The sequence below is a fragment of the Myotis yumanensis genome, unplaced genomic scaffold (genome assembly GCF_028538775.1).
Source record: "Myotis yumanensis isolate MYYU_CA2020_CCGP unplaced genomic scaffold, mMyoYum1.0.hap1 SCAF_2, whole genome shotgun sequence".
Lineage (NCBI taxonomy): Eukaryota > Metazoa > Chordata > Mammalia > Chiroptera > Vespertilionidae > Myotis > Myotis yumanensis.
The window spans coordinates 36806154-37094044 of record NW_027223753.1 but is presented as its reverse complement, the minus strand read 5'-3'; the positions used below and the strand labels follow the sequence as shown (position 1 = coordinate 37094044).

The 287891-nt window shown below is 45.4% G+C and overlaps 5 protein-coding genes, 1 non-coding gene and 2 pseudogenes across 11 annotated transcripts; 4 read left to right on the top strand and 4 right to left on the bottom strand.

Moving 5' to 3' along the window:
• The first annotated feature begins 38575 nt into the window (after nucleotides 1-38575).
• SLC1A7 (solute carrier family 1 member 7) lies at nucleotides 38576-79143 on the top strand. Of its 2 annotated transcripts, XM_070405152.1 has the most exons (11): nucleotides 38576-38725; nucleotides 44527-44606; nucleotides 60940-61155; nucleotides 68909-68951; nucleotides 70298-70520; nucleotides 74620-74719; nucleotides 75421-75654; nucleotides 76709-76903; nucleotides 77638-77772; nucleotides 78209-78311; nucleotides 78925-79143. In XM_070405152.1, the coding sequence occupies exons 1-11, from the start codon at nucleotides 38591-38593 to the stop codon at nucleotides 79141-79143; spliced, it is 1683 nt and encodes a 560-aa protein (XP_070261253.1). In that variant the 5' UTR covers nucleotides 38576-38590. The 2 variants fall into 2 exon arrangements, with proteins under 2 accessions (XP_070261253.1, XP_070261254.1); XM_070405153.1 differs by lacking the exons at nucleotides 68909-68951; nucleotides 70298-70520; nucleotides 74620-74719; ... (3 more) ...; nucleotides 78209-78311; nucleotides 78925-79143 and adding an exon at nucleotides 66021-66066 and having other exon boundaries at nucleotides 38591-38725.
• On the bottom strand, nucleotides 65789-107545 carry PODN (podocan). Of its 2 annotated transcripts, none has more exons than XM_070405151.1 (11): nucleotides 107468-107545; nucleotides 101228-101544; nucleotides 99929-100022; nucleotides 98677-98741; nucleotides 97035-97144; nucleotides 95812-95968; nucleotides 95440-95555; nucleotides 94236-94893; nucleotides 86128-86276; nucleotides 84956-85155; nucleotides 65789-66205 (listed from the first exon to the last, which is right to left on the bottom strand). In XM_070405151.1, exons 2-10 carry the CDS (start codon nucleotides 101537-101539, stop codon nucleotides 84963-84965), a joined length of 1854 nt encoding a protein of 617 aa, XP_070261252.1. In that variant the 5' UTR covers nucleotides 101540-101544; nucleotides 107468-107545; the 3' UTR covers nucleotides 65789-66205; nucleotides 84956-84962. The 2 variants fall into 2 exon arrangements, with proteins under 2 accessions (XP_070261252.1, XP_070261251.1); XM_070405150.1 differs by lacking the exon at nucleotides 65789-66205 and adding an exon at nucleotides 81581-82523.
• Nucleotides 89630-90679, top strand: LOC139001801 (heterogeneous nuclear ribonucleoprotein A1-like; annotated as a pseudogene).
• A 10308-nt stretch (nucleotides 107546-117853) lies between the features above and the next one.
• SCP2 (sterol carrier protein 2) lies at nucleotides 117854-222780 on the bottom strand. Its single transcript, XM_070405149.1, has 16 exons — nucleotides 222614-222780; nucleotides 214590-214647; nucleotides 212563-212634; nucleotides 208757-208888; nucleotides 207413-207477; nucleotides 204740-204866; nucleotides 198120-198183; nucleotides 193001-193087; nucleotides 190659-190809; nucleotides 186559-186706; nucleotides 179708-179815; nucleotides 157896-158049; nucleotides 138447-138540; nucleotides 128607-128736; nucleotides 121704-121783; nucleotides 117854-118839 (listed from the first exon to the last, which is right to left on the bottom strand). The coding sequence occupies exons 1-16, from the start codon at nucleotides 222680-222682 to the stop codon at nucleotides 118744-118746; spliced, it is 1635 nt and encodes a 544-aa protein (XP_070261250.1). The 5' UTR covers nucleotides 222683-222780; the 3' UTR covers nucleotides 117854-118743.
• LOC139004382 (ATP-dependent RNA helicase DDX50 pseudogene) lies at nucleotides 145115-149008 on the bottom strand (annotated as a pseudogene).
• Nucleotides 147032-147159, top strand: LOC139004763 (small nucleolar RNA SNORA11). Its single transcript, XR_011470580.1, has one exon. It is a non-coding gene; the product is annotated as a small nucleolar RNA SNORA11 (small nucleolar RNA).
• Nucleotides 222781-228031: 5251 nt separating the features above from the next.
• Nucleotides 228032-250630, top strand: ECHDC2 (enoyl-CoA hydratase domain containing 2). 4 transcript variants are annotated; one of them, XM_070405145.1, is made up of 10 exons: nucleotides 228032-228235; nucleotides 236173-236240; nucleotides 236311-236398; nucleotides 239251-239337; nucleotides 240102-240191; nucleotides 241556-241612; nucleotides 241836-242023; nucleotides 247684-247734; nucleotides 249098-249145; nucleotides 249987-250630. In XM_070405145.1, exons 1-10 carry the CDS (start codon nucleotides 228103-228105, stop codon nucleotides 250062-250064), a joined length of 888 nt encoding a protein of 295 aa, XP_070261246.1. In that variant the 5' UTR covers nucleotides 228032-228102; the 3' UTR covers nucleotides 250065-250630. The 4 variants fall into 4 exon arrangements, with proteins under 4 accessions (XP_070261246.1, XP_070261248.1, XP_070261245.1 ...); XM_070405144.1 differs by having other exon boundaries at nucleotides 228033-228235; nucleotides 240099-240191; XM_070405147.1 differs by lacking the exon at nucleotides 239251-239337 and having other exon boundaries at nucleotides 240099-240191.
• A 2129-nt stretch (nucleotides 250631-252759) lies between these two features.
• Nucleotides 252760-286587, bottom strand: ZYG11A (zyg-11 family member A, cell cycle regulator). Its single transcript, XM_070403335.1, has 14 exons — nucleotides 286498-286587; nucleotides 283873-284038; nucleotides 278621-279369; nucleotides 273441-273581; nucleotides 270724-270900; nucleotides 265782-265846; nucleotides 264065-264164; nucleotides 263913-263966; nucleotides 259793-259954; nucleotides 259674-259718; nucleotides 258569-258763; nucleotides 255269-255330; nucleotides 254506-254603; nucleotides 252760-252923 (listed from the first exon to the last, which is right to left on the bottom strand). The coding sequence occupies exons 1-14, from the start codon at nucleotides 286585-286587 to the stop codon at nucleotides 252760-252762; spliced, it is 2268 nt and encodes a 755-aa protein (XP_070259436.1).
• Between the last annotated feature and the right edge of the window lie 1304 nt (nucleotides 286588-287891).

The following is a 287891-nucleotide window of genomic DNA, read 5'->3' as shown; positions in this document are numbered from 1 at the left end:
GGAACAAATCTAACCCCTCAGGCCAGTGCCCAAGGCCTTCTAATTCTGACTCCCACCTGATCCTCCACTTCCCATCATATCACCCTAAGCACCCTATGCCACAGTAACACCAGAACTAATCAAAATTCCCAGTAATTGTCCTTACTCCATGCCATCCCCCCCTTTTTTTTAGCTGTGCCTCTGTCTGGGATGTTCTTTTCATGCATCTATGCCTAGTACACTCCGACATCCTTCAAACCCCATTTTAAAATTTACAACCTCTTCAAAGTCTTCCTTAATCCTTATCCTTTCTCCTTCCCACAAAAACAAATTCCTCCCCCCCATGACTCCACAGCACTTTTCATTTCACTGTTATATATGTAAAACATAACTATGTTATGATTTATTTAAGTATCAGTTCATCTCTCACAATAAACTTTGAGGCTCTCCCAGGCAAGAATCTTGTTTTCATTTATGTACCCAGCTGTCTAGCACATGGCCTATTATGGATTAGTGCTTTCCTTTTTCCATGTGATGGCCCTGGTGCCTATATCACATGGAGGATAACTGTAAGCTGGAAGACCAGAATACCACATTTTACTGTGGAAGGGTCAAGAACGTCCCTCTACTTAGAGAAAAATTCTGAAGAATAAATTGTTTGTATTTAAGTAATCCCAGAGTTCTGCTGTGTTTCAAATTAACTCTGATAAAGCAGAACATGGTGGCCAGGTTAAAGTAATCCTATATAATAAAAAGGTAATATGCAAATTGACCCTAACAGCAGAACAACTGGGAATGACTGGTCACTATGACACACACTGACCACCAGGGGGCAGATGCTCAATGCAGGAGCTGCACCCTGGTGGTCACTGTGCTCCCACAGGGGGAGCTCTGCTCAGCCACAAGCCAGGCTGATGGCTGCCAGCACAGCAGTGGGGGCGGGAGCCTCTCCCGCTTCCTCAGCAGCACTAAGGATGTCCAACTGCAGCTTAGGCCTGCTCCCCGCTGGCGAGTGGACATCCCCTGATGGCCCCCGGGCTGCCAGAGGGATGTCTGACTGCAGCTGAGGCCTGCTCCCTGCTGGCGAGTGGACATCCCCCGAGGGCTGCTAGACTGCCAGAGGGATGTCTGACTGCCAGCTTAGGCCTGATCCCCCAGGGAGCAGGCCTAAGCCAGCAGGTGGACATCCCCCAAGGGGTCCCAGACTGCGAGAGGGCACAGGCTGGGCTGAGGGACCCCCCGAGTGCACAACTTTTTGTGCACCAGGCCTCTAGTATCCTTATTAAAACCCAAAGTTCTTAAAGAAATAAACTTTAACTAGATGGTAGAAGAGTTCATATTTCAATTAAAAAGAGACCCAGTTGATTAAGGATGAACAAAGACAACACATGTGAACACCAACATAATCAGAGAAATGACAGGAACTAGTACTGAGAGTTGGCCTGGCAGTTTCAAGTTGTCTGGTTCTACTAGATCTGACCTGGACCAAATATTGCTTGAACTAAGGAAACATGTGGGCCAGGCCTCAAAAAGTGCTGCCTGATTTAATGTGATTTGTGGTAATGAACTTCAAACTTTTAAAGAGAGACTGAGTGAGAAAATATTTAAATACAAAACAGTGAAACCAAAGTGTAAAAACAGTAAAACCAACGTATAAAAAATGCTCTCTCTCCCTGCCCCATTGTGATGGTTGATTTTGTGTCAACTTGACTGGGCTAAGGGATGCTCAGACAGCTGATAACACATTGTTTTGGATGTGTTGTGAGGGTGTGTCTGGGAGAGATCAGCATTTGAATTGGTAGACACTGAATAAAGATGATTGCCCTCACTAGTGCAGTGGGCACCATCCAATCCATGAGGGCCTGAAAAGAACAAAAAGGAGGGGGAAGGGCGAATTTGCTGGCTTGAGCTGGGACACAATCGGCACTCCTGGCTCTTGGGCTTCTGAATTTGGATTGAGCTTTACTGAGCCTCCGGCTCTGTTCTTAACCAGTTAGGTAATCCCTGGTTCAACAGGAAGGTCACTAACCAGCTCTGACACTCATTCAGTGGTGACTACGATCCTTAAGACCTGAACATGAAACTCAAGGCTTTCCCGGGCCGCCTGCCTGCACATGGACTTCTCAGCCTCTATAATCTTGTGAGCCAGTTCCTCATGATAACTCTCTATCTACCTATTTCCTATCAGTTCTGTTTCTCTAGAGAACCTTGACTAATACATAAAAAAAAAAAAAACGTTTAAAATTCACTCATACATTACATGTTTGATTAAATCTATCCATGAGGAATTCATGGTATGTGAAAAAGTATCTATTCCTTTTAACTTACAGCTAACCTGATTTCACTTTTCGAAGCATTGCTTAGAACTATTGGAGAAAAAGAACTGATGACTAGAGCATGGCAAGCTTACAGCATGAAAGCTTGGAATCTAATTTGAGGAGTGTGAAGGACCGAGTTCATGCATTCCAGACATGGCTTCTGGTCATCTGAGGTGGTCTGGTCACCTGAGCTGGCAGGCTTCTGGATCCTGGTTGCAATGATGCAATGGAGAATGGGGCTGTGAAGTGGGGGGCAGGGGGTACACAGATTTTACCCACAGCTCAGAACACCTCCTAGGGGATGTACCGGTCCCTCTCTGGACCCTGTGACAATAGATGCCTCACTTCTGCTGTGCTCCTGTGTGTACTCAGCTCTTCCAAGTGATCAAGGTCAATCTCAACTCCAGCATCCTCCAACTGTCACCATTTTCACTCGTAGACTTCTTTGATGAGGGCAGGCCTCTCCACCTACACCCCAAGTCAGCACTGGGCAGACAGAGGGAGGGCAACTCTCAAGCCACAAAAATAATGGCCTGATCCCGCTTACAACGTGTGATGGATTATTATAAGACCATTTTCCAATGGAAACCTTTGTTTCCTCACTGGGTCCTTGGGCCCCAGTTCTCTTTGTGCCTCTTTACCAATTTCAGTCAAAAAACCTTAATAGGAATGAGAGAGAGAGAGAGAGAGAGAGAGAGAGAACACACATACACTCACACCCTCAGGGATAGTAAAAATTTCACAGAATTCAACCACACAGAAACTTCAGTTCAATTTTGTAAAGATCCTATCTAATAAAGTGGGAATATGCTAATTGACCCTCACGCCATTGCAAAGATGGTGGTGCCCACAGCCAATAAGGAGGGAATATGCTAATTGATATCCCTGTACTCAAAGATGGTGGCATCCACAGCCACAAGATGGTGGTGCTCAGTCCCCTCAGCCCCCCAGCCACCCAGGGCTGGCCTGAGGTGCAGACAAGCCTCAGATGTTGGCTGCCCAGCCGCCCAGGGCTGCCCGAGGCTCAGGTAACCAGGTCTGGCTGAGGCTTGCGCTGCCGGCAGTGGCAGCAGCAGAGGTGTGATGGGGGGTTGCCTTCCCCTGATCGCCGTGTCACCTCCCACCCCTGAGAGCTCCTGGACTGTGAGAGGGGGCAGGCCGGGCTGAGGGACACCCCCCCCTCCAGTGCATGAATTTTCATGCACCGGGCTTCTAGTTGTACTATAAAAGAATAAACAATATCAAAAGGAACTGATATAAAAAAATTTGGCAGTGATTCAAAAATCGCACACAACTTCCAGCTCTATGGTGAGGATACGCTTATTGATTTTAGAGAGAGGAAGTGGGGGGGGGGGAATATTGATGTGAGAGAGAAACATCAATGTGAGAGAAAAACATTGATAAGTTGTCTCCCATATGTGTCCTGACCACGGATGGAACCCACAACCTAGGTGTGTGCCCTGACCTGCAACCTTTTTGGTGCATGGGATGATGCTCAACCAACTGAGCCATCCGGCCAGAGTGAAATCAGTTACCCAGAGGCAATGGAAAGATCTCCATCAAAAATTATGAGCATCTGTGTACAGACCAATAAAATTATGGCCTGTAGGACAATTTAGGTTTGAAATAAAAGAAGTGGCTGGTCAATATAAACATTCTCGTTATTCACCATCAACAGAGTTATCTGAGAAAGGCTAAAGCAACAGACCCCTGAGAGGTAGGAAGGATGAATACAAACAGCTGTTAGGGTACCAATCTGTCTATATCATGTAATATGTTTAAGTCAGTGGAATTGGGTTATTCTGTTAATAGCAGCCAAACTGATTCCTAATTGGTGCCCTGTTCCTTAGAGAATGAGGCATTCCGTCACTAATTTTACATAGATACAGTTTATGAAACACCAAATGTGGCTAAAGGGATCAATTTATAAACCACTCTCAATTCTAAAAAGGAGCCATAGTAGTCAGAGGCCAACTGTAAACTAACAATAATTAGAGAGCTTCCCCAAATGACAGGGGTAAAAGCCAGATTGCAACCTCATTCCTCTGTGCAGCACGGGTGGAGTTGATAACTCTGGGGGCAGTAGCTTGAGAATATGGCAGGACTGAGATGGGATGACCCTTTAAAGATGGGCAAGATTAGAGCAAAGTTGACTGAGCGGAAAGAGCCGGTGGGATGGCAGTGATTAAAGAGAGCTGAAAATTGAGGCATGGAGGAAGTCCTGGAGGAAATGAGAAAGGATGGATTGGGGGAGGGGCGTGTCTTTGAAAGACAGAAGGCAAGAGTGGGTCAAGATAACGTCACCACTCACCTTTGCCACCTGCTCCATATCTGTACTTCCGCTATTGCAGCTTTGCTGTCATTATCCCATCTGCTCCAAGACCGTGTTTGGGAAAGGTGGGGGCCACATCTGGGTACCTCTCAAAAGTGTCTGAGGATCCTCATGTTTGGGATTTTCATATCTGGGAATATGGAGCTAATGGCAGCCAAGACTGAAGTCTGGGTCCCTTTGCGGCCACGCCAATCCACTCCACACCAACTGAGAGGAATGTCCTCAACCTTCCCAGTGTTCATATGAGGGTTCTATCTTCGGCACCTGTGGGCCGCAGCAGCAGGAGTACCTGGTGTGAAGTCAGATGGACCAGGTTCCTTCCCTAACTTGTCATGTGACTTTAAACAAGTCAGTTTCTATCTGAGCCTCAGTTTCCTTTATTAGTAAAATTGAACTAATCCTTACACGGACTCCTCCTCAAGTTTGTTTGTGAAAGGAATTTGCAACTCACTCATGCAGGTGTGAATTTTATAAACTGCAGGAACCAAGTCTTCTGAGTCCTGTAAAATCTAAAAACCTACTTCCTTCATGTCTTTCCTATTCCTTAGCTGGATTACCTTACAGTTTGTGACCACGTGTTTCCAGTCTGTGTCCCCTCCAGTCCTCTCCATGGTGTTGTCAGTCTCATCTTTCTAAACCTCAAGCCTGGCAATAAAAATAATATTATTATTATAACAATGATAATGCTGAGGGCTAATATTTATTGTGTGTTTGATGTTTGCCAGGTACTTGAGTCTTCTTAAAACCCTAGATTTCAGAATTAACTAGATTTCAGTCAAGCTCCTTGGCCTAGCGTCCCTTGGTGATCTTATTCCTACCCTCTTCTCTAACCTGGTTTTTGACCCTCCCACGGGGGAACCCAGGTCTTCCCTAACATGCTGTTACTCTACACTTCTTCTTTCTCTAACTTGGTCCTACTCATCTTCTTAACGTGGCTCTAACTTCACCTCCCAGGAGAAGCCTTTTTCCCCTTGACGGAACAATCTGGCGGAATCCCCACACCCCCTCCTGGGCTCCCACCTAGAGCACTCATGTCCGGCATTTATCATATGCGTGGTCACTGCTGGTCCTTTTGTTTGTCCTCACCATATTCAATGCCTGGCTCAGAGTAGAAGCTCAACAGATGTCAGCTGATTGAATGAACCAGAATTAGCTGGAGAGCAGATTTAAGAAGAATACCAACCCTGGCTGAGCACCAGAATCACCTGAGTTACTAATTAAAACTATAAATGCCCGAGCCCCGCCCTTGGAGATTCTGATTCAGTACATCTAGTGTAGGGCTGAGAGTCCATCCTTTACAAATCGCAATATGTAATTCTAATGTACAGTCTGGCTCAAATCACTCTTCTATACCTTTGCTATTCAAAGTGCCGTGGGTGGACTGGAATCGCCTGAGAGCTTATTAGAAATGCAGACTCTCAGGCACCACCCTAGGCCGACTGAAACAGAGTCTGCATTTTAAAAAGATCCCTGGGTGACTCATAGGTACATTAGCGCTTGGGAAACACTGGTCTCTTCCATTGAGCTAGTACCATCTACCTCATGCTAACAAGGAACATTTGTCAATGACATTTAGACATTCTCAGTTCGTAACTGACAAAGCACATTTCAAATACTAAAAGGAAAAGCAATAAAAAAGTATTTAGTCCTCATGACAACCCTTTGAGGTAGGCTTTGCATAACAAGCACTCTGTCTGACCAATGCCATCTATCCACGATGGGTTCTCCAATCAGGTTCCTGTAAAGATGCCCTATCCGGCCTTAGCGAGTTAGTGACTATGACTAAATTCACATGATTAACAAACATGTACCTTCCTGAAGGGCCATCATGTTGTCTTCCACATTCTTTTCAGCCCAGAGATCCCAAGGTTCTTTGGTTCAACTTCAGAGTGACTTAAAGTCGGTCTGTTACCATATTTTTGAGGACTTGCCAGCAGGGGTGTCACCAAGGCTCACCTGTGATACACCTAATCTCAGGTTATCAGAATTCCTATCTACCTCCTGTGGCTTCTTTGATCAATTAAAAGTGGCTTTAGAGGCTCCCTGATAATTTGAAATAGTGTAAGATGAGATAATAATAAATCCTGGCCTTATGTGTACAACTTTAAAATAATGCAATCCTCCCTTATTAAAAAAAATTAATCAGCCCAGCTGGCATGGCTCAGTGGCTGAGCATCGACCTATGAACCAGGAGGTCAGGGTTCGATTCCCAGTCAGGGCACGTGCCTGGGTTGCAGACTCGATCATGGATGTTTCAATCTCTTTCTCTAAAATCAATAAAAAAATATTTTTAAAAAATTAATCAGGACACAATTTCAACTGGCTATCCAAGTAAATCATGAACGGTGATTATATTCCTGCCACACGGTGGCGCCACTTTAGCCAGTAAACAGAAATCCTTGCGAGGTTTTGTCAGTATTGTCTGAACTAGGCTGCACACCAGAATTTCTTCAAAAATTGTGCTGGCTTTTATTTAGTTTTTGTGTTTTAAAATCTCTTTAAATATCTTATAATAATGTTACCCAAACATTCCATTAGTGGTGGGCTACTGAGAGTGCTGAAAAGCACTGCTGAAAATCAATTACAATGAAGGGGAGGTTAGGGTCTTAGTTTAACATCGGAGAGCAAGCCATAAAGTATCCTATATAATAAAAGGGTAATATGCAAATTGTCCCCTGGACCAGGAGTTCAATCGGAGTTTGACCAGGTGCCGGGCCGGCCAGCCAACCTCCCACATCCCCTCCCCCCGGGCCGGCCTGGCCCTGATCAGGGTGGGCCAGCCGGACCCCACCTGTGCACGAATTTGTGCACCAAGCCTCTAGTGAGATAATAATGAGGATATAGAAAGAAAAAGTATGCTAGAGACTGTAGAGTGATGTTTTCCTAGAATGCATTCCCTAAGAAATATTCCTAAGGGAAAATGAGCACTGAATGATGGGTGCTTGGATTGCTGTGCTGAGTGCAAAGCCTTTGTTTATCTTGCGTAATCAGCCACATGCTGGGAGAGTCTAAAGACCACACGGAAGGCTCTGTGGCTGTTTTGTTTAGCAGTTAGGCCCATGGACTATGGGACTATGGATGGAGACAATCTGGATTCAAATCCCCCTGCTCCCACCACTTCCCACTAGTGTAATCCTGGGGAGTCAGCAACTCTCTGTGCCTTATTTCCTCATCTGTAGCACAGCACCCAGCTCACAGGGCAGCTGTGTGAGAGCTACATGGGACAACCCAGTAGAGGACCGAGTAAGTGCTCACTAAATGTCAGCCTCCTCCTCCTCAGCATCCCGCTCAGGACTGTGTCGAACCCCCGGAGAGGAGTTCCCATCACAGACAGAATTCTTCTCCCTTCACCTCTCTTCATAGCTGACACCTAACTGACTGTGCTCATCCTGGAAAATCTGTTATTCGGTTCTTTGTCAATCTCATTTTGAAATCTGTGGGAAAACTTGTGGGTTTTCTTGAAATCACAGGAAAGGCCTGCAATAGCCCTTTGGATCAAGGCTCGCAAGATGTTGGCAGAGTCTTCCAGGACCTGTCCCTCCCCTTTGCCATGTCCACCCGCCTTCTCTGGACCTGTCCGACCACCTCCTCCCACTGCTGAAGCCAGCACCAGGACCTGCTGCCCAAGACACAGCACCCTGTGAGCCCGCCCCGAGTTCTCCCCTCCCACTCCCCCTAATCTTAGAAAGCGGGGCTTGGGGCTCCGTTAGAGACTTCCTTATGCCTCTGGAGGGCCCCTTGCTATCTTTGGGGCACGGGATATTTTAGGGCTGAGTGAAAGGATAAGGGCTAGAAGAGGGCTATGGGGACACTTCTCCTCCCTCTCCTTGGAGTGGGCTAAGCAAAAGGATGATATTTTAGGGCCAAATAGAAGGGTGATAAGGCCGGTATGATGGGCCGGGGGGCGGGGGGGCGGTGCAGTGTTGAGGGCTGTGGGTGAGGTTGGTTCTGACCTGGAGACTGGGACCACTGAAGCAACCCCGAAGAGGACGAGCAGGAGGGCGACTCCATTGCACGTCATCTCTGCCGGGTTCGGGACCTTTCACCTGCTCCCCACCAACCTCCTGTCCTGGAAAGTTTTAGTTACCAAACTGCATTTTTAAAACAATCCATTAATTCACTTCTCCGTTAAATACACACACACAGGGTTGGGTGTATAAACAAAGGAGGGGCTCAGGGAGGTCAGCTGGGGTAAAAGGCAGGACAGGCGATGCAAGCCTCCACGGGCCTAGGATGCCGAGGGACTGGCTTCGAATGCGCTGGAGGGGCCGTGGAGACCTGGCGGCTGTCCTTAACCCCGTCACTAATTCGCTGTGTGACCTGGGCAAGTCACTTCGTTCAGCCTCCGTTTGGAAGGTGAGGGGGTCTGACAGCGTGAACTCTGCACTCCCCGGTGAGGGTTCCCTCCTCCTGCTGATATTCCACCCCCTCTGCCGTGTTCAAGTCCCTGAGAGACACCCAGACCTTGTCTCTTCTGTAACTCTGCAAGCACCCAGCACAAAGCAGACACCTGGGACAGTGTGCGTTCAATGCGTAACTGACAGAAAGAGCTGCCACGTCTGGAGCATCTACCACGTGCTGAGGGCTGTGCCCGGGCCTTTGTGGACATTTCGTATAATTCTGACCACACCTGGAGGCAGGGATTGTGTTAAAACCCCTGATGCAGGAAATGGAGCTGATCATGCCTCTTGGTTAATAGCCCGTTATTGTCATTGGTCCATGCAATACTTGTTTCTGCCTTTATTTCCCCCCTCATCATAATCTTCATTCCTCTTCATCTCCTCTCATAGGCATCCATCCTAACGCATTTGACATAGGTCTGAAGTATGCATGTGCCCTTGTAGGTTATGTTCTCCTGTTTTGTGTGGGCTTGTGCTTTCGATTTATGTCCATGGTGTGGTGATACAAAAACCTCTGCTGTTTTTACCTAATGTTGCTGTGGAGAAGCATCCGTGTTGCTGCATGTACCTCTGGCCCATTGCCTCTGCCTGCCGTCAGAACTCCATGTTACATCCCCCACCATCGATTCCTCTGGTGGCAAAAACCTTCAGTACCTCTGCGTCTGCTACCACAGACACCATTGCAATGAATGGCCTCCTACATGTCCCCTTGCACCCCGGGAAGAGAACTTCTCTGGGTGTAATCCCGGAGCAGGACTGTTGGGTCACAGGGCACATGCAGAGCAGAGTATAGTTTCACGTTTAGAGCTGAAAAGGTAACGCTTAGGTTACACACATAGAAACGGAGGGTCTAGAATTTATTTCCAGAATTTTTGCCTCCAGACCCTGGACTAGTTCCAAGGTGACTCTATAAATAACTCCATCTGGTCCAATCAGCTCAACGCGCAGTTTTCTGTTATGCGATCTCAATAATGAACTCAGATAAACCGACTGGGTTGTCTAGACATGTTGGCATTTGCTGTTTTAAGGGCGTACTGGCCCTAGCGGGTACATCACCCCGAGACTGTGGCTTGAGGAACTCTGGCTGCTTTGAATTACTGACAACCACTCACATGTTACAGCAAAAAGCACATCCCACATGTATCGTCTTACTTCTCATAACAGCCCTGCGAGGTAGGAACACTCAGCATTTCCATTTTACGGAGAAGGAAGCTGGGGTCTAACGTCATTCAGCTGGAAAGTGGCAAGGCTGAGACCCACGCCCAGCCTCTGAGCCCAGGACTCATGGAGCCTGCACCACCCTGGACTGGTAGCCGAGGAAAGCAAGCCTGGCCCCCACAGCGGGGCACTGGTACGAGGCCACAAAAGCTCAGAACTCTGAGGCAGCTGTTTGAAAATCCTGGCTGCAGAAGTTTGACATTTGGCAGGGCCAGCTGCAGCCAGGAGACCCCCCAGCTGGCACACAGAAGGGGCAGGCCCCAGGCACCAGGCAGAGCTTCTGCTGGGTGACTGCAGAGCTGCCGAGCTCTACCTGTGGCGGCTGGTGGCAGCAAGGTGCCACGGCCTGCACCCACGCGGGACCACCCGGCTCCCCTCCCCTGGCCCTTCCCCCCTCCCCCCCCCCCCCCCGACTGTAAGAAGCACCAGAGGTGGCAGAAGAGACACTAACACCCGCTGCTTGTGAAGCCTCCCTGACAAATACTTGGCTTATTCTATTCTATTCCGTTCCGCTTGCAAAGCCATGCGCTTTGAAAAATGCAGACAGACATTTACTCTCTGCTTTGGGCCAGGCAGGGTGTTGGGCACTGAGGTTGTAAGGGACTAAGTTTGTGAGCGACGAGACGCTGAGCCCTCTGAGCCAATGCGGTGCCATAAAACCTGCCGCTCAGGGTGGATGCAGGGCGAGCGCGTGCCCAGCAGAGTAAACACGCAGCTGCTGAGTGGTATTGGTGGCACTGTTTGAGGTGACACATAGGAACGTGGTAAGTAGGAAATGTTAGGGAGCCCTGGAGAGGGAGCAGGGAATGGCCCCTGGAGAGAACAGTGGAGGCCACAGTAGGCTCCACTGAAGAGAGAGATGATAACGGGCCGGGCTGAGATGACACTGAGCTGCGGGCTGAGTTCAGTGGGGAAGAGGCACAGGCAGCAGAGGGAAGAGCGTGTGTGAAATCACGGTGTTCCACGCTCTGCGAAGTACTTTACAACCTGCTTCCTTTCTCCACCCTCTCCCTGGCCCGCCCCCCCCCGCCCCCCCCCCCCCCCCCCCCCCCCCCCGGCAGCCTGTACAGGTCTCTCGGGGCACTGCCAACCCGTGGGAGCACTGATCTGCTCCCAGGCCTGTCTTTCCCCTACACTCGGGGCTCCTGAGGCTTGGAACTAGGTGATGAGCCCTGAGCACAGGTAGTACACAAGGCCAGTCCTCATTAGAGACTTGTCCGGTGAATGGAAGACACAGAGGCATAAAAAAGCAGGGACTCCATGAGTAGTGACAAGCTCTGCACAGGTTCTAAGTCTAGAGACTTTGGAGACTTTTGTTTTTTATTTATTTACTTTTGTTGTTGTTAATCCTCACCTGAGAATATTTTCCCATTGATTTTTAGAGAGAGTGGAAAGGAGGGGGAGAGACAGAGAGAGAAACATCAATGTGAGCGAGACATCAATTGGTTGCTTCCTGCATGTGCCCGGATGGAGCCTGCAACCTAGGTATGTGCCTTGACCAAACCTGGGGATCAAACCTGGGACCCTTCAGTCTGGGGGCCAACACTCTATCCACTGAGTCTTGCTAGGGCAAGACTCTTGTTTCTTAGACGTCTCATTTGAAAACTTACCAGGCAAGTCCTCTACTTTCTGGATAAATGTACTCACATGAGAGAGAAGAAATCATTCCGAATACAAATCCCTACTTAAAAAGAAAAAAAACAGAAAGAAGCTGTAAAACAAATGTTTCACCTGAAAGTATACAACTAGGAAACACAATATTTTATTCTATGCATATAAAACAGTATGCATAGGTTTGGTACATAATTGCTTAGTTTTTACTTTAAGAAAAAAAGACAATGAGGAAAAGGTCTATAAATCTCTCCATCCCTTGTATAACAAGTTGCTACTGAAACCAGCAATCCCTTTCGTGTAAAACCATCAACTGACTTTAAAATAAATGATATCTAGGAATTGGAATTTACCTGCATGAGTTTTGGGTGATCTTTTAAAAATGCACAGTTATATCATAGAACACTATGGCTCTAAATTTGAGACACTTTTGAATAGGCAAACCCTGCCTCCATAATATAGGGAACCAAGAATCCTGTTTCCAAAGTCATCAAGTATTAAAATACTCCGCAGTCCGATTTGCCTTTATCAAAGGTAAAATGATTACTGCCGCATTTCATGGATTATTTTCATCCTTAGTAGTTCCTAAACACAAAGTAAATGTCATATGAACTTTTATCACATGAACAAGATACTATGACAAAATGTATTATACTGGCAGAATGGGCTAAAGAAAAAGAAATTAAGTATAGAATGTTTACCAACTTCATTCTTTCCAATTTTACAACAGCTTCAGGTACTGAATTCTAGTTAGTTCACTCCATAACTCAGCGATTTTTAAAAAAATTAGTTCTGAAATGTTCACATCTGAGTTCTGAGGTTTAGAAAATTGAATGTAGGAAGTGCTGTGCAGATATCTGCTCCAGACTCTCCCAGGGCGCTCAGCACACCCTACACGCCTCAGAGAAGCTCCATTGCACCTGCTAACAAGGCAGTGACCGGGCCCCCGTCTCACAGCACACCATAGAACAACCCCAACAGCGTTTGGTTCACTAGATGGACTGAGTGGAGAGGGCATTCCAGGTGGTGGAATAGCATGTGCAAAGGCGCAGGCAGAACGGGGACAACTTGAACCCACATGCCACCCTCCTGAGTTTGCCATCATGCCCATCACTTGCAAGGCTATGCAGTTGTCTTTGAGTGTCCTAGTTTTCAATGTCTGTCTCACAAAAGGGTAAAAAAAAAAAAAAAGACAATGAAGAGGAGAGTGTGGGGGAGGAAAGGGCGCCAATCTTTTAAGTCCACTGGAAGTCACTTCACCTGGATGGGTAGGGTGAGGTAGGGTGAGGTGCAACAAGAATTGCGGCCCACCTCTTTGTCCACACCTCCGTGATCAGAAGAAGTAGCCGGTGGTCGGAGCAGATATTTGGAGGACAGGACCCTTTTGCCCACTCTGGCTCCTGCAAGCTGTGTGCAAGCTGCTCCACACACAGCTGCCTGCCATGTGGCTGTGGATGGTGGATGGGCAGCTGCTACTGTGCTAAGAGCTGAAATGGACTAAAATTAACTGGAATTTGCCATCCAATCTTTCTTCTGGAATTTGCAAGCTTTGAACAGACTCCAGAGTTCCAAAATAAAGTTGACCCTTGAACAATACAGGGGTTAGGGGAACCCCTTGTGCAGTCCAAAATTCATGTACAACTTGTTGTACTTGAATAGCACTTCAAACATTCAATTTTCTAAACCTGAGTGTCTGCAGGGGATTGGTTTCAAGACGCCCCCGCCACACCCATGGACACCAAAGTTCACAGGTGCTCAAGTCCTTTATGTGAAATGGCATAGAACAATGCATACAGTTGGCCCTCTGCATGTGCAGATTCCCAACTGCAGATCAAAAATAGTGTTTGATCTGTGGTTGGTTGAATCCACAAATGCAAAACCTGGGGATACAGAGGGCTGACTATGTATTTACTGAAAAAAATCTGCATGTAAGTGGACCCCCGCAGTTCAGACTTGTTGTTCAAAGGTCAGCTGTAGGCACATTAGCTATATTAAGCATGTCAATCTCGTGGCCCTCAGGCCTCATGCTGCCCACAATGAATATTTTTTGTGGCCCAGCCAATATAACGGTATGTAAGAAACATTTTTTTTCTTTTTTTCTTTTTTTTAAATATATTTTTATTGATTTCAGAGAGGAAGGAAGAGGGAGGGAGAGATAGAAACGTCAATGATGAGAGAGAATAATTGATTGGCTGCCTCCTGCAAATCCCCAACTGGGGATCGAGCCTGCAACCCAGGCATGTGCCCTTGACCGGAATCGAACCTGGGACCCTTCGGTCCGCAGTCCAATGCTCTATCCGCTGAGCCAAACCAGCTAGGGCGTAAGAAACATTTTAATAAAAATTTCTTTACCTAATTTTTACAATATCCTGTTGTACATAATTATTAATAACGAACTACAGCGTTCGATAATGACTGATTACTATAATCGTGTCGCATTGATTTCCCTTACGTACCTTACACACAGGCGCACCATTTCTCTCCACTAATACTAGCAGCGAATATTTTAGCAGCCGATTGCCCTGTCATTAGTCTTGGACTGACTTGTTTGGTGTGCGCAACAGGAAATATTTCGCTTTCGGAGAACAAGAAAAATAGGTTTATTTGCATTATGCTTATTATTTTGTGCAGTGATTCAGTGTCTGGTAAGTTAATGTTCAATAAAAAATATTAATTTTTATTAAAATGGTCTATTATTTTATGTTAACGATTACTCATTTATTTCAGCCCTTTGTATTCAGCATGTCTCTATCGAAATAAACCTACTTTTCTATGAAAACAGAAGCTTTTGGGTTTTTTGTGGCCCACCTAAGCTTAAACCTTGTTTATTTGGCCTGTGTTAGCCATTGAGTTTGACATGCTTGAGCTAGATTCTGCAGTGTACTTGTCTAGGTGGGGAGACAGATCCCTGGTGCTTCCTACTACACCAGCTTCCCAGCCCCCTCTTGTGTTTAGCCTTTTTTTTTTTTAAGTTAACTGTTTTTAAAAAATATATATATTTTATTGATTTCAGAGAGGAAGAGATAGAAACATCAATGAGAGAGAATCATAGATTGGCTGCCCCCTGCATACCCCCTATTGGGGATCAAGCCCACAAGCTGAGCATGTGCCCTTGACTGGAATTGAACCGGGGACCCTTCAGTCCACAGACCGATGCCCTATCCACTGAGCCAAACTGGCTAGGGCTTGTGTTTAGTCTTAAAGGATTGTTTGGTTCACTAGATGGACTGAGTGGCGAGGGCCATTCCAGGTGGTGGAATAGCACGTGCAAAGTCGCAGACAGAAAGGGGGTGAGTGTGCTGGGGAAATGACCATAATTTCCGCGTGGATGGGCCAAGGGCAAGAGGGAGTATGGGAGGGAACGTAAAGAGAGATGGAGACGAGGAGAACAGGCTTTGGCCTTTGTGGCAAATAAATTTTCACAGCAGAATTCTTGTTGATGTGCAAGTTTAAAATTCTATTCAAAACAGAACATGCAGTGATCAATCAAAGGCCCTGCAATTGAAGTGTTGAGTAAATTTCATTTGTACAGTTTGTCTAAACACAGCTATAAAAAGACCTAAACAGAGCTTGAAAAGGATATTTTGAATTATTTGAAAAAGGGGAGAGGGCAGAGTTCAAAGAATTTTTTGCTGTTTTCAGGGAAATTGTCTTCTCCATGCTTTGGGGATGGTGCCTGCCACCTTGCACAGGTAACAGAAGTGGAGGGTCCTGTGGTCGCAGTATCTCAAGGGCACACAGCCTCTGGGGAGCCTCCTCTGCGGCCTCCTCCTGCAGGCCCACTGTCCTCCCGGTCTCTGCCCCTGCAGCCCTCCTCAGCCCTCCTCTCCGGGAACCACTCAACAGCCACAGCCTGTTTATCCACAATCCAAACAACCAAGAGGATCAAGGAGCCCCATGGAGGGGGAGGCATGAGAGTAGCTTGCATTCGATTTTATGAGCAACAAGTCACAGGAAAACAAGCTCCTGTTGGGCATCGAGTTCAGCAATAGCCCCCAGGGTAGATATAGGCCCCCCCGCCAGCACCATCCGACTTCCACCCATTCTGTGTGGCACTCGAGACTTTTCACAATATTTGTAAAATTATAACACAAAATCTGCATCATTAAGGTCACCCTGGCCAGTGTTTCTCAATGGTTAGAGCCTCAGACTGCAGACCGGAGGGTCACAGGTTCTACTCCTAGTCAAGCGCATATCCTGGGTTGCAGATTCAATACCCATCCCCGCCGGGGCACCTGCAGGAGGCAACCAATCCATATGTCTCTTTCACCTCTCTCTCTCTCTCTCTCTCTCTCTGCCCCCCCACCCCCGCTCCCTCCCTCCCTTCCACTCTCTAAAAAAATAATCAATGGGAAAAATATCCTTGGGTGAAGATTAAGAAAAATATTTTTTTTAATAAAATAAAAAGCATTAGGTCTGTTCAGTGAGGGGCATATTTGAGGGGCTTGGTTATTTCAGAATAACCAAGCATTCACTGGGACTTTCCTAAAAGCAAGTCTTTTGGACTTACTCCCCTGAACGTAATCTATGAACTTGGAGCTACAGCACACACTTCATCTTAGTCTAGACTAGAGGGCTATTCACTCAGTTGACAGTAATTTATTTAGCATCTACTATGTGCCAGACGCTGCTCTGGTTGTTGTGGCTCAACGTCATAGGCAATGGTCATAACCAAGGGGTAGGAGCGAAGTGCACTCAATTGAGCAGAATGGAGAGACTGCATTGTGGGAATAAACACAGACCACCCAGATGAAAGCAAACCGGGGCTACGGTTCAGAGCTTGCTCCAGCAGGGGAGTCAGCCGTTACCACTTGCACTGGCAGAGACTCAAAGGCAGGCAGGGGAGCAGGAAAACTTTATGGCAAAAAAGGGAGAGGAGGTTCAGGGCTGCTCTGATTGGAGGTTGTGGCAAAGGGAAGCTGGAAAGAGCTGACTGGGAGAGGCCTCTTGACGGGATGGGTTTGAGGAGCACACTTGGCTTCCCCTGGGAAGTCCTGAGCTGGAAGTGTGAACAAGGAACAGGAAGGCTGACCGTCATTGACCAGTCCTCACCGTTCTGAGCCGGCTGCCGCAGAGACTGTGGGTCAAAATTCAATGTCATTATAATCTGGCCAGTGTCTACTCATATATGCATTCTCTCAGTACACACATCCCCGCTTTTCATATTCATTTTCAGACTGTCGGCTACTTTTATAAAATAGGACACAAGCTAGAGGCAAACTGGGTTAAGAAGTGAAGAGGTGGATTTAGCACAGCGATGGGCAGGCAGCAAACATTTACTAAGTCCATACTGAGGCTGGGAGACAAGTCTAGGACCTCACACTTCTGTTATAGCTCATCCTCAATTCCATCCGTTCCATTCACTCAACACATGTTTTCATGTGTCAATGTGTTAAAGTTGTCTTCTCTTTCCTCCATTAGTCCCCGCCCCTCCCCTCCAACTCCCATGACCACCGTCTGTTTTAGCTTGGTCTCCCTCCCTCCAGTTTCTGAATTCTCTTAAATGGGTTGTAATGGGTTGAATGGTGCTCCTCTCCCCCTGAAAAAGCTATGTCAACATCTTAATTTCTGCAGCCTATGAATGTAACCTTATTTGGTAAAAAGGTCCTTGCAAATGTAATTAAGTTAAGGATCTTAAGATTAGGAAATCATTCTTGATTATCCGGGTGGGCCCTAAATCCAATGACAAGTGTCTTTATAAGAGTGAGTCAGTGGGCAACCTCGAAAACACAGAGAAGAAAGCAATGTGAAAATGGAAGCGGAGATTGGAGCGATGTGGCCACAGACCAAGGAACGCCAAGGTTCACTAGAGTCTTTGAAGCTCAGATTGAGGCATGAAATGGGTTTCCCCGCTGCGCCTCTGACGGGAGCATGGCCCTGCTGACGCCTTGATTTAGGACTTCTGGCCTCCAGAACTTTGAGAGAATAAATTTCTGTTGTTTTAAGTTTGTGATAATTTATTATGGCAGCCACAGGAAGCAAATACAGTCTCCCAAAGAAAGAAATTACTTTTGTTTAGGTCAAATAATTGTGTGATTGTGAATACTATGTTTATATAAACGTTGTAAACATCACCTAATTTTTCTTTTCCAAAAAAAAAGAAACAAAAACCCAGATTCTCACTAGGAACATTGATAATTTCTTTCTTTCTTTTTTTTTTTTTTTTTACATTCTCTTCCATTTATTACATTTATGAGTACATATTGTAAAACTAGTATTTGCAATTCTCCATATCCATTTAACTTTAGAATGGAGATGTTGTCCCATGTGGCTTCATTGTCTTCACCAATGTACTCATGATCACATTTCATAGAGCAGAACTGCAAGCATTAACTACTTATTCATCCTCCATTGTTAGTTATCTGGACTATTTCCACGACAATGAAAAATAATAACAATAATAACGCCATTGTGGTGTGCCTCTGAAGGCCCGTAGTCAGACACTTCACTTTATATTGTTTTATTTAAGTCTCTCAATCAATAATTCCTCAAAGCGAAAAAGAGTTTGAGGGGGGACATGGGTATTAGAGATAAAGAAAAATGGGGCTCTCAGAGGCAAATCAACATGCCCCCCAAAGCCCATAGAGCTAGGAAGCAAGGGGGCCTGGATTGCAGTTTGATACGCCCAACTCCAAAACCCACGCTTTGTCGTTAAGCCATGCTGCCTCCCTAAATTTGGTACAAATAAAACTTTAATTTTCATCATATCTTGAAATTATGTCCCCAGGAGTGAGATGGCAAAGTCAGGGGTTAAAGGCCTATTGTGTTCTAAAAACATAGCATCCTACCAGCTGGGCTGGTTATTTTCCACTGTGCCATCTTCCACCTGCTCTGAGACCAGGGGGGCCCAACCCCATGTACCCATCTTCCAACTGCCTTGCCCCCTGGCTTCGGGTTGGGCAGGAGGAGAGAGTGGTCGGTACTCCTTGCTCTGCTCAGCCTGTGGTTTGGACCGTGGCTGTGGCCTGCCCCCTCCGACCCATGGGTGCTGGCTTCAGTCCTCTTGTTCCAGTGATGGCTCCTTCCCACTCCTCCCCCTTCAGGCTGCGGACAGCTGGCCTGGCCCCCCGTAGCGGGTCCGAGTGCTTCACCATCCCTGCGGACTCCCTTAACCCTGCCCACTCCTCCTAAATATCCTCATTCTCTCCCTTGAGTTTACCTTCTGAGGTCACCATCTCCTCCCTGAGAATGTTTGTACTATTCACAAGTTTTCACGGAGGTGAGGGATTCCGTCCAGGCCTGAGATCTGGGAGTGCAAGAGAGAGTTGCCAGGCAGGAGTGGGATCCCTTCAGATGTAGACCTTCCTGGAGCTTCCTGTCCAGTCCTCCAGCCATGACTTCTATGTGAGGGTGGCTGGGCTTTCATGGGACCCTGTCCTCCTTCTCCAGGTGGAGGCCTCATCTAGGTAAGGACACCCTGTCCCAGGAATTTGGGATTGGGACCCAGAGACCACGACTCCCCCTGCTGGTGCTGTAGCGGAGAGGTCAGGCTCCACTGGGTCTGGAACCAGTGGCCCACCGTGGCATATTGGGGAAAATAACCTGGTTTGTACAGAAAGAGGGAGAAAACTGAAGGAGACTCAGAGAGAGAAACAGGGATGAGAGAGGCGACAGCTCCAGAGGATGGAGACTCCTCATTTCTCAGTTCTTGGTTCTAGACCCTTGTGAAGCCCAAGTGGCCTTGTCCTCAGCTTCTCTGATGGACCTCCACTTCCCTCTCATAATGTCCTTCCTTTTGTTGGATCTAGCTTAAGCATCTTTCTGTTTAACCAAATTGTCTCTGGTGAAGACCCTTTTGACACAGAGCACAGGGGTTCAACTTGGCCTCCTGGGCAGACCCCCACCCAAGGACCTCAGGACAGGTGAGCAGGTGTGAGGCCTGGTCAGCTTCTATTACAGGCACCCTGCAGTGCTCACCCCTAGGAGGTGCAGGGGTACCTGGGCAGCTCAGTGCTCTCTGGTCTAAGGGGTGGGTGCCTGTCAGCAACCTGCTCAGGCTCAGCCCTACTTCTGGGCGGTGGGAGGGAGGAGGCTGGTGGTAACAAGGGCCCAGCCGCATGTACCAAAGGCCTAAACACTGTACACACTCCTTTATCTGAAGGTCATAATCACTCAGGTATTCACAGATGTTATTCCTGAATTATATATAATAGCAAAACAATTAGAAGTAAGCCAACTAAGTTGGTGAAAATGTCACAAATGGATCACTGATCATTTCTAAGGAGAAAAGTAACTTTCTTGGCAAGGGACTTATGTCCACATATATCCTGTATTTGAATTTTATTTGTCAATGTTTCTCACCTGGACTTGAGCGACTCAAGAGCAGGGAGCCATCATATGCCCACATACTAGGACTCAGTGATGGCGAACCTCTGACATGAGTATCGCGGTGACATGCGAACTCATTTTTTTGGTTGATTTTTCTTTGTTAAATGGCATTTAAATATATAAAATAAATAATCAAAAATATAAATCTTTGTTTTACTATAGTTGCAAAGATAAAAAAATTTCTATATGTGACACGGCACCAGAGTTAAGTTAGGGTTTTTCAAAATGCTGACACGCCGAGCTCAAAAGGTTCGCCATCACTGTACTAGGTCCTTGTCTTTATGCTAATTAATTAACCTTATTTATAGACACTGGGGTACTGCAGGTTGACAATAATGCCTTTATTTCTAAATTCTTTGAATATTTCTTATGCTTATGCTACATGTCAGGCATTGTGCTAGGTACTGGGGATACCTGCACCCCACCCAAAAACCCTACAAAATCCTACAGAAAGTTGGGGCCCAGAGGTTTGCCTATTTTTAAAAAGAGAAAGGGAGGCAGGAAGGAGAGACTAGGTTGTAGTCCAGTGGAATAAGTGCCCATTAGGGCTCAGGAGGCTTGGGTTTCTTTTGAGCTTTCTAGCTGTGTGACCTTGGGAAAAGCACTTGACCTTCCTCTGCCTCAATTTCCTCATGTGTAAAATAGGGATAATGAAAATACCCAGTAAAATTTCTGTGAGGATTAAATTAATTTAGCTGTAAAGTGTTTAGAATAATATCTGGCACGTGTTGCATGCCCAATAAATAGCTATTTATTGTTATTACTGATATTAACAACCGAAGTGGATCACATAACAGCTCAGCTTCAGTTTCTTCTGCTATAAAATAAGATAATAGTAACATCTCCCTCATGTTACTTCATCTCCTTCAAGTGAGATGAAGTAAGTGAAAGCACTTTATAAACCGGGGGCTCAAGCTTGTGACTCAAAGCCTTTGTGGCCAGCTGTGCAGGGAGCCCAGGGAGATGAGGGTAATGAGCTGGCAGGTGGCAGAGAGTCATGGGGACTGAGCGGAGCGAGAAGCCAACACTCCGCTCCAGCGACTGTGGTCACACAGATGTTTTCAATGAAGCCGCAAATCCAGGCTTTTATGTAAGATCTCTAGTTTTTAAATGTTGGCAATCGAGTCAGATTCTTGTAAAACACTTTGAAAGCCAATCAAAATAAGGGTTCAGGTCGCCAATCTGTGACTTGTTATAAACTTTTATAACTATTACTTAATAAACCAAGTGGGGGGGACGGACTATGAAAACAGCTGATGCAATAACTAAACTGAAAAGCCAAGAAGTAACTAACAGAATTGGGTGCTATGTGTGACGCACGTTATAGCCTTTGATTCTCCCGGCAATCCCAAGAGATAGGCATTAGCATCCCCATTCTACAGGTGAGGAAACTGAGGCCCAGAGATGCCTAAGGTCACATGGGTGGATGCCATGTCTCTTACTCTAAACCCCAACTTCTTTTCACTCTGATGGTGTGGCCAGATTGCAGCATGGTTTCACCTGTGCCCACAGGCCCCTGGACTTCACTGCAGAACTAAAATGCCAAGCAATGGGCAAAGGCAGGGGGCCCAGCACTCAGACTCATTGCCCTGTCCTGCTCCACAGTGTGGAAACCTACATGAAGGCCCTTAGTGTCAGCGTTTGATATGGCCCTTGCTTACAAGCGGGTCTTAGGCATTAGGGTGTTTTTCAGTAAGGCTTCCAAATCTGGACTAGGCAGCCTAAAGAGAACGGAGAGAGAGGACATCAGAGGCTCCAAATCAAAAAGGGTCTCGGGACCAGTTCCAAAAGCAGTGCACAAAAACACAGCAATGTCGCCCTAGCCAGCTTGGCTCAGTGGATAGAGCGTCGGCCTGCGGACTCAAGGGTCGAGGGTTTGATTCCGGTCAAGGGCATATGCCTGGGTTGCGGGATCGATCCCCAGTGGGGGGTGTGCAGGAGGCAGCCAATCAATGATTCTCTATCATCATTGATGTTTCTATCTCACCCTCTCTCTTCCTCTCTGAAATCAATAAAAATATTTTTTAAAAATGCAGCAATGTCTATATGTTAATACACTTTATGTTAATAATCCAAGCCAGAAGTCTACATTGCTGTGGGTTAGACCAGGGGCTCCCAACATCCTCAACCCATGTAGGGTCCCACTGCCTCCAAACAACTACATCAAACCCTACCGGCTCAGTAGGTCTCAAAGTACAATCCCCTGTCTGGCAACCTGGGAACTTGTTAGAAATGCAGAGTTTCGGGCTCTGTCCCAGGCCTACTGAATCAGAAACTCTGGGAGTGGGAGCCAGTCACTGTGTTTTAACAAGCCTTCCAGGTGACTCTGAACCATGCTGAAATTTGAGAACCACTGCTCTAGGGCTAATAAACATTTCTCTTCATTTCTTAAGTATCGTTCCAGTGTCTCTTTGTAAATACCAATAACACCAATATTCATTCTTCTTTTCTCCTTTCTTACACAAACACTATTCTGCACCTCAGTTTTATTGCCTAATATATGCTAGAGACCTTTCCTTGTAAGTACAAAGTTCTGTATTTCCTATACATTCCTATCACTTCATTGTGTGGATGCACAATAGAATATTTAACCAACCCCCGCCTAATGATTGCAGGTTATGTCCATCTTTTGCTATTCCTTTTTTTTTTTAAAAAATATTTTTTATTGATTTCAGAGAGCAAGGGAAAGAGAAGAAGAGAGAGATAGAAACATCAATGATGAGAGAGAATCATTAATTGGCTGCCTCTTGCACACCCACTACTGGGGATTGAGCCCGCAACCCGGGCATGAGCCCTTGACCGGAATTGAAACTGGGACCCTTCAGTCCACAGGCCGGTGCTCTATCCACTGAGCAAACCAGCTAGGGCTCTTTTGCTGTTCTTATTTGTTACTGTCACAGTTAATAACCCTGTGCATGTGTCATTGCACATTGATGCGAGTCAGAGGATGAATTCCTACAAGTGGGATGTAGGAACAAAGGGTAAATGAACTTGGAAATTTCAAAGACGGTGTTTGCTACTCATAGAGCTTTTTGCTTTCTGTCTGCAGTGAATGAGGACATTTTGTGTCACCACAAACTCACCAACAGAATGTATTGGATTTTTGCCAATCTGTTAGGTAAAACATCGTAGCCTAGCATAGTTTCAGTCCATAGTTCCCGTATTTTGAATGAAGCTGACCACCTTTGCATATATGTAAGAGCCTGTATGTAACTGGAACTACCCATTCTCATCTTTGCCCATCTTCCCCCTCTATTTCTAGATAATACTTTGTGATATGAGTTGCAAATAATTTCCCCCAGTTTGTTCCTTGCCTGTTGACTTTATGGATTTTTGTTTGACTTTCATTTCAATTCTTAATATTGTTTTCTACCTAAAATTTAGTTCTTGAAAAATCTGAACTTAGTAGCTCATCCAAAGTTTATTACAGCCTAGCAGAAGCAAATGACTGAGTTCTGATGAAGGCAACTAAGACCCCAAAAAAGTTAATATTTGTCTGCAATATTTGCATGCCAGCATTAACGTCGTACCTACTATGCGCCAGGAACAAAGTGGTTTCTTTCTTTTTCTTTGAGCCTATATATTTTTTCCCTACAACTTTTTATTATGCATATATGTCACTATACATAATTATGTATTAAATATTTTTCCATTGAGGGGGCAGTAATATAAAATACAATAGAGTGTATAACCTTTATATGCCCCAAAGAACAGATTTTTTGTGAGAACCAGGCACTGATTCACAAGTGGAATTCCAGGATGCAGCCCATTTGTAGGTTCAACAGTGGTTTGGTATGTTTTACGTCTGCAGCTCAATGCTTTGCTCTGTGGAGGCAGAGACCAGGCCCCCCACTGTGCTCATGAAATACTTCTGAGGACTTACTAGTGGATAAACCATGGAGAAGGTGGCCTAGCTGAGTGTGTCATGCCTTTAAGTGTCTGCATCTGTGCACATGTTGTTCCTTCGGTCTGGAGTCCCTTTGTGTACCCATTTTCCAAAGCTGGGGCCTTAGCCAGCTCCCTGGGCAGGGCCCCAAGCTGGGGGCCTTGTTACTTCAGGCTCATAGTCCTCTGCGCTGTTGGATGAAAGGTAGACAATTGCCAGCTAGGGCCAGAGCCCGAGAACTGGTCTTGGAGTCCAGAGTTCATCACGATCTGAGCCAGCTCGACCCCTCTGTGTAGGAAGCCCCCTCTGACCACAAACCCCCCTCTGAGCTCAAGATAACCTTTCTCTCTGTGAAGAAGACAGAGGAAGAAAACAGAAAATAAACTAACATTTACTTTTTACATATTCAAGGCCATCCCATTGAGGTTGGGGTTATCATGAATCCCCATTGGTAGCCTGAGGAAACTGAGGCCCGTAAAGCAAAGGGACTTGTTTCTGGTCACGTAATTAATGGGGAGCTAGTCTGGAATAACAGCAATAGTAGTAACCGTTAGTGAAAGTTTGCTGTAGGCCAACTGCTATGCTGTTCTAAGAGTTGACATGTTGGAGGTGGTATGGCCACAGGAGGAAATGAGAACAAGACTTGAAAGGAAGGAAGTTATTATGCTCACAGGCCCTAGAGAGGAGTCACCGCACAGGGCAGGGCCACGATGGGGCGGAGGGGGCGGGGGGGGGGGGGTGGGCGGGGGGAAGTGGGAGTGTCGGTCAGGAGACAAAGGAGCAAGGGAACAGTCTAGGCCAGAGCCTTCCCTAGGGTTCCTGCAGGAAAGGTGGGGCTGGGCAAGGTCAGCAGGGAACAGTTCTGACGGGCTTTGGGCTCTAGGGGTGGTCTCTAGTTGCCTGGTACCTGACTCTGGGAGGATTAGGGAAGGGAAAGACTGGCTTGGTGTGTGTGTGAGCGGGATCGGGATCGAAGGTGGTGAGGGGGTGCAGACTCAAGATGGGCTGGTTTGCGATGAAAGGTGCACTCCTGGGCAGGTTGTCCTAGCCCTGGGAAGGGCGGTCTCTCCCTGGGACTGTAAAGCTGTTGATGCCAGAGCATCAAGAAAACAAGAAACACAGAGTTCCTTTTATTGGTCCTGTGATGAATGGATGCCAAATAAGCAAATACTGAACCTAAGAAAACACAGAACATGTGTTGCTCATTTGTAATGCTATTTAATGCTCATATTGTCCTCCGAACAAGGAACAGTTATTAGCCCCTCTAGTTACTGACGCGAAAGCTGATTACTGAGCTGTTAAGTGACTTACCCACTGTCATCCAGCTGGGAGGCAGGGGAGCAGGATGCACACCTGGTTCCTGTCACTTCCGCCTGGATGTCCCACTGTGCCACGTACCAGGGCTCAGAAGGGAGTGGGAGGAAAAGTGACCACACCTCCCTCCCCTCCCCACCTGCTCTCCTGGCTGCTCCCTGTGGATTGAAAACCTTCCCCTACTGAGGTCATGTTCTCTGGTTTCGCCTTCAAACAGGAAGTTAAGGAGTGCTGGGGCCCAAATCCTGGCTCTGCTACTTATTAGCTAAGTGATCTTTGGAAAGTCCATTTATTTTGGCCTCGGTGTTCTCATTTGTAAAATAACAGTGATAGTATCTCCCCCATGGGGTTGTGGTGCAGATTGGATGAAATCATGCATGCCAAGGACTCAGCACAGAATAGGTGAGGAATCGGTTTTCTCCTGGTGAGTGGGTTGAAACCAAAGTCCTCATGCACATTGGGGGTGGCTAGTTCTCTCGGGGTGCAGACATCTCTTCTCCTAAAATATGTCCCAAAAAAGATATTCAGCATCAACCAGAGAGGAGGAGGCGCCGTGTCCTTAGCTGTGTGGGGATGGTGTCTGGTAGGGAGGAAGCCTCATCCCCACTGACCTGACTGGTCTGACCGCCTCGGGGTCTGTCGGAACATGGCTGGATATGCCTTTCCTCCGAGTCCAGGTCCGACTGCAGGAGGAGCTGGTAGCGGCATCAGCGTCTGTGCTTTACATTCCATATATTTGGAGAAGAAAAGAAATCTAGAACCTGGGGGGGGGGGATCTAGAACCCCAATGTGTTGCATTCCTCTAGTACAGTGATGGCGAACCTTTTGAGCTCGGCGTGTCAGCATTTTGAAAAACCCTAACTTAACTCTGGTGCCGTGTCACATATAGAAATTTTTTGATATTTGCAACCATAGTAAAACAAAGACTTATATTTTTGATATTTATTTTATATACTTAAATGCCATTTAACAAAGAAAAATCAACCAAAAAAATGAGTTCGCGTGTCATAGGTTCGCCATCACTGTTCTAGTACATACATCTACTTCTATTTACAAACTGAAGTTTCCTAGGTCTGTCCGGCTTTGAAAGGCAGGCCTTCTTTCTCTGTCATATTTTTTGCTTCTTTATACAGAACAACAAGTGACTTGAATGATCTGTTAAAGACTTGTTAGTGTTCTCTGGCATCCCAAGGCAATGCTGCATACCACTCAGTGAAGATGCCCTTAGATTAATAAAAGGATGTGGGCCTGGCCTGGAGGAGGGAGGGGGGCGAAGGGTGCTGTGCAAACCTCCCAAGTATACAGTCCATGGACTTTCTCCCTGAAAGATACCAGCATCAGACAAACTAGGCAAAAAAAAAAAAAAGAAAATAGTGCTAGACATAAAGAGGGTCACTACCTAATGATAAAAAAATCAAATCACCAAAAAACTTGTATGAAACTTAACAGCTTTAAAATATATAAATTACAAGTGGAAAGAATGACAAAGAAAAAGACAAATCCAGCCCTAACCGGTTTGGCTCAGGGGATAGAGCGTCGGCCTGCGGACTGAATGGTCCCAGCTTCGATTCCGGCCAAGGGCATGTACCTTGGTTGCGGGCACATCCCCAGTAGGGGGTGTGCAGGAAGCAGCTGGTCGATGTTTCTCTCTCATGGATGTTTCTAACTCTCTATCCTTGTCCCTTCTTCTCTGTAAAAAAATCAATAAAGTATATTTTTTTAAAAAAAAGACAAGTCCACTATCTTATCAGTAGGTGTTAACATACTTCAACCAGTCATTTATAGGAGACACAAAAATGAGAACAGACAGAGAAGACTGGAATTAATGCATTCTCAAGTTTGATTTAACAGATGTACACACAACACTGCATCCGTCATCTGCAGAACATGCATCCTTTCCAAGCACATGTGGACCATTTATAAAATCGAACATTTACTGGGTCATAAAGCAAACCTCTGCAAACCTGAGAAGATTCCTGTCATATGTCCTCCTTCTGTCCACAATAGGGTTATTAGAAATCAATACATTTTTTAACAAACAGTGATAAAACATGCAAAGAGGTGAATTTAGACCCTCACTTCACACCACACACAAAAATTAATTCAAAATGGACCCTAGACCAAAATTAAGAGCTAAAGCTATTAGAAGAAAATGTAGGAGAAAAATCTTCTTAACCTTGGATTAGGCAAGGAGTTCTCAGCTGTGACACTAAAAGCATGATCCAGCCCTAGCCAGTGTTGCTCAATGGATAGAGTGTCAGCCTGTGGACTGAGGGGTGTCAGGTTCGATTCCAGTCAAGGGCACATGCCAGAGTTGCGAGCTTAATCCCCAGTAGGGGGAGTGCAGGACGCAGCCGATCAATGTTTCTCTCTCATCATTGATGTTTCCATCTCTCTCTCCCTCTCCCTTCCTCTCTGAAATCAATAAAAAAATATATTTTTTAAAAAGCATGATCTATAAGGGAAAAAAATGAATAAATTGAACTTAATTTAAAAATGTGTACTTTAAAAGACACTACTGAGAAAATGAAAAAAATAACCCACAAACTGGGAGAAAATATTTGCAAACCATAATTTTAATAAGAATTTAATATATAGAAGTTTTACAACTCAAGGAGACAACCCATTTTTTAAATAGGCAAAAGATTTTAATAGACATTTCACCAAAGAAGATGCAGTAATCTCCCTTTCTGGTTTCACTTTCTGTGGTTTCAGTTATTTATGATCAACCTTAGTTCAAAAATATTAAATGGAAAATTCCAGAAACAAACAATTCATAAATTTTAAATTACGTGCCATTCTGAGTAGCATGATGAAACCTCTTGCTGTCCTGCTCTGTCCCACCTGGGATGCGAGTCACTTCTTTGTCTAGCGTATCCATGCTGTATACATTACCTGTCCTTTTGCCCGTCACTTAGTAGGTTATCAGATTGGCAGTCATGGTATCACAGGGTTTGTTTTCAAGTAATCCTTATTTTACCAAATAATGGCCCCGAAGCACAAGAGTAGTGATGCACAATTCGGATATGCCAACGAGAAGTTATAAAGTGCTTCCTTTAAGGGAAACGGTGAAAGTTACTGACTTAGTAAAGAAAGAAATTGTATGCTGAGTTTGCTAAGATCTATGGTAAGAACAAAACTTCTATCGATGCAATTGCCTAATTTATAAATTAAACTTTATCATAGATATGTATGTATAGGAAAACACACGGTATATGCAGGGTTAGGCGCTATCTATGGCTTTAGGGATCTCCTGGGAGTCTTGGAAGGTACCCCCTGCAGATAAGGGGGGACTACTGTATATGAATAACTAATAAGAACATTAAAAGATGTTCAACAGCATTAGTCATTAGGGAAATGCAAATTAAAACCACAAGGAGATGCCACTTCATATCCACTAGGTTGGCTTTAGTAAAAAAGACAGTAACTATGAGAAGAGATGTAAAGTAACTGGAATCCTCAGACACTGCTGTCAGGAACATAAAATGATGTATCCACTTTGGAAAACCGCTTGGCAGTTTCTTAAAAAGTTCAACATAAATTTGTTTAGCAACCTAGTCATTTGACTCATAGATATCTACTCAAGATAAATGAAAACACGTGTCGACAAAAACACTCGTACATGAAAGTTCATAGCAACATTACTCATAAAACTCAAAAAATGGAAACAATGCAAGTGTCTATTAACTGGGGAGTGGGAAAAACAAAATGTGGTATATCCATACAGTGTAATACTATTCATCAGTAGGAGGAATGAACTACCAATACATGCTACAAACACGAATGAACTTCAAAAGTATTATGCTAAGAGGAAGAAGTCAAATAAAAAAAGAGAGCACATATTGTGTGATTGCATTTATCTAAAATGTCTAGAAAAGGAAAATCTGTGGAGATGGGACACAAATTGGTGTTTGCCTGGGAATGGGGGTGGGAACAGGGATTGACTAAAAATTGTCAAGCAAGTTCTTTTGGGAAGATGAAAATGTTCTCAAATTTGATGGTGGTGATGATTACAAAACTCAGTAAATTTACTAAAAACCATTGAATTGTATGCTTAAAATGGGTGAGTCATATGGTATGTTAATTATACCTAAAGAAAGCTTTAAGAAAAAAATAACAAGGTAAGTAGGAAAACCTTATGCTAGGGAGTTAGAAACATACATATTTAAAAAAGCAAAAACCCTTTTAGCAAACTAAACATAAAAAGGAACTTCTTAATCCCATAAAAAGTATGTACAAAAAAATAAACATATAACAATAGCAACACTTAGTGGTAAAATGTTGAGAGTATTTCTCTTTGAGATCAGGAATAAATATGGATGTCCCAAATCATTGATTTTACATTCAACTTTGTACTGGAGGTCTTGACCACAGCAATAAGCAGCGGGGGGTGGGGGGGGGGGGGGGGAGGCCATAAAATGTGTAAGGATTGAAATGGAAGAAGCAAAGCTACTAATATTTGCTAATGATATGTTTGTCTACATAGAACACCTCAACAGTATAAGGGAATTTACTAAGGCAACAGAATACAAAATCCAGATACAAAACCAATTTTATTTCTACACATCAGAATCAAACAGAAAATATAATAAAACAGGACACTGTTTAAATAGCCTCAAAAATATAATGTGTGGCCCTAGCCGGTTTGACTCAGTGGGTAGAGCGTCGACCTGCAGACCAAAGGGTCCCAGGTTCGATTCCGGTCAAGGGCACATGCCCGGGTTGCGGGCTCGGTCCCCAGTGGGGAGCATTCAGGAGGCAGCCGATCAATGATTCTCTCTCATCGATGTTTCTATCTCTCTCTCCCTCTTCCATCCTCTCTGAAATTAATAAAAAAATATATAATGTGTGTACGAATAGATGTAAAAAGATATTCAACTCTTTTGGAGAAAAATGATAAAATTGTTGTAACAAGATCTAAATAAATGGAAAGATATATATGTTTATGAATTGGAAAATTCAATATCATAAAGATGTCAAATCTATCAAATTGATTAATAATTTCCATGCAATTACAATAAGAATCACAATTTTCTTCTGGAACTTGACAAGTGTTTTGTTGTTGTTGTTTGTTTGTTTGTTTATTGAAGACCTATACATTCCTGAAGAGTAAAAAAAAAATTAAAGAGACTTGCCTGGCAAAGTATCAAGAATTATCATAAACTTAGAGTAATTAAGACAAAGTGGTATTGACAAAGGTATTACAAACCCAAACATACATAGAACTTGATTTTATTATAGAGAAGTAATTTTAGTTCAAGGTAAAAGAAGAGATTTTTCAACACATGGTACTGGGACAATTAGCTAACCTTAAGGAAAACGTTAGATTCTTACTTCAGTCTTTAACCATGTTGGTTACACATCTATGAGAAAAGTAAAAGTACACAACTCCTAGAAATTTACATAGCAGAGTAACTTTTTTAAGGGTAGGCAATATTTTTAAAACAAGACACAGACAAATCATAAATAGATTGACACATTCAGTTGTCCTTGAGTTCCATGGAAGTCTTTTGGACAGGACTGGTGTCATGGGCACCAGAAGAGTCCCATGATTAATGCTGTGCTTTCACCATCTCTAAACTCTCATTAATTTTATCTTTGAGCTTGCGTTTTATAAGCAAAGTCTGACAGGACAATGGGGTATGGATGTGAGCAAACAGATACATGCAATATAAATGTCCATCACTATTCCTTACCACTCAATTTGCATACAGTGTATGTGATGCCCCATGAACTCAGAATTCAGGCAGACTGGAGATGCCTGGGAGTTCAGCAAGACTCAAAGCAAGTACCAGGAAAGCATGTTATATCTGCAACTGAGTAACCAGGGTGCTGACAGCCACGAGAAACCACACTTTCCTCAAACCAGAACTTGCTTCAAACACAGAAAAGAGACAATGGCTTTCTAAGAAATACCAATGACCAAGGAATCTTATCCTATCCTTCCTTACTTGCATAACTTCCCTGTATTACCCAACCACTGACACTGAAATGATACAGAAGAAAAAGGAGACAGGGCTCTCCACAGTTCCTTTTCTCTTCAGTCCTTCCTTACCCCCAGTAAGCCAATGGAGTAAGTACTGGTAGGAGGTATATGTATCAAGAAGTGAAATAAAAACAGTTGCATTAATTTTGGACAGCATTTTCACTGTTCTGGTTAAGAACAAAATACAGGAGAGCCAGGGCGGGGGGGAGGGGGGGCGGTGCGGAAAGCGAGGCCAACGCCTGTGCATCTAGTGACTAGAGGTAGGTACCTACCTCTCTCTGAGCTTCTGTTTCAATTGCAATGAGTGGCTCTCCAGGGCGTGGGCCACTTCTTCCAGGGCTTGGCAGAGAAGAAGCGCAAGGGCACCAAGCTTCTCTTGAAAATGCAAAACCAGTGTGGTGGCCCCATTGTCCTCCAGGACGTGCTGAAGCCTCCCAGAGTGAGTGGGGTGAAACTCAGGACGCTATGGAAGCTGTCCTGGCCTTGGAGAGGAACATGGACCAGGCCCTTGTGGAGCTGCAGGCCCTGGGTTCTACCCATGCAGATCCTCAGCTCTATGACTTCCTGGAGAACCACCTCCTGGATGAAGAGGTGAAACTCATGAAGAAGATGGGCGGCCACCTGACTCACCTCTGCAGGCTGGGCTGGGCGAGTATCTCTTTGAAAGGCTCACCCTCAAGCTCTACTAGGAGCCTTTGGAGCCCAGAGGCCTTTGAGGGGCCCCTCTGTGTTCCTATGGTGTCTGGCTTTTGCCTGGGCCTCTCCCTGAAACCACTAGCCATTCTTTTAACCACCCTGGAGCCTTCTCCCATGCATTGGACCAAATGGAAAGAGTAAAGCTTTTTGCAGCAAAGAAAAAATAAAAAGAATCCAAGCTTTTGGCCCTGGCCAGGTAGTTCAATTGATTAGAGCGTCGTCCAGATATGCCGAGGTTGAGTGTTCGATCCCTGGTCAGGGCACATGCAAGAAACAACCAGTGAATGCATACTTAAGTGGAACAACAAATCAATGTCTCTCTCTCTTTTTCTCCCTTCCTCTCTAAAACCAATCAATAAAAAGCGTGCCGGTTTGGCTCAGTGGATAGAGCGTTGGCCTATGGACTGATGAATTCCATTCCGGTCAAGGGCACATGCCTGGGCTGCGGGCTCGATCCCCAGTAGGGGATGTGCAGGAGGCAGCCGAGTGATGATTCTCATCATTGATGTTTCTATCTCCCTTTCTCCCTTCCTCTCTGAAATCAATAAAAATATTAAAAAACAAATAAAATCAATCAATAAAAGATAAAAAATATAAAAGAAATTTTTAAAAAGAACAAAATACATATCATGTATGAGCTACTAAAAACAAATTGTGTAATTTTCGTGATTTTGCATACAGGTTAAATGCTTTTACATTTGCAGTTAAAACTGGCATTAAAAATATAAAGATAAATGGGAAAATTCATACTAGTAATTTAAAATTTTTATTTTTATTTACTTAAGGATGACATCAAATAGCAAATAAAAAACACTGTAATAAGTTGAGAAAAATACTGTGGAAGAAAGAAAAAAGCTTCACATTTTAGTACCTTTAATCCACTTTTTCCCTGCTTTTTAAAAAAAAGTTATTGATTCTTTTCTTTTTTTTTCATTTTGAGAGAGAGAGAGAGAGGAAGAGGGAGAGAAAAAGAGAGAGAGAAGTGAGAGAGATTTGTGTTCTAATTGTTTATGCAGTCATTGATTGCTTCTTGTATGTGCCTGGACTGGGAAGCCAACCAACAACCTTGGTGTATTGGGACGACATTCTTACCGACTGAGTACCCGCCCTGGCTTTTCCTGCTTTTCGAACAAAAAGCCACACATTCATTTTGCTCTGGGCCCCACAAATTACATGGTCAGCCTTGCTTATAAATTCCCTCTATCCCTAAGCCAGCCTGATTTAATTGCCTATTGTTTGCTAACAAGAGTCCTAACTAATTTGGAAAATGTAATTTGAGCTTGCTGGGGGTTTTAACTTTATACTTTGCTCCAACTATTATATCAAATGAGCAGAAGTGTGATTCAATGTAAAGAACACGGCTTCTGTAGATGCCGAAGAGAGGCTCAGAGAATTCACTCACTTGGACAAAGTCCCATACATTCCAAGGAAAGGATCTGAGATGTGACTCTGGCTCATGGTGACTCTAGGTCCAGGATGTTTGCTGGAACGTGCTGAAGGCCCTGTTGCTGTGCTGTTCAATACGGTGGCTACTGGGCCCTTGAAATGTGGCGAGTGCAACTGCATTGTTGACACCATTTCACCTTCAGTCACTTTCATTTAAACAGGGTGGCTAGTGCTCCTGTCCCGGACGGCACGGATGCAGACCTTGGGCCCTGCTCTGCACCATGGGCCGTGGCCGATGCAGCGAGTGCCGTGGAGGGGCTGAGTGCTCACTGGCTCCGCGACAGTCTGGCACATAGTAGGTGCTCCACAAACGGCAGCTCAGTGGTTTCATGGGTGCTCGGGCCCAGTTTCTATGAATGAAATATCTAGACCCGAGGGCTGGAAAGGGAAGCCGAGGTGACACGAGAGAGCCCACCACACGAGAGTCACTCTACCCCATCCGCTGAGACAAACATCAGCGAGGACCGGCCTCAGCGGCGGCCAGCACAGCCCCTTGGTGACTAACACTCGCAGGAATCCAGGCCGGCCGGTCTCGGTGTCCACAGAGAACCTTCCGGGAAGGCCCAGCCTACAGTGAGCCCAGGAGACCTGTCCGGGAGGATTTTAAGGCGCCTCTGGTATGTCTCTGGAAAGCAGCCAACAAACCCAGAGCTGTCATCACCATAAACCCAGCTGGGGGCTCAGACAGCTCAACCTGAACACATTTTGATACTGAGTGGAAGGGGTGAGGCCCCAGGCCCACCGCCACTCCAGCCCACGGATCCACTGCGGGTTCCCAGGCCAGCTCTGCTTCTCCAGCCTGGGCCCCTTTTTTCGAACAGGCTCTCTTCTCGCCTCCCCCTTGACCAGCCCTGGGCTGGATTAACTCCTGGCTTACTCAGGGCTCTGACGAAATGACCCCTCCTCTGGGAAGCCTTCTTACACTCACCTCCCGGGCTGAGTTGGCTCCTCTGCTGGCCCTAGAGAATCATTAATCATCAACAAAGAAATGGACCCTGCTCTCTCCAGCCTGCTCAGCCTGCACAGAGCTTTGCCTGGTGAGAAATAGCTCGAGGCAAACTCACTTCTGCAGAGTGGGGCGCCTGCGCTTGTGAGCTGTGATTCGGGGCCATTTTCTCTTCTCTGCCCATAGCATCTTATTCTGTGCAGCACAAGTCTCCTGAGGAACATCTTCCAGGCTTCCTGCTACCCATCAGTTTCAGCTGCTCTGCAGGGCAACTCCTTGATTCTTGGGGTGCTCTCCTAGTCCCCCCAATATATGCTCCAACTTTGAGGATGACCCATCAAAGTATTTTCAGATGACATGGGAGCACAGAGACTTCGGTTTATTCACATAGATTTTCTTAAATATATATTTTTATTGGTTTCAGAGAGGAAGGGAGAGGGAGAGAGAGAGATAGAAACATCAATGATGAGAGACAGTCATTGATCGGCTGCCTTCTGCACGCCCCTACTGGGGATCGAGCCCGCAACCTGGGCATGTGCCCTTGACTGGAATCGAACCTGGGACCCTTCAGTCCGCAGGCCAATGTTCTATCCACTGAGCCAAACCAGCTGGGGTCACATAGATTTTTATGTCCTTATCAAAGTCATTTACAAGGGTACCGGAGTTTATCCCCAAGTGGCCATGGGTGAAAGCATCGGAGTTAGTGGGAGGAGGAGAAGAGGGGGTGTTGTATCTGGGGTAGTCAGGGAAGGCTGCAGGGAAGATGGGGCATTTGACCTGTGACTTTAGAGACAGAGGGAAGAACATTCCAGGTAGAGGGAATAGCATGGGCACAGGTGTGTAGGCCTGAGAGAGGGTGCAGGGTTCAAGCAACTAAAAGTCATTGGGTGTTATAGAAGCTCGAGGTATGATGAGAGGGAGAGGGTGGTAGGTCGGAGAGGTGAGCAAAGGCAACTCCTAGAGGACCTCAAATACTTCCCTAAGGAGCAGGGATTTCATCTTGGAGGCTGGAGTATTCCAAAGTGAGTTCTCCAAACACCTGCCCCATGGAATTCTCTGCTCCAGAAGAGGGCTGGGATTCTGTGTCCCTCACTTGGAGACTTCCTCTAAAATATGTTAGTAGTAGAGGCCCGGTGCACAAAATTTGTGCACAGGTGCAGTCCCGAGGTCTGGCTGGCGATTGAAGCGTGAGAGTCTGGCGTGGAAGGGCATGTCCCAGCTGACCTCTGGGCCCTGGGCAGCACCTGGGCTTCCAACCCCCCCCTCCACCTGAGTCTCTGGGCCCCCGCCTGACCCCCTCAGTGCCTGGGAGCCAGGTGGCAGCCCCACCCCCCGCCGCCACCAATGGTTGCCCTGCTCGCACCCACCTTGGCCTGGCACCACCCGTTCACCTGCTCCACTATCCCGCCGCAGTCCTGCTCTCGTCGGGGCCCACTGGGACAGGATGCACCTCCACTGCCACCCGCTGCCAGCGCCACGTTGCTGATGCCTGCCATGTTCCACGCCATCCCTTGGTGGTCAGCACACATCATAGTGAGCAGTCAAATTCCTGGTCGAACTCCTGGTAGAGGGGATAATTTGCATATTAGGCTTTTATTATATAGGATTGTAAAGGTTCTGCTAAAACGAATAGTAACTACGTGTAAATGTCTGCAAGGCGCCAGGCAATGCTCTTAGCTCTTAGCATGTTTCACCATATTTAACCCACATCACAACCCTACAAGTGCAGTACTGTGGTATTATTCCTATTTCATAGAGAGGCTAAGAAATTTGCCCAAGGTCACACAGCTAGCAAGTGGTAGAGCTAACATTTGAACTTGAGCAGTCTGACTTTGAGCTGTCCTGGAATAAAGAATCTGCTTAACTTTGTTTCAGCTAGCATTCCTCAACTTGCTTTTAATTATGGGGGAAAACTGCATATCTTGTAATATTATAAGGCAACTGATTCTGCGGGAAATGGGGGACTATTGAAGGGTTCTTATCCTGGAGCCTTTCAATGTCATTTGCAAATGTCCTTAGTGAGCTCATTGCCAGTCACTTGCTCATTAGTGTGCATCAGTCCTTTCTTAGAACCTCTCCATTTTCTTCTAAGCTCCCTGAGGGCAAGGGCTCTGTCATTCATTGCTGTGTCCCAGTACCCAGAGGAGTGATATGAGTTGGTGCTATAAGAACATGGTTTGAGTGAATAGTCATTTCCTTGGTTGAAGACCATGGGAGCAACAAAAAGAAAGGCCTTTATTCTGGGAAGCAGGTGGTGGCTGAGTCCACGTGGGAGGGACGGAAGGCAGGAACAGTGGTGGGGGCACCGTGGGAATCGTCTTGGAGTTCAAGTGGAAAGCAAGACTTCATGGCAAGACCAAAGGCCATTTGATCTTAAATGCAAATTCAAATGTCTACTCAGAATGTTTTCTCTTCTAGGCAGTAACTAAGCCACCTGGTAAATTGGAAAATGAGGCATTTGTTGGAGTTGAAGGTATATTAGAAAATTCTTGGTTTTAAGAGTTGGGGTTGGAGGGAAAAAATAAAATTCTCAGGCTTGTAGCTACTCCACCCTCACACCCCCAAAGCTACTGGCAAGGAATAAAGGCTTTGGAAGGTTGGCTTGTTGAACTGAGGGATTCTTAGAAAGCACCTAGCCAATTTCTCCAATTCTAAGGGTGGCAAGACAGAGGCCCAGAGAGGGCAATGTCACAGAGCTGGCTAAATTGGGACTAGAATCTGAGGGTCCCCTCCAAGTCGGGAGCTCTGCTCAGGGCTTCAGGGCCTGCACCCTGACCCCCTCCACCTAAGCCACCAGCAGCCCCTTGTGCCCACCACCCCGTCCTCTCCATCCATCACCCCTCCACGCCCTCTGTCAGGGGATGCAGCCCTTTTGCACACCGCAGAGTGCTCCCTGCTGTGTCTGACTGCCCCTAATGAGATTACAGACTCCTGGTAAAATAGACGGGAGTTAATTCCCTCTGGCTTTAAAGGGCAGGGCAGGCCACAAGAAATAGCAAAAAGCAAACCTTTCTCTAAAATGCTAAATGTAGATGATAATCCCTGTTCAGCACGTTGCAGGTCACCACCGCTGAATTTCACAAATATTCTCCGGAGGGGATGTGGCACCGGCCCTAATAAAGTAGGTGCGGTGTCACTGTGCCTGCTGTATGGATGGGGAAACTGAGGCACGTGAGCTTAAAAGGCTTGTCCAGGGTTACACAGCTAGTAAGTGGCGGAGCTGGGACTTGAATGTAGGTCCCTGGGCTCTGTCATCTTTAAAAATAATAGGCCCTGAGAACCGACAGAGGTCTTCGCTTGGGCTTAAAGCAGCCCTAGGAGGAAGCATCACAGCAAGTGGCAGAGCCGGTTTGAACCCAGGTCCACTGGCCTCACAGCCCGCATTCCCCACACTTCGTTGGCCTGAATTCCGCTCTGCTACGTGCCAGCTCTATGACCTTGGCCCAGGGACCCTCCCAGTCAAATGAAGGTCGGCCTCCTAGGCTGCCGGGATGATTCCCTGAGTCACACAGGTAAGGCAGCCAGAGCAAGTCAGCACACAGCACATGCTCGTGACTCAACCTCTCTTTGCCTCAGTTTCTTTATCTGTAAAATGATAGGTATTGTACTTACTTATTGGGGTTGGTGCTTCTATTAAATGTGCTCATACAAGCAATGTGCTTCTAGAATAATACCTGGTGCGCGATAAATGCTTCATTAATGTTATCAGTTAATTGGCAGTGAGCTAGTATCCTATTGCCTTGCCTTCAATTCTTTCTGGAATGACGTGGGGGTAAAAATCAAAGCAGCCAAGCGAATGTTCCTCTCGTTCCTCCCACCAGTCCCTGGTCCCTCCCCTGTTTAAGAGGAGCACTTGGCTTTGAGGTCCGAGCCCCCAGACTACGTGGCCTGCTCTAATTTCCCAGGCCCTAATCTGCTCCCAGCTCCTAATGATGCAGCTGGTAATAGGATTGTGGCTTCCCTCTGGGGCAGCCACTCAGGCCATGGCCGAGTGGCTGGCAACTGGTGCTTAGCAACCCTGACCACCTGCCTGCTGAGGAGCCAAAGCCCCCAGCCAGGACCCTGTGCCCCCGGCTGGCCTCACGTGCATGGCATGGTGCTGTGCCCAGTGCCAGCAGGCTGGGCTCACCATGGTGCCGGGTGCCATCCTGGCACGAGGGAGGGATGTTTGTAAGCGGAACGGACTGCTCATCCTGTCTGTGCTGTCTGTCACCGTGGGCTGCCTCCTCGGCTTCTTCCTGAGGACCCAGCGCCTCTCACCACAGGTCAGCCCCCGGGCAGCACGGGGTCCTCCTTTAGGAGGGGGGTGTGGGCCTGAGGGGTCCGAGGGTCACATTCCCCCTCCATGGCTCCCTGATAACAACACCGTGGGTGAGTCACTTTGCCTCTCTGGGTCCCAGTTTTCTCATCTGTAACATGAGTGTGAAAAATACATTATAGGACTAGAGGGACATCCAATAAAATGGAGAGCAAGTGGTTACAAACTGGCATCACCAGATGAATGGAGGCAAGGATGTCTCATTAGCATAACCGCAGGGCTAAGAGCTGTGGGATCAATGATTCTCTGTCATCATTGATGTTTCTCTCTCTCTCTCTCTCTCTCTCTCTCTCTCTCTCTCTCTCTCTCCCTCTCCTTTCCTCTCTGAAATCAATAAAAATATATTTAAAATAGTGGCCCTGGGAATTGGGCCACTATTCCTGTAGTAACACCGTGAAGCCACCTTCAGTTATTTAGGAAGAAGCACGGACTCTGGAGGCAGAGGAAACCTGAACTTTGACTCTCCTAAGAAGTGGCTGTGTGGCCCTAGGCAAAATCTTATCTCCTTTTTTACCTCAGTTACCTCATCTGTAAAATGGAGTGGGGGCACTATGTGTCACTAGAATTGTTGAGGAGTAAACAAGGATCCATCAGTGCCTGGCATATCGTGGGTGCTTACTGAGTGTTCCCTCCTTCCTTCCCCCTTTACCTACCTGTCTACGTGCTACCCACATCAAGACCATCTCATGTTCCAAATCTTAGACAAATTCTTCCAGATCTGCCCATATCTCCTCCCCGACTCACCCCAGGCTCATCCCTCCACTGTAACCCTGCTGCCGGCTGCCTTACTTCAGAGCCATTTGTGTAGAAGTCTATTTCCCCATCAGACTTCAACTTGCTGAATATCTCATGGGCTTTTCTTGAATCAAAATGTAAACTTAGGTCAGTGCTTATCACAGAAAGAACCCTCAGCTATTTGCTGAATTAAACTGGCAATAGCACAAACCATCTGCTATCTACTTTCTTTGATTTTCCTCAACAACAAAACTATCTTTCCTGCAGGAAGATTATTTTGTGAAAACAAGTTGGAATACTTATTATGAAAAGCCAAACTCATCTGGGGCCTCCTTTGCCAAAGCTGCCTTCCCCATCTGTTTGGAAATGCAAATATATTCCCATCGGAATTAACCTGCCAGATAAACTGAAGGAAGGATGTGGAGTCTTAGAACAGTTATTTGGCAGAAATTGGCTTTCTCAGCATCTTACTTTGAAATCCAGGAGTTTGTCTGATCTCTGCCTGTGATTCAGAAACCAAGCCCTTCTTATTTTGTAAGCTTATGCAACAGGCAAAAAAATTATAAACAGTTTACAAATAGAAAGTCCTATTTCAGAAAATAATCTACAAGATTTATAATTTGTAATATTATTGAAATAAGTATCTCATTTAAAAATATAGATCATTTTGAGAGTTCCAGTTAACATGGTGAATTTACAACTGCACACTTTTTCCTGTCCTTCCTGGATTCTACCAAAATTATAGTAATGGAATTTTTTAATCCTCACCTGAGGATATGTTTTTATTGATTTTTTAGAGGGAGAGGAAAGAAGAGAGAGAGAGAGAGAGAGAGAGAGAGAGAGAGAGAGAGAGAGAGAGAAACATTGATCAGTTGCCTGTCTCCCGCACACCCCATGACCAGGTGTCCAACCTGCAGCCTAGGTATGTGCCCTGAGTAGGAATAAAACCTGCAACCTTTTGGTGTGTGGGACGACAATGCTCCAACCACTGAGACCCCCCTCCCCCCCTCCCCCCCCACCCCCCCCACCCCCCCACCCCCAGGCCAGGGCTAAATCTTAAGTTCTTTGAAGATATGAGAGAAGATATAGTGACTATAAAACGGAGTGGGATGCAAAAAGAAAAAACAATCCAAGAACAAGAAAGAGCTTTTGAAAATAAAAAATAGATGAGCCAGGATTAAAAGGTCAATAGCCGGGATAAAGTTGCAGAAATCTTCCAGAAAGTAAAACAAAAAGAGATGGAAACAGATAAAGAAAATTAGAATGCCCAATATCCAACTCTCTGAGAGTTTTAGAGAGCACTAAGAGAAAAAGGGGAGACAAAATTCACAGAGAACACAAGAAGGTTTGAAAGTAATATTTCACGAGAAGAAAGTGTACCTAAAATAAAAAGGTATTGTCAAGATTACAGAACCTGTTAAAAATAAAAAAAATGATAGGTATGCACACACTACTAGTATGAATTTTTTAAAAAGAAAGAGGAAAACCTCATACCATAGTTTATCACTTTGAAAATTACAGAAAATTGGAGATAAACAGATGATCCTTAAATGGTTCTGTGGGAATAAAACAAGCCTCATGTAAAGAATAGAAAGTAAAAGTAGCTCCAAACATCTTAAGCAACACTGGAATCTAAAAGGCAAAATGTAAGTGCCTTTGAAATTTGAAGGGGAAATTATTTTATTTATTTATTTTTAATGAGTTTATTGGGGTGGTATTAGTTAATAAAATCATATATGTTTCAGGTTACAATTCTATAATACATCATCTGGATATCATATTGTGTGTTCACCATCCCAAGTCAAATCTCCTTGGAGGGGAAATTCTTTTAAACTAAGGATCTTATATATGGCCAAACTACTGTCAGAGGTAAAGGTAGAATAAAGGCATTTTTACTTATATAAGGACTCCGAAGTTTCTCTTCCATTCACTCTTACTGAGAAAGCTACCAAAGGAGATGTTCCCGAAAAACAAGGAAGTAAACGAAGAAAACAAGAAATCCAGGAAAGAGGGGACAATATACAGGAGAAAGTCCCAGAATGACAGCAAAGAAGAGGCCTAGAGAGCAATCTGCCCAAACTGGAATAGGAAGATGGAGTGCTCTTGAAGGGCACAAAAGGAATAGTTATGCTTGAGTATACAGAAAATACTCCTGTTGGGCCTTTTTATTTTTATTGTTTTTTGTTTTTGTTGTTTGGACTTTTAAATATATATATATATATATATTATTGATTTTTTACAGAGAGGAAGGGAGAGGGATCAAGAGTTAGTAACATTGATCAGCTGCCTCCTGCACACCTCCTACTGGGGATGTGCCCACAACCAAGGTATAGAGTGTCCCAAAATTCACCCAAGAAGTAATTTTGATAGAAAACACAGGTTTATAATTAAAAATTGTAAATTTTTAATTGATTCATAAAGTATACAGTATAGGAATAGCACATCAGGTAAATGGCCTCCACGGCTTTGCTGGCACATATGCAAAGCCGTGGTCTTCATTGTCCCTGCTACTGGGCCATAATTGGTACTTGGTAATGCTTATCAAATTGAAGGAATTGAAATCAAAGGGCAACAGATATTAGAATCTGATTCAATAAACCAAGTAAAATTAGGCTTTTATTTTTTGTTGTTGTTGTTAATGCTCACGCAAAATTCAAATCTTGTGTGAATTTTGGGACACCCTATACATGCCCTTGACTGGAATCAAACCTGGGACCCTTCAGTCTGCAGGCCAATGCTCTATCCACCGAGCCAAACCAGTTAGGGCTTGTTTGGACTTTTTAAAGAAATGTTGAAGCACTTGGAAGAAATTAGTGAGTGGTTCACAGAAAACAAATAAAAAATTAGTCAATTATTAACTGCAGGAAACTTAGGTCATACAAGAAAGGTTGTAAAAAAGAAGGTTCTAGCATATTACTTGGCTCAATAGTGACTATTAATTAAACCTTGACTATTAATTTAACCAAAAATTGTGATATAATGGTGAAATGGTAGGAGGAAAAAGGGGATAAGTCTTCATCTGTCATGGCAGATGTCAAAAAGGGAAGTTAATAGATGTCAAAAAGATATATCTAGAAATAGTATTATAACTGTATTATTTAGAAATAACAATACTAATGAAAACATCTAAGAGAGTTGAGGGTGTTCAATCCTGGGAAGTTGGGTTGGGATAGAGATGGGTGAGGAAGGGGCTGCCTTTTTATCATTATAGTGCTACTTAAATTAAAGAATAGACACATTGGTTAAAATTAATTAAACATACACAGCCATGATGGCTATATTTTTAAAAGTAGAATTTCTGTGCACTGGAAATGGTAGCGGAACGGGAGGCCTGATGTCAGGTTCTCACTGATGCTAACTCACTCTGTGAAGCAAGTCACCTCCCTCTCCTGGCTTAGCTTCCTCAACTACAAAATGAGTCAGCTGAACTAAAAGATCTTTAAAAAACCCTTCTCGGCACCAAAATTCTAGGATTTGGAGCTTTTCAAATCATCAGACCATTAACCAAGTGTTATGTTTGGCCTTTAAAAAAAGTTTCAAGTACAAAACTTTAATTTGGATGTACCAGCCTTTACCACAACCTCACCTTTTGATGAAAGTGGCCTCAAACTAGGGTTGCCAGAAACAGCAAAACTGAACTAAATTAAATTTGAAAACAGCATACCCAGTTACATTTGAATTTCAGATGAGCAATATTTAGTATAAGTAAAAAACAAATGTAGTTGTTTATCTGAAATTCAAATTTTACTGGGCTCAGTAGTCCCCTCCCATTCAGTTGTCAGAGTCTGGTCACAGGATCTGGAGACAGCAGATTGGGCAAGAATTTAGGACCCCGATGCCAGCCGCATAGATAGGCTGGAACCAGCGGCCCAGGAGGAAGCCCAGCATAGAATTCTATCCAGGCCTCTTTTTACTGAGTGGTGTCTCACCAATCCAATCCAATTCTCTTTCAGCATTTTAAACGTTGGGGGCGCTGTGTGGGGAGGCAGACAATGGACCCAACACTGAATGAGAAACTGACTCAAGAATACCATGGTCTGGCCGAGACCGGTTTGGCTCAGGGGATAGAGCGTCGGCCTGCAGACTGAAAGGTCCCAGGTTCGATTCCGGTCAAGGGCATGTACCTTGGTTGTGGGCACAGATGTGCAGGAGGCGGCTGATCGATGTTTCTCTCTCATCGATGTTTCTCACTCTCTATCTCTCTCCCTTCCTCTCTGTAAAAAATCAATAAAAAAAAAAAAAAGAATACCATGGTCTGTTTCTGAGTCAGTCTCCTCATAAACTAGACTGAGAACTTCAGGGCAAAAACTGTGCCTATTTCATTAGTGGGTACCCAGTGTGATGCCCGGCACAGTAGGTGTGGAATGAATGTGTGAGCAGCATGCAGCCCTGCCCTCGTGCCTCCTAGCATCTACTGCGTGAGACCGATTTGTAGCACCATAGGCAGTGAAGGGGCAGAGGTGGGGGAGAGCTGTTATTTACTGTGATTACTGAACACTTACTCTCAATCAGGCTCTCTGCCCAATGCTTCATGTGCATCCTCTCATTTCAGCCTCCCACTGACCCTATGAAGTGGTTATTACTCTTGGGTCACAGATGAGAAAAACTCCAAGTAGCTCGCTTACGGCCACACAGCTAGTTAGGAGGGGGCAGGGGACAAGTCTGTTTGGCTCAACAGCCCACGCTTCCTCCAAGGACTCTGCTGTGCACGTTGTAGACAGGAGAGTGCGAATGAAGCAGTGCTTTGAAGATGATAAAGAACTGAGCAACTGGGGAGGGCTGGGGGTGGGGGGTGGGGTAAGAGATCAACCGAAGGACTTGTATGCATGCATATAAGCATAACCAATGGACATAAGACACTGGGGGTAGGGGAGGCCAGGGGATTGTCAAGGGCCGGGGAAAAAGGAGACATATGTAATACTCTGAGCAATAAAACAATTAAAAAGAAAAAAAGAACTGAGCAACTGACGTCTGCAGCGCCGGCTATAACCTCAGCTCTTGCTGTGTTTTCAGGAAATTAGTTACTTCCAGTTTCCCGGAGAGCTCCTGATGAGGATGTTGAAGATGCTGATCCTACCGCTGGTGGTCTCCAGGTGAGGGCCAAGGCATTTGGCCGGGAGGTCTGGGCGGGGAGGGGAGAGGATTCTCTTCGGTTCTGTTGGTTCCCTGCTCCTGCTGTGAGTGACTGGACTGCACCTGTGGGCCTGGGAGCCGTGTGATTGTGGGGCCTTTATAGGCAGGAGACTGTGGCACAGGCTGCTGGAGTCTAAGTCGTCCAGCGGCCCCAGTTATTTCAGTGCCATCCAATGGACCTTAACAAGTGATTGGGAGTTATCGGATGAGACCTGACTCCAAGGTAGCTCGGGGGCTCAGGGATTGCTTCCCAGAGGGGGTGAAAGCAGCAAGGTGTGGGGGGGAAGGTGGCATTGGGGACTCTCCCGAGGTGATATCTGTTAGGTTAGGTGGCTCAGGAGGCGGCGCAAGAAATAGAGTCCAGTGAATCAGAAAAGAAAGGAAAGGAAAGTTTATTCTGCGTCCCCGGGAGACCCACGTACCCCCAAAGACAGGGCACGTGGATTCACGCCAACATGGAGGGGGGCGCTTTTTTTATACTGCGGTTGGGTGAGGGGCGGGGACATGAGCTGAGGTATTCAGTTGAGGAGGCTTCAGCTGCAGGGGAGTATGTGGATTCAGGGAGAAGAAGCAGGTATCTGTGTCTGGCACGTTGACTTGTGAGAAATCCCAGATCTGTGAGAAATTCCAGGGGGAGTCCATTGTCTCATCCCATGTCTGTATGTATCTGATCCTGGCTCTCTCCGACCTAACAATATCCTGGCTCAGCTGTGCACTGTACTGGCTGTGTAACCTTGGACAGGTTATTAAACTTCTCTGAGCCTCAGTTTCCTCGTCCGTAAAATGAAAAATGACACCTACTCCCAAGCGTGATTGTGAGGACTATATGAGGTTATATATTTGCATGTGCTAAATGTTCAGGGGGCTGGGTCCCAGAGTGTGAGGGAGGGAGGGGGGAGGTGAATTTGGAAGGGGGCTTCTTGCTCAATCATGAAAGACCTTGAATGCCAGGCTACAGAATTCAGACTTCACCCATGAGAGCGAGGGACACAGGGAATCACTGAGATCACCTGGTCCCTCTCGCTGATGTGCTGGGTGACCCTGAGTAAGGCCCTGCCCCTTTCTTTTCCAGATGTGTAGCGATCTGACTACTCCATTTAGTATCGAAGAGCCCTGTGCTCTGAGGCCCTGTGTTTGGAGTCCTCACTTCCCAGGACTTCTCTGCAGGGAGGGAAGCAGATGAGCCTCTGAGTCCTGGGGGGTGTGATGGGCTTTGTCCCCCAAGCATTGTCATCAGCCTCCCTGCCCCACAGCCTCCCTGCTATTGAGGAATAAGACAGCTCCTCCCCCTTTCCCTGTAGTGTCATGGACACAATGCTCTCTGGTCCCAAAGGCCAATTAACGGTACCTTCGGTTACCCCGGGGAGCCTTGTTCAGCGTCTTGCCGGCAGCATTTAGGTCTCTCAAGACTCATTCTTCAAGGCTCTGCTGAAACGCCATCTCCCTCCACGAGCTTTCCCAGACTCCTCAACCCATGCTGGTTGTTGTCTCCTCTTTAAGCATCCTCCGGGTCATTCGCTGAGTCAGCGAGTCTGTCCAAGTTCCCAGTGGCCTCCATGCTGCTGGGCCACTTGCTTTACATGAGCTCTCCCCAGCGGTCCATACACTTGACACAGCCCCTGATCACTCTCTTCCGCCTGAAGTACTCTTCCCTACGGCCTGACACTCTCCTGGCTCTTTGCTTGCTCTCTGCTCCTCCATCCCAGTTTCTCTCCTCGACCTCTAAATGTTGCAGTTTCTTCGGCTTTTTCTAATCTGTCCGCATGCCTTTAATATCTCACCTATAAGTCCAACACTCCCTCCCCCATAGTGATCTTCCTCCCCGTATTTTCCACACAGCACGTATTAGACATTGTTATTTTATACATATTCAGTTGACTGGTTTCTTTATCTTTCACTGGACCATAAACCCTGTAAAGGAGAGACAACATTCAGTTGAGGCTTCACTCTGGACCTAGCCAAATGCCTAGCACACAGTAGGTCCTCCTTAATTCACTTGTCAAGTGAATTAATGAAACCATTCAACAATCATGCATTGTGCTTTCTGGGCACTTGGCCCTGTACTGGGCGCTGCCGCTACAGAGATGAAGGAGGTTCGGTCCCTGAGGAGCTCACAGGCTGTGAGGGAGACCGATGAGAAAATAGTCAGTTACGTGATGGCTGAATAAGTTAATGGAGGAAGTGCAGGACGCCCCCTACCTCTTCTTTCCAGTTTTATTACAAAATAAGGCACAGGACTCTTGTTAGGCACTTAATCCCCCTTCACCGTTGACCACCCTTCCTGCCTCCTACTCTCCATGTGGACCCTAGAGTCAGACAGAATTGGGTTCCCACCCTGGCCCTGCCTTTTCCTAGCCATGTGACGCGGGACAAGTCATTTAACTTAAAAAGAGATCCTGAGGTCAGCGAGTCAGGGTCTAGGTCCTAGGCCTGCTTGCTCCACAAACCATCCTGTGGCCTTGGCTAGGACACGCCTCACATGGGCGACAGTTTAACTGGTTTACCCAGTGACTAGGGGCCATCAGCTGTTTGAGTCAGGCTCTCAGGGGCCGGATCTCTCTTTCCACCAGACCCACGTGCTTTCTCGTGGCTGGAAATGCAATGTGGCATTAACTTGAGAAAAGCCAGTGTGTATTCATACATTCCGTTTGTTTATTATACAGTTTGGGCTGGTGCAGAGCAACCGTGTCATTGAAAAAAAGCAGTGCTTTAACATTTTCCTCCTAAGGAGAATTAAAACTTCTTGGGGGAAAATGACACATTTCTGAGCCTCAGACCCCTGCGTCCCTGAACCCTGCTTCCTGTACCTTCAACTGGTCTGTGATCCATCCATCCACCCATCGCCCACAGTTCCCTCAGCTCCTGCTCCAGGCAGCCCTGGGCTGGGCAGCATGGTCCCCATGGGGGCAACCGCCCTGGTGCGGGGACTGTCACTCAGGGCTGAGCAAAACCACCAACGATGCTCTGAAAATTCAGATGCCAGGCCCCATGCCGGGCTCACTGAGCCAGACCGCCAAGGGGCCCAAGCAGGGGTTGGTTTTCAAAGTTCCACAAGTGTCCAAACGGTTAAGAAGAAAGTCAAACCCTGATGTCTTGGGCTCAGGCCTTCTGTCTGAAGCCACAGAGCCTGGCGTGTGGCCTGCGGCTCTTCAGTCCCCAGGGGCTCCCGGCTGGAACCCAGGAGACCAGCCTGTCTGTGGTGTGTTACGTGGAGATGCAGGGGACCTGGTCCATGCCCTGCAAAGGCTGCCACGAACACGGGTGTGCAGGATCACGCAGGTTATCAGTGTTGAGGGAGCATGTGTGCCTGAGTGAAGGTAGACTTTCCAGAGGAAGTGACCAGCCGTGGTGCTAAGTCAAAGCACAGAGGAGGAGGAGGTCGCCCACAGGCACTGCCTGCTGAGAGCAGAAGCAGGGGGAGGGGGTTTCATGAAACATCTCATCTGGGCCTTGGAGGAGCCTGGGGAAGCTTTAATAAGTTAGAGAAACATGTGACACCCGTAGTGAGTCAGGAGCCATGCTGGGTGTTCTGAGTACATTCTCCGATTTCATTCTCAGGAAAACCCTGCCAGGGACGGGGGTGCTCTCCCCCCATTTTACAAGTCAGGTCACCACAACTCAGATGGGAAGAGCCTTGGTTGGGTTCACATTTCTGGTGAGTGACCCCAAAGCTCCTGTTCTTCCCCCGGAGCCTCTTGCAGACTCTCAGCCACACCCGCCTGTGCTGTCTGCTCAGCGCTCGCCCTCTTGGTGACTTAGGAGCCACAGCTGGCTGGGGGAAGGTGCCCTCAGCTGGCCTGTGGCGTGCCTGTCTGAGGTGGGGCTCCGGCCAGGTGCCGGTTTGCAGCAGATTGTAGAGAAAAGAGGCCCAAGAGCCGGAATGTGCCAGACTGTGGGAAGAGTGACTGAACTGGGCTCCAGCCGAGGCCAGCTGGTCCCACCTCCCTCCCCCCAGGCGTCCTTTCTCTGGAACAAAGTGTCTCTGTGACTGTCTCCCTGCCAGATGGTGGGACCCTCCAAGGCAGGCACAGGATCTTTTCATCCCTCGAGTCAGCCTCCACCAGCACCACCCGTACTTCTTCACACCTTTTCATCTCCCTCTGCTTGTCCATTAGATTTCTGACTCCTGCAAAAGTCGTTACACGGACCACCAGGTAGAGGTTAGTGCGAAGGACACAGGGGAATGTGTACCTGACCCCGCAGTGTCTCCCATAAAAACACAGTGATGTACATGGAGGGGTGGTGGCGACTGGTCCTACCCCTCAGCAGGGGCAGTCCTTTTTTTAGCGCCACGAGTGGCTAGTTCAGGTAGGAATACTGGTTTGTGTCTATGTCATTACTGTACAAACAACGGTGTCAGCACCCCATAAGGTGGCATGCCAGTTGTGACTGCAAATTCGGTTCACTAACAACACCGAGGATATCCAGGGTTACCTGCAGCATCAACAGCGGAGACAGGTCATCGTCCATATGTATCAATGATGAAGAGCCGGGAGGATTTCACAGACAGAACCTTGAGCTGGGTCTTGAACATGGAGTGGGCCTTGGCTGAGAGGAGAAGTGGGCATTCGTGGAAGGAGGAACAGCATGGGCAAAAGTGTGGAGGCAGAAAAGTCTGTGGCATGGGTGGGGACCAGGGAGGTGCCAGCCTGCTCCAGGGGCTTGGCAAAGGGAAGGGGTGGCAGGTCCTCCTGGAAGAGGGTAGAGCATTTAATGTCACGCGTGTCAGGATTTGGGGCCCAGGCTTGCAGGTTATTGGAACTAGAAGCAAAGCGTGTGTCCTCCCACTGCCTCGGAGCAATTGCACCGCAGACAGCCCTGGTTCCAGGTTCCCACCGGGAGCCCTGGGGACTGGGGGCAGCAGCCCTCACGCCAGGCCCTGTCGCTCCAGCCAAAGGCCCGAGCCCAAGACATCAGGGTTTTGCTTTTTTCTTAACCATTAGAACACTTGTGGAACTTTCATTTACTTATTACTTACTTACTGTTTACATTCAACATTATTTTGTATTTGTTAGTTTCAGGTGTACAGCATAATGATTAGACCATCATATACTTTACAAAGTGCTCCCCCTGGTATTTCTAGTCCCCACCTGGCACCATTCATAGTTATTTCAATTTTACTGACTCTGTTCCTTATGCTGGACTTACGCCCCGTGACTATTTTGTAACTACCAATCTGTACTTCTCTCTCTCTTTTTTTTTAAAAATAATTTTTTGTTGTTGAAAGTATTACATATGTCCCCCATTTTCCCCCACCCCACCCATCTTCCCTCCGAGATTCCCCACTCTGTTCCAGGCTTCCATGTCTCTGGATCCACTCCGTTGATCAGTTTATTTTGTTCACTTGTGGAACTTTGAAAACCAACCCCTGCTTGGGCCCCTTGGCAGTCTGGCTCAGTGAGCCCGGCATGGGGCCTGGCATCTGAATTTTCAGAGCATCGTTGGTGGTTTTGCTCAGCCCTGAGTGACAGTCCCCGCACCAGGGCGGTTGCCCCAGGGGGACCATGCTGCCCAGCCCTGGGCTGGCTGGAGCAGGAGCTGAGGGGACTGTGGGCGATGGGTGGATGGATGGATCACAGACCAGTTGAAGGTACAGGAAGCAGGGTTCAGGGACGCAGGGGTCTGAGGCTCAGAAATGTCATTTTTCCCCCACGAAGGTTTAACTCTCCTTAGGAGGAAATTGTTAAAGCACTGCCTTCTGCCCTCTCCAAAGATAGTTCCCAATGGGGCTCTCTGCTTCATCAAGGCAGGAGTACGATCCCTCACTCTCCGGTCTTCTAAGACAAAGTCTTATATAACATAACGTAGTCACAGGAGTGGCATCCCTCACCTTTGCCTTGGGCTATTAGAAGCACTCACACTCGGGGAGGGGAATCACACACGCGCGGGGATCATTGGGGCCATCTTAGGGTTTGTCCACCTTGCTCTCTCTCCCTGCACCTGCCTTCTCTCTACTGCCATTCCAAGAAAACCCAGAAATCCTGTCCTCCTTGTCTTTCAAAAGTCACCTCCACTCGTGCCCTGTTCCCTGGGGTGAGGGGCGGGGGCGGTCTCAGCTCTGACCAAATGGCTCATCCAGGAATTTCTTGTGAATGAGGATAACTCCCTTAACATGAAAAGAATTCCGGGGAATATCAATTTTTCTCTTTCACAGGGACATCACAGGGTCTGGTACATAGTAGGTGCCTAATAAATGCTTATGAAGCAATTAAAGAGCAGTGGAAGGGCAGTGGAAGTGGAATTCGGGGAAGTTTCATGACTAGCATTTGAACTGAGGATGTTAGGAGTTATCTTTTAAAGCTTTTTGTACTTTAAAACATTATGTAAGCAAAGCAGAAACATTTTGGGAAATGGCGGGGGGGGGGGCGGGGGGGGGGGATCCTCCTATTATCACACAACCCTAATTCTGCCACTGTTCTTTTCCCCTGTTTTATCATTCTGAGCAGTGAACATGCCAGGCCCAGGTGTGGTCCTCAGCTGACCGGTTCAGAAGCTCTACCTTGTCTGAGCCTCTGAGCTGGTCACGCCTGTCCTCTGAGACCAAATAAACCAAATGCCAATTGATCACAGAGATAAGTAAATGGCCAAGAACACAGATGCGCACCGCCTCAGGCCAGAGCATCCCTATAGGGTCACACTACTCGGGAACCCACTGGTGAAATCCGTTTGCTGGCAGGAAAACTCATTTAATTGTATAACCAACGTGACCCCAGGTTTGCCATTTTCGGTGAATTTCTGGGGTCCCACCTGGTAGAGTCCCACCATATGTGCATTTAACCCACGTGACTTCAGTTATGACAAATGCTGTGAAAAGAGAGAAAAATAATGTAAAGGTGGCAGGAGCTCTTCCCTTCGGAACTATGCCCCCAAGTGAGCGTACCGGGGGAGGTGGGTTTGCGTGGCACCAACCCAGCGCCAGTCCCTACCTGCCTCTCAAAGCGTGAGTATTTCCCTGCAGCCATTGTGATTCCAGGCTCTGAAACAGGGTTGTTTGGGTTTTTTGCCACCATGGCCTCTAAGGGTATGCTGACTGCTTCGGCTGGTGCACATTCCTAATCAAGCCACAGGGATGCCCTGCTCTGGCTCCTAGATCCCAAAGCACTCAATCCTTGTTCCTCAAAGCATCCTTAGTCGCGCCCTGAGCTTAGTTCCTTGGGATTGAGCCCTGCGTCCCTTTTTCCTGCTGATAGGTTAGCCCTGGGGAACTTTAGTGCCCAGAGACCTTGGTATACCTGGACCCTAACTTCAAATCAGAGGGGCCAAGGGTTGGGATCTTCGTCTCTTTTCTCTCAGAAGGCCCCTGAGCCCCTTTGGCAAATTGAGGCACCTTCCCGTAACTCTGCAGGTCTTAAGGGCTCCAGGAAGGGCACTTCCACCAAATCACTAAAGTCTCCCCTTTCCCTGGACAATGAGTGCCCTATTAGCTTACATTTGCCATTTGTAAAATTCTTCTAAAAACAAAATCAGCTGTAAGACTTGCTGTCTCTAACTATAAACATAGAAGCCTCAGACAAAATTTAGAAAAGTCTGCCTCTCATTACATCGGCACAAGAGCTAACAGCCTGATGGTTGGACCTGCAACAGCATGTCATGCCCTTGAACTAGGGTCCCTCTCCCACGGGAGGTTCTTGGATGGGTGCTGGGTGGTTTGCCACTCTCAGTTGTCTTCTCTGTGCCCCACTGCTGACTGGTCCCATGCTAATAACACCTTCTTGCGTTTGAAAAGTCAAGTCTATGGGGCCTGGGAGCCTTTCTTTCCCACTTTCTCCCAGTAATACCACTGAGCCCTTTTCTTTTTATTTATTTTTTATTTTTAAAAATTTTTTTTATTGATTTTTATAGAGAGGAAGGGAGAGGGATAGAGAGTTTGAACCATCAATGAGAGAGAAACATCGATCAGCTGCCTTCCGCACATCCCTTACTGGGTTTTGAACTCGCAACCAAGGTACATGCTCTTGACTTGAATCGAATCTGAGACTCTTCAGTCCATGGGTTGACACTCTATCCACGGAGCCAAACCGGTTAGGGTCCCTTTTCCTTTTAATTTATAGTTTAACCCAAAGAGTATGGGCAACTTTCTGTTCCTTTAAGTTTTGGGGGAATACTTACTGTTGCTTCTGCAAAAATAAGGCTATTTGCTTCTTTTGTCTTTTTCATTTAAAATGATGTCGTAAGATTTGTCCTGCTGCACCCTCATCTTCGTGATCCTGTTTCACTCTTCCACTCAGGGCTGGAACCGAGTGTGCACAGCCCCTTTGCCTTCACTAGATACCTAGTTGCTGTCGGGTACACTGTTAGGGCATCACTGTCCCCCAGGATTTTAGATTCACCTCAAGCTCTGTCATTTGCCATAGCCTTAGCCTCAGCCACCAAACAGACACAATGCCATCTGTAAGTTTACAAACAGGTGCTCGTGTGTATGTGTGTGTGTGTGTGTGTGTGTGTGTGTGTGTGTGTGTGAGAGAGAGAGAGAGAGAGAGAGAGAGAGAGAGAGAGACCCACTATAACCCCACTGAGGCTGGAGTTCACATCTAACCCTTGGAAGCCAACGGAGCCTTGTTTTCACACATCCCCAGACCAGTGCGACACAGGGAACCAGGGGTGGGTCAAGTCAGCATCTGGATCCAACTAGGGCCTCCAATTCTCCACTTGCTTTTTGCCAAACCCTCCTCTCCCCTCATTCTTCACTTTCTTAAACCAGGCATCATTCAAGGAAAACTGAATCCATGTGTTTGTGATTCACTGAGTCTGAACATGGCAGAATGTTTTGTAAGCTCTATCTCTTAACAAAGAAATCCAAGTGCGTGTGTGGGTTTATGTGTGGATGCATGGTGTGTCTTTACATGTGTATATGGTGTGTGTGTCTATGTATGCATGTGTGTTCCTGTGTCTATATTGTTTTCCTTTCTATTTCTTATGAGAATGCTAAACTGATTTTTCTTAGAATCAGGAAATCATATTTGGCCAAAGAAACCCAACACTCCCTTCTCCCCCTTCCTGAGGAACTCCAGTTTGGCAGAAAACTCCCAAACACCCACGTCCTAACTTATTGGAGCTGGTCCTGGGCCAAGCAGCCGTCAAAGTCTGGTTTGGGAGCCAGTGTGCAGGGGGCAGCTGCCCCAGGCTGCCTGGGACCAACAGTGAGTGGGAAAGAGGCAGGAGGCGGGCAGCCTGTGCTTCGAGACTCTGCCCCTCAAGCCATGGGCATCTGTTCTTAGCAGAACTCTGCTGATCTCCCTGATGGGGCCCTGGGATCTGTCTTTGGCCCTCTTGCCCAGTCAGCTGACTGCCTTACTCATCAAGAAGGAAAACATGGCCCAGCTGTGTCAGACCATTAGCCTGGTGACTCTGACAAAATCCCAGGTTTTATCACCCCTCACAGACTCCCATGCTCTTTCTCCCTCCAGATAGAGTTCCTACTCATCCTTCAAGGACCTATCCAGCAGTCACCTCCTCTAAGAAGCCTACCCTGATTCCCAACCTGGGCTACACTCTACCCCTGGCCTCTCTCAGTCCCAGCATGACCCAGGGTTTTGTGTTGTCTCTTAACCCGCTGGGCAGAGCTCCTTGAGGACCACAAACTCACCCCATTCAGTTCTGGAACCCCATAGCATTCTGAGCAGATGTTCAACTTGGGGTGGGCTGGGAATGTACCTCAGTCTGGGGAGGGAGGGAGGTTTTGAAAAAGCTCCTGTTCTGTTCTCTGTGGAGAACTGCAAGACCCTGCCCTGGAGAGGGCCTCATCTGACCTAGGCCAGAGCCTTGGGGGGTGTAGGCACCAGGAGCTCAGCCAAAGGAGGAGGGGGCCTGTGTTCTCATAGGCTCCAGTGGGGTCTTTCCTTCCCGATGGGGCTGGGCTCCTAACCGTGGCATGTTGGCGCTCGTCATAACCAGCCATGACAGGTGACAGTCTGTAACTGTAGAGCAAAGTAATGGACACTCTGGCTCCCTCACACCTGGCATTCTTTGCCTCGAGGGAAAGAAAGGTCAGGAGCTCAGCTCACATAGGGCTGGGAACCTGACTTGGCCCTTATTTCCTAGTGGAAAGTGGCTGAGAATGGTCGACGGTCAGGCCGCTCTGAGCTCTGAGGGCGGCAGCGGAGGCCCCTCCAGCTTTTGCTTTTGATCCAGTTCAAGCTTGTTTGTAAGTCCCAGTCAAGCCCTGTCCCAGTGCCCAGGGCCATGGGAGGAGGGACCTTCGGAGGTTAGTTGGGGATGCCAGGGTGATGTCTGTCTGTGCACGGCCCCTTCTCCTCTCCCCCGCCCCACCTCCTACACCCTGAGCCAGCACACCCTCTCCACCTCCCCCATGGAATCTAAAGTGAAGCCAGGGGTGGGCTGGGGGGGGTTGATGGGGCAAAAAGGGGACATATGTAATACTTTCAACAATAGTAATAAATAAATAAATAAATAAATAAATAAATAAATAAAAGTGAAACCAAAGGGTGGGGTGTGCATGGCTCCAGAGGGCAGGGCTGGGCCCTGTGTGGGGGATTCTCCAGCGGCAGATTTCATTCTGGCGCCAGGAAGGACTTTCTAATAAGCATAACCATGGAGGTAGTGAGTTCTCTGTCTGCTGAGGGGTGCAAACAGAGGCAGCAGAGGAATTTCTGCCCCTGACATGGGGGCACTGGGACCAGATAACCCAGACTTTCGCCAAGTGGGAGTCTGGGCATCTTGCCTCGGGTCTCAGAAGGCGCTGGCTCGGGGCTGGGAGTGTGGCAGAGCCATCTGGGGAGCGTAATTCTGCATAACGTGGCACTTGCTGTCAGCTGCTGGCCTGTCATCTGCTCAGGGGAAAGGAAGCCGCAATGCTTGGCAGAGCGAAGGGGCCTCCACGGACCCCAGATGCCTCCTCTCCTTGCCTGTCAGGTGGACTCCCTGCAGCTGTATCCCAGAGGCCGGCTGGGGAGAGCCTCCCGAGGTCAGCCGAGGCCAGAGCCCAAGGACTTGGCCACGGGGCTCTGAGCTCCTTCCTGCCTCTAACATCCCAGGGCCAGCATGTTGAGATTATGGATGTTGTCATGCTAGTAGACCACGTTCAAATCCGCTTCCTCGCTGTGTGACTGGAGCAAGCTCACTGCTCCTCAAGGTGGTTCCTTTCTGGGCGGGGCAGCTCTGTTTGTTAGGAAGTTATTCCAGGTGCTGAGCCGAGATCTGCTTCCCTGTGGCTTTCCCCATCAATCCCACGTCCCCCAGGTCTGCTCTGCCCAGGCTCCACACCCTGCCCCTCCAGGCCTGCCTCACTGTCACCTGCACCTACCCCCGCTGCCCTCTGTGGGATACACCCACCCTCCCCGTCAGGGCAGGTCCATGTCCTCCTTGGCAAGTTCCCCAGGCTTCTGGCCTCACAGGCTGAGCACCTGACTAACCCCCCACCCCACCTCCCAGGCCCTTCCCACAGGCTGCTGCTGAGGCCCCGCCTCCCCCTCCCTCTTCCACCCGGGTTTGTGCTCTCTCCGAGCCCTTGAAGCCAAGTATGGCCCAACACGTGTCCGTGTTCAGTTTCATCATGTCAGAATTGGCCCGTGGTCCCAGTCTGCTGGGGTCTGCTTAGTCCCAACTCCCTCATCCAAGACATTAGCTGTTCCTCCCAGCTTCCTGTCCTCTATAAATCTGATCCACATGCTGTCAGTGGCCTTGGCCAAGCCATTGATAAAAAACAACCAACCGGGAAGGAGAGGGCTGAAAGTGGAGCCTGGAGTACATACACCTCCAGAGACCCGCCAGGTTCTCTTCTCTCAGAAGAGGGCACTGTCTGCAACAGTCATTCCCCGAAGTTCCCCCGTGTTCCCCAAAGTCTGGTGCCAGCTGCCTCAGTGTCACAGAGACACACAGAGCGGGGGGCATCCCCCTAAACCTGGCAAGGAAACCACAGCTGGCCCAGACGGCCTGTTGTCAGGGACCCCACAATGGGCGCTCATGGCCATCCAAGCCCACAGGCTGTCGTTCTAACACTAGTCTAGACTTCCACCCTGGCTTAACAGCACACACGTCAACACACCTGCACCCAGGCCAGGCCAGGCCCTGGGCTCTGTGGACCCAGAGCTGAGCCAGATTCAGCCCTTCTCTGGAGGTGCCCCCAGTCTGCAGGAGACCAGAGAACAGTGAGTGTTAATAAATAGAATGTATTGAATACTTATTATTCTAAACCTAGATTAACCTTCACAAAAAAACATCATTGTCCCCATTCTACCCTCCCGTGGAAACTGAGGCTCACAGAGGCTCAGGAACTCGCCCAAGGCCTCCCAGTTAGTGAGGGATGCAGGTAGGAACACACTGGAGCTGCCTAGTGTAGCCTGAAGGGCTCCAGAGGGAGGTGGCGCCTGAGTGGAGACTTGAGAGATGAGTAGCAGCAGTAGAAGAGCGGAAAGGAGAGCAGGGAAGGCAGGAGACTGGGTTCCTCCCCGGCTTCACTCAGCACCGTTCCTACCAGCCTGTGGTGCACCAGAGCTGGGGACTCAGGCAGAGCGCCCGCCCGTAACAAACTGGGAAGCACAGGGTGCCCAGGGGAGGAAGGTGAGATGGCTGTCAGGGAAGGCTTCTTGGAGGAAGTGCTGTCTAAACTGATTTTGGAAAGGATACGTGGAAAGGACAAGAAGGTGGACGGGGGAGACAGAGAATTCCAGGCTGAAGGAACAGCCAGGACAAAGGTGGTTCAAGGAGAAGTGGGGGAACTGGGGTGGCTGGAGCAGCGCCAGTGAGAGGAGGGGGGTGACCTGAGGCCATGAAGGAGTCTGGAAGCTCCTGAGGACTTCGCACGGGGAGGGATCCCAGTGTGAGCAGCCGTCTGCCCTCCGGGGTGAAGTGCGCAGGCAGCAGTGGGCACCTCCGGTGTTAGATGGGTCACAGTACTCACGTCAGGGGTTGCTGTGAGGACCAGGTTCGAGTCAGCAAGCAGCCCTTCTCCCTCCATGAGGAGCCTGGCAGTGGTGCATTCCTTCCCCCAACCGCGCAAGTGGAGCAATTACCAGATGGAAACAGATGCCTCCTCTCCTTGGACCCTGGAGCCCAGCTTACTCTCCAGTCACCACAGTCTCTTCCTGGGCTGGGTGGTACCAGGTGGCTTGGGAGGCAGCCCGGGCCTCTGGGCTTCTGAGGCTCTTCCCCAGGGCCCTTGAGGATATGGGGGCTCACTTAGCCATGCTGGGAGTTGGGGAGGCAAGGTGATCTCTTCTCTCCTCACCATAAATCACAGAGCCGGAAGGGACAGCTGAGGTCATCCTAATGCAGAGGTTCTCAGCCTTGGCTGCACATTAGAATCACCTGGGAATCTTTTAAAAATCCTGATTTCTGGGCCCCATCCTCCGGAAATTCTGTTTCTTTGTCATGGGGCGGGGCCACAACATTAGTAACAAAGAAACAATTTCCGGAGGATGAGGCCCAGAAATCAGGATTTTTAAAAGATTCCCAGGTGATTCTAATGTGCAGCCAAGGTTGAGAACCACTGTCCTAATGGAAGCTCCCACTCAATCTGGAAGCCCTGACCTAGCATCCCAACAGGTGGCCACCTCCAAATCCGAGGGCTGTCACCTGGGGCAGGCCATGAACTCGGAGAGTTGAACTAAAGAGGCAGTACCTGATCTGAGTCACATTAAAATCCTGGCCAGCCAAAACCAGAGACCTTTTCCTTCCACAGGAGTTCAACCAAGTCTGTGCCACAGAGAGGCCCTGAGGGGAGGGGGAGACTGACAGGGGCTTCAGAACCACAAGCCTTCACTTGACAGCTGACCAGCTGGGAGGCCTGGCCAATCATCTCCGCCAGCTGAGCATTATTTTCCTTATCTGTAACTCAACTGCACAGCCCAGTGAGGCAGTCAGCAGTGGTAAATAATGACTGCTCCCTTGAAATGTGGCCAGTACACCTGGAACTGAACTTTTTAAAAAATTAAATTTAAAAGCCTGAAGCAGTTTTATAAACATTTGAATAAACATTTTTATATTGATTTCACATTAACATATTTTGGATATACTGCTTTTTGCTTTTTTAATTTGGCCACTAGAGAATTTTAAATTGCAAATGTGGTTCACATTATAATTGTGTAAGGCAGCACCGACTTAGAACATCAAGGATCAAATTAGGTGGACAGTCAAGTGTTTGGGGACAGTTAAGCTCCAGACAAATGATGGTTTCTGTGGCTGCTGTGTTCTCAAGGGATGTGTTTTCCATCATACAAGCAAGACAAGCTCATCCTAGAAATAATAGAGAATGCTGGAAAACATTAAGAACAAAACAAAAATTACCCATAATTCCAACACCCCAAAACAGCTACTATGAAACTTCCTTTCTAGAGCTTTTTTTCTATGCATGCCCGTGTGACCTAATACTCCCTACCAGGCTTCAGGTTCTCAGACCCAGACTCCCCTAGTGCGAGGAAAGGTCACTTTAACATTTTGGCCCGAAAGTCTGAGACCTCAAGGAGCCCCATGAGCTGATGGCAGGACTTTGATCCTCCTTTCTTATTCCTGAGCTCTGGTGTGTGACCTGGGGCAGGCCTTTCTCTCGGGGCCACGGCATCCCTGTGGCCTGAAGCAGTTGGACCTTGCTGTGGGGGACTCTGTGGTAGTCAGGGGACAGTTTGGCCCTGGGCTGATGTGCTGGCCCTGGTCTGGGGATAATCTCTCTCAAAGGATAATGATTGTAGGGTGGCCCCCCAATTCCACTGGCCATACAATCTTGTTATAAGCCCTTCATGATTTGTGTCTGTGACCCACCCTAAGCCCATTGCAAACATTGACTCGTTCATTCGTTCGTTCATTCATTCATTCATTTATTCATCCACTCCTTGATTCAGCAGACTGCTGGCAAGCTGTACTCTGGCAGGGTCCTGTACCTGGCTTTTTGGACCCAGCATTGAATCAGATCTCAGCCCAGCCCTAGAGGCATTTCCAGGAAATAGTCAGCAATTTAGTAAGGTGGGCCTGGGACAGAGGGCAGCACAGGGGCTGTGGGAGCCTGGAGAAGGGGGCTTCACCCTACCTGGTAGTCAGGGAAGACTTCCTGGAGGAGGAGACACTTAAGTGGTGTCTTCACAGATGAGTGAGCTTTTGCTCATAGGCAGCAGTTACAGCCTGGGGTCGGGAGAGGCTAAATGTGCTAAGCCTGATGCTGGTTGCTGCCTGCACGTAGCCTAATGATAAGAGGAGCATGGAAGAGGAGGGATTATCTGTTCTTGTTTACATGATTAAAACCAGACAAATACTCCCTTTATCTGAAAGAATGAAAGGGCTTTGAGGGGAAATCCTTTTGGATGCAAAACAAAGCATGAGCATTTCCTTAACTGATCTCTCCCTTCCCACTCTCCCTCCCCCTCCCACAGCCATGAGAAGAGTAGCTCCAGGCTGACCTGCACTGGTGGGCGGAGTCCAGATCAGGGTGGACAGGGGTGGGGTGGACCCAAGAGGGAGACCCACAAGCCCCCTTAACACAGCCTCCCACTAGGGGAGTCTGGGTCTGAGCACTAACCCAAGATGGACACAGGGGGCAACCTCTCAGGGAAAATCTAACCATGGCCACATATTATACTCTATCCACTGAGCCAAACCAGCTGGGGCAATGGCCACATATTATAGATTAGGATCCTGAGGCCCAAAAACGGGGGAGTGACTTGCTTGCCTGAGGTCATATAGCCAATGGGCAGAGGGAGGACTAGGACCCAGGTCACCAACCGCCAGCCCAGAGCGCTAACACATTCATTCACTCACTCATTCATTAGTTTATTCAGCAAGCCTGCAGTAGCCACCTACTTGGTAGCAGCACCAAGAGCTCATGCTGGGCACTGGGGACCCACAGAGGAGTCAGATCTGTCCCTCTTCTCACATGTCCTCGGTCTGGGAAGGGATACAGACAAGTAAACAGACCGTGACAACCAGGTCATTGACAGAAGGGGCCAGGAGCTCTGGGAACCCCATGGGCTCCTCACGCTGGGGGAGACGCAGGTAATCCAAACAGATTTTACCAAAGAGGCGACACTGCGCTTGGTCTTACCCAGTGGGTAGGAGTTAGACAATGAAGGAGGTTGATCAGAGACGTCAAACAAAGGGAACGGCACAGGGGAAAGCCCAGAGGTGGGAAAGGGCTTGGCTGCTGACCCTGGACCTGGGGGAGAGGGCAGAACAGGGGAGAGGCTGGAAGGAGCCAGGAGAACTGAATTGTTGGGGATGGAGGGATTCCCATGCCTGCACGTCCCATGGAGCACCGTGAGGGTGCTGGGCAGAGACAGGAGGATGGCAAGGGTGGGTACGCTCAGGGCCTGCCCCACCCACAGACCCTGACCCACATTGCCCTCCCAGCTTGATATCCGGCCTCGCCTCTCTGGATGCAAAGACCTCCAGCCGCTTGGGCATCCTCACGGTGGCATACTACCTGTGGACCACCTTCGTGGCAGTCATCGTGGGCATCGTCATGGTCTCCATCATCCATCCGGGCGGGGCGGCCCAGAAGGAAGAGACGGAGCAGAGTGGGAAGCCCATCATGAGCTCAGCCGACGCCCTCCTGGACCTCATCCGGTAACCTTGCCACCAGCAGCCTGCGTGGGGATGCCATGCCCAGGCCGGGGTTGCTGGTTCCACAGGCCCAGCCCCACATCTGCCAGAGGGCAGGGGAGGGGATGCTCGGGGCTGCTCGGGGCTGCTCTTGATTCCTCATGGTAACAAGGGGCAGCCACAGAGGCCACTCTTTGCTCCTCCTTCAGCCCCTGTGCTCCCTCTGGGCTCACAAGACACTGTCTGCCCCCATCAATCAGGCTGAGAGCACCTCAGGGCAGGAGGGGGGCTGCTCCTCTGGGAGCCCAGCCCCAGGGCACAGCTGGGCGCAGTCCAGGTGACAGGGACTGTTTGCAGACTGACCGGGCTCGCTTGTGCACACCTCGCTTCTCAGGTGAAAGGCCAGCAGTTGTGGTACCCGCTCCCCACCCCGCCTCCACCGCACTTATTTGGTCCCCTTCTTACAGATGAGGGAATGAGGCTCAAAGAGATGATGTGACCTTTCCAGGGTCACCCAGCCGGTGGTATGGAGCCAGGATTCAGCCCAGGCCTGTCTGACTCCAAGGGCTGTGCCTTTCCCGGCACTGCCCCTGCCCGAGCCACGTGGGCTCTGTTCACCATTTGTTTCACGGGCCTTCGTTCTCCTCCCAGAAAAGTGCAGAAAGACCCTGCAATACACCCGCATCCGACTCCCCTTCACCAGACACCCTACAGGCCACGCCTTCTCCCCTGGCTCCCTCACCAGGGCGAGGGAGCTGGCCTGGTTCTGGAGGAGAGAAAGGCCCATGGATAGACGCAGACAATGGGGTGGGGGCTGTGATGGGGGTGAAGAGCGGGGTCAGAGGAGGCAAAGCTGCTGCTGTAAAGGACAGGGTGCCTGGGAGGGCAGGGGCGGCCGGGAGGCAACAGCTGTGCACAGGTCCTGAGCTGAGAGGGAATGTCCTGGGGAGACGTCACAGCCCATTTGGCGTGACTAGCGCTGGAGAAGTGGGGGGTGAGGGGGCAACAGTCGCTGGAGGAGTCGGTGGGGCAGGCCCATGAAGAGCACCGTGAACCAGGCCAAAATTGTGTTTTATCCTAAAGTGTTTTTTAAACATAGGCGTGGCATGATCCAATTCAGAAGGCTCGCTGCCTGTCTGAGGGGCGGGAGGGGGCATAGTAGGAGAGGAAGACAGAGGCAGGGACTGGGCCAGGGGGTGGCCATGGGCATGGGGGGGGGGGGGCAGGAGGAGAGGGCAGACCAAAGGGCTCAGGAGGTAAAATCCACAGGAGACAGGCAGACGAGGGGAGGGTGAGGGGAGGCAGTGTGCTGATGAAGGTTCTGGTCTGAGCACCGAGTGGATGGCAGCGTGGTCACAAGCCAGAGGACGGTGCCAGAGCAGGACATCTGAGGGGATGCCAGCTGATGGCCGGCTCGTGCAGCTGCCTCTCATGGGAGGAGGTGGGAAGCCAGCGGGGCAGAGGCGTTTGGTAGATGGCAGAGGGGCCGGCACCGTGTGGGTGAGGAGAGCAGGGCGGGGACACAGCCTGGGGAAGCACCACAGTAGAAGCCGTTTATTGGGCTCAACGGGATGCTCATCACACTTGCTCTGTGGACTCCTGGTCCCTTTCATTTTCTTGCCAATCTCAGATATAAGAAATCCAGTCCAGTCTAACATTAAAACTCCTGACGCATCCAATTTAAAACGAGTCTTGTCTTAGCCTTTTGCATCTGATTCAAAGTTGGAAACCTGAACTGGGAGGATCATAGTAGGTTTCCCTCTTTCTTGCTCCACCTCTCCCCCTGGGGTTGGAGCAGTGGAGAGGGGAGAGAGGGGGGCTAGAAGGTCCTCCCCCACTGGTGGTGGAGTCAGCTGGGATAGGCACTCCCAAGTTGTATTTCTTCAGGGGTGCTTTTGTGGGTTCTTTGGAGCCCCTCCTGTCACAAAACAACAGGCAAGTTGTATTGCAAAGCTGGGAGGGTGTCTCTCTTGTTATTCCCTTGACTTGGGTGATCCCTGCTCCATCTGGCTACTTACGATGCCTTCTTCAGGCTTGACCTCTGCTGAGGTCACCTCACTCCCCTGGGTGACCCTCTGAGGCAGCGTCCCTTTGGCAGGGTCTGCACTGGTCCGAACTGGGCCATGGGAAGCATACGTATCTTTGCTGGAAGTGCAGGCCTTTCCCAGGGCCTTTGGGCATGAGTCAGGCACCAGCCCAACGCTCCTCCGATCCTAGGGGACATTCCTCTCCTCCCCTATGGGGATAGATGCCCAGCACACTTCTCTCTCTCTCTCTCTCTCTCTCTCTCTCTCTCTCCTTCCCTCCACCTCCTTCTCCCTCCCTCCTCATCTTCTCTCTGTTATTAATTGCTGTGTAACAAACCAACCCAATACTGAGCGGCTTAAAAAAACAACTTTGAGTCTAAACATCAGATGGAAGGTTGTGTATCTGCAGGCAGCTGGTCACTCGACCGGGAGCAGCTGATCTAGGATGATCTTGGCGGAGATAACTTAACCGCGCTCCTCGTGGTCTCTGGTCCTCCAGCAGGCCAGCCCGGATTAGAAAACGCTCCAGGAGGGTTAGATCTTTAAACAACCTGTTTCCTGCAGCGTCCTGGAGCCTAGAACAGCAGCTGGCACGGAGGAGGAGCCAAGTGTTTGCTGAATGCATACGGCGGGTGTGGGGTGTGGGGTCGTCAGTGGAGCTGGGGTTTGAACCCCGGGAGAAGAGGGACCGGCCCAGGGGGACTGTGCTGAGCACACGGCACTGAGGCCGCGTGAGCCGTGGCCCAGAGCCACACTGGAGGCCGTATTGCTGACGGCAGGAGCAAGCCGAGGGCCAAGAGGAGAACAAGGACAGCAGATGTCCTGGAAGCCAAGGGAAGAGGAATTTCGAGAAGTTTCATTTCTAAGATCCGTTATGTCTAAGATTTGGTGACTATGACTCATCATTTCTTGGATTCTATGATTCGAAACAGCCTTCCCTCATGGTGGGAGAAGTTGTTGATGCTCGGGGAGCCCCCGCCCACCCACCGCTGCCTCCCCTGCTCAGGGCCTGAGGGCTCTGGATTGGCATGTGTCAGGGTCAAATGTTCCAGGAGCAGTTCCTGCTCTCGGTTCCTTTTCACGTGGTGAAAACTGATCCTCTGGTTTGAGGCTTTCCCCCCAGTCGCTCTCCACCCCCAGCAAGCTGTTCTGCAAAGCTGGGAGGTTGTCACTGTTTCATAGTCAGAGAATGAGGCTGCAGGGGAGACGCATGCTTCCCCCGACAAGCAGCCGGAGCCTGGGAGACGCTCTGCGAGTGAGTCGCTGTGTGGCTCTGGGCAGGCTAGTCCCACTCTCTGGGTCTCAGGTTCCAAGCTCCCTTCTAGTTCTGTGGTTAGGAAACACAAAAGCCTCCAGGCCCCTGCGGAGGCTGCAGAGCATGAGCAGAGGCCTCTGGAGGCGGGTCCTGGGGGCTGAGGTGAGGAGGACAGTGCAGCCCAACCCTGAAGACCTTGACTCCAGGCTGAGGGTGGGCTGTTACGCTTTAGAAACAAGAAGCTGGGAAGTTGGGGAAGGTCGGATTGGAGCATGGTGGCGTGGACAGGAAGTGACTGAAGGCATGGGGATGCCCTGGGAGGGGTGCAGTCAATTACGTTCCATTCAGCCCATCTTTATTAAGTGCCTGCTCTGGGAAAGACACTGAGCTGAGAGCTGAGGGTGGGGTGGGGCATTTACAAGTCCCTGCATCAGGCCATCACCATCTCAGGACAGACAGACAAGAAGGGCGCACTGGACAGCCACTCTCTGAGACCCTTTCTAGCCCCGACGTCCGGAGAGGCTGTGTGTGCAGTGAGGACGCCACAGCAGGGGGGGCACCAGGGGCCCCCTCGCTCTCGCTCTGGCCCAGAGCAGACGCCCACCATGTGTGGAAAACTGAACAAGAACACGATGACCATGGCAGGGACCTGGGAACTGGGGGCGGGTGTGACAAATGAAAAGTCCAGAAGATGTGGGGGCCTCAGGGGTGGGAAGACATGTGTCTGTCTCTCAAAGATGACTCCAGAGGAACACAACCGGCTGTGTCCCTGAGTGACTCGCCAGGACATGCATTCATCTCCCAGGGCTCCGAGACGGACGCCTGCTCACAGGGCGGCCTCAGAGAGAGAGCCCAGGCAGTACCCTAATCAGAGCATCCCCCCCAATCTTATTAAAGCACCAGAGAGATTAAGTAACGATTTGGCTCTATTTGTATCTCCCTGTTACCTGCTCAGGGATTGGATGGAGCTCCCAGGAGCTGTGCTTGGAAAGGAACAAGTCCTACCTTTGGGGTGGGTTGGGGACATGGGGTTAGGGGAGCTTGAAACTGACACGGTGGAAACTTCTAAACAGTAAGTGAGGAGAGGAGCCAAGAGATGAACTTGCCCGGAGAGATGTGCAGGCAGATCTACGACAGAGTGTGTGTGTACTCGATGGCCATGGCCATTGATGCCTCCCAGGCCCGTCATGTCTGCATTTTATGTAACTGCCTCCAGGAGCACGCCTCCTGGGACAGACAGGAAGGCTTCCCATGGGTGTTCAAAAGCAAAACAGAAGTCGTACACTTTCCCATTGAATCATCAAAAGTAAGTTCTTTATTAAAATCTGCAGGATACGTTCATTGACAATCAGTGTGAGCATACGCATTAGTCAAGAACTGCTTGTGGCTGCTAGTGAAGAAAACCTTAAACCAGCAGAGGCTTGAATAAGGTAAAGGCTTGCCCTTTCTCCCAAATTAGCCATCCAGAGGTGGGCAGCGCACGCTCATCGGGTGTTCCCGCCACCTGTGTGCTTGCTTCACTGTGCTTAGCACTTGCCTTACAGCCTCAGTGTGTCTCATGGTCCCAGAAGGCTGCTGAAGCTCCGGCTGTCATGTCCATGTCCCAGGCAGAGGGAAGAAAGCTGGAGGAAGGCACCCAAAGGTCCTGGCTGAGTGGGCACCTTTTCAAGAGTTTTGCAGAGAACGCCTCCCAGTGACTCCCGCTTGCATCTCATTGGCCACACCTTTAGCAAGAGAGGCTGGGAACCAGGGTGGGATGGCAGGGCCCGTGAGTCCCCACATCCCAGGGCTTCTGTGAGTAAGCCAGGAGAGAGACGGAGACTGGTTAGGCAACTAGCCAGCCCTGCCACAGCACGCACGCGGACGTATTCTCACTTTAAAGGAGGTTGTTAAGAAACGTACATGCTGGGTATGTTCCATTAGGTTTCTTACGGTCTTTCGGATGTGCTTAGTTTCTACACAGGCTGAAGCAGCCTTCCCTCTAAGCTACCTGAGAAACCACCTCAGAAGTCACTGGAGCCTCCTGGAGCTGGACCCGGGAGAGCCTCTCAGACTGTTCGCGGTCAGCACAGCGTGGGCATCCTCCACCTGGTGGCGAGCACCCGGGGCTGGTGGACCGTGGCGCTCGGGCGGGCTGTGTGCCCGGTGCATGCTCGGGTCCGCTTGCTGTCAAAAGCCCTTGAAGGCAGCTACGATGGCAGAAATTCTGACGGCAGGAATCTGCTTATAATTCATTGGAAAAAAGCCTGCCTCTAGCTCCTGAGAGCTCAGTTCCTGGCTCTGCCTCTTCTCTCCCTTATGATGAAGCTGAACTCGGAGGGAACAGCCACGACCACCCTCTCTGTTTCTGCCTCGGTAGCTCATTCTAAGCCCTTTTCCTCTGGCCATGTGTTCACACTGAACCTGCGTTTCTGGAGCAATGGAAACAAAAAAATGGTAGTTTGTGCTTTCCAACAGTGGCTGCTGGGGTGTAACGTTAAGAGATAATCACACTCGTATTTACATCTATAACTCCATTTATGTGTGAGCTGAGTTTTGGAGGAGTAGAGATTTGCTGAGAAGATGGAGTGCGGGTTGCAGGCTTGATCCTCAGTGGGGGGCATGCAGGAGGCAGCCGATCCATGATTCTCTCTCATCATTGACGTTTCTATCTTTCTCTCCCTCTCTCTTCCTCTCTGGAATCAATAAATAATATATTTTAAAAAAAGAAAAAGAAGATTGAGCGGGAGGGGCGACCCCGGTGGAGGAGGCGGTGAGTGTGAGTGAGTGTGAAGCACCGGTCTGTTCCAGGAAGGGCCGGCACGGGAACAAGGATCTTGGTTAGATCTCTGGTTTAGAACAGATACCGGAAGCAGCTTATAAAGACAGAGATGTAATGCTGCTAAGCCCCTGGGTATGGATGGCTAATTGCTTCACAGCAAGGTTGCTGCCAGAACCCTGGGCGGTGCCCGTGTCACCACACCTCTCAGCCTTGTTTATTGTCGTTTTAAAAACTCTTTACCAGCTTTAATTTATTGATGAAGCTGAACATTTTTTAAGAGCGTTTGAAGCTGCTTATGCTTCTTCTTTGGCGAAGTGAACTGCCGATGAATGTTTCTGTGGCCCATCTATTTATGCAGCAGCAAATATTTACTGAGTGCCGGTTACTGCCAGGCAGTCTCCCAGGATCCGGGGACACTGTGATGAACAAAACACAGACCTCTGCCCTGCGGGGAGCCGACGTTCTGGGGAGAGGAGACAGTGAGCTCAGAGATAAGGACAGGACGTGTAAAGAGTCTTTATAGATGTTGGACAACCACGCTTTGTCACATGGTTCCCCCAGTTTGTCGTTTGCTTTAGAATTTCATTTGTGCTGTCATCTGTCTTAGAGAGAATCTTACTTTTATTAGCCTTTTCCTGTGGCATAACTTTAGGCTTTCAGAAAAGTTGCAAAGATGGCCCAGAGTTCCCACCTGCCTTCAGCCAGCTTCCCTGACGTTAGCCACTCACATAACTGGCGCATTCGTCACAACTGGAATTAAATTAGTACAACTAGTAACTGAATCACAGGCCTTATTTGGATCTGACCAGTTTTTTCACTAATGCCCTTTCCTTCTGTCCCAGGATCCAATCCAGGAATACCGTATTGTACTATGACATTCTTAATTTTAGTATAGCACCATCTGCTAATTTTTATTGCTCATTTTGTTTTTATGGAGTCCTTCCATATCCTGAGATATGGTGGCGTTTTTTAAATTATTGATTTCTTTAAACCATCTGCAAAGTGGAAATCAGAATAGAATTTTTATTTTTCTGAATAGTTGGGTGTCTGTACAGCTCTCTATAATGAATTCTTTTCTTCACTGATTTGTGAAGCAGCTTTTGTCAACGATAAAATACTTAGATGGCCCAGGGTCTGCTTCCAGCTACAGGTTCCCCTACATTGATTTTTCTATTGACCGCTGTTTCTCCATATTTTGACAGTTATGTCTTTATAGTATATTATCATATCTGGTAGGACAAGATATGAAAATAATATTACTAAGAGTAATGATCCCACTTATGAGCCAGGTCTGGGTTGGGCACCACAGATAAGATATGAATGACCAAACGCCACCTTCAAGGAAGCCAGTCTGGGGGGAGGCGGACATGTGAGCCAGTGGGCCCTGTGTGCTAGAGAGCAGGTGACTCAGGGGAGGGGCTGCGGACTCAACCTGGATTAGTCGGAGGCCTGGCCTCCTATTGATGGGAGGAGGCGTTAGAGAAGCAGGAAGGGCATTTCAGGCAGAAGGAACGGTGTGAACAGAGGACTGGAGCTGAAAAGGATGCAGCGTTTAGAGGATGCAATTGTGTTGGAGCTGAGTCCTGGGGGTGGCCGCGTGGGAGGAGGTGAGCCTGCAGGGGAGGTGGGGCTGGGTCCTGAGGGCCTTGACTATGAGGGAGGCGCTCAGATGATCCCAAAAGGGCCTTCCTGTCCCAGGCTCTGGAATTCTTCAATCCCTGACTCTCTTCCCAGGAACATGTTCCCGGCCAACCTGGTAGAAGCCACATTCAAACAGGTGAGTGGGTCCCAGGGGACAAAGGGGTGGCAGGCAGGGCCAGTCTGGGCCTCACTGGGTAGTGACAGGTTTACCAGCAAGTCTCCCCATCTCCTGGGGGCAGGATGCTAGGGGGGAGGAGGGCAAGCTAGACCCTTAGAGCTCCTGAAGCCACACCCTGCTCTGGGTTCCAGCTTCGCATGAAGAAAGCCTGTGAGGGTGGAGCCCACTTCACAGAGAGCTGCTCCACCCGGTTCACTGCAGGGCTGACACTGTCCTCACGGGCTCCTCAAAACAGCCTGCCCCCAGGTAGGCTCACCCCTCTCTGGATGAGGAAGCGGAGGCTCAGAGGGTTAAAGGGTTTGCCAAGGTTATACCACTAGTGAAGGGTAACCTAGTAGGTAAACCTAGGCCAGTTGGCTTCTTAGCCTGTTTTCTCTTTCTTTTTAAAATAATCCCCCCCCCCCCCCACACACACACACACAATAAGAACAGTAGTAATGTTCCCTAATACTAAAAAAATACAAAACAGAAAATAAAAATCATCTCTGGTTCCAGCACCTAGTGATAGTGGAAGTAGTTGGTATGCTTCTAATCTTTTTTTTTTCCTAAATAAATATATTTTTTAAAATAAAATTAGGATCACAGTGCCCATACAGTGTGCATCTTGCTTTTCCCCCGAATTCCCTGGGGGAAAGGTAGGCAGTTCAGTGGCTCAATTCTTCCCAGCTGGGACCTCATCTCCTCAAGAAAGCTTGAGGCAAGCTGAGCTTTTGAAACACAGGCGTGCCCGGAGCTACTGCAGGTTAGTTTCCAGAGCTCCACAGTAACACAAGCTTTGCAATAAAACAAGGAATCTTTTTGCTGGTGGAGGGTCTTGCTTTCAATTTGTAACAAGACATCTGTGAAGCGCAATAAGCAAGGTTCAGTGAAATGAGGTTTGCCTAGAGAAGGTCCAGGTTTCCCTCAGTGGGAGGTACAGCTGGCTGGCTGTTAGGTGGATGGACGATGGCTGGCTGGAGGGATCGATGGGTGAATGAAGAATCACCTGGGCAGGTAAAGGAAGAGATAGACAGAAGGCTAGAGAGGGACCCAGAAGGGTGTAACGATGCTTAGAAGGAAGAAGAGGGAAGAAGGGATGAAGAGAGGGGTGGCTGGATAGTGTGTAGATGAATGAAGGGATCAATTTTCTTTTGGGTAAAATATTGATAATAATCCCTGTCCTGCCTACCTCACAGGGTTATTGTCAATCAAATAGTTCATGAGTGGATACAAATGCACTTCCAAGATATTATTGTTGTTGTTGTTGTCGATATTAATAACAACATTGGCCTTGACTCCTTCCTGGTTGGGGTGTCGCCCACCAGTACCGCACCAAGACCACGCCCGTGGTCAAGTCCCCCAAAGTGGCATCGGACGAGGCCCCTTCTCAGCGGATCTTCATCTATGAGGTCCAGGAAGAGAATGGCTCTCACATTCAGAACTTTGCCCTGGACCTGACCCCACCACCCGAGGTCATCTACAAGTCAGAGCCTGGTACCAGCGATGGCATGAATGTGCTGGGCATCGTCATGTTCTCTGCCACTATGGGTATGTGCTGCCCACCCCACCCAGCAGTGCCAGGGAACTGGGCCCTCCTCGCACCTCCCCCTCCCTGCACCTCCCCCTCCCTGCACCTCCCCCTGCCTGCACCTCCCCCTGCCTGCACCTCCCCCTGTCTGCCTCCAGCAACCTGAGTAACCTAGAATCTCCCATCTTCCAGGCGGTTCCTTCCTTTCCCATCCAGTGGGGTGGCTCCAGCACCCCCCCCCCCCCCCCCCCTTGGAGCCAGCGTTCCTCAGGAGAAGTTCTCCATCCCGTCCTAGTTTGCCTCCAGGGGTGTGGGCCCTCCCTCAAAGAAGACCATGCCTCTGGCCCCTCCTGTTCCTGAGCTTTTTACTGAGGTCTGTCTGCACACACTGGGGAGGAGAGGAGGCAGTTACAATAAAAAACAGGAAAAGTCTAAAAACGACCAGCCATCACTGTGTACTTAAAGCCCTTATTCCTCCTCCCATCCCCAACCTCAGGGGCTTCTCACTGGCAGCCTCTCCCCTGAGACATGTCTGTGCCTTTTCTCGGGCCCACAGTTGGCCTCCCAGGCCACACCCTTCCCTTTGCAACTCTTCTCTGGGTCTCCAAGGCCCCAACCACAGGCTACTTATCTTGAAGCTGGTGAGGCTTAACTTGCACTGGCCCCTTCTGAGGCCTGTACCTTTAAAAAAAAAAAAGTGTTCTTTTTCTTAAGGAGGGTCCCAAACTGTAAGTTTCAGATCCCACAAACCCAAGGATGTATCTGCCTGCAGTGACCCAACCCCACCCCACCACACACACACACACACACACACACACACACACGCAACCTTTTCCTTTTGGGCGACAGCTCCTAACCCATCAGAACAATCTAGCTTGTCCTTCTAGGCTACACCAGGGGTCATTATAAGTCTTATTCTAAAATTGGCATCACCCCAGCCAAGGGCCTGGGAAGTTCTCTGCTGCTTCCCTGATTTCTCCTCAGTTTTCTTTTTAAGTAAAAAGCCTCGCCATCGTTCTGGTTGCTCATAGCAAGAAATCCGGGGTCATTTTCTACCTCTCCCTCAGCCCACACCCAAAGCCCATCAGGCAGCCTCTGAAATCTGTCTCCAATCCCTGCATTTCCCTCTGCCCACTGCCATCACCTGGTCCAAGGCCACCATCATCTCTCACCTGGTTTCGGGAAAAGCTGCCTAAAGAGTCCCCTGTCCTGGTGAGTCCTCCTCACGGGGTCACTAAGTTCCTGCTTAAGGCCTCCAGTGGCTCTCCACTCCACCTGGAAAGGGGCCCGACACCCTGAGGCCTGGGAGCGCCGAGTGATCCGGCCCAGCCCACCTCGGGCTCCTCAGACTCCTCCGGTCCTGCTCACTCCCTGCTCCCTGCTGCCGCAGACCCCGCCCTGAGACCCTTCCCACTTCCTCAGCCTGCCTGCTCCTGCCCCTTCTCTCCCCTGCACCTTTCTCACCCGTGAGGGTGGTGGTAAAGGGAGGGGTGGTCTCTTTATAAGCATCACATCCTCAGGAAAGTCTTCCCAACACCCCAGGCGGTCATGTGCCCTGGGTTACTCCTTAAACTTTGACCCAACTGCAGGTATGTAGTTGCTGGTGTAATTGTTAAATGTCTGTGCAGCAGCTGCTGTAAGCTCCATGCAGGCAGAGACAGGCCTGGCTTGTCCTCCATTTATCCCCACAGCCCACCACAGTGACCTGCAGGAGCAGGCACTCAGTAAAACCTGATGGAGAGAAGGATGGGTGGGTAGGTGGGTGGATGGATGGGTGGGTAGGTGGATGGATGGGTGGGTGGGTGGATGGATGGATAGATGGGTGGGTGAGTGGATGGATGGGTGGATGGATGGATGGGTGGGTAGGTGGATGGATGGGTGGGTAGGTGGGTGAATGGATGGATGGGTAGGTGGATGGATGGATGGGTGGATGGATGGATGGATGGGCAATCATAAGTAATGGAGCTCTTATCATCTTGGCCAAAATGCCAGGCATGCAGAGAGGCCAGGACCTTAGTGACTTAAGGGTGTGGCAAGATGATGTTTGGAAGTGTGTTTACAACATCTGACAATTAGTCCCCAATCCTGAACATTCTTCCTCCTCTCAGCACTGCCTCCCTCAGGGGTGAAAACATATAAAAAGGACGTCTATTGGCAGAGCAAAAAAAACCCCTGAGGCCTTTGACTCAATCCACAAAGTGTTTACTGACCATGTGTAATTGTCCATGGATAAGTGTATATGTGTGTGTGTGTTCCCAAGTCAGTCTGTGCCCGAGACTGTGTGTACCCGTGCCCGTGTGTGCCCACATCTGTAGTGCTCATGTCAATGTGTGCCCACATCTGCTCACACTCAGACAGCTGCTCCCACTCAGACAGCTGCTCCAAGCGGGGCTTGCTTTGGTCCCCTCAACCCAGCCTCCGTCCCCAGCTTCTCCCTGGCATTGGATGTGGCTGATGCTAAGGTCTTATTGACCTTTACTGTTGGAGGAAGCCCACGCCCACCCTGGGGCCTATGCACACTAACACCCAGCCAACCAGAGCCCTTGGGTGACCCCAGGGAAATCTAAGTGGAGGCTGATGAGGGGCAGGAATACCTCGGGCAGGGACAGAGCCAGCAGGGGACCTGGGTCTGAGTTCACTTAGGCTTCCACAGGCCAGATGGGCAGGGCTAGGCCAGTGTCACCTCCAACTCGGGCCTCTCCTATGCCAGCAGAGCCCCCAGCTCATCCCAGTGGTAGCTGGTCCGAGGACAGGTGGGTTCAGGGCTTCCTGGGTAGGGAAAGAGCTCTCTCTGGAGTCCCATAGGCCAGGTTCACATTCCTGCCCTGCCCCTCCCTGGCTGAGTCCGTCAGTGAGCCTCTCTGAGCACAGCTTCCTGAGGTCAGCACAGAGTCTGTTTTGCTCTTCATTTCTGTCAACAGGAGGGAGAGCAGTCACTCGTCACCGTTTCGAGTGGCCTGACTGCTCACTTGCATGGAGCCCCCTGTGGTCTAGGACACATATGAACCCTTCCCAAGTAGAGGAAAGTCCAGAACCCCAGTGGGGCTTTGGGAAAAGCTTTTTCATTCATTCATTCATTCATTCATTCAAAGGTTATTGTTGAGTATCTACCACGTGCCAGCTGAGATACAGTTCTTGCCCTCATGGAGCTAGTCTTCTATTAGAGGAAATGGGAAAACAATGGACAACTGGACAATAACAGTTATAAGTTGTGATAAATGATATGAAGGGATCATAAAGAGAAGAGACAGATAAAAATAAATTGGGGAGTGGGGATGGGTGTCCGAGGCATGTGGAGACCTAGGCAGCATGTTTCCGTGATGAGGGGCAGGAATAACTTGGGCAGGGACAGAGCCAGCAGGGGACCTGGGTTTCAGGCATCAGAACTACATGGCAAAGGCCCTGAGGCAGTGTAGAGCTTGATGGATTCTGGGAATGTAAAGAAGGCCAGGGATGCCAGAGCAGGTGGAGGTGGGGATATAGATCTGGGTCAGACAGGGGTCAGGTCAAGTGGGGCCAGAGCATGGGGAGCTAGGTTATGGTCTGGGTCAGTGGTTCTCAACCTTCCTATTGCCGCGACCCTTTAATACAGTTCCTCATGTTGTGGTGACCCCCAATTTCATTGTTACAAATTGAACATAATTAAAGCACAGTGATTAATCACAAAAACAATATGTAATTATATATGTGTTTTCCGATGGTCTTAGGCGACCCCTGTGAAAGGGTCATTCGACCCCCAAAGGGGTCGCGGCCCATAAGTTGAGAACCGCTGGTCTAGGTCACCAGGGAAGCCAGTGTTTGGCAGGGCGCATTTTTATCTTAAGAAGATGACACTGCTGCTGTGTAGAAAATGGATTAGAGAGAAGGAAGAATGAGAGCCCTGTTGCGAGGTTGCTGCCTGGTCCAGGGGTGAAGGTCAAGGAGAAGGAGGGGAACACTGGTGCGTGGAGGCTGCTGGGAAGTCAGCCAAGGGCGAGAGCCATGTGTGCATGGGGGACTGCCCCTGCCTGCCCCCAGCCTGTCGGCACGTGCAGGCATCACACACATGTGTAGGCATCACACACACCGTGGCCTTGGCCTGTGTGATCTGTGATCTGCTCTGTATCCCTGCCCCCGCAGGCATCATGCTGGGCCGCATGGGTGAGAGCGGGGCCCCCCTGGTCAGCTTCTGCCAGTGCCTCAATGAGTCTGTCATGAAGATCGTGGCAGTGGCTGTGTGGTAAGCCTCACTGGGATGGGGGTGTCCTCTCCTACCTCACCCCTTCCACTCCTGTCCTGGGTAGACAGAGGGCCCCCATGGTCCCATCCTTTCTTCTCCTAGGAGTGAGCTGCCCAGCAGGCTGAGCCCTGGCCTGAGTTCTCCAGAGTCACACGCGCTCCCCTGCTCCCCAGCCCCGACCAGGCCTAGTTCCAGCCCTGGGCCTGCCACTCTGGCCCGGTCAGGCCCGCTGACGAGAGCCCCGTGCTGAGCCTGGCGTGCTCTCCTGGCCTAGTTTCCCCATCACATGGAGCTCATCAGCTCGGCTTTTGGAGGAAGAAAGCTCTGGAAGTGAGAACCAGCTGCCACTCCGTGGTTCAGAGCTCAGACCATAGACATGGTTTAGATGGGGACGTGCAGAGGCCTGTCCCAGCGCCTGCACAGACAGCGGCATTGCTGGGTTCACACATGGGCCCGCAGAGGGCAGGCATAGTCCTCAGAAGCCTGGGCAGGAAGGCAGGGTTGTGAGAGGTTGTGCAGGGCTGGGCTGGTTGAGGGTGGAGGTATCAATAATGCCATGTTCCGGGCACCTTGGCACTCAGTTACATTCACCCGCACGGGGCCCTGGCAGGCTCAGGGGGATCAGGCAGTGATGCAGTGCCAGGGCTGCCTGGGACCCTCACCTGCCTGGCACTGAGCTGGCTGCCCTGCCCCCACAACAGGTACTTCCCCTTCGGCATTGTGTTCCTCATCGCCGGCAAAATCCTGGAGATGGATGACCCCACAACCGTCGGGAAAAAGCTGGGCTTCTATGCAGTCACCGTAGTGTGCGGGCTGGTGGTCCATGGCCTCGTCATCCTGCCGCTGCTCTACTTCTTCATCACCAGAAAGAACCCCATCGTCTTCATCCGTGGTGTCCTTCAGGCCCTGCTCATCGCACTGGCCACCTCCTCCAGGTAGCCCTGGGCGCAGGCAGAACAGGGTGGTGCTCAGCTCCGTCCACCTGTTCAGCCACCATTTGTCCATGGCCATAGACTCGTGGGGGTGTCAGTAAGGCCTGCTTCACACACTTGGGGGTAGCTATGGTAACAAGACCAATCTTTGAAATGTAATGCTTAAGGCCCCACCCGCCCAAATGGCAGGAAGCCTTTATCGCCTCTTGAGGCCTTCCCCTCCCCCACTCAATCCACATGGGGGTGGGCTTCCACACAGAGCAGCCCTTGGCCACCTGCCCGACAGGAACCACAACCTTGGGCCCGGTAAGAGGAAGTGGGGTCCCCAGTCAGTGACCTGTGGGATGGGAAGGGCTCTGCAGCCACACCAACCCAGGTATTGGCCCCAGCACTGCTACCAGGAACTCTAGTAACAAAACAGTAACAGCACTAGTAGCTACCATTGCTTGAGTACTTGTGATGAGGCGGACACTACTCTAAGCTTACTCGTTAAAGCACCCTAAGAGCTGAATCCAGGCGTTCTCCCGCCCTGGGACAAGGAAACCAAGGCACACACAGGTTAGGGATCCTGCTGCCACTGGCGAGGAGGAGGCTGGAAGCTGAACCCAGCAGGTCCAGCCCAGAGCCCCGCTGTTAGCCACTCCTACGCTTGGCACAGCAGTGCGACTTCGAGTCAGCCCCTCCGCCCTCTGGGCTTCAGTTTCTTCATCTGTAAAATGGACTCAAAACCCCTCCTTCGCCGGAAGCTATGAGGATCAAGTGAGAGTGTGTGTAAAGCACGGAACCAGGCGCATAGTAGGTTCCTGTTGGTGGAAGTTCCTTCCTGACCTGTGTGTAGAGGGGTGTCTCTGAGGCCCAGGGCCTGGGTAAGCCTGGCTCGGCCACCATCCCACACTCCCAAAGGGACCATTTTCAAGGCCCCTTCAGCCTGTTCTCCCTGCGATGGGCCGACTGCCTGGGGTGGCACGAGCTTCCTGTCACTGACAGGAGGGCAACCCAGAGGCCCTGACCATCCTGGAGGAGGATGGAGGGCAGACGCTGGCCCCTCCGCCCACAGCTCGGCCACACTGCCCATCACCTTCAAGTGCCTGCTGGAGAACAACCACATTGACCGGCGCATCGCCCGCTTCGTGCTGCCCGTGGGCGCCACCATCAACATGGACGGCACTGCGCTCTACGAGGCGGTGGCTGCCATCTTCATCGCCCAGGTCAACAACTATGAGCTGGACTTTGGCCAGATCATCACCATCAGGTGCACTCCTGGTGCCCCCAGCCCGGGGGGATTGGGGTGGGAGGGTGACTCCTGGGAGGGCCTGGAGGATGCTCAAGCTCCCTGATCTGATAGGGTCTCTGGGGCCCAGAGAGGGTGAGGGGCTCCTTTTAGGCCACGTCAGCGCTGGGGTGGGACGTGACCTGATCCCTGAGACTGGTGGCACAGGTTACTCCCCAACCCTCCCTAACACTGCCCTGCAGGGCGGGAGCTGAGACCCAGAGGAGGGCCTGCATTCTGGACACACAGGGCAGAGAGGGGGCAGAGGCCTGGGGCGGGACGCTGGAGGGGCTGCTGGTGCGGCTGGAGCAGAGGGAAGGGTGCTGAGGTGAGGGGCAGAGGCTGAGGGAAGGCCTCGCACGCCAGCCTGAGGGCACAAGGCTGACCCTGGGCACCAGGCCCCCGAGGGAGGCTGGGCAGATCAGAATCTCTCAGCGGTTTCCTGAAAACCTTCCTGGCAACGGCTCCAGGCACAGGGTTTCCCACAGATTCCTCAGGGGGTCCTGCTGAGGACAGGTGTGGGGCCCATGGGGCTATAGGACCTCAAGCAGGAACGTGACCCCCCAAGAACTCCTTGATGTGGCCTTCCTAACAACCCTGCCCCGTTTGGCTGGCCACAGAGGCGCTGGCATTCTGGCCTCCCCTTTGGAGCGAGGGTCCCAACGAGGCAGCCTGCCCCTCCTGCTTCTCTCTCCTTCTCTCCCCACCCTCTGCAGCATCACAGCCACCGCAGCCAGCATCGGGGCAGCTGGCATCCCCCAGGCCGGGCTCGTCACCATGGTCATCGTGCTCACCTCCGTGGGCCTGCCCACGGACGACATCACCCTCATCATTGCTGTCGACTGGGCTCTGTGAGTGGGGTGCACCCCTCCCACCCCCACCCCGCAGGCAGCAGGCAACAGGCAGCAGGCTTTTGGGGTAGGCAGGGGAAACCTACAGAGGCAATGGCTCTGGCCTGGCTGCATAATGTAGCGCCCAGTTTTCAAAAACAAAAATGTGGGGTCCCTTGTTTACAAATAATAAGGGATTTCAAGAGGGTGAGAGCAAACCATGAAACCAAGACTGGGCCCTTCTTAGCACAGGCCCTGTGCGGCGTCCGGTCACCCGCCATGAAGCCCGCCCTGCATCAACCCTCCTCAGCATCCCTGAGGGAGGGGTGGGCTTGAGAGGACTAGGAAAGTGCCTCGCTGTGGGCTCTGCCCTGGCGGCTGGTGCCCTCAGGGGCTGCTGGGCGCTGCCCTCTCCCGGCTCCCCTTACAAGTGCCCACCGCTCGCCGCCACCACCAGGGACCGCTTCCGCACCATGATTAACGTGCTGGGGGATGCGCTGGCCGCGGGGATCATGGCCCACGTCTGCTGGAAGGACTTCGCTCAGGACACGGACACCGAGGTGAGAGCAGTGCCGCCCCCCAGCCTGGCCACCCAAAGGCCCTGGCGGGTGGAGCCCAGGTGGGATGGGCACCAATCTTCCACTCACCAGCCGGGGAGCCATCAGCCAATCCCTCCAGCCTCCCTGCCTCAGTTGCTCATCTAGTACCGGGGTGACTAACTCCTCTCACAGCTAGTTGTTGAGCAGCCACCACGGCTGGCCCTGCTCTAGACACAGGAACAAAGGGAGCCAGAGCCCTGCCCGCGGGGAGCTGTACCCTAGGGCGGGTGGTGCTGCCCACAGCAACCCGAATGTTTGCACATCCGCACGGGCTTCATGGTCTTCGGGCTCCTTCAGTAGCCATGAGCAGCAGGCTCCCACTCCGCCAGGAGGATGCTGGCGCCCAGGCAGGGGCCCGGTTCCCTGGGGGACCCTGTAGGTCAGGTCCCCTCCTCTACCACGACAGCCGCAGGCGGTGGCAGGGCAGCCGAGAGAGGCCCCGTGACCTGCCGAGGTCCCACAGTACATCCGTAGGAAAACCGACCACGTGGTTCCCAGCCCTCGCTTGTTCAGTCCTCCCTGGTGTCTACCCTCAGCCCCTCCACCTGCTACCAAGGCCTGTCTCCCTCCTCAGAAACCGCCGCTCTGCGAGACCAAGCCGGTGAGCCTGCAGGAGATCATGGCGACCCAGCCGAACGGCTGTGTGAAGAGCGTGGCGGAGGCCTCCGAGCTGACCCTGGGCCCCACCTGTCCCCACCATGTCCCCATCCAGGTGGAGCAGGAGGAGGAGCCGGCTGCCGCCAGCCTGGACCACTGCACCATAGAAATCAGCCAGCTCGAAACCAACGTCTGAGCCTGCAGAGCCGCAGGGGCCAGGGGAGGCCTCCAGGGTTGGAGCAAAGGGAAGGATTTCAACTTACTGCTCTCCTGAGCACACAGGGGCCAGCCTCACCCACCCTTCCCACCCAGAGAGCTCGGAATTAGCTCCATTTACCAAAAATGGAGTCTCAGAGGGAAAGCCCAGCTGGGGAGTGGTGGGCCGGCATAGCCAGCCCTGGCTGTGACTTCCCATCACGTTGGCCCATGAGGACAGCAGGCAGGGGTGATGGTCCATCTTTTCTGGGTGACAGGGTTAAGGCTGAACACATTTATCCCAGGCCTCAGAGCAAGTCAGGGCTAGGACTCCAACACAAGTCTTTCAAGCCCTGGCCAGGCCCTCCTGGAGGCAGGGGCACCTGCAGGGCCAGATGCCAAGAGAGGCTCTAGGGGCCCTGCCCCGTCTCAGAGCCCCACAGCCACCATTGCTTTCAATTTCTGAAGATGTAACAACAGTGCCCCGGGTCTACCCCTGTGTCCCAGCCCAGCCAACCCTCCCGCAGCCCCATAACATGTGGCCTCAAACAGCCCTCCCCAAAGGGGGCCCCGCCCAGGACCACGGCCTGCTGCCTTCCATGTGCCACAGCCCGTCTCCTCTCACGTCCCAGCAGGATCTCTCGCAAAGCTCATCTGAGGTGGAGATGGGGCCCTCGGAGACGTCCGGGCCAACCTCCCACTGACAGGGGCCTGCCGGGACCCAGGAACGGGCTCACCCGGGATGCTCTGCCCAAGCTGCCCAAGTGGCTCTGGGGTCAGGACTCCCCAGCAGCCTGTGGGATGAAGTGGAGTTAGATTTTATACTCTTCTGTGTTTGCAAACTCAGAGATGACTCCATAAAGGTATTTTGTTTTCCAAGTTCTGAGGGCTTAGCAACCATACTCTGGCCAGCATGTCTTCACTGAGCCAACACAGGCTGTCACCGAGCAGACTGGCCCATCTGGGCAGCCAGAGCGTGGACAGGCCTGTCCAGGTGGCCAGACAATAAACAGGCTTGTCCTTGCAGCTAGAATGCAGACAGGCCTGTCTGGGCTGTCGGTATGTGGACAGGCCTGCCTGCGAGGCCAGGGCGCAGATGGGCCCGCCTGGCTGGCCGCAGTGAGGACAGCCTGTCGGAGCTGTCACACGCAGGAGGCAGAGTGCAGAGTGGCCTGCGGGGGCCTGCCTCCACAGCCAGCGTGGACAGATCGCTCTGTCCCTAGCCTGGGCTTTGCTCTGCAGGCAAGGCCCTGTGACCAGTCCCCACAAAGGGAACAATTTCTTCAGCCAGTTGGGCTCCCTTTGGCAAGTGCTTTGCTTTAAGGAAGGGACGTGCCCAAGGACAGTTCCAGACTGTGTCCTTTATTCTCCTCAGCCCCAGGGGGCCTCCAGGAGACTCATGGGGCGGGGGGGGGGGGGGGGGGCGGCGCCGAGATGAACCCTGGCCACACAGCCTGTTCTGGATGCACTTTGGGGAGAAGATACAGCTCCGGGGGGGGGGGGGGGGGGGGGGGGGGGGCGCGGGTATTAAGGGGGAGGGGCTTGCACTGTGGAGCCATAAAGACATTGAAGCCAGGGGAGGAACTGGCCTCCCAAGGTCACTCAGAGAATCAAGAGGGCACCTGCCTCCCAGTCCCCAGTTCCTAAACTACTGCCCATCCTCCTCCCAGGGCCACAGTCTGAGGATTCCCTGGCTACTATGGGAGCATCCTTCCTTCATTAGGGATAAGCAGCTAGGAGAGGTCAGATGTCAAGCTCTGGTCACGCCCACCGTCAGGTCCAAGGCCCTCTGAGCAGTGGAGTCTGCCCCAGCACAGTGTGCTTACATACCCTAGCAGCGGGGTCACTGATTCCTGGGCATCCATCCAGGGCAGCTCTGCCTGTCAGACTCTTCTCTGCTCTGAGCAGGTGCTGTCCCCCCCACACCCCATCCCGCTCTGGCCCTGTTGGGGTAGTAGGCACCTGGGCATGTCTGCACCTCTTCCCAAGGCTCTGCTCCAGCTCCCAGGCCTGTCTCGGGTCCCCTTCCCACCTCAGCTGTCCTCTAAGGGAGAGACCCCGTCGGGAATGCCCACTCAGCACACAGGCGACCCTCCAGGTGAGCCCTGAGCAGCCCCAAGCCAGCGGTCGGTCCTCTGCTCGGATGCTCGGCCTCTGGGAGTGCACAGTGAGCTCACAGACCCAGTGTGGTGGTCCCACCGGACCTGCTGACCCCCACCCTGCTGTTGGGGTGCACATGCCTTCAGGCTGGCTTACCTGTGACTACACCCTTTGTCCCCAGACCTCTGCCTACGGGACTACTCTGTTGGCCCCAACGGCTGAGCTTTGCACTGACTCCTGCTGGTCTGGACGGATGCTGAGATGCTTGTGCCCTGCCCACCCTGGCCGGGTGCCAGCTCGGCACCTGGCAGGAAGCACACACAGACACAGCCACGGGCTGCCAGACAGGGCTAATGCTTTTATATTAGTTTTTCTGTAGAAAAAAAAAAATCAGCTTTGAGGTTTTCATCACTTTTTTCTTAAAAAAAAAAAAAAAGGTACCCAGTACTCCCTGCGGGCCCAAAGAGTAAAAGTGGTGTCTCCTGGGTGGGGCCAGCCCTTCCTCACTCAGCCCAGCGCCAGGACCTCCACTCACTCCGGCCCACGGCCCGTGGCCCGTGGCAGGCCCAGGAGAACTGTCCTCTGGCCTTGCCCATCCGAGACGTGCCTGTGGCTGGCCAGGGAATGGCAGGGAGTGACTCCCCCAGCAGCTGGGGGGCCGGGCGGGTGGGGCCGGGGCAGCAGTCCTGAAGGTTCCTGTCCCCAGAGGGAGGGAGAAGGAACAAAAGCCAGCTTTTGTGAGTTCCAGAGGGTAGTAGGCACCTGGCCGCAGAGAGCTCGGACATAACTCTGTGTCTTCTCCAGAGGATGGACAGACTGACGGACAGGCAGGCGACAAGATGTTCTGGCCACTTCTGGCTGGGGCAAGAGCTGTTGTGGCACAGGCCAAGGAGGGCCGTTTGCATGTGACTGTGTGTGTGTGTATGTGTGTGTGTGTGTGTGTGCGCGCGTGCGTGTGTGTGGAGTAGGAAGTGTGAGCCCGTGCACGCCAGGGTGGGGTCAGGCCCTTCCCTGAATCTGTGTGATTCAGAGGGAGTGATGGGGGGGGTGGGGAGGGTAGAGTTTGGAGGGCAATGTGCAGCGGGCTGTGTGTAGGTGGGTCGTGGTATCTGCAAGTGTCTGGCTGTGGCACAAACTGCAGGAAGGTGTGGGGATGGGAGGCTGTGTGTTCAGCTTGTGTTGGGGGGCATGGGGTGCAATGCTGGATGTGTCGAGGGGGGCAGAGTGGAGGCTCACAGGGCACAGGCACGTGCTGCAGAAAGGGGTCCGACATCCATCGTCCTGCAGAACATGTGGGAGAGTCAGGGAAGCCAGAGCAGACCCGCCAGCCACAACCTGCCTGAGGGAGCCCCTTGACCAGAGCTGGGGAGCCCCCTTGACAGTGCTCTGGGGGGACCAGGTGACTGCGGGCAGGAGGGGAAGCTGCCCCTGGGAGCTCAGAGCCACTGGGAGGTGCTCATGTGGATGTGGCCGGGCCTGCTGTGAACGAGAGGGCCTTTGGGTCCCACTGGACTCCTGGGGCCTCACCCAGGGCTCTGCTCCACTGACCTGACCATGGCCAAGAAGGGGCAGATTCTCGCCCATCCCAGGACTCCCCAGGCCCCTCGTGAGGTCCATGGCAACAGTCACCCCTGTTGCCGACCCCTCGCTCTGCCTGAGGATAATGCCTGGAGAGAAGGGGCTCCGCCTTCATAGCCCTGGGCCCCTGGAGTAGAAGATGACTCCTGAGCACTGCCCTAGGCCTGCCCTCCACGCTCACGCCGCCGCCCCTACGCACACTCTCCTCCCCACCTGTCATCCGCCCCGGGGGTCCTCACACCCCTCAGGTTCCTTTCTGCCCCAGGCCCTACTTCAATTCAACTTCCTAAGAGTGGCTCCGTGGCTTCCCAGAACCACACCCTGGCCCTGACACCCAGCTTGGCTCACCCCGATATCGCTCTAACCAAACCTCTCCACTGGCTACTCGCCAACATCCCCCCTGCCCTGTCCAACATCCCCTCCAGCAGTCCTGCCTGCCAGCCCCTCCTGTCTGTACCTCCTGCCCTCCCAGCCTAACCCCAGGATCCACCACTGCAGGCAGTGTCTTGCCAATGCGCCCAATTTCCTTGTTCCTTGCCCTCCCGTCCCACACACCTGGTCCACACCCAGCCATGGATGGATCCAATTATCCATCTTCACTCACACCCGCCCCTACTGAGCACCCGCTGCAGCAGAGAAAACACACGGCTGAAGGCACCTGGTTGACGTGACTTTATGTCCAGCCACCAAGCCACTAAGCTGTGACGGCAGCTGCTCAGTCCTCTGTCCATCCTGCCATTGGCCCTCCTACAAAGCCAGTCCCGCCTACTGTTTCCACAGGGGTCACCACGACACCCTGCTCTCCTCTCATATCTTTAACGCCTCCCTCCACAGCCTCCCTTCCCCATCACCATTCAAACCAGCTCCATTTCTTAAAAAAGGCCCCACATGAACTGAGCCCTGCCTGGACTTCTCACTCCTTCCCACTCCCATCCTCTCTCATTCTCTTCACAGCAAACCTCTTCATAGAGCTGTCTACGCTCCCTGGATCCACTCCTTTCCACCACTTTCTCCACCCCTGTCCCGAGGCTGCTCCCCACAAGGTCATGGATACACGCAGTGGGCCCTTGGCAGTGCTCGGCTCCAGCCGCCTCTCAGCAGCACTGACACAGCTGATTCTCCCCACTGTGCATGCATGCATAATGTGTATGTATACATAACATGTGTGTATAGACATGTGTGTGCACATAAGGGAGGGGCCGTGTGCATGGGGGTGCATGTGTGCACATGTCCCACACCTGTAAATGTGTGTGCATGTGTGCAGTGTGTATTCCATGAATATGTGCTTTGTGGGTGTGCATGCATGTTTACGCTTGTATGCATGGGTATGTGTGTTGTGCACTGCATATATGTGCGGGTGCTTATGTTACATGCATGTGTAAACACCCTCTGATCTGGGCTGGCTGTGGCTTTCCTACTTCCTTCCCCAGCTGCTCTATCTCAGCCCCCTCTGCAGGCTCCCCTCCCCCGGGCCCTGCCTTCTCTCTCCCTCCCTGCAGGTCATCCTGCAGCCACGGTGACTGTTCCAGGCTGATGATGTCTGGATGCCACCTCCAGCTCAGACCTCACTTCTGAACCCCAGTCCCATATATCCAACCCATCCCTGGGCACCTCTCCCAGCGACTTTCAGGCCCTCAACTCAACATTCCCCCTTCTCATCCACCCTCACTGCCAAGCTCGAACCTGGGCCTTGTCTCTCCCCTCACCCCCATGTGAAGTCTGCCTCCCCAATTCCTTTCAGGCCCATCTGCTTGTCTGTGTCCTCACCTCCTGCCCCATACTCGCTGGCTGAGATCACAGCAGTGGCCTCTGCCTGGGCCCTCAACACCACTCCCTGCTTCCACCACATCAGGCCTTGTGTGTGACCCATCAGGGCACTCATCTCCCTGCAGAGGACCCCCCCCCCCCCCCCCCCCCCCCGCACAGGCCACCTCCGTGGGCTTGCTATTATACCTGGCCTCCCCACCCACAGCCTGGCGCACACCGAATGCTCTCACAGGTTTACACAATGATCGGTGACCCGGGGACAAGGGTGAAACATGGACAGGAAGACCCTAGGTGGGTCAGGGAGAAGAAACTGGCAAGGAGAGGTGAGTGTCCCCCACGACCACCCACCTATGTCAGATCCCATTCACCTGGTCACTATCGCCTTTCCTCTTCCTCCTCGTCCTCATCCTCCTCGTCCTCCTCCTCCTCTTCCTCCTCCTCTTTCAATCGATCCCGGTCCTTGGAAACGTCACCAAACTCAAAGTTGCCTTCTATGTCCAAGACCTGCAGGTGCTTCAGCCTCCGGAAGGCGCTTTCCACCACAGAGCCCACGGCCAGCTTGTTAAACCTGCACGGCCACCCACGTGGGGTCAGAGCCAGGAGCCCGACCCTCAGAGTCCCCACACTTACCCGCCCCTGAAGGGAAGGGGGAGGGAACGGGCCCTCCAGGAAGACCGCACAGCAGACACAAAAGGCAGGGGGCTGGGAGGCACCGTATCAAGGGGAGTCCAGGCTGTCCAGTGTGGCTATAGCTTGGGGGGGACAGGGGCTGACCCCGGGCCACTCACCCACACAGTGAGGGAAGGCTTGCCACTGCGTAAGCTCTCACTACAATTTGGGAACCTCCTCTCACCTGTCCTCTGGAATTAACTCTGAGTCCTGCGGCTACTGGGCCGAGTCACCCTGGTGCCTGGTGTGAGGGGGCACACAGACAAGGCCAGAGCCACGCTGGCCAGGGGACACAGGGTGTGGGAAGGCAGAGGCTGGGCTCTGATCCCAAGCCCCCTCCACTCTCTGTGCCCCAGTCCCCTGCAGCAGCCAAGCACAGGTCACATTCCACCCCAATGTTGCCCAGCCCGGGGAAGCCCCTGGGAGTGCACTTCTGCCTTTCTCCGATATGTCTTCTCCTTTCTGATTTAAGGGGGTGAAAGGTGGGGGATGTTGGAAAGAACCACCCTGGCTCTGCTATATGGAAGCTCCCCATCTTCTTGGGGAGCTGGGCTCCCTGAATTATTCTAAACCCCCAGAGCCCAGTGAGGGCCTGAACATCCATTGTCCTGGGTCTGAAGCCCAGGCACAGCCCAGCCAATTGTGGACACAGCATATCGATGCTCTCTGCGCCTCAGTTTTGCCAGCTGTAAATTGGGAAGATGTTCTCTGGGATCCCTTCTTGCCACAGTCACATCAATAATGCCCATGTGCACCACTTGGATTTGAACACTGACCTCTACCTGCGTGCTGTTCCCAAGGGCCTTGACTATTCTGCTAGAGCCAGGGCAGGCCCCAGGGGGCACGTGCAGGGCCACAGGGGAGCTCCTACCTGAGAAAGATCCCCTTGAGGTTGGGTGTGGAGTCGAAGGCATTGGCAGGCACGGTGCTAATCTTGTTGTTCTGCAGGTACAGGTACTCGAGGGACTCAGGGAGTCCCGCGGGGATCTCTGTGAGCTGATTCCCAGCGATGTCCAGCAGCTACAGGGGTGGCCAGGGAAGTAAAAGCACTTAATGACTTGCAAAGACCCCCACTAACACTGCCCCCCAACTCATCTAAATCTCACCATAACCTTGGGAGGTGGGATCTAAAACTATCCACATTTTCCAGACGGGGAAATAGAGGCTCAAAGGGTAAGAGATATGCCCAAGGCCACACAGCCTACACAAGGCCAGAACCTGGTACGCCTGACTCCAAACCCTTGTTCTGCCGGCTCCTTCTGCCCTCCCACATGGATTCACAGCCAGGATGTCCTTCCTCACGAACACACATGCCACCCCCATCAGCCTGAAGAGCCCAGAGGGCAGGGGCACAGAGAGATCTTGCCCTACTGTCCCAGAAGAGGGTAGAGTTAAGGGCCACAGGGGCGGGGCTTCTCACTTCTGGACCTCAGGGGCCATATGGGCAGGGGTCAGTCTCAGAGTCACCATGTGCCTACATTCTAGGAAGCAGGAAACCAGGAAAATGGGGTGGTTTTCCTAGAACGCAGGAGACCTGGATGCGCACGGCCCAGCTCACTGCCCCTCAGCTGCCAGCACACCTACATCCAACACACACTCGTGCAGGCCCGGGTGGGACTCCATCATCTCAAGCTCCCTTCCTCACCCCAACAGGCAGGGGCTCAGGGTCAGGAAGCTGAGGGCCAAGAATCCAGATTCAACACACCATAGAGAGACCCATCTCCCCCTCTGTACACAGGGCTCCCTGCTCCCCACCGCGTTCCCTTCACACAGCTCCAGGACCTCCTCATTCATTCCACACATCCTCTGTGCCCAGGGGTGCTGGGGACATGGAACCCATTGAGACACTGCCTCCACCCTCGGGAAGCCAGGCGGCAGGGGAGACGGACACAGAACCTGACAATGACAGCCAGTGGAATGGAGCCAAGACAGGGAGCCTGGAGGAGGAGCCTGACTCAGCCTAGGGCCAGGGCCCCTGACAGCAGCCAGTGCAGGGAGGGGCTCTGAAGTAGCAGGAACAGCGGCTGCTTGTAGAAAGATCCAACAGTGAGAGGCAGAGTCGCCCCAACTGACACCCCATCCCTGACTGAACTCATCCAGGCCCAGGGAGGCATTTAACCCGCCCATCACTGCTGGCTTCTAGAGGAGGTGACACCTGAGTCCCGGGTACAGTGCAGGCTCCAGGAGAGTGGTGACCCTCCATCTGTCTTAGTCTCTGCTGGGCCCTCGGTTCTAGAACTGCATCAGCTCATGGTGGGGTCTCAGTACAGACTTGTGGGAGGAGTGAACAGGCATCACCAGAGTGGACACGGTGCTGCCGGCACAGGGGCCGGGATGAGCAAAGCCCGGTGCGCCTGGGGAAATAAGAAACTCAGCTGGGGACAGGGCAGAGCAGGCCTTGAAGGCCGTGGCAAGGATTCTGATCTGGGTTCTAAGGGCAGGAGCGTAAGCTGAGCATGTTTTTCAAGATGCCCTCTGATTGCATATGGAGTACAGGAGTAGAGAGTTCCTAGGACGGTCAGGTCCGGGTAAGAAATGGAGGTGGGTTGGCTAGGAGTATGAGCCGCAGGGATGGAGAGAAGTGGACAGAGTGAGAGGTGATGGAAGGACTGGCAGGGGAGAGTAACAAGGGGCATTGTGGGGCAGACGGAGTGAAAACGGGATGTCAAGGGCAGCTTCCAGGTATCACGTGGGCACCAGGTGTGGTATCACCACCTTTAGTGAGTTAGAAAATGCAGGAGGAGCCGGGGTGAGGGAGAGGACAGTGAGGTTTGGACCCCTTGAGAAGAGGGTTCTGGAATGTACCTGAGAGGGACTGATTGGCCCAGAGGGCTGGACTCTGGTGCCTGGCACTCAGCAGGCAGTCTGGGTGAGGAGAGACCCCGGCTAAGGCTGCTCCTGCAGGGCCAGCTGCCTCCCTGACTCCCACCCTGCTCCATCCTCAGGGCTCTGCCTCACCTCCCTGCTCCCCACTCAGACATCCCTATCCTGACAGCTGTCCCCACAAGCACGGACTGGGAGCCTAGCGGGTCAGGGCCCTGGGTCCAGCAGTGAACATAACAGACTAAAATGCCGGCCTTTATTCTAGAGCAGCCGTGGGCAAACTACGGCCTGTTTGAAATGAATAAAACTAAAAAAAAAAAAAAAAAAAAAAGACCGTACCCTTTTATGTAACGATGTTTACTTTGAATTTATATTAGTTTACACAAACACTCCATCCATGCTTTTCTTCCAGCCCTCCGGTCCAGTTTAAGAACCCATTGTGGCCCTCGAGTCAAAAAGTTTGCCCACCCCTGTTCTAGAGAAAAGAACAGGCAACAAGAAAGCAAACAGATGGAAAGGGAGGGAGAGAGAGAGAGAAATATCCAGGATGAGAGAGAGGATCACTAATCGGCTGCCCCCTGCACACCTTCTACTGGGGATCGAGCCCCCAACCCAGGCCTGCGCCCTTGACTGTAATCGAACTCAGGACCCTTTGGTCCCCAGGTGGATGCTCTACCCACTGACCAAAACTGGCCGGGGTGTCACTTTGTTTTATACATGACAATCCAAGGAGGAGACATAAGAGGGTTACAGAAAATCCACTGGTGATAAATGAGGGAGGGAGGAGAAGGGAAAGGTGGGGTGGGGTGGGAAGTGGCGGGGGGGCCTCTGGGACAGGATGAAAAGTGAAATGATAGAGATATGCTCCTTAGATCACTCCTTGCTGGAAGCCAGTCCATCTTTGCTTCTTGACAGAGTCACTGCAGGGAAGAAACATCTGCACAGCATATGTTTCTAGGGACCTGGAGTATATGGCATACTGTTCTTAATATGTTTGCTCCCCTTCTTAGCGCTATGTGTTTTAACCAAGGTCACCTCTCTGAGAAAGGTTGTTTCCCCAGGTGGGGATTTTTCCCTGGAGGTAGGGATTAACAGGACTAAGGAAGGGAATAAGACCCCTTAACTAAGTGCCAGGCGGGTAATTAATCACTTTAACTACGAGCAATCACGCTTTAGCTACATAATCTTTACTTAGGATAATCTCCTTCAGTTACTTCCTTGTAGCTTAACAGAACAATAGAGTAGTGACCTTGGAATGGAGATAAGAAACGCCCTAACCTTTGCAATAGAATGGATAGGATTAAAATCAACTGGTATAAATACAGATGTAACAGGACAAGAAAAATCAAACCTGGCTGGAGAACCTGGCTAGAGAACCTGGCTAGGCTGCTGATCAACTGAACGCTGTTCTCTGTGTCATTCCTTCTTCGCTGACTCCATCCACACCTTTGGGGACCTCTGGACCTGCTGGGGTTGGACCCCGACAACTCCTTTCTGCTGGTGAACTCCGCGGAGTAAGCATCGTTGGAATTCCCCCCGTTGCAGTCATCATGTCTAAGTCTGAGTCTCCCAAAGAGCCAGAGCAGCTTCGAAAGCTCTTCATCGGAGGTTTGAGCTTTGAAACAACCGATGAGAGTCTGAGGAGCCATTTTGAGCAATGGGGAACGCTCACGGACTGTGTGGTGATGAGAGATCCAAACACCAAGCGCTCCAGAGGCTTTGGGTTTGTCACCTATGCCACTGTGGAGGAGGTGGATGCAGCCATGAACGCGAGGCCACACAAGGTGGACAGAAGAGTGGTGGAACCAAAGAGGGCTGTCTCCAGAGAAGATTCTCAAAGACCTGGTGCCCACTTAACTGTGAAAAAGATTTTTGTCGGTGGTATTAAAGAAGACACTGAAGAACATCACCTAAGAGATTATTTTGAACAGTATGGGAAAATAGAAGTGATATAAATCATGACTGACCGAGGCAGTGGCAAAAAGAGAGGCTTTGCTTTTATAACCTTTGATGACCATGACTCTGTAGACAAGATTGTCATTCAGAAATACCATACTGTGAATGGCCACAACTGTGAAGTAAGGAAAGCTCTATCTAAGCAAGAGATGGCTAGTGCTTCGTCCAGCCAAAGAGGTCGAAGTGGTTCTGGAAACTTCGGAGGTGGTCGTGGAGGTGGTTTTGGTGGAAACGACAACTTTGGTCGTGGAGGAAACTTCAGTGGTCGAGGTGGCTTTGGTGGCAGCCGTGGTGGCGGTGGATATGGTGGCAGTGGGGATGGCTATAATGGATTTGGTAATAATGGAAGCAATTTTGGAGGTGGTGGAAGCTACAATGATTTTAGCAATTACAACAATCAATCTTCAAATTTTGGGCCTATGAAAGGAGGAAACTTTGGAGGCAGAAGCTCTGGCCCTTATGGTGGTGGAGGTCAATACTTTGCCAAACCATGAAACCAAGGTGGCTATGGCGGTTCCAGCAGCAGCAGTAGCTATGGCAGTGGCAGAAGGTTTTAATTACTGCCAGGAAACAAAGCTTAGCAGGAGAGGAGAGCCAGAGAAGTGACAGGGAAGCTACAGGTTACAACAGATTTGTGAACTCAGACAAGCACAGTGGATACTCTTAAAATGGATACAAGAGAGCATTTGGGGTTTTTCTTTTTAATGCCTGCCTTGGATTGAGTAAATGCATTACGTGTGTCACCACAATGGACCCACCAACTTGAGGACAGCTGGGCCTAGCTGCTACAAAGAAGACATGTGTTAGACAATACTCATGTGAATGGGCAAAAAAACTCGAGGACTGTATTTGTGACTAATTGTATAACAGGTTATTTTAGTTTCTGTTCTGTGGAAAGTGTAAAGCATTCCAACCAAGGACTTTAATGTAGATTGATTTTTTTATTTTGCACCCATGCTGTTGATTGCTAAATGTAATAGTCTGATCATGATGCTGAATAAATGTGTCTTAAAAAAAAGGAAAAGAAAGCAAACAGATGACCTAATGCCTGGGAGGGATGAGGGTTATGAAGAAAAACAAAGCAGAGGAAGGAGGTAGGCGTGAAAGACCTCCCAAGGAGGTGACATGTGAGCATGTCCCTGAGAGAGAGGGAGGAGCAAGCCCTGGGACATCTGGGGCACAGAGGACACCCTGGCACCGCCCTGAAGCCCCCAGGGGGTCCTGGCAGCACCTTGGCCCTGCCTCCCAGGTTTCTCTAATGAAGTTCCCTTTCGGCCCCTCATTAAGTTGGGGGGTTTCATTATAAGCTCAATTCTTAAGGCCAGACATCCTGCATGACTCCAACCATGACCACAACAGCCAGACCCTCTGCTCAGAACACCTCAAGTAGGCTCCCCCAGCCTCTGGATCCTATACAGAACCTGGACACAGAACCTAGAGAGAGAACCTAGCGAGAGAACATGGCAAAAGATCCTGGACAGAACCTGGCTTTAGAACTTGGCTGGAGAACCTAGACAGAACATGGCAGAAGAACCTGGATAGAACCTGGCTACAGAACCTGGAGGGAGAACCTCGCTATGCTGATGAACTGAACCCTGTCTCCATGTCATTCCTTCTTTGCCGACTCCGTCCACACCTATGGGGACCCCTGGACCTGCTGGGGTTGGACCCCGACATCTGGCGCCCGAACAGGGACCCTTAGGTAAGCCCCCGTTCCCCTAGGTAAGCCTCCCCACACTCGGGACGGATAGGACTCCACCAGGGTGCTACAGACCCCCCTACAGAGGATAAGTAGGGTAAGAAGGTGGATAGTACAGAACTTAGATTGAGAAGATGTGCCATACTGAGTCCAAGAATGAAGACTCTGTATTGATCCTTAGATTGAGAAGATGTGCCATACTGAGTCCAAAGAAAGAAGACTCTGTATTGATCCTTAGATTGAGAAGATGTGCCATACTGAGTCCAAAGAAAGAAGACTCTGTATAGATCTTTAGATTGAGAAGATGTGCTATACTGAGTCTAAAGAAAAAAGGCTCCGTATTGATCTTTTAACACATATGCTTGCTAGCAGAGGAGTTAAGGTTACTCCCAGTCAGACGGAATGTTTTATACAAGAAGTATGTCCATGCTTTTCTGAGGAAGGAAAGGTGCCGGAAAGGTAAATGTAGAGGCATGGGAGAAGGTAGGCCCAAGGAGCCTTATCCTTAACCCCACTGCAGCCTTTCCACCCCGGAAAAGTGCAGGATTGGAAAGCTCTCCCTGGGGTGATAGATCAGGACTCAGGTAACAGCAGAAAGCGCCAATCCTACTCTTAAAATGGATACAAGAGAGCATTTGGGGTTTTTCTTTTTAATGCCTGCCTTGGATTGAGTAAATGCATTACATGCATCACCACAATGGACTCAGAGAAGCAGCTTGTCCCATCGTTCCAAAGACTTAGAGTTGCTTTGATGACAGAAAAGCAGAAAAAAGAAGAAAAGAAAGGCTATGCAAGGGACTGAGGTGCCAACATGGAGTCAGCTGAAGAAGTTAACAACTGAGGCCCAGCAGATGGTAGAAAAGCAAGACGTGGAAGCTACTCTCTCAGCCAAGTCCGAGGACTCTGAGTAAATCAGCAAAAGAAACTTTCATTTAGCAGAAACTCACTTATTTCATCAAATGGAAAAACTTACTTACAGGAGCCTGGAAGGGACCTGATGTACTTTTAACCTGGGGGAGAAGAGATGCTTGTATATTTCCACAGGACGCAGACTCACCTGTGTGGATTCCAGACCGTCTAATCCGACCTTATGTCACACCACCCTCCATCTCCTCCTCATCCTCCTCCTCCCCGGTATCATCCATATCGTCCGAACCCAGAAGGCACAGCTGACTCCTCCCTGGACACCGACACCAATCAAGCATGACCCTGGTGGACCCTTTGATGCAGCCCTTCAACTCGCTGACGCTTCGGGAAGCCCATAGCCAATGATGCTATGATCAACAAGGACAACCAAACCACCAACTTGAGGACAGCTGAAATCCCTAGACTAAAGAGGCCAGCAACCTTCTACAGGAACAAGGCTCTGTGTGCACTCCATCCACTATGTTTATTGCTATGCTCGCTATCATTGCTTGCCAGTCTTCTTCTGAGTCTTAAACAACCCAATCCGAGAGGTGGCCGCTGACTTACATGCGCTATCATTTAAAAAATAAAAAAGGTGGAATTTGCCGGGAGCCGGTCCATCCTTGCTGCTTGACACAGTCGCTGCAGAGAAGAAACATCTGCACAGCATATGTTTCAAGGGACCTGGCGTATATGGCATACTGTTCTTAATATGTTTGCTCCCCTTCTTGGTGCTATGTGTTTTAACCAAGGTCACCTCTCTGAGAAAGGTTGTTTCCCCAGGTAGGGATTTTTCCCTGAAGTTAGGGAGGGGATAAAACCCCTTAACTAAGTGCCAGGCGGGTAGTTAATCACTTTAACTACAAACAGTCACGCTTAAGCTACATAATCTTTACTCCCTGGAATGGAGATAAGAAACACCCTAACCTTTGGATTAGAAATTGATAGGATTAAAATCAACTGGTATAAATACAGATGTAACAAGGCAACAGAACACAGAACCTAGAGACAGGACTTGGCTGGAGATCCTAAACAGAACCTACACACAGAACCTAGAAATAGAACCTAGCAAGAGAACCTGGCTGAAGAACCTAGAGACAGAACCTAGACAGAACATGGCAAGAGAACCTGACTAGAACGTGGTGACAGATCCTGGCTAGAGGTCCTGACTAGGCTGCTGATCAACTGAAGGCTGTCTTCGTGTCATTGCTTCTTCGCCGACTCCGTCCACACCTTTGGGGACCCCTGGACCTGCTGGGATTGGACGCCAGCACTCATGGCCTTGCTGCCCTCCCCCAAGTGCAGTCTTCTCTAGGCACATGTTCCTGGCCTGTGGGTGGGTGAGCTTGACTCTCCTGAGCCATGGGCCTCTGCCTGTAGCCATGACCTCCCCTTACTCCCGCAGCCCTCCTCAACCCTGTACCTGCAGGTAGTGAGCTCCGCCTGCCTCACCCGCTGTATTTGGCTCTTCACTCCTTACCAGGCACGGCAGTCATAATCTGCATGGCCCCACCCCCACCCACCCCGCTTCCTAAGGCCTGGCCTCCCCAGCAGGTACCTCCCTCATGGCCCAGTCCCCCGCCCTCCCCTTTTACCTGCAGATGGGCAAGGTCGGCCCAGGCACTGGGGCCCAAAGCCCGGCTGCGCAGCCGGTTGCCGGTGAGGTAGAGCTCACGCAGCTGGGCCATGCCGGCCAGTGCCCCGCGTGCCAGGGCAGCCAGCTCATTGCGCTTGACCTTCAGCACATGCACGTTGCGGGGCAGCCCCGGCGGCAGTGTGTGCAGCCGATTGCCAGACATGTCCAGCGAGCGCAGCAGGCGCAGCTTGCGGAAGGCGTCGCGGTGCACCTGCGGGCTGGTGATGCGGTTGTAGCTGAGGTTCAGCTCCTCCAGGAAGTAGGTGGTGGCAAAGTCGTCGCGGCCGATGCCCGTGATCTGGTTGTGCAGGATCATGAGGGTGCGCACGCGGCGGGGCAGGCCGCTGGGCACGCGCTCCAGCGCGTTGTTGTACAGGTGCACGGTGTGCAGCCGCTTGAGGCCCTGGAAGGCCCGCGGGTGGATGCCGTGGGCGCGCAGCTGGTTGCTGTGCAGCAGCAGGTACTCGAGGCTGCGGATGGGGGTCAGCACATCCGCGTCCACGCTGCGGATGGCGTTCTTCTCCAGGTGCAGCAGCACCAGGCTGCGCGGCAGCCCGGCGGGGACCCGCGACAGGTTGTTGCTGGACAGATCCAGGTACTCCAGGCTGGAGAGCTTCCTGGGGGAGAGGGAATGGGGCAGTTGGCAGGAGCCCACTCTGCTTTCCACCATTTCCCCAGGGGAGGTGGCCGGGAAACTGCCTCTAATTCACCCCAGTTCTTACTGGGGGACCTCAGTCCTCTCCAGGCCCTCTGGATTAGCAATGACTTGGGGTAGAAGGCTGTAGCATGGTTTCTGATACATGGAGGCTTATTTGAAGACCAGTTGTTTAAGATCTTGGGGGGCTACTTTGGACTCTAAAAAAAAAGTAAAATATATTTGCCTTCAACAAGAATGTTTGAGTTTCTATTTTGTACCAAGAAGCCGGCCTCTGCCAACGCTTCACTATCTCACTGGAACTTTGGCAGCCTTGCCCATACACATCACTTGTTCTTGGGGACAGAAATGTCAGCAGAGGCACAAGCCTCAAAGTTCCTTCTCCAGGGAGCCTGGCCAGGGCAGGTGGGCGGGAGAGGCGTGTGGGAGGGCCTGGCTGGGTGGGCGCCGGGAGGGCCTCCCGGTGTCTGGTCCTGCTGAGGCCCCGGCGGCCCTGGCAGGGGCTTACCAGAAGGTCTCGTTGTCCAGGCCCTCATCAGTCAGGTAGTTGTTCTGCAGGTACAGCTCCCGCAGGTTGCTCAGCTCACTGAAGGCACCTGGTGGGATCTTCTCCAGCTTGTTGTTCTAGGGGAGGGGGAGGGGAGAGGGGAGCATGAGAAAGCCAAGGGGCAAACGTGCTCTGAGGGCTCTGAGGGAGCCTTGGGGAGTGGGCCCAGGCCCGGAGCACTCTGACAGCCAGGTGCCCAGGCTTCTGCCTGCTTCTCTACAGTGGATGCCATGCCCTCTGGCACATACTAAAGGCCCCACAGCCTTGCCACGTGGGCTCTTCCCCCACTCTGGCCCCTGCTCTGAGGGGCCCCATCTGCCCTCTACCTCCTACCTTGAGGTGCAGCTTATAGAGGGCCGGCGGCAGGTGCTTGGGCACATGGCGCAGGAAGTTGCTGGACAGAATAAGGATCTCGACGTTGCTGGAACCGTTGAACATGTTGTCTGGTAGCCCGGCATCTGCCAGCTTGTTGTTGTGCAGGTACACGGACCTGGGGGTGAGGTGCAAGTCCTCACCCACGCAGGCCCCCACTCCACCCCTGGCCACAGTGCCCACTCACCTAGCCTTGCTCAGGTGGGGCCTGGGGCCTAGGGCACCTTCCTTCCATCTGAGGAACCTGAGACTCAACCTAATGTAGTCTCCCCCCCCCCCCCCCACCCCGCCACCCCTCGGTACAGCTCAGGGGATCAAGGACCACCAGCGGTTGCCCCACAAGTTAGTGGCAGAAATAGCATTTCCTGACTCCCAGTCCATCTTCTCCATACCCTTCAAGCTTCTCAGTCATTCCCCGCCTGTCACACCCACACAGCTGGCTCTGAGTTCCGTGGGACCTCCTGAAGGTGGGGCGTGTCCCTGACACCTCTTGTCCCTGATGCTCAGCACAGGGCTTAGCTCAGAGGGGGTGATGCCTCATTCATTCAGTAAGTATACAGTGAGTGTCCCCATATGCCAGGAATGTTCTAGACTCCGAAGATATAGCAGTGGACACCACCAACAAGATCCTGCCTTCATGGAGGTTACGTACTAGAGGGCCAGAAGACCAGGACCAAAAGGAATACACAGAAGATATAGCTCATTCTTGCTGTGTGCCTCTCCTGGGCCACAGCCTTCTCATCTGCGGGATGGGGCCACACACAGTGACCCTGGCTCCTCAGGAGAATGGACAGAATCGAGTGAGGTGACAGATTCAGGTACAGAAGCGATACCAGGAGTGTCAGTCCACCAGCATCACCCTGCCCTGCTCATTCCTCCCAAGGCTCTGCCCCCAGGGGCTGAGGAAGGAGGGAGGCACCCTTCCCCAGCTCCCACTGCTCCACAGACATCACCCTCCTCCATCTTGCCTCCTCATCCTTTAGGTCTCAGCCTGTGGAGCCCGTGCCCCTGCAGCCCCTGGCGTCTCTCGCCACAGCCCTGAGCATGGGCCTCATGCCCACACTGCCCCGCATGGCCCTCCTCCAGGGCCCGTCAGGGTCCTCTCTGCCTCAGTCAGGGTAGCAGCCTCTGCTCAGCGCCTCCCTCTCCCCAGCCTGAGCCCAGGGACCCCTCTGACCTCTGACCTCAAGTTTGGCTTCTGGCCAAAGGTGAGCCCGTAGATCTTGGTGAGATAGTTGGCAGCAAAGTCCACACTGATCAGGGCATTTGGCAGGAATCGGGGTGCCAAGGTCAGCTGGAAAGGGAAGAGTGAGGGCAGAAAGGCCGATGGAGGGGAGGCGGTCAGCTCTGGGTCCCACTGCCTGCTGCCATTCAGGCCCCTTCCCCTGTCTCCTCCCAGCAACCACAGCTACCTTTCTACATTGGAGGCCCATCTCCTTCCTCTGATAACACTAACACAGGCCCTCCACAGCACCCCACAGCCCCGCGTGTGGCATTCAAAGCTCACCAGCCTGTCCCCTGCCCTGCCTGTCCTGTTCTCTCCCCTCACTGGCCCCCGACACTGGCTGTGAGCACCCACACTTTGCCAGACACAGCCCACGATGCCCACCCTTCATTCATTCAACAGCAGAACCTGAGTCTACAACATTCCAGGCACGGTTCCAGGAGCTCGCTGGGCACATCCGGGGCAACAAGACAGGGAAGTACCTCTGCCCCCCACCCTGCCCCACCCCAAGCTTACATCCTCATCCTCAAGGAGAAGACAATAAACAGGGGATAAAAGTATCTGATAATGATCACTGCTATGCATGGAATTCTAACAGGCTGAAGACAGAACGACTGGGTTGGGTGCTCAGGGAACAGGTGACAGACCCTTAAGTCATGGCACACTGTAAGTACCATCTGAGAGGAGGGCTCCCAAGGCAGCAAAGCAGCATGCAAACCCCGCGTGGAGGGTGGGGTTGCAGGGCCCGGGGGCTGGCGAGGAGCAGGAGGGAGTGAGTAGGGCTATGTTAAGAGAAGCAGGGGGAAGCAGGCTTTCATTCTGGGTGGAAGGCAAAGCCACTGGAGGGTTTAAGCAGGGAGGGGGGATGTAGGGGAGAAGCAGGGCACGATTTTTAAAGGTCACTGTGGCTACTCTGAGGAGAAGGGGCAGTGAAGGAGGAGGCAGGGTTGGCCAGTTGGGAGATAGTGGCGGGGGGGGGGGGGGGGGAGCGGGGGGGGGGGGCGTGCTGCAGTGCTGCTGGACAAGGTGAATGAAGCCCTCAGGCTTTGCACTCAGACTAGCAGTACTGTGGGTGGTTGGAGACGCCCTTTCACAGAGATCGAGAGTCATCTGTGGACAGGAAGCAGTCCTGCTTCCATTAGACCTCTGGGGAGACGTCCAGGGGGCAGAAGGATCTTTGAGGCCCAAATGGGAGGAGGGGGAGGGGCTGGAGACTGCACTGGACCAGGCGATTATGGAGAGTTCAGAGAGAAGGGCCAGGACAGAGCTCTGGGCACTCCAGATATATTGAGGCTGAGAGTCTTTGTGCCTTTTCTCATGCTGTCCCTCTACTTCAGGACCCCTGCCTGACCCTTCATGGCCCTTTAAATGCTATCTCCTCTACAAAGCCCTGGAAGTGTACCAGCCCCGCTATCACCCCACCCCCTTGGCTTCTGTCTTTATTAACTGACCACTCTGACGCCCCTGGTTAAGGTGTGGGGTATGGGCCATGACTGAGCAGCAACAGAGACCTGAAGAAGTCCTGGTGAAAGTTCCCTGAACTCAGCCTCTGACACCAGGGGGCATGGGCAGCATACCTCCTCCCTGCTGAGGCCCCTTACCTTGTTATTGGCCAGGTACAGGTAATTGAGGTCGGTCAGATGCTCAAACGCCTCCTCGGGGAGCCCTTCAAAGGACAGGCATCGGTCAGAGCCCTGGATGAAGGAGACGCTACAGGGGAGCACACCAGCACCAGCCCCCAAGCCCACCCCACTTGCCAGGACTGGGAAGGGCGCGCCCGAGGCCGGTGTGGCTCTGCTCTCCAGTCCCAACAGGCCTTCCCAGCCCCTTGCCCACAGGGGCCCCAGCTCAGAGAAGCAGGTGGGAAGTGTCCACTGAGGGATGGGTGCCCCCCCGGAAGGTCAGGCCATGGGATGGAGGACCCAGCCTAACATTTTCCAAGTCAGGAAGGAGTGCTCCCTGGGGGCAGCCCCAAAGGGTCAAAAGCAGGGCACGGTTTCAGCCTCGGAGCCTCCCCACCACCTGCCTGCCCCTGCCCCATGGAGTATCAGGACTCGCCGTCACCGGGATCCCAGCCAGGCTGGCCCTTTTCCAGTCCCGAGGCTCCCAGACCCTCAGATGCTGGGACTCACCCAATTATCTAACGGGAGGGAACAGTTACGTAAACTGGGCAGCATCCCTCCGTGGAAGAGCTGCCGTGAAAAGATGGCCACGGAGAGTTTTAGCAACAGGAGGAATGCGGCTGAGCTAACTGCTGAGTGAAACAAAGCGCTTACCGTCCTTGTACTGCCTACACTCTCAACTCGGCCAGGAGTGAGGAAATGCAAAGGAAAGAGACTAGACTGGATTGTGATGACGGCTGGGCAACTGGATAAAGGACTAAGACTCATCAATTTGTACCTTTTAATTGGGTAAATCTTATGGTATACAAATTACACTTCAATAGAGCAGCTTTTTAAAAATGGAAAGAAGTATAGCAACATGTCAATAGGGATCAACTCCAAGTGGCAGGACTGACTGGGTTTTTTTATTTTCTATTTTATTTTCTTTATTTCCAAAATTTCTATTATAATAAAAATTATTTTCATCAGCAGCAAAGGAATCACTTCCTAAAACTTGAGGACTGTACAACCCTTTGATTCTAAAGTCCTGTGACCTGAAGAGTCCGCCACAAAGGTCTCTGAATCCTCTCCCGAGTCCACTTCCAGGTCCCAGGCCCTCAGGAGTGGCTTTTTGGCAACATCCGGGACCCACTGCCGCCCAGCCCAGACCTGCTCTTTCCCACACCCGGGGTCCGCAGGGTGGGGCTCTCCCCTGCCTGGTGCCCCGCCCTGGCTCTGAGTGACCCCTCACCTCGGGATGTCAGGCGGTTGTTCTGAAGGTTCAGAGTCTCCAGGCGATGCAGCCGGGAGAGCTCCTCCGGGTAGATCTTCTCCAGCTGGTTGTTCTGGGGGTCAGGGGTGGGAGTGGTGAGGAGGCAGCATGGGGGGCAGGCCCAACCCATCCTCAGCCCCAGTCCCTCTGTTGGGCACCTTTCTTGGGATTCTCCCCCATGGTAGACAGGCTCTGGGTGCAAGAGGCACAGCAGGGACCACAGCAAACATGGGGGTCCCACATTCTAGGAGACCACACATGGGTGTCCACAGGAGCTCAGACTTGTCCCACTGGGTGACAGCCCGTTCTCCCACAGGCCCACTTTTGGTTCCCTTTCTGGGCTGCGTCCCCCACTCCCCTGGCAGCACTTTAAAACCTGGGTGTGGGACCACCTCCTCCAGAAGCCTTCCCGGGTTGGATTGGGAGTTAGAGTAGGAGCCGCTCTGGACTCACACTAGTCCTTCTATCTCCTTCTAGCATCCTCTCTACTTGTTTCGTTGACTGCCTCCCCCACACCTGGGAGGGCCTCGGGCAGGGTACATCCAAGTCCTCCCTATGTGCCCAGCACCCACACAGGACCAGAGGTGGAGAGCAGGTTTCCAGGAGACATTGTATGAATGGAGGAGTGCGTGAATGAGCCAAAAATAAGTGCTGTCATCAGCTTGTCCCTTTCCCTCCCACCTCTGCCAGCCCAGGCCCACAGGGCTGTGTGGTGAGCGGGTCACTTTCCCTCACTGGACCTGATCTCCTCTGGAAATGGATGTACAGCCCCTCCCTCCCCCAGGGGTTCCGGGCAGCACAGGGTGCGGGGGTGCCCCAGCACTCCCAGTCCCCATCGGGAACTCCTTGTCCCACTTCCGATATCTCAGCTGGAGAGAACACTCTGTCCTCTGAGCCGCCAGAGCCCTCTATCAGGGTCCACTTTGCTCTTGTTTTCCTGGCCTGCAAGGGTGTCTGAGGGTCAGCTGCTGGGCAGGTCTGTGTCCATTTTCAGACAAGGCCTGACTCTACATACGGGCCTCAGCCAAGACTCCTCCCAGTGAAACAAAGCAGGTTATGTCATGTGCTCGGTGACCCAGACAATGATCAGAGGAGGGACACCTCAACGTGGAGCTAGATCCTTGTGTCTGACCTGCCCTAGCACCCCGGGCCTTGGGGTGGGGAGCCAGGAGCCCTAGGGGTTCTGGACAAGCAGGGAGCGTGAGTGTGGGGGTTCTGGGATAGGAGCCGTGAGTGTGGGGCAGCCCCTGGTCACCACTGGCGCAGTGCCCATCTCACCTGCAGGGACAGGTGGTTGATATGCTCAGGCAGGTCCCCTGGGAACTCGCGCAGGTCGATACCGCCACAGTCCACGACACCCTCCTGGGAGCAGGCACATTCTCGAGGGCAGTTAATGGTGGCTGGGCCAGGCCCCGGCTCCTCAGGCCTCAGGACCAGCACTGGCTCCTCCTCCACAAATTCGTTCTCTTCAGGGCTCAGGTTGTGGGCGCCGTTTCGGCCAAACACGGGGGCCCTCACCGCGAGCACCAGTCCCAGCTGCAGCTGTGGAGGCAACAGCAGCAGGAGCAGCAGCACCCTGCTCCGGGCCATGGTGCCTGCAGGAGGGGTTAAGTCAGACCCCCTGGGAACCAGGGCTGACTTCCCCCATTAGGCACAGCAGGCACAGGGCTAGGGCCACAAACGTCCGCATGGGGCCCTTGGGGCACGAGGCAGAGCCCACTCTGGACCCTGTCCTCAGCACGCATCTGATCTGGTGACTGCTGTTCTCACCCTCACCCCCCAAACCCCCGTCAGGGCTGCCCTCGGGAAGGATGGGGGTGAAGTGAAGGTCTGCAAAACCTCCCACAGCCCTCACCAGGCCTGGCCCAAAAGAATCTGTACCCTCCGCTACAGAAGGCCCAGGAAGCACTGTGCTGTGCAGGGCTTGGCCTGGGCTTTGCTGAGCTCTCCAGCAGGCAGTGCTGGGAGGCCTGTCCCCCTGCAGCTGCCACAGGCCATGGTGGGCCTGACCAGCAGGTGCCTCTCAGCTCTTCAGCTGGCCGTTCTAGGATCCTCAGATCTTGGCCTTGCCAGTCTTCCAACTCTCCCACCCACCTGCCCTAAGTATACAAGTCTATTTAGTAGTTCCTCCCTCCAGGCCTTGTTCCTTTTTCCTGGAATGCCCTCCCCTCTCTTGTGCAATCAGCAAGCTCTCCAAGAACCAATTCCAGCACTGTGTCCCCTGGGAAGACTCTGAAATGCCCCAAGGCTCTCCATTACTGTGTGCCCCCCCCCCCCGCACCCCCCCTTCCCACCTTGGCATGAATTGGGTTGGGTTATGAATACATAATGGTGTCTTTCTCCCACAACAGGGTGAGTCTGGGTGGAAACCCAGGCAGAGCCGGGCACAGAGTAAGCATCGGTTGACTGGAGCTACTGCTGCCTCTAGAACCTCCCAAGTCCCATTCCTGGTGTTGGACCCTCAGCTGCCCTCACCAGGGCCTGCTGTGCTCACAGGACCATTACCACCTGCAGGAGACCACTCCCAGCATGCTCCCCTGGGGCAGCAGGGAGGGGACCTAGAGGATAGCTTCAGGCCATTGAGGAAGATGCTGGTTCCATTGTCCCAGCAGCCCATGGGCGGGGCTGGCCCCAGGAGTCCTCTCACTCAGAAAACCTCTCTGGGGTGGGTGATCAGTTGTGAGGGGTGGTAGCTCCTGGACACTGATGGTGGAGTCCCACCCACACTAGTTCAAGTCACCGTCCTCCACTTCACAGCTCTGACCTTGCTGAACCTCAGCTTCCTGTCTTACAGTTAATTCACGTGAACTCACAGCTTCTGCGAGGAGTCCATAAATAATAGCCGCAAAGCACCTGGCATCTCTCAGGTGATGTGCTGCTCTCAGTCTGCAGCGAATACAGACGCAGGTCTGCGGCAAGTATCTGGGCCTGGGGCACTGCTCCTCAGTCTGAGCCCTTAGTAGGGTCTGACGAGATGGCGGGCCTGGGAGGTAAACTGGAAGCTTGATGAGGACACGGATGTCTGGTTAAGAAGGCAGGCTCTGGAGCCAGACAGCCGGCTGCAAGCTCAGCTCTGGCTCTTACCAGCTGTGGGGCTTTGGGCGAGTGCTGTCACCCTCTCAACCCCAGCTTACTTACCTGTCCCTGAGCTGGTAACGGGGATGTCCTAAGGGGAAGAGTGTGAGATTCAGCGGGATGAGCACACTGCACTCAGTAAGTGCTCAATAAATGTTAGCTCTTCCCACCATGAATATCTGATCTGTGGACCTTGTTCACATTTCAGCCACACCATTGCCCACTCCAGAACCCCCCTGCTTCTTACCCTCCCCTGTTGTGCTTTGTGGTCCAGTTCCAGGCCCACCTCCTCCCAGAAGATTTGAAAGGTGTGAGGAGAGAGAAGAGGGGTGGCAATCAGGCTTGCTTGACCCTATAGGTCCCCACGGCCTAAGCAGACTTGGGCCTCAGCCCTGGCCTGGCAGAGAACCAGGGAGCCCAGCACACACAGAGTCCTGGGCTGCAGCCTGGCCTGATGCCCACCCTACCACGTACTTGCTGCCCCCGTCCCCTGACCAAATGGACAATAAATCCTCAGCCAGTCTACAGACCATCATTCCCTTGGCACAGTATAACCCCCAGCAAGCTCAACAGCCTTCAGTTCCTGGGTCCACCAGCATTAATCTGTCTGACTCTGCTCAGAACAGGACTCTGGGAGGGGGAGGGGGGCACAGGCTCAGGCCCCAAATCCAATCAAGGCAAAAGGCCAGGGAGAAGGAGGCTCTCCAGGCATCCTGTGCACTCATGGACCAGCTATTTTCCTCCTTCGGTTTTGTCTGTATAGGTCTGTAAACTGTATCTGTAAAAATATGTAATTCATGTTAACATTATGGGCCATACTGAAAATGTTATCATCACCACTTTATAGATGAGGGCGCTGAGGCCCAGTGGGAGTGGCCAATGTAACACAGCTGTTAAATGGCAAAGCTGAGCTCCCAGCCCAGGTTTTAACCACGATGCTATGGTTAACGCAAAATACAGCTGGCCACTGAGGAGCAAGACACACCACTCAGGGTCGGCTCTGCCCTTAAGAAGCTCACCCTTGCACTCATCCAATGTGGCTGCCACATGTGGCTACTGAGCTCTTAAAATGTGACTAGTTTAAACTGAGAGCTGCTCTATGTGTAAAATGTAGTGTACATGGGTTTCAAAGACATAGTACAAAAAAATATAAAATATCTTATTATTATTAATGATCATAAAATAGCTCATTTATCTTTTTTCTTCCTTTTTTGTTTTTTTCCCCTCACTTGAGGATATTTTTAAATTTATTTTTAAAGAGAGAAGAAGGGGGAGAGAGAGAGAGACAGAGAGAGAGAGAGATTGATCTGTTGCCTCCCATACATGCCCTGATTGGGAATAAAATCCAAAACCTAGGTATGTGCTCTGACTAGGAATCAAACCTGTGACCTTTTGGTATATGGGATGATGCTCCAACCAACTCAGCCATCCGGCCAGGGTACTCATTTATTTTTTTATTGATGACATGATAATATTTTGGACCTACTGAGTTAAGTTATTAAAATTAATTTTACCTGTTTCATTTTACTTTTTTACTGCGGCTTCTAGAAAATTGTACGTTGCATATGTAGCTTGCATTTGTGGCTCACACTATGTTTCTTTTAGACATTATGTGTAAATTGTGTGATGAAGGGAAGCTAAAGTCCATGGGAACCCAGAGGAGGCCTAACCCTGCCTGGAGCCAAGAAGACTTCCCAGAAGAAGTGATGGAGACATGAAGGATGCGAGTATTAGGTGAAAGGCAAAGGGTGATACAAGCAAGGGGTGCACAGGCCCGGGGACAAGAGAGCCCCGGTTATGACCTCTAAAAAGCTCATCATCTGGGAGAGGGTGGAGACTGGGAGTGATGCAAGTGGACAGTGGCCACAGTCCAGGCAAAGAAGGGACTTGAGAGCCGGGTTAGGGAGAGTGGCCCGTATCTGTGGGGAGAGGAGCAGTTGAAGAGGAGTGTGGTGTAGGCAGGCTTATGGATGGGCCGTATGGAGCTTTCAGAGGCTGTGCAGTGGTGCAGGCAACAGCTGCTAAGCCTGATCTGGACTCACAGGGAGGTGCTGGGCTGCAGGGGCGGAGAGGGAGCTGGGTTTGGGGGAAAGGAACAGACAGTGCTTGAAGAGTGGTGACCCAAGTGCCACTCCTCCTCCTCCCGCTTGACTGGTCACCCTAGGACCTGGGAATCCTGGGCAACTCCAGCTCCACCACCTGGTTTGCTGTGTGGCCTTGGCTGCATCATGGACCCATCAGAGTCTCAGTTTTTGGTGCTGTTGTTCTAAGAATGTTAAGCAACCTAAGTCCCCAGGCCCCTCCTAGGTGCCCCGCCGTGTTGGAGCTGTGCGTGGAAGAAGAGAGAACAGACCCCTTGTCTGAGTGAAGAGTTCCCCTCACACCTCAGGAAACAGCTCACACCTTTGGGAACGCTCTGAGCTCTGTGTGGGCAATGGCAATGGGAACTCCTCGTGAGGATGAAGTGAAATATGCCCGGCTAGTGCTGGCACTCAGCAGCTGTGGCATCCACACCCGGGGTTATTGCTAGTGTACCTGGGACCCGCTGCCCCGCCACCCCAATTCTCAATGCTCTGAAGGGCTAAGTATGGGATTAAGGCAGGAAGAAGACAAAAGGGAAGGGTAGGTCCCCAAATCAGGAGACAGAGTCTCAACCCCCAGCACCACCTCCTCCTCCACTCAAATTCAGTAAAGACTCGCTGATCCACTGCTCTGCATCGACTCCCACAGAAATCCTAAGACTAAGAAACTGAGGTGCAAGGGGTGCCCATGGCTGCCCAACCCCAGCAGAGTCCTACTCGAACGCCCCTGATCCGGGAAGCTGCTCCTGCTCGCGTGGCTGGGTTAGGGAGTTCCTCTGGGCTCCGACAGCACCCCTGGCCCACATGGAGTGGTCTCAGGAAATGTTTGCTGAATAAAGAAATGAACTTGTGAAAGGCAGAGTTGGGAAAGATCTGCAGCATTTACTGGTCTGATTCCCTCCGTTTACAGGCAAGACCGGGACTAGAATTTGTGTCTTCTGACTCCTGCCAAGAGCCTTGAGCTGGTCTTGACAGCTGAGTACGAGTTCCCCAGGTGGAAAGCTGGGGGGGGGGGGGGGGGGGGGGGGGGGGACTCCAGACAGGGCGGAGGGGCTGCGCAAAGGCACGTGTGGGGGTGGGGCGGAGGGCGGTATGCTTAAGGAGGGTCCACAGGATGCAGGTCCAGGTCTCCCAGCGCATCTGCCACTGTGCTAAGAGGTTGGTGATAGGGCGCCATCAAGATTCCAGGCCGGTCATGGTCAGAGCTCTTCCGCCTGGCTCTGCCAGGCCTAAAGGTGCCACCACCCGTCACCCTAACCAACTCCAGGCAAAGGGACACAGTGCGCTCCCACAAGCTCCCATGAAGGCATGGGAATCTGACATCTAGGCTAGAGTACATGGGGCCCTGGCCTTCAAAGGGGACTAGTCCGCCCAGCCTCACTTTCCCTGGCCGCGGCACAGGGTGCGTGGCCCCCGTAGTTGGAGATGCCCACGCAGCGCCGGCGCGCATCCCTCTCTGCGCCTCCCAGAGCCGGACCGTCGGCGCCGCGCGCACACCCGCCCCGGCTCCTCTCCTGAAGTTCGGGCCGCAGCTGCCTCCCACCCGCAGCCCCGGGGCCACCAGGAGCCGCTGCCACCACCTCGTCCGCCCCCGGACGCACCAGGTATCCTAACGCCGCGTCCCGTCCCGCCCCGGGCCAGGCTGGCGGTGCCGGGACCTCCAACCGGGGCTTTCGCCGCATTAGCGAGAGGCGCCGCTCCCCCTGCCCGCCCTTGCGTCCCCTCCTCCATCCCGCTGTCCCCGCGGGTAGCAGCCGCTAGACCGACGGGCGGACACCTGGCCCGCGGCGGAGAGGCCGGCTCAGCGAGTGCCCGGCGCCGAGCCGGGAGCCGAGCCCCGAGCGGGTCCCGGGGTGGCGGCGCGGGCTGCGCCTCACCTGTCCGCGCCCCGGGAGGGATCTCTGCCCCGCGCCAGGCCTCGGTTTCTGGGCCTGTGAAGAGGTCGAAGGGGGGGGGGGCTGGCTGGGATGAGTGACGTGAAGAGACACGAGGTGACTGCGCCCCAGCTCGAGGTCGGGGGTCCGCGCCCCGCCCCGGCTCCACCTGCCCCTCGCACTCTCGGCCGCCCGCCGCGTCCTTCCATCCCCCGCCCGGCCGCCCTCAGATTCTTTCCAGATGTGCGCAGCGGGAGGGGCCGGGCTGGGACCAGCCTCGGGCCGGAGCGGAGAGCAGGCCCCGCCAGAGCCGGCCGCGGAGGGGTCGCACCCCAGGGGGAGCCGCCCGCCCCGCCCTCCGGGCAGCGCTCCGAGGGGCGAGAGGCGGCGGCCCCAACCCGGCGGTGCGCGCCCGGCGAGGAGTCCGCGTCAGCTGCCCGGCTCGGCCCGATCCCCGACCCCCTCCCCCTGCCCCCCGCGCCCCCTACCTGCTGCGTCCCCGCGCCACGCCGCGCCCCGCCGGCCGAACGCGCTCTCCAGACTCTCCGCCGCGCTCCGCGGGCTCCTTCCATTCAAGTCCCGCCGTGCGCTCGGCGACGCAAGTTTTGTTGTGGGGTTTCTCCTCCCCGCCTCTCCCCCGCTCGCCCCCCCCGCCCCGCGTGCATCTGCCGGACTCCGGCCTCCTCCGGACACGGGCGGAGGGTCCCCATAGGCGCGAGGGAGGGGAGGCCTGCCCGTTCCCCACCTCGGACGGGACCGGGCCCCACCTCCAGGGGAGGCAGAGCCGCCGGACCGACCCCTCTCCCCGTCTCGGCCCTGGCGGGACCGCCGAACCACTCCCCTCCACCCGCGTCCGCCCCGCGCCCAGGAGACTGGAAAGGCGGGGTGTGTGGCCCACACTGCTTTCCAGTCCCCATCCCTCCGCAGTGGAACTGGACCCCGTTTCGGCCCCGGCACCTGAGTGAGGGACGGGAGAGGGCCCCTCCGCCAGGAGCCTCTGCGCTCAGTTTCTTCCTCATGACGGGTTTTGCAACCGCTCCAGGCGCAGTACCTTTCCGTTCCCTCTCCCACCCCGGGGTCCTGGGCCGTGGCTAACAGGGCCACCAGCCAAGACCTGCTGAGTCGCTTCCCGGAAAAGTTCCCCGGCCCTCCCCACACTCCTTACCCCCTCCTCGGCCCTGGGCCCACAGCCTGGTCAGCCTTGAAGGACGGTAAATGGGGCAGCGAGTGGGGTGCCTGTGGATCCCCGTCGCGGGGAGACGATGGGGGTGAGGAGTGAGTCCTCCCCATGTTGCTCCCAGGAGCTGAAAACGTTTCCAAGTCAAGGAGCATTAACTACTAGCAGCTGAAGCAACACTGTTGGCGCCAGGGGCTTTGGCAGTTGAACGGGGTGGGGCTGGGTTTCGGTGGTACTTGGCACCCCCACTGCCCAACAAGGCTCTCCCCCCATACCTGCTCTGGCCTTGTGGGCAGGGCACACACAACCACCTTACCCAGCTGCCCACCTGCTGCAGAAGAAGCAACTCAAACTTGGGATCACTTGCTTAACCTAAATTGCCAAGGCCGTGAGAGAATGAATGAATGAATGAATGGATGGCTCATGTGAAAGCTCCAGGCCTTTCACTGGCTTCTGCTACCGCATCCTGACTGTACCACATGCATTGCTCTGTACTTGTCACAACACTGCAAGAGAAGCATTTGCTGTTGCCCCCATTCACTGCTAAGGAGGCAGCCTTAGAAAGGATGTGGATGGGTAACTGAGTAAAATGGCAGTTTATCCTTCCCCAGAGCTCAAGTTCTTTCCACGATGGAAACAGGTAGGTAATTTGAGCAGGCAAGTGCAGAGGCTGGGTTCGAACCCAGGACTGTTTGTTTCCATTATCTCAAAAACTCAAGAATTTAACAAGAATGGGAAGGGGAAATATTTTGCCTTCTTTGGTCTCATATTCTAAATCTGAGCTCAAATTTATGAGCATTGGTATGATTCACAGACTGGACAGGGGCCAACATAGAGCTGCATCTCGTGTCTTCTCAACATTGAGCTTAGAGTCAAGTGGAGCTAGAACAAGGGCTACTGGTTTGAATACTCATGAATTAAAGAAAACCTTCTAGAAGAACAATGAGAAATAGCACATACCAAGCTCCTGCTAAGTGCCAGGCACAGTGTTAAATCCTTAAATATCTTAATCATCTCACACTGTGGGGAAGCTATTCTGTTTCCTGTAATTGAGGAAGCCAGCCAGAGGGCACACCACATACCCGGCCCCCCTCCCGGACCCCACGAAATAGGCTCTTCTGTGGAATGCCAAGCCAGTGCATGCCCACACCTGCTCTGTGGCTGCCCAGTGCTGTAGACACAAGCTAAAATCACCTGTCTGAAGTATAATATGGAGGAATCACTTTGGGTGTCTCTGGTGGGAAATGGGGGCGACCATGGTGCTCTCAAAGCAAACCCTCTAACTTGCAGAAGGGCTGTAAAGACAGAACTGATTTTGAATGGCAGGTTTCCTGAATCTACTTGTGCTGCTTCGGCTCCTTTGTGCTGCCCCCTCTGTTTCAGCTCCTGTTTAAGTGCATAGTGTCAAGTACCAGCTTCGGACTTAACTTGTGTTCAAATCCCAGCTGGGTCCAAAGGAAGATAAAAGTAGTACCTATATCTTCCCGAATGTATACATTACTGAGAACATGGGAGCAGAGGACTCTGCACAGCACCTGGCACATGGTAAGTGATCAATAAAAGGTAGCTGCTGTTCTTATAAACCATCACCAAGACCTGACTAAACATGCAGGAAACGGGTATTAAAATAGAAATGACACGTGGCAAGGATGATACAGAAACCTCTGCATTGCCCAGGATTGGTGCCTTCTAATTCAAAACAACAAGAAACAAGAGCACTCAAGAGGGAAGGAGTAATGACATACATATGGCCAGAGAGCTCGGAGTAAAGGAAAAGAAGACTGTCCTGGGGGTCTGATGAGGGAAAAGGGGACATAAGAAATAAGATCAGGGAGACGAGGTGTTGCTATACTTCATCATCAGAGAAGAAAGCAATTCCTCTTACTCTGAGGACTCAAAACTTTTCCTTATTAAGTAGAGTAGCAGAGTCCCAAACACGAGCTATGGCAGCAGCTTGATTTTCTGGACATTTAGAAATCAAATCACATGGTGTTGTCTTGTGTATATGGATTCCATCTGAAGGATCTCGATAAACGACATTACATAACAAGCAGGGTATGATGGAAAAACCACAGGCCAAATCAGGGACAGAAAAGTCTTCTGGGCTCCTGCAACATCCCATACAGGCTGTTGTTGGACTTTTCTGCCGTCTATTGTTTTCGTCTCTTTCCCCCACTGGATTGTAAACCCTCCAGGGCAAAAACCTTATCTTACGTTCTGTAAGGTCCCTTTCTAGCCCCAAAATACCATCGTTGTCAGAGGCTGAAGATGTCCATATCCTAATCGGTAGAGCCTGTGAATATGTTACACTACACGGCAAAGGAACTTCAAATGGGAGATTACCCTAGATCAGCAGTTCTCAACCTGTGGGTTTCGACCCCTTTGGGGGTCGAACGACCCTTTCACAGGGGTCGCCTAAGACCATCGGAAAACATATAGTGAATATATAATTACATATTGTTTTTGTGATTAATCACTATGCTTTAATTATGTTCAATTTGTAACAATGAAAATACATCCTGCATATCAGATATTTACATTACAATTCATAACAGTAGCAAAATTACAGTTATGAAGTAGCAACGAAAATAATTTTATGGTTGGGGGTCACCACAACATGAGGAACTGTATTAAAGGGTCGCAGCATTAGGAAGGTTGAGAACCACTGCCCTAGATTGTCCAGGTGGGCCTAACCTAGTCATACCAGCTCTTACAAACAGAACTTTACCTGGCTGGAGGTAGGAGAGATGAGGCAGAAGGGGGCATCAGAGAGATTTGAAATGTGAGGACTCAACTAGCTTTGAAGATGAAGGAAATGCAGGAAGCCTCCAGGAGCTGAGAATACCCCAGGCTGCCAGCAAGGAAGCAGGGACTTCAGCCCCACGGCAGCACGGAACCGCGTTCTGCCAACATCCTGAAGAGCGTGGAGCAGATTCTCTTCCAGGGCCTCCAAGTCAGAGTCCAGGGCAGCCAACACCTTGACTTCGGCCTCATGAGATCTGGAGCTGAGAAGCCAGCCAAACCGACCCAGACTTCTGAACTACATACATTTGAGTTAAGCCGCTAAGTTTGTGATCATCTGTTACAGCAGCAATAGAAAACTAATACAAACGTTAATAATTAAAACTGCATTTTCCCACACATCATTTCACTAAACCTTCCCAAAAAGCATGATAGTGTTATTGGCTCCTTATTTTAGGGAACTGGCGCTCAGGGAAGGATAAGCAACTTGCTCAGGTGACCAGCTAACAAGTACTTGAGCCACAAATCAAACTTTGGTCTTCAGGTTCCAACTCCAAAGAGAGCTGGGTCCTACACTGCAGCTACCATTCTGTGGCCTGAACAGTCTACCTTAAGATAAATAAGAAATGGACTAAAAAAAAAAAAAAGGACAAAAATGAAAGAAAATCAGGCTGCTTTCACAGTGAAAATGCAAAAACTTTTGGATTCTCCTTTCCGTTTCTTCCAAAGATTTCAAGTTGGGGAACAAGTCAGAGTATAGACAAGTAAACATAAGAAGGTTCACGTCTTCTTTCTGGCCCATAGAAGAAAAAAAAAGTTTTGATAAACGGCAAAAGGAGAAATCCTCAAAAGAGTGGCTGTCAAGGAACTATTTCCTCACATTGAGATGCTCTCTCAGACATTGCTAGGGTACGTCTTTCACAATGAAATGCAGCTGGGTTTAGGAACATCTCTGGTTGGAGAGTTCAGTCCACTAGTGACCAATTTTTATTGTCAGGGAGTTCGCCTAATTTTCAGTCTGAAATTTCCCTTTTTATATTTCTTCCCTTTACTTCTAATAGCAAAGAAAAAGAACCTCCCCTTTGGTCTTCCCATTTCTTAAATATTGGTGAACTGTTATCAGACTCTACCCCTGGATATCATTTTGCCAAGCTGAAGTCTCTTAAATCAGCCCTTCTCTTCTACTGCTGTGCCGTCATGTCTGAACTTCTTTTCCACTTATTTAAGTTCTAATGAGGTGTTTAATCCTGAACCAAGAGTTCTGTACACTACAGAAGGGGCCATATTCTAAAAGGTGAATTATACAATAACCAACTTGGTAGTTGGTTAGAACATAACACTACCGCTTGCTTCTCCGCCTGCAATTTAAATAAATAGCAGACTACAATGAATTTCCCCCAATTTTACATAAAAGCTTTTGGCCACAAATTCAGGAACTAAAAGGTCAAGTATTTACTACATGCTGCTGAAAACAGCACTGTGAATATTTACAAAGTATTTAAATGACTATTAATAGAACAGACAGACTAAATAGACATCACTTTTTGCAATAAGTTTTGGATATGATACATGTAAAAAGTATATTTCTCCAAGAAGTCTGGCTAAAACTCCACACCATATTAAACTTCCTGCCAAATGGAATCAGACGCCACATTTCTTAAGGTCCAGAAATCTGGACCAATATTCTCTGCTCTTACCAAGAACTAAAGAGCTGTTTGTTTGCAGCAGTCTCCAGATAGATATTAATACTGGACCTTTCCAGTAGATTTTGTAACTCTCTATTGAGAAAAACTCTACAATTTGGCCAGACGTGGCTATGGTTCCTGATAGCGCATAAATCTTTCAGGGCCCTCATTAGCTGTTTAGTACTATAATCCAACTTCCCAATTCATATCAGTGGGTCTCTAAGCACACTCAATCCCACTGAGTAATTTACCCAGAGGTACAATCTGGCTGATTACCTTTTTCCCCCCCTCCTTTATTTCTAGACAATAACATCAAGCAACTTCTCTGTGCTCGAAAAGCAACCGTACTATGGGCAGCGAGAACTATAATCTTTGGCTGAAATGCAAAACCCCTGAACATCAGACAAATAATTCTAAGTTCATTCACTTAGTTACAGATACTATGAAGTGTTAATGATTCTTGAGGAAAAATATAAGAATATAGACAGTCTATAAAAAAAAATGCAACTTGTCTCCAATCCTGAAGCCAGCTGATTATCTGAACTCAAGGACTGTCACAAAATGTTCCAATGAATAAATTGCTTCAGGTCCAAAAAATTCTTTTTCTCAAATAACGTTAGGCACCACCTATCTATTGAGTACCTACTGTGTGTTTGACATTTGACAACGAGAATTGCTAATCCTCACAACCAACAAGGTATGAGGATTATTATTCCCTTTTTACAGAGGGAATAATAATCCCTGGTCTTCAGAGTCCTTACCTCTAAGTCCCAAAGCTGCATGAGTGCCCAAGCTAGGACCCAAACCCTCATCTGGTGGGCTCCAAGTTCTCCCACTATACCAGACTGCTCTAAGTGTATTATCTTCTGAAACTGCTTACGTTTCAGAAGATAAAGCTGTTAATTATAGGATTTAATGTCGTATTTCTTTTTTTCTAAGGTAATATATATGAGGAAAATAGAAGTTTATATGCGATTGAACCTTTGAAGGTATTTTACAATTTAAAAAGAACTTTAGTGATCACTGTTTAATCCTCATTTCTTCAAGAAGCTTTTACTCATGTCTATTCTGGCAGACATGGTATTAAGGCTAGAGACATGAAGATAAATGACATAGAGTTTCTTCCCTTAAGGTGTTCACAGTCTAATGAGACAATTTTAAAAAATGTAACAGCGTCCGCCTTGTGCAGAGGAAGAAAGTGAAGGCTGGTGAGGGTTAAGTGCCTTGTCCTAACTTAGCTTCCAGGAGGCAGACTGGACCTGATTCCAGATTCTTCTGATCCCACCTCACTCTGCCCCCCACCCCCACTCCACCCTCCTCTTCCTAATCATGCTCTCTGTTGTTTTTCCACATTTGCAACAAAGACTGTGGAAGCCTGAGAGTTGGAATTGTCTAGACAAGTACAGCAACAAGACCACTGACTCTAATGCATACAGAAACCACTAGGCCACCTTGTAAAAACCATGTAATAAAACCACAACAAAATGACTTTTTGTATTTATTACTTTGGGCTGCTTCAATCTTCAGTTGAACTCTGTTCTGAGAAGCTGCAAATATTTTCAAAGAAAGAGCAGGACAAGTGACGCTAATGGAGAATTTTTAATGTTCTCTTTCATCATCAGGGCACCAGAGGGTCATTGTAATAGAGAATGCATTTCTGTGGCAAGGTCCCTATCCTCAGAGATTGTTATTCAGCTTATCTTATTTACTCGCTTAATGACAGTAAGCCAAGACTTTGTGCTGAGGGTATCAAAACGGATGCATGTGATGCAGTTCTCCCTGCCCTTAGGGAGCTCTCTGTTCAGTGGAGACATAAACACAATTACTACAAAGGAATGGTTAGCTCTATTCTGTCACTACAAAGGTGACAAACAGGGACAGCTTCCTGAAAGCTAAAGGTATGAAAAGGATTTTGCCAAATGGATAAGGTGAGGGGCGGGGACAGGGAGAAACTGGTAAGGATGGCCAGAGCCAAAACCGGTTTGGCTCAGTGGATGGAGCGTTGGCCTGCGGACTGAGGGGTCCCGGGTTCGATTCCGGTCGGGGGCATGTGCCTGGGTTGCGGGCACATCCCCGGTGGGAGATGTGCAGGAGGCGGCTGGTCGATGTTTCTCTCTCATTGATGTTTCTGGCTCTCTCTCTCCCTTCCTCTCTGTAAAAAATCAATAAAATATATTTAAAAAAAAAAAAGGATGGCCAGAGACCAGCACGTATAAGATGGCCTAATTTAGAACTAAAAGAATTAACTAAAGTGCTTGCTCACTACCAAATGGAACTCTCCTGTTCTTATTCATAGCTCTTTACGTAACCAGTTCCCATCTTGCTTTTATCCCCACTACTCTACTGAAAGATTTTGTAGTGATCACCAATGACTTCTATGTTGCCAAATTTAATCCAGTAGATGATTTTTAGACAACATCCTACTCGACCTCACAGTAGCACAGGGCACCGTTGATGACTCCCACTTTTCGGTTTTACTGTACTCTCTTCTCCAGAAATTTCCCTCCACCTCTCTAGCCTCTCTGCCTCATCCCCACTGCCAGATTCTTCCTCTTCTACCTGATCTGTAAAGTTCCACAAGGCTTACCTCAACCCCCCTCCACTCCCTAGGGGATATCAGCCATTCCTGTAGCTTTAAAGACCATCCCTATGCTCAACTTCAGAATACATCTCCAGCCCAGCCAGCATGGCTCAGTGATTGAGTGCCGACCTGTGAACCAGGTCACTGTTCGATTCCCGGTCAGGGCACATGCCCAGGTTGTGGGCTCAGTCCCCAGTGTGGGGCATGCAGGAGACAGCTGATCAATGATTCTCTCTCATCATTGATGTTTCTCTTTCCCTCTCCCTTTCTCTCTGAAATCAATAAAAATATATTCTTTTAAAAAAGAATATATCTCCAAGTTGACCTTACCTCTGAGCTCATCCTGTAAATCCAATTGCCTGCTTGCTAACTCCACTGGTAAATCTCTCAGGCACCTCAAAGTTAACAAGTCCGTGAGTGGAGCCTATTATTTCAACCACTCTCCCTAAAACCTGCTTGTCCCCTCATCATCCCAGTCATGACCCGCTATTCACCCGGCCTGTCACTGGAAGCCATTCTTGCCCCTACATCCAGTCACCAAGTCTGTCAGCTCTACCTCTGCTTACTTTTCCACTTCTATTTCCATCACTGGCACCCTATTCCAGGACACCATCTTCTTGCAGCTGGGCATCCACTCCTGCCCCCTACCCTCAGTACATTCTCCACAGGGCAGCTACAGTGAGTTTAAATCATTTCATTCCCATGCTCACAGCCCTTCTGTGATGTCCTTCAGTTCTTTCACAAATATTCCAACTCCATTCTCTCCTTCTGGTACATGGTAAGATTGTGAAGTTGGGGGCGGGGGGGCGTGTGACTTTCTTTGGATAATGAAGTGGGAGTAAGAGTGATTTGGAACACTTCTGGGTGGAAACGTTAAGAGCCAATGTGTACTTTACCTTTTTCTCTTCCCCTGCCATGACGGTCACAATGCTCCAGAGAGCAGCTACTCCCTTAGCCCGATTCTTCACTGAGGATATGATGGCAAAGCGGATATGCAGCATGAGTGAGAAATAAACACACATGAAGCCACACCTTCAACAGCTCCCAGCTGCACTAAGAATGACATGCAAACTCCTTACCATATGAACAGATTCCAGTGTAACCAGCTCCTACGTACCTATCCAACCTCATCTTGGGCCTGTCCTTCCCATTCACTATATTCCACTCACATGGGCCTCCTTGCAATTTCTGGAACACGCCAAATTTTGGAACAATATATGTCCTGCCAATCTGACTTCTCTTTCTACCCTTTCATGCAATGTTCTTTGTATGGTTCACTCCGCAACCTTTAGACCTCAGCTTAAATATTGTCTCCCTTACCACTTTATCAAAGGAGACCCCTTACTGTGATTCTCCATCCCAGCACCCTGACAATTTCCTGCATGGCTCACCACAGTCTGTAATTATTATTCATCTCTTTGACTGACTGTCTCTCCAACTAAGACTGTAAGTACTGTGAGGGGAGGAACTCACCACTATCTCCACTGCCTAGCACTGTATCCTCCACATAGCACCCTATATAAGGTAAGCATTTGATAACTATTTGTTCAATAAATGAATGAGTAAAACAAAGACTCAAAAAGTGGGACATTCGAAAACACTACAGACATCATATCACATGTCAGAGGCAAGAGGTAGAGGTAGTGGCGGGGACAGGAAGGGAATTCACATTTACAGTGAGGAAACTAAGAATGACTATGATGCACCTAACACTAACTTAGGTACTTCACATGTCATCTCTCTAGGTCCCCAATAATCATAGGACGTCAATATTAATATCTTTATAAGCCAGGCAACTGAGGCTCAACCTGCTCAAGTAGCAAAACCAGTAATAGCAGCAGTTTTAATTACTAAATAATTTTCTATTATACATATAAGTTGCACTTTTATGTAAATACATTACTACTACAAGAACCAGTTTTTGGTTTTGTTTTTTCAGGCTCATCCTAGAGCCTATTTCAAGTGTCACTTATTATTTGGGGATAAGTGAATGCAGAATAATGTAGTAAATCCAAACTACAGATAAATCAGACATTTTTGTGGAAACTTTTTTCTTGAAGTCTTTCATCTCAGAGTCAGAAGCTACTATGATTAGGAAGTAGGTCTGTGTTCTAAATGCACTTTATGGGACTTGAAATAAGCCTAGATTGGCTTAATTTGCCATCTTTCCCCATCACCAAATGCTATTCTACTTGATCACAGAAAAACTCAAAGATCTAAGGGGATCCAATCCACAGTCCTGATCAGCACAGGTTCCAACAAGCATCTAAAACTTAAATTGGCTTTTTGCCTCTGACCATCTTCTGGCAAAGTAACATGTTAACAACAGAAAGGTGGAGCCTGAATAACTCTCAGAAAGTGCTTCTGGGCTCTGAATAGACTCCCAGGATGATCAGAGCATCAGAAACCTTACAGACCACCTACTGAAATCCCCTCTTTCAACATCTGAGCAAACAGGCCATGCAGGCAGTTACTTATGTGCCTGAGAAAAGCAAGAGTCCTGGCTCCTGGTCCAGCGTTCCGACAACCCATGGCTCCCTAATGAAGACCTGCTGATTGTGTCAAAGTAACCAGGAGGCAGCGTCTAGATGACACAGATTGGAAATCCCTCAGTATTTCTCTTTCTCTTCATCTCCTTCATTTAGACAACCCTGAACAAAAAGGACAAACGCAATAAAAACAAAGGAGATCAGGAAGAGCAATTTTAATTTTCTATTAAACATTCTTCCATTATTTTACCCCATATCTTACTGAGTTATAAGAAATAACATTAGCATTAGAAAAACTAGGAAGAAAGATAAATGTGGGTAATTATTCAACTAAACATATGAAAAGGCAAATTATAATAGGATTGAACTTTATAAACTTAAATTAATGAGATAATTTTTAAACTGTGCATATCAAAGCAAATTTTATTAAAATAATTTAACACTGATTTTTCAGGAAGGCAACTAATTTAAAAATATTTTTATTTTAAAAATAGGCCTGTGTTCAGCTATAAAATTTCCCCCCCAAGCTCTGATATTCTTTTATTTAGATCTGGGAAGAAAATACCATTCTGATGGCACAAAATGCCAAAATTTTAATTGTTTTAATCCCAGCACAGAATTGTAAAAACTATTAATGGAAAACAGACTAAGGTCATTAAGTGCACAACACTAATTTCTGGCCAGCTTCTGGTATTTGGTTTCTTCCCTAGTTCTCCCAAGGAAAACTTAAATTGAATCTTCAGCAGAATAATCCTCAAATATACTTCATAAGCAAAATGAGAGCTTTTGTTTACATAGTTTTTGGATTTTGCTGTTCCTAATTTTATTCTGGAACTCAATTTTACCCAAAACCATAATTACCATATTAACTTTGTAATGCACAGTTGTATGCAATTCAGCAAAGCAGTAGTACACCATCAGGCTCTATTTACCCAGAGCTTAGGAAAAACAGGATTGGTCACACCCACTTAAAAACAAATCTCATGCTATTTGTCAATGCTTGGTTTCAGTCTAAGTTCTGACAGTGAAACACATGGATATATATCTGTAAGTCTCATCTTGATTTTCAAAGGTAGGCACAGGAAGTTCTTCACAGCTTAGCTTTGCCCGGCTGGAGCTGAAGATTCTGTAACTTCATAGCCAGACCCATGTTGCCAGCGATTTTCAATTTGCCTTGAAAGAAGGCCTGTAAGTAAGAAGAAAGAAACCTTATTACTTAGTGTTATTTGCTTTGAAATTGCTGATATTTCTAGACTAGCCAACCCTGAGATCACTTATTTATCAGGTCTCTTTTACTTTCTTCAAAACATGAAACTCAGCGTCCGGAATAGATTTAGAACCAGATTCTTCAACAGGAAGGAACTATAAAAGCCATGCTTTGCTTAGAGCAGTCAAAAGGCACAGCTTTCCCAGATACCTTCTCTTAGAAACTGAGTCTGTTTTTACCTGCCTTCGCAGTGCCTTTTCCAAACACCAGGCTAGGTGGGTTCACACTAGATTGGCTTTGTCTAAAGAATTACATGTGGGTAAGGAATATGAACTGAAAATTTCAGGAGTCTGCTGAGAGGAAAAAGCACATGCTTAACACACTCAGAAACTCTTGGAATACGATATGGATGAAATGTCACCAATTTTTTCCCCCCTCTTCGGTCTTCATGATAAAGGACTTATCCCTACGGAGGGAGGCCGGCAGCCTGCTGAGACTGAGGAGCTTGTGTTAATCTTTGGCTCAATAAAAAGAATCAAACCAACCCGTAATGCAGAGCCACAATTTGTTCCATTTAACAACGGCCTGGGATTAGATCACATGATGCTTGCTAAATTTATCATGTAACAAAATCCCGGGAAAACTTGGGAGAAATTGCAAAATTGGGAACACAGCCTGATTTCCCTGCTATGATCTCAGTCTTTTCACCGGATTCTTAAAGTAAGGGCTAGATGCAAAAAAGTCCCAGTCTTAGCTTTTTAACAAGTACATTAAGAAGTTAGGCGCTCTTCTGCCTCATCCAGGGGAATGCAAAGAGCCCTGCTTTTTCTACACCTTCTAGTAACGGTGACTAATTCCTTTCCCCTGCCTCCTCTGTCTGGACAAACTAAATATTTCCTTCCTATATGGCACTCAGCCTTCTGTCTGATGACTTAAAGGTCAGGTGTCTCAGAACACAATATATTTAACATATGTCCTTTAAAAATATGAACCAGTGGTACCTGGAAGAGAAACTCACCATCCTTCCCTTTTTGAAATTAAAAGAGAAAATGACTATTTGCTAATTATGATAGAGAACACATGAATCTTCGCCCTTCAGAGAATCCAAACGTAAGAATCACTTTAATCTGGCCCTAGGTGTTCTTCATACGTGCTTGCTGCTGGAGAGCACACTGCTCTGTTTCAACTGTAGCCAAAGACTAAAACTGTAATTTCCACTGCAGCTAATGGTTTCCAGTCAAATCCTCTACGGAGCATGAGGGAAGGCCATTAGCACATTAGTAGGAAGGTCTGTCGGTTTTTTATCTTTAATTCCTTTGGGTGCGAACAGGTGCTCAAGAAAAACAAGCTGACACTTCACTCTCCAAAATGGATGGTAAACAGATAGAGTGAGTGAGCTCAGGGTGGCTGGTGTGTGAAGTCTGACCACCCTGCCAAGGAAGTGCATGGAGTGAGTGCACAGTGGGAGGAGGAGCAGTGGGTGGGAAGGAGGGTGACAGCCAGCTCCTATACTGGTGGCCTCTGTTCTGTCCAGATTTTTGGAGTAGGCTCAGTGGGTGGAAATGTCAGTGCCAATGGTGTCTATTCAGTTGAAACGTCACAAATGTACATCTCTCGTTTGTCAACGCATTAACTGAAATATGCTTAGTTGCTTAGATAAAAGCATTTTAAAAAGGAATACAGTGGGAGTCAGATTTGGTTGTTTTATCCAATCTCTATAATTACTAGGGGACCACAGGAAGAAGACCTAAAACAAATCAGGCTGAGGCAACAACAAAGAAAGGTTACAATGGAAAGAAGCATCTGAGTTTCCTTTTTATTATCTATGGCTAATGGAAAGCTCTGTGTACAGTGCTCTATTCACCACTAGCAACTAAAGAATAGAAAATGATAAATTCTGGAGACAAGAAGATAAGATGAGGTTTGTTCCTTTAAGATAAGCACAATCTAATGGGGAAGAGAGGCACATTAAGACTCATATAACCCTAGCTGGTTTGGCTCAGTGGACAGAGCGTCAGCCTGCAGACTGAAGGGTCCTGGGTTCAATTCTGGTCAAGGGAGCATGCCCGGGTTTCGGGCTCGATCCCCAGTAGGGGGCATGCAGGAGGCAACTGATCAAAGATTCTCTCTCATCACTGATGTTTCTATCTCTCACTCCCTCTCCCTTCCTCTCTGAAATCAATAAAAATATATTCTAAAAAAGAACAAAAACCTCATACAATGTGGCAAGCGCTAAGCTAGCAGCCCAGGAAGTGGAACAGAAGAGGAACTGGCTACAGCTCCCCACAACTTGGAAGGAGGTCTTTGGAGATAATATCTGAGCTTAATTTGAGAGACACGGGAAGGACCGAATAGGCAAAGATACAAAATGTAAAAGGTCACTCCTGTGTTCACGCCTCACCCTCCACCCCCCTTTATTGCTCCTATTCTCCATGTGTGCACCACTCACTTCTGAACCCCGAGGACTCAGCTCACTTGTCACTTCCTGTGGGCCTTTCTCTGAGAGCCCAGGAAGTCCATCAAGGCTGCTCCTTCCCCCACCCTCCCTGGCCACAAACCTGGCATGGCACCTCCGATATTTGGCTGCACTTACTCTTTTGCAGATCTGTCTTATACCAAACTGTGGATGCCCTGAGCGTGGGAAATATTTCATATTCGTCTGGGCATTTCCAGCACACAGGACCATGTCTGGCACACAGTCTCCACACGTGTGTCGTTTGTTAAGTGAACACTGAGTTTTGTGGGTGTGACCACTTTGCACTTCATGATATTGCAACAGGAGATAGAGTGGAATGGGCTAAAAGACCCACCCACTGGAAGGATGTAAGTGCCGTTCGACTTACCGACTGAGGATTCATTTTACCCGTCATTAAAGCCATCAGGTCCGAGTCAGCCATTGTGATGGTGCAGTCAGCCTTCTTATCTAAAGCGGGTATTTAGGAGAAGGAAAGAGAAAAAGGGAGGGTTCAATTTTATGTACACATTTTAGTCAAAGGCCACTGACTGCAACAGAATCACATCCAGATCAGGGCAGTGTGGGGAGATGGGCACTTCGTGGCATTAGTCACAAGCAACCATAACATTTAACAAGAGAGAACTGACTACGCAGATGATGGCATAGTGTAAACCAGTGGTCGCAAACCCATTAGTCAACAGAGCCAAATACCAACAGCACGACGATTGAAATTTCTTTTGAGAGCCAAATTTTTTAAACTTAAACTATATAGGTAGGTACATTGTTATTAACTTAATTAGGGTACTCCTAAGGCTTAGGAAGAGCCACACTCAAGGGGCCAAAGAGCCGCATGTGGCTCACAAGCCGCAGTTTGCCGACCACTGGTGTAAACAATCATTTGTTCAACAGATATTCTAAAAACATCCAGATATGCTAAGTTTTTTCTGAGTTTTTTTGAGGACTTTTAATGGCTAGTGTACTGACATTCTCAAGAATACTAAACGCAGAAAATGGATTTCTGCTAATATATCGTTGATTGTTCCATCTCTTAGATTTTTCCTAGTTTCCTATAAACTAGTAAACATGTAAGAGTTTTTATTTGTAAAAAATATTTTAAATGGAATCACACAATATTTATTCTTTTAGGTCTTGCTTCTTTTGCTCAGCATTGTAAGAATCATTAATATTGGGCCATAATTTGATAATATTTTGAATTCTAAATTATTTGTGCATATAGCAATAGTTCATTTTTACTATGTGACTGCACCAGAATTTACTTATTCATTCCATGGTTGATGTATCTTTGCAATGCTTCCATTTCGGGGCCTTAGGAATTTCCAAAATAAATGAAATCCATCTACAGTGACAGAATTAGGAATCGTGGCTCCTTTTGGGAGTGAGTTGTGATGGAAGGAGCTGTGAGGGAAGTTTCTGGATGCTGGCAACATTCTGCATCTATCAACTTGTACACTTCAGGTTGGACTTGGCCCATAGGCCACAGCTTTTCAACCCCCAAAGTAGATGATGGAATTACAGGAGAGTAATTTTTTTCATTTTCTCTATCTTTTCTGATTTTTTTTTACACTGAGTAAATATTACTTATACAAAGTTTTAAAATATTAATTTTAATATCATCAAAGTTTCATGAAAAAAAAGCTGTACAACAAAAGACTCTAATATCTCATTTGTTAAATCAGCCAGGTCGACTGTAGACAAATAAGAGGTTTCAGGTACAAAAGGAGAAATTCCCCAAGAAATCAAACTTATCGGCAGTATTTTAGGCAATAAATATAACAATAGTACTCCTCCTCAAGTTAAAGTTGGCCTCTCCTAGAACCCAAGTCACTTTCTGTCTCACAATTCTGTTTTATTTTTCTTCATTGCACTTATCTAAAACTACCTTATGTATTTTTATATATGTTTTCTGTCTATACTTGTCCACTAGAATGAAACTTCGTGGGGGCAGAGCCCTTGTCAGTTTGTTCACTGCTACAATTCTAGGCCCTTGAAGAGTACTTAATACATAAAAGGCAATCAATAAATTTCTTGTTGTATAAATAATTTACAATTCAAATTACTATCAAATTATGGCCCAAAACGAATCAGATCATCTATGCCTCAATAACAGAGATAGGGGCTGCTATGTTCTAAACCAGCGGTTCTCAACCTGTGGGTCGCGACCCCTTTGGCAGTCGAACGACCCTTTCACAGGGGTCGTCTAAGACCATCCTGCATTATCAGATATTTACATTACGATTCATAACAGTAGCAACGAAAATAATTTTATGATTGGGTCACAACATGAAGAACTGTATTTAAAGGGCCAGAAGGTTGAGAACCACTGTGTTTGTGCCTCCCCGGTCCCCACCTCCGAAACTCATATGGTAGGAATCCTAATGCCCACTGCTATTAGCAGGCAGGGACTTTGGGGTTATGAGGGTGGAGCCCTAATGGATGGGATTAGTACCTTATAAAAGAGACCCCAAGCCCCTTTCACCATGTGAGCTCACAGCCAGAGGGCACTGGCTATGAACCAGGAAGATGGCCCTCACCAAACATGACTAGGCACCTTGATCTTATACTTCCAACCTCCAGAACTGTGAGAAATAAATTTCTGTTGTTCATAAGCCACCCAGTCTGTGGGTATGTTTGTTATAGCAGCCCGAACAGATGAAGACAGGGATAAACTGTTAAATTATACCATGCCTGTATTATTAAATAACTAAAACAAGATTGAAATAAAAGTTTTTATTATATATCTTACAACTCAGAGATGGCCCCTAACAAGAATGAGATTCAATAGCCATTCCATCTCTGCCTCTACAAAGGTTTCCCTTATTACTGGAAAAAGGTATGAAGCCTTGAAAATGAAAGAATTGACAATCTTGAAAATCCAATTCTCTTGTAGCTATATAACATCAAAGAGAAGGGAGAAAAAAAGCTAGCAAACTGAGATAGTTGGACTTTTATAGTTGGACTTGATCCTAATGTTCTAAGAAAGGACTCTGAGTCAGTGAAAGGTGGCTTTAAGCAGTGAAGTCTGCTGCGGCTGCTATTGCTGCTGATGCAACATCAGCATTTATTGAGCTCTTGCTATGCCAAGCATTTCACGTACATAACTCAGTTGATCATTACAACTCTATGAGGGTCAGAGAGGTCAAATAACTTGCTCAAGTTATAAGCAGCTGGGCCAGGTGAGAAAGCATATTCCTGCAGCTGAAGCCCATATTCCCATCTCTTAGGCTTTATGCTCCCTCTTGTTATAAGGATACAAATCTATTCAACAGCTCAGTTTTGATTGGGAACTTCACCAAATCATCAGCATCTGATGGATCCCATGCGTTCTAGTTCCCCACAGAGTCTTAGAGAAGTCTAATGTGTTCAATCAAAATTAATGTTTAATATCTGGGTTGGGAAGGAAGCAATGATTTACTGAGCACTTACTAAGCTATCGTGCTTTATGTACCCTGTCTCATTTAATCCTCACAACAGTTCCAAAAGTAGAAATTATTCTCACCATTTCCTAGATGAGGCGATTGGACTCAGGGAAGATAGAAACCTAATAAGTGACAGAGCCACGGTTTGAACCCAGGCGTGGGTGTCTCTAAAGGCTAAGCTCTGTCTACTATCCCGTGGGGAAGGGAGATGCTGAGGCTTTCTATATCATGTTCCCCACAAAAGGGCAGAACTGACAACTCAAGTAAGTGCTCACAGGGCAGAATAAAGGAATGAAAGAATACTGTGTCATGTCAGATTAATCAAAGTTGGTTTCCTGAAGATATGCTATGTGAGTTGCTTCAAAGAAGAGGAGCAGAATTCATGGGCACATAGGCAGGAAAAAAAAATTATGGAAAATGCACAAAGTCTAAAGTATAATCATTACCAAACTCTTAGAAAATAAGCAAATGAAACACATTTAAGTAATTCTTTGTTAACAGTAAGTTAATCCCTCAACACTATGTGCATGCCAAACGTACTAGCAATTCTCTAAGATGCCAGTTCAAACTAGGACAGGTTATTAATGCTCTAATGTAGCTGATCTCTAACAAACGGGCACTTGTTGGCTGATGTAAAAGGAGCTGGCAATTTCCAGTGGTGGCTTTTACTGAGTAAGTCCATGTTTCAGCACCACTCCTAGCTGCCAACATGTGTCAGTTTCAGCAGAAATTACCTTGCTCCAGGGTAAAATCCCTCCGGGTCTGGGATGGGGCACCTAATGAAGGGAGAGCTCATTGCCAGAGTACTTATGCAAGGAACAAGGTTTTTCTGAAATTATGCAATAGCTTTCCATAAACATATTATCTCTCCTGACAAACACCAATAACAAAACAGAAAAAAATGAAATCACCTTAACATCTGCCTGGGCATATCAGAATATAATCCTATAGTATCTATAACTCTTCAGTCATTAAAAAAAAGAAAGGCACTATTTCCCAAAAGTTCTTTTTATTTCTAAAAGGTAGAATCTAGATGAAGCAGCTCACAGAAGTTAAACATATAGCCATTTTCTATCCACTCATTTTGAGAAAAAAGACTACACATCTAATCCAGGAACCTTTCACAACAATGCCATCCTTTCCACACCAGATGGATGGCCTTCCTACTGCTCAGCTTTTCCTTCAATTAATCTTTAGTTGACTCCTTATTTAACAGTGCATGTAGCATTGCTCTTAACATTTTCTCCTGTCACCAAGCTCTAAACTCTATTCCAGAAGTTCTGCCCACCTCCTATCTATTTCAAAATGCCCCTGAATACTTATCTACCCTCTCAGAGAAAGGAGGACCCATCCCTCCTTGCTAAGGCTAACCTTCCTTCCACCTGTGCTCCTGAGGTCAGCCTGTCTTCCAGGAGCACCCTCAAGAATGTATCAGTAATGAACTCTACCATCTTTGATAGACCTCCTTCTCCTACACAGCTTCTAGGTCCCAACTTCACCCAATATCCTTGGCAGTGGCCCTGTAACAGCATCCGCTTTTCTCACTGCCCACACTCAGGCGACCCTTTCTGCTCACAGACAGTGGCAACATGCATCCTCCTAGTTGCTCTCTCTCCTCTGATTTCTCTCTTCCCAATTCATCTAGTCTACTGCACTAGCTCGATCCTCTAAAACACAGCTCTGACTTTCACTTCTCTATTTTAAAAAAGCTTTTTTCAGATTCCCAATGGCTTGATTATACGTCAAATCACTTTCAAAGTTCAAAGCATGATATTTTAAACCCTCCGAAAAGCTGGTTCTCATCCATCATACTTCTTATGATGGCTCTCTCCAACAAGAGAAACCTAACATACAACACAGCTACCACTTACTGAATGCTTACTAAGCACCATTCATTCATTCTGCTGTCCATTTTTAAATTATTTATTTTACTGAGGGTCTACCCTGTGTCAGGTACTATTCTAGGCAATTCAAAGGGGGGGGGCAGGGAGGGGGATGAGCAGTAAGCAAGTCAATAATAGTAAGTAAAATATTATATGGTATATCAGATGGTGACAAGTACCACAAAGAAAAATAAAGAATGGTAATAGGGGTGTGATTTTTTTAAATATACTTTTGATTTTTTACAGAGAGGAAGAGAGAGGGATAGAGAGCTAGAAACATCGATGAGAGAGAAACATCGATGAGAGAGAAACATCGATCAGCTACCTCCTGCACACTCCCTACTGGGGATATGCCCGCAACCAAGGTACATGCCCTTGACTAGAATCAAACCTGGGACCCTTCAGTCTGCAGGCTGACACACTATCCACTGAGCCAAACCGGTCAGGGCTGGGGTGTGATTTTAAAAGTGTGGTTAGGGAAAGGCTTCCTGAGAAGGTGACATTTGGATAAAGATCCAAAGGAATTGAGGGAACATGCCATGAGGGCATCTGAGAGAAGACAATTCCAGGCAGAGGGGACAAAGTAGAAAGCCCCTGAGTGGGACCCCATTTTCAAGCAACAGCAAGGAGGCCGATGTGACTGGAGCAAAGTGAGGGTGAGTGTAATCAGAGAGAGAAAGCTGGGGACAGGTCAGGTGGTGCCATTGTACCATTTTGAGCAGAGGAGGGTCACAATCTGACTTAAGTTTTTAAAGGATCATTGAAGCTGGTGTGTGGAGAAGAAATCTGCAGGGGAAAGATTAGAAACAGGGAAACCAGGCAAAAAAGTGATGGAAGCTTGGACCAAGGTGGTAGTGGTAGAGGAGGACAGAATGTGCTGATGGAGTAGACTGCGGAGTCTGAGAAAAAGAGGAGCCAGTGATGGCCTCAAGGTTTTTGGACTGAGGAACTGGTAAGACGGAGCAATAATTTGTCGAGATGGGGAAGACAGCGGAGGAGTACATAATTAAAAGGGAGTGGGAGAAAGATCAGGAGTTCATTCTTCTACATGTTGGTTTTGGGATACCTATTAAATATCCAAAGTAAACTTGTCAATTAAGCAACTGGATATACACCTTGAAGTTCAGTGGTTGAGTCCATGCTGATGATAACTGGGAGTCACCAGTGGAGAGGTAGTTTTAAAAGAATGAGACTAAATGAGATTTCCAGTAGATAGAACTGAGCCTTGCAGCACTCCAATGTTTAGAAATTTGGAGATGAGGGGAAAACAGGAAGAGGCTAAGAAGGAGTAGACAGTAGGTAAGAGGAGAGCCTGGAAGAAGAAGGATATCATGAGGGCTGGGAATCTAGCAACATGGTGGTCACCAGTCACCTTGACAAGAATAACTGTGGGATAGTGATGAAGTCAAAAGTTGACTAGAGTGGGTTCAAGAAAGACTGGGATGAAAGAAATGGAAAGTTATGAAATAAGTGGTTGACAGTAAAAAAAAAAAAAAAAAAAGAAAGAAAGAAAGACAGACTGGGATGAGAGGGAGTGGAGATAGTGAGTATAGACAGGTTTTTCAAGCCATGGAGCCATACACTGGACCATGTACTTTACAGATTACTTAAGAGATGTTCCCTTAATCCTTCCAGCAAACCTGTGAAACAGGTACCACTTATTATTCCCAGGTACAGATCAGAAAAATGAGGCTCACAGAAGTCAAATAATTTATTCAAAGTCAAAATCTGTGAGTGGCAAGGCCAGGACCAGAACCCAGGTTTGTCTAATTTCAAAGCCAAAGATTGGCGACTCTGCGATAGAGTTTTCCAATCTTTGGAAGGAGGCATCTGTGACCTATTCCGATTCCCACGGATTCACTAGTTTAACAAGGTCCTAACGCCGCCCTTTTTTTGGGAACACCAAAGCAGACTTCCATTTTCCTTTGTGAACTGACGTGTTCCCGTAAATGAAGCCATGACTGCACTGACCTGAGTTGGGAAGCACTGATCCCTTGCCATTCTTCACATCCACCACCCAGGTGGCTTCTTTACCCCCAGGGCCATCCTTCACCTTGAAGGCAAAAATTCCGCCGATTTTCTTCACAAACTGTTCCCCTTCCTGGAAAGAAGAATAACACTAGGAGTTATATTAAGCTCATTTCTCTGGCTTTTCCCCCAGCCAAATTAAATGTTTAAATAGATACATGACGTGAGCAGCTGGGCCAGCAGGGGCAGTCCCCAAGCTCCCTGAAGATCTTTTACCCAGAAAAGTCTGAAAAGCAACCAGGCAACAACTCCCGCATCTGCCAAGCCTTTCACTAAAAATGGCTTTCTGGATACAACTGGTGAAAGGAAAAGGAGGGTGGGGGAGGCAGGACAGCATTCTCTACTGAAACAGCCTTCATTGTCTCAATAACTTCGGAAAGATTCACTCTGGCATCTCCATTAATGTATGAATCCCCACTCCCTCTTTTTTTCTTTTTTCAGTTAAATTCTTTTACATACATGTTTGTTTGTTTGTTTCCCACAATTAAAGATACATGGTTCTGAGATCAGTCTTTTTTTTTTTTTTTTGGTCAACCCATTTTCTGGATTGGTATAAAAAATTATGCAAATAATGTACCATCTACAACTTACTTTTGGATCATGAAGAATAAAGCTGAAAAAATAATCTCAGATACATCTCTCTGAAGTTTGGTTCCAATCCCCCTCCCTCTCCCCTTCATTCCCACGTCTTCCCATACTGCAATATTTACTGATTGAAACAATGATTGGCACCAGACATTATTCTGGGCACCAAGAATATAGAAGTAGGAGTCAGAGGGATAAGTGATCATACACTATGACGAATATGACAATATACTGGGATAAAGGGAAACACAAGGGACTAGAGGAAAACAGAGGAACAGCTAAGCCAACTAGCAGGGTGAAGGCATAACAACCTCACACACCTTAAACATAAGATAATAAAATAATCATTTTATTACAATTATTTTTCTTTAGAGAGAAAACACATTTTACTGTGGAAAAATTAGAAAATATCAATAAGCAAAAAAGAAAATATAAATAATTCATAATTTCATCACTCAGAGAAAATATTTTAGCATGTGGGATCATATTATATATATTGTTTTATAATCCACTTTGCTATTTAATACCATTATCCTCATTACTGTATCATTAAATATTCTTCTACATAACTTTAAATACCACATATAGTATTTAATTGTAGAAGTGTATTATATTTAACCGATACTCTATTGCTTGATATTTGGATTAGTTCTAACTTCTGGCTCTTATAACAATGCTGTAACATTTTTTGACCTAAATCATTTTACATGGCCTCATTTGTATAAGATTAAGTTGCTTGAAATAATCTTTGCTACTTAAGAACACTGCATCTGAGAACCTAGAGACAGAACCTAGCGAGAGAACATGGCAAAAGATCCTGGACAGAACCTGGCTACAGATCTTGGCTGGAGAACCTAGACAGAACATGGCAGGAGAACCTGGACAGAACCTGGCTGGAGAACCTGGCTGGAGAACCTGGATAGAACATGGCAAGAGAACCTGACTAGAACCTGGTGACAGAACATGGCAGGAGAACCTGGATAGAACCTGGCTGGAGAACCTGGCGACCGAACCTGGCTGGAGAATCTGGAAACCCTGGCTGGAGAACCTAGCAAGAGAACATGGCTCCAGAACTTGGCTGGAGATCCTGACCAGAACTTGGCTGGAGTTCCTGGCTAGAGATCCTGGCTAGGCTGCTGATCAACTGAACGCTGTCTCCGTGTCATTCCTTCTTCGCCGACTCCGTCCACATCTTTGGGGACCCCTGGACCTGCTGGGGTTGGACCCCAGCAAATTTGTCCCCATCAGACACTGGCCTCCTATTTAAATTGATTCAACGACGGTTTCCCGTGATGCCAGCATTTGTGATGACTATTAATAAATCACAAGGACAAACTCTAGACAGAGTAAGCATGTTCCTAATGAACCCGTTTTTGCACATGGTCAGTTATATGTTGCTTTCTCTCGAGTTTGAAGAGCATGTGATGTTACAGTTAAAGTTCTAAGTACTTCATCACAAGGGAAATTAAATTAGTCAAGCACTCTGAAAGTGTTTTCACTCTTAATGTGGTGTACAGGGAGATATTAGAATAAGTTTAATCACTTTATCAGTCATTGTTTGCATCACTGTTGTTTTCATATCATGTTTTTGTCGTTTTTATATCATGCCTCTGTTGTTATATCCTTTTGTTACTGTTTATTTATTAATAAATTTACATATTATTTTCATATACATTTAAAAAAAAAAAAAAAAAACACTGCATCTGGATTCAGCATAGGTTTAAATTCCTGCTCTACCGCATACTTACACTCCCCTGAGCAAGTTACTAAACCTCTCTGAGTCTCAATTTAGATGTGAAATGAAGATAATTACAGTGGTGTTATACAACTCAGAGTTGTACGAAATTTAAATTTTGTAAATACCTATAAAGCACAGAGTAGTTGCTCAATAAATGTTAGCATTTTCTTTTTGTTATTTTCCTCTATGATCTGTCTGCTATTTCTCTGCCACTATTATGACTTTATAATATACTTTACTCTTTAGTATAGTAAATCCCCATCACAATTACTCTCTTCCAAATATTCTTGGCTATTCTTGCATTTGTTTTGGACTTTTTCCTCTTCTTAGATATACATTTTAATCATTTAGTTAATTCTACCCCACCCCCACTCCCGCCCTGATAACACTGTAAAATTTAGATGGGATTACATAAAATATACAGATCTGTTTAGGGGAGAAGTAGCATTTTTACAATATTAAGTTCTTCCATCCATGAATATGGTATATCTTCAAATGTTCTTTGATGCCCCTTGGCAATATTTTGCCTCTTTCTTCCTTACATTGGTTTTTGTACATTTCTTGCCAGGTAGATTCTTAAATATTTCATATTGCTCTTATTAATAATATATTTCCCATTATATTTTATGACTTGGTTACTACAAATGTATAGAAAATATATTAATCTTTATTTATTTTGGAACTGGCTACTTTTTTAGTTTTATCATTTCTAATAGTTTTTATTTCTCACCTTTTTTATTTTATCCTTATATCCCTATGATAATTTATTTCTAAGATTCTTCCTTTTGGTATTGTTTCATTCTTTTAACAAAGATTTAAGTGTTTTCTATGTTCAGGCACTATGATAAATGCCTGAAGTACTCAAATAATCATTATCCCTGAGGAATTTACATAAGCTAACATCAGATGCTAACCTCTATTTCTATGTATGCAGATGCAGAGCCTGATCTAAGTTATTCCTTCTTGTTGTGTTTTGTTTTATAACAGCTTTATCGAGATATCATTTACATACCATAACATTTGCCCTTTTAACCCTGTGAGTGCCAACCAATATCCCAAGAACTATGCTGAAATTGCCAAGGCATTGTACAGCAGTTTAGGAAAAAAATTATGAATCTCAAGTAAATGAAGTTACATATTCAAAAAACTTAAGGAAACCTTTACTACATTGACATATTTAGCAATATCATCATCACTAATAAAAGCAGACTTAGAGCCCTGACCAGTTTGGCTTAGTGGATAGAGCATTGGCCTGCGGACTCAAGGTTCCCAGGTTCGATTCCGGTCAAGGGCATGTACCTTGGTTGCGGGCACATACCCAGTGGGGAGTGTGCAGGAGGCAGCTGATTGATGTTTCTCTCTCATCGATGTTTCTAGCTCTCTATCCCTCACCCTTCCTCTCTGTAAAATATCAATAAAATTAAAAAAAAAAAAAAAGCAGACTTAGAACTGGACGCCATTTCGAAGCTTTGATAGCACTTCCAGCACTTTTGGCCAAAGACAGGAGGAGCATAATTGCGCTCCCTGGCACTCTAGGGGTTAAAGTACAATTTAGTGGTATTTTAATATATTCAGAGTTGTACAACCAACACCACTCTCTAACTTTAGAATGTTCTCATCACCTCAAAAAGAAACCCATACCCATTAGCATCACCCCTCCACACTGATTCTTCCCTCCTGCTAGTCCCTGGCAACCACTATCTACTTCTGTCTCTGTGGATTTGCTCATTCTGGACTTTCCACATAAATGGAACCATGCAATAGATGGTCTTTTGTGACTGGCTTCTTTCACTACGCATAATGTTTCTAAGGTCTATTCGGTTGAAACATGCAACAGTAATTCCTTCTTTCCCGTGGCTCAGTAATATTCCATTGTATGGATGCAGCACATTTTGTTTAGTGATTCATCAGCTGATTGTTCTTTCTCCTGTGCAGCTATTATTATCAACAATACTAGCTAAAAAGGAGAAGTAGTATAAAAGTTTTTGTATGGACATAGGCTCTAATTTCTCTTAGGTATATATTTAGAAGTGAAACTGCTGGCTCATAAGAAGATGTCTAACTTCTTTAGGAGCTACCACACTCTTTCTAAAGTGGCTGCATCATGTTACAAGCTACTGGCAATGGATGAAGGTTTCCATTCCTCCACATCCTCAACATTTTTAACTGTCTTTTTTTATTTTAGCTATCCTAGTGGGTGTGTCAATCTTTTTCTTCTACATAGATAACACACTTGAACCTATCTAGAATCAACCATAGTTCTTAGGACTCCAAAGAAGCTATTCTAAAAATATTTAGTCTAGGCCTACTTATCTCAACAGTCATGGAGGCATTTCTTACATGTGATGTCCTAAAATCAACTACCAATACTTCCCTTATGTCAAGAAACTCAAACGACTGTCAGATTTTTTTAAGTGAAAGAGAAATTCTCTTATTTTGGCCTCCCTTATAAGGTCTCACGCAAATTATTTTAAGGTAACTTTAGGAAAAAACATTAGCAACAATAATAATCTTTGGAGGGCTATAAAGTTTTTAAATGCTTTTATATACCTTTTTCTTTAATCTTCATAAAACCCTGTAAGTAGCTGCACAGGTATTAATATTAGCTCATTGAGCAGAAAAGAAGAATTGAGGCTCATAAAGATTAAAAATCCTTCAGACTATTCCCTATCCAGCCGCCAAGTAATTCATCTAACATAATCCATCTAATCCTTCCATAACCCACCTAACACTTTCAGGTTTGGGTTTCTTAAATGGGTCCCCACAGACTATAGGATGAAGTGTGACTTTACTACATATTATTCAAGATTCTTCATGATGTGAAGGATATTTGTTATTTTCAGACACTTTTTAATGTCCCTCAGGCTTTGTTCTAAGAATACTGATCATTTTAAATTCCAGGAACACAGGTATCCCCAGGCCGTTGCCCATGCCCTTTCCTGGGTCACTCACCTCCTCCTGTTCTCCATTCCTACCCCAGTCTCACCAATTCAAGTCTCAGCTCACATGCTCACTATTCTGGGAAGGTTTCCTGTCTCTGCTGGATACTTTGATAGCCCTTTGCATATACACCAGGTTTCTGGCTAAAGCAGTAATTTTTTCCTAGAAAATTTTTCCATGTTTCTCTTCCCACTAAACTCTCTGTTCCCTCGGGGTCAGGCTAGAACAACCAGAACTCAATCCTAGGTTGGTTTAACACCAAATTCAATGCTCTTTCCATCTGACTATACCATACTGCAAAATAGACTACATCAATATTTCCAAACTTTAGACTATGAAAGCAGTTTGTCACCATAAATGAATTAAAAGAAAGTCCAAAGTCTTCTCCACGTTCCTTGAAATATTTTATCCCTCATGGTTCTGTGGAGACAACTTAGAAGAGTGGCTTAATAATGCTGGTGTGTTGGGCCATCCAAGCATCAAGCTTTCTTTGGGGCCAGCGTCTCCTAAATGGCTACGTGTAGGTGCAACCATGCCATCTGCTTGCACAATGTCTCCAGAATAGAGAGAGCGATGACAGACACCAACAAGTCAGAGCAGGATAAATAACAGCAGCCAACATTTAGAAATTCTACCTATACACCTGGAGAGAAATTCCTCCCACCTCCTTAACACAGATGTAGATTAATTTTCAGAACCATCTGATCGTCTTACATCCTTTGGTCAATAAAACATTTCAACTGAAGAGGGAGGGAGAGAGTTAAAAGGGGAAAGCAAATACACATTTGTTGCAAAACCGGAGATCATTAATACTAAGTTCTAAGTGCCTCCTTGTAAAGAAAAGTACTTCTTTCTGAGTAGGTAAAAGGTCAAGGAGTAGGTCCTGTCGAAAACATAATCAGAACAAAAAAATTAAGAGAATTCACAGAAGGGCAATGGGGTATTGCTAACAAAGACAAAAGTGGAAATAAAATATCTTGCCGGGTTTCCTTTGCTAAGGAAGAAAATGCATGAATTGACAAAAGATTCCAAGACTTTCTTTCACTTTCTGGTCTTGCAAACATTTAGGAAACTGACAATCGTGGGAAGGAAAAAAGAAACAAGGGGACAAGGTCCATGCAAGTGAAGTTATGGAAGGAAGAGAAAAGAATTAAAATGGGAGCAAGAAGCATACATTTGCAAAGCTAAAAGAGGACTGTGAAATAAAAACAGCCCTGCTTTGTTAATCCCAATAATGAAGTATGCAATGATTGACATCTAGCCATACCAGATACTCTCTAAACTAATTATTTTTATTTGATATTTTTTTTAAAATATATTTTATTGATTTTTTTACAGAGGAAGGGAGAGGGATAGAGAGTTAGAAACATCGATGAGAGAGAAACATCGATCAGCTGCCTCCTGCACACCTCCTACTGGGGATGTGCCCGCAACAAAGGCACATGCCCTTGACCGGAATCGAACCTGGGACCTTTCAGTCTGCAGGCCGACACTCTATCCACTGAGCCAAACCGGTCAGGGCTATTTGATATTTTTAAACAGAATAAAGTAAAAAAAAAAAAGGCAACTCGGCAGGAGCAACTATACTACAGGTTACTCTGTTGGTGGCATGAAAAAAAATTTTTCAAGCTGAGCCCTTATAGCCCAATTAGATTTTATTGGACATTTGAAAGAAATTTTTAAAAATGAGATTTTTTTCCCACTAAATTAGCAAAGATTTTTTTTTTTTTTTTTAAACCAGCCAACTTAGTACTGGGGAAGATCTGAAGAAAGAAAAAGTCACTCTCATGAATTATTATTAAACTTGTAAATTAGTACCCTTTTTGGTGTATAATTTGGCAATATGTATCAAAATGCAAAACACACATATCCAACTACCTGCAATTTCCCCCTTTAATTATTTATGCTAAGGTAATCATTGCATTAAGTACTTAAAAATGAGCCCAAAAGGGAATTTATTAAACCAATGTTTTACTTACAAAATTTAAATACAACCTGGCATTCATCCTGGAGACTAGTTAAACAGATTATGGTACATACATTCAAACATGTACTATGTAGTCATTAAAACTGATGGCAAGTCAGAGAAAGACAAGAACTATATGATTTCACTCACATGTGGAATTTAATGAACAAACTGGACTAATAAACAAAACAGAGATAGACTCATAGAGAGCAGGCAAGCAGCTCTGGTGGGAGAGTTTTTGAGGGGAGAGGATGGAGATATTGAGTCTGGACATGGACAACAGTGTGGTGACTGTGGGGGTGAAAGGGAGGAGCATAGTTGAAGGTAGAAGAAGGGATAAATGGTGTTGGAAAAAATAAAATAAAAAAACTGATGGTAAGGATTTATGTTTATGGCATAAAACATACTGTCAAGAGGAAAAAGCAGGCTATAAAATAAAAGGTAGTCTCACGCAGGTGTATTCCCACAAGATGGTGGTGGGACAAGTGGACCATTGCCTGCCTGCCCAGAACTGCCAGCACTGGCCCTCTCATCCTCAGAAAGGTTACTGAGCATTATGGAAATCCTAGAAATGCAGGGTGCTTTGTCAAGACAAACATCAGCTGACGAAACATTAGCTGTTTCTCCCCCTCACACATACATACACAATGCAATCACTTTAAATGCTAAGAAGTCCTCTGTCCTATAATAAGAGAGTTATGAGATAAGCAAAATGTTTGTCATTCACACTGTGGATTTAACACGAGTGAAATACATAGCTCAAATGTTTTGAATCATTTTATTTCAGCCACTTTGATCAGCTTAGTAGATATGCAGTTGGAATTGTGCAACTCTGGGTGTAACTGTGTCTTACTGGTCTCAAAATTGAAATCTATATATATGAAAGGCTAAGTAACTGACCGTATGTCCATCTGACTGACTGGTACACATGACGTGCACTGGCAATTTAAAAATAAATGTTGACTGGAGCATACATGACACATATAAAGCTCTCACTGGTGCCAACTGCACACGTGTGTTTCAATCTGTCATTGTTGATCGTGAATTTGCTTGACACTTCTGTTATAGAGATCCTATGTAATAAAAACCTAATATGCTAAGTGTCCAACCATTCGACCACTCACTATGACGTGCACTGACCACCAGGGGGAAGACGTTCTGACTGGTAGGTTAGCTTGCTGCTGGGGTCCGGCTGATCGGGACTGGGCAAGATGGGCCGGACACACCCTGGAGCCCTCCCACGGTCCGTCCCGGCCCCGATCATGCACCAGTGGGGTCCCTCAGCATGGCCTGGACTCTCTTTCAATCCAGGACCCCTTGGGGGATGTCGGAGAGCCAGTTTCAGTCCAATCCCTGCAGGCCAGGCCAAGGGACCCCACTGGTGATTGCACTGGGTCTCTAGTATTAAAATATTTCTTCTAATTAATTTCCTATCAATGTGCACGAATCCGTGCACTGGGCCACTAGTCAATAATAAAATCCCAAGTGCCTTTAGGTTTGAAACAATTAAGTAAATATCTTATTTTGCCTGAAGAAAGTAACTCTCTTTTTGGAGATAGAGTTACAGTTAGATTACCTTAGTATGATTATTATCAAGAACTAATTATTGTACATAAAAATAGATCTGCATATGTAGTATAGTTTTAAAAACTCAACATGTATTGTATGATCCTAGTTATATGAAACTGTATGTTCATATACATAAAGAGATGTCTGAAAGAATGCCAACCATTGTTAAAATTTTAGTAAACTAAAATTAAAATTTTTATTTTGCTTTAAAAATCAGCATCATTTTTACAAGAAAAAAAAAATTTAAAACTACTTTGAAAAATTCAAGCATAAAAGATTTCTTTTTGAGAGTTTTGGTATTAGATAGCTTTAAAGGTTCACTCTAAATATTCTATTGAATGGTTCTATGTAAAATATTTTTAACCCAGAATAAAATTAAACCAAAATAAATTATAATCCCTTTACATATAAACTCTATCAATAATTATTATCTCCCTGACAAAGAGATGGAGAAAAGAGTTACAATCTTTTTTTTTTAATGGCTCTGACTTTTGACAATTTTAATTTTTTTAATTTTTAAAAATATATCTTTATTGATTTCATAAAGGGAGAGGGAAAGAGAGATAGAAACATCAATGGTGGGAGACAATCATTGATTGGCTGCCTCCTGCACGTCCCCCACTGGGGATCAAGCCCACAACCCAGGCATGTGCCCTTGACCGGAATCGATTCCGAGACCCTTTAGTCCGCAGGCTGACGCTCTATCCACTGAGCCAAACCAGCTAGGGAAAGAGTTACGATCTTAATGGCAATTTACTACAGTTCTTTATATAACTCAAATTGGGAAATTTGTATATCTCTGAAATGCACTTTTACCAGAATTACAGGGAAACTGTAATAGATACTCAGATATCAAAAATACATTCAATACTTGACAATATGATATAAATTTTCAACTGTACCACTTCATGCAGCACCTGAAATCTATAGGCACTTCTCTAGCCTCTGGGTCCTCTTCGTAGTATTTTATATAAATATTACTTACCTCTTCAAGCTTCTTCTCAATCTCCTTAAAGACAAGATTTGCTTTAAATCCTTCAACTGCAGCGCTGGTTGGAGCAGCTTCAATTTGATGAGTTCTAAAAGAATTGGGAAAAAGACTTAATTTCAGTCCATGGAGTCATACAGGTACTAGGTTTTTCAACATTTATACAGTTTAATTTTCCAAAACCCTAAAAACAGAGATGTTATGACCCTTACCCAAATAAAATTGTTATTAAACCCCTAAAACCAGTCTTACTCCCCATTTTTCCCCACCAATATGAGTACTCACTAGGTGGTAGGCACAATCCTTGAAAATGTGGTAAACCAAAGAACCTACCCTCATGATGCTTATATGCTAGTGGGGAGAGAGGCAATGAACAAGCAAAAAAATAAAGAATATAGTTACTATGAAGAAAATAAGGCAGGTTAAGGGGCTATAGAGAAAGTGTATTTATTTGTATTGGGTGTTCTATTTTAGATAGTCTAGTCAGATAGGCCTCTCTGAGGAGGAGATACTCAAATTATGTCAGTGATTTAGGTGGGGAAGCCAGTTCTACAAAGAACTTGAGGCTTGGCGGTTAAACTATAAAACCAGTATGGCTGGAGCAGAGCAGAGTAGGAGGATCCAAGGTCACAGAAACAGGCAGGGCAGGATAAGATACTGAGGGGCTTTCTAGGTCATGAGTAGGAGTCTGGATTTTATTTCGAGTATAATGAGAACTGTAGAGTATAAACTGGAAAGTAGCATAATCCAATTTACATGTTTTTTAAAAAAATAATAAACCTGGCTGCCAGTTAGAAAATGGACTGTAAGGGGCAAATGGGGAGGCAGGGAGACTAGTTAAGAGGCTACTGCAAAGTCCAGGCAAGAATGATGGTGATTAGAACAGGCTTCATAAGGAAGTGTGGAATAAGCAGAGGATGGACTTGAGGTTCACTGTTTACATGGGATTCAATTTATGAATTTGTGGGTGAAAAAAGGGGATCTGCCGAACCGGTTTGGCTCATGGATAGAGCGTCGGCCTGCGGACTCAAGGGTCCCAGGTTCGATTCCAGTCAAGGGCATGTACCTTGGTTGCGGGCACATCCCCAGTGGGGGGTGTGCAGGAGGCAGCTGATCGATCTCTCTCATCAATGTTTCTGGCTCTCTATCCCTCTCCCTTCTTCTCTGTAGAAAATCAATAAAATATTTAAAAAAAGGAGGGGGTTCTATGAAAAGTAACATCATAGGGTGATCTGATCATAAATTCCTTAGTGGTAAGGTCATGGTGGGCATTCACGCCCCAGGCACATAACTTTTTTTTAAAATATATATTTTATTGATTTTTTTACAGACAGGAAGGGAGAGGGATAGAGAGTTAGAAACATCGATGAGAGAGAAACATCGATCAGCTGCCTCCTGCACACTCCCTACTGGGGATGTGCCCGCAACCAAGGTACATGCCCTTGACTGGAATCGAACCTGGGACCCTTGAGTCCGCAGGCCGACGCTCTATCCACTGAGCCAAACCGGTTAGGGCAGGCACATAACTTTTTAGTAAAAGGTTTATCTTTGTCGTAGCACTCTTTGTCCACTGTTTCTGTGTATCTATGTTAATAATCGCCTTGCTTTCTCCTATCCTCATGTAATCTTCCTTATGTTCCCTCCTTAATTTCAGTGCATAAAAGAAACTGTCATTCTCTGAAGCATTTGAGATCTTGCTTCCTGGCATATGTCACTAGTGTTGACTCAGATAAACTCTTATAAAAATTCTCTACAGGTTTGGACATTTCTTACAACCATCTGTCTGAGTATCGGTTGTTTGATACTTAAGGAACCACTACAGATAAATGGCCTCATGTGGCAGAAGGAACAGTCTTCATTGCCACAAAGGCCTCAGTTGAAATTTTAAGGGCTTTCTCCACTCACTAGCTATATGATTATGAGCCAGATACATCCTCTCTGGGCACCTCTGGTGAGGAGGTAGGAAGGAAGGTGGGAGTGCCAATGACTTTCAGAATTAAATGGAATCCAAGGTATGAAAAATGACAGACATGACTGTTATGGGCTCCAGAGCCTCAAGTGTTAGACAGAAACTTGAGGGGTCTGAGGAAGATGAGGGCACCTTAGGATGTCAGGGAATTCCTCTGACATACTGCAAGCATGCTGGTGGTGGCTGGGGCCACAACTGGAATAACAGGGGAAGGATACAGAAAGAGTCAAGAGTGTAACAGCTGCTCCATAAGCATTTCTTTCTTTTTCTTTCCCTGCCTTTCCTTTCCTTTCTTTCTTTCCCCTCTCTCCTTCCTTTTCTTTTTTTCTCTCTCCCTACCCACCTATTTCTTTTTTCCTTCCCCTTTCGTTCTTTCTATCATCCTATATAATAAAGAGGTAATATGCAAATTAACCCTCGTGCCCTCACAAGATGGCTGCCTACAACCAGGCTGGCAGGGGGGTTAGTGAAGGACGACCAAATGACTAAACAGCAGGCTGCATGGGGCGACCAGGCTGGTGGGGGGGGGGGGGGACATGGGGGGGGACAGTTAGTGGCAACCAGGCCAGCGGGGGGGGGGGGGCGCAGTTGGCGGCTATTAGGCTGGCAGGGCAGTGAGGGATGACTAGGCTGGTGGGCAGGCAGTTGGCGACTACCAGGCTGGCGGGGGGGGAGAGGGGGGGAGTTGGGGGCAACCAGGCCAGCAAGGGGGGTCAGTTGAGGGTGACCTGGCCGGTGGGGGGGCAGTTAGGGGCAATCAGGCCGGCACGCAGAGGCAGTGAGGGGCGATCAGGCCGGCGGGGGCGGGGGGGAGAGCAGTTAGGGGCAACCAGGCAGGGAGGTAGGTGAGCGATTAGGAGCCAGCGGTCCAGGATTGTGAGAGGGATGTCCCCCAAAGGGTCCTGGATTGGAGAGGGTTCAGGATGGGCTGAGGGGGACACCCCTCCCCCATGCACAAATTTCGTGCACCGGGCTTCTAGTTTTATAAATATTTAATGAGTGCTTGCTACATGGCAGACATTGTTCCAGGTACTAGGAGAATAAGAGCAGTCAGGCCCAGTCCCTCTCCTCACTGAGTTTATAATTTTTCAGTGGAGAAGAAAAGGAAGTAAAACAGACAAAATAATTGCAAGTGTCAGGAAGCAAACAAAAAGAGAAAGAACCTACTTTAAGGGCAATCAAGGAATGACATCTTTGAGTAGATGGATTTAAGCTAAGACCCAATTAAAGGAAGAAAAGAAGTTAGCCATTCAAAGAAGAAACTGCCAAGTCCATGAGAAAATAGCTTTTGGTATGTTAAGAGAAAGTAAAACAGGACCAGTGTCACTGGAGCACAGTAAGTGCAGAGATAGTGACATGAAATTGGAGAAGTAGGCAGGGCCCAGATCAGGCACAACAAAGTAGGAAATCTGGGAAGCCACGGAAATGATTAAAACAGGGAAGTGAAATCGTTTAATTTGTGATTATTCTTACAACAGTATCCAGAATGAATTGGGGTGAAGAGTGTAAGAACAGACGTGGGGAGCTGGTTAGGAGGCTGGTCCAAGTAAGAAGTGATGGTCTGGACTACAGTGGAGGCAGGTGGCCAGTGGAGATGGAGAGAAGGAAGTAGATTCAAATAAATTTTGGAGGTAGAATCCAGGTAGAATGAGGGAAACCTAAGTGGTGGGGGAAAGGGCAAGGATGATTCAGACTAGCAATGTCAGTTACTGATAAAAGGAAACATGCAGTGGGAGTACAGGGGATTGAGTTCCATTTTAGGTGCATTAAGTATGAGATGTTTCTGAGACAAGAAGACAGTTGGACATGAGAGTCTGGAGCTCAGAGGAGAGAGGTCCAGGCTGGAGATAAAATGGAGAGAATCACCAGCATAATGAACATATTTAAATCCATGGCAACTGATAAGCTCACCTTGAGAAAACAAGGGAGAAAGAAGAGCGCCCAGGACAACACCAGAACTCCCTTATCTAGAAGTCTAGGAGAGAAGGGAAGCAGAGCCAGTGATGCAAGAAGAAAACCAGTAGAGCACAGTGTCACACAAGATGACAGGGCAGGAAGAATCTGGAGGGAGGAGTAAAGTATGTCCAGCACCTTTGGGATTTGGCAACATGGAGAGCACAGGTGACCTGGGCAAAGGCAATTTTAAGTCAGTGGTGGAAGGTAGAAGTCAGATTATAGTGAATTAAAGAGTGAATAGAAGAGGGAAAGAGACAGTGTGGCTCTTTTGAGACATTACTTTTAGGAGAACAATGACATGGAGTGGTCTTTGGAGAGGAGTGTAGTATCAAAAAATTTGTTTTTGTTTTAAGGTTAACATACTGAGCATGTTAGCGTGATGATGGTAATGAACCAGGGGAAAGGAGCTACAAGGGGAGAAGTCTTGAGGTGACAGGGGAATGAGATATAGGAAAAGGAGGAGACTTAAGGGAAAGAGGATCAGGTGGGTGTGGTTCTCCACAGGGTTACAGATCTTGAGATGGGAGATGAGGAAGTTTGGGTCTAATGGCTTAAGATTTCGCAATAAAGTAATCAGCTGAGAATGAGGATGAAAGAGTGGGTATGGGAAGTCTAAGAAGTTGAAAGCCAGCCTACCAGAGGAATCTTATTCAAGTCATGAACAAGGCATGGGACCTAAGCTCCCGCCATGCTGAAACGTGTGCAGCTCTCAGAGTGCGGAATGCTACTTCACGCTTCCATGCCTTTGCCAGCGCTGCTCCCTATGTCTGGAATACTTCTGTCTTGGCAAACTCCTTTTTATCCTTCAAGACCTAGGCTGAGAAACTACTTTGCTGTGAATCTCTACTAAATGTCAGCTTCTCAAGAGAAGATACCACATCTTTAAAAAAAAAATTATATCCCCAGTTCTTGGCACACAATCGGTATTCAGTAAATAGTGACTAAATGAAACAGAAATTACACTGAATTCTCCTTTACCTAAATCCTAATTTTTTCCTGTTCCATTTGGAGCAGAATTGTCTATGGTCACCATCTTCTCTGTCAAAAGTCTGAATGAGCGACCTAAAATCAAATGGCCATGACTTGTCCTCCACAGGCCAATTTCATTTCATTAATTCAACTTTTCAGCTTACATATATATATATATATATATATATATATATATATATATATATATATTAGAGGCCTGATGCATGAAATTCGTGCAAGAGTAGGCCTTCCTCACCCCCCCACCCCCCCCACCCCCGGCTGTCAGCACCGGCTTCCCTCTGGCACCCAGGAGCCGGGCTTCCCTCCAGCCACTGGCAGGCACCTGATACCCAGGCTTCCCTCACATCCCCAGTTTCATCCAGAAGGACATCCGGTCTAATTAGCATATTACACTTTTATTATTATAGACTAGAACAGCAGTCACCAACCTTTTGGACCTCATGGACCACCACTGGTCTGCGGACCACTGGTTGGCGACCAGTGGACTAGAGGCCTGGTGCATGAAAATTTGTGCACTCAAGGTAGTCCCGCAGCCCAGCCTGTGCCCTCTCGCAGTCCAGGACCCCTCAAGGGATGTCCACCTGCATGAACCGCACTGGGGATTGAGCCTGCAACCCAGCATGTGCCCTGACTTAGGCCGGGGGATCAGGCCTAAGATGGCAGTCGGACATCCCTCTGGCAGCCTGGGAACCCTCAGGGGATGTCTGGCTGATGGCATAGGCCCACTCCCCACGGCCTAAGCTGCCAGTCGGACATCCTTAGCACTGCCGAGGAGGCAGCAGAAGCTCCCGCCAGCACCACTGCGCTTGCAGCCATCAGCCCGGCATGTGGCTGAGTGGAGCTCCCCCAGTGGGAGCACACTGATCACCAAGGGGCAGCTCCTGCATTGAGCGTCTGCCCCTTGGTGATCAGTGCATGTCGTAGCGACGGGTCATTCCAGGTCATTCCACTGTTAGGGTAAATTTGCATATTACCCTTTTATTATATAGGATTTTTTTATTGATTTCAGAGAGGTAGGGGGAGGTAGATAGAAACATCGATGAGAGAGAATCATTGATCTGCTGCCTCCTGCATGCCACCTACTGGGGATTGAGCCCGAAACCCTGGCATGTGCCCTGACTGGGAATCAAACCATGACCTCCTGGTTCATAGGTTGACGCTCAACCACTAAGCCACACTGGTCAGGCATCTCTTCAGCTTTTAATTATCATTGTACCTTTCTCTAGCTTGCCACTTCCAAATTGTACATGACAAAGTAATAACTCATATTAGTAGCACTTTTCAGTGTACAAAATATCTTTTTTTTTTTAAATAGACAATAAAAAGTTTTATTGCCTGGCCAGCATGGCTCAGTGGTTGAGCATTGACCTATGAACCAGGAGGTCACAGCTCAATTTCCAGTCAGGGCACATGCCGGGTTGCAGGCTCAATCCCCAGTGCGGGACATACAGGAGGCAGCCCATCAATGATTCTCTCTCATTATTGATGTTTCTATCTCTCGCTTCTTCTCCCTTCCTCTCTGAAATCAATAAAAATATGTATTTAAAAAAAGGTTTTATTATTCAAAGGTTAACTGGATAAGTTGATTTGTTTATATCCATTTTTGTGAAATATGTTTTTTTAAATACAACCAACTTCTTTGCAAATAGCAGACACATACCGCAACTATGATGACCTAGTTTTTGGTGGATAATGTACATGATTAGGCAGAAACAGTGAAGCACACACTTGTACATTAGCTATTAAATTCTCAGTCAAAACTCCCTTTGTGGCCCCTGCTTCTTGATTGATTTCTATCCCCACTTTGTTTTCTACCATCTGGTTGACTTCCTGACCGACTCCCGTCGACTCTGTCTACCTGACTGACATCCGGGCCACTTGGCCAGCCACTCCTCTGTCTAGAATTAAAAGCTGCATTCCATCATAATATTTTTCCATTTTGGGTAACTTGGGGCACTGAGGTTATCCAGTCTGAATCATGCCACTCTGCCTGTAACCTTTCTGACTCAGCTGTGGGAACATCAAAGCAAACACCTATATTTCCTTTTAGAAGACACATTCTGGTAATTTGGGACAAAGCATTACTACTCAGCTTTTTGTTAAGTTCTTTCCAAGTGCAGCTGACACCCTGTATTTCTTCTGGGCTTTCCAGAGTCATGGTCACAAACCCCTTATCAGAGGTAATCAAAGATCGTAGTTCAAAACTCAAGGCACTGGAGATATGGGCTAATGCTGCAGCCACTGCATCCACAGCCCCTTTCTCTTGTCTCTGAGCTGATGGTTGGAAAAAAGTCAACAACAGTATAAGAAACTGAAGCCAGAGACCTAATGGCATCCATGGTTTTAGATTTAACTAAATCCATTGTAGAAGGAACACCTACAAGTTTAAAAGTAATTCCTACTTTTTGTTCCATGTATCTCAGTGGACCTCTTTCTCTTGGTTGATAAAAACATATGCAAATCCCTGTCTGGCCAGCTCTACCTGTGCATCCAGAGCAATGAACATAGGAGTCAACATCCTGTGGAGGAGAACTCTGAATCACCAAGTCAGCCTCAGGAGTGTCCAAACCATGGGCAGCCACATTGGTTGCCACCAAAACTTTAAAACTACCTTCTCTGAAGCCTTTTCAGGTAATTTCTCTTTGTAACTGTGCAATGGGGATGTAAACACTGGACATCCTCCTCTAGTTTATTATCACTTGACTTATGAGTAGAACTATCAAAGGATGACACTCGCTTTGATTTTTTTCATATTCATCAATATCTCCATCTGACAGATCTTTTCTTCTTGAGACTCGGAAAATTCATTTGAAAGCCTGTTATATCCTCTTCAGTGTCTCCATTTAGCTTCTCTTTCATTTTAGCTTTTTTTTGACTTGGGAGCATCCAGGTCATCTGCAACACCATTTTCTCTTGTTTCGGATTTCTCATCTGAGTCATAATGGTGCCTTGACTTTCTGTATCACTCACTAGCAACGGAGTGAAAGGAAGAGGGGGCAGAGCGGTGCTAGGCCAAAGCTATATCTAAAAAGTATCTTGATTCTTTGTGGGGCAGAGTCCAGACAACAAGTTCCAACAGGTCAGATATCTCTTTATCTTGTTTTGAAAAGCATATCAAGCTAATGATTAACCATCTTTTCAACCAGCTTAGAAAAAGAGTTAATATATAAAATGTTTTATCAATATTTTTTGAAAATCCCTATACCTTACAATTTATTGATATGTGCCCTGAAACTGAATATAATAATTTAAATAAACTCAGAAAAGATATTACTCATATTACAGAAGAATGCTCCTCATGATTTCATTCTATACATTCTATACGAAGTTCTTTTAGCAGTAACTAAATTCTGGTTGTCTTTTAATTTGGTTTATACACAAGTTTCCGGAAATAAATACAGTACATAAAATATTGGAAGGGACTTTGAAGATTATTTGGTGTATGAATTCCCTCTATGCTTCCTGAAAATTTTCATTCTAAGGCCTAGAATACGGGCACTGTTTCAACAATGTCAAAGATCAGAAGCACGGAATAGCCAACAAAACAGGAACTTTAAACTCATATAAAGGTTAGAATCTTGATTGCTACCACTTGAAACTCTCTTTAGATAAGTTGTTTTAACTCTGATCATTAATTTCCTCATCTGTAAATAAGATATAAACCTAGGGGTTGTGCTCAGAGCAGGGTGCCTAAAGAAATGGCTCCTCTGTTTACAACACACCCAACAGGAACTGGGGTCACTGTGAAAGGGGCACAAAATGTGTGGCCGTCCTGTGCACAAGCACCCTACAAGTGTAAAAAAAAAAAAGATATAAACCTACCCTTTGGGGCTTTTATGAGGATTAAACAAAGAAGTACATGTGAAGCACCTAGCAAGGTCCTGGTATACACTAGGCTCTCAAAAAGTGGTTGTTAAAAGAACCATTACAACTGAATAATAAAAAGACAATCCAATTTAAAAATGGCCAGTGTTCTCAGTGGTTAGAACATTGGCCCTCAGACCAAAGGGTCACGGGTTCATTCCTGGTCAAGGGTATGTATCTGGGCATGTGAGGGAGGTAGGGAACCCTCCCCTCCTTCACTCTCTCTAAAAATCAATGAAAAAAGTATCCTCAGGCGAGGATAAATAAAATGGCTGAGATCTGAATAGGTATTTCTCCAAAGATATACAAATGGCCAGTTAACACATAAAAAGATGCTCAATATCAGTAGCCATTAGGAGAATGCAAATCAAAACCACAATGAAATACCACTTTGCACCAACTGAGAGCTAAAATAAAAAAGGTAGAGCAGGTCTACCAGCACCATTTTCCCAACAGCATTTATTATTATTATTATTATTATTATTATACTAGAGGTCCGGGCAATGAAATTCCTGCATGGGTAGGGTCCCTAGGCCTGGCTGGCGATCAGGGCTGATCGGGGCCTTCCTGGTGCTGGCTGGAGATTTCCTTCCCCAGCTGCCTGCTGCCTGCTGGAGCCTTCCTACGTCTGCGCCGCCCCCAGATGGTCAGTGCACATCATAGCAAGCGATTGAACTCCCGGTCAAACTCCCAAGGAGACACTTTGCATATTAGCCTTTTATATATATAGAATATATATAGATTTGTTATGGTGATTTGTTAGCAGTGACCTTTGATGTTACTTTTGTACTTGTTTTGGGACACCATGAACTCCTACTGACCAGCCATAACCCCCTCTTCCTTTCTGTGGGCCTTCCTAGTCCCAGAGACACAACAATATTGAAATTAGCCAATCAATAACCCTACAATGGCCTCTAAGTGTTCATGTGAAAGGAAGAGTCACACATCTCTCACTTTAAATCAAAAGCTAGAAATGATTAAGCTTAGTGAGGAAGGCATGCTGAAAGCCAAGATAGGCCTCTTTTAGCCATACAGCCAACTTGTGAATGCAAAGAAAAAATTCTTGAAGGAAATTAAAAGTGCTACTCCAGTGAACACACGAATTATAAGAAAGCAAAATAGCCTTATTGCTGATATGGAGAAAGTTTTAATGCTCTGGATAGAAGATCAAACTAGCCACAACATTCCCTTAAGCCAAAGCCTAATCCAGAGCCAGGCCCCAACTCTTGAATTCTATGAAGGCTGAGAGAAGTGAGGAAGCTGCAGAAGAAAACTTGGAAGTTAAAGGGAAGTTAGGAGGAGGTATAAGAGGGTGTAAAGGGGATAAATGGTGATGGAATGAAACTTGACTTGGCATGGTGTACACAACAATATACAGTTGATGTATCATCGAACTGTACACCTGAAATCTATGTAATTGAATTAACCAATGTCACCCCCAATAAATTCCATTTAAAAAATTGAACAATGGAAGTTAGCAGGAGTTGGTTCGTGAGGTTTAAGGAAAGAAGCTATCTCCATAATATAAAAGTACAAGGTGAAGCAGCAAATGCTAATGTAGAAGCTATAGCAAGTTATCCAGAAGCTAAACTAACTAGCGAAGGTGGCTACTTACTAACCAACAGATTTCAATGTAGACGAAACAGCCTTATATTGGAAAAAGATGCCATCTAGGGCCTTCATTAACTAGAGAGAAGTCAATGCCTGGTTTCAAAAGACAGGCTCACTCTCTTGTTAGGAACCAATGTAGCTGGATGACTTTGTTGAAGCCAATGCTCATTTATCATTCCGAAAATCCCAGTGCCCTTAAGAATTATGCTTTAGCCCTAGCTGGTTTGGCTCAGTGGATACAGTATCAGCCTGTGGACTGAAGTGTCCTGGGTTTGATTCCAGTCAAGGGCACATGCACGGGTTGTAGGCTCAATCACCAGTGTGGGGCATGCAGGAGGCAGCTGATCGATGTTTCTCTCTCATCAATGTTTCTAACTCTCTATAAAAATCAATAAAATATATTTAAAAGAATTATGCTACATCTACTTTGACTGTCCTCTGTAGAGAGCACCTGAGAAGGCACATGGGCATTTCTTTAATTATTGTCAGCTGAACCCAGTGGCGTTGGCAAAACCACGTCCTGGAAACACACTTTGCCAGAGGCAAGAGCGTTGTCAGCTTGACCTTCAGCCCAGGTGTCAGGTTTTGTTCTTTAAATCCAGCCAAGCACCAGGAATGAATATGATTTGGGTCCACCCAAGAATGCACATAATCTCCTTTGTCTTGACTTTTCATAAAACTTCCTGTTTTTTGCTGTATAAAATAAGCACGCTCTATTGGCTCTGGGTCCCTGTCTCTCCATCAGAGGACAGTGGTCCCACCAGGCCCCAGCTTTTTCCTTCCATCTCTGTGTCTGTCTCTTTCTTTCATTTTCTCAATCCCCAGCCGCCCCTACTCAGAAATCGGATCACTCTCTACCCGCACTGGACACAGAGAAGAGAGAAATATTTACAGTCCTCTATAAATGGAACAACAAAGCCTGGATGACAGCACATCTTTATACAACATGGTTTACTGAATATGTTAAGCCTACTATTGAGATATACTGCACAGATAAAATTTCCTTTCAAATATTACTGCTCATTAACAATACACCCGGTCATCCAGGAGCTATGATGGAAATGTACAGTAAAATTAATGTTTTCATGCCTTCTGACACAATATCCATTCTGTAACCCTTGAATAAAGAAGCAATTTCAACTTTCAAGTCTTATTATTTAAGAAATACATTATGTAAGGTTATATCTGCCATAGATAAGAGATTACTTTGATGGATCTGGGCAAAGGAAACAAAACCCTCTGGAAAGAATTCACCATTCTAGATGCCATCAAGAACTTTCGTGATTCATGAAAAGAGGTCAAAATATCTACATTAACAATAGTTTGAAAGAAGCTGATTGAACCTCTACAGATGACTTTGAAGGGTTCAAGACTTCAGTGGAAGAAGTAACAGCAGATGCGGTAGAAATAGCAAGAGACATAGAATTAGAAACGGAGCCTGAAGCTTATGATGGAATTACTGAAATCTCATGATAAAACTAATTGAGGAGTTCTTTCTTATGAATGAGCAAAGAAAGGGGTTTCTTGTGATGGAACCTACTCCTGGTAAAAATGCTGTAAAGACTGTTGAAATGCAAGAAAGGATTTAGAATATTTCGTAAACTTAGTTTAAAGCAGTGGCAGGGTTTAGAAAAACTGACTCCAATTTTGAAAGTTCTACTGTGGGTAAAATGCTATCAAACAGCATCACGTGCTACAGAGAAATAGTTTGTAAGAGGAAAAGTCAATCTATGTGACAAGCTTCATTTTTGTCTTATTTTATTTATTTATTTATTTATTTTTAAATATATTTTATTGATTTTTTACAGAGAGGAAGGGAGAGATACAGAGAGTCAGAAACATCGATGAGAGAGAAACATCGACCAGCTGCCTCCTGCACATCCCCCACTGGGGATGTGCCCGCAACCCAGGTACATGCCCTTGACCGGAATCGAACCCGGGACCCTTCAGTCCGCAGGATGACGCTCTATCCACTGAGCCAAACCGGTTTCGGCCATTTTTGTCTTATTTTAATGATAACCACTTTATTGTAGAGGTCTGGAACTGAACCTGCAATATCTGAGGTATGCCTGAATTACATTTATTCCTATAACATGGATAGACCTCAAATACATTATGCTAAATGAGAGCAGCAGTCACAAAAGGCCACACTTTTTATGATTTCATTTATATGAAATGTCCAGAATAGGCAAATCCATAGAGACAGAAAGTAGATTAGTGGTTGCCAGCGCCTGCAAGGACAGGGGCTGGGGAGTAACTGCTAATGGGTACATGGTTTCTTTCTGGGGTGATGAAAATGTTCTAAAATTGATTGTGGCGATGATCGCACAACTCTGATACACTAAAAACCACTGAATGTACACTTAAAATGGATGAACTGTGTGGCATATGAATTATGTCTCAATAAAGCTGTTAAAAATGTTTTAAGTGGTTGCTATTTCTTAGTGTTTAGGAAGAATACAGAACCCTACACTTTGATCATATCTCCATCTCCAAATCTCACATTTTACCAGTAATCAGTTTGTTCTAATTACAGATGATTGGGCAATGCACATGAGGTCTAGAGAGTAAGGTTCATCTGCAATCAGCAACTCCCCTTGACCTCAGAGCAGGCACGTGGTCCTATCACAAACAGAAATCCAACCCAAAGAGCCAAACTGTGGGTTTCAATGAGTTACATATGCTCCCCATTCTGAACTAAAAATTACAGTTCACTTTTTTCAAACCCCTAGGTAATATTTATAATTTAATCATACAACCATTTTCAACCTTTTGACCAGTGACAAAAACCAGAGAAATGGGAAAGAAGAAAGAAAAATGCACAGGGAGATCAGAAATCAATAGTTAATTGAGCAACTACAATGTGTATTTGTCATGTGTTCGTTTTCTAATCCCTGGATGTTATCACTCCTTTCTAACCAGGGAAAGGTTACGTTAACATGCCCGAAGCAGGCAGTGTGAGGAAAGGTTGACAGGGTGCTCTTTCCACTGATCAACACTGCCTTTCTGATCATTCCAGTCAATAAAATTTTAAATAGATATTATAGACAGATGACAGTTAAGTAGTTTTTATATAAATTCTTCATTCTAACTGCTAACTAACTGAGGGGGTGGGGGTGGCTACATTACTATGGAGACAGATATAAGATTTTTGCATGTAGTCCTTAAATATCTCTTTTAAAATGAAACTAAAATTGTGTGTGTGTCCACTAAGAAGGCCTAAAAACAAGTAAAAACAAGCACTCAGCTAGCAGCTACACTGCGGTTGCGAAATACCATTCTCCACTGAAAGAACCAGGGCTCCTTGGAGAAATGGCTGATCGTAGGGCTGGTGCATAGAAGTGCAGGATAAGCCTGGAATATCTTCTTGAGCTAGAAAATAAGTACTAAAAAGAAGCATGAGACAACATGAGTCAGCTAGAAGGAACTACCACTGGTCAAAGCAGAACATTTCAAATATCAAAAGGAATGATAATAATGAAATATAACCTTCTAAACGAAATAAGAATTCATGAGTTCACACTGATATATTTATCAACAAATAGAAATAAATTTTAAAGTGGGGGAGAAGAGAAACTCTTGCTTACAGCAGAATGCCACTTAATAAACATAAAGAATGATGACATTAGAAAAAAAAGCATCAAAGGATGCTAAAATGAATGGGTAATAGGTACAAGTTTGAGGAGGAATAGGATATTTATATAATCTAAAACATCTCAACACAAATTACTTAAAAACTACAAGAGGAAAACAGTCACTTTTCAGAGGAAAACATGGTAGATAGCACCTTAACCAAGTGAACAAAGTTAAAAATCACCGATATAGGACAACCAACATCATGTGCCTCCAGACATGATATGCTAAGAAGGACACAACCTCAGTGGTATTCCTGCAAAAAAAATGTATAACCTGAATCTAAATATGAGAGGATATCAGATAAATGCAAATTGAGGGACGTTCTATTCTTAAAGACTGTACCTATAGCCTGACTGGCATGGCTCAGTGGTTGAACCAGAAGGTCATGGTTCGATTCCAGTCAAGGGCACATGCCCGGGTTGTGGGTTCAATCCCCAGTAGGGGGCATGCAGGAGGCAGCCGATCAATGATTCCCTCTCATCATTGATGTTTCTCTCTCTCTCCCTCTCCCTTCTTCTCTAAAATCAATTTTTTAAAAAGATTTTTAAAAAAAGAATGTACTTATAGTCTTCAAAAAATCAAGGTCAATGTTATACTTTCAACAATAAAGAATTATAAAAAAGAATCAAGGTCAAGATATACAAAGAAAGAAAGGCTAAAAGATTACTTCAGATTAAAGGAAACTAAAGAGACGTGACAGATAAATGCATTCAGGGTCCTGGAATGGATTCTGGCCAGAGGATAAAAAGAAAGCTTATAGTGTCTTTTATAAAGATATTATTAGGACAGTTGTCAAACTGTGAATATGTTCTTTGGATTATGTATAAATGTTAAATTTCCTGATTTATTCTTTTTTTTTTTAAATATATTTTATTGATTTTTTACAGAGAGGAAGGGAGAGAGATAGAGAGTTAGAAACATCAATGAGAGAGAAACATCGATCAGCTGCCTCCTGCACATCCCCGACTGGGGAAGTGCCCACAACCCAGGTACATGCCCTTGACCGGAATCGAACCTGGGACCTTTCAGTCCACAGGCCGACGCCCTATCCACTGAGCCAAACCGGTTTCGGCAAATTTCCTGATTTATTAACTATACTGTGGTTAAATAAGAGAATGTCCTTATACAGTTTTTAGAAATGCCCACTGAAATGTTTATAAAGGAGCATGTCGTCTCCACTTTTCTTAAATATTTCAGAAAAATATGCATACATCTCTAAATATATAGAGACAAAATGATAAAGCAAATGGGCAAAATATAAACAATTGGTGAATCTGAATACAAGGTATATGGGAATTCCTTGTATCATTCTTGTAATTTTTCCTGTATGAAGTTATGTCAAAAAAGGGTTCTAGTTAAAATGAAAGTTAGAAAATGAAAAAGCCAACCACCTACAATCACACCATTCCAACAAGTTTCCTAGACTAATTTTTTTACATTGCTCTTCAAGTCCTTGTTTATGAGCATACATATACAGTTGTAATCATTTTGTGGACAATTTTTACTTCTAACTTTTAACTTCTTGTATCACTTAGGCGTTTTACCTGTTGCGTTAAGCTCCCAAGCTAATTAGGTAATTTTCCACACAAAAAAACACACAGAGCAATCCAAATAGGCCTCAACCCAGGAATGAACAAACCGTGGTACATCCATACAAACGGAATACCACTCAGCAATAAAAGAAACAATTCACTTAGACACACAATAACATGGATGAATCTCAAGTGTAACATGTTAATACATTGTTTGCGGGTAGTTTTTATCCCGAGCTAACAGGTGGCTCTACTTCTTACAGTCAACGTAAAACGTATAACTACGTTTCCCGCATACAATGTGTTTTAAGTGAAAGAAAGGCCTTTTGAACCTATTCCCAGGAAAGGGGCTGGAATGTAGGGAGAAAGGTCAGCTATTAAGTGAACAAGGAATTTTGGGGGATGAAGAAACTGTTCTATATCTTGATTATAGTGGTAGTTGTATGACCGTATATGTTTGTCAAAATTTGCAGAACTGTGCACTAAAAAAGGATGACTTCTACTGTAAGTTATACCTAATTTAAAAGTGGAAAAACAAAACAAAGTTAGATTTTTAAAATAAGTTTCATTTAAAATTGGTCTAAATTAAAGGGAAGAAAAGTTAATGCAAATTCAAAATTGGTCTAAATTAAAGGGAAGAGAAGTTAATTGTAAATTAAATGCAACTGATCATAGTTCTTAAATATGACCTCTCCTCTTCATTTTCAGAGTTCCTGTTGCAGCGCTAAACATTTCTTTTCTTTTTTTCTTTTGTTAAACCTCACCCAAGGGTATTTTTTCCATTGATTTTTAGAGAGACGGGGGGGGGGGGGGGGGGGGGGGGGGGGGGGGGGGGGGGCGGGTAGAGAGAAAAAACATTGATGTGAAAGAGACACACTGATTGGCTGCCTCCTGCACATGCCCAGACTGGGCTGGGAATCCAACCTGCAACCCAGATATGTGACCTCGGTGCGTGGGCCAACACTATAACCACTTAGACACACTGGCCAGAACAGCACTAAACATGTATTATCCATACTACTATAACTGCCTCCTAAGGATCCCTGGCTTTTGGTCTCTACCATTCAACTCAAAATAATGCCAGACTGATTTATCTAAAACATAATATAATCAATAAACTTCTGCTAAAACTTATACTCTGTAGGATAAGTTCCAAAATCATGATCCAATCTACTGTTTTCTATACACACTGATCTCTGCCCTCTACCCAAATACAGACAAGAATCTACTCTCCACCCACACAGCACAGCTACTCACTAAACCTCCTTATATTTTCAAATATCTGTACAGATTTGGAATGCCCTTCCTTTATCCTTCTTCTGGGCAATCCTAGTAATGCCAATTCAAATTTAGGTTTTCAACATAATGCCCTGGCTGGTGTGGTTCAGTGGTTATAGTGCTGGCCAGAGCATTGGCCCTGGGCCCACACACTGAAGGGTGTTGGGATCAATTCTCAGTCAAGAGCATGTGCCTGGCTTGCAGGTTCAATCCCCAGCCAGGTTGGGCATGTGCAGGAGGTAGCTAATTGATGTTTCTCTCTGGCTCCCTTCCCCTCTATCTCTGAAAAAAAAATAAAAAATCAATGGAAAAATAGCCTGGGGTAAGGATTAACAAAACAATAAAACAAAAAATTCCTTCCTCTGGGCTACTAAATCATTTAGAAAAAAAGTATGCCTGCCTTCTCCCCACCTCTCTGAGGAGCCTAAGCATGCAGCAGTTGCTCTATCAACATTAGCTAAATGAGAAACTAAGCAAATGAGATCATGTGTAATGGGTGCCTTAAAATGACCTTGCTTAAAACCAAACTACAACCCCATTTTAAAACTATATTTGGCCCTAGCTGGTACTGACTCAGTGGATAGAGCATCGGCCTTCGGACTGAAGGGTCCAGGGTTTGATTCTGGTCAAGGGCATATGCCTGGGCTGCGGGTTCCATCCCTAGTCGGGGGCCTGGAAGAGGCAGCCGATCTGTTTCTCTCTCTCCCTCTCTCTCTTCCTTCCTCTCTGAAATCAATAAAATATATATTTTTTAAAAACTATATTTGCACCCTCAGAATTAGAATTGTTTTTCCATCTTTGGCCTCTGGAGTGAGCTATGTTTTTGTCACTAAAACTATCAATATCTTTAAGTATTTCAAACCAAATTTTTGTCATTCATATATATTTTCCTTTTTTCTTGTCATTATTATCTAGATTTGTTTTTTATACTTCTGCCTCCCCAGAAATATTAATCGTGGTTACTGTGAACAATCTATATCTCAATATTTTGTCTCCAAAAAATAAAAAATAAAATGAGAATTCCATGTTTAAAATATAATTTATTGCTTCCAAATCATAACCTTATATTTTGAGCAAATCCAATAGCTACATTAATATTCTGACTCTGGTAGTTCTTTATAGTTTGGCTTTCACTGAGGGTTTTCAACTCCAAAACTGAATTAGATGGAATTGCCGAGGACAGTGCAGAGCCAATGAATTAGATTTGGGAGGAAACTTAAAATTCAACTTAACATCTTTTTATTTGATTTGATTCAATAAACATTTAACCACTGGGAGAGAGATCCTCAGGTGGGAAGAAGTCAGTCACAGTGTTAGGCCTCAAGGATTTCATATAAGAAAGGAGATAAAAACAAACTAGATATACTGCAACTAAACCAAATTGGATGGGGACCCAAGAGGTACAAAGTGCTGTGGATATTTAAAGGGAGATGGGCCTTAAAAGAAAGAATTTTCTCAACAGAAATGGTATTCCAGGCAGAGAAAGAAGAGTGACAGGACAGAGAGGATACACTCAAGAGCTTGCAAAACATCAGGACGTAAGGAATTCTGTTCATGGTGTTGCATATCTCGTAGAACCAAAGTATGAATAAATAATTACCAAGAATTTCAGGAAAATAAGAAGGAACCAATTCGTGTTGAAAGCTACAGCAGGACTAACGAGATTAAGTATGAAAACTAAAGACGAGGACATGTGACAATTTCATAATCAGATCACGGGTGGCCTTACCCGACCTCAGTGATGAGGTCAGAAAGTAGACTGCAAGATATGTCAGCACGAAAAACAAAGGTAGCTCAATATAAAAGGCTCATGTTGGAACGGAATCAAGGGAAGGAGAAAAACAGACTGTTTTAGGCTTCAGACCTGAACCTGCTTGCGAAAGAGGGAAAGGAGTCAGTGGAAAGGCAAAGATGAAGGATTCAAAAGGGAGGAGAGGGTATAAGTTTTTGCAACGAAGTTACAGAGAGAGTTGTTGGAAATGAAAGAGGAAAGCTGGGCCTTGGAACCGAAGAGGGACTTTTTCCTCCAGGAAAGGGCACTTCTCAGAGAGAAGAGCAAGTCAGTTGAGGGATCCTGAAAGGCTTGGGGGGGGGGGGGGGGGTAGTGCTTAGAGATTTGAGGAGCACGGGGCATTTGCATTTGACAAGGACAGGAAGAAAGTCAGCAAAAGGCAAAGGAAGGATTCTAGCAGCAGTGAGGGCTTAGCTGGGTTAAGAGATAAATTTGCCGAGGTCCAAGCAGCATGTTTGGTGACTTTCTCCAAACAAGCGCAGAAGCCTGGGAAGCTGTGGGGAGAAAGCACGTTGTGGGAAAGGAACCCAAAAAGTGCCCAAATTACTCGGGTTGGCAGGGCTGAGACCAGCGCCCAGCCAGCGCCGGCTTCTAGCTCAGCACTCTCTTGACTATGCTGAGAATACATTTTCCCAGGCTGGTGAAGTTTAAAGCTCGTGGCCGGTTTAAAGTTTTAAAGCTGTGCTTTAAAGCAATGCAATGAGGGACTTACTCTGAGTACTAAGACAATAAGATTAGGACTTTCTCCACGTGAACCGAAATTAGCTGTGAAAGGTCGGAAGGACTCACTGCCCGACAAAACCCACAACGACGCTTACCTGGCAGCTTCGGGGAAACCCATCCTGTAGATCGTGACCACGGCAGCTCCTCCTAAGCCCAAATTGTGCTGCAGAGCAACCTTTGCCCCAGGAACTTGTCTCTTCCCGGCTTCCCCTCGCAGCTGCCAGCAGAGCTCCGCGCACTGAGCCAGGCCTGGCGAGTCGAACACAGAGCAGTCAGAGTCCGTTGCTTTAGAAAAGCTGCCCCGCCCTAACCGGTTTGGCTCAGTGGATAGAGCGTTGGCCTGCGGGCTGAAAGGTCCCGGGTTCGATTCCGGTCAAGGGCATGTACCTTGGTTGCGGGCACATCCCCAAGTGGGTGTGCAGGAGGCAGCTGATTGATGTTTCTCTCTCATATCGATGTTTCTAACTCTCTATTCCTCTCCCTTCCTCTCTGTAAAAAATAAATACAATATACTTAAAAAAAAAAAAAAAAGAAAGAAAAGAAAAGCTGCCCCCACAGCCTGCCTCCTTAAGCCAGACCAGGGCTAACTAACATTTAATTGTGACTTTATTCGAAGCATTTAATTAAGCCGAGACAGCGTTTACTTAAATAACTTCTCTTAAAAGCACTAATGGTTTTGCACCTATTTTTCTTTTCTTAAGTAATCTCTCTATTTGCACAATATGCAGGCTTAAGAAATTCTCTGCACTCTATATTTATCCAACTTATGTTTTTCTGGACAGGCTGAAAGAGAAAACAATGAATATAAAGTTCTCTAGCCCACGCAAAAGAGCATAAGTATCATTTTACTAATTTTACCATTTTTATGTATCAGAAGAAAATAATCTAGGATTTGGGGGTTCATGTTCCCTAAAAAACTTAGCTGGTATGGAGAATTTTCCTATTATTTTCCCCAATTAGTTTGAAGTATGGTAACAATCATCTCAGGTAGAAACTATAGTTTAACTTTAACCCTGCTGTTTGGCTTCTGTACTTATTTGCTTTGTTTAACAATAGAAAAGTTATTTTGATTTTCTGAATTATATAAATCATCCCATTCGATTAAATACCCTATTGATTGTAATGTGAAATCCCATATGTAGTGGTCATACTGGTCTTAAAAAGCACATTTTCCTTTACCTGGGAAGGACAGCACAGTTATCCCAAGGTCAGAGGGCTCCAGTTAACGTGTCCCTGTTGACTCAGTGTTCTGGAGACCCAAAACTATAATTTAGATAACATGCTGCTTCTACTTCTGTAAACTGCTTTTTTTATGAACCAGGTTCCTCATTCCAAACCCTGGGATGTAATCAATACCTTTGTGATCTTTGCCTATATAAGTCTGGTGTTTCGGCCATCTTATCACTATGAGATTTGGGAGAGCAAGATGCCCCCTCATAGTCCCGGATTGCAATAAATGTGACTCTTTAATTCGACTTCTTGAGGCATCCTTCTGTGATTCGTGGGGTACATTACAACAAGTTCACAACAAGAATGAATTGTTTTCCAAACCTATGTTATGCCCAGATTTCAGGATCCCCAAGAAACCACATCAGGGAGCCAGCCAGTCCGATGCAAAAGCATAAGAGTCTTTATTCGAGCTAGCTCGGCTCCCCCACCTTGCCGACGCAGCGACAGGAAGCAGAGAGAGAAAACTCTGTATGGAGACGGGTTTTATAGGGGGTTGGAGTAAGGGGAGGAGAAAGGACTGTGCTCTGCCGATTGGCCAGGCGCAAGTCGGTGTCTTGTTCCTGGGTGTGGCTAGCAGAGTCTTAGACTTCCAGGAAGAAGCTCCTTGCCAAGCACGTGGCCAAGGTAAGATGGAGGGCGTAGCCCTTACCCTGGGGCAAGATGGAGGGCGTAGCCCTCGCCCTTTCACAGGCTAATTCCAGAGATGAGATTGGAACCCAAGTCTCCTGATTTACCTTTGTTTATCTTTCTACCAGACCAGCCATTAGCAGATCCTGAGTTAAGAACTGTCTCTCAGGATAGACTGGTTTTCTCTTCCTGGAGGCAGAGCTTCACAGGCCTACTTGCAAGGTCTATTCTTCTACCCACACCCCAGTCACAACTTCCGAGACACTGTCCTATATAAACCCCAACCTCCTCAAGAAATTTAAATGCCACTTCTCATTTCCAAGCAATGTCTATGTATTTACAGGACATGTATCTTAACACTCTTTTAAAATAGGGAATGCCATACCCTGTAGTGAAGTATGGTAGCAATTATCTCAGGTAGAAACGATAGTTTAACTTTAACCCTGCTGTTTGGCTTCTGTACTTATTTGCTTTGTTTAACAATAGAAAAGTTATTTTGATTTTCTGAATTATATATATTTTCCCATTCAATTAAATACCCTATTGATTGTAATGTGACTATCCCATTGGTTGTGGTCATACTGGTCTTAGAAAGCACATTTTCCTTTACCTGGGAAGGACAGCACAATTATCCCAAGGTCAGAGGGCTCCAGTTAGCAAACCAGGTTCCTCATTCCAGACCCGAGGGCTCTAGATAATGTGTTTCAATTCAGTGATCCGGGAGACCCAAAACTATAATTTAGATAACATGCTGCTTCTGCTTCTGTAAACTGCTTTTTTGCAAACCAGGTTCCTCATTCCAAACCTTGGGATGTAATCAATACTTCTGTGATCTTTGCCTATATAAATCTGGTGTTGGGGCTGGGGCGGGCACTATAAAATCTGAGAGAGCGAAATGCCCCCTCATAGTCCCTGACTTGCAATAATGTGACTCTTTAATTCAACTTCTGGAGGCGTCCTTGTGTGATTCGGGGGTACATTACAACATTAATACTTTTTCAATTGTGAACATTTTGAATATTAATCAGGAAGGCCAAATGAATGATTTTACTAATATATCCAAACTTTGGGGCAATCAGTTTTACTAGAACTCTGCCATACAAAAAGCTTAAACAGTTAATAAATATGTAAAGTGAAAAAAGTATTCAAACTGGTTTTATTATACAAAAGTGGGGAAATACTGCCAGTTTTCTTCACAAAAGAATAAATAGACATAGTTCACAAATATTTGAGAAAATATTCAATCTCACCTTGATCAAATCAAACAGAATGATACCATTTTAAACCAATCAAACTGGTAAGGATGTTTAGAAATGAGACTAATCATTTTGGGAAGCCTGTGACAAAAGTACTGATGAATGTTCAAATCAGTACAGCCTTTTTGGAAAGCAATGTACAAAATTATTAAGAGCCTTTAAAATGCCTTAAAAACCATTCTGTGGATATAATCAACTACAGGGATTCAGAACAGGCCTCCCAAAGTTTGACATTTAAGCATATGAATTATTTTGAGCTGAAGACAATCAAAACCCTATAGGCTCATGAGAAACATTTACCTCATCCTTAAAGAATTTAAATTAGAACCCTAACTGGTTTGGTGGACTGTAAGGTCCCAGGTTCGATTCCAGTCAAGGGCATGTTCCTTAGTTGTGGGCACATCCCCAGTAGGAGTGCAGGAAGCAGCTGATCAATGTTTCTAACTCTCTATCCCTCTCTCTTCCTCTCTGTAAAAAAATCAATAAAATATATATATATTTTTAATTTTTAAAAGAAAAGAATTTAGAGGCCTTTCCCATAATAGGAGTTACCATGAGAAACAACTTTTTTTTTGAGAGTATGTTTTTACTGATTTTAGAGAGAGAGAGAAACATCGATCTATCGGCTGCCTTCTGCACACCCCCTACTGGGGATCGAGCTGACAACCCGGGCCTGTGCCCTGTGACCTCTTGGTGCATGGAAGGATGCTCAATCAACTAAGCCACACTGGTCAGGACAGGAGAAGTAACTTTTTTTACCTTTCTATGTGGCAGGGCAAACTACTAATTACTGAACATCTGTTCTTTTTATTGCCCTGCAATGACCTTCCTCCCCTCTGAAGTCCCAAGGCACCTTACCTCATTCTTTAGCTCATAATGTCATATATACCTTATTTCCCCCTTTTTGTCTTTGAACCTCTCATATGTGTGGGTGTCTATGAGTCTCTCATGTATGTGGGGTTCCTATACATACATATGTAATTAAATGTGATCATTTTCTCGTGTTAATCTGTCTCATGTATACTTATTAGTATAGGGTAAAAGGAAGTTTTTCCCCACTCACATAACTATAGGCAAAATTTGAAAATCTACCTGTTCATCACATTGTTATATGAGTAAAAAACTAGATAATCTGGAAATGAAATAACTGGGAAATGGTTGTATAAATTATGAACTATATGATAAAGTACTATGTTCCTATTTAAAATGGTGTTTATAAAGTTTTCTTTTAACAATTTAGGAAAATGTTTATGATATCATCTTAGGAATGCAATGAACCAATCAGATAACCACATACCCATCCAACCAACAAATTTATTGAATGTCTATTTTGTGCCAGACACTGCACAAGGCTCAGAAGATCCAGCAATAAGCAAGACTGGCATAGTCATTTCCCTTATGAACATGATAGTCTTGAGATGTAAAAATGCAGGCATTTATAATACAGTCTGATAACGCTGTGATAGGCATTAGCGCAGGTGCTACAAGCACACAGAGGAAGAATAGCTCTCATAGCTTGGTAGGCCAGGGAATGAGGACCAGATGAATAGACATCTAAACTGAGATCCTATGAATAAAGAGGAGCTAGCTAGGCAAAGAAAAAAAAAAGCTTCATGAAGAGATGCTTCATGAAGAGATTTGAGCATGTGCAAAGAAGGAACATGGCCTGCTGAAGGAATAGAAAGTTAAGTGAGACTAGAAAGTGTTAAAGACAGCCAATATGAGAATGAGAGGTAGGGGACAGGGAGGAGAGGGGGAGAATAATGGGGGGAAGAAGGGGCAGAGAAGGGAAGAGGGAGAAAGGGAAGGAGGGAAAAAGGAAAAAAATATGAATAACTATTAGAAGCATTTACAGATTTTGCAATAATTTCCATTGTACCATGCAACCAATATTGTAGCTGAGATATACTGTGATAAATCTCTACTCATGATTTGCCTAACTCATATATGGCAAAAAAGAAAGGAGGAATTTTTTTTTTAAGGGAGGGAATTTATTTGCTTTTGACAAAAGATGACTATCTGTGGGAAAATATACTGATTATTTGAGCTTTCTGGTTGTCTACCTTCAGAATAAACTAGTGTTTCTTGTATCTCTAAAACGTAGATCTATAAATGGTGGGAGACCAAAGTTGGCCTCAGAACTCCACGTGCCAAGAAGGCATGGCAGATAGTTAAAAGATCATAAACTATTGGAGCATATTTTTACATTTTTGTCCTTCCTTGGATAACTTCTGGCATTAAACTAAAAACCATAATTTTCCTCTGCTTGGAAAAAAAATAAACTATCAAATATGAATATATTTATAAATTGTGGATGGGCATAAGAATAGGCATCCTGTCAAAGTAGTATATTTAAACAGTAATGCCCTTCTCACAGTCTTTTATAAAGGGAAAAAATATTTTTTAACGTGATTACTTCATTTTACTACCATCTTGCTGCATAAATTTCCTAACAAGATGGCCAATCTTTTTATATAAAAACTAGAGGCCCGGTCCATGAAACACAGCATGGGTGCGGTCCCTAGGCCTGGCCGGCGATCGAAGCGTGAGCATCAAGCGTGGAAGGGCAGGTCCCAGCTGACCTCTGGACCCTGGGCAGCACCTGAGCACCTGGGCCCCCGGGCCCCCACGTGCCCCCCTCCACCTGAGTCCCGGCACCTGGTACCCAAGTCCCCATGCGGAAATGTGGTGACCGCAGCCGGATGCCGAGAGCCGGGGCGCAGCATGGGCCTCAAGGTCGCCTTGCGGCACCGCATGAAAGTTGAGCAGGCAGCGTGCCCTCTCCCGGCCGACCAGCCTCGCAGACAGGCTCCTGCACAAACCCATGGGGAGCCCAACCGGCACCTGTGGTCCTGGCGGCTGCGGCAGGCTCACCCAAAAGAGGCCAAGCGGGTGCAGGGCGGGCTCCTCGGGGGGCACCTGACACCTGAGTGCGCGGCGGGGAGTGGGGGGGGGCTTACCCGGTGTGCCAACCCTGGAGTCCCAGGGAAGGGTAGCAGGGGGAGTGAGAGCAAGCTTGGCAGACACCCCACATTCTCACTGCACCTCCATCCCTTCACCTCCACCCCCAGGTAGCCGGCAAGAGGTCACAGCCCCCCACTTGAACACCACCCACCCCTTGTTCCCCGTCCCAGCCTGGGGCCCGGCCCCAATCGGGCGATCAGGGCCTGCCAACCGCTGGTCACTGTCTGTGGGGCGATAGGTCAGGGCCGGGCCTCCGCCCAGCTCCCTCAGTACCTGGAAGCCGGGTGGCGGCCCTGCCCTCCACCTCCACTGCTGGTTGCCATCTGTGGGGAAATCAGCGGGGCAATTGGGCCCCTGCTCGCACCCACCTTGGCCTGGTGCTCACCTGCTTCACCATCCCACCTCGGTTCTGCTCTCATTGGGGCTCATTGGGGCTGGCAGCACCTCCACTACCGCCCGCTGCCAGCAGCATGTCGCCAACGCCCGCCATGTTCCGCACCGCCCCCTGGTGGTCAGCGCACATCATAGCGAGCGGTCAAACTCCCAGTCGAGGGGACAATTTGTATATTAGGCTTTTATTATCCTATCTAATAAAGAGGGAGTATGCTAATTGACCCTCACACTATCACAAAGATGGCGGCAACCACAGCCAATAAGGAGGGAATATGCTAATTGAGTGTCCTGCCCTCAAAGCTGGTGGCGCCCACAGCCAATAAGGAGGGAATATGCTAATTGACCATCATGCCCTCAAAGATGGCAGTGCCCACAGCCACAAAATGGCAGCGTGGTAGGGTGCCACCCGTAGCCCTGCCAGGGTGGTAGGCACACTGCAAGGCTGGGCCCACCGGGCCCATTTCGCGTGCCTCCAGAGTCCCCCAGTCCCCTCAGTTCCCCAGCTGCCCAGAGCCGGCTTGCGCTACCAGCAGTGGCAGCAGCAGAGGTGTGATGGGGCGTCGTCTTCCCCTGATAGCCAGGTCACCTCCCACCCCCTGTGAGAGGGGGAAAGCAGGGCTAAGGGATCCCCCTCCAGTGCATGAATTTTCATGCACCATGCCGCTAGTATAGGATAATTAGCTTAGGACTCAGCTACCTAGATATACAGTTTAGTTGCTATTGAAAACAAACCTTTCAAACATCCATCAAGCACTCTACTAAGTACTGAAGATATAAAGAATTCAAGGTGTACTATAAAGTGCTAATAAAGATAAGTAATAGAGAGAGGACTCAAATAAATAAAGTCTGAAATGAAAGAGGCGAAATAACAACAGACCCCATAGAAATTCAAAGAATTCTTAAAAAATACTATGAACAACTCTAACAAACTAGACAACCTGGAGGAAATGGACATATTCCTAGAAAAATACAATCTTCCAAAACTCAATCTGGAAGATTCTAAAAATCTCAATAGGCCAATAACTACGGAAGAAATTGAAGCAGTCATCAAAAAGCTCCCAGCAAACAAAAGCTCGGGGCCAGACGGCTTCATAGGAGAGTTTTACCAAACATTCAAGGAAGAACTAAAACCTATCCTCCTTAGACTATTCCAAAAAATTCAAGAGGAAGGAACACTTCCCAGCTCATTTTATGAAGCCAGCTTCACCCTAATACCAAAACCAGATAGAGACAACACAATGAAAGAGAATTATAGGCCAATATCCCTCATGAACATAGATGCCAAAATCCTCAACAAAATTCTAGCAAATCAGATCCAGCAGTACATCAGAAAGATCATACACCATGACCAAGTAGGATTTATCCCGGGGATGCAAGGATGGTACAATATCTGCAAATCAATAAACGTGATACATCATATAAACAAATTGAGAGATAAAAATCACAGTCATATCAATTGACCCAGAAAAAGCATTTGACAAAATTCAACACCCTTTCTTGATAAAAAACTCTCAGCAAGGTAGGAACAGAAGGATCATACCACAACATAATAAAAGCCATATATGACAAACCCACAGCCAACATCATAATCAATGGGAAAAAACCAAAACCATTTCCCCTAAGAACAGGAACAAGACAGGGATGCCCCCTCTCACCACTCCTGTTCAACATAGTACTGGAAGTACTAGCCATTGCGATCAGACAAGAAGAAGAAATAAAAAGTATCCAAATTGGAAAAGAAGAAGTAAAACTGCCCTTATTTGCAGATGACATGATACTGTACATGGAAAACCCTAAAGACTCCATCAAAAAATTATTAGACTTAATAAATGAATTAGGCAATGTAGCAGGATTCAAAATTAATGCCAAGAAATCTAAGGCATTTCTTTACACCAATAGTAAACTTACAGAAAGGGAGACTAAAAAAGCAATCTCATTTACCATCACACCAAAAAACATTAAGATACCTAGGAATAAACTTAACTAAGGAGGTAAAAGACTTATATGCAAAAAATTACAGGACAAAGAAGGCAAGAGCATACAATTGAGTCAAGACAGTCTCTTCAATAAATGGTGTTGGGAAAATTGGACAGATACATGCAAAAAGATGAAACTAGACCACCAACTCACACCATACACAAAAATAAACTCAAAATGGATAAAGGACTTAAACGTAAGATGGGAAACCATAAAAATACTAGAGGAATCCACAGGCAGCAAATCGCAAACATATGCCGAAGGAATTTCTTCTCTGATACTGCTCCTAGGGCAATGGAAACTAAAGAGAAAATAAACAAATGGGACTACATCAAAATAAAAAGCTTTTGCACAGCAAAAGAGACCATCAACAAAACAACAAGAAAGCCCACTGCATGGGAGAACATATTTGCCAATGATATCACCGATAAGGGTTTAATCTCCAAAATTTACAGAGAACTCATGCACCTTAACAAAAGGAAGATAAAAAATCCAATCAAAAAATGGGCAACGGACCTAAATAGACACTTTTCGAAAGAGGACATACAGAAGGCTGAAAGACATATGAAATCATGCTCAAAGTCACTAATTATACAAGAGATGCAAATCAAAACGACAATGTGGTATCATCTCACACCTGTCAGAACGGCTATCAACAAATCAACAAACAACAAGTGTTGGAGAGGATGTGGAGAAAAGGAACCCTTCTGCACTGCTGGTGGGAATGCAGACTGGTGCAGCCACTGTGGAGAACAGTATGGAGTTTCCTCAAAAAACTAAAAATGGAACTCCCATTTGACCCAGTGATCCCACTTCTAGGAATATATCCCAAGCCAGGAACACCCATCAGAAAGGATATATGCACCCCTATGTTCATAGAAGCACAATTCATCATAGCTAAGATTTGGAAACAGCCTAAGTGCCCATCAGCAGATGAGTGGATTAAAAAACTGTGGTACATCTACACAATGGAATACTACACTGCGGTAAAAAAGAAGGAATTCCTGCCATTTGCAACAGCATGGATGGAACTGGAGAGCATTACGCTAAGTGAAATAAGCCAGTCAGAGAACGATAAATACCACATGATCTCACACATTTGTGGAATATAGAAAACAACATAGACTGATGAACAGGGACAGATCCAACGACAGAGAAACAGCGATCAGACTATCAATCCCCAGAGGGAAAGTAGGGAAGGGTGGGGGTAAGGGGAAGAAATCAACCAAAGGACTTGTATGCATGCAAATAAGCCAAACCAATGGACATGGACAACAGGGGGATGAGAGCATGAGTGGGGGGGGGGGGAGTTTGGGGGTTAATGGGGGGATGAAGACACATTTGTAATATCTTAACCAATAAAGGAATTTAAAAAAAAAAAAGATAATAAATGCTATGGAAAACGACAGAATGGAAACACTACAAGGTCTGTTACCTGAAATATTTTCTTCCTCCTGCTACCCTGAGCCCATAACTTTTCCTTTACTTTTACTAGTACGACAGCCAAATACAAAGAAGTCAATTCAGCTTTAGTTTCAAATTAGACATCTAATGGCCTCAGCATGAAAGTCTTCTTTTTTACACCTGCATAGTAGGCCACAGCTTTTCTATCGACTCATCTACTGATGGGTACCTTTGAGACTGCATGGAAGGACCTGGAGAGTATCATGCTAAACAAAATAAGCCACTCAGAGAAAACAGTATCACATGATCTCACTCATATGTGGTATCTAATGAACAAAATAAACTGATGAACAAGACTGATCCAGAGACGTAGAAGCATGGAATAGACTGATGAACCTCAGAGGGAAGGCGGGGCTAGGGGGGGTTGGTGGGGAGAGATTAACCAAAGAATTTATATGCATATATGCATAACCCATGGACACAGATGATAGTGTGGTGAAGGCCTAGAGGGACTGGGAATAGCTGAGGGGTGGAGGGGGTCAATGGGGAGTAAATGGGAGCATCCGTAATACTTTCAACAAGAAAGATAATTAAAAAAATAAAGGCCTTAGCACTGTGTTCTATTATTGGGGCCTGGCTTTTTTTAATTAAATATACTTTTATTGATTTCAGAGAGGAATAGAGAAGGAGAGATAGATAGAAACATTAATGATCAGAGAGAATCATTGATTGGCTGCCTCCTACACACCTCACACTGGGGATCAAGTCCATGTGCCCTGACCAGGAACTGAACTGTGACGTCCTGGTTCAATCGAACTGGGCCATGCTGGCTGGGCAGAGCCTGGCTTTTTGAAAAAGAAAAGGTTTGCTGAGTTTCAAGGGCAAAACGCTTTAATGGACTCAGCATACAATGAAAGATGAGTATTTACGTAACAGCAGATTTTTCTTCCAAAAGTTATAAAATTATCAACCTAGAATGCTACCAAATGTAAAATACCATGTTAAAAAAAAGTAATATGATGACATTTTCAGACATACAAAGCTGAAAGGATTTGCCACCATACTGCAACATCCCCACTAGGAAATGTAAAAGGGAGTTCTTTAGGCAGAAGAAAAATAATAGCAGATGGGAATATGAATTTACACAAAGGAATGAAGAGCCCTGGGAGAGGTAGTAACTACATGGGTAAATATATAAGTTTTTTCTCTTATTGTTTAAATGTCTTTAAAAGATTATTTTTTGAACAAAAATAATAATTCATTGTGGGGTTTATAACATGTAGGGTATGGCAAAAGTAGGCTTACAGCCCTAGGTGGGTTGACTCAGTAGACAGAGGAGTAGATAGAAGGGTCCAGGGTTCGATTCCGAACAAGGGCACATACCTGGTTGCAGGCTCCCGGCCTTGGTAGGGGGCATGCAGGAGGCAACCAATTGATATGTCTCTCTCATATCGGTGTTTCCCTCTGTCTCTCCCTCTACCTTCCACTCTCTCTAAAAATCAATGGAAAAATATCCTCGGGTGAGCATTAAAAAAAAAAAAAAAAGTAGGCTTACAGCTGTTTGTATGGAAAATAATAAATCTATAATAATAAAAGTGTAATATGCTAATTAGACCAGAAGTCCTTCCGGGTGACCTTCCAGACAAAGCTGGGGCTGGGAGGGAAGCCCGGGTCCCAGGTGTTGGAGGCAAGCCCAGGTCCCAGGTGCCAGAGGGAAGCCGGTGCCGGCAGCCGGGGGAAGGAAGGCCTATTCTTGCACAAATTTCGTGCATCGGGCCTCTAGTAATAATATAAGAATAACTGTTTCACATACTCACAATTATAAACCTACTTTTGACCTGGCCAGTATGCAAAAGAAATAATCACAGGAGATGGAAGTATACTATTGGTGAAGTGGTATAATATCATTTGAAGATAGACTATAATAAAACATAGAAAAATGGAATCATAAAATAAATCCAAAAGGTGGCTGGAAAAAGGAAATAAACAGCTGGGACAAGAAAACACAAATAGTAAGATATTAAAATAAGAAAATAAAATATGGGATATACAGGCACAATCATCCTTCTCTCTCTCTTCCTTTTACTTGACAAGAGCAATAAAAGCCAGGACCTGCTCCCAGCTGGCTCTACCTGACAACAGGTATTAAGAGTAAACTCCCTCTCTTATGCTCCATCTGTCCTGGCACTGGAGAATGTTCATTAGAGCCTAACGGTAAAATTTACCTCCCCTCACATCACAGTGGCAAAAATGCAAAATTCTAAGTAATAGGAATGAGGATGGGTGGCCTGTAGGATACAATGATAGGTGACATAGATGCTTTGGTAAAAAGCTATCAGGGTTACTGACTTTTAGAGTCAGTATTGGATTTCGGTCTCGTCATCCATTTTCCTAAGAGGTTGTTATTTGTTTTGCTTTAGTTTTTTTGGTAATCTCTTGTAGAGTAGAAGAAGAGCCAAGCCATGGTTTGAGTATATGAGGTCCCCTGGCTAAAATTCCATTTATTCACATTTCATTTCATCCAAATTCTTAACACCTAAGATCCTTAAGAGCATTAAAACATGCAAACAAAAATCACATGATAGAATGACATATGTACCATTAAAAACTATGTGAATTCAGGAGGAGAAATAATCACACCCCACTGAGGGATCAAAGCATCTTAGAAGTAGAAAGGATCTAAGTGTTCTTCAAATCTCAGGCGCCAACAGATTGGCAAACCCCCTTACAACATTCCCACCAAGTTGTTACTTGTACTTCCCATGCACAGCCTCTGTGCTCCATGCTCTCAGGAAGCAACCTATTCCACTTTTGAGAAACCATGTTCGTTTTTTTCAGTATCAGCCAAAAATATTCCTTCCCATGATTTCTTCCCAATGATCCTAATTCTTCCCACACTCCACAAGTTCATTCCTTCTGCCCCATACAAACTTTCAGATGTTAAAGGGTCATTAATTTATTCAACCATCCCCTTTACATGTGTAAAATCTTGTACTGGGCATTGTTCCGGGCACAGAGACAAATGAAATTTGGATCCTGCCTTCACAGGCTCTTAGTCAAATAGGAGAGATTTTTTTTATAAATAATATAATACGTACTACAAACATAAATGTCAAAAGAGAAATGCAGAGAAAGCACAGCAAGAGTTCAGGAAAGGGAAAGATTAACTCAATCTATGGAAGGGGTCAAGAAGTCAGGAAAAGCTTCATGACTGTTATCTGACACTTGAGATGGACCTTGAAAACGGGCTTTTCCTCTGAGGAAAGGGCAGTGAAGTAGAGTCCCGTGGGTAAGAGTTTGGACTCTAGAAATACACGGCCCGGTTTGAATCCTAGCTTTGCCACTCTCTAGTTTGGTGACTTTGTGCAAGTTACTCTGTGCCTCTATTTTCCTTTTTTATAAAATATAAAAATAGATATGAGATTTATGCATTTATACATGAAAAATACTGAGAACAGTATCCAGCACTTGGCATTTTATAAGTGTTTGCTGTTGTTATTATTATTGAGAAAATAGCAAAGACAGAGTTTGTAAAGGTGAGAAGGCATTAAATCTGTCTTGGTAAAAGCAAACAGTCCAGTCCAGTTTAAACATGCTTCTTCTTCGTGCTTCTCCCCCAAAACCCAAGTAGGTACAAATGTTAGCACAGAACGCGGCATGCGGTGGGTATTTAACAAACCTTCACCCTGCCATTCCCCTTTCCCTTGTCCTTTCCTTCATAGTTCTGGTTTGTACTTTGCCTAAGGTAGTCATATTCTGCTTTGCATTATGATTATTTGTGTTATTACATACTCTGCCTCTTATATGCTTCCTGAGGTTATCTTGTATATCATAGCCCTCGTTCCCAAATCTGGCTGTGCCTGAGAAGCTCTTGGGGGAACTTTTAAAAATATGTCAGTTGTGCCCAGCCAGTGTGGCTCAGTTGGGTATCATCCCAGGCCCATGCACCAGGAGGTCACCGTTTCGATTCCCGGTCAGTTGGGGCACATTCCTGGTTTGTAGGCACGATCCCTGGTGGGAGACATGGAGGAGGCAGCCGAACTATATTTCTCTCTCTCCCTTCCTCTCTCTCTAAAAAAAACCCACAAAAAACAATAAAAATGTTTTTTTAAAAAACATAATTTTAAAAATACACACACACACACACACACACACACATATATGTTGTTAGGATCAACCTGACGTAGGATTCAGAATTTCCAAGGGTATTCCAAGGCCAGAAATGTATATATTTAAAAGTTACAGTAAGTTCTTACTCTATCAGTAAACCCCATATTTGGGAACCAGTTACCTATAGCACCTAATGATAAGATGGGCACACAATACTTTCATGGACTGAAAAATGGAAGATTAGGACATAAAACTAGGTTGAAGCCATACTGGAAAGGTACTAAATGTCAGGCTGAATTGGTACAAAAGGCCAAACTAACCAACTTCAAAGCAACAATCCCTTATGAGGAACTTTAAAACAAAGGCACTTTCCTGCACTTCCAGCATACATTAATATGCATTTTCAAAAATCAGAGATAGCCCTGGCCGGCTTGGCTCCGTGGATAGAGCATCGGCCTGCGGACTGAAGGGTCCTCGGTTCGATTCTGGCCAAACGCACATGCCTGAGTTGTGGGCTGGATCCCCAGTAGGGGGTGTGCAGGAGGCAGCCAATCAATGATTCTTTCTCATCATTGATGTTTCTCTCTTGCTCCTTCTTCTCTGAAATCAATAAAAAATATATAAAAAAAAAAATCAAAGATAGTTAAGAACATGCCAGAGTCAAATTTTACATATTCATTTTAAACCAGAGCTCAGTAAGTGTTAAGTAATACATATGAAAGCACTTTACAACCTGCAATAGAAAATGATGACATTATTTGGATACTAATTTGTTTTTTGTTATATGACCATTACAATGTAAAACAAACTCAGGTTTAATGTGATCTTTCTCTTTGCAAAATCTAAAAGGACTTCATATTTTTAAACTGAAGTGAACAAAAGAATATTCATTCAAATGCTTAAATCTATCTTCTATTATGAGTATTGCTATAAATTATAAGAAGCTCTTTTTTAAAAAAAATATATTTTATTGATTTTTTACAGAGAGGAAGGGAGAGGGATAGAGAGTCAGAAACATCGATGGGAGAGAAGCATCAATCAGCTGCCTCCTGCACACTCCTTACTGGGTATGTGCCTGCAACCAAGGTACATGCCCTTGACCAGAATTGAACCTGGGACCCTTCAGTCCCCAGGCCAACGCTCTATCCACTGAGCCAAACCGGTCAGGGCTATAAGAAGCTTTTTTTCATGCGGATCTGAACAAGTTAAAATCAGAAACTAATATACTAGAGCTTTAATTTGAAAGCTAATTCTTCAGAACCGAGTTCTCCCAAAGTAGCAATATATTACAGTTAAACTAATGCCATTTATAGAAGAGAACTTGACACTCTCACCACCCCAATCTTAACTCATCATGTTTTGAAACACTCACTTGATTCTCTTAAAATCCTATTGCTGTTTGTTGTCCAAGTAACCAGGGGAAAATATTTAAACTACTCAGAGCTGTCATACTAAAATATTTTTTTCCAGGAGTCTGAATTCTTCCTTGGGCTACAGCTAATGACCATGTGTCGGACTCATTTGAAATATATCCAAATCACAATATGTAGCAAGTAAACATTTACTGTTCAATAATTCCTCGTTCTTATTTAGACTACCAATCATGTCATCAAGATTTATAAGTATTTCCCCTAAAATACTACCACTAAACACTATCCCTCAAAGATGGTGATAAGAGGAAAATTTGACCAACAGTGGAGACTCAAATAAATATTGGATAGTGTTTTCAAAAGATAACTGAAAAAGCTATGAGTCTCTGTTTAAGTATTTAAGAAATGGATGTTATCTTCCTGGGGTGTTTTAAGTTATCTTTTTAGTACCTTGGGGGGGTGGAAACTGGATAACCTGCCAAGATTGGCAAATTATTTACATTTGATAAAAATAAAATCCAATCCAATCAAAAAATGGGCAAAGGACCTAAATAGACACCTTTCAAAAGAGGACATTCAGAAAGCCAAGAGACATATGAAAACATGCTCAAAGTCACTAATCATCCGAGAGATGCAAATCAAAACAACAATGAGGTACCATCTCACACCTGTCAGAATGGCTATAATCAACAAATCAACAAACGACAAGTGCTGGAGAGGATGTGGAAAAAAAGGAACACTCATGCACTGCTGGTGGGAATGCAGACTGGTGCAGCCACTGTGGAGAACAGTATGGAGTTTCCTCAAAAAACTAAAAATGGAACTCCCATTTGACCCTGTGATCCCACTTCTAGGAATATATCCCAAGAAACCAGAAACACCAATCAGAAAGGATATATGCACCCATATGTTCATAGCAGCACAATTCACCATAACTAAGATCTGGAAACAGCCTAAGTGCCCATCAATAGATGAATGGATTAGAAAACTGTGGTACATCTACACGATGGAATACTATGCTGCTGTGAAAAAGAAGGAATTCTTACCATTTGCAACAGCATGGATGGAACTGGAGAGCATTATGCTAAGTGAAATAAGCCAGTCAATGAAGGAAAAATACCACATGATCTCACTCATTCATGGATAATAGAGACCATTATAAACTTTTGAACAATAATAGATACAGAGGCAGAGCTGCCTCAAACAGATTGTCAAACTGCAGTGGGAAGGCCGGGGAGGGTTGGGGGGCAGGAGGGAGGCGGGTAAGAGATCAACCGAAGGACTTGTATGCATGCATATGAGCATAACCAATGGACATAAGACACTGGGGGGTAGGGGAGGCCAGGGGATTGTCAAGGGCGAGTAAAAAATAGGACACATATGTAATACCCTTTGTAATACTTTAAGCAATAAAAAAATTTAAAAATAAATAAATAAACAAAAGAGCTGATGAGGCCTGAAAATAAATAAAATAAAATCCAATGTTGAGAAGATTATAGGACAAGAAGCATTCTCATACTCTATTGCTGGGAATATACACAGGTTTAATCTCTTTTGAAGAAAATTTTGCAATATCCACCTATATTTTTTAATAATTTAAAAAATATGTTTATTTATTTCAGAGAGGTAAGGGAGAGGGAGAGATATAGAAACATCAGTAATGAGAGAGAATCACTGATTGGCTCCCTCCTGCACGCCACATTTTGGGGATCAAACCATGATCTCTGGGTCATAGGTTGACGCTCTACCACTGAGCCACGTGGTCAGGCTCCACCTATTTTTAAATACAAACTAACCTTTGTTTGGAATTTACCCTATGGGTAACACTTGCAAAAGTATGCAATGACACAAGGATACTCACTGCAGCATTCTTTGTAATGACAAACTTCACAGAATCTAAATGTCTACCAATAAGTGAATAACTAGGTAAATTTCTTACAATGAGAATACTACACAGGCATTAAAGAGAATAAAGAATATTTATAAGTGATAATAAGATTTTAAAGAGGTAAGTTAAGAAAGTAATCTACAATGTGATAAATATACTCATATACACACATAAATACAGAAAGATCGTATAAACACACACATATATATATATGTATTTGTAATAAGCATGACGATTTTGGAAAAATACAAAAGAAATATTAAAAGAGGTTGACTCTGAGGATTAGAACTAAGGGTAAGGAGGAAGAAAAAAACTTACTAAATGTTAAAATTTGTCATGGAGCAATAATATTAAAAAAATGTATTGCCGAAACCGGTTTGGCTCAGTGGATAGAGCATCAGCCTGCGGACTGAAAGATCCCAGGTTCGATTCCGGTCAAGGGCATGTACCTTGGTTGCGGGCACATCCCCAGTGGGAGATGTGCAGGAGGCAGCTGATTGATGTTTCTTTCTCATTGATGTTTCTGGCTCTCTATCTCTCTCCCTTCCTCTCTGTAAAAAAATCAATAAAATATATTTTTTTTTAAAAAAAAGTATGATAACACTTTGGAGAATGATTTGGCAGATCCTTATAAAGTTAAACATACATCTACCCTATGACCCAGCAATTCCACTAAGTGATTAACCCAAGAGCAATGCAAAAGGTATGTCCATAAATAGACTTGTACAAAAATGTTCACAGCAGCCTTATTATGATAGCCTCAAATAGGAGTGCCTGGCTGGCGTAGCTCAGTGGTTGAACATCAACCTATGAACCAGGAGGTCATGGTTCAATTCCCAGTTAGGGCACATGCCCAAGTTGTGGGCTCGGGTTGCAGGCTCGATCCCCAGTGTAGGGCAGCCAATCAATGATTCTCTTCATCACTGATGTTTCTATCGCTCCCTTCCTCCCTGAAATCAATAAAAAAATATTTTCTTTTTAAGTTATTTTCTATTTGGTGAAATATTGTTATACTTTCCTTTATTTCTTTATATATAGTTTCCTTTAGTTATTTGCAAATAGTTAAATAACTAATTTAAAGTCTTTTTAAAATTTATTGAATTTATTAGGGTGACATTGGTTATAGGTTTCAGGTGTATAATTCTATAATACATCCTCTGTATTTAAAGTCTTTATCTAATAAATCCAATGTTTGAGCTACTTCCGTTTCTATTGACTGCTTTCCCCCCATGTATGGGCTACACTTTCTTGTTTCTTTGTACATCACATTGTTTTTGTTGGAAATTGTACAATTTAAATAATATAATGTGGCAATTTTAAAAATCAGATTCTCCCCTCTTCCCAGAATTTGTTTTTGTTTTTTATCTAGTGACTTTTCCAAACCAATTCTATAAAGTCTGTATTCCTTGTCACAATTGGCCACCGGATTTTCTTCTTGGTTAGCTTAGTGGCCAGCTACTGGCTGGCCAGAGACTTCCGTAAGTGCCTGGAACTAATAAGTATCCCAGTCTTTGCAGAGGCTCTGTGTATTTTGTCACAGCACTCACCCAGGCAGTTTACAACTCCACTTTAGCATTTACTTCCTGCTTATGCAGAGCCCCAAGTTTAGCTAGAGGTAAGAGCTTAGGACCTTATTGTCCTTCCTGGGCATACACAGAGTCTTGGGCACACACACAGCCTTATATTATGTACTTGGTGTCCTAGATCAGGGATTTTAAACTGTTTTCATCTCATGGCACACATCAACTCATTACTAAAATTCTGCGGCACACCAGAAAAAATAGGAATAATTTTGATTCATTCATATTGGTGGCTATGTTGTGTTGAGGTTGTCATTTTTTAATTTGACAATCTAAGGCAAGCATGTCAAACTCGCGGCCTGCAGGCTGCATGCAGCCCACAACAAATATTTTTGTGGCCCAGCCAATATAACGCTATGTAAAAAATGTTTTAATAAAAATTTGGTAACTTAATTTTTACAAATCCTGTTATACATAATTATTAATAACAAACTACAACATTCATTAATGACTGATTACTATAATCATGTTGCATTCATTTCCCTTATGCACCTAACACGCAGGCATCCCATTTCTCTCCACTGATACTATCAGCAAATATTTTAGCAGCCGATTGCCACGTCATTAGTCTTGGACTGACTGTTTGGTGTGCACAATAGGAAATATTTCGCTTTTGGAGAACAAGAAAAATAGGTTTATTTGTGTTACGCTTATTAATTTGTGCAGTTATTCAGTGTCTGGTAAGTTAATGTTCAAGAAAAAAATATTTTTATTAAAATGTTCTATTATTTTATGTTAACGATTACTCATTTATTTCAGCCCTTTGTATTCAGCATGTCTCTATCGAAATAAACCTACATTTCTATGAAAATGGAAGCTTTTGTTTTTTTGTGGCCCACATAAACTTAAACCTTATTTGGCCTGCGTTAGCCTTTGGATTTGACATGCTAAGGGAAAAGAGGTCAGTGTGCTGGACTGAATAATCAGGTATTGCATGTTTTAAAAATTCTTGCAGCACACCAGTGTGCCTTGGCATACCGGTTGAAAATTGCTGTCCTGCCGAAACCGGTTTGGCTCAGTGGATAGAGCGTCGGCCTGCGGACTGAAAGGTCCCAGGTTCGATTCCGGTCAAGGGCATGTACCTGGGTTGCGGGCACATCCCCAGTGGGAGATGTGCAGGAGGCAGCTGGTCGATGTTTCTAACTATTTCTCTCCCTTCTTCTCTGTAAAAAATCAATAAAATATATTAAAAAAAAAAAAGAAAGAAAAGAAAATTGCTGTCCTAGAGTTCCAGAAATATGTCACACATTTTCAAAGCCTCCTATAAACATCTCATTGCCCAGATCTTTCTTTATAAGTTTTTTTGTTGGTTTGTTTTTTCCCCCAATTGTTATCGGTACCTCAGGCAGCTATGTTGTAAAATAGCTGTTGCTGATTGTTCTTAACAAATGTCCTGGGAAAATACTGTTTGCACATGACAAGTTCTCAGTTAGGTTACATAAAAACAAGACTTTTGAATAGGGTTTACCAGGAATGACAAGTCACATAATGACAACTCTCTGAGCAGAGGGCTTTGAAAGAGTTCTCACTCCATTCTGACTCCTCCAGTGCCAATGAAACTATTAACTCTCACCATGACCGCAGCGGTTGGTTTCCAAGGCTACTATGGAGCCGGAGAAAGGAGGGTACAAGTCAAAATGCCACAAAGCTTGCTGTTCTTACAGAAATTAAATTATTTCTTTTGTTGTTGCTGTTGCCTTGATTTTTTTCTTCAGCTATTTGTTTTTAATAAATAATCTCCTAGATTGTTGTAAGCCACTGGTTAATTTCCAATGTTCTGAAAGAAGTTAATTTTGACAATTTTTGCCAGTCTTCTTGGTACTTTATAAAGAACAGGATTTTCAGATGTTGTTATTTTCCCACCCCCAATGACACCACTCTCATTCTCACTTTTAGATTCCTCTGAAAGATATTAGACTACTTAAAGCAATAAAAATAATAATATGTTGTGGAGTTTATAATATAGTTAGAAGTATAATAATAGCCCAAAGGATAAGAGGGGAGTAAATGGAAATATTCTGCTGTAAAAATCTCTTACACTTTATGTGAAGTATTATAACATTATTTGAAGATAGACTGGGATAAATTTAAAGATCATGTTGTAAATTCTAGAGCAAACACTAAGGAATAAAAAAAAGAAATAACCCAATAAAAGAGAGAAAATAAAATACTAAAAATTAACCAATTAATAAAAAAGATAGTATGAAAAAGACAAAGGAGCCAAAGAACAGACAAGTCAGAAAACAAAAGGCAAGGTGGCACATTATATTGCAACTACCTGTGTGTAGGTATCTTACTAACTCTCTCTCTTACTCTCCATCTATCTATGTACACCTATTTCTCTACTAAATTATAAGCTGACTAAATGTGAGAGATAAACAGAAATGAACCAAAATTAATTGCTGTAATGAATACACTATTAATTCTAACATATCTATTTTTGGAATCTTAGAATTTATAAATTTTTGCTAAATTAACCAATTCATATATAAGACAATATGGAAAAATATAAAGCTCACCTATCTATATAAAAATAAGTCCCAGAATTTGAATACTAAGTTATTTTAGAAATTTCTTTGTATAATTCCTTCATTTTATAATTAAGGAAACTAAGAATCAAAGTGATTGAGTAATTGGTAATTAATCAAAATAGTCACACGGCCAGTCAGCAGTACAACCATAATAAAATACATATTTCATAAGTTCTAGTTCAGCTCTCTCAAAAGAAAAAAATTTCCTTGCAACACCAACCACATATCTAACTATATATAATTAAGATGTTCATTTCAAATGATTCACATCCAGCAGGTCTAGCAGGTCTATTTGGAAACATCTTGTTAATTAAGTTGTACACCTATTTGAAAATACTCAAACTTTAAAAAATACAAATTGTTAAATTTAGAATACCAACTAATTCAAATTCTCATCAATTAATCAAGATCACTGAAGTATACTGTACTTAAAGAAAAATAAAAAATACTGTGGCTAAACAATCATTTAAAAAACTGGCTACCAAGTTTAGAGAATACAATCTTTCAAATCCAGAACTAATCATTCACTTACGCCAAATGATAACAAAAAGTGTGTGAACCCTCTGTGCAGCATTACCTGTAGCTCCGAGTGGGTGTCCCTTTGAAATCAGTCCACCACTAGGATTTATGACCCACTTTCCTCCATAAGTATTATCTCCTCTATCAACCAGTTTTCCACCTTGTCCTACAGAAGGAAAAATATATTCACAAATATTACAAATAACATTGGAACAAATGACGTTTTTTTAAACTTCCATAGAGCCAAGAATTTCTTACAGCAAACATTTTTTAACAGTTCAAACTAACATCAAATTGATATAAGCACATTTAAAAGTTAGGTAATAAATATTGAGTAATAAAGGCATATATTTTCAGAACATTTCCTATACGAAAAAGCACCTATTAATTCCTAAGAGTTCTTGGCTTCCAAAATTGCTACAAGTATAACAGAAACTCAGAGACCCCAAAAAAAGAATTGAAATGGATACAATTAAATTATATCCACTTAAAAATTTATAACTTTGTCAAACTATAATCATTTCCCTAAATTTTTAACTGTACTCTCATATACTATACAAATATTCTTAATAGTCAGGAAAGAGGGAGGAGAGGGACAGAAAAAAGAGCACTTTATGAAATAAAGGGAAATGGCTGAAAATACTGTTGAGCCATAAACGTAAACTTAAAAGAAAAAAATTACATTACATGCTTAGCAACTTCAACATTCCTATAAATTCCCATGACATTCTTCCAAATGGTAAAAAGGTAAATAAAAAGCATACATTGTATAAATTATTCCTCCAGATGATATTTCTGATAAAGTAATGAGAGGTGAAATCCTGAGGTAATGAGGATAATTGTGGTTGTCAGAGGCAGCTAATAGCTTTTTTTTTTAATTATTGTTTTATTTTTATTTTTTGCTAAAAGTATTACAAAGGGTATTACATAAGTGTCCTTTCCCCCCCCCCCCACCCTTGACAAACCCCTGCCCTCCCTTACCCCCCAGTGTCTTATGTCCATTAGTTATGCTTATATGCATGCATACAAGTCCTTCGGTTGATCTCTTACTCCCCTCCCTCCTGTCCCCCAACCCTCCCTGGCCTTCCCACTGCAGTTTGACAATCAGTTTGAGGCAGCTCTGCCTCTGTATCTATTATTGTTCAAAAGTTTGTAATGGTCTTTATTATCCATGAATGAGTGAGATCATGTGGTATTTTTCCTTCATTGACTGGCTTATTTCACTTAGCATAATGCTTTCCAGCTCCATCCATGCTGTTGCAAATGGTAAGAGTTCCTTCTTTTTTACAGCAGCATAGTATTCCATCGTGTAGATGTACCACAGTTTTCTAATCCATTCATCTACTGATGGGCACTATTCTGTCAGGCCTTAGTTCTAATTATTTCACATGTATTTGCATAATCTAATCATCAAATCTATAAGATATAATTAACATATAACATTATATTAGTTTCAAGTGACATCATAATGAGTTCATATTTGTCTGTATTGTGAAATAACCACAATAAGTCTAGTTAACATCCATCCCCAAATGTAGTTACAAAATTTACTTTTCTTATGATGCAAATTTTGACAATCTATATTCGTAGCAACTTTCAAATATACAATTCAGTATTATTAACTACTAAAGGCCCAGTGTACGAAATCCGTGCACTCTGGGAGTCCCTCAGCCTGGCCTGTGCCCTCTAACAGTCTGGGAGCCCTCGGGGGATGTTCAACTTCTGGCTTAGGCCCGCTCCCCATGGGAGGCAGGAGAGGCTCCCGCCACCATCGCTGCACATGCCAACCACCAGCCCGGCTTCTGGCTGAGCAGCGCTCCCCCTGTGGGAGTGCACCAGGGGGCAGCTCCTGCATTGAGCGTCTGCCCCCTGGTGGTCAGTGCGTGTCATAGCGACCAGTTGTTCCACCTTTCAGTCGATTTGCATATTAGCCTTTATTATATAGGACTAGAGGCCCGGTGCACAAAAATTTGTGCACTCGGGGGTAGGGGGGTCTCCCAGCCCAGCCTGTGCCCTCTCGCAGTCTGGGACCCCTTGGGAGATAACGACCTGCTGGCTTAGGCCTGCTCCCGGGTGGCAGAGGGCAGGCCCAATCCCTAGGTGCAGCCCCTGGTCAGGCTCAGAGCAGGGCCGATTGGGGAGTTGGGGCGCCGCCCCGTCATGCACAGAGCAGGGCGGATCAGGAGGTTGCGATGCCACCCTCAGTCACGCTCAGGGTAGACTGATTGGGGGGTTGGGGCACCGCCCCGTTACACTCAAGGCAGGGTCAATGGGGAGGTTGCGGCGCCACCCCCTGTCACGCACAGAGCAGGGCCAATCAGGGGGTTGGGGCGCTGCCCCCTGTCACTCACAGAGCAGGGCCGATAGGGGAGTTGGGGCACCGCCCCCTGTCACACACAGAGCAGGGCGGATCAGGGGGTTGGGGCGCTGCACCCTGTCACACTCGGGGCAGGGCCAATGGGGAGGTTATGGCTCTACCCTGTCACACACAGAGCAGGGCCTGTGGAGGGGAGTTGGGGTGCCACCCTCTATCACCCACAGAACAGGGCCGATAAGGGGGTTGGGGCGCCACCACTGTCACACTCGGGGCAGGGCCGATGGAATGGTTATGGCTCTACCCTGTCACACACAGAGCAGGGCCTGTGGAGGGGAGTTGGGGTGCCACCCTCTATCACCCACAGAACAGGGCCGATCAGGGGGTTGGGGCGCCACCACTGTCACACTCGGGGCAGGGCCGATGGAATGGTTATGGCTCTACCCTGTCACACACAGAGCAGGGCCTGTGGAGGGGAGTTGGGGTGCCACCCTCTATCACCCACAGAACAGGGCCGATCAGGGGGTTGGGGCACCACCACTGTCACACTCGGGGCAGGGCCGATGGAATGGTTATGGCTCTACTCTGTCACACACAGAGCAAGGCCCGTGGGGGAAGGGTTGGGGCGCCGCACCCTGTCACACACAGAGCAGGGCCTATCAGGGGGTTGGTGCGCTGCACCCTGTCACACAGAGCCGCAGGGCGATCGGGGGATTGGGGAGCTCCCCCCTAGCAGGCACAGAGCAGGGCTGATCAGGGGGTTTGGGCGCTGCCCCCTGTCACGCTGATCCCGGTGCCGGGAGCCTCGCTGCTCCGCTGATCCCGGTGCCGGGAGGCATATTACCCTTTTACTATATAGGATAGAGGCCTGGTGCACGGGTGGGGGCCGGCTGGTTTGCCCTGAAGGGTGTCCTGGATCAGGGTGGGGGTCCTCACTGGGGTGCCTGGCCAGGCTGGCTGAGGGGCTGAGGGCTGTTTTCCCGCTGGCAGTTGACTAAAAGCTCCCAACCGCTCCTGTTTTCTTTTTTTTTTTTTTATTCTGGCCAGCTTTAGCTCTGAGGCCTCCCTGCTGAAAACATGGATACAATGTTGCGGTCCGGGGCTGACTGACAGCCGGTTTTGTTTAGCTTCTTATTTGCAACATAGTAATAGTTGCTTAGAGTTGCAGTTGAGAGGCCGGAAAGTGAGACAGGGAACGGGGAACGTTGGAGTCTGTAGTGTCTGGAGGAAGCAAGCCTCCCTGCTCGCTTCAGTGCATGGCTGCCGGCCACCATCTTGGCTGACAGTTAATTTGCATAAGGATACGCTGATTAGCCAATGGGAAGGGTAGCGGTCGTACGCCAATTACCATGTTTCTCTTTTATTAGTGTAGATAGTCACCATGCAATGTAGTTGTACATTACATACCCCATGACTTATTTTATAACTGGAAGTTTGTATATTTTTACTTACCTTCATCCATTCCGCCAACACCCCAACCCTCGCCTCTGGCAACCATCAATATGTTCTGTGTATACATGAGCTTGTTTTTTTTTTGTTTTGTTTTTTTTTTAAATATATTTTATTGATTTTTTACAGAGAGGAGGGGAGAGGGATAGAGAGTTAGAAACATCGATGAGAGAGAAACATCGATCAGCTGCCTCCTGCACATCTCCTACTGGGGATGTGCCCGCAACCCAGGTACATGCCCTTGACCGGAATCGAACCTGGGACCTTTCAGTCCGCAGGCTGACGCTCTATCCACCGAGCCAAACCGGTTTCGGCATGAGCTTGTTTTTTTGTTTTGTTTTGTTTCCAGATTCCATAAACCGAGATCTCATGTAAGTGTGTCTTTCTCTATTTCACTTAGCAAAATGCCCTCAAGGTCCACCTGGGTTGTTGCAAATGGCAAGATTTTCATTCTTTTTTATAGTTAAATAATATTCCATTAGGAAATTTTCCAAAGGAAAGCTAAATAAATGGAAATGCATACCATCTAATGGATTGGAAGATTCAACAATGTTAAACTGACAACTGGCTCTAAATGTATCTATAGATTCAAAGGAATCCCAATGAAAATTCCAGCAAGTTTTTTGTTGCTGTATTTTTTTTAAAATATATTTTATTGATTTTTTACAGAGAGGAAGGGAGAGGGATAGAGAGCTAGAAACATCTATGAGAGAGAAACAACGATCAGCTGCCTCCTGCACACCTCCTGCTGGGGATGTGCCCGCAACCAAGGTACATGCCCTTGACCAGAATCAAACCTGGGACCTTTCAGTCCGCAGGCCAACGATCCATCCACTGAGCCAAACCGGCTAGGGCTGTTGCTATATTTTTATAGAAATTGACAAACTAATTCTAACATGTGCTTAGAGATGCATAGGACCTAAAATAACTAAAATTATTTTTGAAAAGAACAAAGTTGGCCCTGGACAGTGTCGCTCAGTTGGTTGAAGCATCATTCCATACACCAACAGGTGGCAGGTTCAATTTCCAGTCAGGGAACAGACTCGGGTTGCAGGTTCAATCCTTGGTTGGGGCACATGCAGAAGGCGACTAATCAATGTTTCTCTCTCTCTCCCTCTCTCTATTTCTCTCTCTCTCTCTCTGAGTGTCTCTCTGTCTCTTCCTGTCTCTCTAAAATCAATAAAAAGCATATTTTCAGGTGAAGAAATACATTTTTTTTAAAAAGACAAAAGTTGGAGAACTTACCCTATTTGATTTCAAGACTTGCTATACACTATAGTACTATATAATGTAATTACAGTAGCCAAAATAATTTGGTATTGGTAAAAAGATAAAAATACAGATCAGCCCAGGCCAGTGTGGGTCAGTTGGTTGAGCATTGTCCAGTACACCAAAAGGTCACCAGTTCAATTCCCAGTCGGACACATGCCTAGGTTACAGGTTCAGTCCCCAGTCGGGATCCATATGGGAGGCAACTGATTGATGTTTCTCTCTCACATCTCTCTGTCTTTCTCCCTTTCTTTCTCTCTAAAAAAATCAATACAAACATGTATTTTTTAAAAGAATGTAGGTCAATAGAACAGAAGAAAGAGTCCAAAAATGGACCCTCACATATATATGGGCAATTGACTTTGGACAAAGGTGCCAATGCAATTCAATGGGGAGAGAAAAGTCTTTTCAGCAAGTAGTGCTGGATATGTGTATAAAATAAAAAAGATTAATATCGACTTTTATTTTACACCATATACAAAAATTTACTCAAAGTGGACTATATGCTTAAATAAAAAAATCTAAATTTATAGAATTGGAAATAAAAACAGAAGGAAATCTTTATGACCTTGAGATAGGCAGAAGTTTCTTAGAGTACAAAAAACATAAACCATTAAAAATACTGATAATTTGTATTTCATCAAAATTTTAAAATGCTGTTTTTCAAGCAACACTATTAATAAAACAAAAGGCAAGCCACAGCCTAGGAGAAAATGTTCACAACATACAGATATCAGACAAATGACTTTATCCAGAATTTATATATACATTCTTACAACTCTTAAAGAAGGCAAACAACCCAATAATTAAAGGGCAAAAGTTCTGAACAGACACTTCACACAAAAAAATATATGTATGACCAATATACACATGAAAAGATGCTAACATGATTAGTCATCAGTGATATAAAAATAATACATACTACATAATCTTTAGAATGGCTAAACTTTTAAAAACTGACCCCATCAAGTATTGGTAAGGATTTAAAGCAGTGATGGCGAACCTATGACATGTGTCAGAGGTGACATACAAACTCAGTTTTTTGGTTGATTTTTCTTTGTTAAATGGCACTTAAATATATAAAATAAATATCAAAAATATAAACCTTTGTTTTACTATGGTTGCAAATATCAAAAAATTTCTATATGTGACACGGCACCAGAGTTAAGTTAGGGTTTTTCAAAATGCTGACACGCCGAGCTCAAAAGGTTCGCCATCACTGATTTAAAGCAACTAAAACTCTCATACACTGCTGGTAGTAATGGAAAATGGTGCAACCACTTCAAACATGAAAAGAAAAATCCTCCAGGTCCCATAAACTAGTTTTTCCATTTTTCTTTTTGCAAATCTTCAAACACAATTTGAAATATCGAGTTACAACTGTAATTTTGTATCCTTCCCCCACCCCCCCACTTAACAGAACATTAAAAATATCCCTGACTGCCGAGACCGGTTTGGCTCAATGGATAGAGTGTCGGCCTGCGGACTAAAGGGTCCCAGGTTCGATTCCGGTCGAGGGCATGTACCTGGGTTGCGGGCATATCCCCAGTAGGAGATGTGCAGGAGGCAGCTGATCGATGTTTCTAACTATCTATCTCTCTCCCTTCCTCTCTGTAAAAAATCAATAAAATATATTTTAAAAAAAAATATCCCTGATTTACATAATACAAATTATTTGCAAACCCTGTTATTTCAGTGTTACTACTGTCCCAGACTACAGGTTCTAGAAGTCCAGTATCGAGGTAGCTTACATTCACTTTGCAATGTGGCAGAGGCAACGTAGAGGAGAAAGCAATTAATGAATTCTTTTCTTTAATGGTGAAAATGAAAATTTATCAGAGAAACTAAGTTAATAAGCATCTCATGAAAGATAGTACCTTCTGGACAGAGTCCCAATGCTTCATAAGTAATTAGTTCGTTAGTAGAAAAGCAATCATGAAGTTCTATTACATCAATATCACTTGGTCTCAGGCCAGATTTCTCATAGCACTTTCTGGCAGCTTCTTTACTCATATCAAAGCCAACCTAAAACCAAAATCACATATAAGTAAAGTAAAGGCATCAAAATTGGGACTTTTATATAAGGATTATATGAGATTAATAGGCATAAACTTAACAGCTAAGAATTGACCACACATATTGAAATATCTATTGATTCTATTTTATACAGAGAATCCAAATAAAAGGATATCCAGGAGGGAAAATATACATATTAAATCTGGTGCTATAAAAGAAAGAATTTCAAATCAAATACATAAAAGGACTTATAATTCTTCAGGCCATATCTTACGTTGTTATAAAAACTCTATTAATCCACAATGTATAGTTGTGGTAAACAGGCTGAAAAGATTTATCAACAGATCATTATGATTCAGATACACTGAAAAATAATGAGGGAATTTTTATATGAAAATAAACAATCTTCACCCAGCTGACGTGTCTCTGTGGTTGAGCGTTGACTTATGAATCAGGAATTCACAGTTCGATTCCTGGTCAGGGCTCATGCCTAGGTTGCGGGCTCTATCCCCAGTGTGGGGCATGCAGGAGGCAGCCAATCAATGATTCTCTCTCATCATTGATTTTTCTCTCTCTCTCTCCCTCTCCTTTCCTCTCTGAAATCAATAAAAATATATACTTTTAAAAAAGAAAGAAAATAAATAATATTTTTTAGGGATTCAAAAACATTTTTCCAAAATCCATGCTCTTAACACCTCTTTAATCTCAGATAACATGCAAACTGAACTTTTCTCCATAGAATAAAACTACGGCATAGTGGCAAATGTACTATAGTTAGAAAACCTAAATATGAGTTCCACCTCTACCACACCCTAGCACCTTAGCTTTGTGATCTTGGGCAAGTTATAGAACATTTTCAAATTCTGAGCACTGTTGTAAAATTTGTAAATTGTAATTTAGCATTTATAATTGTTTATATTTGTATGCATATGTATATATGTCTTATTATATCTATATATATAAAAGGATAATATGCAAAGTGTCCCCTTGGGAGTTCGACTGGGAGACCAGGAGTTCGATCGCTTGCTATGATGTGTGCTGACCAGGGGGTGGTGCAGAATGAAGGAAGGCCCCAGCTGGCAGCAGGAAGGAAGGCCCCCGGCCAGCAGCTGGAAGGCCCCAATCAGCCCTGATCGCCAGCCAGGCCTAAAGACCCTACCCATGCACAAATTTCGTGCACCAGGCCCCTCTCTCTCTCTCTCTCTCTCTCTCTCAATGTATATATATATATATATATATATATATATATATATATATTTTTTTTTTTTTTTCATTCAAATATCCAACTAACTCTAGGTCTGAATTCTCATCTTTTTTATTTTCTCCATTTTGTACTTAACCTTCAATAAAGATTTTTGAAGTGTCACCCAACTGGTGTGGCTCAGTGGTTGAGTGCCAACCTATGAATCAGGAAGTCATGGTTCGATTTCTGGTCAGGGCACATGCCTGGGTTGCAGGCTCGATCCCCAGTGTGGGGTGTGCAAGAGGCAGCCTATCAATGATTCTATCTCATCACTGATATTTCTATCTCTCTCTTCTCTCCCTTCCTCTCTGAAATCAATAAAAATATATTTAAAAATAATTTTTTTGAAGTGTCAATAAAGTTCCCTGAAAACATCTTTGTTTTCCCTTTAACTCTGTAAGATTGGAACTCTAAGCATATTTAACCAATTCAAAATAAAAATAAAAAGCACGGGGGAGAACCAAGATGGCGGCATAAGGTACAAACCTGTACGTGCCGCCCCCCACAACAACATTAAAACCACAACTATAAGACAAAACAGCTATCATCCAGAACCACGGGAAAGCTGACCGAGTGTAAGTTCTATAACTAGAAGGAAAGAAAAAAAGTGCATTGAGTAGGAGGTAGAGGCACCAAGAACAAAGGTATCGTGGCGCATACGCGAGGCTGCTGCACCTGGGTGCGCGGGTTTTTTTTCAATCGGAAGGGGATACAAGCTCTCGAAAGCACTGAACTCATTTACAGCGAGACTCAGGGGTCCCAGGCTCCTACGGGGAGAAACGGGACTGTCTTGCAGCGGGTCGGAAAGCGAGGGTGACTTTCTCACAGAGCTGCTCGCAGGGATTATTGTTGCTGTGGGGGCGCGCGGCACTCAGGGAGTTGCGACACAGAGTCGGAGTGGCGGAGTGGCTGAGGACACCATTGCTGTTTGCTCCGCCCTGGGGACTCTCTGAGACCCCGCCCCACTCAATTTACATCCCCTCCCAAGTTGTGCTCAGCGGCACAAAGGAGGCACCTGCGCTTTTGCAGCCTAACAAACTGCAGCTGAATCAGAGCTCCAAAACTTCCGAACTCCAAACAAAGAGGAGAAATCTGTTGATATCTGTAGCTCCTGCTGGGTGGACCCACACAGTGGTTGACTTGGAGATCCAGGAGCCAGGGTACTCCTGGTCAGATACTAGATTTACTCAGTGAGCACCAAAGCCCCACTGAAGCAAGTCCTACCACATAAGGGTGTCTCCAGCACAGCAGTTCTTCCACTATAGACACAGAGGGTCCTCACAGTCAGCCAAAAATGCGGAGACAAAGAAACATGTCAAAAATGAAAGAAATGGAGGAAAGCAAACTAATGGAGGACATAGAGTTCAAAACCACAGTTATAAGGCTACTCAAGAATCTTCTACGAACCTCCAAGAAACTTAGTGAGACCTCCGAGGAACTTAGTGAGACCTTCAAGGATCTTAATGAGAAGGCCAAAAAAATGGAAAAGGACCAGTCAGAAATTAAACATACACTGACTGAAATTAAAAATAATATACAGGGATCCAACAGCAGACTAGAGGATCCCAAGAATATGAAGAAGCAAAAAACACCTATCTGGAAAAGCAAAACGAAAGAAGAATCCAAAAATATGAAGATAGTGTAAGGAGCCTCTGGGACAACTTCAAACGTACCAACACCCGAATTATCGGGGTGCCAGAAGAAGAGAGAGAGCAAGATATCGAAAACCTATTAGAAGAAATCATGACAGAAAACTTCCCCTACCTGGTGAAAGAAATAGACTTACAAGTCCAGGGAGCGCAGAGAACCCCAAACAAAAGGAATCCAAAGAGGACCACACCAAGACACATCATAATTAAAATGCCAAGGGCTAAAGACAAAGAGAGAATCTTAAAAGCAGCAAGAGAAAAAAAGTCAGTTACCTACAAGGGAGTACCCATACAACTGTCAGCTGATTTCTCAACAGAAACCATGCAGCCAGAAGGGAGCAGCAAGAAATATTCAAAGTGATGAATAGCAAGAACCTACAACCAAGATTACTCTACCCAGCAAAGCTATCATGTAGAATTGAAGGTCAGATAAAGAGCTTCACAGATAAGAAAAAGCTAAAGGAGTTCATCACCACCAAACCAGGATTATATGAAATGCTGAAGGATATTCTTTAAGGGATAAATACCACATGATCTCACTCATTTGTGGAATATAATGAACAACATAAACTGAAGAACAAGGACTGATCCAGAAACGGAGAGGCATTGATTAGACTGTCAGGCCTTGGAGGGAAGGTAGGGGAGGGTGGGGGCAAGGGGGAGAGATCAACCAAAGGACTTATATGCAAGCATATAGGCCTAACCGATGGACATGGACAATGGGGCGGGGGGGGGGGGGGGGGGGGGGGAGTAGGGGATAACGTGGGGATAAGGACACATATGTAATATCTTAATCAATAAAAAAATATTAAAAAATAAATTTAAAATAAGAAAAGAAAAATAAATAAATAAAAAGCATGTCTAGTTAATTAAACATTATCATATAATGATGTATAACTCTATCCCAGGAAGCATATATTCTCATCAGTTATTTTCCCCTAACAGATGGGTTATAATATTAGATTTCCTAGACTTTTTTTCAAGTAAATTATATCCAGAGCCTATAGCAACCTTGAAATCCTTAAATAAAACTCCTTGATTAATTAATAAGACAGAACTTTAGATGTACCATTTTAATAACGCTATTTTCTTCAAATGAGCTTGGCAAATCAGTCATCATCTCCTGTGCCACAATCTCCACAGCTTTGGACTGAAGGCCGTACTTCTGTACAAACTCTTCACTCGCCAAAATTGCCGCTGCAGCACCATCGGAAGTGGGACTGCGAGGAGGTAAGAGTAATTATTACACCTGGTCCACCTCAACCCTAAGATTTCAGACGAGGGGTTCTTTCTGGGACAAGAGGCTGGGTGGGCTTGATGGTCACTGGATGGTCTTCTTTGTAATATCTACAGTTAAATCTTACATATGCTTCCCTCCTGAGGGCTGAACCTCTATCAAGAACTTAAATGCTGTCAGTCACTGCTCAGTCTCTGAGAATCTCTCTCGAAAAGTTCTTAGTGCAAAGAAGCCTGGACTTGCTTTTGTAGGTACATGAAGCCTCTTCTGGTGACTTCTGAGAAGTATACAAGGTCATTCCTATCCCGGTATAGTACAGATTCTGCCATAGGGCTAACTAGCTCCAACTCTGCTATCTCCCAAACAACTCAGAATTGGAATCCTTTTGAAAACTGGGAAAGGATGGAATAGAGGATACCAGAGAGTCCATGCTTTGGTTAAGACTTTTGAGATCTCCTCAAAATAGATCTTTTCCTTTAGAGTAAGCTATGAAGGGAGGTGGCAAATGATTAAGCCTTCTGCGAGTTCAGGTGGACTTCATACATGGGCACACCCTCATATGGAAACAGATAAGAGCTGGCCCCACTTGTTCACGTGCATCCCAGCCAGTATCTCCAGGACGCAACCAGGTGATAACTAGGCACAGGCAGGACCTATGCAGTACTAACTCAGTATTCTAGGAAATAAATATTGTCAAGCAATTTTCAAGATGTAACTGTTACCATTATTATTAGAACTATGATTTTTTCTTGGTTTATGCTTACTCTTAGCTACTATGGTAGAGTAAATTTTCCTACAGTAGAAGCATACAGCAGAGAAAACAAAGGGAAAAATCTGGGGACTTCAGTGGCCGCCTAAGTCATATTTAAATGAATAAATACACTTAAAATGAAGTAGGTAGAAGCCATGAGAGAAGAAAGTAAAATATATAATTTTCCAAGAGAAGAGACAGTCTTCTCTAAGCAGGAGAAGTAAGGGTACTCACTCCAGAGTGAGGACTACATTTGTTACCCTTGTAATTAGCTAGTTATTAATAATAGAGAGGAGCAAAGAGAAGGCCAGACATGTCCATCAGGGCAGCCTCACCAGGAAGCTGCAATTTCACATTCCCCAGGGAACCACCAGTCTGTTCCCTGCAGATCACTGGGGGAAGGGACCGGACAAAGTAAAGTGGGGGTGGGGGTGACGTAGGTGAAAGATGAGCACGGTGGTGCTCAGGTAGGCTAAACAGCCACCTCAGACGGTGTACTGCCTCTTGTACTGCCCTATAGTCCTAACAGTTAGGGAAGGTGTTTGCCTGTCAATCTTGCCTGGAACAAAGAAAATGGCTAGAGGGAGTGGAGCCACTGCAAGCATGGGAAATCTTAGAAGGTAAAAATCCGCAGACAGCCCTAACTGGTTTGGCTCAGTGGATAGTGTCGGCCTGCAGACTCAAGGGTCCCAGGTTTGATTCCGGTCAAGGGCATGTACCTTGGTTGCGGACACATACCCAGCAGGGAGTGTGCAGGGGGCAGATGATTGATGTTTCTCTCTCATCGACGTTTCTAACTCTCTATCCCTCTCCCTTCCTCTCTGTAAAAAATCAATAAAATATATTTTAAAAATAAATAAATAAAATAAAATCCACAGATAAAGGAATTCTATCTCTTGCTCCCCTTGCTTTGCTCCTGCTTCCTTGCACTTCTCCATGTTCCCTCCATCGCCATGTGGCCATAGGAGCCACAAGTCCCATGGCCATGCAAACCCAACACACAATGAACTGCAGCTGGGAACACAAGCTCAGCTGGCCTGATGCTAGACTGGACTGTGCAAATATGGAACGGTGGCTCCGGGCAGTGACTAGAATCCTAGCTCTGCTGAAGACACAGCTCGACGGTTTCCTTGGCGGGACGGAGGGAGATGGGACCTCGGAAACTCAGGGGTCTAATCCTACGCAAATAAATATCCCTCATTCTCCCACAGGAGTCTCAGAAAATTCCTTTTCTTGTGACATTGCAAGAAACCCACTCCCACCAGCAACAGGTGGGGACACAGAGAACACCCCACTGATAACACATTGGTAGTTCTAGAGAAAGATATACAGTAAAGATATATCCAGATACAGAGCCTAAGGTTTACCCAAGTGGGGGAGGGAGAAGCAATAACTTCAATTAATATTAAAATGTTTTTCTTACCAACATTGTAAGACAGTCAGAAAATCAAAAACTTTTCGAGAAGTCATCACTTCATCTAAACTGTATTCCTTTTGGAACTGGGAATACCTAAATGCAAAACAAGTAGTTATAGAATGTTAGGGAGCAATTACAATTTTTTTATCGAAGATGTTCTGGTCTAGAAGTTAAAGAGAGAATAATATGTAAGTATTCTTTTCACAACCAAAAGACGGGCTTTTATAAACAGTTTTAACCTTTAATAAACAAGTCCTTTGAATTGAATTTTTTTAAAATCCTAACTTCAAAATACCACATGCTGTACAACAAAAAAAATTGACTAATTTTTGTCCTGGGTTACCCTCATGGAGCTTCTAAAACCCTTGGCGTTTCCTGAGTGATAAGTGTCTTCATTATGCTAATAAGGTGATTCTTGTGGGCCTCTTGTTGGTGGGTGGGGCACAAGGGTCTGCTCACCAGAAAGAGAAAGACTAACCTTGTGAATACAGGGTTGGGACTTTTCAGCCAGTTTGACCCCAGGGAGAAGAGGGGGCAGGAGTTTGAGTTCAATCAAGTGGCCAATGATTCAACTGAGTATGCCTGCATAATGAAGCCCCAATAAAAACATAGACAATGAACTTGGTGGAGTTTCCTGGTTGGTGAGCACTGAAATATATGGATATGCCCTCCGTGGGGGAGAGGGCATGGAAGGTCTGCATTAAGAACCCTCCCAGACCTCACCCTATGTGCCTCTTTATCTGGCTGTCCCCGAGTTGTATCCTTTATTTTTTATTTTAAATATATTTATATTGATTTCAGAGAGGTAATGGGGGGGAGAGAGAGAGAGAGAGAAAGAAAGAGAGAGAAAGAAAGAAACATCAATGATGGGAGAGAATCACTGATCGGCTGCCTCCTGCACACCCCACACGGGATGGAGTCCGCAACCTGTATGTGCTGGGTATATGCCCTGACCAGGAATGGAACCATGACCTCCTGGTTCATAGGTCGACATTCAACCACTGAGCCATGCCAGCCGAGCATGAGCTGTATCCTTTATAATAATAGAGATGTTCCTCAACTTATAATGGCATCACATCCCATTGTAAGTTGACAATATCCCAATAAACCCATTGTAAATTGAAACTATCTTACATCAAAAATGCATTTAATCCACTGAACATAATAGTGTAGCCTAGCCAGTTTCTACTGAATGTGTATTACTTTCATACCATGGTTAAGTTAAAAAATCATTAAGTCGGAGTTGGGAACTATCTGTACTGTCATCATAAATATCGCATTTTCCTGAGCTCTGTGAGTCAGTCTAGTGAATTATCGAACCCGATAGGGTCATGGGAACCCCTAATTTATAGCTCATTGGTCAAAAGTACAGATGGCCCGTGACCCTACTTGCGGCTGGCATCTGACCTGAGAGGGCAGTCTTGTGGAGGACTGAGTCCGTAATTCATGGTGTCTGCAGTAACTCCAGGTGGTTAGTGCCACAACTGCACTACAGTACACCCAGATGGTGTCAGACAGGTTGGAGGTTAAAATAGGAAACCATTTCTTTTTCCTGGAGAATTATAAAACACTAGTTCCTTAAAAGCAAAATTAACTGACTTGCATTTGGCTAACTTTTGTGGTGATGATATTATGCAATTCTGTTTAATGATGTTCTTAAATAAATAGACAAAACCTATAATAAATTATCTGCATTCTTCAAAACACATTTCCTTCTGCCCATGGCTCAGTGGTTAAGCATTGACCTATGAACCAAGAGGTCACAGTTCAATTCTCTGCCTGGGTTGCGGGCTCCATCCCCAGTGTGAGGCATGCAGGAGGCAGCTAATCAATGATTCTTCTCTCATCATTGATCTTCTATCTCTCTCCCTCTCCTTTCCCCTCTGAAATCAATAAAAATATATATATTTTTAAAAACACACATTTTCTTTCTGATCACTGCAAAGAAAAAAATTACTGTTATCCCCTCTGGCTCCTCCAACAATGTAATCAGGTGGTTTCAGATAATGCGCTGGTGAAAATAGCAGCAGCAATAAACACTATCAGGGAGTTTCTAAAAGTAAACTTCAACTTGTGTGGAATAAACAATTCAAATGTTTAGAAATAGAGCTCGTGTAACTAACATCTACATACGTGTCTACACCTTTGCTTCTAAAGTTAACTTTGACTATCACCAACTTTCAAAAAATACCTTATTTGTGCCAGAACCTGTGCTAGGCACTGGGGACATAAACACAGTCACTACCAAGGAACTCAGTCTGAATCTATGAAAACAAATATGCCATTTTAATACAATGCAATAAAAGCCACAATAGAAATGTAATACAGGGTGTCATGGGAGTACACAAGATGTGCACCAAACCCGGATATAAGAAGGAGCTTCCTCTATAAAATTAAGTAAATAAGAGGAAGTAAGAGAGAATTCTTGACAAACGGATCAGCACATGCAAAACCTCTTGAGGTGAAACAGTTCACTGAAGCTAGGGCATGATGTTTGGGAGGCAATGTGGAGGCAAGGTGAAGAAGATGGGGAAAAGGAGCATTGAGATCTTGCTCCCCTGCATATGTCATTAGTTTGGCTCAAATATACTCTTACAATTTTTTTTTAAATATATGGGAAAGAAGAAATGAATGAGGATGAGATCATGAGAGGACAATATATGGTGTTTACATTTTATACTGAAAACAATGAGAAACTACTAAAGGATATTGAGCTGGGAAGTGACATGATCAGACTTATAATTTTGAAAAGGGATAGTGAAAAGGCAAGTTAACCAACTGAGAAATTGGGGCATTAAGTACAGCAAGAAAAAATAAGGAGCTAACATACAAAATTGGACTCAAAAGATAGTATGGAGGTGGGATTCTATCCATCCCCAAATCATCTGCAACTCACATGGGACACTGAGGGAGATGGCAAAGTCAAGGATGACTTCTACTATCTTGAATAATTAGGTATATGTTATGTCACTCGCATAGATGAAGAATACTGACAGGAAACAGGGTTGGGGGGAAATGATAAATTCTCTATGAACACGCTGACTCTGCAGTACTGTGGGACAAGTAGGAGGAGGTGACAGACACAGGTCTGATGGCCAAGTGGCCTGGGTTATCTCTAATACTATACTACTTATCACAAGTCTCTCTGCCTTTCATTATTCTTACAGCTTGTGAGGAAGCACTTGAGAACAGTTTCTTAGTTCAACCTTCTTAGAAATATATAACAGGGTACCTCTAATGATTGGTCAGCAAACACGGGATTCTCTTTCTTCACTAGCCAAACAAAGCAAGAAGTTAGCACCTGAACTTTCTGAGCCAAACCTAGAAATTCTTGGCTGTTTCAAAGAGTCTTAAATAGTAAGACTAACATCCAGAAATAACATTTGTCTACTCAACAAAATGGATAACTTATAAAATGTAATGGAAGATCCATGCAAACAAGAAACTTATCTGTCTTATTCACTGCTGCATCACTAGCAGCTAAAGCAATATCAAAAATCATCATCATCAGAGGAGAAGGACTCATAAGTAACTAAATATGATACCATGTGAGGCAATTTGAGGCAATGAAGCTCATGAGAAAACAATAATTCATAAGGTATTAAGAGAAGCAATGATATCTGGGTTGTGACTTGATGGGTAAGGAGACTGTCTGTGTCACCAAACAAAAGAATGGCAGAAGGATATACCGGGTAGAGCTAACAGCATAAGTAAAAACACAGAAGCAAGTCCTAAATAGTACATTTAGGAAAACCAAGTAATCTGGTGAGGCTAGAGATTGGGAATATCCAGGAAAGTAGTAAGAAACAAGACTAGCAAAGTAGAATGGGGCCAAATTATAACAGCCTTATTATGTCATGAAGGAATTTGGATTTTACCATAAGGAACAGGAATTTACTAAAGCTTTCACAATACCTTTAGATATTTTACAAAATACCCTTCAATCTAGAGCATCGAATTCAATATTCGTTAATTAGATATGATCTAAATTCAAACATCAATTTTAAAGTAGCTGAATGAGAAGAATTAGCAGCAGCATGAAGTACTAGGAATATGTGGTAATAATCTATTTATGGTATAAAATTTTCCTTACTGTGGTTTTATGTGTATTAAATATGGCACAATCCTATATAATAAAACCCTAATATGCAAATTGACTGAACTGAGGAACAACTGGTCGCTATGATGCACACTGACCACCAGGGGGCAGATGCTCAATGCAGGAGCTGACCCCTGATGGTCAATATGCTCTCACAGGGGGAGCGCCACTCAGCCAGAAGCCGGGTTCACAGCTGGTGAGCTCAGTGGCAGTGGTGGGAGCCTCTCCTGCCTCTGCGGCAACGCTAAGGATATCTGACTGATGTCTTAGGCCCGTTCCTCAGGGGAAGCGGGCCTAAGCCATCAGTCGGACATCCCCCGAGGGCTCCCAGACTGCTAAAGGGTGCAGGCTGGACTGAGGGACACATCCTGAGTGCATGAATTTCATGCACCAGGCCTCTAGTTTGTTTAATAATTCAGAAACAATTCACTGAGCAGTTATTATGTTCCAAACTCTGTGCTAAAGATAACAGATGACTCTTCCCCTCAAAGAGTTTAAAATCTAGAAGGAAAATATAAACATTATTTTGCCAGTACTTAGAATGATTCTGAGCAAGTTACCTAATTTCTGTAAGCCTCATTTTCCTCGTCTATAAAATGGGAACAAAAATACCTACCTTATAGGGTCCTTGAGAAGATGAAATGAATATGTACATAAAAGTATCTAACACAGTGACACAGAGTTGGCATTATTCTTTTATTGCCTGGTCATATTGCTTTTGTATAGATTCTAGTTATGTGGCACTAATTCAATTGTCAGTGAACCAGTTTTATTTAGCAACCATTAAGTACATGCTATGCGTCAGGCATTATATTAGGCACTAGGGGATTCAAAGATTAATGATCTGTGTAATACACATGATGTAATTTTACTTTATTCATATTTTTTAGGATATGAATGACCATATTATTTTCCCAGAGTAAGAGTTAATGACAGTAGCATAATTAAAATACATTACTAAAGTTGTATGTTATATAACAGGATAACCCAGATTTTCACTATATTTCATATATCTGAAATACTTACGGGTTATTAACTGAGTGTTTATGATTTTTCCATCCAATTTTTGCAAAGTGTTCAGCTTTAGTTCCTATACAGAAAGCAAATATCTATTAGTAATTTAATGTTTTTCTACCACTTGTGAGCACATGTTGCAATGGTACTCAGTATCCTGCTAAATATTCCTACATTTTCCCTTGCACAGATATCAGGATTGAAGATGTCAACATTACTTCCTCAACAAATATTTCTTAATCATTAAACTTGGGTATATTTAATGAGTTGAATCAAATAATAGGCATGCGGGGGGGGGGGGCAAAAGTAGGTATATAGTTGTTCTTATGAAAAATAATACAATAATTAATAAATAATAACACAAGAATAAACTGTTTTGTGTACTCACAACTGTAAACCCATCCTGTATAATATGAAAATAATTCAAACTGGCCTATTCTACCTACTATAAGTAAGGTCCAAGTTCAAAAACTAGAAAATATAGCCTGGGACCACATTGGTTTTAAGACAAGAAAGCACTGCCAGCACTTTTTCAGGAAATCTGCCAAAACATCCCAGTGCCCCCAGATGAAGTGAATTTACAACTCACACCATGCTCCAGGGCCTGCTCTTCTTCTTTCCTATGATAAGGCAGAAGGGTCTTTTAGGAAGTTACGTCCTAACAAGGAATGTGTATGCTTTTCAAATTCTTTAACAGAAAGTTTAAAAAATAGTGTCAAGAAAACAAAAGCAGGCACATTAATGAAGTAAAATTTGTAAAATGAATTGAATTCTCCTCTAAAGCTAAAAAGACCAAAGAAGAGAAAAAGTCCACTGACTGGAGCTAATAATAGCATGTTAAAAATGTCACAGTAGCCAAGCCAGTGTGGCTCAGTGGTTGAGCATCAACCCATGACCTGAAAGTCACGGTTCGATTCCCAGGCAGGGCATCTGCCCGGGGTTGTGGGTTCAATCCCTGGTGGGGGGGGTTGGGGGAGTGCAGGAGGCAGCCAATCGATGATTCTCTCTCATCGTTGATGTTTCCATCTCTCTTTCCCTCTCCCTTTCTCTCCCTGAAATAAAAAAATTCAAAATAACATACTTTTTAAAATGTCACAGTAATATGGAAAGCCCTCAATTCTGTTTTATCTCTATCTTCCCTGTCAAAGAGAATGATCTTCGGAGCAGAAATGACATAAATATAATTGAGCCAATCTTTTCTCTCAATTCTAATTTTAAAAAGGGAATAAGGGAGATTCCATCCACATTGTGAACTCATACCAATAAGAGTTGTGATCAGGAGGCAGCCACAAAGAACGAGCCACATCATATTAATAGCTTTTTTACTGGACTGATGAGAAGATAAAAGGAAACATGGTATCTGGATATCAGCAAGACAATTTTTAGGACATCTTTTGGGATAAGATAAGGAAATACTGTAGTGTGGATTTGGATTTTTTCTTTTCTTTTTGAGGGGGCTTTTCTTTTTGGTGTTGCTAAAAATGTAAGAATTCTTCTGTCAAGTTGAGATAATACTGGCTTAAACAGAATTAAATAGATTTCTTTACAGCAAGATATTCAGAGCCTTTACTATTGCTCCAAATTATGTATTAAGACTGCTCAACAGGGGGTTAAACTATGAAGCAGTTCCCTGACTAACTGACTCACATTATGGGGCATTTTATGAGCTTAATATCCCATGGAACACACACTGGGAAATAACAGACATTGGTTAATGAATATAATCCTAGAGGAAAATATCTAGTGCTAACTAACCGCTAACCTGATGTAATAAGTGCATGAGTGCCTGGTTAGACACCAAGTTAAATAAGAGGAAGACTTGGAAGCTTTGAGTCTCAGGAAAGCCTGAGGCGCACACAGAAAGTCTGAGACTCAAAGCTGTCCCAATTAGTATTTCTACCAAAAACTGGATTAGAAAATTAAAAAGGCACTCTCACCAAACCTGAAGATGGGAGGACTACTATAATGCTGGATCCAAATAGTCTCCAACAAAATTCATCAATGGGATAAATCAGAAATAACTAAACACCCAACTGTATTCTTGACCCCCAAAACAGAGGCCATCACTGACTATCTGTTTGCTCCCCACTATCCACAAGTATATTACCTTGTTTTATTTTCTTCACAGGACTAGTAATTATCTGAAACTGTCTTTGTTTTTTCATGTATCATTGTCTCTCCCCTACTAGAAATTTAAGCAAAAACCTCAAATCTCATCTATTTGTTTATTGCCTGTGGATGACTGCATTAATGTATCTAATTCTTTTTTCCTCCTGAATGTCCATGGAGGTCTGATTTTGCAGTTTCCTACCACAAAAGAAGTGGAGTCGAGAAACCAAGATGGCGGCATAGGTAAACACCGGAAATTGCTGCCTCGCACAACCACTTCAAAAATACAACTAAAAGACGGAACGGACATCATCCAGAACCACAGGAAGGCTGGCTGAGTGGAAATTCTACAACTAGAAGGAAAGAGAAAAGCACACTGAGACTCAGAGGAGGTGGGGAAGTAAAGTGCAGAGGTACGGAGGCGCACACAGAAAGGGCTGGCAACTGAGCACGCGGATGTCTTTTTCAATCGGGAGGGAGACACAAGCTCCCAACTGTTCTGAACTCCAGTTCCAGGCGAGTCTCTGGGGACCCAGACATATATAGGGAGAAACTGGACTGTCTGGCAGCAGGCGGAACTCGAGGGCGGCTTTCTCTCAGAGGTGCTTACAGCAATTACCATGGGACCCTGAGACCCGGGGTCTCTTACGACAGGGCTGAGGATCAGCCATAGCTGTTTGCTCCGCCCTGTTGATTCCCTGAGACCCCACCCCACCCAAGCTGTGCCTAGAGGCTTTTGCATATAAATGCCTTGGCCCTTTGCAATCTAAAATTACCTAACAAACTGCAGCTGGGTCAGAGAGACCCAGAACTTCCAAAAGAAGGCCCAAGGCCCCACAGCAGCTTTCATTGCTTCACAGCTGGGCCTCATCTAGGCACCTCCAAACCCAGCCGTGGGCAAACTACAGCCCGCGGGCCGGATCCGGCCCATTTGAAATGAATAAAACTAAAAAAAAAAAAAAAGACCGTACCCTTTTATGTAATGATGTTTACTTTGAATTTATATTATTTCACACAAACACTCCATCCATGCTTTTGTTCCGGCCCTCTGGTCCAGTTTAAGAACCCACTGTGGCCCTCGAGTCAAAAAGTTTGCCCACCCGTGTCCAAACCCCAAACAAAGAAGAGGAATCTGCAGATCTCTCCATAGATCCTGCTGGGTAGCCTCAGGCATAGGCTAAATTAGCACCTCCTTAGAGATCCAAGTGCCAGTGTACCCAGTGGTCAGAGTGGGACCATCCAGATTACAACTCCTCAGATCCATAAGGGACACACTCAGGGGGCAGACTCAGTGAGCACCAAAGCCCCACTGAAGCAAGTCTTGCCCCAGAAGGGTGTCTCCAGCACAGATGTTCTCCCACTGTAGACACAGCTGATTCTCACAGCCAATTGGCCTGGAGATAAATTCCTCCCAGTGATACCTACAACAATCAAGGCTTAACTACAACAAGACTGTGCACAAAGCCCACAAAGGGGTGCACCAAGAGTGTCCCCCTCAGGTAATTGCGGAGGCTGAGCCACTGGGCCCTATAGGACACCTAGCACAGAAAGCCACTCTATCAACACAGGGAAGCATTAAAAATGCGGAGACAAAGAAACAGGTCACAAATGACAGAAATGGAGGAAAGCAAACTACTGGATATAGAGTTCAAAACCATGGATATAAGGTTTTTTAAGGATTTTCTAGAAACCGCCAATAAATTTAGTGAGACCCTCGAGGATATGAAAAAGGACCTACTAGAAATTAAGCATACACTGACTGAAATAAAGAATATTATACAGACTCCCAACAGCAGACTAGAGGATTGCAAGAATCAAGTCAAAGATTTGAAATAGGAAGAAGTAAAAAACACCCAACCGGAAAAGCAAAAAGAAGAAAGAATCCAAAAATATGAAGATAGTGTAAGGAGCCTCTGGGACAACTTCAAGCGAACCAACATCCTAATTATTGGGGTGCCAGAGAAGAGAGAGAGCAAGATATTGAAAACCTATTTGAAGAAATGATGACAGAAAACTTCTCCTACCTGGTGAAAGAAATAGACTTCCAAGTCCAGGGAGCGCAGAGAACCCCAAACAAAAGGAATCCAAAGAGGACCACACCAAGACACATCATAATTAAAATGCCAAGAGCAAAAGACAAAGAGAGAATCTTAAAAGCAGCAAGAGATAAACAGTTAGTTACCTACAAGGGAGTACCCATATGACTGTCAGCTGATTTCTCAACAGAAACTATGCAGGCCAGAAGGGAGTGGCAAGAAATAGTCAAAGTGATGAATACCAAGAACCTACAACCAAGATTACTTTACCCAGCAAAGCTATTATTCAGAATTGAAGGTCAGATAAAGAGCTTCACAGATAAGAAAAAGCTCAAGGAGTTCATCACCACCAAACCAGTATTATATGAAATGCTGAAAGGTATTCTTCAAGAAGAGGAAGAAGAAGAAAAAGGTAAAGATAAAAATTATGAACAACAAATACATATCTATCAACAAGTGGATCTAAAAATCAAGTGAATAAATAATCTGATGAACAGAATAAACCGGTGAATATAATAGAATCAGGGGCATAGAAAGGGAGTGGACTGACAATTCTCGGGGGGAAAAGGTTTTGGGGGTGCAGGAAGAGACTGGACAAAAATCGTACACCTATGGATGAGGACAGTGGGGCGGGGGTGGTAAGGGCAGAGGGTGGGGTGGGAACGGGTGGAAAGGAGCTATGGGGGGAAAAAAGAGGAACTGTAATAATCTGAACAATAAAGATTTAATGAGAAGAAAAAAAAAGAAGTGGAGTACATTTCCCTATCCCTTGATTGCAAGTTTGCCATGTGACTTGCTCTAGTTAACAACGTAAGTCTCAAAAGGACTTGCATGTTGCAGATTACTCTCTGGTGCTTCTGCCTTCACCATGAAAAGAATATGCCAGGGCTGGTCCTCTAGTCCAAGGTGGAGGAGGCGAGACATATGACCCAGTCAAATAAGACTAGAACAGAGCCAGTAACCAACCTCCAGTCATATGATTAACCCAGACAAGAAGAGCTGGCTCCCAGTCAATCTACACACTTGTAAACTATATAATAAATAACTGTTGTTTAAAATCACTGGGTTTTGGAGCGGTTTATTACACAGTAAAATCTGACTGACATACTGCTATATTCTAGTGCCTACAACAGAGCCTGAAATATGAGAGCTCAATAATGTCTTAAGTGAATTATTTAATTAAAAATAAATGGACAGGGAATAGCCAAAGAGGTAAGAAAAAACAGGAGAAAAAAAAAAAAACCCAGGAGAATGAGGTGTCTTAGAAGCCAAGAGAAGATAATTTTTTTTAAGTGATCAAAAGGGTTTAATGCTTCTGAGGTCTATTCAATCAGGTTTGAAAAGTATTTACTGGATATGGCAACATGGTGATCAATGGTAGCCTTGAGAAAGGAGGGAAGCAAGATTGAAATAGACTGAGTTACAAATGGTAAGAAATTGGCACAAAAAAGAAAATTTCTATAGCCAAAGACTGGCAGTGCTTCTTTACACAATGCCACCATTCTTCCTTGAAGATTTTTTTCCTTTTTGATTCCTTATTTTGGCTATCAAACTTGGCATATTTTTCCTACAAAGAATAGGAATGCTGGTCTGGTTGGCATGGCTCAGTGGTTGAGCATCGACCTATGAACTAGGATGTCATGGTTCAATTCCCACTCAGGACATATGCCCAGCTGCAGGCACAATCTCCACTGTGGGGCATGCAGGAGGCAGCTGATCAATGATTTTCTTTCATCATTGATGTTTCTCTATTTATCTATCTATCTATCTATCTATCTACCTATCTATTTCTCTCTCTTCTTCTCTAAAATCAATAAAAAGAGAATAGGAGTGCTGGACTTTCAAGTATGAAAATTTTCTTTCTTATCTCACAATACACAACAAGGCACTGGTTGAGAGTCATACAGTGAAAAATAAAAATCCTATCTGTATTATCCCATGCTTTAACTGGCTACAACAGGCCAATTATTGACCATCAGTCAAAAAATTAATATGTCTAGCTATAAAAGAAAAATCAACCATGAAAGTTAAATCTCATAAAATACTATGGAATGACAGATGATAATGTACTAAGTACTAAGAATAAAATTTGACAATAAAAACCTGTTACTAAGAATAAAATTTGTACTAGAAATAAAATTTCCCTATATAAATCTATTACCAAGAGCAAGCTTTGAGTCTCATTATTTTCAAACTAATTTGTAGTCCACAATTAAAGCAGACAAGACTTATATTAGTTTTCCTATTTCAATTTCTGATTTCAATTTCTAGGTACTTCCACTATGATGCCCTATCTATAAATATGTTCTCTACAACTAAATTCTATACAGACTGTTTTTTCAACTTAATGCAAAAACCATTTTATATGTTGTATATCCTGACACACTCCACAGTTCCTTAGTAAACACCCGCTGCTTCCCATCACATCTATATAACATGTATACAACATGTATTAACCAATAAGCCGTAAAGTTTTTTTTAACATACCATATTTTTCCATGTGCTCTTTTCCAGCATTCCCAAACATCTGAGGAGCAAATGGTGCAGAAGATAATTCATACTTATTCATCAGGACCTCCATATGTTTATCAATCGGATTAGTCCTGTTTAAAGACTGAGAGAGGAAAAAACAAAATTTAATAAGCACTTGACATGGTAGTGTCTCATAACTATTACAGTGTTACTAAGACATTTGCTTATTCTAAGTGCAATGTAAACAAAAAATGGACAATGTGAACAATATCAGTCAGGAAATACTTTGACCAAAAACATGGCATGAAAAATAATCAAATGACCTCTCTCTGCTCCTGGGGGGCAATTGGGGCTGGCAGCCACCTCTCACACCCGCTGCTGGTGCCGGCCCCACTTGCACCTGCAGCCGGCGCTGGAGCTGCTGCTCACACCTGCTGCCGGCACCCAGCACTGGTCCCGATTGCCCCTGAGGGCTTCTCCACCTCCTCCTGTTCCTGAGGGGCGATCAGGGCATCAGCCACCACTTGCACCGGCTGATGGTGCCGGCCCCAATCACTGCACCGTCAGCAGGTGTGAGTGGGGCCAGTGCCATCAGCACATGGGAGCGGTGGCAGTGGTGGGAGCGGGGCTGCAGGCAAACAAGGGACCAGGGGCATGGAGGATGGGCTGAGACCCACTAGTGCCCCCTGCAGCCTCGCGGCCCACAGTTCCTTTCAAGGTGCACGAGTTCATGCACTGGGCCCCTAGTAATGTAAATAACAATGCTATAAATAATAAATCTAAGACTCACTAAGACAGGTAAGGGCTCAAATAAAATTAAAAAAGAAAAAGAAGTTACAACTAATACAACAGAAATACAAAAGATCATAAGAGACTACTATGCCAAGCCTGAGTGGATCAGTGGTTGAGCATCAAGGTTTGATTCCCCGTCAGGGCACATGCCTGGGTTGCAGGCTCGATCTTCAATGTGGGATGTGCAGGAGGCAGCCGATTGATGATTTTCTGTCATCATTGATGTTTCTCTCTCTCTCTCCCTCTCTAAAATCAATAAAAATCTATTTTTAAAAAATAATTTCTTTAAAAATGTATCTTTTGAATTTTGAATTATTTCACTTTTCTGTAAATTCCCTTATTTTTCTTTTCAGGCCAGTAATGTCTCTTTTTGCAACTTCCTATACCCTTAAGCTATTTCCAAGCTTGTCTTTTATTTCTTTAAGCATAGTAAGCATGCCTAAATCTGAGTCCAATAACTCCAGTTTATGACGTCTTCAAAGATCGTTGTTTACTGTGCCTCATTCTCCTGGTTCTCAAGTATTGTGCCTTGTTTTTTAATGCTTGGTTTTCTTTGACTGCATGTCCTTGAAAATTTACTTGAAGAGTCCTCAAAGCCTAGAAGGAAGATGCCTTCCTCCAGAAGAAAATTTGCATTTGCTTCTGTCAAGTGCCCAGGTTACTGCCATTCTGGAACCATTTAGATTCAGTTCATGGTTTGAGGTTTCTTGGATCACCCAGGTAACAAGACTTGGCAGCAATCCTACGTGAAGGATAGCCTATGGTTTAGTAATTCTCAGTAAAAGGTTCTTCTGGGATTTTTTCCCCACTTTCTCTTTTTCCTACCTTTGTTCTGCTCAGTGCCAAGTAATTCTCCCTGTAATCTCATGAAAGTGGAGAAAAGAGGAAGTAGGGAAGGGGGGCAGCTTTACTTTGGGTTCACCCTTACCCAACGAGTTTACCCCTACAGAGTCCCACTTTCATGTGGGGAGTGGATATTAACTTCTGATATTGGAGAGTTCCTGAGCTTTGACTACTTTCCTCTTCATTCTAGGAGCCATCAAAATTGAAGCTCACAGCTTTCTGATCAGCTAAGGCCTTTAAAGCAAAAGCACCTTCAAATGCTGATCTTTATTTTCTGGCATTCACCTGCAATTCCTCTCTATTGTTAGCTCTTTGATGCTGTAGAGTTTTTTTTTTATATTTTATTCAAATATTCTAGCTTAAATTTTATTCAAGTATTCAGTAGGAGAATTGATTCAAATGACTTGGCTTACCAGAAACAGAGAAGTCCCACATGTCATTATCTTCAATTAGTTGAATAGAATTAATTTTTGAGTGAATAAATAAATGAATTTCAATTTAATTAGATAAGTCCATCTCAAATTCAATAATCTAACCTCTCTGAACATCAATTTCATCATTCACAAAATAAACAGGTTGAACTAAATTATCTCGATCACACTTTACTGTTCTAAAATACCAGGATATATGTGTACATATACAATGTCACCTTTTAGCTTTTGGGTTATATCCACTCATTTAATAACTGTGCCAAATTATGTGGGGGTTTTTTGTTTGTTTGTTTGTTTTTAATATATTTTATTGATTTTTTACAGAGAGGAAGGGAGAGAGATAGAGAGTCAGAAACATCGATGAGAGAGAAACATCGATCAGCCGCCTCCTGCACATCTCCTACTGGGGATGTGCCCGCAACCCAGGTACATGCCCCTGACCGGAATCGAACCCGGGACCCTTCAGTCCACAGGCCGACGCTCTATCCACTGAGCCAAACCGGTTTCGGCCCAAATTATGTTTTAAGTTGCTTATTAACAGGTGCTATCTATGGTAGTACGATGGGCAAAGCTTCTCTCATAGTGTCATAACAACTCCAAAATAACAGTAAATGAGACCCACTGTTGCTGAAAGAGACCCCTTCTCCATCTTCTCAAATCCAAGAGCCAAGACACAATCTGCCACACCTGGAAAGAAAATGTAATTATTTTGAAAATTTTAATTTCCAGACACTCAACAAAATACATTAAATACTTCAATTTTTAAAAGTATGTCAATTTATATAAATTTTAAAACATACTACAATCCTGTAAATTTTTTAATAAGTGAAAAATTAGGGAAAATTATTAAATGCTATTAGGTTAAGAGGGAAAAAAATCAAGAAAGTGTTTAATTCTTTCTTTGATCCTCAATGTTAATAAGACTTGATTAATGTGAAATATGTTTCAGTGAACAATAAATACGAATAAGTAATTTTAAATTTTCAAACATTACATTAAATACACTTATTTTAAAAGGAATCCTGATCATAACCTCAACAGAATTATATTTGGAGGGTGGGGCACCTAAGAAAAATGATGTTAAACTTCAACAGAACAGCAAAACAAGACAGAATTGACAAAAGTTGTCTTTTAAAAAAAAAGAAAAATAACAAGGCAGGGGGGATGGGGACACTAGCATTATCAAACAGTATGACATTCTAAAGCTCCAACAACTAAAATACTGACTATGGAGCGATAGTCAACAATCAGTCAGTGGAACAGAATAAAGGACCTAATAAAAGAGTCCCCCCCAACCCACCCCCAAAAAAACAGACTCTAGAATATTTGGAAATATAAAATATGATATACACCCGAGAACTGAAAGTCACACAAAAAAAGTGTACACAAATGTTTATAGTAGCATTATTCATAATAGCCAAAAAGTGAAAACAGCTGATAAATGGATAAACAAATTGTGGTACACCCATACAATGGAATCTTACTTGGCCATAAAATGGAATGAAGTACAAGTAACATTCCACAGCACGGATGAACTATGAAAACATAATGCCAAGTGAAAGCCACAAAAGGCCATATATTAATTACATGAATCCATTTATATAATGTTCAGAATAGGTAAATCCACAGAGACAGAAAGTAGATTAGTGGTAGGAAGGAGCTGGAGGGAGAGGGAACTGGGGAGTGACTGCTAATGGGTACAGGGTTTCTTTTTGGTGTGATGAAAATGTTCTAAAATTAGATAGTGGGGATAGCTGCATAAATCTGTGAATATATTAAAAAACACTGAATTGTATACTTTAACAGGGTGAATTTTATAGTATATAAATCACATATCCATAAAGTTATTTTTTTTAAAGAAATACATTGTAAAGCCATCCCTCAGATGATTGAAGGAAGAAATGATGCCAGGGGATCAGTAAACCCACATCTATTTCAGTGCACTGAACTAATAAGCACTACTCACCACCCTGAATCAGCTGCCGGGCCATAAACAAAGCAGTAGAACCAGTAGAACAGTTGTTGTTAACATTGATTATAGGAATTCCAGTCAGCCCCAAACTGTGATAGATAGCCCTCTGCCCAGAGGTAGAGTCACCTGTATAGAAAAAGAAATTAAAATTTTAATTTATGCAGCATGGGAATTGTGGAGCTGCAACACAATAGAATACCACATTATGATTTTTCAGTATTATTCCTTTGTCTAGCATATTACATGGACAGAATAAATACACTATTAACATCTTACTCAGAAACAGTTTTAACATTAAGCACCATTTACTCTGCAAATATAAAAAATTATCAAAACATAGAATGTAGAAAACCAAATTTTCACAGATTTTCTTAAAATATATTTTTATTGATTTCAGAGAGGAAGGAAGAGGGAGAGATAAAAAAAACATCAATAATGAGAGCTAATCATTGATCGGCTGCCTTCTGCACACCCCTACTGGAACCCAGGCATATGCCCTTGACCGGAATCAAACCCGAGACCCTTCAGTCTGCAGGTGGACGCTCTATCCACTGAGCCAAACCAGCTAGGGCTTCTTCTTTTTTAAAAACGATTTTACCTCCTTGAACCTTCATGTTATATTTAAGTGTTTAATATCCTATTTTGCATAAGGGTTGCAATTTCCTGCTCTTATCTGTCTGTTAGTTATCTTACTCATAGTTCTGTATCCTTTTGTCTGTTTCACATAGATAACTTCTTTCAGTATTTCCTGATATTCAGATCTTATTGTAAATTCCCTCAGCTTCTGTATGTCTGGAACACTCTTTATTTCTCCCTCATATCCAAAGGATAACTTTGTTGATCATTTCTCCCTTCCAATAGTTTAAACATTTGGTTCCATTCTCTTCTAGCTTGTAGGATTTCTGCTGAAAAATTTGATGATATTCTAATAAGATTTCCGTTAATGGTTACTGTCTGCTTTTCCCTGGCTGCCTTGATAACTCTTTCTTTACCATTAAGTTTTGACAATCTATATATATAAAAAGCCAGCGACCCGAACACTGGAACGACCGGTCACTATGATGCCCACTGGGACCAGCCAGCCAACCTCCCTTGGCCCCTCCCCCTGGCTGGCCTGGCCCAGATTGGGCTCCGATCGGGGCCAGGCCAGCCGGACCCCACCTGTGCACGAATTCGTGCACTGGGCCTCTAGTTTTAACATAATGTGTCTTGGATAATGCATTTTTTGGATTGAGATCATTAGGTGTTCTCTTTGGTTTTTGGATGTGAGGATCCAGCTCTTCCTTAGGTTTGAGAAATTCTCAACTATTTGAATAGACTCTCTGTTCCCTTTTCCCTCTCTTCTCCTTCTGGTATACAAATTATTCTTTTTTTTAAAAAAAAATGTTTTTTATTGATTTTTTTTAGAGAGAGAGAGAAAGGGGAGAAAGAAATAGAAACATTGAGAGAAAAACTTCCACTAGTTGCCTCCTGTATGCCTCCTACTGGGGATGGAGAGGCAACCCAGCCATGTGCCCTGACTGGGAATCGAACCAGTAACCTCTTGGTGCATGGATCAATGCTGGACCACAGAGCCACACCAACTGGGCTACACATTATTGCTCTTCCTGATGAAGTCAGATAGTTCTCAGAGAGTTCTTTCATTTATTTTTACTCTCAAGTTTCTATCTTCTTTCATCTGCATCATTTCTAGATTTCTAGCTTCAATACCATTCATTATTTCTTTCATCTGGTCAGCTCTCTTTCCTAAGCTCACTAGTTCATTTTTCATCTCTTCGGTTGAGCTCTTCAGCTCCAGAATTTCTACTTGGTTATTTTTAAAAGTGTCTATCTCTTTGGTAAAGTACTCCATTTATTCATTGATTTTATTTCTGAGTTCATTAAACTGCCTATCTGAGTTTTCCTGTATCTCATTGAGTTTTTTCAGAACTACAATCTTAAATTCTCTGTCACTTACATCACATACTTCCATGTCTTTACGTTTATTTTCTGGAGATTTTTCATTTGCTTTCTGAGCTGCCTTGTTACCTTGGTTATCCATGGCATTTTGATGGATTATGCCTCTGCCTAGGCATTTATGGTCATGAAATCTGCTTTTTAAAAAATAGTAACAATTTTCTATCTGGCAGGCTAAGATGTCTTCCTTTTGTTTTCCAGTAGGTGGTGCTGAAGCGCAGGTTTTTATTTTCTCTTGCACTGCTCTGGCTTCTCTGGCTTCTCAGATCTCTGTGGGCCTGGTGGGAAATGCCCTATATTCATTCCCTGGAGAGGTGGGCATCTTCTCTGAAACCAGGTTACCTCAGTCTCAGAACACCACCCCTGTGGGGAATTGTGATGCACAGTGGGGTTCCGAGTCCGTGTAATCCCAGCACTACCCCCTGAAACCAGACACTGCCAGTACTGCCCAGCTCTCCCAGGTACCCAGACTGAGCTCAACTGCAATGGGGGCAAAGGGGTGGAGTGGCAAAGGCCAGCTTGTGCGTCTGTGGTTTCGTTCTCCCCCACAGCCATGGCGACTACCAGATCTCAGCTGCCATACCTCTGTAGCTCCATCACCACCATCCCACCATCCACACCCCCACACACACACCCCACCCCATCCCACCCCCCTCCATCACTGGAACCAGCTGCTCAGGGAGGAATGTGTCTGCCTCTCCAGTTCAACACTCACTTCCGCAGCTTCTTCTGTGGTCCACCGCTAGCTCCCGGAGGGTAAAGGGAGGCAGCCAGGCTCAGTGGCTTTGTTTTCTGCCTGATAATGACATCTGCTAAATCACAGCTGCCACCTCTGTGTTCTGTCCCTGCTCCAATCACTAGGTTCAGCCACAGCACATGCTGACCACTCAGGCAGGATGTTGATTCTCCTCTCTGCTCTTCGGGGCTGCAGAGTGTGCACACTGCAACCTGATTCTTCCTTCCCAAGACCCACACTGAACTCCAGACTGTATCTCTGGCCCCCATCTCTGCTCTTCCCCCTTTTCTCCTCCCCTGCTCACTCTGAGTGGCCCACATTCTGATGTTTCAAGGCACGGATTTCTCAGATGTGTTTGCGTGTGAATTATAGCTGTTCAAGGGAAGAGACTTCAGGGACCTCTCATGCTGCCATGTTTCTGACGTCACTTCGACAGTTGACTTTTTTCTTGTGCTTTTGTTTCACTTTTTTTCTCTACAATTAGTATATATCATTTTTTATTTTTACTTATTTTTTTAAAATATATTTTTATTGATTTCAGAGAGGAAGGGAGAGGGAGAGAGATTTAAACATCAATGATGAGAGAAAATCACTGACTGGCTGCCTCTTGCACACCCCATACTGGGGATCAAACCCGCAACCCAAGCATATACCCTTGACCGGAATTGAACCTGGGACCCTTCAGTCTGCAGGCCAACGCTCTATGCAGTGAGCCAAACTGGCTAGGGCAGTATATATCATTTTTTAATCAGAAAAGTTTTAATGAAAATTTTTTATCAAATAAAAAACAATCAATGCAAATTTCAAGACAATAAGGAACAAAAATTTATCTTCTGAACAGTAAGTATCTTTATATGGTAGAACTATAGATAATTTCTTTCATTTTTAAAGATAAATTTTTTAAATTTATCTCCTGTTTTGACAATATAATAATGGCAAAAAAATACATGTTAAATTAAGCTGACACATAAGAGAAATCTGGAAATGATAGGTAAAACTCTGAATTCTGAGCTTTGAAAGTTAAAATTCATCAATGTCCTTGCATTATTTATGTGGTTGCTGCTAGATTTAGGTGAATAATTTTTATAATATATAGCTTACCACGTACCATAAACGTAGCCAATACATGCCTGTTCCACTGCTGAATAAGGAATCTGTGCATCAGCTAAAGCCTTCTGACCTATAAAAACAGAAGGGTTTTATCAAATAGTGCTTTAAGTATTTGCTTTAGGTGAGTGAAAATTAAGTTTAGGTTTTTCCCAGAGTAGTAAATTTACCTCCATATACCCTATTTTTAATTCAAATGACAAATCCTTCATCAAATCATTTCAGATCTCTTCTTTCAGAAGTAATCATTTCTCCCTCTAAGCTACATTACTTTTTCACACCTCCTTTCTTAAAAAAATATTTTTATTGATTTTAGAGAGGAAGGGAGGAGAGATAGATAGAAACATCAATGATGAGAGTCCTTGATCAGGTGAGGGTTAACAAAAAATAAATAAAGAGAGAGAGAGAGAGAGAGAGAGAGAGAGAGAGAATATTTAATAACATTGCCCTGGCCAGTATAGCTTGGTTGGTTGGAACATCATCTTGTACACCAAGAGGTGGTGGGTTCAATCCCTGGTCAGGGCACATACCCAGGTTGTGGGTTTGATCCCTAGGCAGGAGGCAACCAATCAATGTTTCTCTCTCTCCCTTCCTCTTTCTAAAATCAATAAAAAAATTAAAATAAAATAAAAAGAATGTTTAGCAACATAAAAGATAAATATTAAATGAACAACGTCCACCCAGAGAATCAACATCAATTAATTAAACCTCATGAACCTTCCTTTTTGGGGATCAGAGATGCTCTGATTTCATGTATAGTAATATCTAAATACTGAGGTAAATAATAGAGTTGAAACAAAATCCAAATATGTGGACTCTAGGCACTAGTGGAGTCACTAATGAATAAGCGCAGCAATTCTTTTTGGGTTGCCTTGCAACAAGCTCGCAGGGACAGGATGGGTCTGGAGACTTCCCAGGAGGAGGATTTACCTAACAACTTCATGGGCCCAAGTAGCTACCAAAGGTTCCCCGTGCTGGGAAGCTGATGTTTTCCAGCAGTGTCAACAACTGACACCTGACTTAGACTACATGGCTCTGACTCTGAAACATTTCTTTCTACCATGAAAAGAAGCTACTGTGCGTGTCCTCCTTTTTTAAAGAGGGAACAACGAATTCAGAATGATAGTTCAGCTAGCAGCACCTGGCACAAGCACGTGCCTCTGAAGGCTGCTTAGAGCAGCGGTCGCCAACCTTTCGGACATCACGGACCAGGGTTGGCAACTGCTGGCTTAGAGAACATAGACCCACACACTGTGGACCCTTCTCCCTCTGAGTCCAGCTCACTCACCAGTATGCATCCAAGTTCTTTGCTTAATACTCACTGGAATAAACAATAACAAACTGTATCACCTTATTTAGTCACACAATTGCCTAGTGATAGAAAAAGAATTCTTCACTTGGCTCAGTCAAGCGAAGAGAGGAAAGCCACCATACAGGTATTTAATACATTTTGAATGTGATTATTCCTTTTCTAGAAAAGGAAGATGCTGATTTTGTCATATCTCCTAGAATCAAGTTATCCCTTTAGTGACCCTACCTTTCTCTCCCACAGAGCCCTTTGCTGTCCCAACACACAGCTGGGTAGCACATACATCACTGGCCACTGTCTGCTCTGGCTATCAGCTAAGAATGCCCAAGGTTTTCCCCTCCTCCTCTAGAGAGCCACGAGGCAACCGCTTTATAGGTTTTTTTCCCTTCACCAGGCTTCCTTTTTTTTTTTTTAATATATTTTTATTGATTTTTTACAGAGAGGAAGGGAGAGAAACAGAGAGTCAGAAACATCGATGAGAGAGAAACATCGATCAGCTGCCTCCTGCACAGCTCCCACCGGGGATGTGCCCGCAACCCAAGCACATGCCCTTGACCAGAATCGAACCCGGGACCCCTCAGTCCGCAGGCTGACGCTCCATCGACTGAGCCAAACCGGTTTTGGCGCAGGCTTCCTTTTATGGTGGCAAAACTACTCCACAATCAAGACAGGTCACACAATAAACCACAATGCTCAAAGGTCTAAATGTCCTATATTACCTGCTTCTTTTGCCAAGTCAGGGTAGTCTCTTGAATTCTCAACTCCAGGCTTCACAAACTAGAAATACAGAAGGAGATAACAAACAGAAGCAAGTTTAGATTTCTTCACAACAGAACATCACAGAAATGCATTCATTCAAATAAAAACATAATGAACACCTAGCATTTCCTTGATTCTCATAATAAGTAATATACAGTCCTTACCCTCAAGGAGATTCCAGCCTATTGAAAAACAGGAAATTACACTACAGTGTCATACGTACAGAATGATTTGGGAGAGACAACTACCCAGCGTCAGAGGGAGGACTAGAAAGGCTTCCCAGGGGAACTGACACTTAAATTAAGTCTTTAAGGGTAGGAGTTAGCCCAGCAAGGGAAAAGGAAATCCTAGAGCAAAGGCCTAGAAGTGAGAGAATGTGGCTCGAGCCAAGTACTGCAAAAAAGTTTTATATTGCAGAGGTTGAAGCACAAGATGGGAAGTGACAAGTGATAGGGATAGAAAAGAAACTTAGGACCAAATGATAACTACTAAATTTTACTGGGAACTTACTGCGTTATGAATTATGCTGAGCACTTTACATCTATTCACTCACTTGGTCCTCACAACAACACTAAGAAGTAGATACTATTATTATCATCACCATTTTACCATTAAAAAAAACTAGAGCACAGAGACATTAAGTAACATTAAGGACACACAGCTAATATGTAGTGGAGCGGAAACTTCAATAGTCTGGCTGTAGAGTCAAACCACAAGGGACCTTATAGGCTGGAGGCAGTGAGACCAAATGCATGATTCTGAAATAGTCCAAGGAAGAGGTGACTAACAGCAGCACAGAGGAGGAAAAGAAGTGGACAGCCTTAAGAAACACAAAGTAAAATCTACCAAACTTGGTGACTGATTAGATAAAGTGAAGTGGTTTGCTAGTAAATGTTTGTGATAAAGAAAGATGACTTTTAAAATTTTCTGACTGAAAACCACAATAAAATACCACAACCCAGCATACACATACAGTCTACCCTTGGTACCCACAGGATTAGTTCTGGAACATCACACACACACACACACACACACACACACAACACACAAATACCAAAATCCACAGATGCTCAAGTCCCATACATTAAATAGTGTTGTATTTGCATATAACCTACACCTATCCTCCTGTGTACTTTTTTTTTTTTAATATATTTTTTTATTGATTTTTTACAGAGAGGAAGGGAGAGAAATAGAGAGTCAGAAACATCAATGAGAGAGAAACATCGATCAGCCACCTCCTGCACATCTCCTACTGGGGATGTGCCCGTAACCCAGGTACATGCCCTTGACCGGAATTGAACCTGGGACCCTTCAGTCCGCAGGCCGACGCTCTATCCACTGAGCCAAACCGGTTTCGGCTTCTCCTGTGTACTTTAAATCATCTCTAGATTAGGTATAATACTAATCTATATATATAAAAGCCTAAGCAACTGAACAACCAGTCACTCTGACACGCACTGACCACCAGGGGGCAGATGCTCAATGCAGGAGCTGCCCCCTGGTGGTCAGTGCACTCCCATAGCCAACCTTCCGTAGCCAGCCAACCTCCCTCGGTCCATCCCCCCAGCTGGCCAACCTTGACTGGGACTGGGCGAGACGGCCCTGATCGGCCTTGATCGCTGGCCAGGCTGAGGGACCCCACCCATGCACAAATTCGTGCACTGGGCCTCTACTACAATATAAATGCTATGTAAATAGTTGTTCGTTGTATTGTTTAGAGAAGAATGGGAAGAAAAAAGTCTGTACATGCCCAGTACAGATACATCCTCTGCAACCATCATAGGCCTAACTACATAGTGCACATCAACTACAACATTTTCGGGAGAATATTTTTGATCTGTAGAACACACATATGGAGGACAAACTGTATATTCATATACAATTAAAGCAAAACTTGCATGAAATACTTATCCTTGTTATACTGGTACAATATTTTCCATTTTTAATTTTTTTAATGCTAGAGGCAACCTTCTAAATTGATTTCATGACCCCCAATGGGTCACAAAACCCAATTTGAAATACTGTATAGATATTTAACTTAAATATCATTGTGGTGCCAAAATGCAGCTGTCAAACTGCACCAAACCAAAATATTTAACATTTATTCCTGTCCCTGACCCATCCCAATTCTTCATAATCCCTGAATTTGGAAATCCTTCATAATTCCCTAATTCAGCATCCAAAAATTGTCTATTCTCCTTCTACTTAGTTTTCAGTTCAAGTCACAATCGGAGCATTTACAGAGAGCACTTACATAAAGAGTATTATGCTAGGCTCTAACAAGTAATAGCCATTAAAAACTAAATTACCAGCCATACAGTGAAATAACCTCGCCTTCCCATTTCTTATTGAAATCAAGGCAATTTTTTAAAAATTAGTCTGGCAAATTAACACATACAACATTACTCCTTCAAAATGTAAAGCATGTTTAGGTGGGAATTACCAAATGTCAATTAACAGTAGCTTGGATAAAGTGTGATATGGTCACACTTTGGATGTTACATCAATAAGAATAAACAATCTATAACTATGCATAAAATTATGGATGAACTCACAAACATAATGCTGAACAAAAAAGCCATAACTAATCTATGACAAGCCTTTGCAGGAGAGGAGTCAGTGACTGGATGATGGCAGAGGGGTAATTTCTGAGGTACTGGTAAGTGTGTGTGTGTGTGTGTGTGTGTGTGTGTTTAAGCAAAGCAGTGCAAAAAAAAATATGTATCACAAGGCTTATAATAAAAACAGTAACCCTGCTTCATTACTCCCCATCCACTGTCTTACTTGCTCCCAAAATATCCACTTATTTTTTAGAGAGAGGGGTAGAGAGAGAGAGAAACATCAATGTGGGAGAGACACACACCCATTGCTTGCCTCCCACAAGAGCCCCGACCAGGGACTAGGGCTGGGGATCAAGCCTGCAACTGAGGTACAAGCCCTTGACTGGAATTGAACCCAGGCCCTTTCAGTCCGTGGGCCGACACTCTATCCACTGAGCCAAACTGGCTAGGGCCCAAAATATCCACTTTTAGATATTTCTTCTTTTTATAAACTGCCATGTTTCTAAATATCCTTATATTATTGCTTCTTTATCAATTTAAGATATTATATAATGATACCCAATAAGGATTGGTCTCTTAGACCAATTCACATATACTAGTACATTTATATTTCTTATATGGTTGAATCAACAATTTTTTATTAAATCAGTACTCAGTGTTTACCTTATTAAGTAAATATTCCCTCACTCCTGAGCCAAGTTGGGTGCTATGATTAATTAAATTTCTTCTATTGCACAATTTTGTTTTTTCTTCTGGAGTTATTAATTGCCCCATTTTTTAAAGTTTTAATCTTTTTATTGCAAATACCAGAGATACAGAAACCACACACATACATACCCTAAAAAATGTGTGTGTGTGTAGTATATTATTCTGATGAATTATTTTAAAGCAAACACTCTTGCACTCACTAGCAAAGATTCTCTTCTTCACCAAAATCTAGCCAGCTTCCTCTAATATCTATTAGGCCTCACACTGACCTATAAAGACTTAAACACTGCCGGAGACCAATTCCAGCATGACAGCAGGGCTGCATCTGGGAATGGCTGAAGGCATTTCCCCAAACCTGAAAAGGGATTATTGCTTGGCTGCAAGACAGCTAAATGGCATCTTAATCTACATGTTATTGCCTCCTACTGGCCAAATACCTGAACAGCCGTAGGCTAATTCTTCCATTCTGACAATGATTCTGTATACCCTTTGAAATGTATATCTCTGCCTCGCCTCAGGACAAGTTGTGTTTATAAAAAGCATGGGGTCCTGGGGATGAGGAGAACCTAAGGCCTTAGACATAAGACCTTAGAACTTAGCTCCTGTAGCTAAGCTCCTCTGACCCCCAAGTGCCTTTCAAAATTATACTTCGTCTCCGGACTCTTATTTAAAATCTAGGCACAGACTTCTCCAGATTCCTGAACCCTTCTTGGTGCTGGGACAAGAACACCAACAAAACACTAACATAGTTTCTAACAGCTCAAGACCACATCCCTGGGACAACCCTAACCACAATTAAAGTACCTGGCTGGAAAAACTAAGGGCTGCCTAAAGAACTTACTGTTTGTTCCAGCCAACACAAGTGTCAGTTAGCAAATCTACATGAATTCATGTGGACCAATCCCCTCTTCTTCCCACTTTTTTAAAGTTCTCACTTCTCTGACACTACTGAGCCCCCGCTCACCACCTTCTTGATCCCCATTTGCCCTTTAAAATACCCAGACACCTCTGCCCTAACCGGTTTGGCTCAGTGGATAGAGCGTCTGCCTGCGGACTGAAAGGTCTCAGGTTCGATTCCGGTCAAGGGCATGTACCTTGATTGCGGGCACGTACCTTGATTGCGGACACAACCCCAGTAGAAAGTGTGCAGGAGGCAGCTAGCTGATCGATGTTTCTCTCCCATCAATGTATCTAGCTCTCTATCCCTCTCCCCTCCTCTCTGTAAAAAATCAATAAAATACATTTTTTTAAAAATACCCAAACAGCCGAAACCGGTTTGGCTCAGGGGATAGAGCGTCGGCCTGCGGACTGGAAGGTCCCAGGTTCGATTCCGGTCAAGGGCATGTACCTGGGTTGCGGGCACATCCCCAGTGGGGGGTGTGCAGGAGGCAGCTGATCAATGTTTCTCTCTCATCGATGTTTCTAACTCTCTATCTCTCTCCCTTCCTCTCTGTAAAAAAAAAATCAATAAAATATATTTAAAAAAAAAAATACCCAGACAGCCGAAACCGGTTTGGCTCAGTGGATAGAGCGTCGGCCTGCGGACTGAAAGGTCCCAGGTTCGATTCCGGTCAAGGGCATGTACCTGGGTTGCGGGCACATCCCCAGTAGGAGGTGTGCAGGAGGCAGCTGATCGATGTTTCTCTCTCATCGATGTTTCTAACTCTCTATCTCTCTCCCTTCCTCTCTGTAAAAAAATCAATAAAATATATTTTAAAAAAAATACCCAGACACCTCTATATAAATCAAAGTTGAGTTCAGCTCACATTGAGTTCAGCTTACATTGAACCCTTTTCCCTTTTGCAATAGTATATTATTGATTAAAATGTCCTAATAGTTACCTAGTGTCCACCTTTATCTTTAACACCACCACCCAGACCAAAAATATTGAACTTTGCCTGCCACTCCAGAAACTTCTCTAGTCACTCAGTCCCAATCTCAATCCCCACTCCACCCCCAAAATAATTACTATCCTAATTCTTTTTTTGTTTAATCGATTTTAGGGGAGAGGGAGAGGGAGGAGGATAGGGAGAGGGGGAGGGGGAGGGGGAAGGGGAAGGGGAGAGGGAGGGGGGGAGGGCGAGGGGGAGGGTGAGGGCGAGGGAGGGGGAGAGGGAGAGAGGGAGGGGGAGAGGGAGAGGAAGAGAAGGAGAGAGAAACATAGATTTGTTGTCCCAATTATTTATGCATGCATTGGTTGAGTCTTGTATGTGCCCTGACCAGAGATCGATCCTTGGTGTATAGAGACAATGCTCTAACCAACTAAGCTAGCCAGACAGGGCACTATCCTGATTCTTACAATAATTACTTCCTTGTAGTATTTTATAGTTTTAGCTTATAACACATACTACATTTATTAAATATATGCTTAAATGATGAATTAACTGTAACAGTAATGTATGGCAAAAATATCATGGAAGGAACATGAGATGTTGAGTAATCAGTTTCAAAATTTAGGAGCTATATCATGATAAAAAAATTACTTAGTCCCACTTAGCCTCAGAGATGAACAATAAAATGGAGATAATAATCCATTACTTGGATTATGAGATAATGCAATATTTTTCAAGCTGTAGATTTGCATAGGGTGACAAAATCAATTTTAAGGGTTGTGGGTTGTGAGCAGCATTTTAAAAAATAAAATAGAATAGGAAATATAAAGAGTTCATCACACATAATAAAGATAAGTGTTGCTTTTGCAAACTTATTTCAGCTGTGATATAAGATGTATCTCTTTCTGTGGGTAGTAGAATTATCACACACAAAAGTAATATTTAAAAGCGTAAGTGCTTAATTATATGGTCCTAACTCCAAAGGCACCAACATTTCTAAAAAGGTGAACACCTGAGGAACAGAAACAAGGTTGGAAAAATCTTGCGCCAAGACACTGATCTTCACTAATGTTTCTCCTCCTCATCCGTACTTCAAAATGTCCCTGAGAATCCTAATACACTGCTGGTGGGAATACAGACTGGTGCAGCCATTATGGAAAACAGTAGGAAGTTTCCTCAAAAAATTAAATATGAAACTGCCATTTAATGCATCATCCCACTTCTAGGAGTATATCCTAAGAAACATGAAACACCAATCAGAAAGAATGTATGTACCCCTATGTTCATAGCAGCACAGATGACAATAGCTAAGATCTGGAAACAGCCCAAGTGCCCATCAGTAGTAGATGAGTGGATTAAAAAGCTGTGGTACATTTATACCATGGAATACTAGGCAGCAGTAAAAAAGAAGGATCTCTTATCCTATGAGATACCATGGCAGGACTTAAAGAGTATTATGCTAAGCAAAATAAGCCAGTCAGAGAAAGTCGAATATCACATGATCTCCTTCATATGTGGAAGCTAATGAACAAAAGAAACTGATGAACAAAAGAGATGCAGAGACAGAAGCATTGAACAGACTGCGGAATCTCAGAGGGAAGGCTGGGCAGGGTGGGTGGGTGGCCCATGGTCAACCAAAGACCTTGTATGCATATATGCATAACCCATGGACACAGACAATAGGGCGGTAAAGGCCTGAGGTACGTGGTGGGGGTGGGCTAGAAGGGGTCAATGGGGGGGGGGGGGGGGACGTGTTTAATACTTTCAACAATAAAGATTTAATTTTTTAAAATGTCCCTGAGAAGGAATCCAACAGGGAGTACATCAGTCCCCTCTATATATATATATATATATATATATATATATATATATATATATATATATATTTAATTGATTTTTTACAGAGAGGAAGGGGGAGAGAGATAGAGAGTTAGAAACATCGATCAGCTGCCTCCTGCACATCTCCTACTGGGGATGTGCCCGCAACCCAGGTACATGCGCTTGACTGAAATCGAACCTGGGACCTTTCAGTCCGCAGGCCAACGCCTATCCACTGAGCCAAACCGGTTTCGGCCATCAGTCCCCTCTTATCCTTGGAGGATGTGCTCTAAGGCCCCCTGTGGGTCTCTGAGACCACAAATAGTACCAAGCCCTGTGTATACTGTTTATTTTCTATACATACATGTCCATGATAAAGTTTATAAATTAGGCACAATAGCTAATAATAAAATAAAAATTATAACAACATACTGTAATAAAAGTTATGTGAATGTGTCCTCTCTCTCTCTCTCTCTCTCTCTCTCTCATAACCGAGATGGCTAAGTGCATGGCTGCTAAGTGACTAGGAGGGTAGTGCAATCCAGAACTTAGGAATTGCTTGTTTGGGGGATTTTCTGGTGGCTGATTGCAGCTAACTGAACCCGCGGATCAGGGGGCTACTGTGTTCCTAGGAGCGCGGAGCGGGTGGCATTCACCATCCGCTTCCCTTTCGGGGTGCGGTGGACCCTGCCTCCCCTGAGGGTCCACTCGGGGTCAAAGGAGACGGGGGCCTGAGACTACCTTGCTGTGTCCCCCACAAACGCTGTCGCGGGATGAGATGGAATGAGGGAAGGAAGTGGGCGCATGGAAAACCCGGAGACACTACCATCCCTCGGAGACTCTATCATAACCCACCCGGCTGCCGCTCTGACGCCCCGAGGGCCGGGGTCCCGGGCGGGGGGCTGGAGGACGGACCCACGGACAGTGTCAGGCCCTGACAGCGCCCCGCGCCTCCCCGTCCCGGGTGTCGGGTCTCCTCCGGGCTGCCCTGTCCGCACCGGGACCGAGCGGGCCGAGCGGGCCGAGCGGAGCTGGGAGCCCGCCTCCCCACGGCCGCTCCGTTACCTTGGTCATCCCCACGCCCACCACAAACGCCCGGCGCAGGGGGCGAGGCTGCAAGGAGGTGAGAGCCATGGCTCCAACGGGGCGGTCCTGTAGCGGACACGGTGCAGCGCCGCGGGGTGTTGTCAGCCTGAAGCGGCAGGGGAACCCCAGCTTCTCCGGGTGAAAGTTTGACGGGGCGGAGGCGGAGAAGGGGGAGGAGGGGCGGGACAGGGCACCTGCGCCTGCGCGGAGGCTCGGCTGCGCGCGCAGCTTTGGGGGCGGGAGTGCTGCTAGCAAACCCCACCCCTTTTTTATTGCGGGTTTAGCAAAGCTAGGATCCGTGATCTGCATGGATGAACCCGGAGAGCATCATGCTAAGCGAAATAAGCCAATCGGAGAACGACGCATATGTGGAATCTAATCAACAGAATAAACTGATGAACAAAATAGATCCAGAGACATAGAAGCATGGAACAGACTGATGCATTTCAGAGGGAAAGCCCGCGAGGGGGGCGGGGAGGAGATTAACCAAAGAACTTATATGCATATGTGCATAATCCATGGACACTGATGATAGTGTGGTGAAAGCCAGGTGGAGGGGCGGGGGACTTCTGCAGGGTGGAGGACGTCAATAGGGAAAAAGGAGGGGGCATCTGTAATAATTTCAAGAATTAAGATACATTTAAAAAATAGGGACAGTGAAACAAGGAAGGGCTTAGAATAAGTAACAGGAGAGAACCTAGGTGGGGCTGCTTTGGCTCACTGGAGTCAGAGAAAAGGGGGCCTTGGAGACAGGTTCAGGGGGTGAGCCCAGGTCCAGCTGCCGCTGGCCATTGTTCCCCTGGTTGCAAGTCTCATGGGAACCCTTAGAGCAGTGGTTCTCAACCTTCTGGCCCTTTAAATATATATTTTATTCATTTTTTACAGAGAGGAAGGGAGAGGGATAGAGAGTTAGAAACATCGATGAGAGAGAAACATCAATCAGCTGCCTTCTGCACACCCCCTACTGGGGATGTGCCCGCAACAAGGTACATGCACTTGACCGGAATCGAACCTGAGACCCTTGAGTCCGCAGGCTGATGCTCTATCCACTGAGCCAATCCGGCTAGAGCAACCTTCTGGCCCTTTAAATACAGTTCCTCATGTGGTGACCCAACCATAAAATTATTTTCGTTGCTACTTCATAACTGTAATGTTGCTACTGTTATGAATCGTAATGTAAATATCTGATATGCAGGATGGTCTTAGGCGACCCCTGTGAAAGGGTCGTTCGACCGCCAAAGGGGTCTCGACCCACAGGTTGAGAACCGCTGCCTTAGAGTTTAGGAGATGCAGCCTGAGAGGGAGGGAAGAAAGGCTTGAGCATGCCCTGGAAGAGAGAGAGCTGCTATATAGCTCTCTGTAGACAAATATGCTCAGTGTTATCTCATTTTTTAAATGGCATTTCGTTTCATTCTGGCATTGCCTACATTCATGGACTTCACTGCCTCACCTCCCATATACACCTCAACTCATCTCAATTTTATGCTCAGTAATTGTATTGCAAAAATATTTGTGTCCTGGGGGGTAGATCAGTTGGTTAGAGCATCAGCCTGATATACCAAGGTTGTAGGTTAGATTCCTGGTCAGGGCACATACAAGAAACAATGAATGAATGCATGAATAAGTGGAACAACAAATCAATATTTCTTGCTCGCTCCCTTCCTTTCTCTCTCTCTCTCTCAAATCAATTTTAAAATTAAAAAATATATATATATTTGTGAATGTGAATCCCTAGCGTGGATGAAATCCCTAGAGGAGGCCACATTCTAAAACTGACAAGCTCAGGGGAGGCCTGCATGGTGGGCCTTACAAACTCAAGAGACCTACAGTAACCACATCGGATGTCTGAATATAATAATTCCTAACTAAAAGCGAGTCAATAGACAGGCTGGCTCAATTAAGGTAAAAACTGACTTTTGTCAAGGAAGATACAGGCCTTTTTCCACCCAATCTTCTACCTCCTCCCCTCTGATAACAATCAGTTTGTTTTCTGTAGCTATGAGTTTCTGTTTTATTTTGTTTCTTTCTTTCTTTTTTTAGATTCCACATATAAGTGAAATCATATGATGTTTGTCTTTCTGTCCAACCTATTTCTTTTAGCACAATACCCTCTAAACCCATCCATGTTATCAACAACGGCAAGATATTTTATAGCTGAGTAATATTTCATTGTATGTATTCACCACATCTTCTTTATCCATTCATCTATGGATGGACACCTCGCTTGCTATTTCTTGGCTATTGTAAACAATGCTCCAATGAACATAGGGGTGTATATATCTTTTTGAATCATTGTTTTAGGTTTTTTTGGATACATACCCAGAAGTGGAATAGCTGCTCCATTTTTAATTTTTTGAGGAAACCCCATGATGTTTTCCACAGTGGCTGCACCAATTTACAATCCCACCAACAGTGCATGAGGGTTCCCTTTCTCCACATCCTTGCCAACACTTGCCATTTGTTGTCTTTTTGATAATAGCCATTCTGAAAAGTGTGAGGTGATATTTCCTGGTGCTTTTGATTTTCATTTCTCTGATGATTGGTGATGTCAAGCATCTTTTCATGTGTGTGTTGGCCATCTGTATACCCTCTTTGAAGAAATGTCTATTCAGGTCCTCTGTCCATTTTTTAATTGGGTTGTGGTTTTTTTGGATGTTGAGTTGTATAAGTTCTTTAAATATAGGATGTGGCAAAAGTAGGTTTTCAGCTATGAGTATGTGAAACTGCTTATTCTTGTATTATTATTTATTAATTATTGTATTACTTTTCATACAAACAACTGTAAACCCCACCCTGTATTTTGGATATTAACCCTTGATTGTGTGTATGTGTGTGTGTGTGTGTGTGTGTGTGTGTGTATCTATATATATAAAAACAGGTAATATGCAAATTAGCTGGGACGCCTTAAGGCAGTGGTTCTCCACCTTGGCTGCACATTAGAATCACCTGGAAATCTTTTTAAAATCCTGATTTCTGGGCCTCATCCTCCGGAAATTCTGTTTCTTTGTTACTAATGTTGTGGCCCCACCCCATAACAAAGAAACAGAATTTCCGGAGGATGAGGCCCAGAAATCAGGATTTTAAAAAGATTCCCAGGTTATTCTAATGTGCAGCCAAGGTTGAGAACCACTGACTTAAGGCATCACGACTGGCTCAGGAGGAGGTGCGCGAACAGATGGGCGGGAGGGGACTGCGTGCTGCCCCCAGCCCCAGCGGCCATGGGAAAGCTGGGGCTGGAGGTGGGCCGGAGCGGACACACACCAGGGGTGGAGCATGGACACACACCAGGGGTGGCAGCGTCCTCTGAGCAGCCGCTACGTGGCTCAGAGCACGCCCCCACCCCAGCGGACACACACCAGGGGGGCCTCTGCATGTGAGCTACAGAGGAAACACCTTTTTTGACCACTCATTGGCTAAGCTCCCTGTACAGAGCCACTCACAGTGTTCTTGGTAACTTGGGTTATAAGAATCCAAGAAGGTGATCTAGGAGGGTTTTTCCACCTGACTCCTGGAGGAAAAAACAAAGGTCCACTGCTGGAGGGGCTAAGAAATGTCATATCCTGCCCTAGCCGGTTTGGCTCAGTGGATAGAGCCTCAGCCTGCGGACTGCAGGGTCCGGGTTCGATTCTGATCAAGGGCATGTACCTAGGTTGCAAGCTCCTCCCTGGCCGGGGCCCAGGTCAGGGCTCATGCAGGAGGCAAACAATCGAAGTGGCCCTCTCACATTGATGTTTCTCTCTGTCTTTCCCTCTTTCTTCCACGATCTCTAAAAATCAATGGAAACATATCCTCAGATGAGGATAAAAAAAAAAAAAAACAGAAAGAAATGTCATATCCTATGAAAGACACATCTTGAAAATGCCTAAAGAAAGTTGTCATTTTTTTCGTGGTGAAGGGACTGGAGTCTGTGTTGATGAAAACACTGTGGTGGCTGTGATGACTGGCAGTGGCAGCAGCAATGGGGTGATGGAGGTGGTGCCTTCCCCTGATCAGCCCAGTCACCTCCCATAGAGGGAGGCCAGACTATGGGAGCGAGCGGGAGCGGCCCTAAGCTGTCAGTAGGACATCCCCTGAGGGCTCCAGGACTGTGAGAGGGGGCAGGCTGGGCTGAGGGACCTCCCCACCCCAGTGCACAAATTTCATGCACCAGGCCTCTACTCTATATATAATTTGCAAATATCTTCTTCCATTCAGTTGCCCTTCTTGTTGATGGTTTAAACAATCTGTGTGTATATATATATTCATATACATATATAGTTGATTCATTAACATTGGACTCAAGGCCAATAGCACTGTAACCCATGTCTGAAATAAGTTTATCTAAGATTATTTTCTTCATAAGGCACATCACACCCTTCTTGCACTTATGTATACCAGACAGCACTTCAGTCTTGGGGCCCATTTTTAAACAGTGAAATCACCAACAAATAGGACAAAAATGCAACAACAACAAAAAAATGTGGCACAAAATATATCATGATAAGGACACTCGTTCATAGCATGAAAGCTAAAACAAGTACTGCATGGTTTTGTTTGACCTCAGCTGACTCGCTTTTAATTAGGAATTTTTATGCACAAAGCACCACTCAAAATTTTTGCCACCTCAAGAACTCTTTGAATATTGACTTTGGGGTTACAATTTTTGTGAGTAGACAAATTTGCAATTCAGAATCAGCAAGTAAAAAGGATAAAATAAATAAAATATATTTAGGGGCTAAAAGCCTTTGTTTCTGTCACCTCCTTTAATCCTAACAAAACAACACATGAGAATGAGCTTCAGAGAGATTAAAAAGGTCACAAAGCTAGTCACTGAACTTTGGTTTTCCCTTTATTTTAGACATACCTGTCGTGAAATCCCCCCACACACCCCACCCTTTATGGGTGTAAGGTCCCATGAGTTGCAACACACGCATTGACCCTTCTAAACTACTCCCATTAACGGGATACAGAACAGTTCCAACAATCCAAACATCTTAGGCTTTTGTGAGACCGGTCGGTTTCTGGCCAATCCCGGCTCAAGACCACACTCCTTCTTATCCTGGAACCTAAACCCAAATGGCTGGTACCGGGTTGAAAAGCTTGCTATTCAATGGCTGAGGTGAACTCCCGCCCCCGGGCCCGAATGTGTTCAGTTCAGGCTGGACATTTCCCTTTCGCAGTAGCACGTTGCCGTTTTAAATCTGTTGTCGGTACTTCAACTGGCGTCTGCCTTTCTCTTTTCCCGTGGTCACTATTATTATCCCCGCTTTGCAGATTAAAACACTGACGCTTAAATTAAGAAACGCTGATAGCCTTGCCCCGAATCCCGCGGCGGAGCTGGGCTGCCCCCCACCGGAGGCGAGGAGGCGAGGAGCGCGCGGCCGGCGGCCCGTAGGTGGCGCAGTTGGCGAGGCCTCGCGGCCGACCTGCGAGCCTTGGGCCGGAGGGCAGGTGGAGGGGGAGCCGAGGGCGCCTTCCGCTGCGCCCACATGCAGCGCGTCCTGGCCAGCGCCCTGCGCCTAGCGCGCCCCTGGAGGCCCCTTGCGGCCCGCAGCTGCGCCTCCGCTGGAGCCGCCCGGGACCCCGAGATCCAGGTGCGCGCCCTGGAGGGTCCCGACCAAGGTGAGCGCGCTCTCCCCGAGAGCACCCAGGAGGCGGCTGGGGCGAGCCGGGACAGAGCGCAGGAGGGGGGCGCCTGGCGCTGCCGCCCGGCCCAGGCGATGGCCGGCGCGTCCACTGGGCACGGTGAGACTGAGACAGCAGGGTCGTCTAATGTATGTCAGGATGTGTACCCAATCCCCTGCATCCTAGTCGAGGTTGCCCGAGAATGGGTGACCACCTTACTGGCCTCCCCGGCACGACTTGGAATGGGACTCTAGGTCAGTATCGGTCCTCAGTCCCCGGTGAGCCTGGGCTGCTGGGCTGCGAGGAAGGGAAGAGGAATGCTCGGGGGTAGGACTTGGCACCAGCACCCACCCCCGCAGCTTTAACAGGCGTGATCGCGCCCCTGGGCCAAGGACTCTGGCAAGGTCCCAAGGGGGCCGAGGCAGCGGAGCCAATCCGGTGACCGATCGAGGCCGCGATGGAGGGCGGAGGGAGAGGGCCGAGGAGAGCACGTCTCCTCCCTGCCGGGAAAGTTCGCTGGTCACTGGCGGGAAACACCTTCGATTGCACATTTTGTTTTGCTGTTATTGTTACCTACACCCCTCAGTCTTACTCTCGGGTCAAGGCTGTCCTCTTATCTTTCTCTCCAATCCTGTTTGTGTCAGAATTTTAATTTACACAGATGGCATTGGAGACTACATCTCTTATTTCCTCCCTCACCCCTTACTAACGTTTGAAGAGCTGCTTTGCTGTATTATTAATCTAGTTCCTTGCTCCCTGCTGTGGCACACTATTCCCTCGTGTGCATCCCCCACTTTTGATGGCATGTAAGGGTTGCTGAGTCTTAGAGAATACCCCTTGCTCTCATGCTTTGTTCATGCCCAACTGGCAACAGTGCTTGCCTAGATATTTTTCTTTGCCATTAAGAAACAGAGGCACACACTGGCCCGGTAGCTCAGTTGGTTAAAGTTCCACCCCCAACCAGGGCACATACAAGAAACAACCAATGAATGCATAAATAAGTGGAACAACAAATAAACGTCTCTCTCTCAAAATCAATAAACTGCCTGGCCAATGTGGGTCAGTGGTTGAGCGTCGACCTATGAACCAGGAGGTCACAGTTCCATTCCCAGTCAGGGCACATGCCTGGGTTGCAGGCTCTATCCCTAATATATCCCTACTGGGGGGCATGCAGGAGGCAGCTGATTAATGATTCTTTCTCATCATTGGTGTTTCTATGCCTCTCTCCCTCTCCCTTCCTCTCTGAAATCAATAAAAATATATTTAAAAATAAATAAATAAAATTTTAAAATTAAAAACAAACAAAAGCAGCTGCCCAGGGAAATTAAGCAATTTGAATCAGGTGTGACTTCAAAACCTGTGTTCTCAACTATTAGGTCATCACTGCCTCTTCTGTACAGAACACAGACTAGTACATCAGTAAAAAGTATTATCAGGGGTCACAGACCTTGCAAATAGCAGAATTGTTATCCACGGAAAACAAGGATCAGCATATTAAGCCTCTGCCCCACCATTTATTTTTTTATTTAAATATATTTTTTATTGATTTCAGAGACAAAGCGAGTGGGAGAGAGAGATAGAAACATCAATAATGAGAAAGAATCACTGATCGACTGCCTCCTGCACGCCCCATACTAGGGGATCCAGCCCACAACCTGGGCTTGTGCCCTAACCAGGAATTGAGCCATGACCTTCTGGTTCATAGGTCAATGCTCAACCACTGAACCACGCTGGCCAGGCTGCTCCTACCATTTAGAAGGTCATTGAGGCACAGGCATAAGGAGAAGCAGTGAAGAAGCATGAGGAAGAGACTCCCACACAGGAGAAACACCCCTCTCCTCCACCCCCCAAAAATGACTTGGGGCCATTCAATGTTCATGTTAGAAGCCACAGGCTCTGCCTTCATTTGGACCAATGGCATAAGAGTATTGTCAGACCCATTGTCCTTGAAAACAGGATTGGCTTGTTAACCACTCTTCACTCTTCTTTATGGCTCTATTCCAGCTCCTTACGTAGCAGGGTGTTCACGGTTCTCCACTACACCTGACCTTTCCATTTTACCTCTTCTACCCCATGGGTTCATGTTAAGCTGTCCCACCTCTGTGTTTTATTCTAGCTGTGCCCCTGATTTGAGTCCTCTCCTTTCCTCTCTGCCTATGTAAATACTTCTGGAATCACCACCCCTCAATATCCCTTTATTTTCCATGTATCTGGACTTGTCTCCCTCGTAGGTTGTTAGCTCGTTGAACGTAGGACTGCTAGCTGGGTCCAGCTGTTAACTTCAGCAAATTCTCTTCCTTCCTGGGCTTCAGTTCCCCCTTCTATATAATAAGGAGTTGTTAAGCCAATTGGTCTCTATACTAACTACCTCCAGTGGTTTCTGTTGACTCCTACCCATATCACCAAGCCTGTGATCCAAACCATCCAGACAAAAGTGATCCTACGTCAACTGCCAAGGAAATCATCAGCCAGTGGCTTGGTGGGTTTGGTGAATAAGGAGAGTGCAGTGCAGACCCATCTCTACTGCTGGCGCCCGGAAACAGCAATGTTCCTAGGATCAGGGCTCAAATAGAAGGCAGGGGCCCTGGCAGAGTCCTCTCGGTTTCTCCATGCATCTGTCTTTTTCTCACAAACTCTGGCTAACCATTTATGTGCATTATTTTTTTAATCCTCATAACAACCTTTTTTATTACAGTGGGGCCTTGACTTACGAGTGTCCCAACTAACGAGTTTTTCGAGATACGAGCCGTCTCTCGGCCGATTTTTTGCTTTGAGTTGCGAGCTAAAATTCGGGTTATGAGCCAGCTTCAAATACCCCACCGCTAGTTGGCGCAGCGAACGTCACAGTGAACGCCACATCAGCCCAGCATCACGTGTCTCACTCGTTCACTTTATGCTTTGACATACGAGTAATTTGAGTTACAAGCTCTGTCACAGAATGAATTAAACACGTAAGTCAAGGCCCCACTGTATTTCTATTTACAGATAAGGAAATTGAAGGCCAGGTGGGTAATGTAATGTGCCCAAGGCCATGGAACTGGTGTATGACTGAGCTATGGCTTGAGTGAAGCACAATACGATTTGGCAGCTAGTGTTTTGAGAGAGGAATATAAAGATGAAAAGAGGAGAGAAAGATGAAAGATGGGAGAAAGTCACCTAGAGAGAAAGGAATGACAGAGCAGGAAGGCGAAAGGAGAGAAAGTTTCTGTCAATCCCAGCACATCATTACTATATTAGTTTTCTATTGCCACAGAACAAATTGCCACCAAACACTGTTGCTTATAATAACACATTTATCATCTCATAATTTCTGTAGGTCAGAAGTACAGGCACAAATGAGCTGGGTTCTCTGCCTTGGGGTCTTCCAGGCTGCTGTCCAGGCGTTGGACAGGATTATGGTCTCATCACAGGCTTGACTGGGGAGAGATCCGCTTTCAAGCTCCTCACCTTGTTGACAGAACTCACTTGCTATGTGTATAGGACTGAAGTCCTGTTTTCTTGCTGACTGTTGGCCAGGAGGCCCATCTCAGCTCTCAGAGGTTTCCCACACTTCCTTGATAGCTGACCCTCTCCATAGGTCCACTATTTCCCTAGTGTGCACCAGCAAAACAGTCTTACCTACAGCGTAATCTAACCATGAAAGTAACATCTCATCACCCTTGCCATATAATTGACCCTACTCTTGAAAGTAACTTTTGGTAACCTTAGCTGTATTCTGTTGGTTAGAAGCAGTTCACAGGTCCTGCCCACACTCAAGTGAAGGGGCTGTGAACAGAGGGGCACTCTAGGGTCTGTCAGCCACAATGACCTTGGACCTAGACCAGTGATGGCGAACCTTTTGAGCTCGGCGTGTCAGCATTTTGAAAAACCCTAACTTAACTCTGGTGCCGTGTCACATATAGAAATTTTTTGATATTTGCAACCATAGTAAAACAAAGATTTATATTTTTGATATTTATTTTGTATATTTAAATGCCATTTAACAAAGAAAAATCAACCAAAAAAATGAGTTTGCGTGTCACCTCTGACACGCGTGTCACCTCTGACACACGTGTCACAGGTTCACCATCGCTGACCTAGACTGTTTTCCTCAACCCCTCTGACAGGGTTTCTCTGTTTCCACCAGTTTCTCTTCTGAAGCACCAGAGCTGGAGAGGACTGTGGGGACATCTGATTTCCTCTGTGGAACCTCCAGGCCTAATGGGCTCAGTGAGCTCTTTGGAAATTTCTGAGGCGGCTAAGGAAGTTCACTAGCCTGAGTGTCACAGGTCTCTGTCCTAGACCACAGTTTTCTCACTTCAGGCTGGACACCCTGTCCCTTGGGAGCTCTGAAACTTTCTTGGGCCCTTCTCTATGTCTCAGATCAACTCGCACTGAGAATGCCACCTTACTAAATACTGCTCGTTCTACAGACAAAGCTGAGGACCCCAGAAAACAAAAAAATAAATAAAGGGCCTTTGAATTCCAAAGGGTTGGTAAACACTCCTCTAGTCTATCCCGGACATTTTAGCAAAGGGAAAACAGCCCCTGCCCACAACGGTGTCTCTTCCCCACAACTGCCCCAGATTCGGGGGTGGGGTGGGGGAGTTGAGGCCAAAGTGGGGTGCAAGGGCCAGATTGGGTGACTCTGGGGGTGGTATTAAAGTTTGGACTTTATTTTTTTAAATATATTTTATTGATTTTTTACAGAGAGGAAGGGAGAGGGATGGAGAGTTAGAAACATCGATGAGAGAGAAACATCAATCAGCTGCCTCCTGCACACACACACACACACACACACACACACACACCCACTGGGGATGTGTCCGAAACCCAGGTACATGCCCTTGACCGGAATCGAACCTGGGACCCTTGAGTCTGCAGGCCGACGCTCTATCCACTGAGCCAAACCGCTAGGGCTGGACTTTATTTTGATGAAAAGGGAGGGGAAGGACATGGTCAGATTTGGATTAGAAAGGTGACTGTGAACCAAATGAGCAAGACAGGGAGCAAGACGGAGGGCCAGAGGGCCAGTTGGGTGATCCACGAAATAGAGTAAAACGCCCATAGCAGGTTAGTGGCTGCGATGAGGGCTCTGCGCTTAAAGATCTAAGATCTGTTTAAGAGGTTGAATTGGCAGGCCTTGGAGACTGAGTTTTCATGGGTGAGGGAGGGGGAAGCAACAGGTTGGACTTCTGGGTTCATAGTGCAATCCTTACTCACCAAGGGAACAGGAGAAAGGTTGACCATTTTGGTTGAGAGGTCAAGTGGGCAGTTGGATATTTAGGCCGGGAACTCAGAGGAGAGCTCTGGGCTGGCCAGGTGTGCAGGGCAGCCCTGGGGCTAGAAGAGGCAAGCACATGGGAGGTGCAGAAGAAGGGAAGATGAGCAAGCCCAGCTCCTCCGGACTCTCCTACCTCCTGACGCTGCTCTCCCTTTACTCCTCCAGTTCCCAAAGACACCGAAAGGTGGCAGAATACGTTACCCCAAAATATGCCTCTTTGTCATAAGGATTACTTTGTGCTAAAGGCATTTGGATTTCCCCTTTTCTTCCTGAAGAGGAGATAAATACTCCCCCGGGAAAGCTGTCCTCCCTGGACCAGGAGAAAAGAAACATTCTTCAACAGAGAAGCAAAGCCAAGAGAACTCTGCACAAACACATTTTATTAAAAAACGAAATTCTTATTTTCCTTTAGCCTCCTCACTAGTTTAGTTACCTTTCCGCAACTGTCTCTTTGTTCAACCTGCTATGAAAGCATGTAGGTTCCACCCTTTCGGGGGGGGCTCATTTCCTTATAGGGGCTCCCATGTCATGTACAACTTGTATAAATGTGCATGCTTTCTCCTCTTAATCTGTTTTATGTCAGTTTAATTCTCGGGCCCAGCCAAAAAGAATGGGCTTCTCTCCCCACCAACACACACACACACACACACACACACACACTTTTGCCTGCCTTGCTCTCCTAGTCAACCCTCAGCTCTCAGCCAAAAGGTCAGTTCCTCCACCAGGAGGTCATTGTTGACCTACACTAGGGTTCCCCATGGCCCACCCTATTCCTCCTACCTCCTTGTCCTTTTTATTCTGTGTTCTCATCACAGACAGTAATTACATCACTGAATGTCTGTCTTCTCTGTCGGACTGCAGGTTCTGAGAGGACAGGGCCTGGGCCTGCCTGATCTCTGGAATCCATGTCTAGTACAGAAGCCGACACATGTTAGATGCATTATTTAATTGTACAAATGATTGAATAAAGAGGTCCTGGATTGAGCTCTCAGGAACTTGGACTTTAAAAAATTGGGTAGTCCATTACCTATAGTAGTTTTCCCACCATACCTCATTCCTCAAATGAACGTTTTTACTTATTCTCACCTTGCTCAAACGCTCCCACCTGTGAAATGCCACCTGCAATCTCTAAGTATTGTATGCACGTACCTTACTCAAGACCTCGTATTTTTATTTACTTATATTAGGTTTATAAGCACCTTGTGGGCAGGGACTATTACATAACTTATAACTCACACAATTTCTTATATATTACAATTGTTCAATAGATAGTACAGTTTCTTTTTTCATTGCCAACACTTGATGGTTTGCCTGTTTATTTTGTTAACCTTCATCCAACGATATTTTTCCCATTGTTTTTTAGAGAAAGTGGAAGGGAGGGAGGAAGGGGAAGAGAGAGAGAGAGAGAGAGAAACGATGCGAGAAAGAGACATCGATTGGTTGCCTCCCACACACACCCCAACTAGGGCTGGGGCCCTAACCTGCAACCTTGACTGAGAATCAAACTCAAGACCCCTCGGTGTGCTGGATGATGCTCTAACCATTGAGCAACACCGACCAGGGCAACACTGGTTTTATTTTCAGATTTTTTCATTTTAGCCATTTTACTGGATGTATAGTCAAATCTTAGTATGCTTTTTTTTTTTTTTAAGAAAAACAAAACAAAACAAAAACAACTCATTTTTTGATACTAATACAATTAAACATCTTTCCATGTGCTTATTGGTCATTTGTATATCTTGTCGATTTACCTTCTTAAGAGCTGGGCTTTTTAAAAATTGAGGTGTAATTGACTTACGTTAGTTTCAGGTGTACAACCAAATGACTCAGTATTTGTTACACTGAAAGAAGCATCACAGGAAGTCTAGTTAAGATCCACCAGCACACATAGCTACACCTTTTCCCCCTTGTTCTGAAAATGCTTAAGATCTACTTTCTTAGCAGCTTTCCAATACCACAAACCCAGGACTTGTTTATTATAGACATGTGTTTAGTAAATGAGGTAAGAACTTTAAAAATTGGGTAGAAGAAAACCTAGAGAAGTGCAGGGTGTCATCTGAGAGGAAGGAGGAGGCCAGGAGAATGCGGGGCCACAGAGCAGACTAATGGTGTTACACTTCAGCCCAAAGCCAGCAAACGCACAACACTGCGCGTGAACCGTATGTACACTGGGTGTTGGTGACACATCAGTGTAGGTCTGTCTGCTGTAACAGATGTCCCACTCCGGTGTGGAATGTTGACATGGGGGAGGCTGTGCATGTGTGGGAGGCTGGGATATAAGGGAAATCTCTGTACTTTCTGCTCAATTTTACTGTGAACCTAAAACTGCTCTAAAAAAAAGAAAAGGAAAAAAAGCCACACAACTAAGTCTATGAGAGAGAGAGAGAGAGAGAGAGAGAGAGAGAGAGAGAGAGAGTAACAATGGCAGAGGCAGGCAGGAACCACTGCAGTGGTCATTGTCCCTCTCCCCATGTTCTCCGCAGTTCACACGCCCTTCTACTTCTTTTGTGAAGCAGAAAGGACAAGTGTTATTCTGTTTCATAGTCAGGAAAACAAAGCCTGGGCATGTGTGACTCCCATCACACTGCTGCTCAAGGGTGGAGGCTGCCCAGGCCCAGCCAGGAGTGGGCAGGCCAGAGGCCTCACCCAAGGTTTGCCCGGTCCCCTGCAGGAATCACTGAGATTCTGATGAACAGACCGCACGCCCGAAATGCCCTGGGACACGTCTTTGTTAGCGAGGTGAGAAATGGCCGACACCAGGGTGGGTGGGGGCTGGGCTGGGAGGTATCTGATGGGGTCTCCCCTGCAGCTGCTGGAAGCCCTGGCCCGGCTGCGGGACGACCGACAAGTGCGTGTCCTGCTCTTCAGAAGTGGAGTGAAGGGTGTGTTCTGTGCAGGTGGGTGTCCTCCCTTTCCCCCCACCCTGGGGCTCAGCGGGGCTCCCCCCAGCCTGCAGGGGTTGGGGGGGAGGGCCTTAAGTCATCTCTAGCATGGGACTCATTATTCGCATTTTACAGATGTGAACTCAAGACTCAGAGGTAAAATTCCTTGCCTAGGGTTACACAGATAGTAAGAGGTAGAAGAGAATTCAGTTTGAACTTGGCCTTTCTGACCCCCAAGTCCTTATTCTTTTGGCTACACCATGTGTTCTGACCCTTCTCTGAGAAAATGAAGAAACTGAATCAAAAACACTCACAAGGTCAGTGGCCAAGATGGGACTCTGTGCCCCTTTGCCCAGTCCCTGCCACCAAAGCTTTCCACTCTCCCTGCACCATTTGGTCCTCACAAGGCAAGCACCATGAACTTCTGTTCCATAGGAATACCACATCCCAGGCCCATAAGAAGCAAGTCAATGAGAGCTGAGCTGAGCTTAGAACCAGTGCTGGGAGGGCTGGAGAGGGGTAATGGGTCACTGGGGAGGCAGGAAGTGGTTGTGGAGAGAGGGGATGGGAGGAATATGGTTTTCAGGTTTTCAAGGGGATATAGCTTAGTCCCTCCATCTGAGCTGTTGGGATCTTGGTGCCCAGTGTGGAGCCTGCCCTGGCAGGACAAGTATATAGAAAACGGTCTCCCTGACCTGGCAGCCCTGGCAGAGATCCTCACCCTACCCTGTCCTCTTCCTTCATCTCCATCTCTGTCTGACCTCGATTAAGGTCACTGCCTGTCCCTGTTAGCACCACTCCTCACTAACCCAGATTAGCACAGGGAAATAGACAGGCTACCAGATGTCTGGGTCTGACCCCAACTTGCTCTGGAATCCTTGACCAGTCCCTGCCACTCCCTGGGCCTCAGTTTTCCCATCTGTCATAGGCTGGAACTAATCAAAGACTTCCAAAGGCTCTCCCAGCTCTGACTTGGTATCGTCTAGAACTTGAAGAGATTATCTTCACCCTCTACTCCCACCTCAGCCTCCTACCATCTGGGCTTTGATGACCTCACCAGCGTCACTATTCTCATCGACGTCCTTGCCCATCTCCATGCCACTGTGTCCTACATTCGCTTCTCAGTTCTCTCATCTTACCTGACCCCTCAGCCTCCCTGGACCCCACTGATCCCTCCCGCCTTTTAAAAAAATAACCTGTTATATAGTGATGCATGTCAGTTATTTTACAATAAAACTGGGGGGGGAGGGAATCAATAAATTTTTTATTTTATATAATTTAAAAATTGTGGCAAATACATACATGACACAAAATTTACCTTTAAACTATTTTTTAAGTGTTAAAATTCAGTGGCACTAAGTATATTTACAAGGTTGTGCAACTATCACCACTGTTCATTTCCAGGAACTTCTCATGAGCACAAAAAAACTCAGTCCCCATTAAGCAATCCCTCCCCATTCTCGCTTTCCCAGAGCCCTGGTAACCTCTGGTCTACTATGAATTTGCCAAAGGGGACAGAACATGAGTGTCGTCAGGCCTCTGGGTTTAGGTGATAAGTTTCTGTGACAAAGGAACCTGCTGACTTCTAGTGACCTCATACAACTGGAATCACACATTTGTCCTCCTGTGTCTGGCTTATTTTACTTAGAATAATGTTCTCAAGGTTCATCCATGTTGCAGCATGAATCAGAACATCATTCCTTTTTATGGTTGAATATTCCATGTATATTCACACATTTTATTAACCCACTGGAGGCCCAGTGCACGGATTCGTGCACCGGTGGGGTCCCTCGGCATCGTCTGCAGGGATCGGGCTGAAACCGGCAGACCAACACCGCCTGCCACTCCTGCCTGCCACTCCCGCTTATCCTCACCCTGCTGCACCTGCCACCACTGCCACTGCTGCCACTCTGCTGTGGTCTCCGGGCTGCGGTGGCCAGCCATAAGCCCTGCGTCTGGTGCCTGTTGGTCAGCTGAGTGGCACTCCCTCTGTGGGAGTGCACTGACCACCAGGGGGCAGCTCCTGCATTGAGCATCTGCCCCCTGGTGGTCAGTGCGCATCATAGTGGCCAGTTGACCGGTCGTTTGGTCGCTCAGGCTTTTATATATATATAGATCCTTTGGTGGACACAGGATTGTGCACACCTTTTGGCTGTTTTGAACACTGGTATGCAAGTGTCTGTTTGAGTCCTTGCTTTCCACTATTTGGAGTATATCCTTAGGAGTGGACTTACTGGATCATAGTAATTTTACGTTTAACTTTTTTGAGAGACCACCAAAATGTTTTCCACAGCAGCTGCAACATTTTATAATCCCGCCAGCAATGCATCAAGGTTCTCCACATCCACACTTGTTTTCTGTTGTTGTTTTTAACAGCCATCCTAATGGGTATGGAATGTGGTTTGGGTCTGCATTTCCCTAATGATTAATGATGTTAAGCATCTTTTCATGTGTTATTGGCCATCTGTGTATCTTCTTTGGAGAAAAGTCTATTGAAATCTTTGTCCTTTGTAGGGGTTTTTGTTATTGAGTTATAGGAGGTCTTTATATGTCCTAGATATTCATCCTTTATCAGATAGGTGATTTGCCAATATTTTCTTCCATTCTGTGGGCTGTCTTTTCACTCCTTCATAGTGTCTTTTGACATTAAAGTTTTTTATTTTGAATTCCAATTTTTCTTTCTGTTGTGGCACCTCTCCTTTACGACCCACTCCCTCTTCCTCCCTGGATTCCCTGACCAATGCTTCCTCATGTTTCTCCTTCCTCTCGGGCTGCTTCTCCTCAAGTCTCCTTTGCTGGATCTTTAACAGCCTAGGACTCCGTAACGGGTTATTTCCCAAGGACTGTCACCAACCCCTTACTTGCAGGTGCAGACCTGAAGGAGCGGGAGCAGATGAGTGAGGCAGAAGTGGGGGTCTTTGTCCAGCGGCTCCGAGGCCTAATGAATGAGATTGGTGAGGGTCCAGAAATGGGGTGGAGGAGGGCCCTGCTGATCCCTGCCACCACCACCACCCCCGCCCCTATTCTAAAGAGAGGACAGTTTCTATTGTAAGCTCTGTGGAAAGACAAATGACTCTCCCAGGGAGGATGGGCACAAGGAATCGTACGAGGAGGAGGGTGACAAGAGGGTTTAGAGGGCATTTCCTTCACACGGGCTCAGCCTTTGTGCCCTGCTGCTTCTGACCCCCACCACCCACCCCCTGACCTCAGGCTTCACGCCTCGCTATTCCAGGGGAGCCACGTTTCACCAAGCATGCTTGCAGGCTTTGACATGGTTGTCCCTTTGGCTGGAATATCCCTCCTTGGCATCCTGAACTTCTTACTCATCCTTTAATACCACCAATACCTCCTTCTTCTCCTCCCTGACCCATCCTCCAAGCTTCCTTGATCGCCTGGGTCTGTCTTCCCATGTCTGACTCAATTCTGTGTTCCCAGCACCCAGCACAGGGCTTGCCTCACAGAACAAGAAGGGAAAACAGAAAGGGGAGTCCCAGAGTGGCCAGCAGGGGAGGGGGCCTGAGCAGGGAATCATCCAGCCCATCTCCCCACTCTGGTTCCTAAGCTGGTCCCACAAATTTCCCTATTGGAAAATCCAACTTCTACAATAACCTGGCTGAGGCCCCCAAATCTGAGACCAGTGAGGCCCTCTCTAACCTCGAGTCCCTGTCCTGGTCCCGCAAAGCCTCTCAACCGGAGCCCTTCTTCGTCTCCACAGCAGCCTTCCCTGCACCCACCATTGCAGCGATGGATGGGTACGCCTTGGGTGGAGGCCTGGAACTTGCCCTGGCCTGTGACCTTCGCGTGGCAGGTACTGGGCAGGGGGAGCTGGGGAGGAGAGGGTGAGTGAAACAGGGTAAGTCTGGGCATTCTGTGAAGTCAGCCACTGCTCTTGGCTTTCCTACCAGCAGATCTAAAGGCAAAGGGGAGGACACAGAGGGGAAGCTGGTTCCGCTCCTGGCCCAGCCCCTGACCCTGTAGACCCCGTCACCCTCAGCACAGTCTCCCTCAGCTCCAGAGTGCTCCTGCCAATCAGAGCAACTGCTGGCAGGACAGGAACGAGAGCCCAGAGAGGGACGGCAGAGCAGGACAAGACTAGGTGTTCAACCTTCCAGTTCTGTCCAAGAAGCTTTACTTAGCATGTTTTGAACAAAGGTGAGGCAGGGGCAGTCTGTCACCAGCCCAGCTAAACACAAACATGCCTGGGCAGGAACACTGCCCTCTGGTTCATTGTTCAGAGCAACTGAGCCTTGAAGAGTGGAGGGAGGAGGTGAAGAGCACACCTGGTTACATTTTAACCTTACTGCCTTGGGTAGGTGCACAAGGAGGCAGAAAAGTCTGTGCCATCACGGCGCTCCGACTTCCCTTAATGCTTTCTCCTGCCACCCGGGAACATTTGAAAATGTGCAACTCCAGCCATAGGAGTAGCTTATATCTACACGATGCACATCAACAAAAAGGCATCACAATACCTGGTCAGGTCATAGCCCCGACTCTGCTTCTCACCTTGTTGATGTTTAAGGCAACTAACCTGTAGGGTTTGGGCAATAGGAGGGTGAGTGTAAAACCCCTCATAGGCAGGAGAGGTGGCTGTTCCCTCCTGCCTGGCTCAGATGGCCAGAGGGAACTTAGGAGAGAAGCTTGTAAGAGGAAGAGCTTCTCGGAGGAAGCAGAACTCAAAAGAAGGATGTGGACTGAACACAGGGAAATTACAGACTAATGAAAAGCTGGGAGGGATACCTGGTGGGAGCCGGAGTCATTCACACTCTAGGCCAGACCGTAGCTGCAGTGTATGAGACAGAGAATCCAGTAACCCACAAATAGGTAGTGGGCACCTTCCAGGAACCCCTTCCTTGTTCCTCGTTTGATCCTTAGCAGCTCTTTGAAGCAGGCAGGAGAGTGGTAATCATCTTTTTCCACCTATGAGGCTCAGAAAGGGTGAGAGACTTGCCTGGGGACGCACAGCCCCCACCCTCGACCTCCGTGGGAATGGTAGGATGAGGACCTGACCTCCAGGCCAGGGCTCTTCCAAAGGCAGAGCCTGGAGAGGTCTGGCTGTGGCCAGAGCATGATGGGAGTGGTTGGCTGAAGGGGCGAGCAGAGCCCAGAGGTAGGTATCACTTCTCCCCAAGGACTGGCACTTGAGAGGGTGGGGGCTTTACTCTGTTTATGCAGCTTCCTCAGCTGTCATGGGGCTGATCGAGACCACCCGAGGGCTCCTCCCAGGAGCAGGTAACATCACCCACAGCACCCGTCCTCCTCTACCTGCCCAATTCCTCCATCTGGAGTACTTCCCTGCTTCTCCTCCCCCCACCCCCACACCCCGTTTACTAGGTTCTGTCCTTCTAGCCTAACTCAGAATCTGCTTCTGAGAAGTCTTGGCTGATGCCCAGCCTGGGCCTTCTCTGGGCTCCCACTTCCCTTGCTGACTTACCATCCCCATTCCATTCGGCAGGAGGGACCCAGAGGCTGCCTCGGTGCCTGGGGGTGGCCCTGGCGAAGGAGCTCATCTTCACAGGCCGACGACTGAGTGGGACACAGGCCCAGGCCCTCGGGCTGGTGAATCACGCTGTGGCCCAGAATGAGGAGGGCAACGCTGCCTACCACCGGGCACGAGAACTGGCCCAGGAGATCCTGCCCCAGGTGTGTTGGCAGCCCCGCACAGGAGGGAGGGCCTGTGCCACGGGGGACACACGTGTGGGGAGGCCACGGCGTCCCACAGGGCCAATAAGATCCATTTACCCAGACTCATAAAATTAACCCTCTTTGAATTTCGCGTCCATTTAGCCATCCAGTAAACAAAATTAAGTCAAATGTTAAAAAATGAAAATTGAATTCTGAGGGACTCTAATGGGTTTGAACATCTTCAGAACAGTACCGTCCAAGAGAACTTTCTGAGACGGTGGGAATGTTCTATACTTGTGCTGTCCACTAAAGCAGCCTCTAGCCCAGCCGTGGGCAAACTACGGCCCGCGGGCCGGATCCGGCCCATTTGAAATGAATATAACTAAAAAAAAAAAAAGACTGTACCCTTTTATGTAATGATGTTTACTTTGAATTTATATTAGTTCACACAAACACTCCATCCATGCTTTTGTTCCGGCCCTCCGGTCCAGTTTAAGAACCCATTGTGGCCCTCGAGTCAAAAGTTTGCCCACCCCTGCTCTAGCCACAGGTAGTTCTGCCAGGCCAAAGCCTTCAGCAGGACACCCTGGATCTGACTGATGGGTCTCCAAGAACCGGAGGGCTTCTACTGGCTTCTCATGACTCTGACAGGACCCAGAGGTAGGCCCCAAGTTTCCATAAAGATATGAACACAGCTGAAATGGAGCTGTTTTACTAATTTATAATAAATACTGACTAAGCCCACATGGAGCATCTCCCATCCATCTTAGGTACTTTCATTAGAACAATCCAGCTGGATTGATTATCCTCATTGTATCTATAGTGTAACAGACCCAGAAAGGTTAAGTGACTTGCTCATCAAGGTCACAAAAAGTGACTGTAATACCATACCAGAGAGACAATACTGGTATTTTGGTATTTATTTTGCATAATATAAAAACTACATACGATGTAAAAACTAGCATTTTATTTTAATGTACAATAACTTCTAAAACTGTAAAACTAATGCATTTCAAATATAAAAATCTGCAAACATGTTATAAAACAAAAAAAGTCTATAAAAATGTTTTCCATTCATTTTAGTATTTACAGATAAAACTATTTGAATTAAATCATGAAAATTAAGTATTTATTTTTTTGTTTTTTTTTTAAATATATTTTATTGATTTTTCACAGAGAGGAAGGGAGAGAGATAGAGGGTTAGAAACATCGATGAGAGAGAAACATCGATCAGCTGCCTCCTGCACATCTCCTACTGGGGATGTGCCCGCAACCCAGGTACATGCCCTTGACCGGAATCGAACCTGGGACCTTTCAGTCTGCAGGCCGACGCTCTATCCACTGAGCCAAACCGGTTTCGGCTATTTTTGTTTTTTTAATATTTTTTTCAGAGAAATTTATTTCAGAGAGGAAGAGATAGAAACATCAATGATGAGAGAGAATAATTGATTGGCTGCCTCCTGCAAGTCCCTCACTGGGGATCGAGCCCGCAACCTAAGCGTGTACCCTGACTGGGAATCGAACCCATGACCTTCTGGTTCATAGGTTGATGCTCAACCACTGAGCCATGCTGGCTGGACTAAGTATTTATTTTGGAAAAATCTTTCTCTATCTCCTATTTAATCCTACCTTCTTTTTATAACTTTGAGAGCTTTCTTGAGGGCAGGGATTATAACTTTAAAAAACTGATAGTTTGATTTAAAAGAAAGCATGTTTTGTCTTTTCTTTTTTTAGTTTCATCATATATAAATGGAGTGTCTGATGGTGCTACTCTACCAATTTTAATGCTATCAGATTTCTATTATACTTAGATCAGCAAGTATCTGATCTAAACAAAACTCTATGTGACTCAAGGTCGTGGCTGGCTGTACCTTCACAGAGGGGCCTACCTAGCAAGACTGGTAGACGGAAGGGTTGTTTTTGCATAAACTGTGTAACTGGGTCTTTGAGCTTGATTTAGAGATGATTCTGATTTCAGATCTCTTCGTATTCTAAAATAATGGTATTTATACTAATGTAAGTACTAGTATTTCAGTACTTGAAAGTAGCTTTGCGTTCCAAAACACCAGCATACCAAAACTATAATCACCAATCCCAATGCTGGAATGTCTGATGCAACCTAAAAAAAGTAAACCTTCAACTTCCAGCCAATTCCTGGATGGGGTGACTGCCAGGTGTGGTACATGGCTACCCTCTGGTGGACAAACCACTAAGACGAGGGAGTCAAATGGTTCCAGAGGTTAGGGCCCAAAAGACTTTTAATGAAGGCAAGGCCTACAACTTAATACTCAGATTTCCCCCCTAAATAGTAAATACACATTTTGCTTTAAATATAGATTTGGCTGTTTTCTACTTTAACATACTGCATCACAGTGTGACTCACTGTTCTCATTTCCAAATAACGTTCAAATTATTAGATTTCTAATAATCCTCACATTTAAGTATATGTCTATATACTTAGAAACATACATATGTCTGCTAGCACATACACATACATATGCTGAAATGGGAACCTCCAGGAAATCAGGTTAAAAAAAACAAGGTGCATACTAGTATGTTTCTTATTATTCCATTTGTGTAAAAGGTGTTGGCGCGACATGCCTTTGGGGGGAAGGGTCAGGAGAAAGGAGACTTCACTTTTTGTTTCATACTTTTCCATACTGTTTGAATTCTTCACGATGCACATTTTAATTTCATGTTTTTAAAATGTCTCTTAGAATTGGATTAGCCTCTAAAGTTATGTTCCTTGTCCCCTAAACCATTCTAAAAAGAATTGAGAGTTATCCCATCTACGAAGAGGGAATATGCTAAATGACTGCCCCGCCCACAGCCACAAGATGGGGGCACCCAGTCCCCTCATTCCCGCTGGGGCGCCCGGCCGCTCCATGTGCCTGCCTCCGGAGACCCCTAGTCCCCTCAGCCTCCCAGCCGCCCCAAGGTGCAGGCAAACCTCAGATGGCGGCTGCCTAGCCGCCCAGGGCCGGCCGAGGCTCAGGTAACCAGGTCTGGCTGAGGCTTGTGCTGCCGTCAGTGGCAACAGCAGAGGTGTGATGGGGCGTCACCTTCCTCTGATTGCAGGGTCGCCTCCTGTCCCTGAGGGCTCCCAGACTGTGAGAGGGGGCAGGCCAGGCTGAGGAATCCCCTCTCCAGTGCATGCACCGGACCTCTAGTTTATATATGAGTATATACAAGGGTGGTCAAAAGTAGGTTGCAGTTGTGAGTATGCAAAAGTTTATTCTTGTATTATTTATAAATGTATTTTTATTGATTTCAGAGAAGGGAGAGAGATAGAAACATCAATGATGAGAATCACTGATTGCCTGCCTCCTGTACACCCCACACTGGGGATGAAGCCTGCAACCCGGCATGTGCCCTGACCGGAAATCGAACCTTGACTTCCTGGTTCATAGGTCAATGCTCAACCACTGAGCCACACCAGCCAGGCACTGTATTACTATTTTTTTATATATATATATATTTTTTTATTGATTTTTTACAGAGAGGAAGGGAGAGAGAGAGTTAGAAACATCGATGAGAAACATCGATCAGCTGCCTCCTGCACATCTCCCACTGGGGATGTGCCCGCAACCTAGGTACATGCCCTTGACATGAATCGAACCCGGGACCTTTCATTCCGCAGGCCGACGCTCTATCCACCGAGCCAAACCGGTTTCGGCACTATTTTTTAATTGTTGTATTATTTATTATTATTACTAACCTACTTTTGCCCACCTCTGTATATTTATTGACCTCATTCTTTTAAACAACTGCACTTTTTCATTCATGGTCTGGATGTGCTATTATTTAACCAGTACTCTAATGATGAACATTTATGTGGCTTACATCTTTTTGCTACTGCAAAACAGCTGGAGTGAATAACTTTGTACATCTTAGTGTACTTGTAGTTGTGCATTTGCAGGGTAGATTCTACATGGAGTTGCAACATCAGAGAGTATGTGCCTCGCCTGTCTGGTTTGTCTCAGTGGTTGAGTATCGACCTATGAACCAGGAGGTCATGGTTCGATTCCCAATCAGGGCACATGTCTGGGTTGTGGGCTCGATCCCCAGTAGGAGGTATGCAGGAGGCAGCTGATCAATGATTCTCATCATTGATGTTTCTCTCTCTCTCCCTTACTCTCTGAAATATAAATATAAATATATATATATATATATATATATATTTTTTTTTTTTTTTTTTTTTTTTTTTTAAAGAGCATGTGCATCTAACATTTGCCAGTTCTTGCCAAATTGCCTTCCCCAAAGCACTGTACCAATTTACTCTATCAATAATGTATGCAAATACTTGCTTCCTAATCCTGGCAATAGTGGGAAATACCAACATTTTTACTACTTACCTAGTCTAAGGTTAAAGGGGCACCTCACTGTTTTGATTCGCATTTTCTTAACTAGGAGTAAATCTGGGAGCCCCTTGTGTTTATATTTTTCTGTGAACTACCTTTTCATATCCTTATGAATTTGTTGGAAAAATACTAGCTTTTTATAAATCAAGAAAATTCATCTCGCCCTAACCGGTTTGGCTCAGTGGATGGAGCGTCAGCCTGCGGACTCAAGGGTCCCAGGTTCGAGTCTGGTCAAGGGCATGTACCTTGGTTGCGGGCACATCCCCGATGGGGAGTGTGCAGGAGGCAGCTGATCGATGTTTCTCTCTCATCGATGTTTCTAACTCTCTATCCCTCTCCCTTCCTCTCTGTAAAAGTCAATAAAATATATTTTAAAAAGAAAAAGAAAAAAAAGAAAAAAAAAGAAAATTCATCTGTCATAAGTATAACAAATACATTTTCCCAGTTTTTTACTGTTGCCTTTTATTTGTGGTGATTTTCCCAACTTCATTTTTATGTAACTAGCTTTTTCAATTATGGCTTCTATGCTATCAGACTTTAAAACAGTCATTCTTTTTTCTGATTAAGTCTTACTTATAAAAACTCCAAATACTACGAATACTACAGGCAGTAAGTGCATCCTTTGCCTGGAAGTGGGGCTGGGCGTGCAGTGCCAGGCCTGTTGTGGCACATGTTAACTGGAAGCAAGACCAGAGAAGCGAAGATGGCAGCTTTGATGCTCTTGCTTCCCAGTGGCTGTGCAAAATGCCCCCTTGGGATTTCAACCCCGGCGGGTCAGACCTCAAAGCCCAAGTTCCTAATCCTGACCATGCTTTAACTCTGCTGCGGTGACACTTGCTTGCAGTAGAGGCTGGCATTTGCAGAGCTGAGGGGTAGAGGAAGGGAGCAGCAGGGGGAAAGGTGACTGGGAACTCTATCCAAGCTCCACCTCTGACTCACTGGACAACTGCCTCACCTCCCTGAGCCTCCATTAAAGACGGCACCATCCTGGAAGGGTGGGTAGCACCACTGGACAAGTCTGTGGGCGGGAAAGCACGTTGTAAATGGCTGTATTCATAGGAATGAATGAAATGACAAGAACCCCATAGGGTCAGGATTGGGCAGGTCAGGGATCAGTCAGGTTTCCTTTATAATAGAAAAGGAACGTCGACTGAGAGCCAGAAGGTGCTCACACTAGCGGAACATAACACTTAGCAGAAAGCTAGAACTCCGCCTCCCTGTCCACATCTCTCCCCCAACCATGGAGCTATATGCCTTTATTTCAACCCCCCTGTCAGCATTGATCCCCTCCTCAACCAAGCTCTTTCTTTTCTCTAGGCCCCCATTGCTGTTCGGCTGGGCAAAGTAGCCATTGATCGAGGAATGGAGGTGAGAGGGCTCTGGTCAGGACTTCGGTCAGTGGGGTGGCTGGGAGGCAGTCTGACAGCACAGCTGGGAAGAACCCAGGGACTGGATTCTTGTAACATCCAGTCCCTGAGTTCTTTATGTGCCTTAGTTTATCCATCTACAGCATGTAACATTTGACCAGGTGACATTCCAGATTCATTTTATCCTCATCCTTCTCCCTTGGAGGGAAGGAAACAGGTTCAGAGAGGGTAAATGACTCATCCAGGTCACAGAGCCAGTAATAAGAACCAGGTCTGTGTGGTTCCCAGTCCATGTTCTTGGGTTTGTGCTGATGGTCAGTGATGTGGCCTCAAGGAGAGGGCTCAGGGTGGAGTCTTGGGTGCAGCTAATCCATCCCTACACCTCAACTTACTTGATTGTACATCACACGCTGAATCTAGAGCTGAGCCGAAAACTGGGACACAGATAAGTCAAATATGGTCACAGCCCCAAATGTGGGGAGGGGGGTAGATACAGACTCAGATCACTAATAAAAGGGTACCAAGCAGAGAGATACCCTGGAGAGATTAAAGCAGCACTGTCCCGTTGGGTGGTGCTGAGTTAGAGGATATTTTCTAGAGTTGGGCCTTGGAAAGGACGAGAATTCCAGAAAAGGCAAAAAATATGAGCAAAAGCAGAGGGATGAGTAAACAAGCAACTCGACTGAATGGGAGTAAGGGGTGAGTGAGAACAAATCATGGAAGTTAGGGACATGGGTTCTGGTGCTGGGCTGTCTGGGTTCAAAGACCTGCTTTTCCACATACTGCTGTGATTTTAGAGAAATTCCTTCTCCTTTCTATACTTCAGGTTTGTCAACTGCACAGTAGGGATGATAACCTTTGTTGTTAAGATTACGTACATGCAATACTTCTCTTAGGAGAGTGCTTGTTGAGCAGCAGTAATAGTAGCACTGAGCAGTAGAGGCTGCGGAGTTGCCAGGGACCAGATCATGAAGGCCCAGGACCTTCTTCCTAAGGGCAATGAAAGCCTGAAAGTTCACTAATGGGGGTGACAGGAGGCATGGTGAGGCAGCCCATGAGGAGAGAACACTGTCTGTGAAGGCGCAGTTCATGCACAACCTCCTCAGCACTACAGGCTGTGCAACCCTCCCCCTGTGCTCACAGCCCCTATTTGTCCCAGCATGGTTTTGTCAGTTATGGTGTTCTCTCTCCAGGGAATTCCTTATCATCATCATCTCTGTGCATGATTGGCATACAGTTAAGACTCAGTAATTCTTTGCTGGAGGAAGCCATGAACCAACAGAATAGTGTAGGCAGTAGGGTGGGCTAGCTCTGTGTAGATGGAGGTGGGCAAGGTCAGGCTTACTCAGGTTCCTTTCTTACAGGTGGACATTGCATCAGGGATGGCCATTGAAGGGATGTGCTATGCCCAGGTACGTGGTCACTGCCAAAGTCCATGCATGCTTGTAAGCAGAGGCTGGGCCACAGTGGGGGGCTCATGTGCAATCCATGACCAATTTAGTAGGTTCCTCCCAACCCAAAGGGTCTCTCTCAATGCCACTTGCTCCTCACAATCAGCCTGGGCTGATCCCAGAGGATCCACACTGCTTCTCTCTGGGACTGTTTCCTCAGCTATCTGGTGGTGGTACATTCTGTCCCCACCTAGAGAATCACAGAACACAGATGTCCTTGAGAGGAAGAATGGCTTCCACGGTCTCTGTACCAGCGGCCACTTAGAGGTCAGGTTAGAGTGGGATGTCAAGGCCTTGCTTATTACAGCCTGCAGCTGTGTGTGTTTGACGGGGGGGGGGGGGGGGGGGGGGGGTGATAAATCTGGGGCTGACCTATTTAGACCTGACGCCTGGGTGAGTCAAAAAGTACTAACCTCGAGGTCAACAGATATCAAACGTACTCCTACACAGGGGGTCGTGGAACTTGCAGGGCCTGGTGTGAAAGAGCTACACCCAGGATCAAAGCCAATTTCTTACTGTGACGTCTCCTATCAGACTGCTGCAGGAGACTGTCAGTTGTTCGGAGGCATGTAAGCTGGGACAAGTAGAGGCCAGTGACAGGCCAGATTCTGAAGGCGCAGCCTGCCTTCTTCAGGAAACTAAGGAGCCATGAGGCCCATACCTCTGCATGGCCCGATACCAGAGTCCACAGACAATAGAAAGACTTGGACCCTGCCTTGTCATGGGCTGGACAAACTTGAGCAAGTCCTTATTGGCCTCTAGCCCTGCATGCCAACAAACTAATATTCTGTTGTTGTTTCAGAACATCCCCACCCAGGACCGGCTAGAGGGCATGGCAGCCTTCAGGGAGAAACGACCCCCTAGATTTGTGGGCGAGTGACTCCCATACAACCTCAAAGGGAAATTTGCAGCATGACTGCCCTCATTCCACATCCCTGGGCTTTAGTTTTCTCACAAGGACAACAATGGATATAAAATGACGGATGTGGTGCCTGGTACTAAGGTGCCGACCTTGCCCCCTACCGCTATCACCATCATTCCCCTCCCCGTGTCTATAATCACTGGGGCACAGTTTGCTTTGGAGAATGCCTGTCTTTCCCTACTCGAATGATAAACGAAGGATTAAAATAGATCCCCTCTCGCCTTTGTAATTGTTGGCTCTCAGGCCTGATCTCTGCCTCTCAGTGAGCAGGTGCTCACCAGAGATGGCAAGAAGTAATACGAACCCCCAGTTGCTAACTATACAAGAGAGATCATAAGGAAACCCTGGAAGAGGATCAGGTGCCAGGGATCAGACTGCAGACTCCAGCTCTCTACGTTACTCACTGTGTGCCTTAGCTTCCTCATCTGTAAAATGAAACTGCTGTGAGGGTTTAAATAAATAAAACGCCTCCTGTTCAATAAATGTGAGTTATTAATGTACAGTGTTGCGAGAACCAATGGAAATCATTGCTGTAAAAACCTTTTTTAAACTGCAGGGTGGCAGGCCACTCTGTACTTGCATTAAACAGACTTCAGGAGCATCGAGAAGGAAGCGATTAACTGACGGAGAGAATGGGGGGTCAGCAAATAGGTAGGTAACACTGGAGTTGATGCCGGAAGAATCAGTAGACATTTGATGCAAAGAAGAGGAAGGCTGAGGGGAACGGCATGAGCAAAGGTGAACTAGAGGAGGGCACACGGAGGAACAACGGGGGGCTGATATGCACGTATGCACACTGGTCTCGGGAGCCCTCTTGCTGCACTAAGGCAGGGGAAGAGAAGGCTCCTCCCACACCAGGGCCCACGGTCATTCTTTAACAGAGTTAAGCTTTACCTGAACTCCTGAGCCTAGGCCCAGAGTCTCTAAGTCACGGGCATGGACACATACCAATAATGTTGTTAATTTGCTGCTAAATACAAATGTACTCCACGGCCGTGCTCATTTCCTGAAAGGGAGAGTAACACAGAACGGCCCGGCCTTAGAATCAGCCCCAACCTCTCAAGCTGCTAACTCGTCGGGAAAGTAGTAACCTTACTGAACTTCCTTTTTCTCACCTGTTAAATGGGGAGGCTAAAACCCCAGATGACTGTGTGAATCATGGGGAGACAAAAGTTGGAGAGGTGCCTAGTGTAGAACTGGGCCTCCACAGGCACAGTGTCCCACCACATCCTCACATTATCTGGTAAAAGAATGTTCCAAAGTCCTAGAACCCGGGTCAGGAAGCTAAGACAGATTTTTGAAATCATGCACAAGAGTGAATGAGAGAAAATACAGTGCAGTTTCAGGACTGTAGGAGGCTACAAATTTCCCTTACCCAGTGGGACACTGGTGAGCAATAGTTTGGAATATTGTTTAGAATAAGTCTCATTTCATTCCAAAAGATGGCACATATCCTTCCAGTTAAGAGTGTGGTCAAAGAAGAGAATAAAATTCTAGTTCTAAAATATGCTAATAAAAAAGGAATTTATTTTTGTTCTTTGAAAATCTTAAAACACATGAATGACAAAATATGGTTTGTTAGTTGTCAATAATAAGGCAAGAAAGGAGTCCATACTCTATTCTACAGAGGGGGTTTGCAAGGGCACACACAAAAGCTTCTGACAATTTATACTGTGATAGAGGCTGGTTTTCAAAAAAGCCCGTATTTTTCTTGTCACCCGGCTGGGTAAGAGCACCTCTTGAAATCTTTGGCAAAGACTTTTTGTGGCTCTTTCTCTTCCTTAGTTCTGGTCACAGTTCTACTCCAATTAAAACTCTGAGGGACTGAGATTTACAATTCCCATACAATCTTCCATCTACACACTAGTCTCAATCCTGTCTCACCATGCCCCTGCAGCAAACCCACATACCCAGAATGTTATACCACTCAGTCCAACGTGTAAAGTTGAGGGGAAAGGGCCACAAGAAGAATATCAAAAACTGCAAAAAATATATTTCTTTCTCCTCCATCCACAGTGGAATGTACTTTAGTATCTACTTACAGAGAAAAGTAACTGGCACAGTTCCAACACACACTCACAGGTCTTCCCAGAGTCCAGGGCTTGATTTTTCACAATTGCTGAGGGAATATTGTTAGAATTATTTCAACCTGGTTTAGGGTTATGGCCATCATAAAATACAATCGTTGGTAACTTACAAACACCATTAATAAAAGATGGCCGCCCTGGCCAGTGTGCTCAGTGGTTAGAGTGCTGGCCCACACACCCAAGGACCATGGGTTCAATTTCCAGTCAAGTGCACATACCTGGGTTGCAGGTTTGATTCCTGGCCCTGGTTGGGGCGTGTGTGGGAGGCAGCTAATTGATGTCCCTCTCACACTGATGTTTCTCTTTCTCTATCTCTATTTCCCTCCCTTCCACTCTCTCTAAAAAAATCAATGGAAAAAATATCAAGTGAAGATTAACAACAAAAAAATTAAAATAAAAAATGCATATAATCAAAATATACACACAAAAATTTAAAAATAAATTAAAGATGGCCAACTCATAAATTCCAACAATAGGTTTCAACATTCAGTGGCTGACGGGATGGAAGATCTGCCTGCCCTTGAGCAGCAGAGCACCTCTGAGGCCCCTTAGGTTAAAAAGGGCATTCAACACAAAGGGAGTCTCTGATGATTCGTGAAATGCATTCTGAAGTCATCAAGAATGGAGGATGCAATCTGCTGTGCTTGGGGGTCTGACTCATTGTGCTCCTGGATGTCACACAAAAGCTGCAATCCTTCTTCTTCAACTAACATTTTGCAGTATTTGCTGGCTGGAAGAAAATTAAGCAAAAAACTTGATGGACAATTTGGTATTTTAAAGATTCCCAAGTCACCACATTCACCTTTTTGAAGCAAGGGTACAACGTTTTAAGCCCTCTGACAGAAGAAGTAATCTAAAATAAGTCAATTCAAAAGGACAGTCAATTCAAACTCAAATAATGCTTGGCTTGTGTAGTGACCAAACAGATGAGTATTTTAATATGTTTACTTCCAGATAACTCCATGATTCACATATCTCTAACCTTAGCAAAAAGGGATAAGAACAAGAACATCTTTTATTACAAAATTAATACACATTTCAGGTTCAGGCAATATGATGAATTAGATAAGCTGAAGACACCAGATGCTGGGTAAAATACAACTGAGAAATATTTAGATGCAAAGTTGAATGTACAAAGTAAAGATAATGTCCAGGAGCCAGATATATAGAGAAGAAAACACCTAACGTACATAACCTAACCTGCAGCTATTCCGGAGCAGGAAGGGACTGTCAGTTTCAGTAATACAGAAACTTAGATTCTAATTTAGGGAGTTAGAGACAAAATCAGTTCATAAAGTTGGTCCCTCAAAGGACTAGAAAAGACAAGGAATAAGACAATTGAAATACCTTTACATTGGGCTATGAGCCAAGCAATTTTTAAAATACTTTTACCACACGTGCATTTTTCCCTAGTTTGACTATATGTATATATATAATACATATATACATATACATACATATGTCATTATTCATATGTACATATATACACAAACACTTTAGATTTTCAGATGACTCATCTCTTACTCATTCACTTCAATTGTATTATATCCATAAATTGAAGAAAATTGACATCTGTACCTTAAGTCTTTCCATCTAGGAATAAAGTATGTCTCATAATTATTTCAGGCTTTTTAAGTTACCTTTTGGTTTTTTTAGTATTAAATTACAGCCTATTTTTCTTTTATAATAAAGGCCAAAAATTTTACAATTATCTTTAGCAAAAGACATAAGCTAAAAATTCTCAAAGGGGAATTTAAAATAGCAAAACATTAATCTAGCTGGGAAACAACTGACCCACCCAGCCTCCCACAAATCAGCAGATCTTTGTGTCACTAGAGAGTCTGCATGATAAACTGTTGAGTAAAAAGAGCAAACTATACAATAGAATGCACAGAATTGGCCCATTTTATCTAAAAATATCACATTCATATATAGTACATACTAACTATAGTATGTATATAGAAAAGCATCTTGAATAATAGTTAGAGCTATCAATTTTTAAAAATTTTTTATGAGTTTATTTGAGTCAAACTGACAACATATACCAGGGAGCAAGATCTCAAATGCTCCCTATAGCTATCAAGTTATTCTTTGTGCTTGCCTGTGGGAAATAGGCACATTCTATATTACTTGGTATTCACCCCAAATATATTACAATTTTGTTCTATTTTTAAAACTAATAAACTTTTTTTTCATTTTCTTTTTAGAAGGAATTAAATTAAGGACACAGGTGAACAGTTTTTCCAAATTCCATATTGAACTTAATCATTATACTGAATAATAGCTGCAAAACTACTGTTCTGAATACATACGGTTTTTACTGCAGACATGATACATAGCCCATAGTGCCCAGAGCTGAACCTCTGGTTGAGAGAAGTTGCCAAGGAGAGGAAAAAATGCCTTGAAGGATCTAAAAAGGCACAAAGAAGATGTTCATTCAGAACTGAGGCTAACATCAGGGATATAAGAATAATTTTCAACATTTCCCCATTAGAGACAATTCCTCACTGAAACAGATGTATTACTGAAAATATAATGGGAGCTAGTATTTAAGAAACTGCATTTTTAAGGAGGACCTATGTAATACTTTCAACAATAAGATTAAAACATAAAAGAAATTGCATTTTGGCCCTGGCTCAATTGGTTAGAATGTCATTCTGATACACTATGTTTGCGGGTTCGATCCCTGGTCAGGGCACATACAAAAACCACCCAATGAATGCATAAATAAATGGAACAATAAAATCAATGTGTGTCTGTGTCTGTCTGTCTGTCTCTCTCCTCTCTCCTCTCCTTTCCAAATTCAATAGGATAAAAACTTAAAAAATAAAAAAGAAATTGTATTCTGTTAAACACTATGCATTCAATATCTCATTTCATCCTTTACCCTTGCACACTGTCAACCTCATTTTACAGATGAGGAAAAGTGAGTCTAAGAAATTTTCTAAAAGTGATTTCCCAATATCATGAAGAAATTGGCTATTTAACTCTATTTTAGCACTGTGCCATGGCTTCTACATAGTGAGTCGACTGAGGACAAGCTTTAAGAAGAGCATTACATCATCATGAAATTACCTGTAGGTCACCAATGCTGTCATCTTACAACTTGAACTTGGCCAATTCTGGATGGTTACATACTATACAAAAAGAGAAGCAAGGATTCTAGTATTCCATCATTTTTAAAAGGTCATAATAGGCTGTTTCATTTGTAATTACATATATATTTAAAACAATCACAATTTTCAAATTACAGGCATAACTTAGCCAAATTTAGGTACACCTTCTTGCCAAAATATCAATTAGGTAAACCATTAAATATGTAGAATATGAACAAAGTCATGTGGAAAACAATGCCATAAAAAGGGGCTTCTGTTTAAAGATGGAGACCTGAGCATGCATCCACTCCTTCCCTCAATCCTGTGTACAGAATACTAATGCTTTAAAAGAAAAGGTAAACACACAAGGAACCAAGCAGAAAGAGAAGGATAACTGGTTCAGCAGATCTAGCACTGGGGAAGGTTAAAAAACAAAGCAACTTGAACAGAAACCCTGAAGAGATTTAAAAATCTGGCACACCAAGAATTTCAGGAAGATTAGAGGTGGGGTTAAAAATAAGAGATTGGTTAAAAAGCACCAAAGAATCAAGACTCCCAGATCTCCTCCTTCATCCTCCTGTACTGGGCAACCCATGAACATTTAAGGGTGGCATTACCATGCTAAAAACAGAGGCTAAAGTGATAATCCTATCCTATCCTATATAATAAAAGGCTAATATGCAAATAGACCGAACAGCAGAACAACTGAACCGGGCGCTATGATATCCCCTGACCACCAGGGGGCGTGCATGGAACATGGCAAGCAAAAGCCACAGCAGGATGATAGAGCAGGTGAGCGGGGGCGCCAGACCAAGGCAGGGCACTGGTCACTGTTATCAGAGCGAGCCTCTGGTGGTTACTGAAAATTCTTTGTTTCCACGTGCTGCAGTCCCACCTGGCACCCATACCCGCTGCCGGCACCAGCCCCACTTGCAACCACAGCCAGCGCTGGAGCCACCCCTTGTACCCACTGCCAGCACCTGATGCCGGTCCTGATCCCTTAGCACCGTCAGCGGGTGCAAGTGGCAGCTGCTGGCCCCAAATGCCCCTGAGGGGTTCTCTACTTCCCCCTGTTCCTAAGGGGCAATTGGGGCAGCAGCCGCTGCTCACACCCACTGACGGCGCCAGCCCCACTCGCACCCGCTGCTGGTGCTGGCCCCAATCACTCTGCACTGTCAGCTGGTGTGAGCAGGGTCAGCGCCGTCAGCAGGTGGGAGCAGCAGTGGCGGGAGCAGGGCTGTTGGCAGACAGGGGACCGGGGGTCAGGGACCAGGGTCGGGGGCGGCGGGAAGGGCCAGGCAGGGGCGTGGAGGATGGGCCGAGACCCACTCCTGTGCCCACTGCAGCCTCGCAGCCCACAGTTCCTTTCAAGGTGAACGAATTCGTGCACTGGGCCCCTAATCTAAATATAAAATACTGAGACTCCCCTGCCCTCAACTCTCTTCCTCTAGTGGACTTTCAGACTGTTGGCAGTCAAGCTTACGGTTTTTAATCAGGAGAATAAAAGATTCTTCAGATAAATCCCAACCAGTTCAGGACAAAAGATCTAATGACACTGACACTGAGGCACAATTAATCCAGATCACTCTATAAAGCCCGCAGTTGACAAGTTCTATCATCAGCACACAGCTTCCTGAACAGCTCCACTCTTAGGTATGAATGGACAGCTGAGGATCGCCATACACTAAGAAAATCTGTAACATCAAGGAAGAGAAATAGGAAAAAAGACCAACTTGAAGGAAACAGAGACCTTGGAAGAAGACAAAATTTTTTAAAAAATATATTTTATTGATTTTTTTACAGAGAGGAAGGGAGAGGGACAGAGAGTTAGAAACATCAATGAGAGAGAAACATCGATCAGCTGCCTCCTGCATACCCCCTCCTCCATACCCCCGCAACAAGTTACTAGTACATGCCCTTGACTGGAATCGAACCCGGGACCCTTCAGTCTGCAGGCCGACGCTCTATCCACTGAGCCAAACCGGTCAGGGCAGAAGATAAAATCTGAAAACAAAACCACTAAACTATCAGTAATACCTTTAAAGAGATAATAGGGGTTCTGGGAAATTTAAATTATAATAGCAAAAATGCAAAATCCAATAGAAGTTGAAATAAGATTTTTTTTTTAATGATAAATAGGGTGATATGAAAAGATGAATCTGTCAGAACCAACATTTCCGAACCCGCCCCCCTCCCCGCCAAAAAAAAAGGAGGAGAGAGGAATGGTAGGAAGGAAAGAAGAGAGGAAGAAATTCCCTAGAACTGAAGGAGAGAGAGATGGGGGGAAGAAAGGAAGAAATTTCCCAGAACTGAAAGAAATGAGCTTCAGGACCCCTAACTGGCCAAACATAACAGATGAAAATATACCCACACCGAGGGAACACCTCTGTGATTTCCAAACACCGAGAACAAAAATCGTAAAGCTTTCAAAGTTAAAGACAAAAGGTCAATGACTTAAAAATTCCAAAGGGAAACTATTTCAAAACTAAAATTCTATACTCAGAATAAGGTCTCAAATTTTCTATTTCACGCATCTCTTCTTAAGAAGCTACTGGAGGATGTGGTCCAACAGAATGAGGGAGTACACCAAAATACAGGCAGGCATGCAATCCAGGAAGCAGGAAATCCAATACTAGAGAGACCAAAGAATTTCTAGAAGGATGTTTCTAACTCTCTATCTCTTCCCTTCCTCTCTGTAAAAAAATCAATAAAATATATTAAAAAAAAACAAACAAAAAAAACGAACAAGTAAAAAACAGACCAGATGACAGACACAGAGGCTCTGGGCAAGAACTGTCTGAGAAGATGAAGTGGATGGAATATATTTGAAGGTACAAAAGGAGATTTGTACTTGCAAGTATAAGAAAGGATGTGCATAGGGACAGTGAGAAAAAGAAACTTCATTTTATAGAATGGGAAAATGAACTGATAGAGAATGCCTAAATTTGCAAAGTCAAGAAGGAGCAATATGTCATTTAGAGATATGGAGGTAAATACCAAAAGAAATCGCTTTAAAAAGAGCTGAATGTGAGAAAGAGAATTGGAATAAGCTATATACAATGCGTGCATGTAACTTTTTTATAAAAGAAAAAATGCAACAAAATGTTAATAGAGATTAGCTTTGTAGGGTAGGGTATGCATGATTTATAATATTTTCTTTATACTTTTCTATGTTTCTCACTTTCTACAATGAATACATGTTTCTAAAACTCTTGTATCTGGACAAACAGGTTTTCTCTAAGAGATTGTGCAGGGCTTTGCAGAGGAATGGCTCTTGTACCAGATCTTGGAGAAGAGTAGTCCTCTGAAGGTCACAGGACACCCAGGGCTGTGGGTCAGATGCCAGGTGGGCTATGACGCCTGCAGCGAAATAGCTGACTTCCATCGCTGTGCTATGGAGCAAGACGCTGATATGCTTCACCACATCTTCGGTCACCAGCTCGGAAGAGAGTCCTCTGACTTCAGCTACGTTGTTCTACAGGTCACATGGAGCAGACAGGATCAGAGACAGGAAAGGAGGGCAGAATCAGGAACCGGCTACTCTCCCTCTCCTAGTGCTCAGCTCAAATACGTTGGTAACACTTAGTTCCATCCTACTCCCTCTCAATGTAGCCTAATACCCACAATCCCACCTCTTCATGAGGATGATCAGCAATAACAACTGAGTAAGCACTTACTATGTGCCAGGCACTGAACTAGATAAACAAAAAGGTCTTTTCATCTACCTTGTCATAACGCAGAAATCTGACATTCAGTAAGACTAACTGGGCTGGTTAACACTAACACCTGGTTGAATTAGAATATAAATCCAGGCCTGACTCAAATACTAAATATTCCTAGGAGTCTACGATATGTTTTATTAGCTTGAAATTCAACAGTAATAATAGAAGGCAGGTAGTTTTTTATTTTATATATCGTATTCATTTTCTATGCTGTGTAACTAATTGCCACAAACTCAGTGGCTTAAAACAACACACATTTTTCTCTCAGTTTCTGCGGGTCATGAGCCCAGGCATGGCTTGACTGGGTACTCTACTCTGAGGTCTCACAAGGCTGCCATCCAAGTGTCAGGTGGGCAGCATTCGCATCTAGCCCTCGCTGCGCCACCAGATGACTGCAGCTACGAGTAACTCCACAGGAGACCGCATGACAATACAGCTGAACTGAGTTCAAGCTGTTGACCCACAGATTCATAAGTAAATAAAATGGCTGTTGTTTTAAGCTGTAGTCTGTTCAAAGCAATAGATGACTGATATACAATGGTATTTAGATTGAACAAGTTAATGCATGTCAATGCTTAAGAAAGTGCCTAGCATACAGTAGGTACAACATAAATGTTAGTTTTCTGATTTCTTAAGTAATTAGAATTAAAACAAAAACCTTACCAAAAGTCCAAGTACTTTGCTTTGTATTGATGATCCTGAAAAAGTCTGTTAAAAGAATATATAGTTACTTTATCATGAAGAAGAGAACTTTACATATAAATTTAGTCTTGAATTACTACCTCCAAAACTTGAATGAAGATTGCCAGTCCTTGATTTTCCATAAAGTGCTTGCAGGCAACTGGAGACTCATCTGTAAGATTCCAAAGTGCTTTCAAAGCAAACAAGAGGGTGACATCATCTAAATTCTCAGTAGTCTTTTGTTTTACTATTGCTAGAAGTTCCTACAAACAAAGAGACAGGGAGTGAGATACCCTAATGACTAACTCAATTCCATTAAAAGAAAAGCCACAGTTAAGAAAAGCTATAGAATCAAACCTGGGTTCTAACAAGTTCTACTATTTAAAAGCTTTGTGATCCATTTTTCCCTATAAAATGAATTATATCTATCTCCTAGGGTTTCTATGAGGATTAAATGGAAAAAAAAAATTGAAGTTTAATGAGCACTTCAATCTAGTTCTTGGTGCTTGTTAATAAATCTATAGTCAAGTATGTATTAGCTTTCCTATTCATTTATTGAGAATGTCTAGTCATCACCTTCTGGAAGTCAGACATTTATTCAGATAAGAGAGACAAATCAAAACAATGGTTTTTCTCAACTACATAAAATAAATTTAGATTCTGGTAAATGCTCTGAAGGAAATACATTAAAGAATTTACTTAGAGCCCTAGCTGGTTTGGCTCAATGGATAGAGCATCAGCCTGCGGACTGAAGGGTTCAATTCCAGTCAAGGGCACATGTCCAAGTTGTGGGCTCAATCCCCAGTAGGGGACATGCAGGAGGCAGCCGATGGAATGATTCTCTCTCATCATTGATGTTTCTGTCTCTCTCCCTCTCCCTTCCTCTCTGAAATCAATAAAATAATAATTTTTTAAAAAAAAGAATTTACTTCGAAAACATGGGAGAGAGGAGCCTCCATACTGAGAAGGGTTAGCTAGCTAGCTTAATTAGGCAGACAGGAAGAGGAGGGGGTCCAGGAAGGCAGAGGTATCTTTGGCCTGAGCAATTAAAACAACCTTAGGTAAAGCAAAAGCAGCCCTGACCTAAAAAGGAGACATATATTAAACTTTAGGCAATAAATTTAAAAAAAAAGCCTAAGGAATTAGAGGACTAATTCAGACTAAGAACTATGACTTGAATCCTTTTCTCTTTGCAATTAATAAAAATAAATGTCAAACACACACACAGCAAAAAAAAAAAAGCAGCCCTGACCTGAGTTGCTGGGAGAGCCACAAGGAATAATAAAACATCTCCAGCCAAGACAACCGAGAGCCATAAGGGAGATAAAAATCAACTCCAACCTGAACAGGTAAGATAGATATGTGAAGGGCACCACGTGGGCTTTGAGCTTTGAAACTAATACTGCATAGCAGAATGACCAAATGAGGAAAGCAAGGGGGTCCTAAATTAAGGAAAGGTCCAATTAGAAAGGGTCTGGTCCAGACAAAGAACTGCTGCCTTTGTAAACCCAGAGACAGAGATTGAGCAGATTTTAGATTTTGGATTTTTCCCCATTAGAGAGAGAGAGAGAGAGAGAGAGAAAGCAGGCTTTTCTCCTTTGGGTATCCCCTCTACCCAGATGGAATTTGTATATGCTTCCAATAAACATCTGCATTTTCCGAGAGTTTATTCTTCAAACTTCATGAGGACAAGGACCCACAAAAGAATCTGCACCCTCAACCCCATGTTTCAATACCAAGGTAATATATCAACTGAGACAAAAGAAAAAGAGGATGCCAACCAGGAAAGGAATGGGGACACAGAGAAGAGGTGGGGGGAGAGCCTATGCCAGGCAAAGAAAAAGGGTGCTGTTCCAGGCCAATGAACAGTCAGTATGGCTAGAGGGTAACACTAACATAACCATTATATCCCTAATAGTTTGAAAGAAACCACTGGCTCTCATTAACAGATATTCCAACATACCATTTCAGTTCAGAACATTTCTGGACATAGTTAAGCTGGTATTTATGCTTTCTTTCAAGCATATTAGAATATCATGTGAGAGGAAAAAGACAGCCATTTTCAAGTAACCAGTAAATGAAAAGATACATAAAATATAACAGCACGAAACAAATCAGACTATCAGAAGGAATGAGGTGATCACAAATATTTTACCCAGCTAAGATAGAATATATAAAGAGAGTTCATTGCAAAAATAAAGCTGTAAGAGCCAAGATAATATAAGCAAGGCACTGGTAGCCATCACCTAGACAGTCAATAGGGTGAAAGGTAGCAAGACAAGAGAGGGAGCAGGGGACGTGAGGCTGACCCTGAAAGTAACGACTGTGGCCAAGCCTAAGGTTAGATGTTTTACATATTTTACCTTAATGATACTCAAACGAACTGAAATACAGTCTCACTCCTATGACAGATGCCTGTTTTTCAGATGAAGCCAGCTTTCAGATGAAGGATCTGAAGCACAAAGATAAGTGACTTATCTAAGCTCTTCTGGCTCGTGGCTGAAAATCTGGTTTGTTCTCATCTGAAGCCGGAACAACCTAAAACTATTTCTCCAAGAACTACAGTGCTATTCTTCCCTCTGTGTCACTTTCCTTACTTGCTCCCTATCTATATCAATAGCTTTATTTCTCCATCTCTGCCTCTATTCCTGTTATCATTCCCAACAACTTCAATGTTCCTCCATCGCATCATCTTGGCAAAACTCCTACCTTGGTTAAATCCTACTTCATGCCCCATCCCCAAAATTCTGAATATTGAAAAAGATGTGCTTGAGCCTCACTTTCATTATCTCACAAAAAATTTCAAAAGGGTATTTAATTGTCCCTGGCAATCCTACTATATTTCTCAACGAGTTTGCTCTAAAGACTACTATTTCATAATTCTCTCTCCTCAAACTGTAATCACTATCTTCTTACTTTTCTCACTTGATCACTTTATCTAATTTTTCACTGAGAACTATAACTATTCTTCCTAAAAACACCTACCAACCTACTTGTACTTGCATCGATGTAATCTGCCATCCTTTCTGCTCCAATCTAAAGCCAAGAGGTTTACTTCTGCTCTATATACAATTCCTATACACACACAAAGATTTGACACCAAAATTATTTCCTTCTATTTTGCCTATGCTATCAATTTTTCCCTCTTTTCAAAAATAGTCCTATGATCATAAAATAGAAATATCACATGATCTCACTTATATATGTAATCTAATGAACAAAATAAATTGACAAACAAAATAGATCCAGAGACATGGAAGCATGCAACAGACTGACCATTCTCAGAAAGAAGGGGGGGAGGGATTAATCAAAGAACGTATATGTATATATGCATTACCCATGGACACAGACAATAATGAGGTGAAGGCCTGGGGAGGGGGCGGAGCTGGGGAGGAGAGGGACAATGGGGGGGAAAATACTTTCAACAATAAAGAGAATTTTTTTTTCTTATATTTTATTGATTTTGGAGAGGATGGGAGAGGGAGAGAGAGATAGAAACATCAATGATGAGAATCATTGACTGGCTGCCTCCTGCACGCCCTCCACTGGGGATGGAGCCCGCAACCCAGGCATGTGCCCTTGGCCGGAATCGAACCTGGGACGCTTCAGTCCCCAAGCCAAGGCCCTATGCACTGAGCCAAACCAGCTAGGGCTAAAGAGAATTTTTTTTTAAAAAAACAACAACTATATATTTGAAAAAAGCCAATAACCCAGAATATAAGGCTATGAACAGACAGTTCTCAGGATATAAAATTCTTAAATTTTAAAAAAAAGGTTCAAGCCTCATCTTAAAATAAGTGCAAAATAAAACAATGTATATTTTTATGTAAATAATGTTAGCATAATCAGCAAACTCTTAAATTACTGATTTATTAAAACTGTGATATGTTTGTGGGGTTGAGGGAGGAGGTAATTTGTAGAAATATATACAGAAGAGCTAAGTTCTTATTTACCATAGCAGTAGAATCACTAGATAACATCTAAAACCAATCACCCAAGAATTCACAAAAAAAAGTTTTTTAATTGCAGTTACTAAATAAGCATTTTATTCAGAGATGTGAAGGTAAATACCACAAGAAAAAGCTATAATAGTAATTTCTTCTGAGGAGCAGGTCTTACAGATTTTTCATTTTTTAGGCCTTACAGAACGATCTGATTTTATAAAGTATGTTCATAAATTACTTTCACTGAAAAAAGTGGTAAAAGTGACGAACAACCTACCTTAACTGCCCTGAGGAGCTCGTCTTTAAGCTGTGCAATTTGCTCACTTGAGAGCTGTAAGCAAACAAAAAGCTGACAGTGAAATATCAGATCTCCATCAAAGCTCCATCAGAACTAAGGGGAAAGAGATCTTGCCTTTAGCAATCACATACCTGCAAGGCCAGAATAGAGGTGATGCTCACTGCCATTGTTTGCATCTGGGGGTTTTCATGTTTACAGACCCATCTCATCACAAATTTGGCAGCATCAAACCTGAAAAGCAGTAATTTTCTCACAATAAAGTTTGTAGAACTGTATATGAGGAAAAAAATCACTTAACCTACCCCTATAATCCTGTAATAAAAAGCCTCAACTTCTGTAGCCTCAGCTATGAAAACCAAGAGCATTTGGCAAAAAGAGATCAGAAGAAGAAAGCATGCAAATAAGAATGTGAGCAAAATGCACAGGATTCAAAGAAAGATAAGCAGATTTAAGAAAGATTTAGTGTACCCTAGTCAGTTTGGCTCAGTAGATAGAGCATTGCCCTGCGGACTGACCAGGTTTGATTCTGGTCAAGGGCACATGCCCAGGTTGCGGGCTTGATCCCCAGTAGGGAGTATGGAGAAGGCAGCCAGTCAATGATTCTCTCTCATCATTTTGTGTTTTTTTTTGTTTGTTTTTTTAAAATATAATTTATTGATTTTTTACAGAGAAGAAGGGAGAGGGACAGAGAGTCAGAAACATCGATGAGAGAGATTAGATCGATCAGCTGCCTCCTGCACGCCCCGCCACTGGGGATGTGCCCGCAACCAGGGCACATGCCCCTGACTGGAATCGAACCCGGGACCCTTGAGTCCGCAGGCTGACGCCCTATCCACTGAGCCAAACTGGTTCGGCTCTCTCTCATCATTGATGTTTCTATCTCTCTCTCCCTCTCCCTTCCTCTCTGAAATAAAAAAAAAGAGAGAAAGATTTCTTTTTTAGCATTCAGTTTCTACTATGATGAGTCTGAAAAAGAAAAGAAGTTCCAAGAGAAGTAGTAATTTGTAATCTGAACTGTAGACACAGCAAGCAAATCAATTAGCTAGAGAGAATTCACACCCTTTTGTAGGGGCAGCTGTTCTTCAGCTCTGATCATTTAGGAATGTAGTAGACTGAGTTGAGAAAGATCCTCCAGGTTTTCAAGAGAAGGTAGAAACAGAGATTTTTTTTTAATGAGGAGGACCACTTTCCCTATTGTATTTTTAAAAGTCAACTCCCATTTCAAGTACACATTTTCAATTAGATTTGTGAATGGCTTCGCCTATACCAGCACCCATAAGTCACAGGCTTTGTTCATGAGAAACTATGCTTTTGGCAGCAGCAACTATTATAAATGTTTTCGAACTCATGAATCTGAGAGATTACAAAGGCTTCAATAGGAATCCCTATGGAGTCTAGGATGAGGATGTTTTAAAATTACTAACAATAAAATAGTAACAAAAAGAATGAGTAATATTTAGAACAACCTATACTTCTTAAGCGAGGCACTGTTTTAAGTTCTTTACAAACATTATATCTAATCCTCATAAGTCATATTTTACAAATGAGAAAACTTAGGCACAGATCATGAAAGGGCTAGAGTTTGAATTAAAGTATGTTTGACTCTCTGGAGCCCCAGGTTTTACTACTCTGAAGCTCTGAACTGAAATCACATTTAGGGAAACAACATTTGCAGACAAGGTACTTCCAATCACCTCTGGGGAAGAGGCTCAACAGAGCATTCTCCCCAAACACCGAGTCCCAGCCTTAATCAGTCTCTCCTTGCTAAGCTAATAACCCAAAAGCCAACAATGCTCAGAGTAACACTGGTCAACACCCCAGAATCAAATGATCAAAATTTATACTCGCCTGTCAAATGGAACATCCACAAGAATCCTGGAATTGGTTAAGGAGAGAAGACAATTCTTTTGCAACTTTAAGGGAATAAAGAAAATTAATTTTGAGTAAATGTGTACTCAATTCTAAGTAAGGGTTCTATGCATTTGGAAGGTGCTACCAATGAGCCTTTCTGTGCACCTGGCCCTCTCCAAGTTCTTCATTTAATCTTACCAATAAACTCTATCACATGCACCTTTGCCTAAAGAACAATCCTCCCCCACCCCCTTTTTCAGGGTGGGGGGGGCGGTGGTCAGTAAAGTGGCTGCATGTATGTCAGTCCCAATCAATTCCCTGAAGCCTAGTGCACCTACTAATTGATAAATGTCTACACCATATCCAATAACTACTAGTAACTATGCTAGAACTTCTACTTTCTACATAAGACTGGTAGGGGTTGAACTGGGCCTTTATAGATAGGAAAAGAAGAAGGCCTCCTGGGAAAGCTATAGAAATAGAGAAATGTAACATGTCTTTGAAAAGCCATGAGGAGGCCAGTATGACAAAAATATAGTGTATGAGGCAGGTCAGAAACCTGAAATGCCAACAGGAACTAGGCAGTAACATAAACAAGTGAAGGACGTTGAGTGTGAAATAACAGGAGAGTGGTAGGATTATGACGAACTGGGCGATTCATGCCCTCTTATAAGGGCAGTTGTTACTCAGCTCCAACTGACAACTGCCATGCAGAAATTAAGACTGAATTGAGGCCGGGCAGTGCAACGGTGGTGGCGGCACCTCGGAGCTGGTGGTCGGGGTGTCCTGCCGTCACCACGTCTTCCCGGTCTCCTTCCCCCGCTGCGCAGGGCTTCATAGGATCACATTAACAAAAGCATGATGGAGTTTTATGAGTCAACATATTTTATTGTTCTTATTCCTTCATAGTTATTACAGCAATTTTCCTCTTCTTCTGGCTTTTCATGAAAGAAACATTATATGATGAAGTTCTTCCAAAACAGAAGAGAGAACAAAAGCTATTCCTACCAAAACAGATAAAAAGAAGGCAGAAAAGAAAAATAATAAAAAGAAAGAAATCCAGAATGGGAACCTTCATGAATCCGGTTCTGGGAGTGTACCCTGGGACTTTAAATTATCTGATGCCTTGGCTGTAGAAGATGAGCAACTTGTACCTGTTCCACTGAATGTGGTTGAAACTTCTAGTGGTGTTAGAGAAAGAAAAAAGAAGGAAAAGAAACACAAGCCTGTACTAAAAGAGCAGGTCACCAAAGAAAGTGATGTATCAAAGATTCCAAGCAAAAAAGTAGAACCTGTCCCAATTACTAAACGACCCCCACACACCCCCCCGAAGCAGCTGCCTCAAAGAAGAAACCAGGACAGAAGTCTAAAAATGAAAGCGGTATTATAATCTACTTAACTTTATTGGATGATAGTATTTGCTTTTAATAACTTTAGAGCTTGAAATTCACACCTAATAAAGTATTAGATGTGCATACAAAATGTTAAAAAAAAAAAAGACTGAATTGAGAAGGATCTTCCAACTTTTTAAGAGAAAGTAGAAATGGAAAAAGATTTTAATGAAGAAAGACCACCTTTTTTGTTCCATTTTAAGTACACATTTCATCAGTTTGACAAATTTATACAGCTGTGTAACAACTACCCCCACACCACCATCATAATCAAGGAAAAAAACTATATCACCACAAAGAGTTCCCCTTTGCCCCTTCTAATCAATCCTGGCCTTGCAAACCCCAGCCCTGGAAAATTACACTGACATCACACTTTAGTCTGTTCTAAGTTCTCACATAAATGAAATAATATAATATCTACTCTTTTGTGTCTGGCTTTTTGCTCAGCATATAATATTTTTGAGATTCATCCATGTACTTCAACCAGTATTCATTCCTTTTTACTGCCAATATGTGTATTTACTCATATGAATATATCATAATTGTTTATTCACCTGCTGTTGGACATTTGGAAGTTTTCAGTTTTGGGGGATTATGAATAAAGATATTATGAACAGTTGTGTGTAAGTGTTTATATGGATATATACTTTCCTTTCTCTAAGAGTAGGATGACTAGGTAGTATAGAAGGTGTATGTCTTAACTTTTAAGACTGTGGAACTGGTAGTTGGATCATTTTACATTCTTAACATCAATATATGAGAATTTCATATGTTCCACATCCTTGTCAATACTTTGTATTGTCAGTCTTTTAATTTCAACCAATCTAGGGGTTGTACAATAACAACTTATTGTGGTTTTCATCTGCATTTCTACTGACTAAAGATACTAAGCATCTTTTCATGTGCTCATTTGTCACCTGCCCATCTTCTTTGGTGAAATGTCTTTTCAAATCTTTTGCCTTTTCTAAAAATTGGTTTATTGCCCTGACGGGTTTGGCTCAGTAGATAGAGCGTGACCTGCAGACTCAAGGGTCCCGGGTTTGATTCCAGTCAAGGGTATGTACCTTGGTTGCGGGCACATCCCCAGTTGGGGGTATGCAAGAGGCAGCTGATTGATGTTTCTAACTCTCTATCCCTCTCCCTTCCTCTCTGTAAAAAATCAATAAAATATATTTTAAAAAAATAAATAAATAAATAAATAATTGGTTTATTTTGTGTTACTGAATTATGAGTTCTTTATATCCAGCCCTAGCTGGTTTGGCTCGGGGTAGAACGTCGGCCTGCATACCGAAGGGTCCCAGGTTCCATTCCAGTCAAGGGCACATGCCCAAGTTGCAGGCTCAATTCCCAGTGGGGGGCGTGCAGGAGGCAGCCGATCAATTATTCTCCCTCATTAACGTTTCTGTCTCTCTCTCTCTCTCTCTCTCTCTCTCTCTCTCTGAAATTAATAAAAATATATATTTTTTTAAAAAGAGTCCTTTATATTCTGGATAAAAGACCTCTGAAATATATATAGGGTGGGGCAAAAGTAGGTTTAGTTGTTCACATGGAAAATGATACAATTAATAAATAGTAATACAAGAATAAACTCTGTGCAAAAGATAAACCAAACAACTTACATACTTATATGCATAGCCCATGAACATGGACAATAGGGTAGTGAGGACCTGGAGGGGTGGGTAAGGGCTGGGAGGAGGTGAGCAAAGGGGAGAATGGGAAACACCTGTAATACTATCAACAATCCTATCTAATAAAAGACAAATAGGGTAATTAACCGTACCTCCGATACGATTCCCATTGGCTAATCAGGGCGATATGCAAATTAACTGCCAACCAAGATGGCAGCCGGCAGCCACACAGCTAAAGTGAACAGGAGGCTTGGTTGCCCCGGTGATGGAGGAAGCCAAGGTTCCCTGCCTGCCGCTGCCGGCCTCTGAGCTGCACTCTAAGCAACAATGTTGCAATTACAGAAGCTAAACAAACTCCAGAAACCTGCTTTCAGCCAGCTGGGTCTCAGAGCTGGAGCTGCAACAGTGTTTCAATTATAGAAGCCAAACAAACCCCAGATACCTGCTTTCAGCAGCCGAGGCCTCAAGCTGGAGCCAGGCCTCAGAGCTAGAGCTGGCTCTCAGCTCCAGTGACAGCCATAGAAGGTAAATAAATCTCAGAATTAAAAGAAAAAAAAGGAGAGGTTGGGAGCTTCAGTTGCCCACCAGCCTGAAAATGGCCCTCAGCCCCTCACCCAGACTGGCCAGGCACCCCAGTGGGGACCCCCACCCTGAAGGGGGTGCAACCAGCTGCAAACAGCCATCAGCCCCTCATCCAGGCTGGCCAGGCACCCAAGCAGGACCCCCACCCTGATCCGGGACACCCTTCAGGGCAAACCAGCTGGCCCCCACCCATGCACCAGGCCTCTATCCTATATAGTAAAAGGGTAATATGCAAACTGACCCTAACAGCAGAAAGACTGGGAATGACTGGTCACTATGACACACACTGACCACCAGGGGGCAGATGCTCAATGCAGGAGCTGCCCACTGGTGGTCAGGGCGCTCTCACATGGGGAGCTCTGCTCAGCCACAAGCCAGGCTGACGGCTGCCAGTAAAGCGGTAGTGGTGGGAGCCTCTCCTGCCTCCTCAGCAGCGCTAAGGATGTCCGACTGCAGCTTAGGCCTGCTCCCTGCTGGCAAGTGGACATCCCCCGAGGGCTGCTGGGCTGCCAGAGGGATGTCTGATTGCCATCTTAGGCCCAATCCCCCGGGGAAGCAGGCCTAAGCCAGCAAGTGGTCATCCCCCGAGGGGTCCCAGACTGCAAGAGGGCACAGGCCGGGCTGAGGGGGACCCCCCCAACCCCAGTGCACAAATTTTTGTGCACCGGGCCTCTAGTAAGAAATATATTTTTAAAAAACGACTAAATTCTGCTTCATGTACTCACAACTGTAAACCTACTTTTGCCGCACCCCCCCCCCATAATGAACATTTTTCCCAGTCCATGGCTTACCTTTTCATTTTTTAATGTTTTCCAGTGTGTGTATGTTTAATTTTTTGGATTCTAATTTATTTTACTTTTATGATGTGTGCTTTTTATATCCTAAGAAAACTTTGACTACTCCAAGGTCACAAATATTTTCTCCTTATGTTTTCTTCTAGAAGTTTTATGGTTTTAACACTTATATTTAACATGAATTCCTTATTTATTTTCTCTCTCTCTCTCTCTCTCTCTCTCTCTCTAATACAGTGGTTCTCAACGTTCTGGTCCTTTAAATACAGTTCCTCATGTTGTGACCCAACCAAAAAATTATTTTCGTTGCTACTTTATAACTGTAATGTTGCTACTGTTATGAATCGTAACTATAATGTAAATATCTGATATGCAGGATGGTCTTGGGCGACCCCTGTGAAAGGGTCGTTCGACCGCCAAAGGGGTCGCGACCCACAGGTTGAGAACCGCTGCTCTAATTGGATGAAAACTCAGAACTAAAAAATACACATTTTTCATATATTTGTCCTGAAGTAAGAAGCAGAGTCAAGTATTCAATTTAAATTACCTGCTGATAATGAGGGAAATTTTTCAAAGCTTTGAAAAGTAGACAGATGACCTCTGACAACAGACGAACAGGCATCCCCCTGGCCAGGCCCTGGCGTGTTAAGTTGAGGACACAAGCACTGGCTGTGAACTGCACTGGCAAATCCAATGGATGGTTCCTCATTCCTACAGCCACAAGCTAAAGATGAACGTATTTTTAGTGGCTTATGACAACATTAGCATTCTTTATACTATCTCATTTTTATGCTAGTCAGAAAAATATTTGCTCACTGGGAAAGTAACAGATTTTCTCTATCCTCCACATTTATTTTTAGAACATTAGCAATACCTTCTAGTCCAGTGGTTCTCAACCTTCCTAATGCTGCGATCCTTTAATACAGTTCCTCATGTTGTGGTGACCCCCAATTTCATTGTTACAAATTGAACATCAAGCATAGTGATTAATCACAAAAACAATATGTAATTATATATGTGTTTTCCCATGGTTTAGGCGACCCCTGTGAAAGGGTCATTCAACCCCCAAAGGGGCCGCGACCCACAGGTTGAGAACCACTGTTCTAGTCCTAGTCCAAATGCAGTCACTAATGAGCTGTGTGGCTTTAGACACGTCATTTCCCTTCTCTGGACCATCATTTCCTCATCTGTGATTTCATAATCACTTAGTTCGCCTCACTCCAGTTTAGACATTGCGATAAGCACTCCAGGAGACATAAACACTTATACCCTAATCCTTAGCATAAAGTCTTGTGAGAAAAGTAAGATATGTAAACAAATAACATTGTGAAAGATGTCAAAACATGACCCTCTCCCCCCCACCCAAGAAAAGCAATATAAAAGAGGTATAAATAAAGTGCAGTGCTGCCTTGGGTAGTTATGGAAGGAGCAATTATTTCTGGTATGGTATCAAAGGGCTTAATTCCAAAAGCATCTTTAGACAAAGGTCTCAGATAGGATATGGACAGAAGCAGATGCAGGTAGGGGTGGAATGGAGAAGAAATTCCTGGGGAAGGGAAATGTGATAGGGAAAAACACAAGGTGGACTAAAAGATGGATTCTACCCACAGAGGAAGAAATCTGAATTTGAAAGAATTTGAAAAGTGGTAAAATGCTAACTAGAAGACAGACTTATGGAAGACCTAGAAACCAAATGTAAAATGAAAGTGTTGTACCACGCTTAGACCATACCTACTCTAACATTCAGGGACAATGTGATTTGTTTTGTCTATCAAATATGGATAATCAGCCCTGGCCTGGCCAATATCCCATGCACCAAAGGATGGTGGGTACAATCCCCGTTGGGCACACACCCATCTTGTTGGTTCAATCCCCAGTCAGGGCACGACTGGGAGGCAACCGATCCATGTTTCTCTCACATTGATGTTTCTCTCATTCTTTTTTTCTTTCTCTCTCTCTCCTTTCCTCTAAAATCTTTCTTTTTTTTTTTTTTGAATAGGGAGATTCATCTCCTTAGCAATAGGTCTGCTAATACTCACATGAACCATGATTTTAAGAGACCAGAGCCCCTCACTTTGACAGCTGCATGAACTCATGGGGCCTAAGGATAGACTTACTTTCACTCTGGAAAATGACTTTTTCTATATTGCTAAACTGCTCTTAGGATTTCATCATTAGGTTATCATCATCTGCAATTTAAGTATGTAGAAACCAAAAGAAACAGGGTTTTCAAAAATCACAGATTCTTAGATAGAAAAGGACTTTCAGAACATCCAATTCAATCTCATTACAGATGGGAAATAAAGGTCCAGAGTCTTTCCTTTATATAGTGTTGTTTATAAGGTATGACTTAAATCTAATCTCCCATGGTACAAAATAGGCATAGTTTTAAGGAACTGCAAAGAATTGCAAATAATAAAGACAAGGTGACTTTAAGACTCTTTATTTTCATATGTCACTTAATTTTAAATAATCAGTTTTCTTTCCCAAACCACTTAATACTTCCAATTACATTTAAAATAAATTCACACTTCCATAAACCAAAGCAAGGTCTCGCCCTATCAATATTGGTAATTTTACTTCATTCAAAAAATACTTTAAATGGGAGTTTTGGCCACCTTCAATTATTATTTTGTTCTGTTCTTACTGGAGATATTGTTTTCAGAAAACCAGATGTTAGATTTTTAAAGAGTAAATGAATGAAAAATAAAACACAACATTTAGGGAAAAGTGAATTCATGTTTCTAGATAAATGAATCCTGTTTTAGGCAAAACAGTGCAATAGTCCTATATGCCTTTCTCAGACTAAGTTCAAAAAACTGAATAATTCAAATTGATTCCGATACTCAAAATGAGAGCTAAACTGGCAGTTAAACCTATTTTCCTCTCTCTATAAGGGCATTTTGATTCACATAGAATGAGGCATGTAAATTACTGTATTCAATGTGTGTAGTGAACAACTTTAATTGAATCAAGTAAGAATTGAGTAAGTAGTAATAATAAAAACTACGTGTGTGGTTCAGTTGGTTAGAGTGTCATCCGTATACCAAAAGGTGGTGGAATTCGATCCTCATCGAGGCATGTACACGCAATGGATTGATGTTTCTCTCTCTCCTTTCCTCTCTAAAAAAGTCAGTAGATACATAGATAGATGATAGATAGATAGACAGATAGATAGATAGATAGGTAGATAGATACACAGACAGACAAATAATGGCTCTATTTTTCAAACAAACAAAAACTACCTTCCTGGGATGTACTTACTTTTAAAATAGCAGGCATGGTTGCCTGCATTGAAAACGTCTCTGCAAAAAGTCTGTAGAGGGCTTCCTTCATAAAACATGACCTATCCCTGTACTGGTTCAATGCTTCTGAAATCTGAATCACATTGGCTCCTCCAGCAACCTAAAAAACAAAGATGTTACAATAGGTTTCACTGTTCATCTTCAAGTATAGGCTTTTAGGGGCCTCAAGGGTTTGAAACATTAAAGCCAAAATGAGGAACATTCCTCAACAATGCCAACTACTGGCCCAGCCAGGTAGCTCAGTTGGTTAGTGTCATCCTGATATGCCACGGTGGTGGGTTCGATCCCCAGTCAGGACATATAAAAGAAACAGCCAGTGAATGCATACAAAAGTGGAACAAATCAATGTTTCACTCTTTCTCTCTAAACTTAACCAATCAATAAAAATACGTATCTAAAATTTAAAAAAATGCTAACAAAACAAAGCTGTCTGTATTCTTCAAAAACATCAATGTCACAAAGGACAGTAAGGACTAAGAAACTCTTCCAGATTAAATTACAGAGATACTAGAGGCCTGGTGCATGAAATTAGTGCACTGGATGGGGGTGGGTTGGGGGTCGGTCTCTCAGCCCAGCCTGCACCCTCTTGCAATCCAGGAGCCCTGGGGAGATGTCCAACTGACAGTTTAGACCCACTCCCCACGGATGTCCTTAGCGCTGCTGCAGAGGCAGGAGAGGCTCCTGCCACCACTGCTGCTCTCACCAGCAGTGAGCCCGGCTTCTGGCACACTGACCACCAGGGGGCAGCTCCTGCATTGAGCATCTGCCCGTGGTGGTCAGTGCGCATCATAGCCACCAGTTGTTCCGCCACTTGGTCAATTTTCATATTAGCCTTTTATTATATAGGATATAGGATGACATTTGAGTGGAAAAATGATCCTATACTAAATGGACAAGTATTTTATAGAGGGCTATAATCAACACTAGAAATATATACGGATTATATTAATAAAAGCATAATATGCAAATCAACCAAACAGCAGAAGGACGTCTGGATGACCTTCAGGACGACCTTCCAGATGAAGCCAGGGCTGTGAGGGCCAAGGCAGCCAGGGCTGCCAAGGCCTACTCTTGCACGAATTTCATGCGCCGGGCCTCTAGTATTAATTTGATAACTACATTGTAGTCATTAAGGAAAATGTCTTTGCTCTTAGGAAATGAAATACAAACTTAAGTATTAAGGGATAGAGGGACATGATGTGTAACCTACACGATAAAACAAAGGTGGCAAAATGTTTAAACTAGTAATCTGCAAGTTAAAAATTATTATACATACATCCATTGTCCAAGGACCTACACATTATTAAGAATCTAAACAAGGGATATATTCTAAAATTTTAAAAAGTTTTCTGATCATCCAGATATGAGGTGAAACAAAGGATAAGCCACAGAAAGATCAAACAGAAGACAGCTGTTGTATCGTCCTCTCTCCTTGGCTTCCTGGAAATGCCATTACAAAACAATCCTCCTAAGGCAGTGGTTCTCAACCTTCCTAATGCCGCGACCCTTTAATACAGTTCCTCATGTTGTGGTGACCCCCAATTTCATTGTTACAAATTGAACATCAAGCATAGCGATTAATCACAAAAACAATATGTAATTACATATGTGTTTTCCGATGGTCTTAGGCAACCCCTGTGAAAGGGTCATTCGACCCCCAAAGGGGTTGTGACCCACAGGTTGAAAACTGCTTTCTAAGGGATTTGTGCTACACACTGTAGTGGGCCAATGAGAATTTTCTAGTAAATGAAAATGTTGCATGGCTTTAATAGTAATGGTAGGTGCCCTTTCTGACCCCTTTTTTAAAAAATATTTTTTTTATTTTAGAAAGAGAGAAACACAGATGAGAGAGAAAACATTGATTGGCTGCTTCCTGCATGCCCCCTACTGGGGATCGAGTCCACAATCCGGGCATGTGACCCGACTGGGAATCGAACCATGACCTCCTGGTTTATGGACCAATGCTCAACCACCAAGTCACACCCGCTGGGCTTCTGCCCCATTTTTTAAAAAAGAACGATTAAAATATAGTTAACATATAATATTATATTAAGTTTCAGGTGTATAATATTTATTCAATATATATATACCTAATGAAGTGATCAAGATAAACCACCTGACAGGTACAAAGCTATTACCCTATTATTGACTATACTAAAGGACCGGTGCACAACATTTGTGCACTGGGGGTCAGGGGAGGAGGTTCCTCAGCCCGGCCTGTGCCCTTTAGCCATCTGGAAGCCCTTAGGGGATGTCTGATTGTGGCTTAGGCCCACTCCCACCACCAACGCTGCCACCAACGCTACACTCACCAGCCGTCAGCCTGGCCTGTGGCTGAACGGTGCTCCCCCTGTGGGAGCACACTGACCACCAGGGGGCAGCTCCTGCATTGAGCATCTTCCCCTGGTGGTCAGTGCGGGTCATAGCAACCGGTCATTCCACCGTTCAGTCGATTTGCATATTACCCTTTTATTATATAGGATTCTCTATGCTGTACATTACACCCCTGTGACTTATTTATTTTATAACTGGAAATCTGTCTCTTATTCACCCATTTTAAAAGAACTAAGTATATGTTTACCATTCTAATTTTGGGTACAAGAATTAACATACTTGTTCTGTTTGAAGGTTTTCACTAACATTTAATTTTTTATCCATTTTAATGTAAACAAGTTTTTTATCAACCCAAACAAGAATACTTATTATATTTTGCATCTAACTTAAAAGACATGCATTTCTAGTAAGTAAAAGATTTTCTGAAACACACCTTTTAGCCCTAGCTGATTTAGCTCAGTGGATAGAGTGTCAGTCTGCGGACTGAAGGGTCCCGAGTTCAATTCCAGTCAAGGGCACATGCCCAGGTTGCGGGCTTCATCCCCAGTGGGGGGAAGGTGTGCAGGAGACAGCTGATCAGTGATTTTCATTCATCACTGATGTTTCTCTCTCTCTCTCCCTCTCCCTTCCTCTCTGAAATCAATTAACAATATATTAAAATAAAATAAATATGTATATATTTTTTTAAAAAAAGAAACACACCTTTTAAACTTACCATACCTTCCACTCTGCATAAGGCTGAATTATGCTCTTTATAATTCCTTAGTAATGGGAAGAGATTGTGGTCTCTACTCTCTGTCCCCTAACATCCAACACTGTATATAATGCATAATTTAACATTTTCAAAATAAACTACATTTACATGTATACCAGATAAGTTTACTGAAACAAAACTTATTTCCCATTTCCTGCTTTGGTGGTTAGTATCTTAACTACATGCATTATCTCTCTATAGAATACTTCAGTATTTATCCCATATTATTGCATATCCCAAGAGTTTATGCACTAAAATCTATTTTTACAACTGTGGTCTTTTGGTCACTGTGATATTAAATGCTAAACAGGCATACCTATACATTCCTGATAAACAATTCTCTACTGTACATATTTAATCTAAGAGTTCAAATTATCTCTCTGTTGCAAGCCTAATGATGTAACTGATGACTTCCACCTTCATTAGAGATGCCAGAAAATTAAAAGGACTTTAAAATACAATTGCTGTTTTCCAGTTAAAGGAAAATATAAAAACAACCAATGACGGCAAATCACTTTACTCTCTCGTCCTAGACGAATTACGTAAGGTATAATCATAAAGGAAGGATTCTTTTTAAGGCTTGGTTCTGAACTTTAGCTGCACAGTAGAATTACTGGCAGCTTTTTAAAATCTTGATGCCTAGGCCAAATCCCAAACATTACATCTCTAGGGGACAGAACAAAAGTATCAGTATATTTTAAAGCTCCCAAAGTTATTAAAATGTACAATTGAGGAAGAGAATCACTTTTTAAAAAATATTCTAGAACATAAATATTTAAATATATGCTGCTTTAAAACTAGCACTGCCCTAACCAGTTTGGCTCAGTGGATAAGAGTGTCGGCCTTCAGACTAAAGGGCCCCGGGGTTCAATTCTGGCCAAGGGCACATGCCTGGGCTGTGGGCTCGATCCCCAGTGGGAGTAGTGCAGGAGGCAGCTGATCGAATGCTTCTCGCTCATCGATGTTTCTAGCTCTCTATCCCTTTCCCTTCCTCTCTGTAAAAATCAATAAAAATATACTTAAAAAAAATAAAAATAGCACCATGAGGCCCTGACCAGGTAGCTCAGTTGGTTAGAGAATCGTCCAGATATGCCAAGGTTTGAGGTTTCAGGTTGGGTCCCAGTGTGGGTGCTTACGGGAGGCAACCGATTTATGTTTCTCTCACATTGATGTTTCTCTCTCTCTCTCTCTCTCTCATCAATAAAACTAAAACTAAAACATGTCCCAGGGTGAGGATTTTTAAAAATTACCTTTATAAAAAAGAAGAATTCACCAGTGATTGCACAAATAAGTGGAACAATATCTTTTAAATAGCACCATGAGAGGATATAAACTTATTCCAAGAACATTCAAAATTTTTAAGACTCTTTTAAAATTGCTTCGTGTCATAACTTAACCAAAAATGGTGTTAACCATGTTAACCACCTGGTAATTATATTTAGCTGTTAATAGAAGTGAAGAACACAAGTTTTTAGAGTCACAAAGACTTGCATACAAGTCCTAGCCATACCATTTATTTTATTTTATTTTTTTGTTAATCCTCACCCGAGGATATTTTTCCATTGGTTTTTTAGAGACAGTGGAAGGGAGGAGGAGAGACAGAAAGAGAAACATCGATGTGAGAAAGACACATCAAACATGCCCAGATCAGGGCCAGGGATTGAGCCTGCAACCGAGGTACATGCCTCTGACCGGAATCAAACCCAGGACCCTTGAGTCCTCAGGCCAACGCTCTACCAAACCAGCCGGCTAAGGCTCTAGCTATACCATTTCATAGTTAGTTCTATGATTGTGGCCAAGTAGATTAACCTCCCTGAGCTCCCAGCCCCTCAACTGTAAAATGGGAGAATTAAAGTAGGAAACAACGTGCACCACACGCCATCTGGCAGATAGGAGGTGATGCATAAATGACTGCACTCATCCCCAAGAAGCTACACCACCATACATGGAGGCCAGGACTATATATTGTTTAAGATTAGATTCACATATACAACAAAAGTTTAATAATGTTCTGAACAAGTGAAACAAACTTATTTCAGACAAGAACAAACCCTCAAGCCTTGCTGTGTAGTAAAGAAGTTGGAATAACCAGCATCTGTAGCCAACAGTCCCACAAACTGCATCGCAGGCCGCTGCCGTACAAACAGTTCCACAGCTCCATCGGTGATGCGACTGCCCCCCGAAATATCCAGTGACACGATATTAGGTAGAATATCCTTCTGCTGCAGCAAATGAAAAGCTAGATCTGACTGGAGTTGCCTGTGATTAGAAATATCAAGGTGAAACAGACATTTCAGTTCTTTAAGGACTGCGAGAATTTGTGGTTTGGTCATGGTTAGACATTTCATGCAGTGCATTTTGAGAGATCTGAGTCGATCCTTACAGGCAAGGAGGGCAGAGATATCAGTGACCAGAGTATTGGAGATATCCAAGCTTTCCAGTTTTGGTAACTGAGAAACATTAGCTAGGTCTTCATTATGAAAACAAACATTGAAAACACTTAAAACTCGAAGACCAGTGAGCTGACCAAATAGTAGTCCTGAATCTTGACGGATGCTTGTTGAGTCCAATAGCAGACACTGGAGGTTTTGCTGGAGCCAGCTATTGCTGCAGAGTCCATGTAGGATGTCTGATATTGGGAGGTCAGGGCCCACCGCAGTAGCGTCCAGTTCAAGGAGTTTGTGATGGCAGAAAGCTTTTACGAATGCAGCTGTAGAGATTTTAGCCTTTTTAATATTGACCAGCCTCAGTTTCATCTGGTTGCCTCGGAAAATGCTCGCTGTTCTATCAGTCAGCTTGCCTGCAAAAGAACCAGAACCATTTTGTAATAATAACTAAATCTCACCCTGACTGGTTTGGCTCGGCCTGCGGACTGAAGGGTCCCAGGTTCGAATCCGGTCAAGGGCATGTACCTTGGTTGCGGGCAAATCCCCAGTAGGGGGTGTGCAGGAGGCAGCTGATCAATGTTTCTCTCTCATTGATGTTTCTGACTTTCTATCCCTCTCCCTTCCTCTTTGTAAAAAAATCAATAAAATATATTTTAAGAAATAAATAAATAAAATAACTAAATCTCATGCCTTTTCCAGGAGGCATTATGGTCAATGAACTATGACAGATGCTAATCACAACAATAATGACTACTCTGGGCCAAACATTGTTCTAAACCCTTTTCTGCCCTGACCAGTTTGGCTCAGTGGCTAGAGCATCGGCCTGTGGACTGAAGAGTCCCAAGTTCGATTCCAGTCAAGGGCATGTACCTTGGTTGCGGGCACATCCCCAGCAGGGGGTGTGCAGAAGGCAGCTGATGGATGTTTCTCTCTCATCGATGTTTCTAACTCTCTATCCCTCTCCCTTCCTCTCTGTAAAAAAATCAATAAAATATATTTAAAAATAAATAAATAAATAAAAATAAAATAAAAAAATAAACCCTTTTCTCAGATTATATAGTTTACTCTTTGCAATGATACTATAAAAACTATTAATATTACCATCTTATAGCTGAGCAAACTGAAGCTTAAAGAATTTAAACAACTTGTTCAAGGTCCAAATAGGTGGAAGATTCAAGAATCAAAGCCAGTTGGACTCTAGAGTGCAGTTTTATCATAACAACCTTGTTCACAGAAAAAAAGAACAAAATAAAATAGCAAGTATAAAATATATGCTATGCAAATAACATTATTAATAATTATTTTTAACCAAATTAGTGGACAGCCTTTAACAAGTCACTTCTCGGGGCCTCATTTTCCTCATCTATAAAAAAAGGGGGTTGTACTACATTTCATTTAGAAAAGATTTACTAAGCTTCTTCTATGTGTGAGATCCCATGTTAAATAATGGTCACACAAGGTAATTAGGAATCTGTTATAAGGAATTCAGTCAAGGAATGCACAAAAAGTACATAAATTATTATAATGGTATATATATGTTATAGTGATTTATACCAAATATTTATGCCAAGATGATATTCACTTTGGGTAAATTTTTTAATTGATTTTAGAGGAAGGGAGGGAGAGAGAGAGAAACATCGATTTATACATTCATTGGCTGATGCTTCTATGTACCCTGACCAGGGATTGAACCCGTTACCTTGCATATCAGGATAAGCTACCTGGTCAGGGCTTATCTTTGGGTAAAGTTTGAAGACTAAATATCACTTTGTCAGGGGTAAGGTGAAAGCTGGAAAAACATGTCAGAGAAGACATGGAGGGATAGAACAGCAGATTATTTGGAATGACCGGAAAGTAAATCAGCACTACAGGAACACAGGGTCCAAGGGATGGCATAGCTGGAATTGAGAGTCAAGAGAAGGTGAAAGGTAGAGGGGGCCTGTACTCAAATCTAGAATACTCAGATCTTAGGAACAACTCAAACATTTTAAGTAGAAAAATGGTTATAATTCTATTTTTAGAAAGACCAATTATGTGACAGTGTAAAGGAATTAGGATGGTGTTTGATGAGAGTGAGATGAACAAGAGATTATTAATAATTTTAATCATGAGAGATGAAAAATTAAACTAGACAGAACATGGTGCCTGAATGGACTGGGAGAAAGGACTGAGGAAAAAGGTAGGTAAACTGGTGCTGGAAGCTACCCACTGTCTCCAGTGGTCGGCAAACTCATTAGTCAACAGAGTCAAATATCAACAGTATTTCTTCAAAATAGACTCGTGTGGGGAGCTGATATAGGGTTAAGCCTCGGACTGACCTGTGGGCAAAGTCATAAACAATTCCCAGCTTAGAGGGCACAGTCCTCTTAAGCATAATTAGGCTTGACCTTATGATGATCGCTCCCTAGATCTTACTCCGGAAGCTAATGGGCTGAGGGAAGTGCAACAAGAACAAAAACAAGTGAAACTCACAAGAACAGTGTAAACAAGTGAAACTCACAAGAACTGTGTAACCATGGAAACCACTACCTTGTTTACCGCTCACTATAAAATAAAGGCTCAGCTTGCCTCAGGATCTTCTTCTGTGGTCTCGGCCAGGCACAGGGAAGGTCCACGGAGACTAAGGAAAGCTAGAGAGTTCTGAACGCTGTCTCTGTGTAAAACATTCTTCGCCGACTCCGTCCACACCTTTGGGAACCCCTGGACCCCCTGGGGCTGGACCCCAGCAGACTCGCCCAGGCCGAAAACCGACTTCTGCGCATGGGCCACGAAGTTTCAATCGCACTGTCCGTGCGCCCGCACGTGGTATTTTGTAAAAGAGCCACACTCACGGGGCCAAAGAGCAGCAAGTGGCTCTCAAGCCGCAGTTTGCCGACCACTGGCTACACTATCACGCAAGTGCAGCAGGGAACACAGAAGGCTGATGGCCTTGGGTTTTAAGCAAGGGCTAAAAGCTATACATCGATTGTTCTGTCGTGGAAAGGGGGCTCAAGGCAATCCCCTAACCTGATAAACTTTTACTGTTTACCAAACCTTACCTTCTATATGCGTGTTTGCTTTGCTAAAGGGCAAATGTGTATTCTAGTAAATAAAAAGCTATGGGTCCCGAGATTCAGGGAACCTCTCTGCCAGAGAGTAAGGTCTCCGCCTGGCTCCCCCCATGCCTTCTAAATTTGTATTTCTTGTCTAGTGTATCCATTTATGCGCAGCCCCTTCTCAGATCCTGAATCCTCACTGCAAAAGGTTTGCAAAAGGTTGTAGCAAGCGGGTTCCCGGGTTCCCAGTTTGAGTTGGGCTATGCTACCAAGATAGGAGGAAGGAAGCCTCTACACTTTAGGCTTTGAGGAGCAACTTAGTACTTTTATTCAAACATTTATTCAACAAATAGAGTGCTCACTGTAGCAAAACCCTATGCTAGATGCAAAGAATGGTGAATAAGACAGACTTGGCTCCAGGAGGAAGTAACCACTGATGTGGTGAAAATAGCAAGACACTTAGAATTAGAAGTGGTGCCTGAAGGTGTGACTGAACTGCTGCAATCTCATGATATAACTTTAATGGATGACCAGTTGCTTCTTATGGATGAGCAAAGAAAGTGGTTTTCTCGAGATGGAATCTACTTCTGGTGAAGAAGCTATGAAGAATATCAAAATAAAAACAAAGGACTTAGAATGTTATGTAAACTTAGTTGATAAGCAGTGGCAGGATTGACTCCAATTTTGAAAGAAGTTCTATTTTGGGTAAAATACTACCAACAAAATCACATGCTATACAGAAATTGTTCTTGAAAGGAAGAGTCAATCAATGCAACAAATGTCGCTATTGCTTTACTTTAAGAAACTGCCACAGTGACCCAACCCTTAGCAAACACCAACCTGATCAGTCAGCAACCATCAACATGGAGGCAAGACCCTCCACAAGCAAAGATGATAGCATTTTTTAGCAATAAAGTATTTTTAATTAAGGTGTATAATTGTTTTTCTTTAGATATAATACTATTGCACACTTAATATACTACGTTATAGTGTAAACATAACTTTAGTATGCACTGGGAAACCAAAATATTGGTGTGACTCACTTTACTGAGATACCCACTTCATGGTGATGGTCTGGAACAGAACCTGCAGTATCTCCAAGGTATGCATGTATTATGCAGCCATAAAAATGAACGAAGTAATGACCGATGCTACAACATTGATGAACCTTGACAATATTAAGCTGAGTGAAAGAAGCCAGATACAAAAAGCCACCTATTGCATGATTCCATTTATATCAAATGTACAGAATAGGCAAATCCATGGAGGTAGAAAGTAGATTAGTGGTGGTTTAGGGTTGGGGGGAATGGGTTTAAAAGGTTTTTGAAGTAATGACAAGGTTCTAAAATTGTAATGATGGCTGCACAAATCTGTGAGTACACTAAAGAAAATCACTGAATTGTAAACTTTAAATGGGTGAATTATATGGTACATGAACTGCATCTACATAATTCACTACAATTTTTTTTCATTAAGGAAAAATCGTAACATGGCAAATTAAACATAGCCCCTTGAACACCTCACTATAATGGGAGGCAAAGGGAAATTATTTAAAGGCTCGTGCTCACAATCAAAAGGAGGAGACAAGACTACAGCAACTGCATGTCAGCAACTACAGCGCAGAGAGCTCAGTGGTAACTTGACTGAGTTGTCTGCTATCTTCACTCAGCTAAGCCAATAGTAGGGGGCAAGCCTAGAAAAGCAAGACAACTTCCACCAAGGGATCCCAGAGATACTCAGACTCAGCCTCCACACAAATAAAATGGGAATAATTTCTCTATTTCCCGCCAAATTATGGTGGAACAAAAGAGGAATTGCATGTGAAAGTGCTTTCCAACTTGTAGAGTGTTATAATACATGACCAAGGGACCTTATCATTACCTTGCCAAGTCATCACCCCAAGGAATCGATCAGCTAATTCCTGAGGGAAATGCCAATGCTCAGGAAGGCACAGTGTTCCATCAGATCTTTCAGAACACAATTTCTCCAGGTTAGTAATCAGGACATTCAGGCAGATGTCGGCCAAAGAGTAGGGAGAGGCCTCCTCCTAGCAAACAAACCCCCAAACAAATTTTGTTAGAATACACATACAAAAACGCAACATAAAAGCGGTCTGCCATACGCCAAACTACTTGATGAGTATATCGGAAAGTACACTCTCCTTCCTCTAATAATAATTTATAAGGAATGAAACTATCCTTTTCCAACTGTTAGCTGAATAGAAGATGTCATCTGTTGCAGCTTCTGTTATATCTTGAAAAATAAGTTACCTCACTCTGGCCAGTTGCTTCGTTGGTTAGAGCATTGTCCCAATATCCCAAGGTTATGGGTTCAATCCCCATCAGGGCACATATACAAGAATTAACCAATGAAAGCATAAATAAGTGAAATAACAAATTTATGTTTCTTTCTCTCTCTCACCTTTCCCCTCTCTCTCTAAAGTCAATTTTTAAAAAAAAAAACTCAGCAAACTGAGAATAGAAGAAAACTTCTTTGACAAAGAGCATCTATGGAACAACCTACAGTAAGTATCATGCTTAAAGGTGAAAAGATCTAGAACAATACAAAGATGTCTACCCTTACCGCTTTTCTAACACTCTACAAAAGGACCTAGAAAATGGATATAAAAAAGGATATAAAAATCACAGACTGAAAGGGAATAAGTAAAGCTATCTTTACTTATGGATGACACAATTTTAAGAAAATCTTAAGAAATCTTACAAAAATACAACTAGAAAAAAGTGACTTTAGCAAGGCTGTAGGATATAAGATCAATATAAAAAGTTTGTAAAACTTTTTAAGGTTTGTTTTATTGATATTAGAAAGGAAGGGAGAGAGATAGAAACATTGATGAGAGAGAAACATCAGCTGCCTCCTGCAGGCCCCCTACTGAGGATCCCACAACCTCAGGGCACAACCTGGGCATGTGCCCTGACAGGAAATTGAACCTGTAGTGCATAGGATGATGCTCAACCAACTGAGCCAAACCGGCCAGGGCTAAAGTTATATAAACTTTAAAAAAATATTTACAGTAGTATCAAAAGCAGAGGTAGAATTAATAAAATATGTAATGAAAAGACCTTTACACCAAAACTACGAAACACTGTTAAATAAAATTAAAGGTGTCATAAATAAATGGAGAAATATATATATCACAGGTGAAAATGTATTCATGCATTGTGTAAATTTAAAAATTAGTTAAATAGAAAATGTGCGTGTGACACTGTGCCAGTACTTACTTAAAAACCCAGTTTCTCAGCTACAAAACAAACTTACAAATTATGTACCAGCGTTTAAAAGTAAGTCCAAAAGAGTGCTACAGGAGTACAGGATCTTTGCAGGGCACAAAAGCCCTCCAACAAGGCGCTAGTAGGTACTAGTAAAGTACAACATCAATCAAAATGTTTTCTTCAGGCCCTAGCTGCAGACTGAAAGGTCCTGGATTCTATTCTGGTTAAGGGCACATGCCTGGGTTGCCAGCCCGATCCCCAGTAGGGGGCGTGCAGGAGGCAGCCGATCAATGATTCTCTCTCATCATTGATGTTTCTATCTCCCTTTCCCTTCCTCTCTGAAATCAATAAAAATATATTTTAAAAAATATATTTCCAAAAATATATTTCCTTCTTTCTGTACCAATTTTGGGTTGCGCCTACGCTGGACTTTGAGTTCTCAGAGGGTGGTCCCTGGGGTGTCTGTTGTGGAATGCGGAGTCTGAAAGAACCTGATACCAAGTTCAAGTTCAAAGGCGAATCAACTTTCCGGATTCTCAACTCCCCCACCCACCAGTAACATGGAGACTACAATACTTACCGCCCCCCATCCCCCCCAAAAAAAGCACAATCGGATTTTAGAAATTCGATACGACTTAACGCACCAGCAGGCGCCCAATAACCTGGGTTTGCAGTTTGCTCAGAGTTGAGCGTAAAAGGCACTCCATCCAGGTTTATAAAACACGTGGAAATGAAGGAATTCCAGTCTTTGGGTTTCCAGTTCCCCAGCCGGGCTGAGGATGGTCAAGGACTCGGGGAGTAGGGACCGCGGGGTCACAGCCTCCGGGGGTACGGCTTCCGGGACGCACGCGGGGAAGCCGTCGAGGTTTGGGGCATTTGGGTTCACGGCGACAATAAGCATCCAGGCCCAGCGCTGCGCCCAGCATCACGTCTGGCCTTCACCACCCGGTCAAACAGCCGCCACCGCAAAGATGAGTCCGAGGCCAGAGGAGGGGACCCGCCAAGGTCAGGCGGGGGCGGGGCTGGCTCTCGCGGCAACTCCTCAGCTGCGCAAGGTCGTCGCGCTCCGCCCGAGGCCGGGGCGCGGCGGATCCACCACCCTTTCCCCCTGCGCGACCCCAGCTACGGCGGGCGTCCGGCAGGCGCTCGGCCCCTTCAGCCTTTACCCCCGCGTCGGCCCCACGAACCACCCAGTGCCTGCGCACGGCCCCCGACGACTCGCCGCGCTCTCCCCGCACCGGCGCCGAGTCCCGCCGAGGTCCCTGTGCGCGCTCACCTGCACCACGCAGTGGCCCGGGGCATCCTTCTGCGCGTCCGGACGGGCGATGGTCCGGGGCGAGAGGTCCGGGTGCAAGAAGTGGACCATGGCAACCCCCGCCGGCGGGGCGTGAAGAGAGAGCGGGCGTCGAGCTGGGGCCCGAATCCCGCAAGAGCTGGAGCCGACGGCTCCGGAAGCGCGCCGCGCTCTCGCCGTGGCCCCGGCAGCAAAGCTTTTGAAACGCCCGGCGCAGCGCTGCGCAGGCGCACGCGGCCGCACTGCCTCCCCCGCGCCCGCCGCAGGCCCGCCCCCCTCCCCACCCCGCCCCCCCGACCACTGCTCCACCCGGTCAGGGCCCAGCCGCACCCCTCCGCCACCCCTTCGCCCGGGAGACCTACTTCACGGCCGCCCCCAAACCCCCGCTACCTACTCGGCCCCGGGAGACCAACCCTCCCCACCCCTCGGGACTGATGCTACTGGCTGTCTTCCCGCAGAGGCGTGCGGGCCGCGGGCCAGCTGATGGAGTTGGGAAATGGAATATGTAATTCTGTTTAACACTTGAAAATATGTTTTTTAAAGACCTTTCTCCTAAAAATCTGGCGACAGCACCTCTCTTCAATCAGTCCTCTCCGTTCGAACTGCTGACATTGGAGGGATCCAATGTTAAACCACTTCAGACGTCCTAAGTTTTCCAAAATGAACTACCCCGCCGGGCGGGCGTGGTCAGCGGCTGGGCTGGACCCAGGAACCAGGGAGGTGGTGGTTCTGTTGTAGTCAAGGGCACGTGCCTGGGCTGTGGGCTCCATCCCCAGGGCGGGGCGTGCAGGAGGCGGCGGATCCATGATTCTCTCTCATCATTGAGATTTATATCTCTCTTCCTCTCTGAAATCAATGAAAACAGTTTTTAATTGAACTACTCAGCTTTCTTGTTCCCTAACATGTACCAAGAAGACCCTTATAACCTGCTCCAAATTCCTACACTTTAGGCCAGTGATGGCGAACCATTTGAGCTTGGCGTGTCAGCATTTTGAAAACCCTAACTTAACTCTGGTGCCGTGTCACATATAGAAATTTTTTGATATTTGCAACCATAGTAAAACAAAGATTTATAATTTGATATTTATTTTATATATTTTAATGCCATTTAACAAAGAAAAATCAACCAAAAAAATGAATTCGAGTGTCACCTCTGACACGCGTGTCATACGTTCGCCATCACTGCTTTAGGGAATCAAAAAGGAAACATGTCTTGGAGTCGGGTAGTTCCTAAAGAGTCTGCGCCCTGGATTTAAATTCTTGATTGGAATGCCGCTCCACCTTCTCCTAACTCTGAACCTGGGGCAAGATTCTTAATACCTCAGAAGCTCAACTTCCCAACAGTAAAACAGGGTCAGAGTGCCTCACGGGGTCAA

Excerpts from the sequence above, each read along its gene's own strand:
- SCP2 (XM_070405149.1), bottom strand. The coding sequence starts at position 222,682 with ATGGCTCTCACCTCCTTGCAGCCTCGCCCCCTGCGCCGGGCGTTTGTG. Across the intron at positions 214,648-222,613 it reads TGGGCGTGGGGATGACCAAG|TTTGTGAAGCCTGGAGTTGA; the intron begins GTAACGGAGCGG and ends CTGTATTTCTAG. Across the intron at positions 204,867-207,412 it reads AGGGGTCTCTTTCAGCAACA|TCTTTAAACAGGACTAATCC; the intron begins GTGGGTCTCATT and ends TTCCTCTCTCAG.
- ECHDC2 (XM_070405144.1), top strand. The coding sequence starts at position 228,103 with ATGCAGCGCGTCCTGGCCAGCGCCCTGCGCCTAGCGCGCCCCTGGAGG. Across the intron at positions 228,236-236,172 it reads CCTGGAGGGTCCCGACCAAG|GAATCACTGAGATTCTGATG; the intron begins GTGAGCGCGCTC and ends GGTCCCCTGCAG. Across the intron at positions 249,146-249,986 it reads AAGGGATGTGCTATGCCCAG|AACATCCCCACCCAGGACCG; the intron begins GTACGTGGTCAC and ends TTGTTGTTTCAG.
- SLC1A7 (XM_070405152.1), top strand. The coding sequence starts at position 38,591 with ATGGTGCCGGGTGCCATCCTGGCACGAGGGAGGGATGTTTGTAAGCGG. Across the intron at positions 44,607-60,939 it reads CTACCGCTGGTGGTCTCCAG|CTTGATATCCGGCCTCGCCT; the intron begins GTGAGGGCCAAG and ends TTGCCCTCCCAG. Across the intron at positions 77,773-78,208 it reads ATTGCTGTCGACTGGGCTCT|GGACCGCTTCCGCACCATGA; the intron begins GTGAGTGGGGTG and ends CGCCACCACCAG.
- ZYG11A (XM_070403335.1), bottom strand. The coding sequence starts at position 286,587 with ATGGTCCACTTCTTGCACCCGGACCTCTCGCCCCGGACCATCGCCCGT. Across the intron at positions 270,901-273,440 it reads CCATGCCTGCTATTTTAAAA|CTTGTGGCTGTAGGAATGAG; the intron begins GTAAGTACATCC and ends GTTCATCTTTAG. Across the intron at positions 263,967-264,064 it reads CCTCTATTCTGGCCTTGCAG|CTCTCAAGTGAGCAAATTGC; the intron begins GTATGTGATTGC and ends GTTTGCTTACAG.
- PODN (XM_070405151.1), bottom strand. The coding sequence starts at position 101,539 with ATGGCCCGGAGCAGGGTGCTGCTGCTCCTGCTGCTGTTGCCTCCACAG. Across the intron at positions 97,145-98,676 it reads TGTACCTGGCCAATAACAAG|CTGACCTTGGCACCCCGATT; the intron begins GTAAGGGGCCTC and ends TTCCCTTTCCAG. Across the intron at positions 85,156-86,127 it reads CTCAAGGGGATCTTTCTCAG|GTTTAACAAGCTGGCCGTGG; the intron begins GTAGGAGCTCCC and ends GTGGCCGTGCAG.